The following is a 213,198-nucleotide window of genomic DNA, read 5'->3' as shown; positions in this document are numbered from 1 at the left end:
AATCATGCTTCAGTTGTTCCTGCCACCCAAACCAAGCCTCCCCCCTCCAGCCATCTTTAAGGGCTTTGATATAGAGTACAGTATATCATGAAGTTATAAATATGTAACAAAAGTTTCAACTAAATTGTGTTTCATGCTCTTGGCAAACATATTCCTAAAGGTTTAAGATTGGGCTTTGTCATGACTATGCTATAACTACTGCTGGATAGAGGTTATATTCAAAGGCACTTTACAAAAAGAACCACTTGAGGACCAAACTTGTTATCACAGCTGATTATGAGCTGATGTTAGTGAGTCATTTTTCACTATTTTATACTTTTGTCCTCCGGCCTCCTGATCGCCTTACAGAGGGCCCAACTGCTGTGAAGAGCTCTGTGTTGTGCTGCGTGGTCAGGCAGAGTGGCGCTGCACAGATTCCTGAGACGTCAGACATTCTGGTGTTGGTGGGGCCACCGGCTGCAGCCTGCGCCTCACACATGACCTCTTCAAGGTCAGCAGGTCAGATCCTGTGATAATCTTGTCCACATAGCTGCATGGCGTGCATATGTTTGTCCTCTCCCTAAGCTGTAAAGGGGTGAAGCTGCATGCGTGGTTTCATGTTCATAGTCTGCCACCTGCATTGTTAGAAGAGTGTTTTAATCCAAAAGTTCTGTGTTTACAGGCTTTGGCTGTGAGGATGGAACACACACTGCATACTTTATTTGGCAGATGGCTTCCTATTACATTTCCATGCTTGTGCAGGATTTGTTAGAGCCTTTATGCGAGTGTGTAAGCTTGTACGCGTCTGTGCACGCATTCAGACTCACATCTTAGTGTGTACATGTGTGTGTGTGTACAGCGATGAGTGTGCAATTTGTCCCAGAGGGGGTCAAAAGGCACACACCTGCAGGAGATCTGCAGAGAGCATCACTGTCATCTGGAAAGGCGAGAACAGAGAGAGAGAGGAGATGAAACAGAGAACAGAGGGGTCTCACTCCGCCCCCAGACATTGTTATTTCAAGCTTTTCTCATCATATTGGGGAAGAAGGGAACAATACACTGCACACATGCTTACTTGGAGCACTCGCTGAGAGCGGCACAGTCAGCTCTTTCAGCAAACAGAAGAAAGAGAAAAATCAAAGAGCAGAGAGGCGAGCTGGAGAAGGAGGGACAGGGTGAAAGATATAGACAGCAAGGGAGATAAAGTACCTTATCCACAGAGGCTTTACTCTTCACTCCTCCTCTACTACTTTTACACTAGTGTGATGCAAAACATGCATCAACACGATCTGAGCTAGAGGCAGCTTTTTGTACTCTCTCTTTAACTTTTCAACTGTTTTTTCCCCCCTCTTACAGTTGCCAGCTATGTTTCACAGAGTTTGAGAGAAGGGAATAAGAAAACTGAGAACATATACACAAGTGATAATAAAAAAGAAAATCCTGTCCACTGTTGCAGAAATTCATTCTGTTGGCTATTCCCAGTCATAATAACTTTGCTTATTTGCGTAGACTGAAAATATATCCCTTTTCAAATTTATTAGACTTCAGACATGACATATTCCTCTCATGTCTCAATCCCCCCCTTCCCCACACACAGTGACAGACACTACCCCTTCTCCAGTTGTTAGGAAGGAATGCCTCTCCTGTAGATCTAATGGCAGTTGGGATGATTGATCAGGTGGCAATGAGACTAGAGTCAAGATAGAGTCTACAGTGTGTGTGAGTGCATACATTTGTGCATGCATGTGCAGTATGCATGGCACATACAGTACATCCGTGTGTGCTACTGGTATTCATGTATGTGCCAGCCTGTTTGAGCGTGTAAATTCCTTGTACATACATGTGTGTGTTAGTCTGGCTTTACAGCAATGGAGACACCAGGACACTTGGCACCACACTGACGTGACCCAACACTTGACCCTGCAGGACGACAGTGACAGTCTGACATGAAAGATGAGGAACAGAGAAGAACATCACTATGGAGACAGAAAACTAAACCCAATTCTGCTTATTGCTGCACTGGCTTACTTCATAACTGTATCTGAAAACAGCCTGACTGAAATAGAGATACGGTAAACACAAGTAGCATGGGCTTGCACACATTTCCATTTTTTTGCAATCAATCAGGCTGACACTGTAGATGTGTTTGTTCATCACAAAACTGACCTCTTTGAACCTTGACAACTTTCTTACAGAGGGGGGAAAAACAGCTGCAGACAACTTCAGGTACTTGTGTAACAAACTACAAGAAGAAACATGATATCTGTGAGCATTTCCCTCTTGGGAACCATCCAATGTTGAGGCATTTTGATGCTTCTGCTCTTACTGGCTGCAATACGCTTCTGTGTACATAAAGCCTCTCCATTGGCAAACCTTTCCTTCTGTGTCTTTCTCTGTTTTTCCTCTTAGTTTTTTTTCTGAAAGAAATATTTGTTGGCAGTGCTGAATTAGAGCTTGAATAAACTTCAATAGGCTTGGGATTTTGGCGTGAAGCCACTGGGCTCATCTAGTATTTCCATTTAACCCCCTCTACAGGAAAGCAAGATAGCCAGCTTTTCAAGACTTTCATTCAGATGTTATCTGTCTAACAGGCACATTGTGTTTGCGTTACAAGAGCTGCAACACACGTATGATTTAAGAGCACAAACCGGGCCCACATATTCATTTTTAAACTTTTAATACATGCAAAATGTCCCTCTTTGGCTTACATCATATTATATGTGCAGCCCCCTGAGGCTATGTGGTGGTGGCACTGGGGGGTAGGGTTGGGTATACAGAATAAATACTTTGATGCAGGCCCTGCTGTGTCTATCTGCCCTCCCTTTTTCTCTTTCGTCTACAATTGCTCCATTCAGTCTTGTTATTTTTGATCCTTTGGGTGGTGCACTTTGGTCAGCTAGCCGATCTAATCAGCTGAAGGTCTGGTAGTTGCAGAGTAAAGCTTTATGACTCAGGTGCATCCCACCTACAAACACACACCTGATGAGAGCCTATGGCTTTGCTTGCCTTTTAAAAATTGCGCTTGTCATGACAGGCCAGCAGTCAAAGACGCAAGTAATCTGGATGTCCCCATTTCGACTCCGGCTGCGGACCTTTATTGCATATCATCCCTTTCTTTCTCTGCATGTTTCCTGCCAGACTCTGCTATCCTGTAGAGGTAAAAATGCCAGAAAAGTCAGGCTCTATCCTTCAAACATGGGCCAATAAGACGAAAGAAACCTTGTGGAAATAAGCAGAGTTAGTATAGTACAAAATAAGTCTGAAATAGCATGGCCAAAATGTAAGATTTATAGGGCTTAGATGCTGCTTTGGTGTTTTGACGACCTTTATGATACACTTGAGAATCCAGTTTCCCATCACAATACACATGGAAACCTTCAAGGTAGTAAAAAATGATAGGAGAAGAGAGAAAAATCTTGGCGTGCCTTCCTGCCAAAAAGTTTGACATGGTGCAGGTCAGTATTCCTGTGTGGCATTCTCACCTGTCTCCTCATGCCTCACATGTTAGCCGGTATACATCAAGGTTTAAAGGCAGCAGGGCCTGGGGTGAGCAGGCAGTCAGGCAGGTCCAGGGATGCAGCTTACCCACACAATAACAGGGAGGGAGGCCTGCACTGGTACAGCAAATATTGATACTGACTTGTGGGTGTTCTGGTGTGTTTTTGAGACGTTGAGCGGTGAGGGGGCTTCTACATGGTTGCAGTAACAACTGTTGAGGAGTCTGAAAGACTTGCCACCCCCTCCACCTTTTAACGGTGCCATACCTTCCCCTGGCGCTGTCATGTTTAGTTTTCCAGTCAGCTCTCTGTGCACCTCCCGACTTCCCCGGACTCCCTCCAGCAAAGGGAAGCGTGGAAACTGAATCAATCAGCTGCTCTTCCTCAAAGTCTATTTCTGTTTGTGAAGGAACCAGGAGGAGGATCCTAGTGAAGCCAGTCAGGCTTGCACTAACACCGCTGTGGTATAGTCAAACAGTCAGAGAGGAGCTCCCACAGTCAGATATAGCTTTAATGTTTACACAGGTAGATAAAAATCATTTGGCCGTCTCCGAAGGCTGTAAATACAGAGCATAGAGAGATGTGTGCAGTCTAGGCTAGTGTTAGGGCAATGTGTATATTAAAGGAATGGACAAAATAATGGTCACACACCTCAAAATGTAGTTAAATTTTCTATTCATCACCTTTGCTGTAGGGCAGCAACAGATTATTTACATTATTGATTAATCTGCAGATTATTTTCTTGATTAATTGACCGATTGTTTGGTCTAAAATAAAGCATCAGAAAATAGTGAGGCATGCAGTTTCCCAGAGACCAAGGTAACATTTTCAAATGTCTTGTATTTTCCAAACTACAGTCCAAAATCCAAAGACAATTTACTGTCACAGAGGACTAAGAAAACCAGCAAAGTCTTCATTCTTTGGTAAATAAAATGACTTAAAAAATTAATCGATTATCAAAATAGGTGCCAATTAATTTTCTGTGATCAACTAATTTATTAATTAGCTGTTCATTTCACCACTTGTTTCATGTTTTCTTACGCCTGACACACTAATAAATGGTTAAGTTTTTTCAACTACACAATGAAGGTGCTTGAGATCAATAAGCCCATGTGCATAAAAGTTTATGAAAGGCAATTGCACAGCAGGCGGAATAGGGTCAGTGTTTTTCTAACTGTGAGTCAACTCCCTTCACAGACACTGTGGGAACAACACATTTCCTCACACACATAGACACAGACACACACACACACACACACACACACACACACACACACGCACACAAACAAACTGACAGGAATCACACATTTAGTCCTAGTCTGTTACTCCTTGCCACAATAGCATATAAGTCAAAAGATAGATGTTATTTTATGACTGGTTATCTTGCGCCATCTGTAGGTCATAGCATATCACTGTATTTTCTCAGAATTAGTCTAAAGCCTCCTCTCCATTTCTCTCTTTCTGTCACTTTTTGCCTATCTGTGTGCCTATGAAGAAGTGTCCATTTATTTCCAACAACTTAATCTCTGTTGAGAGAAGGATGGATACCAGACTTGGCACAATTACCTCCTCCATCACCTCTGCACCAGTGTGAAGTGGCACTAAAGATGTCATCAGTGTGCAGTTGAGAGTCAGTAAATTGGAGCAAATTTATGTGTACATGTCTGTCTGTGTCTGTCTGTATTTCCATTTGTCTGTCAATATTGTGTGTGAAAGAGAGAGACAGCATTCATGCTGGGTCTTCCTGCCCTTTGCACCACTCCCACCCTCGATAGTTAGCAGCTTCACAGCAAGATTTAATTTTTCCTAAAACATTTACCAGGCAGATTGGAAAGTTTTAAATAAGCCCAAATGAATACAAACACAGCCTTGCCTATAAAACAAGGATTTCTCTGAGAACTCAGACGCCAACACTTTGTCTTTTGTGTGCTCCATTCAGCAGTAAAGTTCCATATGCCCACATTTATGTTTTCCCACTCTTAATAAGTTTGGATTTGTTTTCTGTGTTAACGACAGGAGGGAGGGAATGACAAGAGAGAGGGAGGAGAAAAGGTCAGGCCATGAATGGTCTTCTTAAATTCTTTGCTTACTGACCACTAATATTAAAACTTGTTCCTTTGCCTGTTCTTAAACTATGTTTTGACTTTGGTGGATTTACCTCTTTTAATAACCCTCAATAATGTGTCATATACAGGACGTTCATGAGGAAAATCAGCATCTCTCTTTTTTTTTCTCTCCTCACCTCTCTCTCCATCTTGCCATTCCTTCCCTCCATTCATGTGCCAAAGGAGAAGCTTAATAAAACCGTCACTCATGAAGACTCATTGAGGAGGTCAGCAACATCACAAATTCAGGGAAATTTTTCATTGTAATGAGGAGTGGATGAGTTGCATGGTGGGGACCGTATACCAGACACCTTATTGAGGGCCTCAGGCAAAACGTCCCTATTATTAGAGGTGAGACAATTAGTTAATTGCTATTAGAAATGATGTGCGAATGCATACGCGTGTATCTGTTACATAACCGTCTGCTTGTCTTGTCTGTGTAGTTGCCTATCTCCCTGTAAGGTCATCAGAGGTGAGAAGTATGCAAGGCAGAAGCAAGAAATAGAACCACATGCTTTATGGATGTACAGGGTTAAGTTTACTCTAAAATATGTGTCTGATAAAATAAATGCAGCACAGTCAATCGTGTCTGTCTCCATAGCTGGGAGGAGGGAACTCTACCCCACTGCACCTGTTTCTCCCTCCCTGCTTGCCGTCACACTCTCTTGAACCCAGCTACAAATTAAAATTCCTCCTCAACAGATTTAGGGAAATAAAAAACCTAAAGCCCAAGAGAAAAACAGAGAGGAAAGGAGTAAAGGAAGGGAGGCAAGACAATAGTGGATGAGGGGGAGAGAAGTCTGAAACGATTAGGTCCAGCTATAGAGTGGTTATAGATCACTGATGTCAGGGTGAGCGTTCAGCCACCAAAAGACAGGAAGAAAAGGATATGAGGATATGAGGCTACCTCTATAAAAGCAAAGCCAAATGCTCTTCTATGAGCCTCCATTGGCAGTAAATCATGCGGGAAGTGTGAGTATGAAATAATAAAGGAGTATATACACCAGATAAATCACAACCATGTAATGCAATGTGGGACAAGAGCTGATGTCTTGCCAAACACAGGAAGTCTGGTGTCAGAACCTTGTTACTGAAATAATCCAGCACTAATCCACTCCATTTATTTCCTCAACAGTAGAGGAATTTTGTTTTAACAGTGCAATACGGGCTCCACAGTACAACCGGTGACAAAAATCTGAAAGCAGCCGGCGTTAGAGAACATTAAAAACGTACCCTCGGATGGTCATAATTGTGTGGTGTGGCGGTGCGCCATATGTGTAGCCATGCTGGTGGCGTGAGAGACGAGATTAAAGGAGACAGAGGAGGATGTGGAAGTTGTCTCACCACGCCTGACGGCAGATGAGCCCGTCGCCTGAGCTCTCACGCTGGGGGAGACACGGTGGCAGACTGTATTCAAGCCACATGGAGACACATGTCGCACCAGCACCAAGAGCTTCATAGTTCCTCAGAGGAACTTTGTGTGGACTCTCGTCACACTGCAAGGCTCCTTGTGGGAGACAGAATATTCTTGCAATTTATGTATCAAAAAGGATCAAACATGACATACAACACATGGAAAAGAGAGGAAGCTGTCTGTATTCATGATGATTTTGGGGGGAAACCAGTGGTGGTGGGATGTCGGTTAGAGAGAGAAAGAAGGATTGATGTGGGAAGGAGGGAGGGGATGGAAGAAGAGCTGGAGGGAAAGGGCATGTTGTTAACGTTCTTAGAATCCCAAAGAATTGTGAGACTACCTCGGCTCCATCAACATTTGTGAATGCGTGAGTGCAGATGTGTGCGTGCCCTTTCCACTCAATGAAACGCAGACTGTCAACAGTGCAGCACTCAGCTCATACAATCATGCCCACTCAGATTTATTGGAGTTCAGAGGTGTTGATTCCATATAGAGATGTAAAGAGGAGCCTGGGATGGATCTATAAGACTGCATGACCTCCTTTTAAGTATAAAGTGCCATATAAAATACAGTCCATATATCACACCAAATTGTTCTTTATAATATGCTGTGGACAGGACTTGACTTCATATTCCCAACATACTGTGACTGGGATTGAAGTGGTGAAGACATTGTGGCTGTCAAGTAAAAAATGAGCTGAAAACCTTGCTATCAAAATGTCTCTGTTTTGGAAATGGCACAATGTAATTTAAACCCTATCGCTATCCATTGGTGCTTGAGCGGATGATATAAGCCTTTAGGAGTTTCTCAAATTATAGCTTTGAATTTGACTTTCATGTCATCTTTGTCCAATTTTGGCCCTCATTTTAAACCATGAACTTAGCTCTACATTCAATGTCTGATAAAGTAGTTGCTAAACTTCATGCCTGGTTTTCATAAGAGGGAAAGATACACACATACCATCGGTGAGTTTTATCTCTCCCATGAAGAATGGGGGCTGATTTTAGATGCACTGTTAGGGACATGGGTCTCCTGGTGCCTTTGGTTTGGTTGCTAAGGAGCAGTTTGTCGAACACCATAAAAATACAGCAGCGTTACTAGGTCTGGGGAGGTGGGCTGGCAGGCAGGATGTGGTGTTTTTGCTCAGCAGGAGAGGGGGTTCCCCCTTGCTGTCATCTGTGAATGGAGGTGAATGGAGAAACTGCAGGGACCCTGCAGAGTGGCACCACAGCTCCCTGTTCAGTCAGAGGCTCTGCTACCATCCATCACACAACATCCCTGCCTTTTATGGTCTGAAACGGAGGGTGAGACAAAGTAAGAAAGAAGACCCATGAAAGAAGGCAGGGTCTCTTCATTTTTCCTCTTTCTCAAATGTATCCTGAGTGTGTGATTGGTTTTGTTTAGTTACCAAGAAACAACTCATTACTCTAACAGGAGGAAATGTTCTGAACCACCCTAATGATCAAGATCTCAGCCTCCTAAATCAAACTGATCCCCTCAGTTTGCAGAAGCATCATTCCATACATGCCTCACTCTCACACTGGCATCCTCTACAGTGTTTATTTAGAAGGGATCCCAGATCCTCTGAGATGGTGCCAGTCCACTTGGCTCGTTTGGATTTATACACACTAAGTTAATCCAGCCGCTTTACATTGGGCAGAGGCCTGTCTTCCCTGCAATTACCATGCACAACATCACTACCACCACAGCTTTTCTTGGCCGGAGGCAGTGTTTACCCACTGCTAGAATACTGACAAACTCCATACGCCTGAGCATGCACACGCACACACATGCATGCATGCACACACATACACACACGTGCTAGGAAGACATTATTGACAACAAGGTTGGTAGAGAGGGGTCTGGGGTTACATGTGAGGAAAGAGTGATGACAACAAAGCAGAAGAATATGAGATAAAGAAGGAGAGAGAATCAGGTTGTTTTTTCTAATCAAAATAAGCAGTCAATATGCAGTCAACTAAAGTATACAGATGGTACAGGTATGAGTAAGATTCTGATTTAGAGTCAGTGATTTAATTTCAGAGTTAATCCTCACCAACATGTCTTCTGGCACCTTTGTGGTGTTTAATTTGAAATTAAGCTTCCTGCCAGCTAACACTTAGTAGATTTTGTCTACTAATGATGCAAGAAAAAAAAAAATCAGCAGCAAAATGTTCTTGAAAAATCCCTTAATTAATATTTTTTATATCCCACAATTTGTGTGTGTATGAATATGAATCAGAGACCGACCTTCATGCATTGAAACTTTATTTATTTTTTCATTCTGGTCATTCTCTTTTGCATGGGTGCCCTGTGCACACATGCAAAAACCAGGCATTTAAAAATAAACCATACCAACCTGCACATAAACGATAAGGATCAAATCAGCATCACATAACATTCAAACACAACAATGCAGGATGAAGGCTTAGTTAGCCTTAAAGATGCACACTTCACTCAGACCTAACCATAGGCATAAGTTGATAAATTCAGTGTTTGTAAAAATCAGCCAAAGAAGTCGGGTTTATCCAACTTTAATTCAGTTTATTCCATCTGAGTGGAGCAAAACATTTAAAAGAACATTTTTACCAAGCTAAGTAAAGCAGTGAGTTTGCCTGTAGGCCTTCTGCAGAAAATATACAAAATAGTCTGTTTTCCTAAGGGGTTTATGAATACATACTACATTAGTTAGGGTTGTCTGACTAGGAGAAAGTATGTTTTCAACAAGTATTTCTATACTGGTTCTTTACAAGGGGATTTACAGTGCACCATGTATACCAAGTGTGGCTGGTCTGTCTTTTTATTTTAGACAAAATGTAAAAACAGTGTTGACTTTAAAACAGAGGACATTTCAAGGGCAACACAAAACAATACTGCAATTCAAATGCCTCAGTAAACTAGTTTATGTGTGTTCATGTGTGTGGTGTACTGCTTGTGTGACTTTGATTAGTATATGATGATAAACACTGTAGCATTAGTTATGGCGTAATGGTTCATAGTGCAAGTCGTACGAGCTGAGAATATAAAATCATTTCGCCAGATAAGAATCAACATTAAGGCCAAGTTTCATTTCATGAAGTGCCTTTTAATGGTCATGCCCTAAAAATGACCCTTTCTGGACAGAGGAAGTGGCTGTACTTGCCCCAAAGACACACACACACATACACACACCCTTTTAATCAGGAAACAGCAAACACAGGTGTCTTGCAGGTTGACCATTAGACTATTTTTGGTTGAAGTCCACATGTGTAACAACCACCTGACCCTTGTGGTACTCCCTCATTTTACTCTCTGGTGAGATCTTAAGTTTTTTTATTGTCCGTTAATTCTCACATTCATACCACTAATCTGTTTTTCTGTCAACAGGAAAATCCCCCTACCGCTCAGCATGACTACAAATATAGACCAGGGGAATGAGGGGAAATGAGTTGAAGTGAGGTAAACAAGTGGTAAATAGAGCAGTTGTTGTGCTGGGGCGAGCAGGGCACACCTGGGTGGCTGGGGCTGAGTCAGGTCCTGCTCAAGACCTGGTCTGACTGCCTGTCTGTTTTTAGAGGGACCTTGTCTTGAAGGAACCGTTGTTTGGCAGGTTGTGGGATGTTGTGGTGTTCCATAGAGGCTGGGTGCAGCTGTCACCGCTGACCAGGGTCATGGAAAGGTCTGGTCAGCTGGGCTTGGCACAAGAGCTACATGACGCTCATTTGCAGAGTTGCCAGTATATTAGGTACACATACATACAGCGCTATCCAATACAGCAGCTTGCTGTCAGAGAGGTATTGATTCAATTCTATGGATATATTTAGGGCTCTATTTTGTGGCATTGCTGAACTGTATTCTAGCATACTGATGGGCATTTCTCATATTTTGCCCACCTCTATGTACTTAAAAGGGGGGTGAACATTTTTTAAACACTTGAACTCTTTGGGTTTGTTAGGTGGAACAGAGCAGGTGGACCCAAATGCAGGTGTCTGCAGGCTGAAGAACAACTTCCAGCCAAAGCTGGCAGGTCAAAGCAAAACTGAACAATGCAGAGCAGAACAAGCTAAACAAAAGACCCCAAAAAACTGAACTGAAAACCTGGGCTTAAATACAAACTGAACTAATGAAACAACAAGGAACAGGTGGCAAGACACAAGAGCAGGCTGGGAGCTGATTGGCTGGGGAAGACACAGGGAACAGGGAAGGGGCTAACGAGACTGAAGCAGGGCAGGTGTGAAGGGAAAAGCAGACTGAGGAGGAGTACATGAACACAGGAGGAAAAACACAAGGCAAACAGAAAGCAAAAAACCCAGAACACAATGCATAAAGTCTAACTAATAAAGGCAACTTAATCATATCATACCAGAAGTCTTTAAAGATACAACTCAAAACAGCTTTCTCCCATTCAGTCCAGTCCAAACAAAATGGGAGAAAAGGCTGAGAGTCTCTGGTGGAACAGAGGAGAACAACAACTAAGGAACACAGAGCCAGACTGTGACAAGACCATGACAGGACTAAGCCTGTCATCTGCTAAAATGTGCTCCTTAAACCTTTGGTCACACAGTGAAAACAAGCTGTAAAAAAACACAACTCTGACATATTATCACCTATTGGTTGATATGTTAAACTTATTAGCAAACACTTGTGTTTCTTGTCACCTGGCCATATGCATCCAAATAATATTCACTTTCCTTTGAGCGATATGTTTTGGTCTCCACTCTTATTGGGCTCCTTGTCTGCTAAATGCTCAAATCACTAAGTTAACCATCTAGTTGCTAACTTTTATGTCTCATGTTTTAATGCAGAAATACAAATGATGCATGCTGGACAAGATTATGTAAATAGGAAATTACCAGTGCAGTCCTGAGCTTTCTGGTCCTGGCATTGAGACGTCTTGCTGTCTGCAAATCCATTCATACCTGTTCTTTTGATGAATCACAGGCACTCTGACTGACTAATCACACGCAAAGAATTCAAGATGGTGTCGTTTTTGCATGTTTTAGTTCTCTGCAGGGTGGTCCTGCCAATTTATTCTCCCATGTTAGAAGGGGTCACTAAGGTCAAATTGATGATGTTATGAGTACACTTTAAATAATTGAGATTTCAGTTATTTAACCCTACAGCCAAATAATGCCACACTCATTTTCATAAACATGTATTAAATGACTGACTCACAGAATCTTCCTGTGTGGATAAATCAAAACATCTGTCCTGCAAAACATTGACTTCTACTGCTCTCTGGTGTTCAAAGCAAGAAAAGCACAGAAGAAAAAAAAAGAGTGTGCATGTCTTATGTGCACTAGAAACACACAACTGATTGCACGCTATTATTGACATGTTGACTGATTGATTGAGCACAGAATGACTTTTAGTGTGCACAAGACACAAAACAGAAGTTTGACAAATATAACATAGACACTGTCATACTAGCTATGATAAAATACACATATAGAACATACATATTAACCCTAACCCTACTGCAAAAGTTATGATTTATCATGGATCAGTTTGTGTTGCCCTTGACTGCAGACAGCCGTGTTCTGTTTGTTTATTTCACTCGTTTTATCTCGATTTATTGTTGATTGATTTATTTATTCTATTTCATTGTCACTGTTACTTTTACAGAAAATGAAGAGTGCCGATTTGTTTTATCTAGATATTCCTTTGTAAAGAACTTTGTAACTCTGTTTTGAGCTGTATAAATAAAGTTTATTATCTGTGACCGAAGATGCAAACTATCCCCCACAGTGCAGGCGCCTACAATAACCAGTAGGAGTCAATAGTCCAGCAGCAATGGAGAGAGAGGGCAGAGTAGGCTGGCTAGAGGAGGAGACAATATAAAAGAAAGAAGATATCAAACACCAGTGAGGTGTTGTCGGGAAAAGTCAAACTGTAAGTACACTAACTTCTATAATGACAATAATAATAATACATTCGATTTGTACTCAAAATGCTGTTTAAGCTTCTATTCATTATATTCACGCCTGAATATATTAGAGACACTGCAGTAACTGTATTTACTGTGCTACTCTATATGGAAGCACATTGCATTCACCAATGAAAAAAAAATCATCCTTATGTCATAATTATGACTTACATAAATACGAGAAAAGATCAAAATTACGAGAAAAAAGATCTCATAATTAGTGTGACTGCTGTATAATGCATAGGCACAGTATCATTATCCTTCATACTTTTTCTTAATCTTAAACTTCCGCGCAAAACTTTTCCCGAGAAACTAGCCTCGCCGCTTTGCCGAGACATAAGTTACACAAAAAACACATCAAAACCACAGATCAAGATGTGCGGTTTGAACGGGTATCGTGTGCTATCACGAGACCATGGATCCATGCACGAGACGGGCAACTCTGTTGTATACATCCATAGTCTAAAGCAAGCGTGTAGTTCCGGGTCTGAAGCAAGGAACCTATTGCAAAGAGTATAGAACTAGAACAAGAGACGAAACTCCGTTGCTTTTTTGACAACCACTGCTGTAGCGCTGACGCCATTTTGGACTGAAAACACCATCACATTCATTCAAATCCATCACATCTTACGTGCTCAGAAAATTAATCATCCACTACTCTCAATAACTGATTTGATACCATGGCAAAACCAGAAATCCAATTCAGGACACACTCATCTATTTAAAAACTTTTGCACAAACATTGGCAATTGAACAGAAACTTAATGTGTTTCATTATTTAGGCACACAGGCTGCATTAGAATAAGAGTTACAAATGAAATATTTGCCTGTAGCCTTCAAGTAGAGAGCAAAGCAGCCCAAAAAATAGTCATTTCAAATCAGAGGAACTGAAGAACATGTCATGGTGTTAGAACTGTGTGATTATGTAGCCTAATTCTCTCATTTTGGTTTGCAATTTTGTAGGTATGACTGGAACTAAGTGTTTCAGCATCCAAACAAACACTCTCTGGCTAATTTAGATTAATGACACTGAGTTATAGAGTGAGGTTGATACCAATGATAACTAAAAACGCTGGTATTAGTATCATTTTCTAACTGCTGGTATTGATTTGGTATCTATTAGTCTATGGTATCTATGTATTGATTTTTGGTAATGTGGTTATCAAGTTGTTTAGAAGAATGATTCCCAAACTGGGATCAGCAGACCACCTGGCGTGTTTGAGGGGGCTGCAGGACGTTCCCAGCAAAAGCACAAATAGATTAACTTCACTTATATTACATAAACTTCCAGGGAAAGTATATTAGAGGGGATATTTTCATCAAACACAGGTCTGTGGTCTATTGTGCATCTATTTTGGAGGTCCTCGACATGAAAAAGTTTGAGATTGCCTGGTTTGCCAAAATCCCAACAGTGCTTGATTTTTCTAGCTTCCATTTATGTCCATTGCTCACTTTTTGTTCCTCTGTGACGCAGGGCGAAAAGTTATGTTATGTTACGTCATGTAATGTCTTTCTATTTGGGACACACAGAATTTGAAAATCTGAACCCATGATTTGAAAGTTTTTGTTGTTTAATAAATGAAATTCTGAATTAATGTTTTACACATTTCTGCTTTGATTCTTCCATAAATTTAATAAGTAAGTAACTAAATAGTTATAGTAGTATGCATATTTTTTGTTGTTGTTCAACACAAGCCGTTTCAGTAGAGGAATTAAATATATGACAATTGCATAGAAAGAATTTTGTTTTACTTTTGTTCAGAATTTTGTAGGCAGGATGTACTGGCATCATTAAGGTCTCTGAAAATACGCTGGTCGCCTTCCGTCTAACATAGCGGAGACGTAGCTCTGCTGCTTCAATGCTGATGTTGCAATAGAACATTTTTAGACAGTTTCAGATTAAATAATTGGTGTGTACTGAACTGAATGTTCAGACCCAGAGTAGGTTGCAATCGGGACAAAAGTAACACTTTTCAGATAAAGTCATTTATATCAGGAGAGATTTAATTTGTTTTACAGTTTTTTTTCGGAATACTTAACAGTGATTCTTGAAGCACTATCTCTGAAATCATTAACATTTGTAGCCAATGCATTTACCAAGTGTGCCAAACTGAATGCACGTTCTCTGCTTTACACTCAATTTGTAATTTTATAACACAGTTTTTTGCAAAACTGTAAACACAACTCACTGCTTTACACTCAGTTTGCAACACAGTTCTGGCAAAACTTTTGTTGTTTGAGGAGTGTTAGAACATTTTGGGGAAAAAAAACAAACGAACAAAAAAACAACAACATTTCCCTTATTTGTATTGATAGTGTGTTATCTTTGGAATACACATCCATACTAAATATTTGGGTACCTGTGTGTGTGTGTTACACACACACTACATGTATGACAGAACTTCATTGCAAACTGTTATGCCCTGCACACAGACAAAGCAAAAGCCACAAGTGTTTTCCATTTACACAGTCAGTGCGTGTTGGTGCTTCATGTGCTTATTCAAATGATGGTTTGTGTGTACTCTAATGATGCAAAAACATGTTTTGTTTGTTTGTTTTGTGGTTAGTGTGCAGAGTTTTACAAAAATAGCCTATAGTTTCAAAGACAGTACCAAAGCAATCAGAAAAAAAACTGTAACAGATGCAGATGCAGATCCTCACAGACAGTGTGCCCATTTCCTGTTTTCCCTGTCTTAAGTGGGGTTTCCACAAGACTAACATCTCTTTGTTCTTGGTGCTAATCAGACATTCTGCCCTTTTTTCCTCTCCTGGGCAGAATGCACATACAGTTTTTTTAATTTATAACCCACAATGTCTGTAAACCCCTTCTGTCTTTTATGATCAAACTGAAAGGTTTTTGAGTGGAAGGCAGTAGTGGCGAATAAAAGAGAGATACAATTAAACATACTGTTGCTTTCAGTTTAAAAAAAACCAACTTGTCATTGGTGATACAATGACATTATTAAACCTTCATGAAATATTCTAGTATTATAAAATGGCATTTTTATGATATGAATTTGACCCTACTTATGAGCCACATATTGTAGTGTATGAATTTAAATAATATAAATAAGTACTCATACATTTTTTTGCCTGCTGTAAATCTGGCAGTGCCACTTACTTTCCTTAGTGGTGTATAGTGATGAACAAGGTTAATCAGTTATCAGGGCTTCATTTCTGTCACAGTTGTCTCTCAACAATTGTTTTCAAGACAAGAGACACCGAAAAAGCATAAAAGTTTAATCTGAAAAAGGCCTTACAGTCAGACAATTTCAGAAGGCAAGAGCAGGTTCATTGTGATACAAGTGGGGAGAGAGTAGATGCTGCTCCCAAATGAACTGGGTTTATACAGCTCAAGATAAAACTTAACCGCCTACATGTAGCATTAAAGTGTTACTGGAGTGTGTTACACAGTGTTTCAGTAGAGGAATTAAAGTGTTACACAGTCCAACTTTTACAAAATTTAGGCCTATGGCAAGACACAAAACTGAGAAAAGAGAGCAGCTACAGAATAGAGGTGATTAGCTGTCATCAGTTTGCATTTGTGGTTTGTGGCTTCCCACGCACCCGTTGGACTTGTGGGTTTAATTCTGGCTGAGGTGTAATAGTGATTATAATTTCAGCGGTATCAAAACTACACAATGCTTGCATTAATTTCTGATTTGAGTCTGCTATTATGAGTTTCATAACCCCTTCCTTTCCCTTAGTTTCATGTAATATAATGATTTGTTTACCTTTCAGTTGCTGTTCTCAGACATGGATGACTTTGTTCGTAACAAATTGACTGAATGGGGTCTCAGCGAATGGATAGATAGATTTAAAGGTAAAGTATCACCCTGGTTCTTTGGTTGGCATAGATATTATACAATACTGGACTGAGCAATACTAAAGCCAATCTAAATATCTACTAATACAGACTGAAAAATACTGCACGTTGTTTTGCAGTACAATGCTGACAGATCAGTGTTGACAAATGGCAAGTTGTGGATACAAGAGCATTTACAATAAAATCCTTGTACATTTTCACACCACTAGGGAAGATACTTAAATTGGCAGTCACTGATCAATAGTAACCTGTTTATTGAGATGAGGATCTCAGCTCAAGCAGCACTGAAATTAAAACTAAAAAGTGACTGATGAATAGATACATATATTAAAATGAATATGCATTTTGTTTATACCAATACAGCCACTGTAGCAGCTCTGAGAGGCTGTGATGCTATTACAAAATGCTTAATAAAGTGCATCTACACCTGTTTCATTCCTTATGAAATAGATATCTGCAGACATTTTCAAATAATTGACTTGATTCAACTGATCATTTCTTAATTACAGATGAAGGCATTGACAAGGAAAGTCTTTACTGTCTCAATGATCACGACATTGAACAACTGTTTCCAAAAGTGGGACTGAGGGCAATATTCAGGAAGAAACTCCAGTTGTTGAAGGTAATGTTCTACAAAGATACTTGACACTAACACTGTGTTTGGTCTCTTATTTTCACTTGGGTAGACACATGCTATTACAATTTAAAGGATCATTAAATATTGTTAAAAGTCTTGATGACATTAAAATTATCTCACTGACAATCATGACAGTTATGATAATGTTTTAGACACATGTCAGGTCTTTGAAATCATTGTTGTCTCAGAACAACTGTCTACTGTTATTAGAAAGAGCAAAAAGCAAAAGCAGGGAACAGCAGATTTTTCAGGCTTCTAGCTTTCCAGTTTGGTCTCGTATTACACGATAGATATCATATGTATGAGATCATTCAAGGAATTTATTACAGTCATACAGATTATATTTTCAGTGTCTTCTCTAAATTTTATATGACGGATCCAAGATAGTAGTAGCCTAAAATGGATCAGAGTTCAGAGTGAAATACAGACACTCTCCAAAACTTCATCAGTGTAAAATCCATCAATAACAATATCTCCAAAACTTCACAGAGACCAATCCAGAAGAAACACAATCTCGTATTCTTCACCAGAGGGCAAAAAATCGGCAACTGTTAAAACTTCTGCATTAAGTATTTTCTGTAGAAACGCATTTTAAAAAATGGTGGCAGCCTGCAGGCTGATAGTCTTTATACTCCAAAACTCATCAGTGTTAAATCAACAGCTATCGAAATCTCCAAAACTGGGCTGAGAACTGAATTTTCCTATTTCTACTAGATGGCTGACAAATTGGCAACATTTGAAAGTACTCCCTAAAGTATTTTACTAGCCTATTGAATAACCATCCAAAACGCAGGTGTTTTCAGCAGATGTAGTATAGTAGCTGGGATGTGTCAGTCTAGCAGGTGAACAACATTAAAGTACTGCTCTTCTGGGGAGTTGCCTTGCGTCAATGCTGGAGAAATAAGACAGCGATTCATCCTTAGGCATCAACTCTTTGCTGGTGTACTATTCTGACATGTGTCATATGCTGCCAGTATGTGCTGCCCTTTAGTCTTGTTATTTTCTGCATTATCAACAGGAGCATGAAGCTGCAGCTGATTTTACTCAGGTAAGGAGTGACAGAGTGTAGCCTCCACTCTGCATCAAATGACATTGTACAATATTAGGGTGAATTAATGTAATGTGGGACACCTAAGCTCAAATGCACAAATTTCAATTTGTCATAAATGAAGCAATATTTCCAATTGTTATCAGATCGTCTTTATGATATATTCATGCATCAAAATATGCGATAATATGGTGAAAAAATGTTTCATATTTTGTATTTCATTGTCCCACTTTAGAAAATGTGGTTTGAAATGTGGGACAGTTATATATGTTGTTAAATTGGTGAAATATATATTTTATATTATTAAGCAAATTATATTATTACTAATATTAATACATAATACATTTAATACATTAATATACTATTTGTAACAGCAAAAACATTGTAATTACTGAAATGACCAAACATAGGCATGCACTTGACCTTGAGTGTTCCTGACCAGAGAAATTTTTATTGTATTAATTTTCAGCACAGGCTTTTCAGACTCCCAATGAATGTCCCAGCCTGAACTGTGATATTTGCAATGTAATTTTCTGATATGATTAGAAAACACCTTGGGGATTTCAGATTGGTATTGGGTGCAGATTTAATGTATTGGCTTCATATCAAAATATATTGATGAAGAACTAATAACAGAAATTGTCCCACATTACCCAAATTCAGCTTTTTATAAAATTTTTCATTATCATTAATTAGCAATAATAGAACAGCGACAGTGTTTTGACCTTTATCTCAGATGAAGATATGTCATATTTACTGCTTGATTGTGTTGTAATGGCTGTTTTAGATATAGTGGTGTTTAGTTGTCACCACTATCTTCAGTTATATCTCCAACACACACACCAAACACAACATATTACACACACAGTCACCTTAATAAACAGCACCTGATAGCATGCAGTGCTATGTTGTGTAAAAAACACATCTTCACTTCACCACTTAGATCCACAATCATCAGTGGCTACAGCATCCATACATTTTTGCAGGTAACAATAATCTACACAAAAGAACTAAAAAGTACCTGCACATCGCTGTAATGTTCCCACTTCATTACAGCGATTCCTAATTTCATTAGGAATTGTAATAGTTTGAGAATCACTCTCCTGTGCTGACTTTATTTTAAGATGTCATTATGTCTTTGAATGGAGAACTGTTCCGTTTGATCAGTGTTGTTCACTGCAGGAAAGTGGATAATGAATGGGATCATTTGTTTGCCCTTTTTGTAGACTCCACTTTCCAGGATATTTCAGGTTCATCCCAGATTGGATGAGCACATACGGGTAGATTGTAAAAATGTGTGCCTAATCCCATTTACCCTGTGAGAGGACAAAGCTTTATGAATATAATTTCTTGATCAAATAAAGTTTTAAGAGTAAAATGTTTATGTTAATCTTCAGGTTCAGCCATCCACCAGCCACACAGGTGATAAAGGTGAGACACACAGCGAAGAATATATAATTATCTAGTGCATTGATGTTTTCCAAAGTAGTAACATCCTGCTTCATCTAAACAATGCTATGAGAGTTTTAATGTTTGAGTTTGTGGCTTCTGTTTAATTTTAAAAAATATATTTAACTAGGAAAAAAAAAGTTGGATCCTCAGGGCGAATGTCAATCACCAACCACTAAACGACAATGTGACACTGTACCGGGAGAAAATTCAGGTATTATAATTACTTACTAGTGGCTTATTTTTTAAAAGCTTACTCTTATTGGCTTTTTACACACAAAGCTTTTATTGCATGTACAGTAACTGTCTCTCCTGTGCTGCGCTGTGTGTGCAGCACACATGCGGATGGCTGAGCCCTTCCCCATGGTGCTCCTCAGAGCAGAGGAGAGGAGACAAAGTAATGTAACCATAAATCACAACAAAATGCAGTAGAGACTCTCACACTGAGTCGAAATTAAATGAATGCACATAAATTAGGTAATTAACATAAATAAACAGTCGCTGCTGTGTTTTGCTATCATTTATGGTTGCGCTATATCCTCTCTACTGCACTCCACTCGTGTTTCAGTGAGGGCTCCTTGTGTGTGTGCTGCACACACAGTGGAGCAGAGGACAGTGAACGAGGTGAAGTATTCGACTTGACAACAGCTACACTCATTACGTTACTCTAAGTGCAATAAAAGCTTTACAAATAAAAATACAGTAATATATTAATATAATCTGCACAAAAGAACAACACACCTGCAATTACTGCTTGTCGCCAAATGGTGCTGCCAAAGAGAATTAAATGGAGATCTTTGAGCTTATTATTTTAAGGTACTTGCAGGTAACGATATTTGTGCAACATGCTGGTTACCACTCCACCTCAGGTGGAGGTTCTTTTCCTTCATGACTTTTGTGTATCAAGACGCAACATCTTACACTGCACCTCACTAATAACTTGGTTTTGCATGAATAATGCTGAATTAGTTCTGTACTTTTGTTCTAACAGAAGAAATCATACTGGGTGAAGTGACGGAAATAATGGAAAAAGTCAGACAAAATATACAACAAGGCAAAACATTTAACACTTTTCTGACGTAAGTATTACATATCAGTACATTATATTTTGATGTTGTATTGCATTGTTTGTTAGTTTAGTAAACTTCTTAATATGTATGACAAACTCAATAATAGACCATAACTGTAAGACAGTGAGAAAACTGAGTAAAGCATGTGTGAAAAAAAGAAAATGAGTTGAACCAACTTTATTGGTCAACATATGAATTACCTCAGACTTGATTAAACTGATTAGAATTTAAGAGAATTGCAATAAAAAATGAGTTGTATCAACTGCAATAGTCAATTTGAAACAGTTTTACCAATTCTTCTTTTTCAGGGTATGGTGTCAAATCTAATTTGAATAAGTTGTTATCAATACAATTAACACCCCCTCCCCCATTTTGGACTTGACATGACAGTACCTTTAGAGATCAACTCAGATCTGAACACAGTGTGAAATCGTTGTTCAGATTTACTTTGCCTAATGAATGCAACCATTTCATTCAAATGTAATACATTTGGTGTGAAATTTTGCCATCACCAGCGCGGCTCTGGTCAGGCCCTTACTATTACTTGTCTTAAACATAAGATATGTCATGCAACCTAATCCCAAAACTATTTTTTTGTACATATATATTTATTGATTATTATTATCTATTGTTTCTTTGATTAATGGACATATAAACAAAGCTTGATATACTATATATATATGTATATAAGGACTGACATTTGTCAACATTTGCTCTTGACTAACACCTTAATAACACTCTCATTTAATGTGGGCTTGAGTGGGCTCTTCATCAGTTGCTGTCTTCCTGATCTTACAAGTTGTATTCTGTGTTTGTATTTTTACTCAATTAACCTGTATTTAAACTCAACAGAGATAAAATCAGAGATTTGGAAACAGACAAGAGGGAGCTGGTTGGTGTCTTTGGTAAAACAGGGGCTGGAAAGAGCTCCTTGATAAATGCCGTCATTGGAGAGGAGAATCTCTTGCCCTCTGGAAGTGGCAGTGCATGTACCTCAGCAATGATTAAAGTGGAGGCGAACGTGGACAACCAAAACTATGAAGCAGAAATTGAGTTCATTACAAAAGAGGTAAAACAAGCTGCATTTGTTTGTATTTACATCAAGCCAGTTACTGCACAAACTGTGCTGTGGCTTATATAAATATTATATGTACATAGCATTTCATTTTATTTATTTTAATGCAATTATTATTTTTATTTTCTAGGACTGGAGAGAAGAGTTGTGGAACTTTGACAAATTCCTTAAAGAAGATGGTTGTGATGATGGTGATGATGATGACGAATATCGTGAAAAGCTGTCAGCGCTTTATGGAGGAGGATGGGAAGATAAATCTCCCGATGAACTCATGGACAAAAATTATTTCAGAGAAATTCCAGAATTTCTCAGATCTGAGAAGAAGATGTTGACAGGCAAATCAGTAAGTACAAAATAAAAATAAATTAAAAAGGAATCCCTTACGTTGTATATATACTTCAAATCACAATATATACAGCCAAGTTCAGTTTGGTTTAGTTATAATTGTTCAACAAACTTAAAACTAAAAGCAGAAAATTCATGTTTATGTTTATTGCAGGCTGAAGACCTATCTGAAAAATTAATCCAATACACAAGAAGGGAAAAAGACAGACAGGGGTGTTATTGGCCACTAGTAAAGTGTGTGACCGTTAAGGTGCCCAATAAAAAACTTCTTCAGCATGTCACACTGGTTGATCTTCCTGGAAATGGAGACTGTAACAAGGGCAGAGATGAAATGTGGAAAAAGGTAATTATTTATTTAAAATGCTGTTTGTAGTTTATTACTGTGCTACCTGGAAACTGTAACATCATGTCATTACAGAGCAATGATAATTAATTATTCATAATTAACTTGCCATTATACGCTTTCAGCTTGTTGCAAGTTGTTCAACTGTGTGGATCGTAACGGAAATGAATCGAGCAGCAGATGAAAAAGAAGCCTGGGAGATCCTGGAAAGTGCCTGTAGCCTCATGGGAAATGGTGGCGAGTGTCAGCAGATTCACTTCATCTGCACTAAGTCTGATCTTACTGAAGTTTCAAAAGCACGGTAACACACATTTCAAGATACCAAAACATAACAAAATATAACATCCAAAAATTTGACTTGCATGATGTCCAAGAGCACAACTTGAGTAAGCACAAACAAATGAGGAAAACGTATTGATAAATTTGTCAATATGGGCAAATATAGAAACATAAAGCAAATGGAGATACACATTCACATAAATACATAATATAGAGTAGTAGATCCACGGGTTCCTTTATGATATCCTGGAAATCTCAAATTAAGTTTCTTTTTTGATGTAATTACAGTCTTTAAATTAATAATACACTTTCACAGAGAATCTTGAAGCTGTTAGCTTTCTTTTTATAATATGTGTGTACATAGGTGTTGTTTTGTTAAGACTATTCAAGAATCACAATGGGTCTTGGGTACCAGACAAATCTGGCAAACTCATGTTTTATTGATGAGTAAGGGGTTAGGGTTAGCATTAGCAATTAAGGTTAGCAATTCGCATTTACAAATTAGTCTGGCGATGACGAGCTAGAAGTCTGTGGAGATACTAAGCAGAGATGACCTCTAGGTTGGTCTCAAAAAAGATCATTCCTGAAATGTTCTGTTCAGTCTGCAGTGTTTTTGTATTTCATTGTGTTTTTTACATTTGCATTACATGAATATTAGTGTTCTCAAATGAGTGAATGTGTTTTTCCTTTTGCTTATGTTTTCTGTATTTGTATTTTCTGTATTTCATGTTTTCATGAAATGCTCTTCAGCTGCTGTATGTTGGGCTCTCTTAACTTTCATACATGACACAAAATGAATTAATGACAGAGTAATTGGTTACAGGTTTGATGAAAAATACCTGCAAATTTAACTCTGGCAAAAGACAAAATAATTATGACAATCTGAAATTTAGGTTATGTTTTAGAAAATACTGTGTGAAGTGCCATTTGATGATATGATAATAGAATCAAGATTAAGTAATATAATCTTTTCTTACAGTTCAACAGATGAGGCTCGTAATCTCAGATTTAAAGAAAATGAGCAAACCAAGAAAGATGTACGGAACAATTTCAACCAAAGAAAAAAGATTCAGGTGAGTTTTATAGACTGACTCAAATTTAACTCTGTAGAAGACTCCTTTACAATCAAAACTTTTCTTTTTTTCAGAAACATTTTGAACAGGACCGTTTCACAGTGTTTATGGTGAGCTCCAAAGAGTTTCTACAGGGAAAATGTCTGAATACAGATGAGAATGGTAGGCTAAGTCTCAATACATGTGCTGAATGGATCAAGTACATATTTTGTATCAACCTACTTTAAGCATTTGCCTTTGAACTTTAACCTGGAAGTGCATTTGTCTCCTGAAAAATGTAGACAATCACATTAAGTATCTAGATGTAAATATTTAATGTATATACTCTGCCCTCTTTTTCTTTTTTTTTTAACAGAAATACCCAAACTTCAGAAATTTCTGCAAGAGCTCAATGACTGTCACTCAGAAAACTTAAACTATGTCTCTGGAGCTCATGGGATTCTTTCTCTGATTGAAGGGGCCAGATCTGGACAGGTGGTAAGATTGAGTTAACACCTTGTATTTTAACTTATTAAAGTTAAGTACACAGTGAATTGGCAGTAAGAGCATCAATAACTCGACATATTTTGACTGTTTGACTGTTACTGTTTGAATGAACACACACCTCCCTCAACTGTGTAATTGGATTAGGCCAAAGAGGAGAGGGGAGAAATAAATAACTTCCAGTCTCTTATTAGATTCCAACAACTCACTTTCAGAAATAAATGTAAAGTTTTTGATACCCACAAGCTAGAGGTCAAATGTGATATTTTACAATGAGAGGGGTTGGCTAGCTCCCACAAATCACATTTGATTGAGTAAGTTGTATGCATATGCCTGATTACAAATTTGTGACACACGTTTAGTAACATGAAGTGCACAATGGGTGTTCCACAGGGGTCAGTCTTAGGTCCCCTATTATTTAGCCTATATATTAATGATCTCCCTCAACAGTATCATGATGTAGAACTACAAATGTATGCAGATGACATCATTGTGTACACACATGCAGCTGAGTTAGCTGCTGCTTAGCTAACAACTGCATTGGAAAGGATCACACATTGGCTTGATCAATCATGTCTGAGTCTAAATGTAAACAAGACAAAGGGTATGTTTTTCTCTAAAACCATGGTACAACCTCCTAACGCTGATATTCTCATCAAAGGTGAAAGGGTTGACATAGTCACCGAGTTTAAATATCTTGGTGTGACATAGAATCCAAATTTGAACTTTAAGAAACATGTTAAAAAAGCGATTAAAACCATAAAATACAACTTAGCATATTTTAGACATATTAGAAACTGTCTATCTTTTGACGCAGCCAAGAAATTTATGCATGCTATGATTCTTTCCCATATGTCTTATTGCATCACATGTTGAGGGCATGCTGGAGAAACAGCCATAAGACCTCTTGAATCCTCATACAAACAAACTCTAAAAACTCTAGACAAAAAGCCAATGCATTTCCATCACTGTAGGGTACTGGAGAAATACAATTTACTGAGCTTTCAGAATTTTAGATTATTCTCAAATTTGTGCCTAGTTTATGAAATTTAAAATGGTTTGGCGCCTCCTCCACTATGTGACTTTGTGTACACTCGCTCAGTAAGTTCTATTAGATCCTCCAGAACATCCTCTGTACGAGATTGTACCATACCATTTCGTCGCACTGCATTTGGGCAGTCAGGTTTCTCTGTGAAAGCCACAACTCAGTGGAATGCCCTACCTGATGATATGAAGAGCTGCAGTTCCATCAATACATTCAAAACCCAATTAAAAAATCTGCTAAAAACTTCTCAGCTCTGTAACCACTGAATCTAAATTTCATCTCATGGTCTCCTCATGAACGCAAATAATCTTGCTTTTAATTTGACAAGCTTTTATTAGTTTATTAGATTATTAATTTCTAGTTGACATGGCGGGTGTATGTGATGTGCTATTGTGTGTAGTCTTGTATTTTGTATGAGACCAGTGATGTGACTATCTGAGAGAGTATTTAATAATCACCACACTTGCTGATCTATATTCACCGTCACCCAGCCATTTTGGGCTTTACGATGCTGCACATACATGAACCAAAACCAGAAGGGTCAAGAAAGACGATTTCTTGAAGTTTGGTTGTTTCAGAGAGGCTGCATAACCACAGTAATCAGCATGAAAAATAGGCTTGAAAAATGGCTGCGTTGCATTTTGTGGCCATGAGAAGAGCGTTTGAGAGAGAGTTTGCCAGTTGTAAAGGTAAACAATACCAATTTAATCACAAAAACACTTTTGAGATTGTTAAAAATGAATTGAAGTTGTAAAATACTACATTTGCTTATTCAAAATCAACATCATTTAAGATATTTTACAATATGCTTCCTGGATTTGCAATGTGTGTTAATTTAACCTCTTTATGATGTTTTTCTTCAGTTGTGTGAATTATCAAGCCAAACATGACAATATGATTATAGGATATATGTATATAGTTATATTATTGTTTTTGGGCAACAATTTCCTTAAGGTAAAGTAATAAAAAAAATGAAATACTGTTTGAAATGGATCCCAATCAAGTGGTATTTATAGCTTTAAATACTGTTATTTACTTTGGATGTGTTCTGTTTGATTTCAGACTGGCAAAAATGGAGATGTGTGCACAGCCCTTGAAGAAAGCATGAGGCTTCAACTTGATAAAATCAGAAAACCCATAAAAGATGCTTATGAGGCTTTTGAAAAATGCCTTAGTGAAGGGGTCAAAAATTCTAAAGATTCATGTGAAAAAACCTTGAAGTCCTTCTTATATCCAGTAAGTGCTGTAAATGAGAAATAGTTTTATCAAAAGAACTAATTTTGCACTTCATATAATGTAATATATGTTAACTGTTCTTAAAATAATTCTGTTTTTCTTTAAGAAAGGAAAAGGAGCTGGCAGTGCTTTTCACAAGACACTGAAGTGTGTAGTAGTGAACAACGGCACCCACAAGCCAAAAAAAAAGAAACAAATTAATCTCAATGCAAAGTTAGCTTCATGGCTGACTGACAGCATTGATGAGGAATTCAAGAAGACCTTCCCGTAAGAAATGTGTTTATGTTGACATATAGACCTATTATTTGAGCATTTTCTGAGTTTGGCTATAGTATCGTGCATAAATATAATAACGTAGATATTAAAGTACACTAAAATACAAACATGGCCCTTACGTAACATCTCAACTATTTTTCAGAAACGACAGAAGATGTGGACCATTCAACGGGGTCATCAGTGAGTTTTCACTTGACACCCAGGGGCTGATTCAAAAGTACAAAGATTTTGAGCTGCAACTGACGTTTCTCAAGACAGAGGTAAAACACGAGAATCATTATATTCTATCCTTATCCTTTATTTAAGAAGGAAGGGAGGCATTAATATCATGGTTGTGCCATGTTATTGGAGCATTGCATGGTGCAGCAGAAACACTGTAGAGTGCTTTCGATAAAAAGTGCTATATGAACAGCCATTTACATCTCTAGTGTGTGCAACACAGAACATATATTTGCACAGCTTTTAGCCAAATGAGTATTTGAAAAAAGCTGTAACTCTGTTAGCCTTCACTTACTAATGTAAAAACATCTGCCCTCAAATACAATCTTAAACAGTGTTATAAATCAATTTTATTCTTAGATGAATGGAGCAAAATAAACAGATAGTCCTGCATTTCCACTGCACTGATTAACTACCCCCTAATAATATTGTACCATGGTTGAAGCTAACTGCTGACCCCTTGTCCATTATTAAGCCATTAGTTTAGTTAAGGGACACTGAGAGATTGTCTTCCCAACAAAAACAACAAGCACCACTCCTCAGAAAATGCCCTAAAACAACATAATGTTTACGTTCAACTAACAAAGCCCTCCAGTGGCTGAAGTAATTTGACTCTTATCCACCAGTAACAAAAGGTGATGCAGTATGAAGTTATTTTAGAGCCACAGAGGGGCTAAATAGAGGTCGATGGATGGGTCAACAAAATCTTAGACTTTGATATAGATGGCTGCTATCTGTTTCCCATTCCCTATCGATAGTTAACACTGGTTTCTTTACAGGATACATATGCACATTTCCAGGTCTATATTTATATTTGGGGCTCTACTGGAATATCTGACAGTTCAAAAAATTCCTTATTTATCTTATACTGGCCCTTTTCCGCAGTCCCTCAGTTCAGCCTCTGTCTGAAACAGGCCATTTTAGCTCCTGTCTCTTTAAGGCCCCCCTCCTAATGAGCCCACTCTGTTCTGATGGGCCAGCTCTCAGAAGCTGCCCCTCAGCAGACCTCCGCCTCCGGAAGCTATACAAACAATGGTACAATGGTAGTAGGATTTCACTTTTTTTCTCGTTCTTTACTCAAAATGTCAACTTCTCAAATACATCCAGTCAGAAATATACACCTGGATAACATGAACAACACATGGAATGACCTTAGCAACAAAGACTACAGAACAAACGGCCACTTTTATGTGAACAATCTAGCGTCAGTTCGATGGGGAAGTAAAGATAACTTTGCAAACGGAGCGTTCAGAATGAGCTGAAACATTGGCTTTTGACTTTCAGGGAGCATTTTTACATACATTCACCTCATGTTTTGAAACGTTGGCTATGTTTAACGTTGCCATCTGACATTATAACAGTATATACTGTACATGACAGAAAATCACAAAAAGCATGATATGACCCCTTTAAACCGTGATCACAGTTTTTCCATGACAGAGTGGTTGTTATTGAAACCATGATGACATTGGTCCCCTAACCTAAACTAAGTGGTAATTGTAACCTAAACTACTATGTTTTTGTAATATTAACCAAGTCATTTTTTTGTACCCAAACCATAATCTTTCCTTAATCTGACAACTGGAATAAGACTCAACATTAAGGAATAATTAAACACAAAAATCTGTTGACACATTAATATTCACTGCAATACATGGAAAATTCTATCAATATCATAAATGTTTACAGAATTGTTTTTGTCAGTCAAAACTGGAGTTACATGCTACATTTATGGCTGCTGCAAGCTGAACCTGCTCCATTTGATAACATACACACATTTTTAATCTGACCTAAGTGAGCAAAAAATATTTACAACAGGTTCAGCGAAAATTTGTAAAAGAAAAGAGAAAATGATGAGTTTTATTTCTATTATCAGTATTTGATTTATAAACATGTTGATTCTCTGTGTTTTCTCTATAAGGAAGAAAAGATTAAGACAAAACTCCACAACATTATCCGGGACAAAAAGAAAACCATCTACAGCAGTCTGACAGAGTTAATCAAGAACAGCATGCAAGAATGCTATAAAAGTAAGAAGGAAGAACATGACATATCCAGCCTGACACTATAATAATATTTGAATTTATTGTTATTTTGCAGAAAAATGTAGCTAGACAACAATTTTCTGTTTTATTGTAGGAGCAGCCGAGTTTAGAGGAAAGGACACTCTGAAAAACATGAGGGACACTCTTGAGACGCATGTGTGTGATTCAAAGAACACCATGTTTGAGAACGCTAAAGACGATATGTTGGCCCAGCTGAATCAGTTGAAGGTTTGTCACTTTTAATCATACAAAATACGGTGATGATACAGTAAAAACAAATGTTACTGTTATTGATCTAAATAAAAAACATTTAGATACTTATGTGTGTATTTTATAACCATTTTGCTCAGTCTGAGCAGTCAATTCTTGTATGATTCAATACATTTTGCATAGAGAAAACAATATTTGGCTGTGTGACAAAGATTTTGATGTTGAATCAGGAAAACATCCTGAAGACACTGGAGGAAACTATGCAGACATCAATTGAGCTGTCACTCAAGACAGATGATGCAGCACTCCCAGGTAACTGCAACATATCAAAATGAAAAAATATATATGTAAATGACTAGAAATTCTCTACTTATTTTATTGAAATTAAATCAATACATTTCCAATAATGGAATTAATAATGCATTTTCTTTATACAATGTGTTTTGGGTTTTTTTGTTTTTTGTTTTTTAGATTTTACAACAGAGCTTGAGATGGTGAAGAAATACCACAATATCTTAAAGTGCAGGTAAGACAAAGGAACATCACTGATTTGGTAAAACTTTTGTTAAAATAATGTTTTCAAAGGAATTGGATTATGAAAAGTCTGAGAACACAGTGAAAATCTCTAATATTTTCATGTAAACCTGGAAATAATCAGAAAGTTTGAGGATTCAGAAACATTTAAAAACACGAGAAGTTATGACGTAAAATGAAGAAGAAATATTTAAGATTCTGCTATTTCTGTCAGCAATCAAATTTAAGTACATTTGTGGCATTGACTAACTTAACTCCTTTGTACAGAAGGTCAGATTTCCTTGAGCTGTATTCCTTCCTTTGAAGCGTGTGTTCAGATGATACTCAGGTGGATTTGATCTACTCATCAGAGACTCATTCAAGTAACTTAACTTGCAGTCAGTGTTTTATGAAGTTGCCTGCAGGTGTGATCGAATCTATAACCTAGTGTTTGTAAGACAGCAGTGTTATGCACTGAGATAACTTTGCTCACACAAGTTAAACCATGAGCAAGATCAGATTTTCATCTTCAGACCTTTAATTGCACACAAAAAATGAGGGTTGCAGCTCTGATATTCTTATAATAATAAAGGGAGATGGAGTAGCATAGCATGTTGGTACACAAAAAGCATAAGAATCCCAGCAACATGCAGCACAAGTTACATTTTGCTGAGGAGAAACTGATTTGCCTAAAAGGAAGCTTCTAGCCCCAAGATTTGTACATTGTTAGTGGCAGCAGGACTAGCTGAGCATGAGGATGTATGATATGTGTACACACAGTGTTTGAAGGAAGAGAGAATCTGTAAGTTTAAGAAATGGGAGAGTGAGGAGACACAGCCTGCAGATTGTATTGAGGTCAATAAGAGCTTAACAGTGCTCTCCTTATCAATTAAGGTTTAGATCTATAACTCTTATGAGTTATGTGTTTACACTTTGAGAGAGAGAAGAACTTCTGATCTGAAAACTGCTGTTAAAGCCCTCACTCTGGACTTGACCTCTTCCACTCCCCGTGGATGCTGGTGTCCGCAGGTGACATTACTGTCTTTCAGAGGCTGTAGTGACGACGTAAGGAATCCACCTTGTTGGGAAGGGGGCTAAATAATGCTCCAAAGTTAGGCTAAATTTTGGCAAGGGAAAAACTGGTATGGCTGTCTTCCAACCCCCGTGATCTCTCACCTCAAGATATCTGAATAAAAATGGGTTCTATGGGTACACGAGTCTCCCCTTTACAGACATGCCCACTTTGTGCTAATCATTGTGTATTTGAATATCTCTGCATACTGGGGTCCCTAAACAGTCTTGGATTTGTGTAAATTTGGCATGACTGGAAAGCTGAGACTCTTGTGGAGTCAATGAGCCCAATTGTATTAATGTGTGATGATGTAAGTCCCCATAGTAGCCATTTCAATATAGTGAGACCATTTGTTGAAACTTGACCTCACTGAATAAAATGACCTATTGTGACCTCTAGGATAATCACATCCTCATGAAACTTAATACCCACAAACTAGAGACCTAGAACAATCAGGGGATGTATGGCTCTTCTAGGTATATTGACAAAAAGGGGGTTTCTGAGCAATTTCCAGAACAGAAGTGCTCACTATCCAATCAAAGAAAAATGCAATTCTTACAGAAAACTCCAAATGTGAAAAGTTTTGATACCAAATCACAGCATGAATTTTTCTGTGGTGTTCTTCAAGGTCTTGGTGTCTTAATGTGGTATTTTGGAGGGATTTTTGACCATTTTTATCAATTCTCAAGTGATCAGAAATGGTTAAATTTTGCAACAAATCTGTATAACAAATGGTGTCAACCCAAAAATTGCTACAACAACTTATGAGACATAATTGAGCATGGAAATGGACGTCATATACTTCCATCATAATGTTCTAGGCCCTTATACACTCTAAACTTTCAAAATGTGAATAGGCGCCTAACCAAAACACAATGTTCATTACAGATGTATTTCTAGAAAAACTTGACACACAGTGCTGAACTCTATCTCAAATTAATCCTCAGGCTCCCAGCTTTCAGATGGTGTATACTACTTCTACGTGACATATACTGTTGACCTGCTACCTCCCCCCTAAACATCCCCTATCCCTCACAAAAAGAGGGGTGGGAGTGTATCACAATGCACAACATATTTTTCACAACAAATAATAACATACAAAGCAATTAGCAGAATTATGAGGGAACAGATGTACTCAGGTCTGGTGTAAATCGTGTTTTGTTTTATATTTTTATGTTAGAGCTGTAAAGAGACCAGCATCCATGTCATCTCCTCTTGCTTTTAAAGAAAGCCATTCTTCCGAAACAAAGTAAGTCAGCATGATGTAACAACAGTATGTAATATTAATATTAACAGAATATAATAACACATTTTTTGGTATCTTTTATGCTATCATTTGTAAGTTTTTTGTGTTTTGTGCTGCTTTGTATGTACCTTCTTGTTAAGTTTTGTATTTTGTGCTTTAATGTACATGTATGTAATATTAACAGTGTTTTTAATTAATCAGCACTGGTCCACCTGGCCCAACAGATGCACTACAAAAGCCAGAGTTGACTTAATTGTGCACAGGTACGTTATAGTGAAACCAATGATCCAATGTGCTCTTCACTATTCATCTTCTTTCTTGATGTATAAGTTGCTTGTAAGAGAAATGTTTAGCAATGGATGATGTGACAGCCATATTGCAACCTTGCTGTTTATCTCATTTCAGGTTTCTTCAGAGGAGAAAAACAGCACAGGCCTGATCACCCACTGAAGGTCCTGTGGACACACTGATCTGGATTTTCTCTCAACCATTTTTGTCAAGTTATTATCCCTTTTTTCTTGGAGTGGTACACACTCCAAGAAAAAAAAGAGGAAATGTGACAAACCAGTGGCCTCTTACTCATTCAGTTACTTCATTCAGTTTTCATTTTTTATTCCTATTTTACCATAAAAGTCTGACTGCATCGATTCTAAATACATAAAAGTATTACATATGCTACACTTTCCAGTAAACTTAATAGTCAACTTTTGAGTGATGTAGTTTGTGATGTAGTTTTTCTTATTCATTGTTAAACAATTTTGCTTTTCTTTTCTGAAGCAGCAAGGTCACAACATGAAACATGACATACTCACTCAAAATTACTGCTGGTGCTACTCAGTGTTTAATGAATGTTCAGTGGGATTAAGAACATTAATATCAGTGGCATGATCAGGAAACCACTCCCAGATTATGTTGCAGTAAAACATGTTTAGCAAGTGCTTTAAGGTCAGTTCCTCTTCACAACATCCACATCATTTCCACATCAATCCTTGTAGTGACTAATTCTTACTCTTTAGCAGCTACTGGCTACTAATGGCATAAAATACCTATATATGTGTACTCAGAAACAATATTCAGTCTTTTCCAATACTTCATATATGCTGCAGTTATTTTGTTACTAATATCCATTTCCTGTATAGTTTGTCACTTCCCAAGCTTTCAACATAAAGTTAAAACAAATACAGCCAAACAATAAATCTGAGCACAGTCAAAAACTGTTTGCTCCTTTTCATCAGCAACACATGTGATAACTGGGATGAACTTAAATAACCTGTGGCCAGTCTGGCCTTTACCATAGACCCCCTAGTGCTTGGGAGGAATTTTACATTTAACACAAGTCAAATACATGGCTCCTACAGTTGTGCCCTGCTCCCAGTGTTTTCCCCAGCCAATCAGCTCCTTGCCTGTTCTCCTGTCTAGTTACCTGTTCCCTATTCCCTCATTGGTTCAGTTTGTATTTAAGTTTTGTGGTTCAGTTTTGTTTTGTTCGCCTACATTCCTGAGTGTTGAACAAATAGATATGGATTTTTCAGTTCCTGCTTCCTGCTGTCTCCTACATTTCAGTCCACCTGCTTCTCTCCACCTAACAGATACAAGACCGTCCTCTTATATGTTGTGGCTTGGAGAGCACACCGCTGATCCCGAGCATTTGTCATTTTATACTTTTTAACACATTTATTGTTAACTGTTACAGTTAAATATCAAGTGTTTTTAACATCTGTCTGTGCAATGTAGCCTATTCTCTGTCTGAAATAAAAAGAAAACTGCATTAAGTCACATTGTTTTGTAACATCAGTAAATACGCACAATGAACATCTCTATGTTTATGCAATAAGAGTGGGAGTCAGGAATTATCTACAGTAACAGGACTTCAAACTGAAAATCACCCAAAAACTTTTTAGCATTAGGTCTTTGATTTATAGGGTAAAACCCAGAATTTTTCATTCTAACCGAAGACAACCTGATTCATCAGTAGTTATGTTGGGTTAGATACTGTAAATAACTCAGCCATCTTAGCTTAAAATGGCCCAAAATGTGTTAGGTCCACAGTAATCTGGTTAAAGTTGGATTGAAACCTGTATTTTTTAAAGTTAGGGTTTACCTATATGGCCACTTCCTGATGCTTCAATCATAGTGAGCAGTTTGTTATTACATTAGCCATTTAGAGTGTATTAATAATCGGCACTTGAACCTGATCAGCTCCCTCTGCAGGCCCCATCGACAATATCCATGGTTTCCCTTCTAGTCTCCATGGTTGCTCTCTGCTGACTACTTACATCTTGTCAATAAAACTCATTCATCATGGGAGAAAGTGTTGAAGTGCACCTCCCTCGCAGTCTCTGTGGGCACTCCCTGGAGCTCTGAAGTGTTAAGGCAGCCAGATTTGGCCAGATAGAGTAGCTTCACTTTCAGTTAATAATAAATAAATAAGTACATAAAAAGGTTTAAATTTAGTCGAAATAAGCCTGAACTCTCCCAGCAATTAACTGCACCATGTGACACAAGGTCAGCCATGCAAATTTGTAACAGTGTTGTAACCCTCCAACTGGGGGAAATAATGAGTAACCGTCACTTCTATTTGCTTATTTTGAAATGAGATTTCTCAGATGTGGCAAGGAAAGATGTTTATAAATTTAAAGTAGGAAGTAGAAACCATAACAAGGATAAACTAAAGTATGAAGAACATTATTAAATGAATGGCTACACTTAAAAAAAAGAGACTACGTATACAGATGGTTGACTTGATTTGATTTACAGAATTCTCCAAACTAACTACAAACTTAATTTATATATTTTGTCATCTTGGTGGACAAATTGAATTTGTATTTCTCAAAGATGCTGCAGAATAATGCTACCAAATTTGTATAGATAAGTACATTAGGAAGCTGATGCGATGGCAACGGAGAACTAACCTATTGAGGAAGTTAAGAGAAATGTATCTGTTTGTGTAAGTTTTGGTGTTGTAGGGGATTTTGAAGTGGAATTTCTCCAAATAGTGCAACCAAATTTGTACCAGTGATAGAAAATAACATTAGGAAGCTGATGCCATGGGAATGAACTAGCTTATTAAAGAATTTGTTTGGTGAAAGGTTATAATTCAGAGAAATGTATGTGGTTGTGTAGTATTTGGTCATATCTCCAAGTTGGTGCAGTAAAATGTTACCAAATTTTTATCAGTGTCAATTTGAACTGAGATTCCTTAAAGATTTTTAGTAAAATATTTCAAAATTTCATGCAATGATGGAAGAGGAGATTAGGAATTAGAAACCACAATGACTAGTAACTAAGCTATTAAAACATTTGCAGATGTCACACAATGCAAAAATGTTTAGTCAAAGCCCAAAAACAGAAGAAACAAACACAGCAGACTGCCTACAGAGCTAAGAGGTTATTTTTCACAGGTTATTTATTTCCACAGACAGGGACAGTGGGATGACTCGACTTTTATACTGACAGAGAGAACATTGGAAAAAGCAGTCTTTAGGATTTATCTGATAACCTGTTGGCAAAATAAAACTTAAAACAGATCAAATGTGAGGAAAAAGTACAATGCATTTTGTTCATAAAAGAACACAGAAAGGACATGAAAGAAAATGCATATATGTATCTTTCATGTCCTTTCTGTGTTCTTACCATACTTGGCACAAACTGTACTTGGTATACCTGTTCTGAGGGTACAGAGGGGAGTGTGCTGGCAAGAGGTGGAGACAATATAAAAGAAAGAGCTCCAGGTACAGCAAGCAGAGTCATGTCAGTGCATTAAAGAGGAACAGACGAAATGTAAGTATACTAACTTTATGCATTATCTTCACAACTGAATATATTACAGAGAGACTGTAGTTAAACATAATGTGTAGAAGCCTACTTTCTATTTTGTCACTATTTTGTATTATTAATCTAATCAATAACATGCTTTTGATTTAAGTGCAACACTCCATGATTTAACTTTGGTGTAACCGACATAAAACTGAAAGCCATACTTAAATCTGAACAGTATAAGTAGACTTAAAATGTGAGTGTCGACCCGCCCATTACTAGTGAGTGTCTTTCTTTGTTCTCATCATGTACCCCTAACCCTTGACTCTTAAGAGCACTCCTGCTTGCCTAGTGTGATTTTATTACTTTTAAAAACGAATTATATTGTGTATGATTTTAGTTTAAGTTTTTAACCCGCAATGTGGGTAAAAGGATGCTAAACTAAACATAATGTAAATCTCATTTCCTTTAACCTTGTGGAGTGGAAATTTGATTTCGTAACAGTCAAACAAGTTCAGATAAAGAGCAAGAGCAGGCTTGTTGTCATTTTAATTGAGGGGGAGTAGGTACTGCTCCCAACTTGGGTTTATACAGCTCATGATAAAACTTTACTGCCTACATGTAGCATTGAAGTCCAAACTGCATTTGTGACCAACTTTTCAATGTTTACAGTAAGACACAAAACTGAGAAAAGAGAGCAGCTACAGAACAGAGGTGATAAGCTGTCATTAGTTTGTGTTTGTGGTTTGTAGAGTTCCGCCCACAGCTGTTGGATTCGTGATATAAGTTCTTGAGTCCACGCCCAACATTTATGACGCAGATATGATTTCAGAGTAATCGAAACTACACAATGCCTGCATAAGTTTCTGTTCTAGTTTGAGTCTGCCATAATCAGTTTCATTCAAGATTCAAGAAGTTTATTATCACTTGCACAGTAAACATGGATGGTTATACCGTACAATGAAATTCTTACTTTGCTAGTCCATCCTTTCACGCATAAAAAATTAAATTAAATTTAGATTTTAAAATTAAAATCACAAACAAAGTATATAAGTTATATATAAGTTACATGTACAGTACAGTATTGCACAGCGCAGTACTGTGCGAAAAAGAAATAATTCTGATGTGAAAGCAGGTCATAAAAATATACTGTGCATTATTGCAAATAACAGTGTGAATACTGGTCATAAAAATGACCACTTCCTTTCCTTCAGTTGCATGTTATTGATCATAACTGTCTCAAATAATGTCAAGCAGTAATGACTGATTAAAGCATTATAATTATTTATTTACCTTTCAGTTGCTGTTCTCAGACATGGATGACTTTGTTTGTAACAAATTGACTGAATGGGGTCTCAGTGAGTGGATAGATCGATTTAAAGGTAAAGTATAACCCTGCTTCTTTGGTATGAGCTACCAATACTGAAAAATCAAAATACCTACCACAGACAGAAAATACTGCAAAATTGTTCTACTGTACACAACTGACATATTAAGTTAGCACAATGAGGGTCTCAGTGCAAGCAGCACAAGTCAAGATTTGAATGTGACTGAAGATGAAGTTAAAATACTGAAAAAATATAATACAACAACACTAGTAGCTCTGATAGGCTCTATTTCTATCAAAAATATAAAATGTATATCTGTGGACACACATATTTCAATAAAATAGATATCTGCATTTCTGGATGATAAAGATTCAACTGAATAATTTTTAATTACAGATGAAGAAATTGACGAGGAAATTCTTCTTCACTGTCTTGATGATCAAGAAATTGCTAACTTGATTCCAAAAACGGGACCAAGGTCAAAATTCAAGAAGAGACTCAAGTTGTTGAGGGTAATGTTCTGCACTGTGAAAATACTTTACACAAATGTATTTGATCTCATAATTCTCATTAGTGAAGATTCACAGTATTATAATGTACAGGAGCATTGACCTGTGTTAAAAGTTTTGATGATGTGTACATATAGATTTAAAATATCTCACTGACAATCATTGCATTCATTAGGAATTTATGAATGCTCTTTACAATTATGGATTTTAAACTAGTTTCCTTTGTCACCAGGCAGAGCAAAACACAACGAATCTGGAAACAGAGAGTGATTCTACTCAAGTAAGTTGAGTATAGTGTTGTGATTTTTATTTTGCTGTCCAGTTTTACAGTTTCATACAATTATGTATAATATGCCATTTACTGTATTACAATCATACATATTCTATTTTAAATGTCATCAGGAGCATGAAGAAGCAGCTGACTCTGATCAGGTAAAGATGGCACTGAATTTCACAAGAATCTAATCAGGGAATGTGCCTCTCTTCTTCATGCATATGCATTTAAGGCACTTTATTTGGATCACAATGTTTTTGACTGAAGAAAAGTGGGCTCTCCATGGGATCATTTGTTTTTGTAGGGTGGTTGTGCCAGATTAGATGCAAACATAGCTGCAAATCTCAGTATGTGAATTGTAAAGATGTGTTTTCATGTTCATCTGCAGGTTTTGCCCTCCACCAGTAACGCAACTGATAATGGTGAGAGACACAGTATCTAATTAAATACCTGTTGTGTTCATTGATGTTTTCAATGGATGCCTGAAAGGCAGTAATATTTTGCTTTACCAAACAACTATACTGAAACCAAGTTTTAATAATCGAGAGGAACACGTAACAAACTCTTTCTGGTTTCTGTTTCAATATAAAAAATCTAATTAGGGAAGAGAAAGATGGCCCCTCAGTGTGAGTCAAGCAAATGGCAATCACCAGCTAAACGGCGTTGTGACACTGCACTGGGATCATATTCAGGTATTTATATTGCTTACTAAACAATAACAACTTACTTTAGGTTAAAAACCTTTATGTATTGAAATTTCCTAGAAGCCTATAGCACATTTCATTTGCTATACTTTATCTTATCTATGTTACACATACATACATTACAGTAGTTACACATGTATAGTATATATATCTCAGAAGTTCTATATTCAAGCAAATGTCATGACAATGACATTTAAACCCAGCTACCCTTTTATTCTTTGGTAAGTGGCCTTGGTATAAACTGATGATACACTCTTAGGGACCCTAAATTGTACTACATGTTCTTTTCCTTCATTTTTGTATATCAAGACACCTCACTGTTCATTACCACTCAATGGATACACTGGCGCATGATTCCTGCTCACTTAATCTTTATTTTTTTCTGACAGAACGCATCATATTGTCTGATGTGAAAAACATCATGACATGTGTTCACAATAGACTATGTCTAGAAGACAACACAAGGCTCAACGCTTTCCTGAAGTAAGTATTAAATAACATATTCTATGTTGTATGGGCCTGGTTCCACCGCTGGCCAGGTCTCATTCAGCTTTGGTCTGTCTTGGAAACTTTTCACATCCTTTCTCAATCACGGACTCATCTTAAATCCACATAACACAAAATATATAGTTTGTCATTCATACTTTAAATCTAACTGTCATGTTATGTTAATTTATGCGAATACGTAGAAATTTTGCATCATTTTAATCAAGACCCAGATTCAGTATATAACCTAAAAAATTTGAATCATCCTCCATTTGAATCAGCTATTATTTAATGATCCTTTGTAATGTCTGTGGTCAACTATGCATTTTCTCATCTAACTGCTATTTACTGACGTTTTTAAAATAAGTCTATTACAGTGTTTTGTGCCTTATCACTTACCACTGACAAATTTCATACATCATTGTCGTCTATATTGAAAAGTTGAATGGCCATCCTTATTGACAAGAGAAGATACACATGATACCATATTTACACAAAGCTTCACTGCCAAAGCATGCAAAATACCTAATATCTCATCTTTCATTCAAATCTAGCTTACGGGATAAAATGACAAAGATATAAAAGATAGAAGATAAAATTTTTAAGCTTATCACATCTTCCCATTATTTCAGACTGAACACACATCAAATTTTGTTTAGCTTATCATGTTTGCTACATCACTTGCTTGTGCACAAGCAAGCTCTCAAAACACGGTGAAGGTGTTTAGAGGCCCAACTTGTATGGTTCAAAATTATAACAATGACTACAGAGGAATTATTCTACTGGAAGCCATCAGCCACTGCATCCAGAAAACTTTGCAGATTTAATGGCTTTTAATAAAATTAAGCCCCCTACTCAGACAATTTTTATTGGTCAACGATACAATTCAGTGTGTCAAAGTGTACCGAAGCTGAACTCAGCATGAAAGCACTGCAAGAATTGACTTCAGCAGCAAACAGAACTGACTTTGAAGAACAATTTTGGGAAGTGCAGAAAATGATGTCGTCCTTCAGATTACTGCTGAATAGAAAAGTTCATATGTGTCACTCTGGAGGGCACATGGTCAAAGAATGTATTTGGTCGTTTAATTTGGAGGACTTGTTGAAGAAGTCACTTCGGATCTGTTTGATGCTGGTTTGGTCATTGTCCTTCTAGAAACACAATGCCTGCCATTGTCTTGTAGCTGTAGCAGTTTGTTTACTTTGTATCTTGTTCTGTATGGTGTAACACTGACACTCTGGTAGCCTGCCTGTTACTGTCAATCAAACGTGTTTGTATATTTTCCAAATTAATGAATTAACCCATATTCAAATTATTGTACAACAGGGACGAAATCAGTGATTTGGAGACAGACAAGAGGGAGCTGATTGGTGTCTTCGGTAAAACTGGGGCTGGAAAGAGCTCCTTGATAAACGCCATCATCAAGGAAAAGAACCTTTTGCCCTCTGGAAGTGTCAGTGCATGTACCACAGTCATGATTAAGGTGGAGGCTAATATGCACAACCAAAAGTATGAGGCTGACATTGAGTTCATTACAAAAGAGGTAAAATGAGCTAAATATGTTCACATGCAGCTAGTTAAAAATGTATGTTGCTGGTTACATTACATGTTATTTAATTAAATTGAATATGTAATTAATGTCAATATAATTTCTTTTTTTAGGAGTGGAGAGATGAGTTGTGGTCCTCCTTTCTTGGGAATAATGCAGATCAGGAAAGGGAAGATGATGATGATTATCGTGACATTGTTGAAAAGCTGTCAGCACTATATGGAGAAGAATGGAAAAACAAATCCCCTGAAAGCCTCATGGACAACAAATATTTCAGAGAAATCCCAGAATTTCTCAACTCCAAGAGGAAGATTTTGACATGTGAATCAGTAAGTGATGTAAGCAGCTACCAGAGTTTTATTACAAAGAAAAAAGAAAAACTGTTTACACCAGTTAACAGTTATTTGCTAGTCCCAATTAATTTTAAAATACTACTTGTGTACAAATCACTTATGGGGCTCGGACACAGAAGCTGCATTATGCTACTATGATACACTTCTACAGTACATATACATACAGTATATTGCAATGAATATATCTCAGATAATCTTAGGCACTGTCCAAAGCTGACAATGTTTAATGTTTTATATCCATTGCAGGCCAAAGAGCTATCTGCAAAATTTGTCAAATATACAAGAAGTGACTCGAAGGATGGAGCAGGTAAAGAAGTAAAGAGGTGGTACTGGCCACTAGTGAAGTGTGTGACTGTCAAGGTGCCTAATAATGAACTTCTTCAGCATGTCACACTTGTGGATCTTCCTGGAAACGGGGACCGAAACAAGAGCAGAGATAAAATGTGGAAAGGGGTAATTTATTCATATGCACTCCTGTTTCATGTTTTACTGTTTTTATCTGTAACATTACAAAACACTAATGAATTATTCATAATTGACATTCAGATTGTTGGGAGTTGCTCTGCTGTGTGGATTGTGACTGACATTAATCGAGCAGCAGCAGAGAAAGAACCCTGGGAGATCCTGGAAAGTGCCTGTAACCTCATGGGAAATGGTGGCGAGTGTCAGCAAATTCACTTCATCTGCACAAAGTCTGATCTCATTGAAGATATGGATCATCCGTAAGTGATTTAAGATGCCAAAAGTAGTTGAATATAACATCCAAATGCCTAAACGTTTACGTGTGTGACGGCCAGGAGCACAAGCAAATGTACACACAGTATAATGTTGTCACAGCACGCACAACCTTAGTCTGTAATTCTTTCTTTTACTGGATAGATCGTCAACTATTATATTGTTGTTGCCTGTACGTGTTTTCCTAATGTGTTTCAAATATTGTAGGAGATGCCACTGAATACAAACTTTTTTTATAGTTCAGCAACTGATGTGCGTGCACTCATATTGAAAAGAAACATGCAAGCCAAGGAAGAAGTCAGCAAAGAATTCAGAAAAAACGCCCAAATTAAGGTGAGTTAAATAGAATGACAGAAAATCAAACACAGAGAGTGTCTCCAACTGCAAGCCAGCCTTACAATCAACTTTATTTTTCAGAAACACTTCAGTGATGACTGTTTGAAAGTGTTCACAGTGAGCTCCAAAGAGTTTCTAAAAGAAAAATGTCTAAGGCCAGATGACACTGGTAGGTGAAGTCTCCATACACGAACACTTTGTGGATAACAGAAAATGTATCAAATGCATGTTTGTTTTATTTTACTTTAACCATTTTAATTCAAACAAAAGTGATTGATTTGGTTATAAAATATGTTAATTGATTAATACAATTAAATGGGTGAGATGCAAACTTTCCAATTTGTTACAGAAATACCCAAACTTCAGAAATTTCTACAAGACCTCAATGACTGTCACTCAGAGACATTGAACTATGTGTCTGGAGCTTATGGGGTTCTCTCTCTGATTCAAGGGGCCAGACGTAGAGAAGTGGTAAGATCAAGCAATAAAAGACTTTAATTGTCATTATTTCAGAAAATAATTATATAGCAAATAAGTAAGCTCAAGTAAAATGTGCTCAGATTCACTATAAACATGATAAAGTCATATGACAGACTTCTTAAATCTATGTGGAGTAACTATGTTTTGACGCCTATTAAACACCAAAAAGGTCTACTTGTAATGTCACCCCTACAGACATTTTAGCCATCAAGGTAGTTGATTCCCTGAATTTTGCTTGCTGCAGAGAGGCTACATAACCACATTAATTAGACGGTGGTCATCCTCAGAAACATAATATCATACATAAAAAAAGAAATAACACATACTGTCTTAAACAGTAAATATAGTTTCATTCCTTTAAATACTGAAATTTTTGTGCTTGATTCAGGGTCGCCAAAAAGCGGATGTGTGCTCAGACATTGAAGAAAAGATGAGACAGGAACTTGATAAAGTCAGGAAACCCATGGAAGAGGCCTGTAAGGCTTTCGAAAAATGCCTTTGTGACGGGGTTGAAATATCAAAAAGTTCATGTGAACAACTCTTGAAGTTCTTACGTCCAAATGTACGTATCTGAAATATAATTACATGAAAATAACACATTTTTAACCTCATTTAAATATATTAACTGTAAAAATTATGTGTTTCTGTTATTTCTGTTTTGTTTCAGAGGGTATCCGGTAGTGCTTTTCACAAAACACTGAAGTATGTAGTTGAGAACAATGGCACCTTCAAACCAAAAAAAAAAAAGGGGAAAGAAATAAACGTCAATGTGAAGTTAGCGTCATGCCTGACTGACAGCATTGATGAGAAATTCAGGAAAACCTTCCCGTAAGAAAAGACATAATGAGGACATAAAACCCTTTGTGGGCTTATTGTAGAAACTATGGGGGATGTTTACATTTTAAAAATACTAACTTATGTAATATTATAATATATACAAATTCTATCATTAAGATAAAGTTTCATGTGTATAACAGTTTAACTCAACATGTTTCAGAAATGAAGGAAATTGTGGACCATTCAACGGGGTCATCAATGCATTTTCACTTGACACAGAGAAGCTGATTCACAAGTACAAAGATGTCGAACTGCAGCTGATATTTCTCAAGACAGAGGTAAAACATGAGAAGAGTACCATCTTATCTCAGCTGTTAACAAATACAGTTCAATGCAGATAAAAACTAATTTTATTTTAGTTGTTTAAAACTGGAGATGCCTTTTGGAAAATGAACTGCTGCTCCAAAGCCGACTCTGCATGTCGACTTTCGATTTAACACTCCTAGATGAACAGAAAAAGATGAGTTTTCTTTGTATTATCTATATGTTATGTTCTCTCTATTAGGAGGAAAAAGTTAAGACAAAACTCCACAAAATCATCCGGGATGATAAGAAAAAAATCTACAACAGTCTGACAGAGACAATAGAGGAAATCATGCAAGAATGCTACACAAGTAAGAAAGAAGATCATGACATACATAACCTGACACTATTATAGAATCATGCAGAAAAATTAAGTTTGACAACAATTTTCTGTTTCATTGTAGAAGCAGCACAATTTAGTGGACAAGACACGCTGAAAAACATGAGGGACACTGTTGAGAGGCACGTGTATGATTCAAAGAACACCATGTTTGAGCAGGCTAAAGATGCTATGTTGGCCCGGATGAGAAGATTGAAGGTGTGTCGCATTGTATAATACAAAATATGGTGATAAGAGTTAACAGTAATATTTATTTTTACTAACAGACAGAAACATACAAATATCTATGTAGCTATTTTATGACCATTTTGCCCAGTCTGAGCAGCCCTCTGAACTCACATTTAAACAGTTAGATTTCATATGATTCAATACATTTTGCATAGAGAAAACAATACTTGGCTGTCTGACAAAGATTATGATGCTGAATTAGGAGTTCATCTTGAAGATACTGGAGGAAACTATGCAGAAATCAATCGACCTGTCACTCAAGACGGATGACTTCTCAATCCCAGGTAAAGGGAACATATCAAAATGAGAAATATACATGTAATTGTTTTAAAGTAAGTCAACAAATTTCCAATAATGGGATTAATAATACATTTGTTTTATACAATGCCTTTTTGCTGGTTTTTGTTTTTGTTTTTTTAGATTTTACAACAGAGCTTGATATGGTGAGGCTATACCGCAATGATTTGATGGGCAGCCCAGATGAAGAAACATCAGTAATTTGGTAAAACTTGTTAAAATGCTGTTTTTAAAGGACCTGCATTATGAGCTTTTCTTGTTATGAATAATGTTAACAATGTTTTTAATTAAAGCATCACAGATCCACCCGGCCCAACAGCTGCAGTACAACTGTAAGAGCTGAGATAATTGTGTGCAGGTATGTTACAGTGAAACCAATGATCCAATGTGCTCCTCACTACTCACAGTCCTCTCTTAATGTATAAATTCTTTCTAAGAAAGATGTTTAGTAATGGATGATGTGACAGCCATACCTTTCTGTTTATCTTGTTGTAGGTATCCTTGGTGGAGAAAAACAGCACAGGCTTGATCACCCACTGAAGGTTCCTGTGGACACGCTGATGGACGACATGAGGCCTCTGGATTTGCTCTCAACCATTTTTAGCAAGTTATTATCCATTTTTTCTTTGAATGTTGTTTTGATGTGATTATTTTAATTGTTTACTTAATAGTTTGAATAGCATGCAGAGACTTCTTATTTTCTTGGAAATGTGACCAGAGAGAGATGACATGCAACAAAGGTCTTTTGTCAGATTTAAACCAGGGACGCTGCGATTTATGTTGTACATGTCTTAGCTGTAAGACCACTATGAGTCTCCAGAGACATTTTGTTTTTAAGCTTTGCCTGTTGTTGAATATATTTTCATGTTTTTGTCCATGGTTTTATATCATGAGTTTAGTGTTGAGTGATCAGAATGAAAGCACTATGATTTCAATGATTTGATGGATGTATAAATTGAACCTTGAACCTTGAATACAGTGCATACTGTAGGTTGGATTTGACATTGACTTTTTTCAAAGACTGTTCTTCGTGTTGTGTTCAAGGACAATACTAATGATTTCTATGTGTCTTCATATATGAAAAATAGAGAAAAAAGTGGCATCTTACTCATTCAGTTATTTACTATTTTTTCATTGTTTTTCATACTTTAACATAAAAGTCTGTCTGCACTGATTCTAACTAATATTTGATGAATGGTCATTTTTTTGTGGAAAATTAATCTAAACCTGTGTTTTATACAAATTTGCAAAATTAGCTAATAAAATAAAATAAAAAGACATACTATGAGAATCACTCTGCTGATTGACTTGATTTTAAGATGTTGTACGTCATCTTTTAGTGAAGAATTGTCTCACTGGATCAGTGTTGTTGACTGTAGGAAGTGGATAATGAATTGGAACATCTGTTTGCCCTTTTTGTAGACTCCATTTTCCAGGGTTATCCAGGCTCATCCCAGACTGGATGAGTACTTGCAGGCAAATTTCAGTATGTAGATTGTAAAGATATGTGCTCAATCCAAAGTAGCCTGTTAGAGGACAAAGCTTCATGAATAGAATTTCTTGATCAAATACTGTTTTAAGATAAAATATTCATGTTCATCTTCAGAATCAGCCATCCACCAGCAACACAAGTGATAACAGTGAGACACACGGAGAAGAATATAAAATTATCTAGTGCATTGATGTTTCTCATTTGCATCTTGCTTTGACTAAACAATACAATAAAATATAGTTCACATATACACATGACTTTTTGTATCAGGACTTTTCAGGACAGGAAATTTGAACATTTTTTTACCAACTCTTTTTTTGGGGTATAGCGTCAAATCTAGTTTGCATAATTAGTTAGCATCACCACAGTTGACATTTTAACCAACATGCTCTTAACCTGAATCTTAAAGCACAGTTTTAATACAGGAAATAATGAGTTATTGACACTTTTTAATTAGGTGTGATTTAACACAAATAAAAATGATAATAATCAATTTATTCAAAGTTGCAATAAACATGATTCAGCCACTAGATGTTGCACTATAGCACCAATATCTCAGACCTAAACAAACGTGTATGTTGTTCACTCAATAAAGTTGGAGAAAAAAAAAGCCGACAACTCAGAAACTCAGATCAAACTGTCACACTAAGCAGTGCTGATCAAATATGGATCAAGATTCTGTCGCACTGCCTATTTCTCACCTGAAATGCTTTCAGAAACATATTTTAGTGTACTGTTTAGCTGTAATTTGAGAAAGTTTGTTACGTGGCTGCCATCTTGGAAACGGACGTCGAGAACACGGATAGACTCACATGCACTAACATGCACACGCACATGCGCTAAAATGCACGCAGGGCAGGCACAGCCAGTAAAACAAAGAACAGAGAAACTCTGATAACAACACACACAGATAAAGTGTGATGTCATTCACTGCTCAGGTCGCCATTACTCCACTATATCCTAACACAACAAATAGTTGTTTGCTGACATCCGGTGAGGCTCAATGTCATTTATTGGACCTTTTAGCAAATCCACATTTTAATAGTCAGGATTGTGAACGGTAGTGAAGGCCTTTTTACAGTGTGACCAGCCCACTCTTCAACCTCATAAGACCTCAAATCTGTTCTCTCATTCAAATATATCTTCAGAGATAAGCTGACAATTGGACTATAAAAGTGAGGTCAAGTTCAAAGACACGTCTTTCTTCCTGCCGCTTTAAGTGAACTGCTTTTCATATGAGTTTGTATGCAGATGTTTAGTGTGAAGTCTGTGTGCACTGATTCTAACAGAATAAATGTATTTGATATGGTATACTTTGAAATAAACCTCAGTGGGTCACATTTGAGTCAGTAAGATTATTTTTAGTAACATTCAACACAACTATTATGTAACTTCTTTACAACTCTTACACACTTTTTTCCAGGATTTCTTTTATTCCCCATTAACATTGTTACCCATAGGTATTTAAAAATGTCCTCATATTTAAGAACTTCAGTCCCACTTTAAGTTTACTATTGATGCTGCTTCTGGCCTGGCATCTGAACTGATGGTTATTAGCAACATAATTATTAATGCATTAATAAAGTTGGCCAAAACAGAAAGCATGGACTGGGCCAGTGAGCTGTGGCAGGAAACAGCATCAGCAGAGTGATATATAAAGATATAAAGTGTTATACAGTGGGTTCAGAAAGTATTCAGCCTTAACTTTTTGCACACTTTATTGTGTTTTACATTTCATTTTAAATGGGTAAAATTGCCATTTTTGTCCATCAATCTACACCAAATAACCCATAATGACAAAGTGAAAATAGGTTTTTAGAAATTTTTGCAAAAATATTTAAAATCAAAAACTGATATGTCTCATTCATATTAAATATTCAGACCCTTAATTCAGTACTTTGTACCCTAATCCTTTGGCAGCAAGTACAGCTGCAAGTCTCTCCAAGTTTTGCACACCTGGAATTGGGCAGATTATTGAATTCTTCCTGACAGATCCTCTCAAGCTCCATCAGATTGGAAACTCATGAAAAATGCGAGACGACCTTTCTAGAGCCAGTGCTTGGTTTGTCTGTTCTGGGCTCTGAGGTTACAGAGTGCACTGGTGAGAGGTGGAGACAATATAAAAGGAAGAGCTCCAGGTACATCAAGCAGTCATGTTAGTGCATTGAAGAGGAACAGACAAAATGTAAGTATACTAACTTTATGCATTATCTTCACAACTGAATATATTACAGAGAGACTGTAGTTAAACATAATGTGTAGAAGTCTACTTTCTATTTTATCACTGTTTTGTATTGATAATCTAATCAATAACATGTTTTTGATTTAAGTGAAACACTCCATGATTAAACTTTGGTGTAACCGACATAAAACTGAAAGCCATACTTAAATCTGAACAGTATAAGTAGACTTAAAATGAGAGTGTTAGTGATGGGCAAAAATGAACGAACGAATCTTTTTGAACGAATCTTTTTAGTGTTCAGCCTGTTGAACGTACCGAGTGCTTATGAGTCCCGGACTTTTCCCGCTCATACCGCCCACCCCCACTCACTGTTATCGTGGGGTACTGCTCACACTGCCTGCCTGCCCGCTACGGTGGTGCAGTCGCTCAAAACATGAATAAGCACCAATGAATGAGCTGGAATCATTGTCGAGCCAGCCTGGCAGCTACCCACTGAACGAGATCAAATGAACCGCTCTCTGTGAAAAGAATCGGCCCGCCCATTACTATTGAGTGTCTTTCCTTGTTCTCTTCATGTACCCCTAACCATCGACTCCAAAGAGCACTAATGCTTGCTGAGTGTAATTTTATTACTTTTAAAAAACGAATTATTTTGTGTATGAGTAGGGCCTGAGCCCAAAGGGCGAAGACCCTATTGTTTTTCGTGTGTTTGTTTCTTTCTTGTTATTCTTTCTTTATTAATACGCCACTTTAACTCTAAATTTGACCCCCTAAACATGCTCAAAAACTCACCAAAGTTGGCACGCACATCAGGTCTGGTGAAAATTTTGATAAAATGTAAAAATTAACCCACAAAGTGCCAAAATGTGCTCGAGAGCGCCACCTATGTATCTAAAACGGCCGCCACGGCCCGTAGGAATGTCGTAGAGAGATCGAACCAAAACTCAATTATTCGTCTCATCAAGCCCTACAAATCATATGCTGACACCCCTGACCTAAATCCAACAGGAAGTCCGCAATCTCAATTTCAAAGTACGACTTTGTGCCAATTTTGGACCTTGAATAAACGCTATCTCCTCCCAGGGCGTTAATGGTATCGGCTTCAAGACCTATCAGCCCAGGTCTGAAAACATCTACATGCCTGTGACAGAAGCCCTTGGACTGCGCCACACTCCAGTTACTTAGTGTTTCTACACATCCGACAGCAGTGCTCAATCCTTACTTTTTTTTCAAGGAGTACATGTGGTCCTAAATGAAAAAAATCAGGAGCACATATATAACTTTAGGAGCACACTGAAAAATGTTCAAGTAACAGTTTCTTAAAGAAAACAATTCATTACATACACATTTACAATTTATCACATAAATATTTAAACTCTTTGTGTGTGTGTGTGTGTGTGTGTGTGTGTGTGTGTGTGTGTGTGTGTGTGTGTGTGTGTGTGTGTAAATCAAAATTTATGTTGTTTTAAGGGGTGCTCAGTTATGGCAAAAATCATAATCACAATTATTTTTGTTCAATATTGAGATCATGATTATTTAACATGATCACTTTTTGACTGTCATTTTTGCCAGTTGCCGAGGTTGATATATGCACATATTTTTTCCACTTGGCTGAGGAGACTATTACACATGCAACCATATATTGTACTAATGATCAAGAAAGACTATAGCCTATATGAGGGAAGAACTTTAATGCTGAGCTACTGAACTCCAGTCTTCCTAAGTTCTTCCTTCATATATTGTCTTTCTTGATCATAGTATAATCTATGCTTGCATGCATAATAGCCTCCTCAGCCAACTGGTAAAAATATGTGTATATATCGGCATTGGCAATTGGCCACAATGAGTTGGAAATATCAGTTTGTTTTACACACAAACTCATCAAGGGTTTTCAATTTACTAATTGAAATTCAAGTGAATGGGCACAAAACTTGCATGATTTTTATGACACAGGTGTGAGCAACACAGCCATGTCTCACCCTGCAGAAAATTCTCATCCTCACACAATTGAGATTTGATGTTTCGCCATGACAGAGGAAGTTGCTATAACTTTATTGTAAATGCTCCAATCTGCACCAAACTTTACATGGTTGATAAGACTCCCGGCCTGAACGCGTGTACATGACAATATTCTATCAGTGATGCGAACTGGCTGAATAGCGCCCCCTACAAAATTTCAGTAAAGCAGCCCCAACAGCAGGCAAAATAGTGGACAAAGGAAGTGATGTTCATCTCCTTCTTGCACTGTCTGAAAACAGCCCGGGTCTGAAGACATCTACATGCCCGTCACAGAAGCCCTTCGATTGCGCCGCGGCCCGACGTGCACAAGTGCGCGAAGGCCCGTTCAACACTGCTTGCAGCTTTAATTTTAGTTTATACTTTTAACCCACAATGTCTGTAAAACCTTTCTGTCTTTTATCGCAAAACTGAAAGGTTGAGTGGAAGGCAGTGGTTGACAGTAAAAGGATGCTAAACTAAACATAATGTAAATCTCTTTTCTTTTAACCTCTTGGAGTGAAAATTTGATTTCATAACAGTCAAACAAGTTCAGATAAAGAGCAAGAGCAGGCTTGTTGTGATTTGAATTGAGAGAGAGTAGGTACTGCTTCCAAATGAATTGGGTTTATACAGCTCATGATAAAACTTTACAGCCTACATGTAGCATTGAAGTGTTTGTTGCTGGAAGCACCAGCACCAAGTCCAAAGCTGCCTTTGTGACCAACTTTTACAATATTTAGGCCTACAGTAAGACCCAAAACTGAGAAAAGAGAGCAGTTACAAAACAAACATGATAAGCTGTCTTTTGTTTGCATTGTGGTTTGTAGCTTTCCACCCACATCTGTTGGACTCCTGAACCTTTAACCGTCTAACATTCATGGCCTAGATGTAATAGGGATTGTGATTTCAGAGGAATCAAAACTACACACAATGCCTGCATTAGTTTCTGATTTGAGTTTGCCATAATCCGTTTCATTCAAGATTCAAGATTCAAGAAGTTTATTATCATATGCACGGTAAGCACAGATGGTTATACCGCACAATGAAATTCTTGCTTTGCTAGTCCACCCTTTCACTTAAAAAGTGTAATTAAAATTCTATTTTAAAATTAAAATCACAAACAAAGTATATAAGTTATATATAAGTTACATGTAAAGCACAGTATTGTGCGAAAAAGAAATGATCCTGATGTGACAGCAGGTCATAAAAATAAACTATGCATTATTGCTTATTTTGCAAATAACGGTGTAGAAAAATGTTCATAAGGTGCACTATGTATGCTGTCTTCACTAAAAGTTGTTGCCAGCAATGTACTTTTCAGCTATACAGCCAGCTTAACATTATATTCTCCAGCATTGCATCAAGGATCAGCAAGGATCAGACAGGTTGATATGTTTGGCAGGATTTAATTGAGGAAAATATGTAATATGTAAGACTGAAAAAGAACACAAAATACAAGCAAGTAAGTACCTTTTTAAGTACTACATAATATCTCTAGTACACCGATAGAGAAAAGATTACTGACATAAACCCATGTGAACAGGTGCTTAAAAATATGTCAATATGTGTAATAAAGGATGAAAATACAACAGTAAATGTCATTGACAAGAGCACCAATGCCTTAACTGCCAAACACTAATACATCCATGTAGTTAATAATAACTACAATAAAGTAACCAACATCAAAAATACTGCACTTAAACCCGAGAAATAGTAACATAACATGTCAATATAACCTTCCCTCACTTCCTTTTCAAAGCAGCTATTGGGAATCAACACTAGGTGGTACTAAAGAACATACAAAAGAAACCAATACACAGATTCCAAGATTTTAGTTGAAGTTTTTAACCCACATTGTCTGTAAATCCTTTCTGTCTTTTATCACAAAACTGAAAGGTTTTTGAGTTGGTGATCCTGATGTGACAGCAGGTCATAAAAATATACTATGAATTATTGCAAATAACAGTGTGAATACTGGTCATAAAAATGACCACTTCCTTTCCTTCAGTTGCATGTTATTGATCATAACTGTCTCAAATAAAGTCAAGCAGTAATGACTGATTAAAGCATCATAATTGTTTGTTTACCTTTCAGTTGCTGTTCTCAGACATGGATGACTTTGTTTGTAACAAATTGACTGAATGGGGTCTCAGTGAGTGGATAGATCGATTTAAAGGTAAAGTATAACCCTGCTTCTTTGGTATGAGCTACCAATACTGAAAAATCAAAATACCTACTACAGACAGAAAATACTGCAAAATTGTTCTACTGTACACAACTGACATATTAAGTTAGCACAATGAGGGTCTCAGTGCAAGCAGCACTGAAATCAAGGTTTGAATGTGACTGAAAATGAAATTAAAATAATGAAAAAAATATAACATAACCACACTAGTAGCTCTGATAGGTTCTATTTCCATCAAAAATGTAAAATGAATATCTGTAGTCACACATATTTCACTCCTAATGAAATATATATCTGTATGATTAAGATTCAACTGAATATTTTTAATTACAGATGAAGAAATTGACAAGGAAATTCTTCTTCACTGTCTTGATGATCAAGAAATTGCTAACTTGATTCCAAAAACGGGACCAAGGTCAAAATTCAAGAAGAGACTCAAGTTGTTGAAGGTAATGTTCTGCACTGTGAAAATACTTTACACAAATGTATTTGGTCTCATAATTCTCACTAGTGAAGATTCACAGTATTACAATGTACAGGAGGAGGGAACTGTGTTAAAAGTTTTGATGATGTGTACATATAGATTTAAAATATCTCACTGACAATCATTGCATTCATTAGGAATTTATGAATGCTCTTTACAATTATGGATTTTAAACTAGTTTCCTTTGTCACCAGGCAGAGCAAAACACAACGAATCTGGAAACAGACAGTGATTCTACTCAAGTAAGTTGAGTATAGTGTTGTGATTTTTATTTCGCTGTCCAGTTTTACAGTTTCATACAATTATGTATCATATGCCATTTACTGTATTATGATAATACACATTCTATTTTAAATATCAACAGGAGCATGAAGAAGCAGCTGACTCTGATCAGGTAAAGATGACATTGAATTTCATAAGAATCTAATCAGGGAATGTGCCTCTCTTCTTCATGCATATGCATTTAAGGCACTGAGGTGTCATACGGCAAAGTCATCCTCAAAGAATTGTTTATTTGGATCACAATGGCATCATTTGTTAACACTTTTTGTGGGGTGTTCGTGCCAGATTAGATGCAAACATAACTGCAAATCTCAGTATGTGAATTGTAAAAATGTGTTTTCATGTTCATCTGCAGGTTTTGCCCTCCACCAGTAACGCAACTGTTAATGGTGAGAGACACAGTATCTAATTAAATACCTGTTGTGTTCATTGATGTTTTCAATGGATGCCTGAAAGGCAGTAATATTTTGCTTTACCAAACAACTATACTGAAACCAAGTTTTAATAATCGAGAGGAACATGTAACAAACTCTTTCTGGTTTCTGTTTCAATATAAAAAATCTAATTAGGGAAGAGAAAGATGGCCCCTCAGTGTGAGTCAAGCAAATGGCAATCACCAGCTAAACGGCGTTGTGACACTGCACTGGGAACATATTCAGGTATTTATATGACTTGCTAAACAATGGCAACTTACTTTAAGTTAAAAATCTTTATGTATTGAAATTTCCTAGAGGCCTATAGCACATTTCATTTGCTATACTTTATCTTATCTATGTTACACATACATACATTACAGTAGTTACACATGTATAGTATATATATCTCAGAAGTTCTATATTCAAGCAAATGTCATGACAATGACATTTAAACCCAGCTACCCTTTTATTCTTTGGTAAGTGGCCTTGGTATAAACTGATGATACACTCTTAGGGACCCTAAATTGTACTACATCTTCTTTTCCTTCAATTTTGTATATCAAGACACCTCACTGTTCATTACCACTCAATGGATACACTGGTGCATGATTCCTGCTCACTTAATCTTATTTTTCTCTGACAGAACGCATCATATTGTCTGATGTGAAAAACATCATGACATGTGTTCACAATAGACTATGTAAAGAAGACAACACAAGGCTCAACGCTTTCCTGAAGTAAGTATTAAATAAGTTTTCCATATTCTATGTTGTATGGGCCTGGTTCCACCGCTGGCCAGGTCTCATTCAGCTTTGGTCTGTCTTGGAAACTTTTCACATCCTTTCTCAATCACGGACTCATCTTAAATCAACAGAAGACAAAATATATGGTTTTCAAGCTGTCATTCACCCTTTAAATATAACTGTCATGTTATGGCTTGCAATGTGGACCCAAACGCAGACACAGACTAGAGTGGACATGAAAGAATAATGGCTTTATTGCCAGGGAAGTGGGGAATGGAGATGGATGGAGTGGGGGTGAAGCAGGCTGAGGCAGAGGACTGGAGGGCTGAGATGAGTGAGGGACAATGGCAAGGGCTTGCAGAAGGGAGCAGGTGGTAGTGGGTTGGAGAGCAGGCAAGCAGGCAGGCAGATGAGTTGCGGTCCAGGAGCACTTGAGAGAGAAACAGCAGTTAGCAATGATACCAAACTTGGAAATATCACTGTGAACAAGTGAGAGGCCTGAAGCATAAGCTACCACTGGAGTAGATACAACTATCTGGTGATGAGTGGGTGAAGAGCTGGGGTGGATATACTGCAAGCTGATGAACTGATGAGAGGCAGGTGAGCAGACTGGGAGAGGTGATGAGCTGATTGCTGACAGGAGTGTAGAGCTGGGAGCCAGGAGAGCCACGCCCAGGCCCACACACACAGGGTGCATCCCAAGTCTCTTAAATTGCATCCACGTTTCCCTCACTTGCGACTTTTCCTTGCGTCTTAGTCCCTCCCATCGTGGATGCAAGGAGAGGCGCAAGGAAACCAAGCGAGGAGCGAGGAGCGAGGAGCAAGGAGCCATAAAATAAGAGACTTGAGATGTACCCACAGTAAGATCAAGACCCCTGCTTAGGCAGTTTCTATTGGTCAATGACACAAATCAATGGGTACGTCTCAAGTCTCTTATTTTATGTCTCCTTGCTCCTCGCTCCTCGCCTGAACCGGAAGTTGTTCCTGATGCGCCATTTTGACGAGCCTCCCAAGTCTCTTATTTTGCTCGAAGGAGCGAGGAGCGAGGAGGGATCACTGAGGAGCGAGGAGCAAGGAAACATGAGAGCAGACTTCACGGAAGTCTTTTACCGGCCGACACGCCCCCTTATTGGATATCAGTTATTGATTGGACGCTGCAGCTGATCTGACTGATCTGATACATCACTGCAGTTTCATACCGAGATGGAGACAGATTACAGATTAAATTTAAGTGTATCATTTCCAAGTTTTATGTTTATTTATATATTCATCATATAGTTAAAAATCTTTTAATTGTCGATCTGATCAACAAAAGCACCATAAACAATTTTCTTCATTTATTAGAAAGATTTTTTTTCATGATGTTATTTCCTCCATTAAACGGTTTCTTGCTGACAGACAGACTCTTCCTGACTTTAACTTTATCCATAATAACATTAAAGACATTTATATTTTACATCATGTATTGTCATTTCCATTCAGTCACATGTGAGGCTGAAAATTCCTGAGTGTCGGGTTTGATATGAGTTACATCATTTCCATTTGCCCTGAAACATTTAGCCAAATACATATTTTCCAGTGTTCAGAAGACACTCTGATCATATTCTGGGTTATTGAATGATGAATTCACTATCAGGATTATCAAAAAATACAGATGAAAATGATCAATAAATAGTATAAAAGCATTCTGCAAGTAGAAATGGTTTCTACAGCTGTTAAAGTCGACTGACAGCTGATCCAGCTGTGATCAGCTGTTGCCGTCATCAGAAACGGACGTCACTTCACATGACGCTTCAGAGGAGAGCACGTCTCATGTCTCTTAAAACAAATTTCCTCGTTTCCTCTCTCCTCGCTTGGTTTCCAAGACGCAAGTGAGGGAAACGTGGATGCAATTTAAGAGACTTGGGATGCACCCAGAGTGTCAAAGTGTACTGAAGCTGAATTCGGTGTGAAAGCACTGCAAGGATTGAAGAAGAAAATGAAAATGATGTCACCCTTGAGATTACTGCTGAATAGAAAAGCTTATATGTGTCATTCTGAAGGGCACATAGTCAAACGACGTATTTGGTCGTTTAATTTGGAGAACTTGTTGAAAATGTCACTTCGGATCTGTTTAATGCTGGTTTGGTCATTGCCTGTCTAGCCACACGTTTGTATATTTTCCAAATTAATGTCTTATCCCATATTTAAACTCTTGTACAACAGGGTCAAAATCCGTGATTTGGAGACAGACAAGAGGGAGCTGATTGGTGTCTTTGGTAAAACTGGGGCTGGAAAGAGCTCCTTGATAAACGCCATCATCGAGGAGAAGAACCTTTTGCCCTCTGGAAGTGTCAGTGCATGTACCACAGTCATGATTAAGGTGGAGGCTAATATGCACAACCAAAAGTATGAGGCTGACATTGAGTTCATTACAAAAGAGGTAAAATGAGCTAAATATGTTCACATGCAGCTAGTTAAAATGTATGTTGCTGGTTACATTACATGTTATTTAATTAAATTGAATATGTAATTAATGTCAATATAATTTCTTTTTTTAGGAGTGGAGAGATGAGTTGTGGTCCTCCTTTCTTGGGAATAATGCAGATAAGGAATGGGAAGATGATGATGATTATCGTGACATTGTTGAAAAGCTGTCAGCACTATATGGAGAAGAATGGAAAAACAAATCCCCTGAAAGCCTCATGGACAACAAATATTTCAGAGAAATCCCAGAATTTCTCAACTCTAAGAGGAAGATTTTGACATGTGAATCAGTGAGTGATTTATTTAAAGCAGTGCAAGTTACTTAAAAACAGTAAACTTGATTAATATGTCCTCAATAATTACAGACCCATATCAAATTGACCCTTCATAGGAAAATCATTCATCAAGAAAATTGTCAATTAAATTAATTTAAATAACTGCTTTGTACCTACCTGTTTATTAAGGTCCTGAATGACATTGGCATGAACACAGAGTCAGATAATTAATATACTTGTGTAATTAAATCTCAATCCTGCTTTTGATCCGATTGATCACTCTTTGTTGAGATTTCTGGTAATGTTCTGAACTGGTTCAAATATGTAACCTTTATTTAATGGGGAATCTCATTGAGATCAAAATCTCTTTTGTGAGAGAGACCTGAGTCAGCAGAGAGAGAAAGAAAACAAGCATAACCAGGCATAGCAAAAGGGTAATATGGACATACAACACACAGACAAACCAATAAGACAAACAAAAGCACCTACAGCATCAGAAAGATCAGGCATCACTAAATAGACTTGAGGTTAAAAAGTTTAAAATGGGTTTGTGGAATGAGACACTCGAGTTTTAAAATCTTCTGTAATTCATTCTGTTTCTATGGTGCAAAGAAGTGGAAGGTGGTCTTCCCAAGTCTAGTATTTACTGGAAGGGTAACTAGAGTTAAACAGTCCTGAGATCTGGTCTGGTGAGCAGTTGTTTTGAATTTGAGAAGAGAAATTATATACTTAGGCAGCTTTTGCAGGAGATATTTATAAATAAAAATGATATTCAGGACAGGAACAAGTTTATCTCCAATGAGAGCCTTACTTCCAAACAAGTCAGCATAACCTGTGAAGTACCACAAAGATCAGTGCTCGGCCCCTTTCGGGTTATCTATGGTCCCTTTTTACAAAAACAAAAGATCAATTTCTATACTTACACTGAAAGTACTCAAACCTACATTCCTGAGTCACTGGCTGGCTGTGTCACATTGACCCACTTTGTCAGTGCGTTGACAAATTAATGGCTGGATGCACCAGAATTATCTCTTGCTGATAAAAGTTAAAACTGAGGTGATTGTCTTTGGTGCCCTTAATGAAAGACATAAAATTCTTGCAAACGTTGACTCTTTATCTTTAAAAATGTGAGAGGTCAGATGTTTTGGTGTTGTGTTGGACTCTGATCTGAATTTTAGCAGTCATATTAAATCAATTATAGGGTTACTCTTTCATCATCTGAAAAATGTTGCTAGTGTAACAGGAATCATACCCAAACAGGATCCCGAAAAGCTGATCCATGCATTCATCTCAAGCAGGTCAGGACTAAGCTGACAATGTTTAATGTTTTATATCTATTGCAGGCCAAAGAGCTATCTGCAAAATTTGTCAAATATACAAGAAGTGACTCGAAGGAGGGAGCAGGTAAAGAAGTAAAGAGGTGGTACTGGCCACTGGTGAAGTGTGTGACTGTCAAGGTGCCTAATAATGAACTTCTTCAGCATGTCACACTTGTGGATCTTCCTGGAAACGGGGACCGAAACAAGAGCAGAGATAAAATGTGGAAAGGGGTAATTTATTCATATGCACTACTGTTTCATGTTTTACTGTTTTTATCTGCAACATTACAAAACACTGATTAAAAGTCTGATGAATAATTCATGATTGACATTCAGATTGTTGGGAGTTGCTCTGCTGTGTGGATTGTGACTGACATTAATCGAGCAGCAGCAGAGAAAGAACCCTGGGAGATCCTGGAAAGTGCCTGTAACCTCATGGGAAATGGTGGCGAGTGTCGGCAAATTCACTTCATCTGCACAAAGTCTGATCTTATTGAAGATATGGATCATCCGTAAGTGATTTAAGATGCCAAAAGTAGTATATATAATAATAATATAACATCCAAATGCCATTTGTGTGACGTGTGTGACGGCCAGGAGCACAAGCAAATGTACACACAGTATAATGTTGTCACAGCACGCACAACCTTAGTCTGTAATTCTTTCTTTTCCTGGATAGATCATCAACTATTATATTGTTGTTGCCTGTACATGTTTTCCTAATGTGTTTCAAATACTGTATGAGATCCCACTGAATACAAATTTTTTTTATAGTTCAGCAACTGATGTGCGTGCACTCATATTGAAAAGAAACATGCAAGCCAAGGAAGAAGTCAGCAAAGAATTCAGAAAAAACGCCCAAATTAAGGTGAGTTAAATAGAATGACAGAAAATCAAACACAGAGAGTGTCTCCAACTGCAAACCAGCCTTACAATCAACTTTATTTTTCAGAAACACTTCAGTGATGACTGTTTGAAAGTGTTCACAGTGAGCTCCAAAGAGTTTCTAAAAGAAAAATGTCTAAGGCCAGATGACACTGGTAGGTGAAGTCTCCATACATGAACACTTTGTGGATAACAGAAAATGTATCAAATACATGTTTGTTTTATTTTACTTTAACCATTTTAATTCAAACAAGAATGGCTGATTTTATTTGATCATAAAATGTGTATAGTAGTATTGATCTATAAAATTAAATGTGTGAGATGCGAACTTTCCAATTTGTTACAGAAATACCCAAACTTCAGGAATTTCTACAAGACCTCAATGACTGTCACTCAGAGACATTGAACTATGTGTCTGGAGCTTATGGGATTCTCTCTCTGATTCAAGGGGCCAGATGTAGAGAAGTGGTAAGATCAAGCAATAAAAGACTTTAATTGTCATTATTTCAGAAAATAATTATATAGCAAATAAGTAAGCTCAAGTAAAATGTGCTCAGATTCACTATAAACATGATAAAGTCATATGACAGACTTCTTAAATCTATGTGGAGTAACTATGTTTTGATGCCAATTAAACACCGAATCCCTGAATTTTGCTTGCTGCAGAGAGGCTACATAACCACAGTAATTAGACGGTGGTCATCCTCAGAAACATATCATACATAAAAAAGAAATAACACATACTGTCTTAAACAGAAAATATAGTTTCATTCCTTTTAATACTGAAATTTTTGTGCTTTATTCAGGGTCGCCAAAAAGCGGATGTGTGCTCAGACATTGAAGAAAAGATGAGGCAGGAACTTGATAAAGTCAGGAAACCCATGGAAGAGGCTTGTAAGGCTTTCGTAAAATGCCTTTGTGACGGGGTTGAAATATCAAAAAGTTCATGTGAAAAACTCTTGAAGTTCTTACGTCCACATGTACGTATCTGAAATATAATTACATGAAAATAACACATTTTTCACCTCATTTAAATATATTAACTGTCTTAAAAGTGTTTCTGTTGTTTCTGTTTTGTTTCAGAGGGTATCAGGTCGTGGTTTTCACAGAACTCTGAAGTGTGTAGTTGAGAACAATGGCGCCTACAAACCAAAAAAAGGGAAAGAAATAAATGTCAATGCGAAGTTAGCGTCATGCCTGACTGACAGCATTGATGAGAAATTCAGGAAAACCTTCCCGTAAGAAAAGACATAATGAGGAAACCCTTCGTGGGCTTATTGTAGAAACTATGGGGGATGTTTACTTTATTTTAAAAATACTAACTTATGTAATATTATAATATATACAAATTCTATTATTAACTTAAAGTTTCATGTGTATAACAGTTTAACTCAACATGTTTCAGAAATGAAGGAAATTGTGGACCATTCAACGGGGTCATCAGTGCATTTTCACTTGACACAGAGAAGCTGATTCACAAGTACAAAGATGTCAAACTGCAGCTGATATTTCTCAAGACAGAGGTAAAACATGAGAAGAGTACCATCTTATCTCAGCTGTTAACAAATACAATTCAATGCAGATAAAACTAATTTTATTTTAGTTGTTTAAAACTGGAGATGCCTTTTGGAAAATGAACTGCTGCTCCAAAGCCGACTCTGCATGTCGACTTTCGATTTAGCACTCCTAGATGAACAGAAAAAGATGAGTTTTCTTTGTATTATCTATCTGTTATGTTCTCTCTATTAGGAGGGAAAAATTAAGACAAAACTCCACAAAATCATCCGGGATGGTAAGAAAAAAATCTACAACAGTCTGACAGAGACAATAGAGGAAATCATGCAAGAATGCTACACAAGTAAGAAAGGAGATCATGACATACATAACCTGACACTATTATAGAATCATGCAGAAAAATTAACAATTTTCTTTTTCATTGTAGAAGCAGCAAAATTTAGTGGAAAGGACAAACTGAAAAACATGAGGGACACTGTTGAGAGGCACGTGTATGATTCAAAGAACACCATGTTTGAGCAGGCTAAAGATGCTATGTTGGCCCGGATGAGAAGATTGAAGGTGTGTCGCATTGTATAATACAAAATATGGTGATAAGAGTTAACAGTAATATTTATTTTTACTAACAGACAGAAACATACAAATATCTATGTAGCTATTTTATGACCATTTTGCCCAGTCTGAGCAGCCCTCTGAACTCACATTTAAATAGTTAGATTTCATATGATTCAATACATTTTGCATAGAGAAAATACTTGGCTGTCTGACAAAGATTATGATGCTGAATTAGGAGTTCATCTTGAAGATACTGGAGGAAACTATGCAGAAATCAATTGACCTGTCACTCAAGACGGATGACTTCTCAATCCCAGGTAAAGGGAACTTATCAAAATGAGAAATATACATGTAATTGTTTTAAAGTAAATCAACAAATTTCCAATAATGGGATTAATAATACATTTGTTTTATACTATGCCTTTTTGTGGGTTTTTGTTTTTGTTTTTTTAGATTTTACAACAGAGCTTGATATGGTGAGGCTATACCACAATGATTTGATGGGCAGCCCAGATGAAGAAACATCAGTAATTTGGTAAAACTTGTTAAAATGCTGTTTTCAAAGGACCTGCATTATGAGCTTTTCTTGTTATGAATAATGTTAACAATGTTTTTAATTAAAGCATCACAGATCCACCCGGCCCAACAGCTGCAGTACAACTGTAAGAGCTGAGATAATTGTGTGCAGGTATGTTACAGTGAAACCAATGATCCAATGTGCTCCTCACTACTCACAGTCCTCTCTTAATGTATAAATTCTTTCTAAGAAAGATGTTTAGTAATGGATGACGTGACAGCCATACCTTGCTGTTTATCTTGTTGTAGGTTTCCTTGGTGGAGAAAAACAGCACAGGCCTGATCACCCACTGAAGGTTCCTGTGGACACGCTGATGGACGACATGAGGCCTCTGGATTTGCTCTCAACCATTTTTAGCAAGTTATTATCCATTTTTTCATTGAATGTTGTTTTGATGTGATTATTTTAATTGTTTACTTAATAGTTTGAATAGCATGCAGAGACTTCTTATTTTCTTGGAAATGTGACCAGAGAGAGATGACATGCAACAAAGGTCCTTTGTCAGATTTAAACCAGGGACGCTGCGATATATGTTGTACGTGTCTTAGCTGTAAGACCACTATGAGTCTCTAGAGACATTTTGTTTTTAAGCTTTGCCTGTTGTTGAATATATTTTCATGTTTTTGTCCATGGTTTTATATCATGAGTTTAGTGTTGAGTGATCAGAATGAAAGCACTATGATTTCAATGATTTGATGGATGTATAAATTGAACCTTGAACCTTGAATACAGTGCATACTGTAGGTTGGATTTGACATTGACTTTTTTCAAAGACTGTTCTTCGTGTTGTGTTCAAGGACAAAATTTATTTCTATGTGTCTTCATATTTGAATATAGAGAAAAAAGTGGCATCTTACTCATTCACTTATTTACTATTTTTTCATTGTTTTTCATACTTTAACATAAAAGTCTGTCTGCACTGATTCTAATTGGTATTTGAAATGGTGTACTTTCCAATAAATTAGTTCACTCTTGAGTGCAAATGCTTCATGTTTGCTATAGAAAGCATCTCTCGATTCTCCTCTGACATCAGTTTTGATTGTAAGATTGAATACTGTACACGGTTTTACTTTTTGTATCGCAAAACAACAGAATCCGATGAATGGTCATTTTTTTGTGGAAAATTAATCTAAACCTGTGTTTTATACAAATTTGCAAAATTAGCTAATAAAATAAAATAAAAAGACATACTATGAGAATCACTCTGCTGATTGACTTGATTTTAAGATGTTGTACGTCATCTTTTAGTGAAGAATTGTCTCACTGGATCAGTGTTGTTGACTGTAGGAAGTGGATAATGAATGGGATCATCTGTTTGCCCTTTTTGTAGACTCCATTTTCCAGGGTTATCCGGGCTCATCCCAGACTGCATGAGTACTTTCAGGCAAATTTCAGTATGTAGATTGTAAAGATATGTGCTCAATCCAAAGTAGCCTGTTAGAGGACAAAGCTTCATGAATAGAATTTCTTGATCAAATACTGTTTTAAGATAAAATATTCATGTTCATCTTCAGAATCAGCCATCCACCAGCAACACAAGTGATAACAGTGAGACACACGGAGAAGAATATAAAATTATCTAGTGCATTGATGTTTCTCATTTGCATCTTGCTTTGACTAAACAATACAATAAAATATAGTTCACATATACACATGACTTTTGTGTATCAGGACTTTTCAGGACAGGAATTTTTTTTTACCAATTCTTCTTTTGGGGTATAGCGTCAAATCTAGTTTGCATAATTAGTTAGCATCACCACAGTTGACATTTTAACCAACATGCTCTTAACCTTAATCTTAAAGCACAGTTTTAATACAGGAAATAATGAGTTATTGACACTTTTTAATTAGGTGTGATTTAACACAAATAAAAATTATAGTAATCAATTTACTCAAAGTTGCAATAAACATGATTCAGCCACTAGATGTTGCACTATAGCACCAATATCTCAGACCTAAACAAACGTGTATGTTGTTCACTCAATAAAGTTGGAGAAAAAAAAGCTGACAACTCAGAAACTCAGATCAAACTGTCACACTAAGCAGTGCTGATCAAATATGGATCAAGATTCTGTCGCACTCCCTATTTCTCACCTGAAATGCTTTCAGAAACATATTTTAGTGTACTGTTTAGCTGTAATTTGAGAAAGTTTGTTACATGGCTGCCATCTTGGAAACGGACGTCGAGAACACGGATAGACTCACATGCACTAACATGCACACGCACATGCGCTAAAATGCACGCAGGAGAGGCACAGCCAGTAAAACAAAGAACAGAGAAACTCTGATAACAACACACACAGATAAAGTGTGATGTCATTCACTGCTCAGGTCGCCATTACTCCACTATATCCTAACACAACAAATAGTTGTTTGCTGACATCCAGTGAGGCTCAATGTCATTTATTGGACCTTTTAGCAAATCCGATTTTAATAGTCAGGATTGTGAACAGTAGTGAAGGCCTTTTTACAGTGTGACCAGCCCACTCTTCAACCTCATAAGACCTCAAGTCTGTTCTCTCATTCAAATATATCTTCAGAGATAAGCTGACAATTGGACTATAAAAGTGAGGTCAAGTTCAAAGACACGTCTTTCTTCCTGCTGCTTTGAGTGAACTGCTTTTCACATCTTGCCACTGAGTTTGTATTAAAATATAATAATATTAAAAATCAAAAACTGAAATGTCTCATTCATATTAACTATTCAGACCTTTAATTCAGTACTTTGTACCCTAATCCTTTGGCAGCAAGTACAGCTGCAAGTCTTTTTAAGTAAGTCTCTCCAAATTTTGCACACCTGGAATTGGGCAGATTATTCAATTCTTCCTGGCAGATCCTCACAAACTGCATCAGATTGGATGAGAAACATCTGTGAACTGCCATCTTGAGGTCTCTCCACAGATGTTCTAAGGGTTTTAAGTCTGGGCTTGAGCTGGGCCACTCAAGGGCAGTCAGAAACTTGTCCCAAAACCATGCCAGTTGTTGTCTTGGCTGTATGCTTTGGGTCATTGTCGTGCTGAAAGTTGAACTGTTGCCCCAGTTTCAAGTCACGTGCACTCTGAAGCAGGTTTTCTTCTCTGTAGTTAGCTGCATTCATCCTTCCGTCAATTCTGACCAGTCTCCTTGTCCCTGCCACTGAGAAGCACCCCTAAAGCATAGTGCTTGGAATTCTCCCCAAAGAGGTCAATTTTTGTCTCATCAGACCAGAGAATCCTTTTCTTCATGCTTTCAGAGCCATTTAAATTTGCCTATCATATGCCTTTTACTCCATCTAGACGTAAAGGTCTGATTGATGCAGTGCTGCTGAGATGTTCATCCTTCCTGCAGGTTCTCCCTTCTCTGCAGAGGACGTCTTAAGCTCTGTTAGTATGACCGTTGGGTTAATGGTCACCTTCCAGACCAAGGCATAGTCATAACGGGTTATTGGGTGTAAATTGATTAGCAAAAATCCATTCATCCATTTAAAATCTATCTTAAATCTGCAACACAATAAAGTGTGCAAAAAGTAAATAGGTCTGAATACTTTATGATTCTACTGTGTATATTCACATACACCAGCATAAATAGGATTGGACATTATTATGCCATGTGAGTGTGAATAAGCCAATGATAGAACTTGAACTTAAAGGACCAGTGTGTAAGATTAAGGGGATCCATTGGCAGAAATATTGGCAGAATTTTCATTAGTGTTTTATCACCTGGAAATAAGAATGTGTTTTCATTACCTTAGAATGAGCCCTTTATATCTACATAGGAAGCAAGTCCTCTTCCACGGAGCCTGGCATGTTGCACCACCATGTTTCTACAGTAGCCCAGAACAGACAAACCAAGCACTGGCTCTAGAGAGGTCCTCTCGCATTTTTCATGAGTTTCATGGCCACTGTAGATTTTCCTACACGCTTGGAAAGGGAGGGGGAGGGGTTATCAGTTGGTTGCAATCTGCAACCTCACCACTAGATGCCACTAAATCCCACACACTGGTCCTTGAAGAAAACATGCAAAAAGACAAGAAGACAAGTAAATGAAGAAAACATCTTCACCAATTTGACAATACATGTGCAGCATTTAGGAAAAAATGCTGAACAGAGTTTTTTATATTAGTTGCAGGTTTATGTATTTGATTTTGTTTTCTCACTTTGCAACATTTTCTTTAAAATACTCTGAATGTGTTGTCAAATTGGTGAACATGTTTTCTTCATTTGCTTGTTTTAATAGCATGTGTTTTCTTAAGTTGTAGTGTGTTGAGTGGGCCCGAAATACACAAACCACTGCTCACTGGTCATTGCTCATTTCCACATCCTCTAAAGCTGGTGAGGATGCTGATTTTTTGCCTGGGACATGTAACTTTAGCCTCAGGCTTTTACCATTATATTCAGTATGTATGCATGATGTGTGTAATGTATTTACAGTAAGACCTTTTTACAGCCTTCTTGTTTTAAAACGAGTCAGCTGAAATCTCACAGTTTTAGAGTTTTGGAGTTTGCATTAGCTTATGCTAAATAGCTTCAGCTGATAAAATTTGCTAGTGACAGTTATCATTTTTGCCAACAAAATCCACAGTCATCAGCTAGAAATTATAAGTCTGCAGTGAATCACAAATGTAGTTGTCAGGCTGCCATCGTTATCATTGTAAACTGTGCCATGTGAGAACACAAGCTTGATTTGCCAGGCACTGTGTGCTGTTGAACAATGGGAGGAATATTATATTTTTCACAAAAAATTTGTTCCAAATTAGGAAGGAAAAGACCATTCACAGTGAGTGCAGACTGCGTAAGATTTAGTGCAGGATACCAGGTGTATGTCAGTGAATGTCTGGTATATTCTGACCTTACATTGTAGCTGCAGAGACCATGAACACATGTGTTTGTGTTTGCCCTGGCTTGTTGGTCCGTCTGTTGGTCGGTTCATCACTTTCATCACTTCAGACTCTCCATTTCCAACCTACCCAACCAATCAGTTAGACTCACAACAATGACGAGAACTGACTTGTTTTTCCATTACTGAAACCTGTAGGTGTTTTTTGTTGGTGTGTTTATTTGTTATTTTCTTATTAATTAATTTGTGATACTCATTCTTTTTTCTGCAAGTTTCTGCAATGTGTTCTAACAGAAGGCACAAGATAGAAAGGCCTATATGAATCATGTGGGATCTGTCTTTTGTCTCTTTCTTTATATTAAACTGATCTTGCTAAACTTGCTCTGAGGGTAGAGAGGGGATTGCACTGGTGAGAGGTGGAGACAATATAAAAGAAAGAGTTCCAGGTACATCAAGCAGAGTCATGTTAGTGCATTAAAGAGGATCAGACAAAATGTAAGTATACTAACCTTATGCATTATCTTCACAACTGAATATATTACAGAGAGACTGTAGTTAAACATAATGTGTAGAAGTCTACTTTCTATTTTATCACTATTTTGTATTAATAACCTAATCAGTAACATGCTTTTAAGTGAAACACTCCATGATTAAACTTTGGTGTAACCGACATAAAACTGAAAGCCATACTTAAATCTGAACAGTATAAGTAGACTTAAAATGTGAGTGTTAGTGATGGGCAAAAATGAACGAACAAATCTTTTTGAACAAATCTTTTTAGTGTCGAACGTACCGAGTGCTTATGAGTCCCGGACTTTTCCCACTCATACCGCCCACCCCCACTCACTGTTATCGTGGGGTACTGCTCACACTGCCTGCCTGCCCGCTACGGTGGTGCAGTCGCTCAAAACATGAATGAGCACCGTTGAATGAGCTGGAATCATTGTCGAGACAGCCTGGCAGCTACCCACTGAACGAGATCAAATGAACCGCTCTCTGTGAAAAGAATCGGCCCGCCCATTACTAGTGAGTGTCTTTCCTTGTTCTCTTCATGTACCCCTAACTATCGACTCCAAAGAGCACTAATGCTTGCTGAGTGTAATTTTATTACTTTTAAAAAACAAATTATTTTGTGTATGATTTTAGTTTATATTTTTAACCCACAATGTCTGTAAAACCTTTCTGTCTTTTATCGCAAAACTGAAAGGTTTTTGAGTGGAAGGCAGTGGTTGACAGTAAAAGGATGCTAAACTAAACATAATGTAAATCTCTTTTCTTTTAACCTCTTGGAGTGAAAATTTGATTTCATAACAGTCAAACAAGTTCAGATAAAGAGCAAGAGCAGACTTGTTGTGATCTGAATTGAGAGAGAGTAGGTACTGCTTCCAAATGAATTGGGTTTATACAGCTCATGATAAAACTTTACAGCCTACATGTAGCATTGAAGTGTTTGTTGCTGGAAGCACCAAAGTCCAAAGCTGCCTTTGTGACCAACTTTTACAATATTTAGGCCTACAGTAAGACCCAAAACTGAGAAAAGAGAGCAGTTACAAAACAAACATGATAAGCTGTCTTTTGTTTGCATTGTGGTTTGTAGCTTTCCACCCACATCTGTTGGACTCCTGAACCTTTAACCGTCTAACATTCATGGCCTAGATGTAATAGGGATTGTGATTTCAGAGGAATCAAAACTACACACAATGCCTGCATTAGTTTCTGATTTGAGTTTGCCATAATCCGTTTCATTCAAGATTCAAGATTCAAGAAGTTTATTATCATATGCACGGTAAGCACAGATGGTTATACCGCACAATGAAATTCTTGCTTTGCTAATCCACCCTTTCACTTAAAAAATGTAATTAAAATTCTATTTTAAAATTAAAATCACAAACAAAGTATATAAGTTATATATAAGTTACATGTAAAGCACAGTATTGTGCGAAAAAGAAATGATCCTGATGTGACAGCAGGTCATAAAAATAAACTATGCATTATTGCTTATTTTGCAAATAACGGTGTAGAAAAATGTTCATAAGGTGCACTATGTATGCTGTCTTCACTAAAAGTTGTTGCCAGCAACGTACTTTTCAGCTATACAGCCAGCTTAACATTATATTCTCCAGCATTGCATCAAGGATCAGCAAGGATCAGACAGGTTGATATGTTTGGCAGGATTTAATTGAGGAAAATATGTAATATGTAAGACTGAAAAAGAACACAAAATACAAGCAAGTAAGTACCTTTTTAAGTACTACATAATATCTCTAGTACACCAATAGAGAAAAGATTACTGACATAAACCCATGTGAACAGGTGCTTAAAAATATGTCAATATGTGTAATAAAGGATGAAAATACAACAGTAAATGTCATTGACAAGAGCACCAATGCTTTAACTGCCAAACACTAATACATCCATGTAGTTAATAATAACTACAATAAAGTAACCAACATCAAAAATACTGCACTTAAACCCGAGAAATAGTAACATAACATGTCAATATAACCTTCCCTCACTTCCTTTTCAAAGCAGCTATTGGGAATCAACACTAGGTGGTACTAAAGAACATACAAAAGAAACCAATACACAGATTCCAAGATTTTAGTTGAAGTTTTTAACCCACATTGTCTGTAAATCCTTTCTGTCTTTTATCACAAAACTGAAAGGTTTTTGAGTTGGTGATCCTGATGTGACAGGAGGTCATAAAAAATATTATTAAAATATTAATTATTGCAAATAACAGTGTGAATACTGGTCATAAAAATGACCACTTCCTTTCCTTCAGTTGCATGTTATTGATCTTAACTGTCTCAAATAATGTCAAGCAGTAATGACTGATTAAAGCATTATAATTATTTATTTACCTTTCAGTTGCTGTTCTCAGACATGGATGACTTTGTTTGTAACAAATTGACTGAATGGGGTCTCAGTGAGTGGATAGATCGATTTAAAGGTAAAGTATCACCCTGCTTCTTTGGTATGAGCTACCAATACTGAAAAATCAAAATACCTACTACAGACAGAAAATACTGCAAAATTGTTCTGCTGTACACAACTGACATATTAAGTTAGCACAATGAGGGTCTCAGTGCAAGCAGCACTGAAATCAAGGTTTGAATGTGACTGAAAATGAAGTTAAAATAATGAAAAAAATATAACATAACCACACTAGTAGCTCTGATAGGTTCTATTTCCATCAAAAATGTAAAATGAATATCTGTGGTCACACATATTTCACTCCTAATGAAATATATATCTGTATGATTAAGATTCAACTGAATATTTTTAATTACAGATGAAGAAATTGACAAGGAAATTCTTCTTCACTGTCTTGATGATCAAGAAATTGCTAACTTGATCCCAAAAACGGGACCAAGGTCAAAATTCAAGAAGAGACTCAAGTTGTTGAGGGTAATGTTCTGCACTGTGAAAATACTTTACACAAATGTATTTGGTCTCATAATTCTCACTAGTGAAGATTCACAGTATTACAATGTACAGGAGGAGGGAACTGTGTTAAAAGTTTTGATGATGTGTACATATAGATTTAAAATATCTCACTGTCATTACATTCATTAGAAATTTATGAACGCTCTTTACAATTATGGATTTTAAACTAGTTTCCTTTGTCACCAGGCAGAGCAAAACACAACGAATCTGGAAACAGACAGTGATTCTACTCAAGTAAGTTGAGTATAGTGTTGTGATTTTTATTTCGCTGTCCAGTTTTACAGTTTCATACAATTATGTATCATATGCCATTTACTGTATTATGATAATACACATTCTATTTTAAATATCAACAGGAGCATGAAGAAGCAGCTGACTCTGATCAGGTAAAGATGACATTGAATTTCATAAGAATCTAATCAGGGAATGTGCCTCTCTTCTTCATGCATATGCATTTAAGGCACTGAGGTGTCATACGGCAAAGTCATCCTCAAAGAATTGTTTATTTGGATCACAATGGCATCATTTGTTAACACTTTTTGTGGGGTGTTCGTGCCAGATTAGATGCAAACATAACTGCAAATCTCAGTATGTGAATTGTAAAGATGTGTTTTCATGTTCATCTGCAGGTTTTGCCCTCCACCAGTAACGCAACTGATAATGGTGAGAGACACAGTATCTAATTAAATACCTGTTGTGTTCATTGATGTTTTCAATGGATGCTTGAAAGGCAGTAATATTTTGCTTTACCAAACAACTATACTGAAACCAAGTTTTAATAATCGAGAGGAACATGTAACAAACTCTTTCTGGTTTCTGTTTCAATATAAAAAATCTAATTAGGGAAGAGAAAGATGGCCCCTCAGTGTGAGTCAAGCAAATGGCAATCACCAGCTAAACGGCGTTGTGACACTGCACTGGGAACATATTCAGGTATTTATATGACTTGCTAAACAATGGCAACTTACTTTAAGTTAAAAATCTTTACGTATTGAAATTTCCTAGAGGCCTATAGCACATTTCATTTGCTATACTTTATCTTATCTATGTTACACATACATACATTACAGTAGTTACACATGTATAGTATATATATCTCAGAAGTTCTATATTCAAGCAAATGTCATGACAATGACATTTAAACCCAGCTACCCTTTTATTCTTTGGTAAGTGGCCTTGGTATAAACCTGATGATACACTCTTAGGGACCCTAAATTGTACTACATCTTCTTTTCCTTCATTTTTGTATATCAAGACACCTCACTGTTCATTACCACTCAATGGATACACTGGTGCATGATTCCTGCTCACTTAATCTTATTTTTCTCTGACAGAACGCATCATATTGTCTGATGTGAAAAACATCATGACATGTGTTCACAATAGACTATGTAAAGAAGACAACACAAGGCTCAACGCTTTCCTGAAGTAAGAATTAAATAAGTTTTCCATATTCTATGTTGTATGGGCCTGGTTCCACCGCTGGCCAGGTCTCATTCAGCTTTGGTCTGTCTTGGAAACTTTTTACATCCTTTCTCAATCACGGACTCATCTTAAATCAACAGAAGACAAAATATATGGTTTTCAAGCTGTCATTCACCCTTTAAATATAACTGTCATGTTATGGCTTGCAATGTGGACCCAAACACAGACACAGACTAGAGTGGACATGAAAGAATAATGGCTTTATTGCCAGGGAAGTGGGGAATGGAGATGGATGGAGTGGGGGTGAAGCAGGCTGAGGCAGAGGACTGGAGGGCTGAGATGAGTGAGGGACAATGGCAAGGGCTTGCAGAAGGGAGCAGGTGGTAGTGGGTTGGAGAGCAGGCAAGCAGGCAGGCAGATGAGTTGCGGTCCAGGAGCACTTGAGAGAGAAACAGCAGTTAGCAATGATACCAAACTTGGAAATATCACTGTGAACAAGTGAGAGGCCTGAAGCGTAAGCTACCACTGGAGTAGATACAACTATCTGGTGATGAGTGGGTGAAGAGCTGGGGTAGATATACTGCAAGGATGGATGCAAGGAGAGGCGCAAGGAAACCAAGTTATTGATTGGATGCTGCAGCTGATCAGACTGAACTGATACATCACTGCAGTTTCATACCGAAGTGGAGACAGATTACAGATTAAATTTAAGTGTATCATTCCCAGGTTTTATGTTTATTTATATATTCATCATATAGTTAAAAATCTTTTAATTGTCGGTCTGATCAACAAAAGCACCATAAACAACTTTTTTCATTTATCAGAAAGATTTTTTTTTCATGATGTTATTTCCTCCATTAAACGGTTTCTTGCTGACAGACAGACTCTTCCTGACTTTAACTTTATCCATAATAACAGTTAAACACATTTATATTTTACATCATTTATCGTCATTTCCATTCAGTCACATGTGAGGCTGAAAATTCTAGCCACTCTAACCACACATGTTTGTGTATTTTCCAAATTAATGTCTTAACCCATATTTAAACTCTTGTACAACAGGGTCAAAATCAGTGATTTGGAGACAGACAAGAGGGAGCTGATTGGTGTCTTTGGTAAAACTGGGGCTGGAAAGAGCTCCTTGATAAACGCCATCATCGAGGAGAAGAACCTTTTGCCCTCTGGAAGTGTCAGTGCATGTACCACAGTCATGATTAAGGTGGAGGCTAATATGCACAACCAAAAGTATGAGGCTGACATTGAGTTCATTACAAAAGAGGTAAATTGAGCTAAATATGTTCACATGCAGCTAGTTTAAAATGTATGTTGCTGGTTACATTACATGTTATTTAATTACACTGAATATGTAATTAATGTCAATATAATTTCTTTTTTTAGGAGTGGAAAGATGAGTTGTGGTCCTCCTTTCTTGGGAATAATGCAGATAAGGAATGGGAAGATGATGATGATTATCGTGACATTGTTGAAAAGCTGTCAGCACTATATGGAGAAGAATGGAAAAACAAATCCCCTGAAAGCCTCATGGACAACAAATATTTCAGAGAAATCCCAGAATTTCTCAACTCCAAGAGGAAGATTTTGACATGTGAATCAGTGAGTGATTTATTTAAAGCAGTGCAAGTTACTTAAAAACAGTAAACTTGATTAATATGTCCTCAATAATTACAGACCCATATCAAATTGACCCTTCATAGGAAAATCATTAAGAAAATTGTCAATTGAATAGCAATTAAATTAATTTAAATAACTGCTTTGTACCTACCTGTTTATTAAGGTCCTAAATGACATTGGCATGAACACAGAGTCAGATAATTAATATACTTGTGTAATTAAATCTCAATCCTGCTTTTGATCCGATTGATCACTCTTTGTTGAGATTTCTGGTAATGTTCTGAACTGGTTCAAATATGTAACCTTTATTTAATGGGGAATCTCATTGAGATCAAAATCTCTTTTGTGAGAGAGACCTGAGTCAGCAGAGAGAGAAAGAAAACAAGCATAACCAGGCATAGCAAAAGGGTAATATGGACATACAACACACAGACAAACCAATAAGACAAACAAAAGCACCTACAGCATCAGAAAGATCAGGCATCACTAAATAGACTTGAGGTTAAAAAGTTTAAAATGGGTTAGTGGAATGAGACACTCGAGTTTTAAAATCTTCTGTAATTCATTCTGTTTCTATGGTGCAAAGAAGTGGAAGGTGGTCTTCCCAAGTCTAGTATTTACTGGAAGGGTAACTAGAGTTAAACAGTCCTGAGATCTGGTCTGGTGAGCAGTTGTTTTGAATTTGAGAAGAGAAATTATATACTTAGGCAGCTTTTGCAGGAGATATTTATAAATAAAAATGATATTCAGGACAGGAACAAGTTTATCTCCAATGAGAACCTTACTTCCAAACAAGTCAGCATAACCTGTGAAGTACCACAAAGATCAGTGCTCGGCCCCATTCGGGATATCCATGGTCCCTTTTTACAAAAACAAAAGATCAATTTTTATACTTACATTGAAAGTACTCAAACCTACATTCCTGAGTCACTGGCTGGCTGTGTCACATTGACCCACTTTGTCAGTGCGTTGACAAATTAATGGCTGGATGCACCAGAATTATCTCTTGCTGATAAAAGTTAAAACTGAGGTGATTGTCTTTGGTACCCTTAATGAAAGACATAAAATTCTTGCAAACGTTGACTCTTTATCTTTAAAAATGTGAGACGTCAGATGTTTTGATGTTGTGTTGGACTCTGATCTGAATTTTAGCAGTCATATTAAATCAATTATAGGGTTACTCTTTCATCATCTGAAAAATGTCGCTAGTGTAACAGGAATCATACCCAAACAGGATCCTGAAAAGCTGATCCATGCATTCATCTCAAGCAGGTCAGGTCTACCCGAAAAAGCATCTACAGTATGCAAATAAAAGCAGCTACCAGAGTTTTATTAAAAAGAAAAAAGAAAAACTGTTTGCACCAGTTAACAGTTATTTGCTAGTCCCAATTAATTTTAAAATACTACTTGTGTACAAATCACTTATGGGGCTTGGACACAGAAGCTGCATTATGCTACTATGATACACTTCTACAGTACATATACATACAGTATATTGCAATGAATATATCTCAGATAATCTTAGGCACTGTCCAAAGCTGATAATGTTTAATGTTTTATATCCATTGCAGGCCAAAGAGCTATCTGCAAAATTTGTCAAATATACAAGAAGTGACTTGAAGGAGGGAGCAGGTAAAGAAGTAAAGAGGTGGTACTGGCCACTAGTGAAGTGTGTGACTGTCAAGGTGCCTAATAATGAACTTCTTCAGCATGTCACACTTGTGGATCTTCCTGGAAACGGGGACCGAAACAAGAGCAGAGATAAAATGTGGAAAGGGGTAATTTATTCATATGCAGTCCTGTTTCATGTTTTACTGTTTTTATCTGCAACATTACAAAACACTAATGAATTATTCATAATTGACATTCAGATTGTTGGGAGTTGCTCTGCTGTGTGGATTGTGACTGACATTAATCGAGCAGCAGCAGAAAAAGAACCCTGGGAGATCCTGGAAAGTGCCTGTAACCTCATGGGAAATGGTGGCGAGTGTCGGCAAATTCACTTCATCTGCACAAAGTCTGATCTTATTGAAGATATGGATCATCCGTAAGTGATTTAAGATGCCAAAAGTAGTTGAATATAACATCCAAATGCCTAAACGTTTACATGTGTGTGACGGCCAGGAGCACAAGCAAATGTACACACAGTATAATGTTGTCACAGCATGCACAACCTTAGTCTGTAATTCTTTCTTTTCCTGTATAGATCATCAACTACTACATTGTTGTTGCCTGAAATGTTGCCTGTACATGTTTTCCCAATTTTCTTTTGTTTCAACCTGCATAAATAATAGATAGTTACTTGGGTGTAAATTGAACAATTCTTGAAAGGAAATTCCTCTAGAAATTACAAACTGCTCATAAATTCAGCACAAATAACTAAACTGAAATAACTTTCAGGAAACTTCCTTGGAAATTACAGACCTGTGAAATAAAGCGGTCCACTTTTCAGTACAAATACTACAGTTGTTGGTGACATGTACAGGCTTTAACAAAACATAACTTTGACTGTTATACTAAGAGGAGACGATTGTATACATATATAAATGTTAGGTTCAAGTGTTTCAAATACTGTATGAGATGCCACTGAATACAACCTTTTTTTTATAGTTCAGCAACTGATGTGCGTGCACTCATATTGAAAAGAAACATGCAAGCCAAGGAAGAAGTCAGCAAAGAATTCAGAAAAAACGCCCAAATTAAGGTGAGTTAAATAGAATGACAGAAAATCAAACACAGAGAGTGTCTCCAACTGCAAGCCAGCCTTACAATCAACTTTATTTTTCAGAAACACTTCAGTGATGACTGTTTGAAAGTGTTCACAGTGAGCTCCAAAGAGTTTCTAAAAGAAAAATGTCTAAGGCCAGATGACACTGGTAGGTGAAGTCTCCATACATGAACACTTTGTGGATAACAGAAAATGTATCAAATACATGTTTGTTTTACTTTACTTTAACCATTTTAATTCAAACAAGAATGGCTGATTTTATTTGATCATAAAATGTGTATAGTAGTATTGATCTATAAAATTAAATGGGTGAGATGCGAACTGTCCAATTTGTTACAGAAATACCCAAACTTCAGGAATTTCTACAAGACCTCAATGACTGTCACTCAGAGACACTGAACTATGTGTCTGGAGCTTATGGGATTCTCTCTCTGATTCAAGGGGCCAGACGTAGAGAAGTGGTAAGATCAAGCAATAAAAGACTTTAATTGTCATTATTTCAGAAAATAATTATATAGCAAATAAGTGAGTTCAAGAAAATGTGCTCAGATTCATTATAAACATGATAAAGTCATATGACAGACTTCTTAAATCTATGAGGAGTAACTATGTTTTGATGCCAATTAAACACAGAATCCCTGAATTTTGCTTGCTGCAGAGAGGCTACATAACCACAGTAATTAGACGGCGGTCATCCTCAGAAACATAATATCATACATAAAAAAAGAAATAACACATACTGTTTTAAACAGTAAATATAGTTTCATTCCTTTTAATACTGAAATTTTTGTGCTTTATTCAGGGTCGCCAAAAAGCGGATGTGTGCTCAGACATTGAAGAAAAGATGAGGCAGGAACTTGATAAAGTCAGGAAACCCATGGAAGAGGCTTGTAAGGCTTTCGTAAAATGCCTTTGTGACGGGGTTGAAATATCAAAAAGTTCATGTGGAAAATTCTTGAAGTTCTTACGTCCACATGTACGTATCTGAAATATAATTACAGGAAAATAATACATTTTTCACCTCATTTAAATATATTAACTGTCTTAAAAGTGTTTCTGTTGTTTCTGTTTTGTTTCAGAGGGTATCAGGTCGTGGTTTTCACAGAACTCTGAAGTGTGTAGTTGAGAACAATGGCACCTACAAACCAAAAACAGGGAAAGAAATAAACGTCAATGTGAAGTTAGCGTCATGCCTGACTGACAGCATTGATGAGAAATTCAGGAAAACCTTCCCGTAAGAAAAGACATAATGAGGACATAAAACCCTTTGTGGGCTTATTGTAGAAACTATGGGGGATGTTTACTTTATTTTAAAAATACTAACTTATGTAATATTATAATATATACAAATTCTATTATTAAGTTAAAGTTTCATGCGTATAACAGTTTAACTCAACATGTTTCAGAAATGAAGGAAATTGTGGACCATTCAACGGGGTCATCAATGCATTTTCACTTGACACAGAGAAGCTGATTCACAAGTACAAAGATGTCGAACTGCAGCTGATATTTCTCAAGACAGAGGTAAAACATGAGAAGAGTACCATCTTATCTCAGCTGTTAACAAATACAGTTCAATGCAGATAAAAACTAATTTTATTTTAGTTGTTTAAAACTGGAGATGCCTTTTGGAAAAGTAACTGCTGCTCTGCGACTCTGCATGTCGACTTTCGATTTAGCACTCCTAGATGAACAGAAAAAGATGAGTTTTCTTTGTATTATCTATCTGTTATGTTCTCTCTATTAGGAGGGGAAAATTAAGACAAAACTCCACAAAATCATCCGGGATGGTAAGAAAAAAATCTACAGCAGTCTGACAGAGACAATAGAGGAAATCATGCAAGAATGCTACACAAGTAAGAAAGGAGATCATGACATACATAACCTGATACTATTATAGAATCATGCAGAAATATTAAGTTTGACAACAATTTTCTTTTTCATTGTAGAAGCAGCAAAATTTTGTGGACAAGACACGCTGAAAAACATGAGGGACACTGTTGAGAGGCATGTGTATGATTCAAAGAACACCATGTTTGAGCAGGCTAAAGATGCTATGTTGGCCCGGATGAGAAGATTGAAGGTGTGTCGCATTGTATAATACAAAATATGGTGATAAGAGTTAACAGTAATATTTATTTTTACTAACAGACAGAAACATACAAATATCTATGTAGCTATTTTATAACCATTTTGCCCAGTCTGAGCAGCCATCTGAACTCACATTTAAACAGTTAGATCTCCTATGACTTAAATACATTTTGCATAGAGAAAACAATACTTTGCTGTCTGACAAAGATTATGATGCTGAATTAGGAGTTCATCTTGAAGATACTGGAGGAAACTATGCAGAAATCAATTGACCTGTCACTCAAGACGGATGACTTCTCAATCCCAGGTAAAGGGAACATATCAAAATGAGAAATATATATGTAATTGTTTTAAAGTAAATCAACAAATTTCCAATAATGGGATTAATAATACATTTGTTTTATACAATGCCTTTTTGTGGGTTTTTGTTTTTGTTTTTTTAGATTTTACAACAGAGCTTGATATGGTGAGGCTATACCACAAGGATTTGATGGGCAGCCCAGATGAAGAAACATCAGTAATTTGGTAAAACTTGTTAAAATGCTGTTTTCAAAGGACCTGCATTATGAGCTTTTCTTGGCCTTAATGTTAACAATGTTTTTAATTAAAGCATCACAGATCCACCCGGCCCAACAGCTGCAGTACAACTGTAAGAGCTGAGATAATTGTGTGCAGGTATGTTACAGTGAAACCAATGATCCAATGTGCTCCTCACTACTCACAGTCCTCTCTTAATGTATAAATTCTTTCTAAGAAAGATGTTTAGTAATGGATGACGTGACAGCCATACCTTGCTGTTTATCTTGTTGTAGGTATCCTTGGTGGAGAAAAACAGCACAGGCCTGATCACCCACTGAAGGTTCCTGTGGACACGCTGATGGACGACATGAGGCCTCTGGATTTGCTCTCAACCATTTTTAGCAAGTTATTATCCCTTTTTTCTTTGAATGTTGTTTTGATGTGATTATTTTAATTGTTTACTTAATAGTTTGAATAGCATGCAGAGACTTCTTATTTTCTTGGAAATGTGACCAGAGAGAGATGACATGCAACAAAGGTCTTTTGTCAGATTTAAACCAGGGACGCTGTGATGTACGTGTCTTAGCTGTAAGACCACTATGAGTCTCCAGAGACATTTTGTTTTTAAGCTTTGCCTGTTGTTGAATATATTTTCATATTTTTGTTCCTGGTTTTATATCATGAGTTTAGTGTTGAGTGATCAGAATAAAAGTACTATGATTTCAATGATTTGATGGATGTATAAATTGAACCTTGAACCTTGAATACAGTGCATACTGTAGGTTGGATTTGACATTGACTTTTTTCAAAGAATGTTCTTCGTGTTGTGTTCAAGGACAATACTAATGATTTCTATGTGTCTTCATATATGAAAAATAGAGAAAAAAGTGGCATCTTACTCATTCAGTTATTTACTATTTTTTCATTTTTTTTCTTACTTTAACATAAAAGTCTGTCTGCACTGATTCTAACTAATATTTGAAATGGTGTACTTTCCAATAAATTAGTTCACTCTTGAGTGACAATGCTTCATGTTTGCTATAGAAAGCATTTCTAGATTCTCCTCTAACACCAGTTTTGATTGTAAGATTGAATACTGTACACGGTTTTACTTTTTGTATCGCAAAACAACAGAATCTGATGAATGGTCATTTTTTTGTGGAAAATTTATATAAACCTGTGTTCTATACAAATTTGAAAAATTAGCTAATGAAAAAAATAAAAAGACATACTGTCAGAATCATTCTGCTGCGTGACTTTATTTTAAGATGTCACCACAGTTGACATTTTAACCAACATGCTCTTAACCTTAATTTTAAAGAACAGTCTTTATACAGGAAATAATGAGTGATTGACACTTTTTAATCAGGTGTGACTTAAACACAAATAAAAATGATGATTAATTCATTTACTTAAAGTTGCAATACATTGAGGAATATTCACATTCCTCGAGATACTGGCCGAGGAGGTGGAGTTGCAGCCATCATCAACTCAAGCCTAATTATCAGATGCACTTAAATGCACACACGGCTGGGGCAGCTACCAAAACAAAGAACAGAGATCTTTGATGCTCTGATAACAACACACACAGAGAAAGTGTGATGTCATTCACTGCTCAGGTCACCATTACTCCACTATATCCTTACACAGCAAATAGTTGTTTGCTGACATCCAGTGAAGCTCTATGTCATTTATTGGATCTTTAAGCAAATCCACATTTTAATAGTGAGGAGTGTGGACAGTAGCGAAGGCCTTTTTACAGTGTGAACAGCCCACTCTTCAATCTTATAAGACCTAAAATCTGTTCTTTTATTCAAATGTAACTTCAGAGATAAGCTGACAATTTGACTATAAAAGTGAAGTCAAGTTCAAAGAAATGTCTTTCTTCCTTCTGCTTTGAGTGAACTGCTTTTCACATCTTGGCACTGAGTTTGTATACAGATGTTTAGTGTGAAGTCTGTCTGCACTGATTCTAACTGAATAAATGTATTTGATATGGTATACTTTGAAATAAACTTCAAGGGGTCACATTTGAGTCATTAGTGGATTATTTTTAGTAACATACAACACAACTATTATGTAGCTTCTTTACAACTCTTACACACTTTTTTCCTGGATTTCTTTTATTCCCTATTAACATTGTTACCCATAGGTATTTAAAAATGTCCTCATATTTAAAAAGTTCATTCCCACTTTAAGTTTACTATTGATGCTGCTTCTGGCCTGGCATCTGAACTGATGGTTATTAGCAACATAATTATTAATGCATTAATAAAGTTGGCCAAAACAGAAAGCATGGACTGGGCCAGTGAGCTGTGGCAGGAAACAGCATCAGCAGAGTGATATATAAAGATATAAAGTGTTATACAGTGGGTTCAGAGAGTATTCAGACTTCACTTTTTGCACACTTTATTGGGCTTTAGATTTCATTTTAAATGGATAACATTGCCATTTTTTGTCCATCAATTTACACCATCTTCCTGGAAATGGAGACTGTAACAAGGGCAGAGATGAAATGTGGAAAGAGATAATTATTTATTTAAACTAATGTTGTAGTTTATTACTGTGCTACCAAAAAACTGTAACATCATGTCATTACAAAGCACCGATAAATAATTATTCATTATACGCTTTCAGCTTGTTGCAAGTTGTTCAACTGTGTGGATCATGACAGAAATGAATCGAGCAACAGATGAAAAAGAAGCCTGGGAGATCCTGGAGAGTGCCTGTAGCCTCATGGGAAAAGGTGGTGAGTGTCAGCAGATTCACTTCATCTGCACTAAGTCTGATCTTACTGAAGTTTCAAAAGCACGGTAACACACATTTCAAGATACCAAAACATAACTAAATATAATATTCAAATATTTGACTTGTATGGTGTCCAAGAGCACAACTTGAGTAAGCACAAACAAATGAGGAAAACACATTCACAAATGGGCAAAATGGGCAAATTTGTATTAATACTGTGTATTAATTAAAAGACAACTCTAAGATTGATGAGTATGAGATGATTGTGATGCACTTCGCTGTATGTGCAAATGCTGACACTGAACTTCATACAGTATCTCTTCAGCCTAGCAAACTGGGGGATCCACAATTGCAAATGTTAACTGGTTATTGCATAAAACTTGGAAGGACAAAGTGCTCTCTGTGAATTCATCTTTAAATTTCCACAACAACTGTGTTTTCTACTTTTGCATTACATGAATATTAGTATTCTCAAATGAGTGAATGTGTTTTTCCTTTTGCTTGTGTTTTCTGTATTTGTATTTTCTGTATTCCATGTTTTCATGAAAAGCTTCAGCTACTGTATGTTGGGCTCTCTTAACTTTCATACATGACACAAAATGAATTAATTTAATTTTTGAATGACAGAATTATTGGTTACAATACCTGCAACTTGGAGCTCATGGGATTCTTTCTCTGATTGAAGGGGCCAGACCTGAACAGGTGGTAAGATTGAGTTAATACCTTGTATTTTCTTAACTTATTAAAGTAAGTACACAGTGAATTGGCAGTAAGAGCATCAGTAGCTTGACATATTTTAAGTACTGTATGCCTAAACACACACCTCCCTCAACTGTGTTATTGGATTAGGCCAAGGAGGAGAGGGGAGAAATATATAACTTCCAGTCTTTTATTAGATTCGAACAACTCACTTTCAGAAATAAACATAAAGTTTTTGATACTATAACCTACAAACTAGGGGTCATCTGTGATATTATACAATGAGAGGGGTCAGCTAGCTCCCACAAATCACATTTTATTGCATAAGTTGTGTAATGGTTTCTGCCTCAGATAACCGATACCCCCTGCTGATGTGGATAAGGCACTGGCAGACAGCTGTCCTCTACCTCTGACCTAGGTATTGAACGGGTTCCCAAAATCTACACGCAAGACCACCTTAGTCTGCTCAGGGGAACCAATATTCAGCTTGGCTTCTATAATCACCAGCTGTCATTGAACCACTCTAAAACAGGCCTATTTAGACAAGAATGCCTGACAGCCGGGTCACAACAAAAACGTGTGGATGCAAATAGGTATTGGAGGTTTGAAAGTACTCCAAGATGACCCTTTAACAGCCTATCTCTGGAGGAGGCCTAGTCATTCGAGGGCACTCGCCCAATTTTATAGGGCGACTTCAATGCCCTGATCCTAACATTTTTGCCAATTCAATGCATATAGTAAACCTTTCAATGAGATATGCCTATTATAGATTCTACACTGAAATTATCAAATATCACAGATGTATCAGGTTAAATTCAATTAACAGATCTAAACCTGTTCAAAACTGTTAATTAATAAACATTGCATGTTTATCCTTAGCAATTTTCATTATAAATTTTCAGTATAAATAAATTAAAGAGCTAACCAGAAGACCTCAGAGATGAGCACAAGACAGGAACTTTGGTTTGAGTACATAAAAATATAAACCAGTTTTATTTGTTTTTTACAAAAATGAGTATTACAAAATGTAAAAAGTAAAATACAAAAACTTGAATGCAAAAGTTAAAAAGGAGAAAAACCCTCTCTAGGATTTAAAGGAGTCAAAAAGGCCAGAAGGCAAAAAAGGGTAAGAGCCAAAATGCAAAAGAGGCCTAAAAGCAGCAAGCCTCCAAAAGCAAAAAAGGCAGAAAAAGCCAAAAATCTCAAAATCCGTATATGGTCACCAACCAGAACATCAGCAAACTATTGGATAATTTTTGTTTGCATTGCACAACACAATCCTTAGAACTCTTACAATATGAGATATTTTTAACATTTCCAAGACTTCAGGGTTTAAGGTCAAGGATGTAGAGTGTCTGTGCCACATGCAGAAACCACAGCTTGCTTTGCAGGCCACCGGCTTTCCGCTGATCTAAGCGGGAGTGTTAACTTGCACTTGCACAAAATTTTAGTTACATTTCAGCTCAACTGACAATATTTTCCATCACGTATTAGTTAATTGTCAATTTTCATTGAATCTTTACAGCAAATGATTTTAGAGGTAGGTTTGAGTGGAGTTTGTCTCAAGCATACTAGGCAAAATCTTTAACAGTTGTATGCATATGCCTGAGTACAAGATGAGTTTATTCTGCCCTCACTTTCTGTTGTAAGCAAAGCTATGCAGATAGGTGAACTCTTCCATGGATTACACGAGAAATTGCGCAGTTAAAATAGGGCCCATTGTGTCTTGAGTATTTAAAGTAAAGTGGTATAAACTAGGGGTGTGCCAGAATACAAATACATTATTCGGTAAAACACAAATAGTGGGTCTGCACACCAGTGATGCATTCTGTGTAGCTCAGTAGTCAGCGTAGTCATCTATGATCTGGGGAAAACTCAAGTATAAGTTCAAGTAAACTACACCTAAAATTCAGGCAAAGCGAGGTAAAATCAAAAAGAAAACTTTCAAAAGTATGGGTAAGTTTTTAATGACAATTATAACCAGAAGGGTCAAGGAGGATTTCCTGAAGTTTGGTTATTTCAGAGAGGCTACATAACCACAGTAATCAGCATGAAAAATAGGCTTGTAAGGTTGCTGTATTGCATATTGTGGCCATGAGAAGAGCAGCTGTGGTCAGCTTGAGCAACACAGAGGACAAAAAAGGTCAAAAGGTCCTTACAAACAAAAAATACCAATTTAAAATAACTTTTGAGATTGTTAAAAAATGAATTGATGTTGTAAAATACTACATTTGCTTATTCAAAACGAACATAATTTAAGACATTTTACAATATGCTTTGTGGATTTGCAGAGTCTGTCTTATTTAACCTATTTATGGTGTTTATCTTCAGTTGTGTGCTTTTGCAGCAACCCCCATAAATTACCAAGCCAAAGATAACCCTATGATTTTAGTAAAATATTTATTGTGTATTGTTATATTATTGTTTTGGGCAATAATTTCCCTGAGTTAAATATAATAAATAAGAAAAAAAGTAAATTCTGTTTGAAACGGATTCTAATCAAGTGGTATTTATAGCTTTAAATACTGTTATTTACTTTGAATGTGTTCTGCTTGATTTCAGACTGGCAAAAATGGAGATGTGTGCACAGCCCTTGAAGAAAGCATGAGACTTCAACTTGATAAAATCAGAAAACCCATAAAAGATGCTTATGAGGTTTTTGAAAAATGCCTTAGTGAAGGGGTCAAAAATTCTAAAGATTCATGTGAAAAAACCTTGAAGTCCTTCTTATATCCAGCAAGTGCTGTAAATGAGAAATAGTTTTATCAAAAGAACTAATTTTGCCCTTCATATAATGTAATATATGTTAACTGTTCTTAAAATAATTCTGTTTTTGTTTAAGAAAGGAAAAAGAGTTTGTCGTTCTTTTCATAAGACACTGAAGTGTGTAGTAGTGAACAACGGCACCCACAAGCCAAAAAATAAGAAACAAATTAATCTCAATGCAACGTTAGCTTCATGGCTGACTGACAGCGTTGATGAGGAATTCAAGAAGACCTTCTCGTAAGAAATGTGTTTATGTTGACATACACTATCATGCATGAATATATTTACGTTGTAGATATTAAAGTGCATTAAAATACAATTGCAGCCCTCGCGTAACATTTCAACTATTTTTCAGAAATGACAGAAGATGTGGACCATTCAATGGGGTCATCAGTGACTTTTTACTTGATGGCCAGGGGCTGATTCAAAAGTACAAAGATTTTGAACTACAACTGACATCCTTATTACTAATACCAGAAATTAGATTTAAGTGTGTGAATTCTAACACTGTTTTGATTCTGCAACTGTGACCAAATGTGACCATAACTAAAATTGTGACCAAAATTTAAGAAACAAGGCATGGACTTTACTCGACGAGTTTACCAACTTTTATGTAAACAGTGTCATGGCTCTTGTCAATCAGATGTATTTGTCTTTCTAATTTCGTCACAAACATAAATACGTGGTAGTCGAACAGAAATGCCATTTTTTTCTAAGCCAACCACAATATATACCATAAATGAAGCAGGCCACTGTCTTTGGCCAAGGAGGTAGAGCGGTTCATCCACTAATCAGAAGGGTGGTGGTTCAATCCTCAACTCCTCCTGCCCACATGTCAAAGGTACTGAACCCCAAATTGCTCCTGGTGGTTGCCCCAGCACCCTGTGTGGTAGCTTGCCCCCATTGGTGTGTGAGTATGTGTGTGAATGTGTCAGTGAGCAGCAGAAACACTGTAGAGCGGTTTTGATAAAAAGTGCTATATGAACAGCCATTTACGTCTCTAATGGGTGCAATACAGAACATATGTTTGCATAATATTTATCCAAATGAGTATTTGAAAAAAACAACTGTTAGCCCTCACTTTCTAATGTGAAATATCTGCCATCAAATACAGTCCTAAACATTGTTATAAATCAATTTTATTCTTAAAGGAATTAGAAGAAATACACAGATAGCCCTGCATTTCCTCTGCACTGATTAACTACCCCCTAATGAAAAATTGCCCCATGGTTGAAGATAATTGCTAACCTTTTCCATTATTAAGCCATTAGTCCAGTTAAGTGACACTGAGAGATTGTCTTCCCAACGAAAACAACAAGCACCAGTCTCTTCAGCAAATGCCCTAAAACAACATAATGTTTATAATCAATTTGTATGTATGAAGTTACTTGACAAATAAAAACTATTTATAGCAATATTTTTCTAAGCATCCTAACTTAACTTTTAGTGCCTAAAACTTTTGCACAGTACTGTATATGAATATCTCCCTGATATATGAAACATGACATCTTCACTCAAAATTACTGCTGGTGCTGCTCAGTGTTTTATGAACGTTCAGTAGGATTAAGAATATTAATATCAGTGGCATGATATCAGGAAAGCACACACAGATTATGTTGCACTAAAACTTGGCAAGTGCTGTAAGGTTCCTCTTCGCAGCAAACAGTGTGCGTTCAGTTTGCATAATATTTGTGTTTTGGGTGTGGGCATACTGAGTAAGCTGCTGTTGACACCCTGCACCAGGAAGATATAAATGCTGTAATTATCCTCAACAATCTTATTTGTAGACACATAATGGTGTGATGCAGCAATTAAGTTTGCTCCTTAGGCAACACTCAAAGTCTCTGTATTGGTCACGACATGTTCTAGACATTTCTAACCTTTTATGAACCATATTTAACCTGTTTATCCATGCCTTGTTACAGTTTTTCAATTAACTTGAGATTAAGAGAGTATCAATATTAAGATCCTAAAAGGTTGTTAGTTAGTTTTAGTTTTATCTGCTGAAATTTTTGAAGTATATCACTGAGATTTCTGCTGGCATCCTGATAAAATGGAGGTAATGGAAACATCTGATAAACAACAGTCAAATGCCTTTTCCAGAACCAATGTCCCAGCTTGTCAAGATTATCCACAGACTTCACTGTCATCAATTTTACAGGAACTACTTCTTAATGATAAATGAATCCCCATGAAAATTGTTGACAGTAGTCTGTGTATCTATGGAAAGACATGTTGCTATTGAGTTTATGAGCTGTAATATTCCAATGCCTCAAGCAGCAGAAAACAAAATGCCATTCACATATATTTAATTGGGCTTGAAAAGGTTTCAGGTGCTGCATGGCCAGACACCACGTTTGAATTCTTTTTAAATAACTTTTTTTCTCTGTCTCTTAATGATGCCTAAACAGCTCTTAAATATGGTAAATAATTGCATCTGTGGTGCTAATTTGATTACAGAATTACAGTTAAAACACTGAGTTGAAGGTATGAGTCGCTGCGAAGCAATCAGTCCAAACCAACCTGTTTTTTAACAGATCATTATCAAGTATGGGTTGTGTGGAGCCACATTGTCAGCTGGCCACTTGCCACAAAACAACACACAGAGCAATATATGCCACATACCAGCATCACACTTGGTACAAATCTAGTGGCACGCTATTATTGTTATGACATATTGAACCATGTGATCTCTGTCAGGGCAGGGAGGGGAGTGAATGAAGTGAGGGAGTGAATGCAAAGTATCCAGAGCACCAGACCAACTTCAGTTCAAACGTGGAAAAGACAAAATGTAAGTACATCTTAATTAGCAAATACTGTATTATAGCCATTGATTCAATCCAGTGAAATATTTTACCGCACAAATCTGAAATGGTGGTTATAATGTTTTCCTTTTTTGTTTATAAAGGCATTGCTAGATATGATAATGTATACACAGGATTAAAACGACCAGAATTTCCAATTTAACACAATATTTCACATAATCTGACTTGAAGGGTTGAGTACAGTGCCACACCAGGGCCCGTTCTGTTGCCTTCATTATACAAGGCAACAAGTGTTGAGAGGCTTGAGTGTAGATTTAGGTATGGACAGTAGCAACATGTCCCTACCAATGTCAACGTGTTGCTGAATTGTCCGTACCAATATTTTTACCGATCTCAAAAAATCCTGCTTGAGCTTAAGTTTTGTAATCAATCCTAACATGTTCTTTGAGATTAGGAGAAATATTTCTCTCCCCTTTACAAAGACGATATGAAATTGATTCAAATTAATATGGGTCATTATAACATGGATTATTTGTAAGGCTAATTAGCCACACTTGTCCAACTGATTTGTTGGTGAATGTCAGGCGTCATTTTATTATAAAAATCCTGTCAGCAACAGCTTACAGACAGGTAAGCTGCAGCCTCTCATTTGAGCTCTGATATTGTAGTGAATGATCTAGCCATAAGTTTAGGAGTTGAATGAAAAATAAACAAGTAAACCTTTTAGACATGATTTAAAGATATCAAAAAACTGAAAGGACAGAACTGCATAATCACAGGTTTGAAAATCTTATAGCAGATAGTTGGTTTAAACAGAGAAGCACATTACCTACAGGTTATTATACATTTATTTTTTTTGTAGCTGTTATTGCGATATGTTCATTTTAAATCTCAATTTTAGTCTGAGGTTTACATCATTAAAATCAAATGTAACATGAAGAGAACAATTAGTCCTTGTTACAGGTGAGTTATACCAGCAAATACATATTAAATAAAGTTACATTTTTGCAGTCAGGCTCATAATGTGTGTATGTGTGTGTGCATATGAAAGAGCAAAGAGAGATAAAGAGCAAGTGCACATACATTGTTTATTATGTTCATCCGATTAAAAAAAAAGTCCCTACCAAAGTTAAAACCAAATCCTGGGTGTCTGCGGCCTCTATAGTTTTGGCACCAAAGACAAGCCATAGAGACTGTAAATGAACGAGATCTACAAATCAGCTGAGGACAGTTTTTGAAATTGCACAACTCAAGAAGCTTTAGGGTTGTAAAAATGATCTTATTACAAAGTATCATAGTTGTATTATGTATCATTTTGTTCCAGCTCCTTATTGAAGCTATATGATGTTTACACTATGTAAAATTGATAGATAAATTATCAATAGACTGAGGTTGGTTGAAGTCAAGTGTCTCTTTAATTCAAACATATAACCATACATGGTACGCAATGCAAGGTACAGATTTTTCTATCAAAAATATCTGGTAAGAGTCTTTTATGACTGCACTATTCCATCAAATGAAAACATTTTATTAGATGTCTTGCATTATCTTATAAACATTTCCCCAAAATTCAGCCTGACATATTTGGTACCTTTCGGAAACTTCAAGACATAGATACAACAAACTCCTACAGAGAGACAAGAGCCATCTAAAGGCTTCAAAAGAGTAGTAGTGTGTTTTAAGATGACACTCAAAAGCATCAATAGAATGAAAAAAATGTGTGTCAGGAGAGAGGTACAGTAAGTCATAGTTCTTTGGCCAGTACTGAGAAAGCTCTGTTGGTTTGAAGAATATTTGCTGTACATCATGAGTTTATAATGACTAGCCCAGCAGCAGGTCATTAGGGTTAAGAGGTTAAAAGCAATTTAAGCTATGTGTCCTTTCTCTGTGTAGCGTAAAATGTTGTTTGTGCACTCTGTCTACCTGTCACACCTTAGACTTGAATTGTGAGATTGTCATTGTTCAATAGCAATCGTAATATTAACCAATCAGTAATCATTTTTTATCATTTTACAGTGGGATTTCATGGAGATGCCCAATTTTGTCCGGGACAAATTAACTGAATGGGGCTTCAGTAACTTCATAGAGAGATTTGAAGGTATTGTATTAATACTCTGCCGTGGTGGGAACAATTATGTTTGTAATTAATGTCTAAAGTTTCAGCAAAATGATGACATACCCTTGATTTTTGTATACGTAACTGTTATGAATATTTGAAAGCCACACACTAACTTCTCAGAGACCCAAAGTGAAAAAAGTCAGAACTTCTAAAAAGCAAAAGGGTAAAAGCTTGAGGTGGACTAAGAACTGACTAGTGAGTGTACAGTTGATCTGGGGTGTAAAATCAGTCCAACCCAAGCACATGTGAATTACTGATGGTTACATTGTAACCATGACCACAAGCGGTAACAGAGCTCCTCTAGTGTTCAGCCACTGATCTCATCTTCATGCAAAGAAATTTGCATGTACATATTCAGTCAATCAGGATGTCCCCATGACCTGTGATGCCTCACAATGTACAATAGTAACAATAAAACGTGTAGTCAGGAGACCTCAGAAAGTGGTGTCAAAGTATTTCCACCTATCTCAGTCACAGGAAGAAATAAGTCCACATGTTCGAATAGATTATTCTTCATGAAAACTAGAATCAATGTTGTATTATCAAGATTAATGTGAATGTTTTTTATTCCAAATGAAGGCATTGACAAGGAGACTTTCCTACATCTTGGAGATTCAGGCAGCATCAATGTCTTGATTCCTAAAATTGGACCAAGAGTAAAATTCAGAAAGAGACTCAAAGAATACTTGCAGGTAATTTGCTCTACTGTGAAGAGTCCTTGTACTAATAAGGCTATCTTATGATATCTTACATAAAAATCTAACAAAAATGACATGCAGCATAGAGATGTCAGAATTAATGCAGGAATTTGCCCTCTTTGGCTTCGGAAACAGATATTCTGACTGAAATGTTATTATACTGACTGAAATTATAATGTTATATTTTTATACAAAGTTTCATTGTGTCAGCTCTCAAAATTTGTCTTATCACTGTTAGCAGCTGCTATTGTTAATTTGAGCAATAACAGCAAATGATACAATTTAATTAATTAAAGTGCAACTTCAGTTTAATACATTCATGCTTCAGACAGTTCCCTTAAACACTTTTTGTAAAAGGTCACAAGAGTCAAAGGAGATTAAAACCGAATAAAACAGTCTGCAGTATGAAAATAGACCACTCAATGATTGAGTGTTTTGGAGAACTAACACTGTTTGTACATAGTCAGCAATATAATTTAACTGTGGTTACAGCATGAGTTTCAATTAATCCCTTTAATTGGTACAAAAAATAGTTGTAGGTTGGATGTTGTATATTGTACATGTGTTTCCACCAAACTGTAATTTTTATATACATCCTAATAACAATTTATTAAATATAATAATACATTTTAACTGGTTTAAGCTATATAATAATTCCATGTTTTCCACTTTTGCAGTGGAATTCCATGGAGACATCTGATTTTGTCCGGGATAAATTAACTGAATGGGGTCTCAGTGAGTTAATTCACAGATTTGAAGGTAAAAATAAATTGCAGCACAATAATACTAGATCCTTGATATTTTCTATATGTGAATGTTTGTAGAAACCAACAAAGTTTAATCTAAATGTATTTTTAATTTCAGATGAAGGAATTGACAAGGAAAGTTTCCTAAGTCTTGAAGAGTCAGGCAACCTCAATGTCTTGATTTCTAAAATTGGACCAAGGGTGAAATTCAGAAAGAGACTCAAAGAATACGTACAGGTAATGTGGTACTGTGTGTTATAAAGATATTTTACACCAAGATTCAGAACACTAATCACTCATGTTAAAATTAACGCTCACTTTCACAAGTTACATGAAGTTCTGTCTTAAGCTTGTGTGAAATCATCAAGTGGCACACACACAACAACTATCTTAAAACTGTCTTTCTCACTTCTTTTTCTTTATGGAACTACAATAGCAACTGTCTCTTTGAGATAAAAAAAACAAGCTCTTTGGGCACTGTAGTGCTGCCACCCCATATAAAGGACAGAAGATGGTATTTGGGCACTGGAAACCTTTAAAGGGATATTGCAAAAAAGCAAGTTTGCAGGCTAGAGTACATGTACAAAAAGTGATATTTATTAACAAAAATATTAATGAAAGCAGAGGCAAAAATGAATCCCAGGAAATTCAACAAAAATAATTTAAGCCGAAGCAACAAACAAATAAAATCAGCAGCCTTCCAGCAAGCTGCCACCTACTCTCGTCCCTACTTCATTCAATAGACCAGGTTTTTACCTTCTTAGCCTCACCTAACTGGTAGGTACCATCTCAGGTTACCATAGGGTGACACAACACTTTCAAAACATGAACAACAACATTGATGTAGAATTTTGTTACTGCTGACAATCACAAATTAAACACACACACACACACACACACACACACACACACACACACACACACAAGCACACACAACTATAAGTGCATCAAATTATGCAGAATGTCATTTACTACAGAACAGTTTTATCCTTTCTACCTCAATCTGACAGAGCTTAGTGACTCACTGCTTAGTGCAGCTAATGATGCACACCTGTTGCCACCTTTTCACAGTCACCCACCCACAACATTGATGGCCCTTTATTACAAGAAAGTTGCAAAGTACCCTATAGAGACAGAGAAAAAGATGAAAACAACTAGATTATCCTCTATTCAACAAAAGATCTAGAACAAATTACAGATAATTTAAATTGATCAATACATGAAATAAATTAGGATCGTACATGTAAGAGCTAAAAAAAGAAGTACCAAAAGTACCAAAATAGAACGATGTGATGATGTTTGATGTTAAACTCTTCATTTGGGTCATATGTGGAAAAGCTATTAAGGCAGTAGTTAACACTTGTTTCAGTATGTGCTCATGAAGTAAGTGCTAAACTTAAGCATGTGTCCCCACTGCAGACCCTGAAACGATGGCACGATGATACTCCTGAAATGATCGACACTGACACTGACGCAAATTCAGACCAAGAGGATTGCGTTGAAATGGTTAGTTCTGAGAACGCATGTGCAAACTGAACAGAATCACACTTGAATCTTGCTCTTTTAAGTCACCTGTAGGTCCAGATTAAACAAAACCTTCAGCAGATTCAGAAACATTGGCTTTGCACATCATTTCGCACACTCAAGACTTCAGTTAATTCACGTTAATATAGATTCTAATTATGTGTTGTTATATGCAGGACCCAACTATTTTTCCATGGCACTTTGAGTCTACTTCAACGATAGATTCTGACACACACACTGGCAATGAGATGGTAAGACGTTATACTGTATATTTCTGTTAACACATATACTACTTAAAATCACTGTCAAATATTTGTTTTTGTCTGTGCAGACGGAGGAACCAATTTACCCTGGTGCCACAGTAACTCAAGGACAAGGCCTGCTTGCTGTTATACTCTTCATTCTGCGTCACCATCTAACAGCTGCGCAGGGTGATTTAATGACTTTACTGAAGTTCCTCATTCCTAACTTGGTTGTTGCAGCTAAGTATCTCTCTGATAAGATTCCTGCCGTGTCTACTGTATTTTACTGTCAGGTCTGTCAAAACTTCATGGGAGAAAATCCTGATAATGGTTCTTGTTTACACTGTGGCGCAATATTCAACAAAGCAAGCAGTACAGAAAGTGGACACTTTTTTTTGTTCACATCGCTGAAAGACCTTCTGAAAAACATCCTTAAGAACCACAAGTTGTTACCTAAGACTGTCAAACATGGACATGAGATTACAGATGTGATGGATGGGAGGATGTACCAGAATCTGCTTAAACAAGGAGCACTGGCTGCAGATGACCTTACACTGTCATGGAATTGTGATGGCGTACCAATTTGTAACTCATACTCAATTTGGCCCCTTCAGTTTATGATAAATGTACTTCCCTACACACAAAGAAAGGAAAATGTGATGGTAGCAGGACTTTGGTTTGGCCCCAAAAAACCCAATATGAACACATTTCTAAAGCCTTTTATAGATGACTGTTGCAATCTAGCTGAAAATCCATTTCAGTGGAAAGACAGCAATGGCACTGTTCACTCCTCAAAAGTCTTTGCCTTGGTTTGCTCCTCTGATGCTGTAGCGAGACCACTTCTCCGGAATTGCAAACAATTCAATGGTGAATATGGTTGTGACTGGTGTTTACACCCTGGCACAATGGTCAAAAAAGGCCGTGGATCCAAGAGGTCCTACCCATATGATGAAGAGAAACAAGCAGCAAGGTCAGACGTAATGTTTAAGGATAACGCAAGACAGGCTGAAAAGGCTGGCGTCACAAAAAATGGAGTAAAAGGATTGTCCTTGCTTTCCTTGCTTCCCATGTTTGACATTGTTTTTGGATTTGTACCTGATTACATGCTCTCAGTTCTACTTGGCGTGTCCAGACAGCTTATGTCTCTGTGGTTGGACCCAGTCAACTCTCAGGAACCTTGGTATATAGGTCAACAGATCTCACAAATGGACTCCCTTCTTCTCCGTCTAAAGCCGCCATTAGAAATAACCAGATCTCCACGGTCACTGAAATGTATTGACTCTTGGAAAGCGTCAGAGTGGCGAGCATTCCTTTTATTTTATGCTATTGCGGTCCTGCCAGGTGTGCTGCATCCTACGTTTCTGCAACATTTTTTTCTCCTGTCATTTAGTATTCACATTCTCCTACAAAAATCAGTATCTCAGCATGACCTTCAGATGGCCCATGAGTCCTTGGTACTCTTCGTAGTGAACATGAAAGAACTATACGGTGAAGGAAACGTGTCTTTCAACTGCCATCAGTTGATCCACTTAACTGAAAGTGTGCGGAACTGGGGGCCTCTCTGGGCAACGTCGACATTCAGTTTTGAGAGAAACAATGGAAGTTTAAGGGCTCTTCTTCGTGGCATGGCGTATAACCCCCAAGGAATTTATAAAAGCTTTCTCCTTTGGCTGCACATACCCAGACACCTTAGTTATTTAGTTTTTAACCGACCTTCACATTTTGGTGAAACATTAGCAAAGCTCTCACCACTAAATGACAGCAGTGGCTCTTACAAACCCCTTGGAAAATCTCGCCATGTGAATCTCACAGGATCTATAAAACTAACAATAGAAGAACTCTTAAATCGGCCAGTTCTTGTCCGATCAGTTGAAGCTATTGACAGCTTCACTTATCAAGACACTGCTTATCACTCTACAAACTGTGAAAAGAAAACAGACTCTGTTATTCAGCTCAAGAATGGGTGCTGCGGAGAACTATGTTCGCTTTTACTTTTAAAGGAGAACTGTGTATGCACATCCAACTGTTTGTGCCAGTCAATTCCAGTCATTGTGGTCCACTTGTATGACATCCAACCTGGTACACTGTTCAGGAATATAAGTCCTAACAACACATCAGAGACTATCTTGGTAAGAGTTGAAAGGACAGGACGACCCAGAGCTTTCCTCTTAGAGGATATCAAGTGTAAATGTATGTATGTGGATGGCTGGCTTGTTCCTTTACCAAACACATACGAGAGATATTAAATTTACAGCAGAGCTAAAGCCCTCGAAACTGCACGGCTTAAAATCTATGCTTTTTTTTATGTATGTATATATTTTTTATGTATTTTATAGCTAACAGAAACTTAAAATTGTGATCTGTAACCACATACAGAGTTTATTTCCCTTGTCTTCAACTTCTTTTTACAACTGCATTTTAGGAAGTGGGAACTTACGTAACAATAACAGGATGTTGCAACAACGAGAACAGCACTCAAAGTAGGCACTTTTTAACTGGCACATTACTGTGAGCGCTATTCTTGTTTTTGCAACATCTTGTCATTGTCATAAAAGTCTCACTTCTTGAAATGCAGTTGTAAAAAGTGTTTCAGTTGCTTAGTCAAATGGGTAGCAGATGTGGTCAACCTCTGATTCATGGTGGTTACAGCGGCTTTATGACCTAAATGTAGGTGAAAATGAAATGAAAAATAATAGCTAAATCACTCCATCATGAGGTCATGCTAAGGTGAGAGCAGTAGGTAGAGTGTTTTTTCTAGTGTAACATGAAACCATTTACTCCCTTGTAAGCCTTATTGAGGCAAGCCTGTTTCACCGATACCTTTACATTTAATCATGAAATCAGATTCCAAAAAATTCAAATCATTACAGAATTTATTCTGGTCATAGAAAAACGACTCAGCATTTTAAATTAAAAAAACAAACTTTTTTTTTTTCAAAGAGAAGGCACAGCAAACAACATCAACACACTGAATACTACTGAAGCAGAAGTAAAATTCAATGTGGCATCTAAATGAACAGTGCACCAATTAATTCATGTGTGGTTAGATAATATGTCATCATGTAAATATTCTTGTCTTCAGAGTCTGAACTGTATTGCACTGGGAAATGTGGGTGTGGGGGATAAGAGAATTTAGCATGCATTTTATATGGTCCATTTAGTTTTACTCAGTGAGTTTTCAGAGGAAGCACCACACTGTATGTCTGCTGTGCATCTCTTATTATGTGAAGCTACAATAATGCAAAAGTGTGCCAATGTGTAAACAAATACATTGGGTTTTTTTTTTTTGCATCAATTTAAGCCAAATCTTGAAACACACAGAAATGTCTCAGCGTATGTATAAGATGTAAACTCAGCACCATTAAATAAAGAAAGCAGAAGTAGGTACTCAAAGCCCTTGAACATACATTTTTAAATGAACTAATCATATACACTTAAATAGTCTGTATTTTATGGCATCTACATTGTGGACTGTTAACACGGCACAGGTGTTTGTTACTTACAGATATACACACTATATGTATGACCACAATTGGTAAGTATACGCATGCTAAAATATTACAGATAGCAAAGGCATAGTTCTTAGGCACAGTTAAAATGTTTACAACTTATTTTCCCTTTAGCTCTAACCCTCTTCTAGCTTGCGTTCATGTACAGCTACTACCAAAAAAATTAAATGTACCTACCTAGTCATTAAATACAGCAGCTACATGTGAGTCTTGTGTATAACAATCAGTTAGGGACACTAGAAACTATTTTATCAAGCTACAACAGTCAAAAACAATGGCATTGTGATGGAGTATATAGGTAAGTGTGATAGTGAATACAATCATCTGAATATCAGAGGGTAGATTAAACACAATCACCTTGTTAGCAGCGTTGACTGGAGTTTGGGTGGTTCAAGGTTTTTATTAAAAAGATTAAAAATTCAAGTTCACAGATCAGAGGATGCTGTGTCACCTTTTAACCCAGAGAGTGCTGCTTCTTCAGGTTTTCTGAACGCCTCACTCTCTCCTCTGGGGTTTTTCTGTACCAGCTCCTGAGAGGAAACAACCGCTGTCATAATGTGATTACTTTAAAAACATTGGTTAAAGCTGAGTTTGAAGTTTCTGTACAGTGTTGCTTTTAGTGAGACGTTACTGAAACGATGCTGGAATCATAGCTCATTACTTAAATCAACAAAACTTGACTGATGTGCAAGTTAGCAAAGTATGATTTTGTTGATCCATGAAATATAAGCCTGGCATGAAACAGGAAAAGTTTCATGCATCGCCTCTGTTATGAGCATTGGCATTGTTAATCATTGTAAATCAGGACAGTAGCAACAACAACCTGATCAACAGCTTTGGCAGGGGAGTAGCAACCAAATAACATATGACAGTTTATGTGTTTAATGACAATTGCACTCTGCAATTATAAGATAAAGGGCCAAAAGTTAAGCATGGTGGAGCAAGTAAAAGTACAAACTCACCCCTGGCGGTTCAGCTGACCTGAGACAGGAGAATTTTGGCCTTGGCTTGGCCTCAGGATTCTGTGAAAGGAAAAAAAGAAGGCATATAAAGAACAGATATAGATTATCTAAATGCAGGAAAACATGAAGCACTCTTTTGTCACTGCAAGGTGATAACAAAATGTCAGAGCTGCTTTTGGCACCTGTTGGTCGTGGGGCTTTTTGGCTTCTGCTGCATCTTCCTAGCCTGCGCTGGGGATTCACCAACCCTGAAGGAGTACAAATACATACAATAAAAACACCACTGATTACTCGATCTCATCATTGTAAACATCAACATCTCAAAGCAGATCCCATACAGCACTATGTGAGGCTTTGAAATATGTTCTATCCCATCTTACCTCTTTTTCCGGTCCAGAGACCTCTGTGTGGCAGCAGATAGAACGCCTCTCTCCTTGGGACACTTGGCTTTCTCCTGTAGGTTTGACACAATCACCAATCAGTTTAGATTTATAGGAGGATTCATACCTAGGTGGACTTTACACTAACTGTCCAGAGAAATGGATGCCTGGCAAGCTACAATATACCCCCCCCCCCCCCCCCCCCCCCAAAAAAAACAAAACATGAGCCTGCTTTCACCAAATGTGTTACAAACTCAAGTCGAGTTTGTGTTTAAGTTTATACTGAATGGTAAAAGAGTGAAAAGGGCTGTTTCAGGTCTTTTAGATTAAATATGGCTGTGTGATTTATTATTGGCCTGTATTTTCAACTTACCATGTCGCGTAACTTCCTCTCTGCACGGAGCTCTCTGTCCTGCTGCAGCAATGCTAATCGATCCTCCAGAGGCATTTCAAAGAAGATTTCATGGATGTCATAAAGGGCCGCACGTAACTGAAGAACAGAAGACATACACACATAAACACAAAGAAAGATGGACCTCTGCTGTCTCTAGACAGGAACTGCACTTCATACCTGGGCTCTAACTCTCTCCTGCAGGGAGAGATCTTGTGGTGAAAAGCTGCCTCTCTTTTGTGGAGCTTCAGTCTGGAATGAACGGATGAACTCTTGTGTATCCTGAGGACACATATATACAGTAAAAATTTATAAACATATGTTTTTTTCTCAGTCAGCCACATGACGAATAATTCATTAAATTATTATTATACTTATTATAACGTAGTGTTTTGTGTATATACGAGAGTTTAATCTCACCACGATGGTCTGACGCAGGTGTTTGACTTTGTCTATTTTGAGCAGTCTCCGTGTGAGGAAGCCACGAGTGATGGCGCCAATTCGACACAAAGCTCTCTGCTGTTCTGCTGTCAGAACCTGGGAATACAACAAAAGGTGCAAAAAGATGGAAATGAGATGATAAGAGCATAAAAGAGGGTTTGAGAAATAAACGTCACTATTTTGATAAACACACGCAGAGTCATGCACTCACTCTTACTGGTGCACTAGAGTGTACCCACCAGACTTAGCCTTGCCCGAGGTTTGTTAGCTACCCAAGTGGGCCCCCACACATAGACAGGAGGATGGACAGAGGGAGAGGACACGCTGGAACTGACAGGACTGGGAAAACCTGGAGAGAGAAACAGAGGTATTTTTAAATTACCTGCAGTATTACTGCTATTTCTCTGAGAGGAAACCCACTTACTATCAGAGAAGGTGAACTGCGAGAGCACACCATTACTATAGTCATGGATGTGCCAGTATGAAAAAAAAAAGTACAATTATCTTACAATAATCTAAGTTTACAATACTATCTCCATAATTTCAAAAATAATCTCCAAAACTGAAGATGTGAAAATTCTTCAGATCAATATATGTGAAATAGGTACAAATATTACATAGTTTCTTTTTCTGTCTGAAAAATCGGATTTACATTTTAAATGTATGTCTTTAACTAAGACCCATTGGAGATGTAACTGTGGAATGCTTACAAAACAATAATTTTGTCTTTATCTTTACAATGTTTAAGGTTTTCGAAAAGGGCAATAAAAGCAAAAAACTGTATGTGAAGTTACAAGAGAAATATCTCATTTCTGTTAGTCACTCCGGAGTTGATAGACCATGTTATTCATCTATCTCTGAGCATGTAGTCTTTTGTCTCCACTGTTTTACAAATTCCAACACAATCATAAGCATGATGAAGTGGTACCTATACTGTGCCCAGGTGATCTTTCGGCTGGTGTTTGGGCAGGGCTTAGTCCCAGGCAGGAGGGGCTCACAGCAGGACAGCTGTCACTCACAGACCTACGGTTCCACCTACAAGCATCCCCAGTCAGAGGCCTCACACACTCCTGCTCCTTCAGCCTTCTTTCTGTCTCCTCGAGCTCCTAACCACACACACATATTAACATATTAACACACATAAACTTCATTGTTTTTACTGTATTCATGTTCACAGTTTTAAACATCCACACACACATTAATGTACAAACACACATATACACATAGAAAGTAATGTAAAGTAAAGTTTGTAAAAAACTGATAAAATGCTACATAAAAAAATACATGTTCGGTACTTCTATTTATAGTAGATTTTGTGATTCTATGTGCTGACCAGACGGAGGCGCTGTTGCTCTTTCTCCTGCTCAGCCAGGAGCAGAGACATCTGCAAGGCATGCTCCTCCTCCAGACGCCTTTGCATGTCCTCCAGAGCCTGTGCTCGCCTCTGGGTCTCCTCTGTTGATGTGCACAAACACACACAGAATGATTTATCTTTTACTTTTTCTTTTTAAAAGTTTCATCTTTTTCCCCCCATTTTCTCTTATTCTTCATCACTCTGGGAGACACAATGATCTTAGTGTAAATTATTTAACACATTATTTAGATTTTAGTAAATACATATGCATTAAAGAAACTGTTCTATAAAGAGTTGCTTCAATTCCGAGTATACAAATGTAGAGCTTCACCTGTCTTGCTGCCTTGTGCCTCAGCTGCATTTCTGAGGACAGTTGGCGTGATCCTGCCATTATGTGGCACTTGAGGATCTTCAGGCTCCATCCTGAGTTTGACCTGAGCCAAGTCAGGAGTCACGCGGGGCCTCAGCAGAGATGGTGAAGGATTCTCTATCTCATATGACTGGTTCAAGGGGGCTGCAGGGTTCCGCCGACTTGGGGCCAACCATGTAACTCCTGCCATGAAGCGAGGGACCCTCTCCTGGCTGCGGTCTATGTGCTCAAATCCAGAGTGATAGGTATGCAACTGACTGTCCAAGGTGTGGCAGCGCCGGCGAAATCCTGAAGCCAAAATGTCATGGTGTCCCATCGGGCTGGGCCCTGAGGTGCTGATTGGGCTACAGATCTCCCGCACTGGACTGGTACCACAATGACTGGATCGACGATTGCCACTCCTGCTAACACCACCCCCACCTTCACTCCCCACTGAGCCCCAGTGATCAGAAGATCTTGTGGCCCCTGAGAGTGCTTCTCCCCAGTCCGCCATGCCAGCACCTTCCCCTGACCTTACTGGGCTTCGGGGAATAAGATCTGCTGGCCCAATGGGGAATGAGATATGGATGTTCCCTGTAGAAACTGGGCGTGGTCTGCGTCTGTGTGCACGGGGACTAATGCTGGACTCTGGACTGGGGAGATGAACATACCGATCAGTTAGACTAGGTGAGAGGCTGGCAGACTGTTGGGGATTGGGATCATACAGAGTTTGATGCTGGATCTGGGTCTGAGGTGGGCCATTGGGGCTATGGTGCAGACTGAATCCAAACTCAACACCAGTGTCCCCCATTGGACTACTGGTCTTATTCTCCTGCTCAGAGACCATCTCAGGCGGGGGCGTCCGAGTGACTGTGTGAACAACTTTTGACCCGTGCTGACTCTGCTCTCTCTTCACATACTCCCTTGATCGCTTGAGAAGGCTGTCCAAACTAATATCCTCCTCCTCCTCCTCCTCCTCCTCTTCCTCCTCACTCTTCTCTTCCCTCTCTACCTTCACTTCCTCCGCTGCTTTGTAGCCATTGAGGATGGCGGTGTCAGGGCATGCAGAGGCAGTCTGATCACTTGTTTGAAGCCCAAGTCCGGAGTCTCTGGCAAGTCCAGGTGAGTCAGTGATCAGGGTGTAGCCACCAACTGTTGCAGATTTAGAAACTGGCAACTTGTCAGCCTCTTCACTTGGTACTTTGTATGCCTGTTTAGAGATAAAAAGTGATAACAACCAATAATCAAATAATAAAAAAAAATCTAAAATGACAATGAAGAATGACCAGTTGATGGTTCCCACTTTTCACCAAACTGTGTTGGTTTAAAGTAGTTCATTCATCACTAACAAAAGATTGAAAGAAAATAAAATTAGATTGTCCAGTGTTTATTATCAACTAAACAAAGTGCTTAAACTGGTGTAATCCTGATTTGAGATTCTGATTAGAAGTTTATTCTGATATTTAGAATGATCCTGACCTAACCTGGCCCTAACGTTTCCGCTTCCAACTTGAAAATGTGTACGCAACCCAAAAATTAATCTTAACCAAGACACTGGATGCCTTTATTCTATTTCCACACCTATGCATCACCTGAAACACACTTCTCTCACTCTCTTAAAAAGCACAGCCTGGATTGTTAAGGGCTTTCTACAGTACAACATATCCCTGAGTTTCAGAGTAATTATAGACAATCACAGGCAAATTACCTTTATTCAAAGACCAGACATTTCTCAACTAGAGCAGATCTGCAAGTGGACAATATTGCTTTGGATGCTGAGTTGACAAAACAGGGCCATCATCAGGTAAAAATAGCAGAGCCTACTTAGGAAAAGTGTTGAGTCAGACAGCTTGTACTCAAGTCTCCAAATGTCACAAGAGATTACGGGACAGACTGTGATTCATGCTATATCGTGTGACTGTCACACAGACCTATATCAAATATGGGCATATTTGAAACTTTTGGATGAGGCTTGTTTACGAAAAGATACAAAATAAACTGGAATACTTTTTTCTTTTGTGAACAGAGAGTAGTTATATTGATATTATTTAAGTTCCATAAGCATCTAGATGTAGCATATTGCTGTACCTGCTCTTTCTATGAAACAGCCTGACTTTGTATTGATTTCGCAAAACGTCTTGCACTCCATTATCCACTGGATCCCCCTACCAGACCACACCTGGGCCTGTGACCAAGACCACACTGTGCTACTGACCTGAGCTTGGTCCAGTATGTCCTGAACGCGTGCAAAAATCTTGTTCCTCTGCTTGCTCTGCATGTCCAACTCCAGCTGGACTGCCCTCCGTCTGTAGTCACACATCTCATTGCGCTGCTCTGCACTCAACTGGAAAAAGGAAAACACACGCTGATTTTAAAAATTGATTCAAATACTTTTTCATTTGAACAGATTCTAGCAATAACATCACACGCGAGGAGAGATTAGTCAAGAAGTCTTTATGACGAGGATTTCAATGAGCAAAATGTATTTTTTTGAGGTTTGTTTGTGCTTGATTTACAGTTATTGCTGATAACACAATCACCCTACTTCCAGTATATTTTTGTGTGTACTTTATTTGAGTGGAAGAGAAATCTTCAAAAACCCTCAACCTCACACTGGCCCTGAAAACTCATTTTGTTAGCAGTCAACAGTAGATGGATTCTCCTGACTAACATCAAACAGACTTGATGTTCGTCATCAATTATCTCCTCTCTCTTTCCTCCGCCAAGTGCTGATCTAATTGAGGCCAGGCAGCCCAGACATATGATGTAGGTCTCACAAATAAATAGGTGTATTATCCTAAATGTTACCTTTATCATTTTTTTTTTTAAAATTGATGTTGTATGCTTGAAATGTGTATTATCACATTCTTACAAGTGTAAGCAATTCTTTCTGTTGCTATATTAAAAATGGTGATACTACTACAGAGACACATGAGGGCAGTGAGAGATATAAAGCCTCTCTATGGAAACCAGCCAAACCTTTTGTAAGGCAGAACCATGTCAAGCCATCTGCAAACCTCCCAGAAACATCCATTAGCTATGGCTTCTGTCTACTTTTTGATGAGGAAAGCTGTGTGATGTAGAAACTTGAATTGGCTAAGATAAATCTCATGTTTTCTCTTCAGCACAAGCTGTAGCCTATTTGTTTATTTCTTCCTTACCAGAGGTGAAAGCACCGCTCTTCCATGGAAGCGGATGACAGAGCGAGCCTTCAGGGAACACAGTGGCTCACATGTCCTCTTCCTCAATTTACCCTCCTCTTGCAGTACAGCCAGACTCCGCAGACAGAACTCATCGTAGCTCTCCATCTCTTGACACCCACACATCCACACTCTGAGCAGGAAACACACACCATGTAGCCTTGTCACCCGGCTGTTAAATTAAATGGAGAGTGTTGAATTAGATGGACGTCCACAAATCATTGGCTATGTGAGCTTAGACTGCACTGGGTGTGGGTCGCTAGTGGAAAGAATCTGTGCATCATAAGTGAACGAGCTGGACAACATCGCCTGCAACAAAAGAGGGTCTGTTTGCTCTTAGTGATTTTATCTCACTCATCACATTCCAGCCATTCTTGCCTATCAGACCTTGCTGGTGACTGACTTCCACATCTCATGGGAGAGGATAGGGAATGGTGTGTCTGATCAATACAATCTCTATTTCTCAAATGTCTGTCAGCAAATGGATAGTACAAACCCTTTAAAGACAGGCAGATGGTAGATGACATTAAAACATTGTTTCAATAACAAATGTATTGTGATAATTGTCATTTTCTTTACAGAGTTAATCTATTAAAATGATCATCCCTGAATGCAAGGTGGTGTCCTCACGATGCTGCCAGTAACCTAGTGGTCTTCAGTCGCGTGATTACAGCAGCTACTCCACATTGATTCATCAGTCTAGTGACAGCACAGCGGAGGTGGAAATGGTTTTCTTTTTGTATCCAGCTATTACAGAGCAAGCTTGATACGGGCAGTTTTAAATGTATAATCTGCCAGATGTTCGATTTTTACACATCTATTAAAGGAAGAAAAGGCGTTTTAGTACAGATGTGCCCCGGCTGGATGATAGTTGATACGCCCGTGCCGTGCCTAATGCTCATTACCCATTTTCTTACCTTCACAGCGGATACAAAGTGATATCTCCTCTCTTTCTCTCGCTTTTCCGAGTGCTACGAGTCGCCCACATTTTCTTTTTCAAGGAAACAGCAAAGTGGTGGCTACAACACAGACCTTTTTACGTGTCTCCTCTCCACCTCGGGTTGCCCATCATCATCATCATCATCATCATTTTCGACTCTTCCGGGCTACAACAGCGCCTCCTAGCAACAGCACGTGGGCCACGTTCCAATACGTGTCCACGCGACCTGGTCACGTCACCTTCTCGGGACATTCTGTCATCCACAATTTCATTTACGCACCAAGAAATAGTAAATGTTTCGTTATGTTTTATTAATTTACTGTTGTTCGACCAGTGCGACCGCAAGGAGGGACACATGTCGGTAAGAGAGGGAAGTAAAGGATGAAACGGTGAGGAAAAGGGAACCGGGGCTTTGTGAAACAATTACCTCACTATTTACATCTAAAATCACCTAATTTGTGATTTTGTCTGATGAAAAGTAATAGTGATCCTGTTGTTCATCACAGGGATCATTATTACTATTAGTAGTCTTTATTAAACAAGGACCATGCACAAAAACATTCATCTCAAATTGGGAAGGGATGATTTATGCCAGATTTAGCTATTAGCTCATTTCCATCTGCATTCATAGGGGTCAGTTGAGCAAAAATTAGCACGGCCCCCATGTGTGTTAATGTGATTAAACATAAGTTAATTTAGGAAGCATAAGTAGAAATAATGGTCTGAAATTTAGATTTTAATTCTTTGAGACAGCGCCTCAAGAACAGGTAACAAAGCAGGTACACCTCAGGGCCTTTATGCCAGCTGGTATTGTGCATTAGTGGTGCATATTCCAAAATTCACAAACAAATTTGCAGCTAATTATATTGCCACGATAATTGCCACACAAAACCCCAGCCCAAGCCTGTAGCTCTCTGGGGCCTCTGGGAGGGTGGGGGCGAGGAGGGCACTTTGGTATTTCAGTTTTGGCATTGTCATTATCTAAGCACTTTGAAATCCAGGTGAGAATGCAACATATCTCTGTTTCAGTTAATTATCATTTATAATGCACAATTAAATATTTTTACAAACCCCTGTGGAAACAAACAAAAAAACTGTTAATGAGCTGTTAATGAACCTGTGTGTATATTTTTTTAAGATGCATATTTATTCCATGCCATTTTATTTTGCAGCAGTACATGGCCAGGAAGGCACCGATGGCGCGTTTCTTTATATGTCTTGAGGTTTCTGAATATTTATTTATGTTCAGCTATGATAAATATTCCTGACTATCAGGAAAACAGTAGCTTTAGACCATTTTTGAACTGTCTACAAAAGTGCTGTCCAATGCGTTTATCCTGGGACCACCAGGGATGAGGGAGCAGTCTGAGGTGCTTGTTTATGCCAATGAGCAGGAGGCAGATTCACAGCTGTCTATATTTGCTGTTCCAAACATTAATGTTATCTTAGGAAGCTTGGAAACAAATTCTCCTGTTATTGTGCCATTTCTTGATACCACTCCACTGTTATGTTTTCATCTTGGTCATATCAAAATCAAATTTTTAGATCTTTACTATTTTAACATGATATATGGTCACAATAAGCATAGTCTTAAATAAAGATGTGTATAATCAAATTACCACAAACATACTGACAACCTTGTAGTGTCATTGCTGCTCAAGAGTACTCTGGGAAAATAGTAAAATGTCTAGTAATTTTACATAGAGCTTATTTAACACCATGTATATTAAGGAAGATTAATCCGATTACATCAGAAATGTGCTGGAATGGCTGTGATGAGGTTGACACAATCATACACATGTTATGGCTTTGCATTGATGTGAAGAAGTTCTGGATGGCTGTAATTGTAATTATCTGTTATGTTAAATATGCCAGCCATATGTTTACTTGGGAAACAACTTAAGAATAAAGCAAAAGCAAACACAGTGCCTCATAACATCTGAATTCTGGCAGTAAAACAGGCAATCTGAATGAACTGGAGACCACAGATAAAGGATTGCTATAATATGGATAATTGGCTTAAAAAATATATAGACTTATTAGTCCAACAAGAGGCAATGCAGGTCCAGATATATACAGATATAATTTACAGCTCAGGACAACATGTGTTTCTGTCTTTCAACAATGTCTTTATTATACTGACAATCAAAATAGAGCATCATGACAACAAGCCCCACACATTCAGTGGCAAGCAACATGACTGTTTTCACAACTCATCTTTTGATTGCACAGGTGAACCTGAATGTATAGGTTGAGCAATGCGCACATTTTCCTTGTTGTCCCGAAGTAGAGCATCAATGTCACTTTCTGTAAAGGTGGTTTTGGATTCCTGTCACAAAAGTGAAATACTGTTTGTCAAAACACTGACATAATTGGGTGAATTACTGATGCATATTGACATTCATATATTTTCCAATATAGTCACAGCTTACGTCAAAAGACTGGCGTTTTACCCCAACACATGCTGTGGACTGCTCATAGCACAGGACTATACCCAGTTGTTTTGGTTCCTTATTCACCAAAGCTGCATGGAACTGTTTGTAGTGAGAATCTGAATGGGGATTCAAGAATAAATTATTAATTAGACTGAAAACATGTATGCAAAACAACTGTGATTACAACCTGATCTTACCCAGCAAGTGTTTGCAGGAGGATGTAATTTTGTCTTTAGAGAAAGGGTTGTGTTTGTAGGACAGCAGTTTCTCACACACACCCCCGCTGATGAGGTTCTTAACTACTGTCTGTCTGCTCTCAGGTGGGGCTTCCTTCATGGCTTTCTCAATCTCTGGAGGGCAGTAGACAAAGCCATATGAACAAATTACACTTAGTTATAAGAAATCCCTTTGGAGATTATTCAGTGTGTATCATTTTTTATCAATTATTGCTTCTAGCTCTAAGGCAAGTTGATTAGTTATTCACCATACCTTGTGCTGCTGTTAGACAACTCTCACAGTAGGCATCTGTTAAAAAGAGTCAACAGTCAGCAGGCTACAGCCATACATCAATAGGAACCAAGACTAGCAAAACTACAAAAACTTTCACGACTGAGGAAACCCAAGCTAGCAGTAATTGTAGTGTTTAATTTACTTACAGCGGTCTATGTCTTCAGGCTGCACAGGAAGAAGGTAGTAGATACACATTACAAAAATTGAGATTTTCATAGTCACTGATTGGAGATCAACTATCCGCACTGTGAACTGACAGCTCTTTAAACACTAGGAAAGAGACGTGAGACAAGCTCGATCATCTTTCCTTTCACATAATGTGGTCACGTGATCTCAGGGACAATGGGATCACATCACCATCGTTCCACAAATGACGAATGTCCAGTTTTTCAGGTTTTCTCATTCTCACAGACTGGGTTGTCGCTGGCCTTTGAAGATGGTACTACAAAGTCAAAATACAAATGCTTGTTACTATAGTTTCCTCGGGATTCAACAAGGCCCTCATATAAAAGTTACTTAGACAGGGAGGTACAAGAGGATGTTTTAATCAGTGGGTAGTGACTGTGTTAACATATAAGAGTGATGATGTATGAGTGTGTGTGTACAGTATGTACCCACATAGGTACTGAGGGTATCAGTTTTCCTCAGTGCTTTCTTGTGTTGGGTAATTAACTACTTTGAAACTGGTTAATCAAGGATTATTTGACGCAGCTATGACAACCTGAAAGCCAATATTATTCATATCTTAGATAATTTTCCTAAACCTCTACCTGGCTTAACAGACAAGTTAGGAAACATTTCAATTCTTCTTCTTCTTCTCATTATTATCATTATTATTATTATTATATATTATTATTATTAGTAGTAGTAGTAGTACTAGTAGTAGTAGTAGTAGTAGTAGGTTTTGAACACCGGGTGTCACTCTATTCCTTCATCGTTATTGGCATTGATGCAATCCAATGGTGAAGACTCGGTCTATATTTGTAGTGACATGAATAGTCGTATTGTAGACTGAAAAGTTTATGTTGATGTAGACGTCATTTCTCCCAGTTCTTTTGGACACTGGTGTAAATAAACACAGGGAGGCCTTTATTGACTTTCTAAAAGACTCTAAATACTGTGTGCTTAATGGGTCCAGATACTGATCATTTTACTTCTGTTTCTATCAGGGGAATAGCTTTTGTAGACTATATTGTGACACCACATGCGGACCAAAAACATGTCTTGAATTTAAAGTTTATACACCATCTGATCTTGTAGAAAGGGCTGGATCTGAAGCTATGAATTTGATTGATGATGGTAGTAGACTCCCTGACCATTCAGTGCTGTGTTTACGATTCCAAACAGGAGAATTCTTTACTAGCCGTAGTATTGTAGGCTCTCAGCAACAAGTGAAAAGGTAAAATAGAAATGTTCCTGTTGACTTTCTTTCTTCTGAAAGTGCCTCTCAAGGTCATAGATGAACTCGATAATGGCCAGAAAACACAAGAAAATGCTGATCATTGTTATGACCAATTTGTGACCTTATGTATAAGGAAATGGATAAATACCATGTAGTAAAAAAGGTTATGGTAAAGAAGCATTACAGAATAAAGCAACCACATTGGAATGATGAATTAAACAAGTTATGGGTTGACTTGTGCTTAGCAGAGAATCATTTCTTAAGTGTAAGGATCAGAGTAAAAGAAGGATTCTAAAACTTGAATTTAAATACTGTCAATCTAATGTTGATAGAAGATTGAAGTTTTTCAAGAGATATTTTAAAAGAGGACAAGCTGTCCAGTTAGAACATCAATAATCAACTCAATAATCCACAGCAATTTTGGAGGGAAATAAATGAACTGGGGCAATGAAAGAGCAAGTTGATTCCAGTGGAGATCTTAATGGAAAATGGTGAACCTTCTTTTGAGTCTGACCAGATATTGAGCCATGAGGTGTTTTCTTGGGATGCATAAATTTACTGCTAAGCAAGCTGTTGAAGGGGACTTGGGATGGGAGTCATGTCTTGTAAAGCAGGAACAACTGACCAGAAAGATTTTTAACTGGCATCGTGCACACAATTATCCTTGGTCAAGAGAGGTTGCTGCAATATTTTCACTTCCTGACTTGAATTTTATTTTCAGAAATAACTTGAAGTGTAATATAAATACAGTCAAACAAAAATTATAAAAATCCATTAGGAACAATGGAAGGAGGACAACTGTAAGAAGCCCAAGCTTAGATACTACATTCAAATCAAAGATGATTACTATACAGAACCATATATAAAATTATATCTACAGAGAAGGCAAAGGTCTCTGTGTGCTCAGTTAAGAACTGGTACTTTACTGCTGGCAGTTGACGTAAGCAGATATAAAGGTGTTCCTGATGAGCAAAGTTTGTTTTTTGTGATCTTGCTGTTGTTGAGGATGCATTTCATTTTGTATTTCATTGCCCTTTGTACAGTGACTTGAGGAATTGTTTGTTTGAAAAGATCCAGTTGAAAACCCCTGATTTGTTCTGGTTGTCTGAAGCTGATATGTTGAGTTGGCTTTTTAAAATGGAGATTTTTGTTCTAGCAAGATTTATAGGGGAGGCTTGGCTGCTGAGACAGAGAACACTGTATCCATTATAACAGGACACCTCTTCCATGTAAACTAAATGTTCTGAAATGTTCTCTTTTGAGTCTGTGGAACATAACATCATGATCTGTCATGTGGCCATCCTGGTATTGTCTAGTGTCTTGTAAGCCCATATGGGCCGGGCACCAGAGGGGTGCAGGACACTTAAATAAACAAATCAGTAGGGTGAATTGGTGTAATGTGGGACACCTGAGCATCTGTCACAAATGCTAATGATTAGGAATGCTGTCAAATTAAATCTAGGGTGTCGTGTAATTGAAATTACACAACTTCAACAACATGATGCCATAGATTGGGGTGGGCAATCTTCCAAAAGGAAGTACTTGCTGGGAAGTCTAGTCAAAGGTCAGTGATAAAGTATACTTTGAGTAATTTAATGTTAAGGATATAAATGTGTCATAAATGAAGCAATGTTGCCAATTGTGAGATTGTGTTTATGATATATTCATGCCTCAAAATATGCTATAATATGGTGAAAACATGTTTCATATATTTTTTTAATTTCAGTCCATTGTTCATTGTCTCACTTTAGAAAATGTAATTTAAAACGTGGGACAGCATGGTTTTACTAATATGGGACAGTCATATATGTTGTAAAATTACATTTAAGTACATTAAATGTGCAATACCAATAGTTACTCAGGGGTCTTAATCTTGTAATGCTTGATTTGAACTTATTTTTAGGCAGGTTGCAAATTATATTATTACTAATATTAATGCATAATATAAACACACTAGTATACCATCTGTAACAGTAAAAACATTGTACTTACTGATATGACCAAATGTTGGCATGCACTTTGGCCTTGGGTGTTACTGACCAGATAAGTTTTTATTGTATGAATTAAGGCAATTGAGACCTTCAGCTTCCAAATGAGTGTCCTAGGTTTCAGCCTGAGCTGTCCCACTTAAGGAAAGACACATAACCTGGGCACTCGGAACACTTTCATATTTGCCATTTCTTCTCCGAGTGTGATATCTGCATTCTCTTTTCTGATATGATTAGAAAACACCTTGCGCATTTCAGAATAGTATTGGGTGCGGATATAATGTAGGCTATTGGCTATTGCTGAAGTGCCAATTGCAAAAATTGTCCCACATTACTCTAATTCATCCTTTAGTAGTAGTTTTAAATGTCATGTCTTTTTCATTGTCGTTTTCATGAGCGGCCACTGAGTGGTGCTGTCTTACATTGAAAACCAGTTGCTTTTTTTTTTGACAGATCCCATATATGGTCATTTTTACCATATAAGTATTGACGCACGTGACGCTGGTGTCGCAACGGAAAAAATGACCGTGTGCGGGAAAGGCGAACGTTAGAGCAAGGTCCTCTTTTCAGGAGTACATGTGCAATAGCGAGTGAAGTTTTAACCAACTGGATACAAACCTACCTACAAGATAAAGCCAAACTGACAAAACCAGCGTTCACCCTAAATCCGCTGTCAGAGACACCATGTGAGTCATCAAAAGTCTGTATTGATAATTATGTAAATTAAGTTGTGCTATCTTGAACTGTCTGGGCTGAGAGGCTACAATGTATCTCTAGCCTTAAATTAGCTAAAAGTAGCTAAAGGCTTTGTTCTGTGGTGCAGTATTAATGTGGAACAATATCTTTATAGACTGTGCAATGTTGCCAGTCTTATCTGCAGAGAAGTCATACTGATAAGAAGACATAAAGGAGCCTTGAAACCTGACTTTAGCTTTTTGTTTTTGCTGACCAGTGCAAACTGGTGTGAGAGATTTCTTGTGGAGGATGATGGTCACTGGGCAGTTTATGGGTTAGTTGAACACACCTGCTTTGTCATGGCGATATCTCCTTTAACTTAACATCAGAAACGACACAACCGTCTTCGTTAAAATTCGTGAGACCCTCTCATTTTGTACACATTTTGTTTTCGTTTCTTCCTTCTCTTCCTTTGGTGATAGGAAGTGTAACTGAAAGTGCAAACTGTGATTAATCATTGCTGTATTTGTAGCAGGAATCACTGACTTGTCCTCCTAAACACAAAGATGTATTAACTTCAGTCAATGATTTGCAGTTTCTCCGATCCAAACTCATGAGGGCTGGAGTCATTGCACTATTATCTGGGCTTGAAGAAGAGGCGATATTCGGCACCTCTGTAACGCATCTATATGGATGATACTAAATGTGAGAGTTTGGGCAAAAATCTAGTCTGAAACAGGGCGTGGGTCCTGTTGTTTGTCTTTGGCATATCGCGCCTTCTGGCATTGACGTCCAAAGGTGGCAGTTATATTGGGCATTTGAGTCCATGAAGTGTACCCAAATGTTGTCCAGCAGATGGCGCCTCGCCCAATACCTTATATGCTCTCCTAAATTATAACGTGTAGATATCGTCCATGGGTAGCAATGATATACTTTAAGTGTCTCTTAAGTGGAAAAAATCCTTCCACTCAGCTGCAGAGCAACACCCCTAGTTCTGATTCAGTGACTGACTTGATGCTGGACCTTTTTCAACCGTGATATTCAGTTGAGGAATGTGTTAATAATAACAATAATGCATTTAATTGGTACTCCAGTTTTCAGAAAGTGCTGCAGCTTTAAAAATATATAACATATCACATAAAGAAAATAACAAGAGTTATGATGAAAAAGCCTTCCTTAATAAAAAAGGTTTTAAGCCTGTTTTAAAAGAGTATTATAGAATATTATAAACTATACTATTGCACCCTGCTGTATCTTATCAGATCCTTCTTCATATTTGCACTTACCTTAGTTGCCCAGTATTGTCATTTGGTCTTTCCATAATGTAATTGAACCCTTCTGTTGACTCTTTCAATATAACTATTGCATGTCTGTATATCCTGGAAGAAGACAACCAGGATGAACAGACCTTCTTTTTGTTGTTCTTCAAGGCTCAAAGGATAGTTTGTCGTATGTTGTACAGATTGTCGAGCTCCCGGAGACAAATCTGTGATTTTTGGGCTATATCTAGTAAACAAAATTGATTCAATGTGACTAGAATTAAACTGTCCTCATCTTAGCCTGTGAACTAGGATGATTTACTTTGTTTGGATTTTTTTTTCTGGTAATTGTTTGTTACAGGCCAAATGAAGAAGTAATGAGGGTTTTAGCAGAGTGAATATTCTTGATCCAGATTTGATTGTAAAGGAGATTGTTTGATTTGGCAAAGTGATTGGCCTATTGGTAGTAATACAGATTGAACCTGTCTGCAGTGTCTGGTAGCCTAATATTTTCAGTTCCTTTTTGTATTTTGGACTAAAATGAAGCACTGTGTTACATTACACGTACATTTTATCTTTTTTGTTAACTCTTTGTCCTCTCCGGCAGCAGACTACAGGGCCCAGATTTCACTTTTTACAATATGAATGTGAAGCCTGGTGTTCCTGCAAAACAGCAAGTTTCCTTAGAAAATAATGGTTTAAGTAATAGTTTTTCTATGTACTTTCACACAATATCTCATACATTTCTTGCAAGAAATGTATTAAGACTGACACTGACAAAAAAGGGCATATCAGAGTCACACATGCCGTGATCCTGTGATCTTCTGTCTCTTTACCAATATTAATTCAGCTAATCTCTTAATGAAAATATAGCAAGTCAAAGTGGCCCACTTTTAAAGAACTTTAGGAAACTATGGATTACAGGTCTACAGTTGCAGGTGTGAGTGATATAGCAGTACATTAAACACTGTATTGTTTCCCAGTTAACATTTTTGTGAGCAGTGTTGGTACTTATTTTATTGTGTAACTTTTTCTCCCTCATTGCATTAGTGCAATAGTTCACTTTGAAATGTTTTGTGGTAACAATACTGCAACAATATTGCAACAATTCAGATTTTTTTTTCCCCCTGAGATTTTGGGGGTTTTTTTTAGGGACATGGAGGGAGTTCATATTCTCTACTTGAAACTTAAACATATTAGACACTTCCTAAGTTTTACCTAGCATTTTTAGACTTCATATATTTATACTTTGATGCCTTTAGGCCAAAAATAATAATTAAGTATAGAGTATTCCAGCACATGGATTTTGTTCCTGGCAGTATAGAGATGGTTTTGAAACCCTCATAGCTCTTTTTTAAAAAGGAAAATATAATTTAACAGTTACTAAACAAATACAAAAAATAGAAATAATTAGAAAATGTAACACTTTACTTTTGTTGTGTGGTCAAAAATGTTTTGAGGGGAGGATTTATACTCATGACTTCAGTATTTCTGGCTGTGTCCCTGCAATTAAATATGGGAGAATGTAGCACAGATTATAATCCTTGATATTGTGCATGTTTACATGATAATTAAGAGCAAAAATAATGAATTGCCAGAAATGTGTTTATTATCATTTATTATATAGGGGCATTAAAAACAAACGTGTCATCATATTTATACTATACAATAATAATATATATAACACGCGCACACACCATATAATTTATAACAAGGGTTATTTGGGGTTTTGGTGACAGATGCGTTGCAGGGACCTTTCAGTATCACTTGAGACCCCTTCAGGGTTCAATGTCAACTTGACAATAGTGTGATTGCCTCTGAATGCACAGAGCTCCAGCAGCTGTCCGGTGCATGCCGTTGCAGCAGTGCTGCTTTCCTCCAATAGATTTAAACTGTGCGCCCTGGCCGACAATGGAGGGCCTGGGAGTGGGAGGATCAGCTCGGCAGCGATCCTTCTGGCTTTGTTACGCCCGGGAAGCCATTTTGGAAATCTGCTTGTTGTGCACTAGCATAACACACACTCACTAGCTACTTGCAAACTTTTGTGTCTTTCTACGGGGAAAATCACGTTGAAGACCTGAGGGTCCGCAGTAATAAGTAACCATTGGGTTTCCGCGCGTCGGGATGCTGGCAGAAGTTTGCGCATCTTCCGCGATAGTAATGTATGGATCCTGTTCGTTTGGAATACGCTCCTAAATAATAACAACATACATGGACTCAAACCACGCGGGCAAGTTGACATGCTACTATAAATAACATCTCACACGTTTTTTGAGCTACAAATTTCTGTTGTGAATGTGCCATTTCGATTTTATCTAGATTTATTTTGTCCTTGCTGAGCTCCTTTACCTATAACTGTTTTGACAGCGAACGCAATCTCAGGCCTTATTGCCAAGGGTGATTTTTAACAGATCTTTAACATTATTAGACATTTAACGCGTTATCCATCATCAGTAGTGGCCAACTAGTGCATATGTTCACTTGGAAATGTTAAAAACGCCTGTATGATAAGAAATGGGGATTGTGCGTCGTTGCGCAGCCTGTAAGTCAGTGCTTTCGTGAGTGACGGCGTTGTCTAAATACATGGCGTCTAAATTTAGCACTGGGCGATGTGAGAATGTAACGAGGCTTACATGTCATTTGGCCGGACACTATCTGCAGTTATTATTAAACTAAATATGTGTGTTAAACGGCGCCAGTCCGAAACACTCTTATTAATAGTATGGTCACTAGTCACAGTTCGTCGCAGGTGGTTTGCGTAAAGGAGCAAGCAAAACAGACGTGTGTACTGAGGGAAAGGTGTCACTGTGTAGCATGTTTAGACTGCAGGTGTGTGTTTGTTGGGTGCCAGCATGGTCTGTTATTGTTCAACCTGTCTATTGAATTATGAGCTCAAGCATTAAATGCCACATTATTACTGCAGAATTCAGCCACTTGCTGAAATAAAAACACAGATTTCTCGTTATTAAAGAACACATGTGGTCAGACTACAATTAAATCAGGCTGAAGTTTGATCACTTTTGTTATAGCAAGGTATTAAACCTATTCACTCCCTTTTATTCTGAGTTCATCTGGCAGTGGTTTTGGCCCATATCACAGTTGATGCACTGTAGATGGGTGGTATTTCATTTTGTAGTGCCCTAATTCAGCACTTGCATCACGATTCGTTGCACCAGTTTACAAGTCAAAAAACTAATCCGGGCTGAACTAAAGTAGTCCTTATGGCTTTTGGATATTTGTTTCCGTTTATCCCTCTTTTCGGATTGGAGACTTGAATTTGGATTTGAAACATGATTAAGATTATGGGTTTGGTGGTGGATTTTAGGAAAAGCCATCTGTTTGTGCCACTCCATCTTTGCATCATCTCTGCGTTTCATTGAAAAGATGATTAGAAGTTTGAGGAAAAGTTCCCTTATGGTTCAGGATATGTGAGAAATGATAGGTCACATGGATTGAATGGCATGCAGCATGCCTGTTATTACCATAAATGCTGGGTCAGTCAGACACAGTGAAGGGATTGAACTTTTTATATAAATTGGCTGAAGTCACCTCAGTTTTACCTGCATTTTCATATCTGACTTTTGCAAACTACCTGAAGTGTTTTACTGGGACAAATGCATTTGAGCTGTTTCAACTGTGTACTTGCATGTAGTTATGTTCATAGTACAGCCTGTTCAAATAATGCAAGTTTCACTGTGGTAAGCTCAACCCTCAGGCCGGCTGTTTCCCGCCCATTGCCTGAAACTCAGCCCCACCCCTTGCAGTTTTAGTTGGTTTCATAATAGCCTACTGCTTTTACTGTGTGTAGAGCTTACCCAAGCAGTCACTGTAGGAGTAGCTGTTCTGGTGAGGAGTCTGTTTAACACTAAAGGAGAGGGTATCGTCAGTGTCTCTGTCCTGTCTCTACCAGCCTGTCGGTTGCCTCCTGGTTGCTGACCAGAGGAGAAGAAACAAGTCATTCATTACAGCTTCACTGGCGTCCGTAGCCTCCGTCAACAACCAGCCAGAGCCAACATGCAGGAAGAGGTCAGGCCAAGTCTCATCCACAGGCAAAATCACAGTAGCATTGTTGTGTTCCTGAGGAGAAGGAATGTCCAGCAGCTCTCATTAGGGCCTGCCAGGGCTGGGCTTTCTGACATGGTTTTACAGCGTAGCAGTGACTGTTCGTTGTGTTGTCCTGGAGAGCAGCCCGTGAATAGCGCTAGAGTTGATCTGGAAAGAGGCAGGGACTTTACCAGTGCTGTGTTGTATGTAATGTATACACGTGGCTCCAAGTCTTTTTTTATATTACAGTTACAAAGAGGCAAAGCTTGAGCTCATTAGCAGAACAAGTTTTTCTGCATTATGAAATGTTTAAAATCCAGAGACAGGCTGAACAAGGCAGTGCATGCATTTTTTTTAATTTGATTTTTTTTTTTTGTGAGTGTGTATGGAAGTTAGTACTTGTTATCTCCCTCCACCATGTCTGCTTTGGCTTAAAGAGTCCTATCCTTTGCATCCTGACTCTTGCAGTCTAAACAAAGAAGAATGACCATGGATTTTTCCCAACTGCACACATACACGCCTCCACAGTGTGCTCCAGAGAACACCGGCTATACCTACTCTCTCAGGTGAGACCTCAGTGCTTTGCAGCACCGGCTGCAGCATCAAAAAGTAAGGCCTATGGCATGTCAGTTACTCCCTGACTGTCATATGTGACTCCAGGCAGCTTTACAGAATTAATTTAGAATGGAGTAAAATTGTCCGTGAGATCTTGCTGCTGCATGTTAGTTATAAGGTTTTGTGCAGTGTCAACCGGTAACTCTTGTTTTTCCTGAACAGAGTAAGCTATTGAACACTGTCAACCTTAATATTAGAATAACCGTTGACAGTTTATGCATGTAATTATGATGGTGTAATATAATGAAAGGTTTCTAGGCTGTCAACTTATCATAAGGTTGTTTTACATTCACCACGTGTGTACTGGTTCTGTGCCTTTTTTCTTTACAGACCTATTTAAAGACAAAACATTTAAAAAGCAATGAACCCACTGTATATTTCTTTTAGGATTCAGCTTGCTTTGATAGCCAAGCAGTGTTTCTGTCGGGGTTTTGATCATCAAGATTATTAGCTTCCCAGTTAGATTGGAAATATGATTAGAAAGTAAAAAGATTAAAATGTATATACTTTTTATACATTATAATTTTTTAACTTTAACTTCCAGAGTATTTTTTAAAATAAGTTATTTGCTTGTCTAAAAAAAATCCTGTGGTTGTGGTTTTGATGACTCAGCCCCATGATTCAGTTGGTGTGTGTGTTTGTATGCTTAGTGGGGAATTGGGGAGTCTTGCACAGGGTAAAAACGGAGCGTGTACAGAGAGTTTTCTATACACAATATTCTTATAATGTAGAATCAAGGTACCCAGACAGCTTAACACACAATTCTTTTTATTTGGGACATTAAAGACTGCACAGTGAGTACATACCATTCCTGTAACACCAGCCTCTTCCATCGTGCTCCTTATCCATGCATTGTTTCTCATGCTTCTCATCATATCTCATAGCGTAGGTGTGGTCAACACCTCACCAGGGAGGTCTGTGCATGTGGAGGAATGTTGTCTTCAGCGCTGTCACTGATGTCAGTAGCTCTCAGAACACAGGAAGACATTTGGGTGTGTAGGTCATGAAATTAAATGTCACCTTTCCCCCTAGCTATATTTCTGACTTTAGCGAAAGGAAGTTCTTGCATGACATTTGAAAGCAGAGGCCTCCCCATAATTTTAAGTGAAAGTATGAAAGTGCCTCGTAAAAAAACGAGTTTGAACAGAGTCCCCTCATTAGGTTTACAGCTGTGTCTGGTAATCTAGCTGGACAAGTTCAGGCTGCCATCCCTTAAATAATTATGCGTCACGGTATGTGACAGTTGTATTCTGTGTTTAATGTGTCAGCACCTCTTATATTTTATAGGTTTTGTGAATGGCATTAACATGCAGTGGGAATTAACCTGTTGGATGTTTTCATATGGAGATGTGGAAAAGCAGGTAATGTAGTAGAACAAGCATTTGATGTTGTATTCAGGACTTAAATGGCAAAATATACAAAAGATTCCCCCTCAACATCCTCCTAATTTCAGGTCGGCTTTGTAGCACACAGAGTGCATTCCAGGAATGGGAAATCCAGATTTGGTAGCAAGTCTCACGAGTCGCACTGTGGACTGAGGCAAAGCAAGATGAATGTACAAAAGCTTGTTTGACACTACACTGAGATCAGCCAGGTAGACTGAAAGGCTGGAACCAGCTAATCGTGTTCCTTTGAATACAGTCAGCTGAGAAGCTATTAATGAACCTCACAGTCACAACCATGGCCCTGATCCCAGGATTAGACTAATAGTTTATGCTTCTTGACTAGCGAGTAGAGAGATCTCTGGCTTTTATTAGTCTACTGCAGCTGAGAGGCCATTGATCTTCAGCTCTCATGAGAAACAAACTTAGTGAAATGTGAATCAGTTAACTGAAGGCCATTACGTGTCTTTGTCTTAGCGTGCATTAGGACAGCCTGACAGTCAGTGTTGTATTTGCTAGCTGTCCAAAGTTCAGAAATATGAACTCATGCAACTCTGACAGCTGATTGTGTTTAGACTCTAGAGGGTGTCTGTATACTGCATGTGCACTATACTACAGTCACTACAAGAGAGCAGTGTGGAGACAGCTGGAGTCAGGTGACAGAAACCGTTGGCCCATCTGTTGTCAAAACTCAAAAGAGCAGTGACAAGTTTGTGGCATTGAATGGTCCTAGAGAAAGAGGGAGAGGAGGCCAGCCAGTCACACTCTGTTATCATCACCACTCAGGGCTCTTTGAAGCCCCTCACATACCAGGGAGACCATTACAGCCTCGACCACCAACCTTGTGTTAATTTAATTAATATCGTAAATGCAGCTCGGAATAACAGATTTCTAACATTTACAAGGTCTTTATTAGTGAACTGGGAGATTTCGGTGCACTATTACCTCTTTACAGCTGCTCTCACTCTCCTCTTTACTGGACTGATTCACTAATTTCAGTAAAGGAGACTGCAATGCGTAACCCAAACCGCACTCTTATTTAGAGCTGTAAAGATTAGTTGAATCGTTTAGTTGCCTACTGTTAATTATAACTATTAAACAACCATATTTTTAGATAAAAAATGTTAAAATTATCTGGTTCTAGCTTCTTAAATGTGAGTATTTTCTGGTTTCTTCAGTCTTCTATGATGGTAAACTGAATATCTTTGGGTTGTGGACTGTTGGTCAGGACAAAATACATACAAGATGTCACCTTTTGGAGAACATGTTTCACCATTTTCTTACATTTAATGGACCAAAGAACTAATCAATTAATAGAGAAAATAATCAACAGATTAATTGATGATGAAAATAATGGACTGCTGTATTGCTGTACAGATTGTAAAGCCCCCTGAGGCAGATTTGATTGTGATTTGTGATATGGGGCTATACAAATAAAATTGACTTGACTTGAATACTCTTATTGTCTGATTTTGGTAGATAAAAGGCAAGATTCATGAGTATGCTGTTGGAAGTTTTTATTGCCCACTGTGACGGTTTTGAGAAAACTACATCTTGAAGCGTAATCAAACTTTTAATTCATAGGTCTTAAATAATGCACGGAGGAATCTAGCAAGCTTTCAATTTTAGAGGTTGTGCTTTTCAAGGAGGCAAATCATTCTGACCATTTTTATGAGTTATTTATTTCTGCTTATGGCTCAATAACAACATATCATTGGGTTTGCTTTTAATTCTCGCATTTCTTGCATTGAAATACAAACTTTCATTTATGCTGCCTTTTATGTAATGAAGCAGTATTTTCTTTACATTAAAATCGTGAAGAAATCAATATTACTTACTAGTATTACTAATGGCATCAATCTATCATTGATATTGTCTCTTAGACTTGTTTTACAAATATGATTTCTGAGGCAGTAATCTATATTTTGTAAATATTTTTTATCAGGTTTATATTCCCCTAAAAATTACATACAGCTATTTAGAAGATACAGTAAAATCCCTTTTAGCTTTTAAGATAAAACTATATTCATTCATTTACTGGAAAAGGCAGTAATACACTGCACTCAGCTCCACAGTGAAGAGGGTAGAGAGATGTGCTGGAATACAATGGAAATACTATAATTTGAATTCATGTGTAACCTCATAATTTTTCCTTCAGTTCCCTTTCCTACATCCATACATTCACACACAAGTACAGATGAACAAGTATTTCTTTGCTCACATTAGAATTTATAGAGGTAATGCATGTGATTTGCATTTCAACAGAAAAGTGTAACAGCGGGTCTTCACAATCTGTGGTTCAGCATTGCCTTGTGTCACCTCTTTAAAGACTCATTGGCAACATTCATGTCCTCACTGAAAGCAGATGTGTGCGCTGTGTATTGATTTGCACACATCCTTCATATTTAATGATGTTAGAAGTGGGTCAGTGGGGCCTCTGGTTGATGTGTTTTTCCCCCATAATTTATAGTTGAACTGTGACAGTAGTAAGCAACAGTAGTGATGGAGTTATCTGATATGAGGCTATCTGTAGAAAGCAGCAGTAGATAACTCAGGGAAAAAAATGAAAATTGGATGAGAGATAAGATGTAGAAAACGTGTAAACTTAACCTCCCATCTTTGCAAAGATTTGAGAAATGCAAACAGAAACACAAGTGCGAAGTTTTTTTGCAAGACTAAAGCTGGTTGAAACGGCAATTTTATGAAGACTATTTAAAGTATTATTTTCTTTTAAAACTGACACAAATCTGGGAGATTATATGAAATATAGTTGGTTCTTTCACATTAGTACATGCGAGCCACACGCCGCAAGACACGGTTCAGGGATGCAATCAGAGCAGGCTCTAGCTGTGTGTACTCTTAGCCAGTTGGACAGTTGTTGTTGTTCACGCTGTTGTCGCAGTTGTTTTGACATCTGGTCTTAGTGTATTTCAGTACATGCACCACTGGTCAAGTGCCAAGCAAACAGCGACAGCTGGATTTTAGAAAGTCAGGCTGTGCCATAGTTATTCCTTATGAGGGTTTAAGTCACAGACACACTGTAACTGCGTGTCAAGCTCTTACTACTACAATAAAAAGGCAAATCTATCTCCTTGTATGCATAAGTCATATTTTGAGGTATTTCACATGTTAGAAGCATTTCTGTTGCTGTGTTCGTTTGTATCACAGCATCTGTCATTTGGAAGTAGTATATGTCCAGTAACTGTTACTGATCAGTCTCTGTCGAGCCAGGAAGCTGTTTAGAGTAGTCTCCATAGCAACCATGGCAACATGAAACGGCACACTATAGTGCTATAGCATGGAGAGTGAAAGACACCACTGAGAGAGAGTGGGGCAGAAGGAGAGTGCCGTCTGTGGGAGGGAAAATGAGGGTGGGCTGGAATGATCCTAATCAGTGCCAAATTCTACCCACCCAGAGATAGTCAGATGGAAATTCGAAGGCCCCCCACACTCGGTCCCAGACTCCCAGTTCCTGGCCTCTGGTAAATATAGGCCTCAGCACCTCAGGGGGATAGAAGACTTTCTCCTCTCTGTAACAGTTTGAGGAAACAGAGAGGCAGAATGTGCTATCTTTGTGCTCAGATTTAATATTTTCCACAAGGATTACCAGAGGCAGTTAATTTTTAGAGAAAAAACTGAGTGCAGTATAACTTCAATAAACACAGTGTGGTCCCACAGTGTTGTAGGGAGGAGTTCTAAATAAATTGTTGGAATGTGAAACAAAAAAGTCATATTTCAGCCATACTGGAACATCTCACTGATACACCCATGTAGATTCAGTGTGGTTGCCTCATTTATCTCATGTCTCATATATATCTGTGCTGTGTATTAGAGACGAGGGAGAAAAACTAATTTGTGATGTTGTGATTAGATTACAGAGCCAACCAAACTAATTCCACTTCATGAGACGGCGGTTGCAAAGTTGCTGGTCGAAAATGTCATAAACGGAATTAAATATCTGATGTCTGACTCCAGGCTGGTTACATTTTGCAAGCTTTTAATCTGTTACACAGTAGGATACGAATCTCTGATTAGTCTTACTTGAGACAAGCAGTACACGCTGGCTAACTAACAAATGTTTTTCAGTAACTTTGATTGGCAATTTTTGCTCCTCCTAAGAATTCCATTGGGGACAACACGCCCCCTCTTATAAACACATTTCTGTTTTCTTACTGGTGTGACAGTATAGGCTCTCTGGCGAGCTTCTTGACAAGGCTTTTGTAACCACACTTGAGGTTTTGAAGCTGAGGTTTACAATCCACGTGGTTTCTATAATCTCTTTCTGAGGTGTGTGTGTGTGTGTGTGTGTGTGTGTGTGTGTGTGTGTGTGTGAGAGAGTGACTAAGAGAGAGAGCGAGACCACAAATGTTAACCAGTGTTTTTTGTCAAGAGTTTTGGGAGCACATGTGTTATTAATTGAGCTCACAACAGTACACTTTCATCCCAGAATTTAAGATTAGTGTCTTTTATACGATCAGTTCCTATGCTTGTAATATCATTAGCTTTTTCTTATTTTTTTGTCTTTATTCAAAGGCTTAAAATGCAGAGAGACAAGAAACGGGTAGAGAGAGAGGTATGGCATTCAACAAAGGTTGCAGCTATGTGGTATTTTTCTTCACCAGTAGCCTATCGGGGCATCCCACCGAAAGGCAATTTTATTTATGTTGACAATGTTTTGTTCTCTGTGGAAGACATTTATTCCATTTTCATATCAGTCCTTTTTGTTTTGAAGTTATGTTTCATACATCTTTTGGGGTGATACGGCAAACCAAACTGAAATATTTCTTTGAATCCAAATGTCAAAATGTAAGTCATATCTTAGTATAGATGATAAACCAGATCACAGCCCTTACATGTAAACCTGATGCTTAGGTGATGTTTCATTGTGTGCAATACGTATGCTCTGTGATAGGATCTCATTTTTTTTGCATACAATATGCAAAACAGACAGTAAATGAGTGGGTGGGTAAGTCCCTGTAGTGGCAGCAAACCAAACATTGTACTGGAGGTGTAGACTCACCAGAAGCAATGTTACCAGAATTACCTTTGTCATGGAAGGATTTATCTTGCAGCTCTCTGGACAGATCTAGGGGAAAAAAAATGATGACAAGCCGGTTTTGCTGTTGTCATTTTTGGCAGCCTCTGTGAACCCCACACTGCCGTGAAAAATGGAGTTTCTTGTTGTCTCCAGGGTATGTTATCTAGACGAGCCAGTAAAGAGTAGACGCTGAAATGATGGTGCTTCTACCCCATGGGCAGATTCTTTCTCTATGATACAAACACATTGATCATGTCGCATTTACACAAGGATGAATAGCTGAGATGCAGTCACCTCATCCGGAGGCTAGCTGGAAGATCTGATTCCATTTCAATTGTACCTGTAATGAAGTAATGTAAAGTTGTCTTAAGCCAGACATAGATCATATCTTAGTATTTGCCGTGATTAGCTTTATTACCTGTTTGTAGAGTTAACCAGATTCAGTAAACTCAAAGCTTATTTTCATTAATAATCAATCTACTAGTTACTTTCTAAATTAATTGATGTCTAAAACCTGAATGTATTCAGTTAACTGTCATAGAAAACTAAGAAAACCAACACATATAATTGCTTAATTGAGTAATTGTTTCAGCTTTTTATATAAAATAGTTTGTGATGTTTGATAAGTGCCCTCGGATCAAAGTAACTGGCTATTTATCGTCGGTCATGTATCGTGATAGCGTATCTGACAGTATACTGATTCACATCAACCCTGAACCTGCTTCCTGCTTCCTTGTCGCTTGTTGCGTTGAATATTAATATCTGCGAAACACCAAAAAGCAAAACTGAAAAATACTGAAACCTAGAATCTTATCCGATCTGATTCTTTGTGTAGTTGTGTGTTGTAAGAAAGCCGGCTATGCCTACTGAGTGTGGGAAGAGTATCAAAGCTTAGTGTTATGTAAGGAGAGATTCCAGGAAGCTGAATATCAGGATGGAAGTGTCCTCTTTCTCTATACTGTATGTCTGTCTCTTCATCTGTGTCTTCTTCACTCACTTCTGAAAGCACTGTGTCCGTCTCTATATATATCCCTGATGTGGGCTGTAGGGGCCATCGGGGAGAGAGAGAGAGAGAGAGCCACGCACATCAATTTGGATACCCAGAAAAATTGAAAAGTCTGCAAAGTAAAGACAGTTTACAGCCTCTGATGAAACAGGCTGCTATTTGAACAGCTGCTTGTTTTGAAACATCGTTTTATAATTTGATAAAGGAGGGTGTGTTTGCTAGAGCTGCACACTCATGACTGTATGACCCACCCTGTCCTGCAAAGAGCTTCAACGCCCTGGGCTCTGAATCAATGACATTACCAGTGAATGCGGGATCATTTCCTTCTGCTATGATAAACTACGTTGCATTTGTTTGCTTGCGTACACATGAAAACATGCCCTCATGAAGGAAGTTGTTTTTGGCGCATGATGTAACCTGAAAGCAAACTTAAATAACTTTTTTAAATAACTATAATGCAACTGTTAGGTTTGTCAATAAGATATTTTTCTGTAGTGCACTCAGTGTAGGCTGGATGTGATGGAAACCAATTGTTCTGTTGATATCCTGTGTTTAGGTACACCATGTTATCTCACTGCTCTGCTCAGACTGTGTCATTCAAGATCCCCAAGTTCTCTACTCTACTGACTTTGTTACTACAGTCTACTTTACCACTCTGCTCAGCTGTCCTTGCATGGCCTCTTGTGCTGGTATTACTGGCAGTGTTTAAATGTTCCTCTCCAGCAATATAACTATGATTGCTACATAGTCCGTTTAAAGCTCAATATTGATTGATAGTTTTAATTGAACTTGAATTTAAATTTGGTATTTTTATCTTTCAGTAAAGTAGCATTTGGAAGTAGCATGAGTTGCAAATGTTACTTTCTCCTGCAGGTAATACCAATGTCAGTGCTGCTTTCATAACATACCACAGCCAATTTAGCAAGCTTGGTGGTGACAGCCATATATCATACGTTACTGCTGTGTGTGTGCATTCTTTCTGGGAGATTTTTGTTTTTTCAGAGACTGGATGTTGGCTCGTGAGTAGGTCACTGAGAAATCACAGGACAGGGGACAGGACAGGACAAGTTTTGCAGTTTTGTTTGGATGTGTGGTTTTAAATCAACGTAGCCATATCTCTGACTTTTGTATTCATTTTCTGACACACATCGGTTCATCTCTACAGTCCTAGGACAGAAAGACTTCAAGAGAGGGTTGTATTAAACAGTAAAACTTATTATAGTCTAGTAGTTTTAAAACTAGCTAAATAATATTTTTTTTAGTGAAGACACATATCCAATGTAACTGCGCATGTAAACAAGGGTTCTGGTCCTAAACGACTGGTACATGTACTCACAGTCACACTCTCAGGCAAATTCTTAGCAGCAGAAGCTAGCTCTGGTCAGTTTCAGACCAACAAGATATACTGCAGAGGGAAGGGTGCTGCTCTGGTCATGTGTTCAATGGAGAGTCAGTTGGAGCAGAAGGCAGGATGCAGAGCGAGGTTGAAAGCACATAATTGGCTCTTGGTGGGAGTGTGTAATCCTCAGGGTTTAGAGCCAGAGCGAGGCCCAGAGAGCAACATGCAGGGTACACATGCATGCATGCTTGTATATATTGCTGCTAATGCTCAGTCTGCAGTTTGTACAGACCACTGTGTGCAAGGGCCACTGACAGGGACTGTGTGCTTGTGCCTTAAAGCAAACAGCTCTTGTTTACTCAGGGAAGGTTCTTCCTTTTCATACGTCTCGCAGGAAGTTTATTCCCTGTCCTCCAGTGACAGATAAAGTTCTGTGCCCCTCCTCTTCATTTGCGCTCGCCTGCACGTCTGTGGAGTTATTCTGCCTGACCTAGTTGAGTCACACGCTGTAGTGTGCACAATGTGTACACAGCCTGCAAAGAAAGTTCAACATGGTCAGGTCATTTCGGCTCAGCTTGTCATATCATAACTGACTGTACAAAATCACTGTTGAATGAGTAAACTGCTAGTGGTCACTGGTGGCTGTGTTATTTTTTAGCATTCTTGTCTGTATGCACCAGCAAAGAGGGATTAAATAAGCAGTTTCGAATCATCTGTCGGAAACCCCTCGGTTATTTTTTTTTGTTTGTTTGTTTGTTTTTGTGTCAGTCAGTGTGCATTACAGTAACAGGATAAAACACATAGACGCTTACAAAACTTCACAGAGATAATATTTGCAAGTATTTAATTTGTTTATTTACTTGTTTACACTTAAGATTTATTTATTTTATGTTCAAATAGAAATACAGTAGCATTATATTGAAGATTAGAGGTTCTTATTTCAAAGTTGTTAATGCTTTGAATTTATTTTAAATTTTCAGGCCTACTGTTTTTATGTATCATCTAAAAATAATTCCAGTATTAAATAATTTAATTTGTTAATTTATTCTTGTTTAGATTTATTCGTTTTTATGTTTAAAGAGAAATACAGAACTAGGCCTATACTTTAAGAAAGGATGTCGGTTATGCAGTGAATTTATTTTAAACTGTTTCATTTGTTTATTTATTTACATGTTTTTAATGTTTAAAGTTAAATTTTAAAAAAGAGGCTATAAGAACTTACTTTAAACAGGAATACACATGTGCAGCCTGTCTCATTATTCAGACAAATCCATAAGGTACAGTATATGACAGCAATTCAGATCTTGCAGCATATGCATCTGTCTTTGATTTATTTGTTTTTTTTTAAATGCTCGAAAATATGTTCCCATGCCTCTGTTGTTTTTAACTATGTTAATGTGGTCAGAATCATTACTGAAACTCATGCCAATGGATTTTCTGATTGCCAGATAGTCTATATGGAAAAAAGGAAGGAAGGAATAGTTGAATCTTCATGTTGAACAGCCAAATCTGATTTGACTGACAAAATTCTGAGTCAGGTACAGCCTTAGTTTTTATAATGGTTCTAGTGGATTTCACAACTGCTGCCCTGTTGCCATTAGTCATGGCTGAATGTTGGCCTTGGCTCTGCCTGCCTATAGTACTCTGCCAGGTGGGTGTGGCCCAGTGAGTCACAGTTGCACAGCGCATGGCAAAGTCAAAATTTACAACATTCATGGGGTGTTTCCACTTAACTGCTGGCTTAATATTGCAGTGAGTGGGGTTGATTGTGTTTTTCAGCCTACTTGCATACTTTGTCAAGTTTATTTGTGTAGCTTTTCCAATTCAACTTTCAAACACACACTGAGCCTATTCTTTTGTCTTGTTTTCTCTCTCCCTTGTGAGTGAGTCACTTCCTGTCAGGCCCATCGCCAGTTGCAGGGAACAACAGCATCACAGCTAATGTGTTCTATCCAAATGGACTGTCTGTCCCCGTGTTTTGTTTTGTTTTTGTTGGAAAAGACGAAAGCCTCTCTGAAAGTTGACATGTTGAAGATGACGCACACACACACGCATCAGGGAAAAGTGCAGGATGTTGTTGTACAGTTTTGATTTGAGGTTGAAGGTCACTCGAGGCCTGTTCTATTGAACAATGTTATATGTCTTCAAATTGATTTCTCTGCAGCAGACGTAAGAAAGTTCCACTCTCCCTTCATTCTCCCTCAGCTCCAGCTACTCGACAGCAGCGTTAGACTTTGAAAAGGAGCACCAGATTGCTCCTGTGTACGAGTCGCCCAGGATGTCACGGCGGAGCCTGCGTCTGCAGACCAGTGCTGGTCACTATGGCAACGACAGCCTGGCTGATTACTCCCAGAACCACAGCAACAGCAGCTACACTAGCACCAGGAGAGAAACACGGTGAGACTAGCAATGGATACACACATGTCAGCTTAACAGAGAGAATCAGTAAATGTTTGATGCTGTGAATATTTCTGGTGTTGTCTCATCTCTAGACACACAACAAAAGTAACTCCTCTTGATGTTTTCTGTCTCTGCTCTCCCAGGACGGTGCGGAGCAGGAAGCAGCAGTCCAGTTCTGGCTCTCTGTCTTTATCCCTGAGCCAAGCCGCCACACCGAGGAAAGCCCTCTCCTTCTCTGCTGTTAGTACCCCGATTAATAACAGCAGCAGCATTCAGCAAAGCCACACTGCATCTGAGGCCTCACTGCTCACACCCATCCTGGACCAGTCCAGCCTTAGACAACGTACCATCACCACAACCACCACCACTACCACTACTTCTGTGGATGGACATTGGGGTCAGTTGTTGAAAATGTAGATTCCATCACAAATTACATATTGTGCTTTTACAAAATTTAGAAGTTATACAAGCATCTTTTAATTTAATTCCACCATGCAGGATATACAGTTGATTGACATTATTATAGTCTTCATTTATACGTTAGTTTAAAGTTTTATTTTGTTGGTTTGGTATACCTGGTCTTAAATTCTTGTTATCAACTGGTTCTTCATTGCTAGCAGTTACTGGCAAGAAGGTAATTACTCAAGAGCCTAGTATATCATGAAACAAAACTGTTGACCTGCATGGGGAAATTAGCACTGCAAAGGCAAAAAGTAATACTCAGCAAGGTAAAAGATATGTAATATTAATATTTTCAACATGTCAAGTAGTCAAGTGTGAAAAAGAAATGCATTACTAACATTTCTGCTCATTTGTTTCATAATAAATTATCACGATAAATTAATTTTAATAATACGGAACATTAAAACAGTTTAAAGTCAGATTGTTTTGCTGCGCAGACATAGATCTAAAATAAAAGATGGGCTCTTTGGGTGCATCTGTTGGATATTTACTGTTGCTCTGTACAACTCAAACAGTGTATACCTTTCAAGCAATGCAATGGCATACTTGCTTTTCAAAAACATGATGTCAATGCATTAATACTTTATGAATTTAACCATTTCCTTGTGTGTGGTTTTTTTTTTAAGTTAATGACAATTATCTGTGTATATGCTGTTCTCCCTCAGGGAAGAGCACTGACCACAGTTCATCAAGTATCAATGGTGACGTCAGTGCCAGTGCATCAAAGTCCCACGCCACGCTCGCCAACGGTTACATCTGTAAAGACTGCTCTGTACACTCTCATAGGACAGAGTCCCTTACCACACACTCATCATCATCATCGAATTCTCAGGCTGCAGAAGCTTCCACCGATGCCCACGCCTTCTCGTCGTCACCTTCCACCAGCATATACTCCAGGGACAGGAGTCGGAGGAACAAGACAGGTGAGAAACTCTGGAGTTGGAGTGAAATGTCATATTTGAACTGCAGACCGCTTTTCCTCCCCACATTTGTACGTCTAAATGTTGAAATTATTGGAGCTGGAAGGTGAAAGGCGAGTATCTCCATGTCTTTATTAAATCGTGATTATGAGAATATAATTAGTAGTGGTGTTTCTCTCCAGGTGTCCTGAAGTCAATGTTATATACGTGTATACGCTACAGCAAACGAGCCCTGGCCCCCATAGTGTCCTTAGTCACTCTGCTCTTCAACAATGTGCTCTGGCTGGGTTCAAGGGCCAAGAGCCCACCGAGAAAAGGTATACAACAAGAGATCATCCATTACCCATCATTCTGTTTTCTCTCTCTCTCTTGTCTTCTGGGGTGAAAGTTTATCTGAGTTGCTCAGCTCAGAGTGAGATTCTCACTGATCTCGAGGAAAAACTGACTTTAAGCGTGATAACAGATTTTAGATTCTTTTATTGCAGCACTTTTGAAATCTCCACTCTTGTTGCTTTCTGCCTGGCTGCCAGGCTTCTCTTCATCACTCTTAATGTTTCTGGCTGAGTCATGGTCTACTTCTATTTTATATGTAACCTTATTACATCTCCTCTCACTAGGCTGTGCATACATACATACTGTCCTTTTCATTTCAGGGTATCTACAGGGCATTCTCCTATCATCTTCTTCACCTGCTCTTCATCCCATCACTTATTTTTATTTGTACTTTTTTTATGTCTTAATCAGTGACTCAAGTGTGCGTTTTGACTAACACTGAGTGTTTGGGGTGGGTGTGTCACCAGGTGTCCTTGTGTCGTTTTCGGACTCAGTGAGACAAGCGGTGTCCTCCGGTTTGTCCCAACTGTGGCTGTTTAAGCAGACCACTCTCCACAGAATGATGGGCTACAGGGCAAATGGCTATGAAGGACAAGGTACCCCCCCCTCCCCGATACCGAAAAGGTCGAGGGTCACAGCTCCTGACCTCATTGACCTCTTCTACTGCTCTTCTAACAATAAACTTTCTCTTCACCGTTTCTTTCCTTACTAAGCGCTTACTTTCTTGTTTAAGGAGAAAGAAGCCTCATATTAAGATAAATATGTAAAATTGTCTGTTTGGGATTGACTTTGAAGAATCTCTTCATCATCTCTGTGTCTGTCTCAGTTCATCCAGCCTTCACTTTCACGCTGTTCCTTTTTATTTCTAAAGGAGGAAGTATACTAGAAACGAAATTAAAACTGTACCCACCCTAAAACACTATTGCCTGATTTCGGACAAAACCATCACATGATAATTTGCATTTTTAATGGGAGTCTTTTAGTTCACATGAGGTTGTGAGAGGATATGTGCACTTAAATGACCACTCAAGCAGAACTGATAAGACACTCCTACCTCATCAGCAACTCCTGCAATTTTTTAAGCTCCTCGGATGTGGTGTGCAGTCAGTAAAATGCAGGCTGCACAGAACTTGACAGCAATTTGTACAAGGATAGTTTTATTTCTGGTATACTGCTGACATAAATTTGTTCTTTTCACAGCTGCAGAAGAGTTTAATCAACTCTTATTCTTACTCTGAAGGATGGGTGTCACTACATTTCTCTTTTCTTGTTTCACTTTTTCATGCAGCTCTATTCTCGTTTTCCTCATGAAGACAGAGCTCCTCTGCCATCACATTTGTGACGTGCATTTACTGTTCTTCTTCATCATCCATCATTCATTTCTCCCTGGTTTTCTCACTGCAACATGTTTTTCGTTAAGTAAATAATGTGTCGTATGTATGTTGCAGCTCACTCAAGTTTCTGTGGAAGCATGAATGTGAAGGATCTGGTGACTGAAGACGCATCACATCTTAATCTCAATGGTTCCCTGTGTAAGCAGACACACAAACCCCACACACACACACACACACACACATGCTCTCTCTTTCTCTCTATGCTTTTCTCGTCGTAGCCGTGATTGGCAGAGTTAATAATATGCGTGACCTGTGTTAGGATCAGCGAGCAGAGGCTGTGTGAACTGCTTTAACTAGTCAGCAGCCTGTTGACCGCCGTGACCAGCAGATGCTTCTCTTTTCACTCAAGTTTGTCCCATAAGCTCACTTTAACACTAAGACTTCGCATTAGTGCTGATCATCACTAGACATGAAAGAACAGTCAGCTAGTTTTTATTTTGCATTACAGCAGATAACAGAAGTGGAAAAAGTTCTTGAAATTAGCTGTAGGCTTATACTGTGGAAAATAAATATAAAAAACATGAAATGACGGAAAATAACAGACACACAAAATAAACAGACAGTGATAAAATGTTTTAATTGTTAGAAAAGAAGTAAGCCTAATACTGTTTGTTTTTTTTTATAGTGAAGTCAAGTTGTCCTTTCTCTCAGCAAAGCCAGTGCCACATTTGAAAACAAGGGCTTGTAATTAAACCGTTATAGTGAAGTAGAAGAACAATCAGGAGATTTGGTTGTTTCATGATGCGTTGAGAGTTTGATAAGGTGTTATCACACATTTAGCTTTGCATGTTGTCATCACCCATATTGCAGACTGTGCAATATGAATACAAGTGGCCCTTGTATTTTCTTTTTACTATATACATATAATTTGTTGTTGCGGATTCATTTTATACTATTTTAAACTTCCTTTGCATTGATTATTTGCAGAATTATTACTTTGATTTTTATGCTTGCAATCCATCGTAATGTGTTCATTCACACACCCTTTGTGTTTTCTGTTTGCCTGCCGTCATTTCGGTTGACACAGGTGATGACTGTAAAGGGAAGCAGTACTCTGAGACACACACCGTCCTCACACAGTCCTCCAGGCCTCGGCGCCTGGTGGGGGCGCTGTGGAGCCTTCTAGCTTACACAGGTTAACCTGCACTTCTCTTATGTTGAGATGACGTTTAGCTCTGTATACTCTGTTTAGCTCTCTATACCCCATTTTTTTTTTGTTGGTATAGGCAATTTGTGCTGTAATTAATCACTTTTTTCTTTGGCCTTCCAGGTTACTGCCTCCTCCAGCCAGGGTACTGTGTGGTGAGAGCAGGCAAAGCAGTGGGATCAGGGGTTGGGACAGCAGCACAGAGGCTGCTCTCGCTGCTCTGGATGCTCCTGGCAGCTCCAGGTTGGTGGCACTTTTTCTCTCATCAACTTAGAAAAATGTTTCTTTTTTGCGCAAAATGGTCTGATCATGTTCTCATTCTTGGTCTTTATGTATATTTTTTGTTTGTTTGGTTGTTTTTTTTTTTTACATTTCTTCAATCTGCCCAGTGAAGGCAGGCAGAGGTCTTCTGTGGTTTCTTGCAAAAGGATGGTACCAGCTGGTGTCTCTTATGTCTCTCCTCAATGTCTTCTTTCTGACACGGTAAGAGCCATAATTCACAGGATTAGACAGTTTGAACAGCTTAATTGTTTTCAAAATATTCAAAATGCATAATCAGTTAGAGTGAATGACTTTTCAACAAAAAAATTGAGTTAGCTGTTTAAGAAAAGACAGCTTGTAGTTTTAGAGAAATGTCTTAAACATGTAAATAAGAATAAAACGATCATTATAAATATACAAATGTACCACATAAATGTTCATGTATTCATGTTTCCAGTAAAGCTACATTTTCAGGGACAGTAATAATGATTTAAATTTTTACCCAATACCATAAATACTTCATTTTGATTCATATTTTAACACATCTTGTGGTGACATTTATGTGCTGTCGATTTTCCTTTGAACTTAGACAGTTTTGATTCATTAAGGTTTTTTTGAATGAACATCATGTACTCCTGTCAGTTGTTTATTTATCTGACCTGTGTGTGACTCTGTTTCAGATGCCTTCCCAAACTCTGGAAGCTCCTGCTGCTTCTTTTGCCCTTTTTGCTCCTCTTAGGTGAGTTTATAAGAGTGTGTGCTTCAACCTTCCTTTATCACAGGTGAAACCCATTTAGTGGGCACAGAGAGAGAAAAATCAGTCTATAGTCAGGCAGTAGATGTCCTAACCAGCACGCATCCCTTGAGTATTCTGCATACCCAGTATCAGATTCAGGTCAGCCGTTCTGGGCTTCTAGTGGGCAACTCCACTATGTGGCTCAGGCCTGCTCTCATATACCTACACAACAGCGAAACACAAACACATTTATTTATTTTGTTTACATTTACCCACAATTCAGCCTGACATATTTGGTATATTTAAAAAAAAAAAAACTTTTGATCTTGAATTAATTTAAAATCCATTTCTAAAATGTTAGAGTAAAGTTTGTCTACACAACATGAGTTTGTAATGAGTGATGTACCAGCAGGTGAATGCACTTTAACCCCCATTTTCTATCATCTATATGCAGCTTTATGGTTGTGGGGTCCGTCCACTGCTACCCTGCTTGCCTACCTCCCAGCTATAAACCTAACGGAGTGGCGTTCTGCATCTCCCTTCACCCTCTTCTCTAACTCGGGGCCAGTCTCTGCTCCCGGTCCCGCCTCTGTCCCCGTCCCTCCAACAGAGACTCCACTGGAGCAGACACCAGCTACCCCGATCTCACAGGCACCGGTAAGATACAGAGATGAAGCAGTTATTGGAAAGCACTGACTCATTGTGAGCCTGTGTTTATACATGACCTCATTACATCAAGTATCTTGCAGTTTTCAACTTTTTAATGACCACAGTGCTCACAAATACAGTTTAGTTTAAAGACATATATAATGCTATATAATTTCCACTGTCCTCTTCCTCTCTACTCACTCCTTCATTCCTCTCTGTAGATCCTCCCCCCAGTGGTGGTCTCTAGTGTGGACTTAGAGCGTCTTGAACGTGTGGAGCGCCAACTAGCCCTGCTGTGGGAGCGAGTCCAGCAGGGTGACGACAAGCAGAAGCAGCATCACACTGACATTTTGGGTCTCTACAGCACCCTGAGGGAGCAGCTCCACACTCAGACCGACAGGGAGAGTCTGGGACTGTGGGTTTCCTCACTGCTGGAGGAGAGGCTTAGCGTGCTGCGAGGAGAGCTGGACCAGGAGAACACACACAGAGCACAGGTGAGAGAGATCATGTGGGAGCCAAGTTACATGTTTGTATGTTTAGTTTGGTAAATAAGTGCAGTCTGTATTTTGTTAAACAGTTTATGTAAATTGGGATACATAAGTGATTGTTATGTATAAGTCATTGAATAAGTTAATTAATAGTAATTTGTTAAAGTTCAGCTAATAAATATTTGATTTAATTCATGTTGATTTAAGCATGATATTTTGTAAAAGGCAACATTATTTAAGCTCTCTGTTAAAACAGTGAAGTAGGTTACTGTCGCTTTAAGAGATATAGGTCCTTTGTGTTTACTAGGGTGAACCTGCGGTTTGGAAAGTTGAGGGTCAAGTAAGGACCGAGCAACACTGTTTTCTTACCGTAGTACAGTTTGCTGATTAGGAGAACTTAGCTTTGAATACTCCTGTAAGAAGATATTACAAACTGTGGAATAAATACTTGTTTTATCCTTTTTTACATCGGAGTCCTGCGTGGTAGTTTTTCCTCCTCAAGCTAACCTACACGGGTTAGGCCCTCATGGAGCTTCAACCAGCTACAGATCATGTTGTTCCTGAAAGTTTAAGTGTTGAGTTATAAGAGTGACATTTTGCTTAAAAAGTTTACGTGTATCTTGCTTTTTTCTGCTCTGTGCAGAGTGAAGAGCAGCAGAAACTGCACCAAGAGAGTCAGACAGCACGGCTGGCTGATTTGGAATTGCTGCTCAACACTCTGGCTGCCAAGACTGAGGTACATCAGACAAACTGCACATTTTTGTTATTTATGTTATTTCTACAGGCTAAGCACACATTGATAACAGTGGCACTTTTGCAGCAATGTTTATCTAATTTATAATTATTGTCCTTGGACCCAGTGTTGAATTGGCTAATAAACATAAAGCGTTAAAACTTGTAAAATTTACTATCAAAAGGAAAACTAAGATAAAATATAAAAACAAGCAAAATATTATAATCCATGAAAAAGCACAGACTGAGGATGCGAACATTAACAGGAAGACACAACATGCAGTTATACAAAGCATGGAGTCTAATTATTAAATAACAAACTATCATAATAGCATGAAATGATGAGACATGTAACACAACCATAAAGACAATGATGTTAAAAATATTAAATATCCAGACAAGCTCAGACAGGTGAGTCATCATTGACAGTTATCATTGACCTGGTATATCTGTTATCTAGGAGATTTCACAATTCTAAGAGTGAAATTTTCTTTGTCTGTATTTAGTAATGGTTACCCATGTGTGTTGTAGGAGGTGCAACAGAAGCAGCAGCTGTATGAGCACGAGAAAGAGAAACGGGAGAAAGAAGTTGTCATTTCAGCAGCAGACACAGCTCCTGTCAGGTACCAAAACCCCATGCTGACTGATTTTTCCACATTTTTTGTTTCTCTTCTATGTGTTATGCAAATTTTGTAAGAAACTTTGTCAAGATTATGGCAGCTGATATGTGGATTCTGTCTTTCTCTCAGTGTGGGTGTGAAGCAGGAGGACCATGATGCTCTGCTGGCAGAGGTGCAGAGACTTGAGTTGGAACTGGGCAAAATCAGGCAAGACCTGCAGGGTGTTGCAGGATGCAAGGGCAAGTGTGAGCAGCTGGGCTCTCTGCAGGAGACAGTAAGTAACACAAATATTGACTTAATCTGACTTTTCTGTGATGCTGTTTCATAAAATATAATAGATTTTCCTGATATTCAGTGTCCATTGAATGTCTTTATTCAATATATTTCTGTTTATCCCCTTTCCAGATATCAGCTCAGGTGTCCTCCCAGGTACGTAAGGAGTTGCAGGCTCTGTTCTTCGGCAGCAGCGAGTCAGCTGAGGAGCGCGGAGAGGTGCCTGAGTCTCTGATCTACTGGCTGTCCCAGCGCTACGTGAGCACGCCTGACCTGCAAGCCTTACTGGCCTCACTGGAGCTGAGTATCCTGAGAAACGTGTCCCAGCAGCTGGAGCTTAACCGAGCCCAGACCTTGGGAGAAGCAGAGTCCCAAGCCAAGACCATCATCCAGACAGTAACTGGGACTGTCCAGCACACTGCCTCTACTGAAGGACTGACAGAAGAGGTAATCAACATTCTGTCGACATTATCATCACTGTGGATTTCCATCTTAATCACAAATCTAAGATGAGTTCTTTAAAAGTGTTGTTTTGAGGCTCTTATTTAATCTTTAACTCTGTGTTGTGGTCTGTATCCCAGCAAGTGAAGCTGATTGTCCAGAACGCGCTGAAGCTCTACTCCCAGGATCGAACGGGTCTGGTGGACTATGCCCTGGAGTCTGGAGGTAAGACATCAATGCCTGTCCATCCTGGGCCTTAATGCAAGCCAGTAGTTAACCCTTTAATGAATGGTAGAGATTAGCGAGCTAGCTGTTCCATATCTCAGTACTTTGCTTTAATGTGCAGAACAGTATGTCTCTTATATAACGAGCATGCAGGCATTAGCCAGGCCAAAGGACAACAGAGTATTAACAGCAGATGCTCAGGCTCCATTGTCAAGTCTGTTACTGAGCAGTTTGCTGACCTACATGGGTGATACACTTCACAGTAGGTGTGAGCATCAAAGCGTCCTGGTAACTTAGTGGTTAAGACACATAACCTTATAATTGTAATGTCACTGGTTTTATTCTGGCCAGGGACCTTTGCTGCTCTTCTGTCTGCCCCCAAAAAATCTTAAAAAAAAAAACAGTAGGCTTGGGCTTTGTAACTGTTATAAAAGGCACAACAGTAGATATATGTGCCATGAAAATTGATTTTGTTACATAGTTTATGCCTTTTTATAGAGTTCCAATTGTGAAGTGACATGAATAAAGTATGCTTTATACTAAAACAAAGGCACATTGTGGTGCTAACAGATACAGACAGCACTTACAGAAGAAGGATCAAATGATGAGGACACAAGTGGGCGAACACGAGGAATATTTGCTTTGACACAAGCAGCTCTACTGGTGTTGTGAAGAGAAAACTTAAATGCAGATTTTGGTTCCTTAGTCATTCTCTTTAGGAGGAGAGATAAGAGGAGCCAGCAGTCGAAGGACACAACACACCAGAATTATGCATCTTTATAAGGACATGGTGTCTGCCTTAACTGTTGACAGATGGCTTTAAGAAAACAAACAGTGATATAAGCATGTAAAACCAAAAATGTTTCACACAAAGTAAATTGTCCTGCAAATGTGGAATGATAAATATACTTAGCCTTTAACCTCAGTTTATATGAGTAACTAATTTGTGGGCCAGGAAATTGTAATTATATTTTTAAGCGTAACAACTGTTTTATTTTTCCTCTTTGTGTGTTCAGGTGGCAGCATCCTCAGTACACGCTGCTCTGAGACATATGAAACCAAGACAGCCCTCATGAGTCTGTTTGGCCTGCCACTCTGGTACTTCTCCCAGTCTCCACGTGTTGTCATCCAGGTGAGCCTCACTATAAGAATATCCAACAAAGAAATATCTTACTGGTGATTGAAACATGTTATTATGATAGATTTAAGATCTTAGGGGGGGATGTTGTTGAGTAAATATAACTGATTAGAATCACTCACAGTCAGAGTCTTGGATGTTGTTACAAAACTAATTTCTATTGCTTCCCCTCCATCAGCCTGATGTGTACCCAGGTAACTGTTGGGCATTCAAAGGCTCTCAGGGCTATCTGGTGATCCGGCTTTCATTGAGGATCCGGCCCACATCCTTCTGCGTGGAGCACATTCCCAAAGCCCTGTCCCCAACCGGAAACATCACCAGTGCGCCACGCAACTTCACTGTCTATGTAAGAAGCATAATAACATAAAACCACTCAATCATACACTTCGTAAACTCATGCAAGCGTCTATAATTAACTGATGTTTCTTTGTGCTTAGGGTCTAGATGATGAGTACCAAGAGGAAGGGAAGCTGCTGGGACAATACGTATACAATGAAGATGGGGAGTCACTGCAAACCTTCCCTGTTACGGTAATCAGTCTGTCAAAGACACACTTCCTTCTTGTTGGAAATTCAGTCTTCCAGCAGGCGCTGAGTATTTCCCCTCTTCTCTTTCAGGAGCAGAATGATAAGGCCTTCCAGATAATTGAGGTGCGGGTGCTGTCTAACTGGGGGCATCCAGAGTACACCTGCCTGTACCGCTTCAGAGTCCACGGAGAACCTCGGCCTCAGTGAATCCATCACTACTATACACACTCATGTCAGACATATCACCCTATCTGTACATAGCTCTCGCCTACTTCTTAAAAACGGAGGGGACTCGGCAGTACTTGTGGACGTTTTTGTATGAAAGACATGAAGACACAGAAGTTGTGGATTGTTAAGAGGAATGTGGCCAGACTGAATCGCGGACATGTGTTTTGTATCACTGAAAGAATCACAGGAAGGTACGGGGAATGTTGAGGATGGCAGGAGAGGAATTGAACCACGGAAGAAGCTAAAAGTCCAGTCCCCTTCTCATAAGACACCTCTTGCACTGAATCAGCCCATGGGGGCGCCAGACTCCACTGAACGGACAAATCCACCCCACTCTTGGCACCTTCCACTTCTACGGGAAGGTGGATGGTTGAAACAGGGGGGTTAGACTCATCCCCACCATTTCTTCATATAAGTCTGATTTGGTTTGTGTTCTTACTCATGTGTATTTAACTTTGATTTCCTGTTAGAATCTATTTTCAGGATCAAAGCCACTGCACCTTTGCCTGTGAAGCTGTCCAGGCATGTCGACCCCTTTGTTGCTGTCAGGTCTCTGCAATGACTTTAATTGAGCTATTTTGGCAGCCTGCAGGACCGCAACACACTCACAGTTGGTGTATACTGGACATGCAAGGCTTTCTACTGTTGATCACTACATTCAAGGCTTGCCATCATGCATCCATATAGCCATAACTAATTTTTTGTTTTGAAACGAACATGCTGCCTACGGACAGGCCCTGAATGTTTTTTTCAAATGGAGGCACGATGCAAGTCATCCTTTAACCACACAGCAACACTATATAACCACTGACCTGAGCTCTATGTGACTGGAGTAATAGGAGGCTCTTCACTATCTACATTAAGCAACATAGACATAAAATATGTGTATGGTTATGGATGGACTCCAGGATTAATTCTAGCATGTGACTCTTCCTGAACAGTACTCTTAATGCATCATGGATTTACATGAGAGTGTGTCCTCTTTGCCTGGATCTTAAATTACCAATCAATGCTGAAAGGTAAATAATACAATTACTCCTGTAGACAAGAGTGTGATTTTTCTTTGCTGTTTCTATCAAGAGCGGACTCTAAGCCAATGGGATGTGCTGTCTCCCTCTAGCTCAGTTACAAACGTCCTCCTCACATGGGCTCCCTCTATTCTGATACCCTGAAGGAATGTAATCTGTATATTTCATTGTTGATAGTTGGTAATATCTGCTTTATCAGTGTTGCTTTATAAAAATCATCCCGTCATTATTATTATTATTATTATTATTATTATTGTATTACTACCATTATTTCTGCTGTTGCTCATTGTGTTTTTGCTTTTTTCTGTTTTTTTTCGGGGGGTGGGGGTCAGGGGATGATAATGTCAGAGGATGCACTGCAACAACTTGTCAGAGATATGTTTGTGGCACAGGTCTTCACGGTTTGTTTAAAAAATGAGGGTGTGTGTAGTCATCAATTTTGGTTGCAAATATGGGGATGTCTAAAATGTTATGTACAAAAATGTTTTGTTCACAATATTATTTATTAACAAGTCAATTAGTGACAGCGAGATATGATTTACTGCGATGTACATTTTGTCAAAAGCTGTTCAGTGCATTTTGGAATCATCTTGGGACTTTTTTCTTTTTTTTTTAAGATAAATGGCTATTTTTGTTCAGTCATGAGATGACTTAACTGCTTTGGAATATATTCCAATAAAGACTTTAATTTTGAATAACTGTCTGAATAACATAATCATGGTTAAAGACTATGATCTGCATCTACATGTGCATTTTTTTTGTTTTTGAATATTTGTAGGAAAAAGACTATTTACAATTCAGTAGTTTGTTTTTTTGGGTTGGTTGGTTTTGGTTGATCATTAACACCATTTACTTAGAGCCAATAATAATAGATCTGAAATTGTATCAGAAATGAACACAAGTAATGAAATCACATTTTGATGAAAAACAAAAATACAAGATGCCAAACACCTTTATAGATACCTTATATTGATTTTTAATCTACTCCTGAAAACATACAAAACATTATGTTGGATTATGGTGGTTGTCATGTATCCATAATGTGAATTGGTGAAAATCACCTTAACAACACTTCAATTTGGAAAGATTGTAGATTTGATTTATTGATTGGGACAGTGTGCAGTTCTAAACATTAAAGATGCACTGCACCGGAGTTAGCTCGAAGCTAATTTGCATCCGTTGTCCCCCACAAAACATACAACAGCCCAACAACAAATGGTACAAAGCAAAAACGAAAACACACAACACACCATACAAAATACAAAGCTACACAGAACAGCACATCACATACACCCACAATGTCAATTAGAAATTAATAATGTGAACTTGCCAAATTAAAAGCAAGACTACCTGTGCTAATGAGAAGACCATAGATGGAGTTTAGACTCAGTGGTCACACAGCTGATAGCTTTAGCTTTAGTATTCGTTTAATTTGGCCTTGAATTCATTGATTGAAGTACAGAACTTCATATCATCAGATAGGGCATTCCACTGAGTTGTGGCTTTCACAGAGAAAGCTCACAGCCCAAATGCAGTGCGACGAAATGGTATGGTACAATTTTGTATAGAGGATATTCTGGAGTCTGTAATTAACAAATTATGTACAACTTTACTTCCCCTAGTTCACACATTAATTTGAAATATTTTTAAATTTCACTCATCAAACTAAGGTGTTATTAAAATATATAAGAAACCCCATTAAAAACATCCACAGTAGAGTTAATCAGGGCAAAGCAAGTAGATTTACAAACTTAATTGAGAAAATATGTTCAAGCGTCTAGAAACTTACCCTTTAAGACAAGTAAACAAAACCGAGAAGATGAAATCAAGACACAAAACCAAGAGTTTATTTTGGTATAACTAGGATAATATAGTGTGTCTGTCTGTTTTTGTTTGAACTATAATCGATGGGCCATGGAGCCTTTTTTCAGTTTATTTCTACAGTAGACTTCACCTCCAAATCTTGAAGGGTTAAACATACAGTATCATTGGGTACCCTCTAGCGGCTAATATGAGCACTATAGCATTAAAATGAAATGCTACAGTGTATTTTTAACAATGAAAGGAGCAAAAATAGTGACAAAAATACGTCATTGCCTGTTGTGAGTACGGATGTACACGAGGTCATCTGAGGTTCATTTCTTTTTAAGTTCATTAGTTTGTAACGCTTTGTAGCTCAAATATGCAACTATGATATCATGAAGCGTAACACTCGGTTCATAAGAAGAGGGTTAGCTGGTTTAGGGAACAAGTTTTTGGTTATTCCTCTGTTTTTGAAGACCAGTTTGCCCTCTAAGTGTCGTCCAGTGCTCCTCTGTCGAACTTACCGTCCATGGTTTTTGCAGTCCTAACTGTGTTGAGACCGGAAGTCATGTGCTTACTTCCTTGGCAACCGGGAGTCCCTGGCAACCGCAGAACAAAACAGGCAAAATAATGGCGAAGATAATCGATGCCAAAAAATCACTTTGGCAACAAGTGTGTGAAGGTAAGATGATCATTTTCCGTTTGCTAAGGTGTTTGTGAAATGTAAAAGGTTAGATATAAAAGCTGTTTCTTTGCTTAATGTATTTTGGAGAGTATGAAGCTGAGCAGCCCAGTCCTCCCAATGCTGTGTGGACAGATACCAGCTCAGAGAGCACTCAGCTCTCCCAGTACAGCGCCAGTACACACTCCCCTGTCTTCTATGGACACACCACAACCAAGGTCAGCTGTACAAATATCCCTGTCTGCCACATTAGTCTGGTTCATGTCACTCCAGCATCCTCTGAAGTAATTATGGCAATCACCGATTCCATTAGATGTTTGTGGATGATGATCCCCTGAAAGACTTTGACCCTCTTCTGTGCCACCCTGCTCTCACTGGATACTCTGTGTTAGGAAAAGCTCCACCTTCAAGCCAGAAAACCCTATCAACAACGGACACTACATCGCCTCCACAACTCCATCAACGTAAGATGAATGGACTTTGGTTTGCAGGGTTAAGCTGTGTGCAAATGTCTCTGCCATTCTGGTCCATATATTGTGTATGTGTGTGTGTGTTTGTGTGTGTGTCAGGTCCTGTCACACAGTTCGTGGAACAGAGAGTGTTTCCAGTGTTGTTGCCTGGATTGGAGGCTTTACTAAAAGAAGCCCAAAAACAGGGCTGTTTCCAGGTCAGAATTTCATCTGATAAATATGTAACTAATAAACAAACAACAGGCAACCCATATTGCTAAATTTTAAATTAATCTGAAGTAATTTGTGTGTTTGGTTGCACTGTTTGTAATGGTAAAAATAGTAAAATATACCATGCCAAACCACATCAAAGTCTACAGACTGTCTGAAGTGGAATTTATTATTATTATTAGTACATTATTCAAGTATTGTAATTTAAAACAGTTTTTAGGTACTTTGCAGTTACGTTTCCATTTTCTGCTACTTTTTACTTAAAACTATTCACTACATTTTAGATTTTTTTATAGCTGTAATCACTGTATACTTTGCAGATTAAGAATTCACCCACAAAACATATAATCAGCCTATAAAATATGGTTCATTGTTATAGATTCAATACGCTTTAGTATATGAGGTAATTTAAATTCACTTCATCTTGATCAGCCACAACAGTAAAATGCTACTTACACATTACTGCATCAGTAATAATAATGAATTGATATAATCTATAACAATATAACATTGACAAGGGTCATTTTTTGACGTAATGTTAGTTTTAATATTTTAATACATATTGTAAATTTTGTGCTGTTACTTTGAAAGCAAGACTTTTACATGTAATGGAGTGTGTTTACATTGTGGTAATGTTAAATTTTATGATCAGAATACTTTTTTCCATCACTGCATTTTGCATCACATCGATTGTTTTCTTTTGTGTTTCAGAGGAAAACAACAGCATTTAATCCATGTGACTTTCTAACTGAGTGGCTCTACAAGTAAGAGCCCATCCACTTACTGTATACACATCTATTTTCACTCTATAACACTCACGTCACCTCATCCCATGAATTCTCTTAAATGTCTCTATGTGTGAGAAGTATATGTGTGTGTCATGTGTCCTCCTCTCTCCTCAGCCATAACCCCCGCAGGCAAGGACAGGTCCCATTGAACTTCCATAACATCCACTTTGTCAAGGACTGGCTCAGCATGCAGTGAGTGTCTCTTCAGTTTGTCACCTGTCACACATACAAGACTTTAGCATTCATGAGTTTCACAGTGACCAGTTCTGCATAAAAGCACATTAATTAAAACATTAATTTCAAGGAAAATAATTATGAAAAAAAAATAAATTTACTGTCTTGTCTCTCTTCCTTTTTTTCTCTCTCTCCCTATCTTCAGTCCTAGGCCTCCCATCCCTCTGTTTCTGCTGCTGAGAGAGGATCAGGCTGCTCTGCTCATCCAGGCTTTCTGGAGGGGATACAAGGTACGCTGGACAAAACTAACAGGCAAAATGGTGTTTACAGGCTGTATGTTCAATCGTATATCAAAGCACTAAAGCATAGCTAGGACTGGGAATGCAGATAGACATAGTTAGAAGTGACAGGTGGCTTACACAGGCCTAAAGAAGCATGAGAAGTTTGGAAAATCTCAGAAGATTCAGGAATTACGATAATAAAATACAGGGGGAAAATACTCTGAATTCATATTACGCTTTAGCTGTGTACTCACTACAACTTCTGCATAGTGATATTGCCTGGGTTAGTCCGGCTGGCCAACTCCAATTACCACTTCCAGTTACAGTGTGGAAAAAATTGGGATTTTGAAGTCGAAAGCGTGAAGGAACCCTGCAGTTACCCCACACACAGTGAGCCTGCCTGCCTGTGTGTGTGTGTGTGTGTGTGTGTGTGTGTGTGTGTGTGTGTGTGTGTGTATGTATGTGTATGTGTGTGTGTATGTGTCCGTTATGATACAATACGCACCCTGCTGTGAGTGCATTGGCCCACAGTGCAATCTTGTTGTATAATCCCATCCTGCTGAAAAGCCCCCCTTATCCACAGGGACTGCAATTTCATTCAGCAGTTTGATTATGTCATCAGTGATGCCGAGCTTAATTCCTTCCTGTGTGGGCTTCGTGATATAAATAGGCACTACCAGAGGCAAACAGCAGCAATTTCCCCACGATCACACACTCTCATTCTGCTTCACACACAGATAAATCTCCTATGGTGTAAGGATGTGAGCAGAGGTCATGTTTTTGTTTGTCACTCCAGAAGCTCTTATGTTTTTTTTGTTTCTTGTCCTTCCCTGCTTGGGAGAGGATTCAGTTTCAGTTTTGCTGCACAAACCATTGAGAGGAAATGATGCCAGCTGTGCTGTCACGTACATCACATTCTGTTTGAACGATCTGAAAATCTATGTTTGCACATGCATGTACGTGGGCATGTAGATGAATGTAAGGGGTTATGCATGAAAAGATTTACTTAAAGGTATACTATGCAGGATTGTCAGTTAGCATTTGTAAACGCACAGCATTCAAAGTTGGCGAGAGAAAGAGAAGCGAGCTAGAGAGAGGGAGCAGTGGTGGTCGAGTGAGCTAGAGAGTGAAAGAAGAGAACGAGCGGCGCTGGTGAGAACAAAGTTATGAATCAGACAAATAAAATACTGATTGTTTCACGGCGGTTACGTTCTAAAGCACAAATAAACACGCCCGCACCTCCGCACAACCTGCAGGAAAGTGCTGTATCGTCGAATTTTGTGTAAATGCAGAGCTTCATCCTGGCCACTGCGGCCTCTCTGCTCTGTGTTTGTGTAGCTCAGCCCCACCCTCGGTCAAGCAGACACACAGACCTGCTGCTCTTTATACATCCATGATACAGAGACAGAGAGCAGAGCGGAACAGAGGAGAGCGACAGAGACAGTGATGTAACCTGGTCGCTATGCTACGAGTCCCGACCTCACACCCTGCGCACTGTTATTGGCTGGAGGCTACACACCCACTGCCCAAAGTTTGACGCCTAGAAATGTCTCAAACACAGCAAAATAATAAGACAATAAAAAAATACAGGTAGAGGGCAGGGTCTCTGTAGATACATACACCACCACACACTTCTAATGGGTCATAAGTGATGATTAGGAGGGATTACTTTTATATGAGTCTATACATTGTTTTTTAGGGAAATCCTGCATAGTGTACCTTTAATGTGTGTGTACATGCTTTCAGATTTGGTCTACTATTGCACCAGCAGGGGGCAACACCTCCTCTTGTTTTCTGTTACAACACAAAATCGGATTAGCCTCTGCTCACATCAGGTGGCAGCAGTGAGTCAGCTGACTGTCACTCCTCACTGTGTTTACACTGAACTAAGAGAGGTTCAGTAGGGCCACTGATAGCACTGCAGCCTGCCACCCCAAGGGATTTAGAGGAAGAGAGACACATCCAGAAAGAGAAAAAAAGAGAAAGCAAAGAGAGAATGGGATATAAGGATGAAGCTCAGGGCTATGTTTGGAGCATTTTTGGAAAGATAGAAGGGTGACAAAAGGGAGGAAAGAGACGAGACAAGCTGATTCTGTAAAGTGGCCTCAGATTAGGAATTGGGGAAGATGGAGGGAAATACATCTGTAAAGGGTAAGAATAGGCAGAGAGATGAAGGATGAAGCCTCTGAGAGGCTTGTGGGGGCTGTGAACACAGAACAATCAGGGTCTGAGGTTGAGGGTTGGCCTCTTAAAGACACAGAGGATCATAACTTATTAAAGACACACAGGGCAGAGATATTTTGGGTAGGCACTGAGCAAAGTCCTGACAGGCGTTCCGTAATGTGTCATGGCTGCTGTTACCTTGACTCAAGAAAAACAGCAGTAACAACACAGCGGGCAGCAGAGCACAGATGAGGACATTAGCACAAACGAAGTTATCTGTGAAGCACTGATGCACTGTAAAACTTCATTAGTTCCTGTTTGTATGTATGTGTTTTGCAAATAGAATTATCCCATTGTCATTCTGACAAAACTCTCATCAAGATATCATGCTTCATAGATTACATATCTAAGAGAACAATAACAAGATATATTTTACTAAAATCTGAGTGTGAGATTTTAATATAGAAATATTTTTTAAGGGTTTATGAGACTTATGATTATGGTATTTTGCTGTAGAAAAGTGCAAAGTACAACATTTGATTCAATGAGGATTCCTCTATGTGACTTCTTAATGCTAAGATAATCATTTTTATATATATTTTATCCAAATTGTACGCCTTTTCATCAATATACTATTTTCTCTTCAACCGTCCATCCCCCTACAGCCTCTCTTTTCCCCTCACTCTTACACTCTCTTCTCTGTTATATAACCTGCCTGACGCAGCGCTGACTGCAGAGGGTGTGTGTGTGTGTGTGTGTGTTTATGTGTGTGTGTGTGTAAGAAAGACGGACAGACTGAAGACTGGAAAGCAGGGAAAGACAGTATTTTTGTCGATTGGAATTTTATCCCTCCATTATTAATCTCCATCAAAACATATTGAAGACTGAAGAAGAGCAGCAGTGGAGATACAGAAACACACTGTCACACACACACACACACACATCTATGACCCAGACAATGCGATTGTCTCTTGGTTCACTCACGTAGAACTATAAAGCGCTGCCAGGGCTAAACATATTACATAATCTTCTTTACGCTGTGTGCCTTAGCCCAACTCTAATCCATTCATCCATGCCTGCTACTGTAATGCACACATATGTACATGCACACACACACACACACACACATACACCACTAATCACTAAGACTTCTCAGACTCTCTCTGGTCTAGTCAGCTGAGTTGGAGTAATGTGGCTGCTGTGTAATAAATAGGCATTACAATTACTGTAGGCTGTCAATATCCGGGAGGGGAGGGGGGTTGTGGTCAGGTAGAGAAGTAGGCATGATCAGTTCCAGTGTCTCCATTTGCAGAAGCAAACTTAAATTCTTCAGTCATTTCCATGGTAATTTTGGTGCAGAGCCACAGCTGATAAGTCAATTAATCAATTAGTCGATCAACAAAAGATTCATCGGCAACTATTTTTATAATCAAATAATAATTTGGTCATTTCTTAAACAAATATGCCAAAATAGTCTATTGGTTCAGCCACTCAAATGTAATGTTATCTTTGTCATTTATAGTAAAACGGTTATTTTAGGATTGTTGCTCAGACAAAATAATACATTTAAAAACTTCAACTTTGACTGCAGGAAATAATAAAATGCATTTTTCACTGTTTTCTTACATTTTGTAAAAATAAAATCGGCATTCAAACTGTCAAACAAATATTAGATTTTAGTTAAACCTGCAGATGTAGATTTTCTCACCTGAATTAGATGCTCTTTTTCTTAGAGTAACTATGTTAAAAAACATTTTTAAACATTTTTTATTTTAATTAGGTAAGTAAATTCAAATAAGAATAGTAGCCCTGTTATGTTCCTGACATGTCTGAGGAAGTTCCTCTTGCATTAGTAGTCCCAGTTTTTGTCAAAAAGTGGGGCACAGTGAGTGGTATTCCACTTGACATAACCTAGAGCTGGTTGAAAGAATCACACACACACACACACACACACACACAAAGAGAGAGAGAGAGAGAGAGCTGTATAGTCAACAGCAGAAGTAGGTCTGTGATTCCAACTGAATGATCTGAGGGCCACGACAGATGAATGGTTTGAATGGAGGTCCAGTGTTTAGTCGGTGAAGAGCCATGCAGTGACACTCATGCAGAAAATATGTCACAGGCACTCAGGACCTCCAGTAGCCAGTGGCACTGCTTCAACCTCACTTCCCCCTCCTGAAGAGGGATTGTAGGGACAGGCTGAATGAATGAATGTGATGGACTGGTCACAGCATGAAAGGCCTACACCGGTAGTCCTGGGATATCCACTTTCCTCTGTAATACTGACAGTATTCTAGATCTTATTTACTTCTAAGTGGACAGTGGGGTCACAACGTAACCACTTACTGCGCTTGAGTCTACAGAGGCACAAATCAATTTACAGGTTGTTTGGATGGTTAAACTTTGATGAAAGCATTGCGCAACAAAGAGATGTGTGTGTGTGTGTGTGTGTGAAGGGTATAGAACAAGCTACGATGCCTGGGTCTTGTGCAGCCTGTCAGCACGGCTACAGCCGGTTCCTCCAAACAGAAGCCATTGTGCTGCTGCAGAGTGTGAGACTGGGAGAGGAATTCAGTCTCACAGGCAGCTTTGTACAAAAAGGAAGGCGGCTTAAGGCTGTGCATTGGGATTGAAGTGTGTGTGTGAGAGAGACAGAGAGAGAGAGAGAGGGTGAGGAGGGCATACTGTGTACAGTTTGTGTCACGTTGTGCTTGTATGAATTTTGTGGGTATGTGGTGAGTGTAAGGGGGTTCTGTTTGTGCTGCTGGTGATGTCGACTTTGAGAACAGATGCCAGTAGAGCTTAATAGGATTGAGATTCTCTTTTTAGTGTTTTGTGCTGCTGTTGAGTGTGTGTGATTTTGTTTTCCATATGCATGCGTGCACCCTCTCAATGCCTTGCTAATTCTTCTAATTGCTTTAATACCAACCTTAATGCATCCATCCATCCTCACAGCATGAGTAGAGTGACTCACGTGCACAGTGAAACAAACAGAGATTATACCAAAAAGATACTGTGTTAACAGATGGATTCAAACTAGGAAGAATAGATGACAAAAAACTGAATTTGGAGTCGTACATCAAGTTTAAATGTATAAACGCTCATAGAGAGCACGTATACACACACACACACACACACACACACACACAATGAGCCCTAGACAGGCTTCATGCATACAGTCAAAACAATACCTCACCCCCGCTAATCAGCAGTGCTGATGCACACAGACAGGCTTCAGAACACTCACGCACACACACTCAACTCAGCTTTTTGTCTCCTCACTATTACACATGAACTGTCAGCATCCTGTAGAAAGCTTGTATATTCACAAAGTCAGCTTTCCAGGAACTGAGAAAAACAGTTTTTGTCTTTGTATGTGTGTGTGACACACACATACAAGTGGACAGAAATGGAAAGTGACATAGAGTAGAAATGGCCACACAGACACAAAGCGATGGTGAGCAAACACGACAGACTCCAAACCACCACCACCACCCCCTCCACCCCCCCAACTGCCGCCCGCACCCACCCTCCCACCCCTCACCACCCCTACTGACCCTCAACCCTCATTTCCATTTCTATGGTTTGCTCCCATCAGCAGAGGGGCTGTTGCAGCACTGTGACACCCGGTGAATTAACTATCAGAGCTCACTAGTCATACCCGCTCCTCAACCCATTTGCCAGGCTGCATGTTATATAATAGACCCACTTTTGGAGAGGTAGGAAAACAGGATTGGAGAGAGGAGAAGTGGGAGAGAATATGGAGTAAAGAGGAGATTTATGGAGAGGGATGAAACATTGATGTGTTGGAGAATAAAGACATAATAAGATGTTGGCAGAAGAGACTGTTTCTCAGGAGAGTCGCACCTGGGTACTAAAGGAAAAGAGAGGAAAGACGGGAGATGACCAGAGACAAAGGAGGGAATAAAGGGAAGCAGGCCTAGTTAGTGGGAGAGGAGCAGTAGTAGTAGGAGGAGATAAAGAAGGGAAAGGAGAATAAGCTCTTAAGGGACATTTTGCTATTCATCTAAAACAGCAAGCCTGTTAAGCAATCTCTCAGGAAAGCCTGCAGCCCACACACGAACTCACAGCAACTACAAGGGGTGTCCTCCAAGAACAAAAGCACAACTCATGCTAACTACAGGCCGGACAGAGAGAAGAATCAAAGACAGCTTATTGACAATTAGGTTGCATTGATCCTCAGCAGAATTTGACTGATTTATTCATTCTGTTGCCAAGAGTGTGAACACACCCAAATGAGAGCATCCAAACTCACAGACACACACAGTTATAGAAGCACAATATATTATCTAAACATTATGAACGCTTACAATAGGATTTTGTAGACACCACTGGCCTGAGTATTGACTAGCATGCAACATAATTAAGTTATTGATAATGTTTGCTCATTTGAATTTATGCATGTGCTGCCTGCGCACGTGTGCTGTGTATGCGTGTGTGTGTGTTATAGATTAGGGCACGCTCAGATGTGCAGGAGCTGCGCCAGTGGCAGAAAAAACTGAGAGAGAACCGTGACATTGCCAAAACTGTCAAGCAATTCTGGGCCCGACAAGAGAGCAGAGGTGAGAACACACACACACACACACACACACACACACTGACATGGTATCACTGAATGCCAGGCCCCAGGCTTGCTGGCAACACAATACCATTGATCTTGAATTTTCTCCTGTGGCCGACAACAGCTGCTGATATGCAGGCAGTAAGCCAACACGCGCTCACACAAACACACAGAAGCTAGAATGCATAGATATCAACCCATACAGCATTATACACACCAATATATAGTCACAGGCACATGCACGCAAACTGCAAAGATACAGTATGCATCCCAACGAGGCTTTGAAGTTGAAGCAGAGAGATGAGGAAAGTAGTGACACAGAGAGAATGAGGGCAGTGACAAAGATGGAGAGAGAAAGAAAAGCAGACAGTGGAAGAGAAAGAGAGAGAGAGAGAGAGTAGATGATAAGTGAAGGAGAGAAAGAAAATGTCTTCAGGGCTCAGGGTGTGTGTGAGAGAGAGAGAGAGATAGAGCAGAGGATGGGGGCTGGGGATACATGTGAAGAAAGAGACGAGAGGGGAGAGGGAGTGAGACGGAAACAGAGAGGTATATGATAAAATGTGTTTAAGCCTTTGAGTGTGTATGTGTGTGAACTGTGAGCACACGCGAAGGACAGAGTAGAGCAGCTGAGAATGCAGGCTCATGTCCAGTATGACTGACATGGAATTGGAGCTCAAGGAGAGTGACAAAACTTTGTCCTTGGACACACACACACACACACACAACTCCCAATTAGGGGCACTTATGCAGACGGAGGGTACATTGGGCTAATTGTGGTAGAAAAATAAAAAATACATTCACATTCTTTGGAGGACACACAAATAGGGTTACACATTGTTGCGATGCTGATATTGTTGTATATTTATTGTCCTAGTAGCTAGTGGCCTTCCAGCTACAACAGGACACACCTTTTGTTCACCTTTTCGTTTTGTTTCCCACCCTCGTGAGTCACCTTACCACCACGTGTTCCAATTGTGTGCAATTGAGTGCATGAAAACTATTCCGCGAGTGGACAGAAAAGTCAAAATAGAGAGTTAAAAGTAATGGACAAACGGTTGAAATGTCCAGATTCTGCCTCCCTGAGAGGCAGTACTAAGCAAATTTGACTGAACCTACTGAAAAAAGAAAAACAGACATGGATACACTGTGCTTTTTTTAACCTGCAATAACTGATTTTTTGGGCCACTTAAGGGCAGAGGAAACAAGTTGTGAACATAACATTGACAAATTATCACCTTTTTAGTTGATATAAAAACTTGTTAGCAGACTGTTTCCTATAGACACATTTAGCAGATACAGAGCAACATAGCATTCATTTAGAGTCATGTTTATTCAAATCCAATATTCATTCTCATTTTAGCTTTGGTTTGCGCTTCAACAACTCCTGAGGGAAATATCTGTCTCTTTAGAAGTTAAATGCTCCACCATGTTTACCAGCTAGTCTCTAATTCTGTCTGTAGTTTGCTGCTAGACAGATATCGTACCAAAGATTTTTAGAGCTTTTTCGCTTAAAATAGCTGCCTGTTCTGCCCCAGTAACAACACAGTGAGAAACAGTAAAGTTACAGGCCAGAAACCTCAAATCAATGAGCTGAATGATGCTATAAAACTCTGTAGAACTGAGGGGAACTGCAGAGACGGATGGTTATTCTCTGTGGCTCTATTGGTGACCCCTTTCACATTCAAGTAGTCATGCAATCCATTGTTAATATAAAGATATTGATTATGGCCGCTTTGAATGAATGTGCATATAGATGATGACAAACACAAACCCCTCTCCAACTTTCACACCGAAACTGGTCGTTTTCGCCACGCACACACAATGACCAGCACTATCATAAACGCAGGTCGTTTCCACGCTGACACATTCCACACAACAAAGGCGTTCACTGCAGCCGCGGCGCAGGCCGACGACCATTCATTCTTCCACTGGGGTGCCACAGCCACACTGTGCTGCTGCTGCTAACTGCTGCTACCTCTACTGCGCCATGACTGCTGACCTGACATTCTAGCAGGGGGCCTGGGGAGGTGTGTGTGTGTGTGTGTGTGTGTGTCTGTGTGTGTAAAAGAGTGTTTGTGAGTGTACAAGAGTGTTTGCCCAGACTGTTGTCCTCATCGGCCATTTTATGACCTCTTCAACTGAATCTGACATGGATGAGAATGGAAGAGAAACAGAAATGTGTGAGATAGAAGCAGGCGTAGAGGGAGGGAGGGAGGGAGGGAGGGAGGGAGGGAGTGGAAGAGAGTGCTGCTGAAGTTGCAGTTGGTTTTGCCTGTTGTTGTTTTGGATGTAATGAAGCGCGCACCGCTCTCCGGCACTGAGATAAATGACCTACGTTGGGGACAGAGAGGCAGAGAGAGGGTGAGTTAGAAAGAGGAAGAAATTATTCAGGGAAGCCCCCTCCCTACTGTATACACGCTCTTTAAGTCGACCCAGCAACAGCTGCACTCATCTCGTTTGACCCGAGGAGACCAGCATGCGATACCTCTACTGCCATTTCACATTTCACAGTCTGAAATCAGAATTAGTCAGAGATGGAGAGGAAAAAAAAAAAAAAAAAAAAGACAGAGCAAAATGAAGCAGAGAGCAGACACACACTGATACTGCAAGGTCAAAAGGTCACGGCTCATGGGACAGGTGCAGCTCTCAACAGCTCATGAATAATCACATGACTGTCCTTGACATGTTAGATGTTTACCATGAGAGCACCAAGTAGTCAACTAACTTTGAAAAAACATGTTTCCCCCTAATGGTATTAATAGTAATGACTACTTGTCAATGGTATCATGAGATGAAGCAGTTATATAAATGTGTACGTCATTACAGTTATTATTCCCAAGTCTGGCACAAGTTGCATTCTGCATTTTTAATGTCTTTTTCATTTATTATAAAGACCTCCATATCACATTTATAGAGGGCAGATTATTAAAAGTATCAGTCATGGTATCTCTAACAAGAAAATTATTTTTGGTACATGAGCTGCATTGCTACAGATGTTGACGCGAAAGATGAAACTATGATCAAACTTTAATCAGCACTTTTTAACACTTCACTCACTGCCACAGTTACAGTCATTTGTGTGTAAATCAATCAAAACATCTTTCACCGCCACCAGTTACAATCTGCTAGAGGCTTTTGTTGTAGTGTAAAAGGCCAAATATACAGTAGTGGTCTATTCAACATAGTATCACATCCATCCATGTCAAAGCCATTGCCTTTTCACTAGTAGACAACAAAAGGCCACTACAAAGGCCTTGCAGCTGGCACAGTGAGCAAGTGTCACTAACTGGCTGAATCATATGTTTAACAGGTTCCCTGTTTTTCAGCCTGGGTGTTATTAAAATGTGGGCAACTGGGCAATCATTCAGGCCTTTTAAGATAGGCTCACAATTTTTCAAGTCTGTCCTAAAACAATAATCAGGTGCCCAAATGAACATTTGTTGTTTTTGCTGTAATCATTCCCCCTGTTTATACCAAACATTAAAAGATCCCTTCCTCTATATTTGACTAACTCAGACTGCTAAACTTTTAAATAGATTTTTGCTCAAAACGAGGACTGTGGATTTTGAACCCCATCACCTACATTGGAAGCGCTTTTGGATCTCTTAATTGTCAGTATGAACAGGAGCAATGATTACAGCAAGAAAAGCCTGTTTCAATGTTCATATGGGCACCTTTAAAAAATTGTTAACCTATCTTTTAACATGCACCTATCAATACAGAAAGCTCATGGTATAATTACATATCTATGTAGTTTTGCATATAAAGAGGAGGATTGCAAAGATGTCTTTCTAAAAGGATTTATTGATATCTATCCATTTGTGCTTGAAAAATAAAAATGTGCAAAATAAAGTCGAGAAAACCTGACAGAAAAAAAGCCTTGTGGGCATTTTAGTAGAACATTTATGGATCCATCTGATGATTCTGAGTTTTTTTTCATTTTTGCACAGCAGAATGGCATAATTCTCAAAAGCAAAGCTTATCATTGAGGTGCGCCATAAACATTTGTGACACTCTGCTAAAGAAACAATGAAACCTATTCATATTAAGGATGCAGGTCTTGTTTGTCTTCAGTGGGCTCGGCCATGGCAGATCTTCCAGAAAGCCCTCTGCCAGGCAACTCGGAGATATCCATCCAGGTGGTTTCTCCTACCCCTCAGAGCACCGTGGTCCACACTCCCACCAACCAGATGACCTCTGACAGCGGTGAGTGGCTGACCCCTAGCCTCCACACTGCTACGCAGGTTGACCCGCAGCCTCCGCACCATCACTGACTCATTTCCTAGGAACTCACAACGTGACCTAATCTGCTGGTACTATTAACTGAAATCATTAGCTATGTCTACAAACTTCTTTTGGTATTTCGAGGCTATTAAACTCTGTTAGGTTGATGTCAAACTGACCAAAGTGATCAGTCAAACAAGCCATTAAAAACGCCCTGTAACCAATTGGACATGGATTTATGGTCTGATATCCGTGTCTAATTAGTTGATTGGTTTCATTGCTTTCATTGCCTTTATGATGGATCACTTACCCTTATAGTACGGTCCACATATTATATTGTCGGGAGTGAAACCTCTTGCACACTTGTAACAGACTGTTACCTTTTAGCACCTCTAGCTGATGGCTCACTGGAAGATAACCAAATCATATTTCCTTGACTTGTCATTTCCTTTCTCCTGAGTAATACATATCACTCCACAGAGGAGGATGTATCGTTTCCATTCAAGCCAGGATTTGAGGCCAGAGAGAAAGGTTACTCGGTGGGCAGAGCAGCACATTTTATCCTGTTTATCAGGAAAGGAAATTACCCTGTCAGTGAAACAGAGGATAAAAACATAGTGTTTAAAAACATCACCGATGGGTGATTGGCAACTATCTGACAGTGCATCAAAAAGGAATGTTAAATATCTAATATCCTCCTCAGATTTTTACAAGTGATAATAACACTGTTAAATATTTGCTTGAGTTTGTAGTCTGAACTTAAGCCTCAGTAAGGCAAGTAGGATATATTGTATACAATATTAAACAATAAGTATTTTAACATTATTATTTATTTAGCAGTTTATTTCTCAGGGATGATGCAAAAACATTGTAACAGGTTAAAACAACATGAAAGAGATGTGTTGCATATAGGATTTCTAGCCGAGGCTAATTTGCGACCCCTGTCACTGGTTAGGCTTAGGCTTAGTATATGTATTTAATGGAAAAGCTGGTAATTGTCACAGATGAAAAAAGAAACATGTAATCTGCTTTTTCAGTATCTTGTGTGGGACTTTGTTTGTATATTTTGTACATTATGTATTTTATATTTGGATATTCACATCATTGTTAGAATATTTGTGTTTTTCTAATATAGTTCCTGCATGTTGTTCCTAATGGCTAGACATACTGCATCATGCATGCTGAGACCAGCACCTTGAGCTGTCTGTTTTTTTGCTGTGATCAAATATCATCTTAAATGTCACGGATCATGGAAAGTTCATGAAATTTGATTTGCAAAAATATTCAGGATAAAAAGGCTGCCTACTGCTCAGCTGACTGTAGTTTTTTGCTCTCCTTCATGCCAATTTAAAGGACTGTGCAGGTTAAAAGTGTCTTCTCCTGACTCTGTGTCAATTAAGCTGAGTGCACTTCTGGCATATTTCCACCACTCCTTGCTCCCGACGTACCTGTGAGGATACTTCTGGTTCCCTCTCCAGTGTCTCTGCAGAGCAGCAAGGCGATCTTGTGACGGACGGCTTTCCTGACCATCCCAGTCACTGATGTACAGCACCTCACAGTGAGGCATGAGGAGGGTCATGTATCTCCTTTTGCAGGTATGCGGATGCCTGGGAGACAGCTGCCACTGGGTGAGGCGATAAAACAGCCCATTTCATTCTGGGGACATCTGATAGTGCAGCCAGAGTCTGGCAGCACTGAGCCCGACTGAAACTGGATCACACGGCGGCAGGAGGGAGTTGGCACCAAGCTGTCAGAGCAAAGCCAGATAACAACTGGCTCTGGGCTGCGATTCCAGTCTGAAGGTGGAAGTGTAGAACACGACTGTGTTTACAGATTGACATCCTGGTATGGACAGTAAAACTGGAACATTTTAGCCCTGTCCTAGGAGGTGGAAGAAAATGTGGTCTAGGAAGACACTGATTCTAAAGAGGACATATCATGCACATTTCCATGTCTGTATGTTTAATCTGGAGCTCTAGTGGAATATCTTTGCATGATTTACAGTTAAAAACATTCCTTATTTATCTTTTAACTCTTTGTCACACCCCTTTGGCATCTCATGCTGACGCAAAAGGTACCCCAAGGTGTCTCTATAGTGACACACCGGACTTTCAACTAAATCCAATGTAGACCTATCTGCAGCAATATTACACACTCAGAGAAACTGGTGTGGTCTGGTTAGGTTTAGGCATAAAAACCACTTGATTAATGTGAGAGAAAAAATGTTCATTTGTGAAGAAGAGATGTTCAATGTTCAATTTATGGAAATGTTCAACTTATGAGCTAAGTCTTTTTATCTACAGGGCCTGACTCTGGCCTCCAAGGTCTCATACAAAAAATGTTTTAGCTTCACGGTGCCAGGGATATAAGGTAAGTCTTGGATGCGTAACAACAGCTGCCCGCGTTATTTTCCAATTAGAGTTCATTCTGACACCATGTGTCCTTCTTTCTCCCCTTCCTGGTGGTGTGACCTGAGCAACTCTATAAGAAGTGATTGTTTTCCTGTTTGTGCTAAGTTTTTGGTATGACTGTATCCATGTGTACACTGTGCCAAAGGTTTCTATGACGTCAGATATTTGTTCTCAATAAACTTCATATATTCAAGTAAGCATCAACTGGAGCCTGTGGAGTCTCTTCAACAATTATTCAATGAATACAAGATTTTCCCTATCAATTAGGTTTAGGGAAAGATCGTGTTTTGGGTTAAAATTATCACTTTTAATGTCGTCATGGCAACAGTAAACACCACAACAAAAAACTCTCTAGAGTCAAGGTTGTAAATGTGACATTTGCTGTTGGAAGCAGGAAGCAAACAGTGGTCTCCTGCAGCTAAAGCCACTTTTTGCCATCCAACTATGTAGCCATCTACCCAACCCGCCTCTTCCTAAGAAGGAAAATTGTCACCTTTTATAGACGTCATCAGTCTCGTGGTGTCTAATAATGATGTGGATAGGCTTACATTGGAATTAGTTGAAAACCTGGTGCGTCTCATACAGGCGCTAAAGGGTGAACTGTGCGTTGGTATCAGACGCCAAGGGGCATAACAAAGCGTTGGTATTTGAGGCCATGGGAACGAGAACGGGCTGGACAGATAGATAATGGTTTGCTACACGTGGTAGCTGGCCAGCTAATGTTAGCCTTGCGCTTGGCAACTCTGTTTGCTAACTAATTAGCCATGCATTTTTTTTGTTAAACAACCAAGAGCCATTGTGTCAAATTGGCTCTACTTTGAAACTCACCCTCATTAATAGAACTGGTGTGTAGCAGGGATTAATATTTTTCCTGAAAATGAGACATTGTCTATCCGGGAACAGAAGCACACTATCCCAGGAATCCTGGGGACTGGACTTGTTTTTGAGGTACAACTTCAGCCACAGTCGAAATGCATTGGTCATATTTCAAGCAACACTAAATGCAACAAGGAGAAATATGCATAAACCCATGTGTTCCCAACCTGACTGCTGTAGTGTATTACTTGGTGGTAATAATAATCAAGACAAAAGAACAGAATTCATATTAGTCAGCATTACAATGAACATAATACTGTATAAACTTTGCACACAGCTTGAATGTCACTTTAGAATATATGTGAATAATATGAAATACCAAGTCTATTGATCTGTCTGCTGAGATGAGCCTCATGGATGTGATAGGCTATTTGACAATTCTTCATTGTATAAACAAGCAAAATTTGTTAAAGCAAGTAATTTGATGTTTTCAAAAAGAAAGAAAGAAAGAAAGTAAACTGTAGGCCTGCATATTTTCTAAATATATTCCAATATGTTCTAAATGTTTTCAAAAGAAAAAGTTTATTTCTCAGGAAATGGGAAATGGTTTGAATGGGTATTCCCGGGAATCCCGTTTCCCATTTCCATGTCATTAACAGTTTCATTTCATAGATTGAAAATGGCATTGAAATGACAAAAAAGAAAACTGGCAATAGAAATGCTGTTCAAAAGCATCTTCTTCACTTAAAACATCAGAGTATGTAAAATTTGATGGCGGCATTAGAGAACAGCGGCATTGCTTATGTGTGGAGTGGTGCCGAAATGTCATAATTTTACATATTGTGTTATTTGTTTAGCAGGCGTCAAGCAGTGTAACCTGTAACATGTTTTATAAATTGCAGATGGGGAATATAACTTGGATTGAAAAAGATTTCAAATTATTTTTTCTTTACTCCCTTGGTTTAAAAAATTATAATGATTTTTGCCTAGATTTCCAATGTATTTTAAATAAAAGCCCACAAATAAAGAAAAACTGTGTCTCGATTAATTAGTTTGTCCGACATAAAGAATAAAGTTGTCTGGGCTCTAAGTGTAAGATGTCCTTTTTGGTCATTAATAACCAAATTCGAGGGTTCTTTCAATACGTTTCTGTCAAAAAACAAATATCTATTTATATATAATCAGATTTTTAAACTGTCAAATATCAATGTTGGTATCTGCCTCAAAAATTCAGCCTTTTATGACAATCATCAGGATTCATGTATGTGGGGGAAAAAAAACACATCCAGTAAAAGTTAACTACAAACATGACACTTTTATTGAACTTTTTTTCCTGAATCGGTTACAGAAACAAGAGAGTTAACCGTGGTTTTTTTTTTTGTTTGTTTTTTTTTCATTTTTCTAATCAGGGGAATCAAGTTCTATACATAGGCATGCTGCGTCACTGCACGGTCACAGCTGTGAAAACCAATATCACCCCTGTCAGCTGCCCCGATGGAACAGTCTGAAGGCAAGACAAATCAGGAGACGACAGGCAAAGACATGTCAAACCCAGGGAGGATGGGTGTTCAATGGGCTGCCCAGGGGATGACAAACATAACATATAGAAGTTTTGTGCAAAATTTCACCACAGTCTATCTGATTTTAAACACAGAGACGATATCAGTCAGAAAATTCTCTTTTTCCCCCCTCGAGTCTTCAAGCTAACAGAGGAAGTAATAATTAGGTCCAGTTATGATGGCATTTAGTTCCTTTTCGGGGAATCATACTATTTTGGACCATTTCCCCTACCTGTAATCTCTTTGCTTCTCAAGAACCAGCTCTCTTTTGTGTTTAAGAAAGCACAGACATTAAGTGTGTCATCTGATATACACTGAAATTATGATTGCTGTCACATGACCCTTACATAAATAGAGTTAGTATTCAAAAGTATGTCTGAGAAAGGTCTTACATGTAGAAATGGTGATAAGCATGCACAGATAGGTAGTCGACGAGTGCAAAATCTACAAAGTCACATGTTATTCTTTTTTTTTTTTTGTACTCCATATTGAGTGAAAACATCACAAGAACTGAAACCTCCCCCCTCAGCTCTGACTTGAGTCTCCAGAGCTTTGTCTCCTTACTGCTGATCATCCAAAACCCTGAGGACAGTTCTTCATGGGCTACGGCACACAGATCTGGAGACGTAGCCTGTTTACGACCAGGGTTAGCCCAAACAGAGCCTGACGTAGCAGGACAAGCTCTCTTTGGGCATGGAGCTGCCCTGTCGGTACCAGTCCTATTTTAGAATAGCCAGTGGGTAAGACATAAACATACAGCAGCAGTCAAGGGTTGACCCTCAGTCTTTTCTTAGTCGAGTGTTGCTGTAAGACCAGGTGTCACCACCATGACTATTGGTTGGCTTAAAGTTAGTTTATTCAGCCCTCCCTGCTCTGCTTTTTATAATTATCCCTAAAGCATCACAGAATAAGTCACTGTTTACTGCATGAAGTGCCAAAAATTATTCACAGCCATTGTCATTTTTCGGAAAAAAAAACAAAAAAAAAAAACAAGTGTGTTTGTATCCCCGTAACTGTTACAGCAAAGAGTGGACCACTGATTTGACTGATAATTATGCTCCTTGAACATTAATCAAACAAAAAAAGCATATCTAGTGTTGGCAAAACATTTTAAAAATGCTAGTTAAAAAAAAGACACCAGCAAGAGAAAAATAAAAGCATAATGAAGCAACAAGCAAATGTATGAACACAAAGCAAACCAGTTAAAAAAAAAAAATCAGATAAAAACAGTTTGCAGTAGTCACTTCTCCAGTGGGTCATACCACACTGGTGTCTAAACTCCTACAGTTAAAAAAAAAAAAAAAAAAAAAGTAATCAAGCAAGCAAAGCTTTACAGCACTACTATGTACACAGCTTCTCGGGTGAAAGAGAGAGCTGGTGTCATGATGAAGGGAAAGGGCGTGAATCGGAGACTCCAGTGAAACAAGAGTCCTTCTTGGCACGGGGGGACTTCAGCTCGCCGACCACAGAGAGACATGAGGAGGATGAAGAGGAAGAGGAGGAGGAGGAAGAGGAGGGGTAGAGACGCTTCACCAGATGAAGAAGACAACCACACAGAGCAGAGCAGCACAGCCAACCCCCCCCCCCCCCCCCCCACCATCATGCACAAATACACTGATGGACCAGGACCAGGGAGCCATTTTCTCACACAGATCAGAGGCTGACTGAAGGAAGTCACAGAGATTTCACTGTTGCATAGACTCCCCTTGGACCTTGCTATCTCCTTCCTCAAACCCCTCCTTCTCCTCCTACTCCAATCCTCTGCATGAGCTTATGTTTGATCTCCCTCTTTCTACCTTGCACTGTAAATCTGATCTTTCTAAGGCTCTAAGATATCTCCACACACCAGCCACCGCTCTAAATATAGTCTGCCACTCACAGTTTGACTACTGTATCTGTATTAATGCTTGTCAGTGTTGTTTCTGCACTCCTGTGCCTCACTGGGAAGTTGTGTGGAGGAGTAATAAAGAGAGAAATTTAGCACCAGAAAGCAACCTTGACTGAATTTTTCCATCATCTCCCCAACACGCATAAAATCACAACACATACGCACACTTAAACACAGATAGAGGAACAAAGAACAGGAGACCTTTTAATTTCCTTGCTCCATTTCCTGCTGATATAAAGTGACAGTTTCTCCTGGCTGGTTCAAACCGCCAGTGGCCACCGGAGATGTGGGAGAGCACAGCAGTCTGACCTAGATTCATGAACCAGCACCTCCCCACTGATGACTGGCGCCCTCAACATCCAATCAGAATCCACTCTACTCCATTGTATGTCTAACAGCAGTTCATTAGCAGCTTGTTGTCCTTCCGTTCAGGTGCTCCAGGCTGCTTTTGTTGCGTCTCTGGTCACAGGGACCTCGCTGCCGATCACAGTTCAGGCTTCACAGCTTGTTTCACATTTTAGTGTCCATGCAGGTAAGAGGATGAGGCAAGGTGAGAGGAGTTATGTGTTATATTCACAGACAGTGCAGAGAAATGCAGGCCGGAAACAGAGATCGGCAAAGAGGAGGAGGAAGCCAGAGGGTCGGGTGTAACAGTCTGGAGAGGGAGGGTTTTGTTGAGGTGGTAGAGTTGAGATGCAGGGAATACACACACACACACACACACACACACACACACACACTCACTTTCTCATATCCTGCACATACACACCCACAGAGGTTGGATTCTTTTTAAGAGGGCGGTGCTCGAACTGTACAGTTGCCCATGTGCTCTGTCTTCAACTATGCTGTGGATGCATGGAGGACAGAGCCAAATGTTTCCACTTGAGCGCCAGCATTGTGAGGAGCAGCAGAAATGTCAGTCAGGCATTCTGACTGACAGGAGGAGAGATAGAACAGAGGAAAAAAAAAACGATAGATTTCACAGTTTTCAAGGATGCTTTACAGTGCTATAGTCTCAGGAGAGCAAATTAAACAAAAAGAATACTGCATGTTGGTATTTTCAGATCTGCGTATTTTTGTTTCACTTGCTGGTCATATTTTGAGTTTTTTTTTCAACCCTTCTATGGAGATTTGTGTGCTAGAAGAGCTTCAGAAGACTTTAGCTCTGTCCTCCATACACTACGTTCTCTCATTCTCACACACACACTCATACAGTAGTTGATTGGCACACAGTCAGTGCTCAAGTCCCAAGTCTGTACACAGGGTGAAAGGGCCCCGTTGGCGCCCATGTTTTAAGTTCATTCCAACCAGGCTGGCCCCTCATCCTGTACCCTTCCCTCCTCACCCTCTCCATCCTCTTCATTTTCTACCACACATCCTCTGTCCAATCCTCTCGCTCACCACAACTGCCTCCCCGTGTAGGTTGGAGGGGCAGAGGGGACCTGTAGGAGAAGGAAAAGGAAGCAAATTAAGTTTGCAATTGAAAAACCTTCCGGATAGAATCAAGTATATATTCACACATGCATCTTTAAACACACACCTGCTTGTCTACAAATGTATTCATTGCTTATAGGACCAAAATACATCTCTGACTGCCTTTTACTTTAAGATAAACCTTTTTTGGGTCATCCGGTAGATGTCTAACTGTCCCAGATTTTAAGGCAAACCACGGAGAAGCAGCACTTACTTATTGTGCACCATAAAGCTGGAACAAAACTCCAGATGATAAAACTATGTTATGCTATGAAAGCGTTTTGGGGAAATACTTCTCACAGAGCCAGGCTAGCTGTTTCCTCCTGGTTCCAGTCTTTCTGCTAAGCTAACCTAACCAGCTAATGGTGGCAACGTAATATTTATCTTCTCATTTCTTGGGGAGAAAGTGAATAAGCATAATTCCCAAAAATGTCAAACTATTCTGTTAACTCTACCGGACATAGTTCAACCATTATCCACCTTACACTTGCAACTGAAGCTCTTTTCTATTTAGTGCTCTGTGCTGTTATCTTTTTAAATTAATTTTATCCTGTGCTGTGTTAAAGGCTATAATTCTTATTTAATGTCTTTCATTCCTTCTGCAAAGCACTTCCCTTTGAATATGAATCATGCCAGATAAACTAGGTCTGCCTTTCAAATGGATGCACACAGAACCACAAAAACAGCTCTTGCAAACTAATGATATTTTATGCAGAGCAGCTCAGGAGGAGTCTCTACATTCCCTTGGTCAACTAAATTAGCATGACCGAAAACGCTAGCTGCAATCTCTAAGAATAGTGACTACAAATTATCTTTTCGTCAGTAGAGAGTGTTGTTCAGCAGTTTTTAGCCTCCTGTAGTGTGTGAGGTGTTGTGTCGTGCTGTTGTACGGCAGCTAAATACATAACACAGCGGCTGGAAAGCAATTCATCTGTGCCAGCCAGAGTGCCCATTCATCCTGCATAATGAAGGGCATGACAGTTGCATCACTCAGTGGACAGATAGCATCGCAGCTTATTTACACACACAGGAGCACATGGAGGCTCTCTCACACTCACCCGTGCACAAATCAATGTCAGATGAGTGACCGTTCATGACCAACCCATCCATGCATGTGCCTACAAAATACAGCGCACACAGGCACATGAACATGCACACGCAGATGCATAGTGCACACACACTCACACCTCTCCCTCATTCTTGTGCAATGGCGTACAGTCTGGAACGCACAAATGTGCATGCAGTCTTGTCGGGGCGGTCGAATGAGAGAGCGGCATGTAAGCGGCGTGTACCTGTGACTGGGAGGATGTACTCACCGCTCCCCCGTTCAGGATCATGGTCATCTCGGTGGGCTGGTAGACGTTGCTGCGGAAAGGAGCGCTGGGCCTGGCGCCGGTGTTACTGTTGTGTTGCCCGGCACCGCCACCGCTCCTCAAGCCTGGTATGAAAAAGACAGAGATTACTCACTGTGACTCAACACATCACTGTCTCTCTTGAAGAAAGAAACACTTGCTGTGTAATGCGGCACCACAGAAATTTCCTCCTGTACTTATTTCTAGCTACACATACACATTTTCCTGGTGTTCTATTACTCACTTTGGCCTACATTCCACCTACAGTCTGTCCGCACATATATATCCTGTCTGCTCTAAAATATTGGATTGCACTGTACCTGCAGTGTTCTCGTCGCTGTATCCGTAGCCCTGGTTCTCCACAAACTGCCTGTGAGAGAGGGGGATATCTTCGTCAAAGCTGGTCTCCCTCATCCGTGTCGAGTTCTGGGAGGTGTCAAAGTAATCCGGGGCAGTGGGCTGTGGTGGGGGTCTCAGACAGATGTGGGATTCAGGAATGGCATGGAAGATCAGCAGCAGCCAGCCCTGAGCTACTAAAGCGATGGCCAGTGCCGGATCATTCCAATCTGGGGACCTCCCTAGCCAGGCATTGCCATACAGATAGAAGCCCACCCAGGCCACCCACAGGAGCAGTGACAGCAGGCAGCTCACCAGCAGCCAGATGGCATTGCAGCGCCACTGACGTGTCTTCCCACACAGAGCCAGGGAGGCGGCAGTCAGCGCGGCTAGTAGGAGGGCTAGCACATAGCTGCAGGCTAGTGAGAAGTCCAGAGGCAGGTACTGACAGGCATCTCGCCCCTCCCTCAGCACGGTCAGAAGTAGCCATTCGGCAGCGATGATGCCCTGCACAGCGCTCAAACCCAGCGCCAGGCCTGTTAGAGCGCAGCCCCCGGGACTCCGGCGCTCCCGGCCCAGTCTGCGCAAACGGACACCCTGCACCAGCAAGCAGGAGAAGCAAACAGCAAAAAGAAGACCCCACAAGGCCCTGCGGAGCAGACATAACGACTCATCCTGCTCAATCAGGTAAGCAAAGCTCAGGCCGAACAAACCAAGGATGCCCAGGAGAAGCAGGAGGATGGGTCCCACGCCGCTACGCTTCTCAGCCTCGCTGATGTGGTGTAAGCGGCACAGCAGGACTAAGGCTAGCAAGAGGGCAGCCAGCACCCCACCAGCAGCCACTGACTCGACAGCCACACCCCATATGGAGTCCAGGTCACAAAGGAGGGTGTAGGGACGCACAAGGCCCCAGCCGCAGCCTCTTGGGAGAGCCTCAGAGTCCTCCGAGTCTTGACTGTTGGCACGATGGGTAACAGTCAGCAGCAGCAGGAGGAGGACTGGGTGGAACGCCATCTATGAGAAAATCAACAAAAGAGAGGAAAGAATGCGATGATGCAGAGAACAAGGGGCAAAGGGAATATGGAGGAAATCAGTGTAGAGAAAGGGGAGAAAGACAGGGAATGAAAAGTGAGTCATTTTGGTCATAAATGTTTGGAAAGCAACAAAGCTGAGCAGTCAGTCATTCCCACAGCAATTATCCGCCTGTGATTGACAATACAGACAATCAGCCACTGCTGTGTTTTAGAGAGGAAACAAAGGACAGTAGTTCATGCAGGGTGAATGACTGAAGCCTTTTCAAACACAAAACACACACACATCCTGTTTCACCAATACTAAGAGCTCTGCCCTTTTCTGAACCTTTTAAAGGCTTTAAAGGTTTCATTTTGCAAACCCCCTCCAAATAAACAACATACACATGGAAGAAAAACACCAACAAATCCAGAAAAGTCCAGAGCAGCTGCCTTTAGTTCATTCACAAAGACGTAAGGTCAGAGTCGGAGCACCTGCAGTTTTTCTACTGAGAGTTTAGAGGTGTACGATATGTCCAGTCTCGTCCAGTGAACCGGCTGCCGGAGCACTGACAGGAGAGCTGCAGCATCATGCATATTTTAATGAAAAAACAGAGATACAGAGGAGGGAACTAGTGCGTACAAGCAGTTCTACTCACTATCAGGCATCTAAGGGCATCTAGCAAGGCATGAGACAATGTATTATACACTGCATGAAAATACACAGCAACTGGAGCACAAGTACAAACACTCATGTACTTTTGAGAGAAGCGTCCCAGTGAAGAAAAAAAACCTGCAAAATCAATGCTGTCTCAGTCTTCCTTTTCCTTTATTCATCAAAACTGTCAGACAGGCACACACACACAGACACACAAATAAACATTCTTCCGTTTCATTGAGGTCTTTGCTGGGATGATCAGCGCTGTCGTTTCACCTGACAAGCCGTGTGTTTTATGGGAGGTTGATCTGTACTTAAAGCGGCCACAAAACCACACACACACACACATACACACAAACACATTTTCTTGCCAGGTTACTGTCAACTGTCTCCGCTGCATCACTGAGCTTTCAGAAATTCTTTCCAAACTGGCTCATACATTAGTGTTTTAAACAATCAGCTTCCACAAAGCACACACACGCACACACACACACACACACACACACCCCTCTCTCTCTGTGCCTGAAGCTACACTTTGGATTGTTTATTTCAGAGGACTTTCAGACTCACTGTAGTTTTGACATAAAAAATCTCCACGTGTCCACAAATAGACTGTGCCACAATATTTACATACCACATAAAGGACACTGGATATCTTCAGCTTCAAATTCTCTCTATATATGCCAGTAAGTCAGGGAGGGATACATACATGGCCATCAGGGAAGAAAGCTAGGTTTAAATACACACCAGCCAGGGCCACAGGTCACACACAGTCCTTCCAGCATGCAGTTTAAATGGGGCAGACAGTGAGAAAGAGACGGAGCCAGGCTGATGCAGCCACTAGATACTCTGATTTTTTTTCCACAAGCAAATTAGAACAAAGGTGGGAGGAGGTGGGGGAGATTTGCCACAAATGTACTAAGACTAGCCTTGTTTTTGATTGTATGATGTATCTTTTTGATGCAATCAACCTGTAACTTTTCAAGAAGGTTAGTACAGTATTTTAGCATAAAAGATGTGTCCACTTTTGCACAAGAATGGGCCATGAAAATGTGAAAAAAACATTATTGATATAACATTAATAAGGGACTGAGCTCACATCGAATAAGACAATAAGAACTGAGAAATTGGATCATATACACACAAAACACATACTCACATCTACACACGGATACTGACAGCATAGCTGGTCCATCCATTTACTTACAGGCTTTTGATGTGTCTTTCCTCATATCCATTTTTTAAAATCTATTTTAAGGCAGCAGTTGTTTACAACTTGTGAAAATTCATTATTTACATCGTTGAGACCAGAGGGCAAAGCAGTGAAAAATGCATGTGTGCATATAGATGTGTGGTTTGTGCATATTCATTTGTTTAGAGCTCTTTCATGTATCCTTCAGAGATTTACACCCTCCAAAATTCCTCCTCCATGCCTCCTCATTACTAAAATTCTTCACTCCCTCGTATCCTGTCATAATTTCAGCCTCGTTTTTGTTCTGTTTCCTGTCATCTCCTTCTCTCCTTGTCGCGGCAGCTCATAGCCGCCGGTTATTATTGGTCTACATTAACATCAATCAGTGCTTACAGAGGGATGAGTCACCAGAACAAAAAAGAAAACATAGTGATGGATCTGTACACACACAAACACCAACATGCATGCCTGCACAACACACATACTCCTGATGAACTCCAAACATCATGTTGTTTGTCAAGTGAGCCCCTGATAACCATGGTTACGCCCCATCTCTAAATGACAGGAATAAAACAAAAGGGAAAGGAGACAAAGAGAGAAGGCTCACTCATCCACAACAAGCCTAGCAGACTGCTCCTCCTCTGTCTTTTTTGCACTTTTCTTTTTGTTCTTCTTCACCACCTTCTTGTTACCTTCTAATGACAGAGCCTGTAAAACCACACGGTCAGTCGGGACACTCACATCAAGAGACAGAAAGACTGGAGCTCGCGTTCTGCACACTAGTGCCCGCTTTTTCACTCGCTCACCCTCTCACCCGTGTCACCCCCTCTTGCACAGATGGTTTCTCTGGCTGCTTTTTGAGTGTGACTTGGCAGACTGGCGAACTGAAAGCTGATGGACGCACACAGAGATCTGCCAGTGGCAAAACACACATGCAATCACAGAATCACATGTACGCAGTCAGCCAGACATGCATGTGCAAAATCGCAAATGCTCATGCAAACCTTCCACAAACATGCACGACTTACAGCACATAACACACACCTACAGCACACATGCCACACACTCAAATCCTTTTCCCCTCCTTCTCCTCACTAATATGAGTCGTGTCAAAATAGAAAGAGAGAGCCCCTGGCCTTCCGCTTTGTGCGGCACAGAGGACGCTGCCGCCGTCTCATCCTCCACTCCCCTCCCCTCCCTCTGTCTTTCTAGACATGTTTCTCTTTCTGTCACTCCCGCTCCATGCAGCCATTTCTGTCCTCCCCTCCATTTCAAAATCTCTATTCTTTCAGATTTCAATGCCCCCTCTCCTCCAGAGCAGCCAGAGCAGTCTCATCTCTCTGCTACATTTGAAGATGTGCTGTGAAAGATGCATCTACACCCTCCTCTCCCATTTTCTCCCTCTTTTTACCCCCACCATTTTGGCTTCTCCTTCTTCCCTCCTTCTCCTTCTCCTTCTTCCCTCCTTCTCCTTCTCCTCTCCTCTCCTCTCGTCCCCTCTCCTCTCCTCTGCTCTCCTCTCCTCTCCTCTGCTCTCCTCTCCTCTGCTCTCCTCTCCTCTCCTCTGCTCTCCTCTCCTCCCCTCTCCCCTCCTCTCCTCTCCTCTCCTCTCCTCTCCTCTCCTCTCTTCTCCTCTCCTCTCCTTTCCTTTCTCACCCCCACCTCCTTCCCTCCTACCCCCTTGCCTTTATTTTTGCTGGGTATCTTATGTAACGGGGGGGAAGGATCCAGCTCCTGCTAGTTCTGCTGCATGGCTGCTGTTTCTCAGGCATCATCTTCCTCAGTGCCAAGCAGCCTGCTGGCACTCAGAGGTCCATCTTTGTATTCTGCACGTAGAAGGGTTGCATGCATTCATGCTGCACGTGTTACTCATACACACAGACATATATATATATATATATACACACAGGCTGGCACTAAGCCCATGTGTGCTGGGCCTATTTGCATGTAAATATCACATTCTGTTTGGTGGCATGTATTATGCATGTGTGTGTGTGTGACGGCGCCACATTCTCACACAAAGCTGAATGTGGCAAGTATGCAGCGTGCATTCCTTATAGCGCTGCTGCTGCTGCTTCTGTTGCTGCTGTTGCTGCTAACACACAACAGGAATACAGGCGTGAGAGTGCAAATGCGTAGCACTGCAGTCATTCAAATCTGCTCCCGGCTGGATAGGCAGGGATGGTGAAATCCAGGGAGCAGTCCTGTACAATTACCGCCTTGTATAATTATCAGACATAGCACACAACCAGATGCTGTCTAATTACCATGGTGATAATTGGGAGGATTATTGCATTTTGACGACCCGCTACAATTCTCCTTTTTTTCCCTCCTACTGTTTTATTCAGAAGGGACGATCATTGAGAAAATGTGTGTGTGTGTGTGTGTGAGTCAATACGAGTGTGTGTATGGTTGTGCCTATGTGTCTGGCAACACATGGATCCAGCTGTTGAGGTGAGCAGGTCATTTATGCAGGACTTATGCTGGTATCTGCTCACTAATGATGCCTTATCCACTGTCTACTCTAACACTACCAGACCTTTCCTTTTCTGACAGTTCATAAATGAACATCTTACATCAGTGGCTGGGCTTACATAATGCCTTAGATAGCAGTCATGTTACATTAACCCAGGCTGTCTGGATGTCTTGGCTCACTGTATGGGGATTTGTTTTGGATTAAAAACACATCTGTGCTTCTAAATAAGCTTGTATGCTTTAATGGCTAAGTTTCATCAGACATGTCTTTTAACCTTTGCAATTTCTTTCTCAACTTTCATCTTGAGTAAGAACAACCGGTTTGAACTGGCCTCCACAGTTTGAATCTGGTCTGAAACAATGTCCAGGAAAAAATGGAGAGACATCACAAAAGTAATGAGTACCAATAAGGACCAGACTCTCTTAACTGAGGACTTCTCTGATACTTATTTCTCTTTGAACAAACCTTCTTTACATTTACATTACTGACATTTAGCTGGCATCCAGAACAGACAGGATGTTTCTTTCACACTCAAAGACACATGGTTGTTGTAAGCACTGAACTTTGCGGAGACATGGCCTCTCCAACGATGCATTCAGCTGGAATCAGAGACCTCCTACGCAGAAAATTGCAAAGACACAGCCAATTTACATGAGATTTTGAAGCATGTAGTTTTGAGATAGATATATCTGGTCCAGGTTGGCTGAAATAAACTGACATGACATCACAGCTAAACAGCAGCACACACAGTGAACCATTTAAATTTCCTATGCATAGTTTCATACTTTAAAACATATCTACAATACCTTTGACACCAAGTATGCCATAATTTTTTAATGTTCTGACAAGATATTTATTGTAGCAGTCTACTCCAATCCATTTGTGATGATTTTTGTTTGATGGACTTCACTGTCGGACAGATATGGTTGCAGACATTTATGTTTTTTCTTGACCAAATGTAAAGGAATGTATTTAGCTCACCACTGGAAACTCATCCACTTCTTATTTTACAAACATGCATAATAACCACAAAGTGCACTGCATCGTTGTATCTCTGCCTCCATCTCTAAACCTCCAGAGTGACATCACCAATCCCACAGACAGATAAAAGGATGAAAGTAAAGAAAGGGGATGAAGGAGACAAAAGAGGGGAAGAGATGCAGCATACATCAAGGTATGACCTATGGCTGTGCTAAAATATTTAAAGAGTTGGTGAGGAAGTTTTGGGGGGAAAACAGACTCCCAGATGCAGTGAAAAAGCAGGGATAAGGAGAAAAATGTAAGGAGATTGAAGGGTGACACTGAGAAAGAGGTAGTCCATTCACTGCACCGGTCTTCTGGGTGTCAGCATGGAGAAACTGACAGTGGAAGTATTTTCCCTTGCCTCTTTAGACATCCCTGGCCATCCTAATTAGGCCTCATTACCATGTGACTGGGCTCACAGCAAGACCATATGCTAATTGACTTGGCAATTAACAGTGCCAATGTTTAATCTCAACCCTCACACCTCCCTCCACCCCCCCCTTCCCTACTCCTCTGTCTACATCAACAACTGATGGTCAGATGTGAGGACATCCCAAACCCCAAAACTGTACCCTGAAACCAGAACCACAGACCTCCGGTGTCATGTGTTCTGCTTTCATGTGACATCAATACGCATGTTATATTATAGATAATTGATGGGATCTAAGGTGAGATGAATGGGGGTTGATCACAGGAGCACCAGAGAGATCAGATATGGTTAGACAGTGTGATAGTGATCAGAGGGGCTGTGTGAGCAGGAGAAACAAGGAACAGCCGGATGTGCGGAGGAAGAATTGGAGCGAGCCATGTGCCTGGAGCGTGTGTGTGTGTGTGTGTGTGTGTGTGTGTGTGTGTGGAGGGGAGGGGCGTGCGCATGATCGCAAATGCACATAGGGAAGTTCCCGTGTATGTGGGCTCGCACTCCTCGTTGTGTCATGTGTACAGAAAGAGGCCACACACACACACACACACGCGCACACACATTCATACAAACAAGGTACATATGGCATCAGCCCCAAGGAGATACTGTAGCATCCTCTTTTCCCAAGAGGAAGCTAACTAACTCATGAAAGCGCAGCCTGAAAATAAACAGCTCCACTCTGCTGAATATTGATTAATGATGGAACACAGAACACTCCAAAATAGGCCCGGGAGCTTTCTGAGTACACAAATACCGCACTGACACTGGCTCAAGGCTCATGTATCATCTATCTGTTGACCAACAGAAAGTCAATCTATACATTGACATCCATTTCCATACAAATGTCCTTTCTCTAATTGGACTCAAGAGGGTATCTAAAGTTCAATTTCTGAGTTTAGACAACCTATCCTGGGCCCTGGCTCTTGTTATGAGGCCAGCGTGGGAGGGACATGTCTAATATAAGGGACACCCTTGGTTTTAGCTGACCTAAGGAGCAGCTTAATGCAAACTCACATATAGAGAATGCTCTTTTTCTCTTCTTTTTTCAGCAAACCCCCTCTCTGAACAATGCTGGCCACATGGGAGGGTCCCTGGGGGATTCCAGAAGAGTGTGTTTGTTTGAGGGACCAGCAGTAAGACCATTGTTACTGAGGTGTGTGTGTGAGAGAGAGATCCAAAAATAAAGAATGACATCTAACCTCTAAACTAAAGAATGGAGGAGTGATTGGCACTCCTAAAATATCCCTGTGTATTGTGGGATGAAAATAGCAGCGCAGCTAAGAAACCATCGTCTTCATCCTCGTGAGAAAAATGTGCCACAGCCAGTCATTCATTAGATTTCACACAGGTCAAAGCCCTCCACAGACCTGCCTTTGGTTAAGCTTAACATGGTTTTGTCAAATGCCCTGGAGGTCAAGGCCATTTGTGCCAAGCCCTGTGCGTAAATGTACAATTCTGCAACATTTCTACAACACAGCGTGCCTTTTCTGCTTCATACACCTTTACATTTGGTGCATCGACATCGCCTTTCTCCCAGGGCTGCTGTCAGTGATGCAACTTCCACCTCAGTGGTGATAAACACCGAAACAACCTTGTTACGACACAAGCAGAGGAGATGCATTCAAAATAACCGAGATGCTCTGTGGGTTATTCAGCCGAAATAGTCCTATACCCACTGAATATATCACACTCCCCTACCGACCCCCATTCTTATTAATCAATGTCCTACACGGGCTACATGGTGAGCAGCACGTACCTTAATCGATGTAAACAAATCCGATGGAGAACGAAGGCAGATGCACAGCTGTCAGGTTTGATAGGAGACGGGACAAAAAAATGTCACATTTCGGAATGAGCTCCGCTCGCTGTGTTTGCGTATTCTCTCTCCATCCACATGGACTTGTGCGCGATCAACCCAGATGATTCCTCCAGCTTTCAAACCAGAGGAACCCGGTTATTCAGCCCGTGTCCGTTGTCCTCAGAGGTAGAATGGGCATGAATACCGAGTCCTGACAAGTCCAGACGGAAGAGACGAAACGCGCCGAGGTGTCAGAGTTGAATTGTGGTAGATAAATTTTGGCGTTTTCCCCTAAATCCTTTGTTCAGTGGTACGCATCTTTGACTTTTCACTCTGCACCAATAAAGGAGCATTCAACAAAAATAAACAAAACACACAATGTCTCGAAATCCTGTGATGCGTAGAAACGGTGCCCCAAAACCAGCCGGATCCTCCTCTCCTGCTATAGCGCTGATTAAGCCGCTGAATGTCCGTGCTGACGCTCACTGCTCCCCGCTGCACATCTCTCGACTGAATGCATCACAAAACTGCGCTCCGCATAACGTGCGTAATGATAATCCCTCTCCGCACACACACACATGCACAACACACATACACACAGAGAAAGTGACAGCTCTCCGGAGCTTCCACAGTCCCCACTGATTCCTCTCTGTCCTGCCTCTCTCTAACGGAACCCTGTTAAACTCACAGATAAATTAATTGGCGACTGACAGGGGAAGCACCTTATTAAATCGTTTCTAGACGCGCAGCCGGTCTCTCTCTGTCTGTCTGTCTCTCTCTCTCTCTCTCTCTCTCTCTCTCTCTCTCTCTCTCTCTCTCTCTCTCTCTCTCTCTCTCTCTCTCTCTCTCTCTCACGCACACACACACCTTCTAAAAATCTATTTTAAATATCACTGTCAGTCTGTATGCACTATTTGGACTCTATTCCTGCTTAGTTCCAGTTTGTAGAACTGTTTTTCCCCTCGTTGACTGAGCCAAAGTAATAGAAAGTATGCCACGAGACATGAGAGTGCCAAGTTAAACTATTAAAAATTAATTTCCGGTTACATGTTTCAGAATAAAGTTCTTAAGGTAAATTTCATCAGTTCAATATAGAAATCACATCATGTCTACTATAATACTGATCTGTTTCTTCCAAATGACAAGCTAAATAAATGGAATGGTGCTGCATTTTTGTCCAATTTGCCTCTCATTTCCCTCATTCACACACTCACACACCACCGGCAGTAGGCTACCATGCAAGGCACTGCAGTGTTTCGCTCAAGGACACTTCAACATGTGCACAGAAGGAGCTCTACCGGCTGAGCCACAACAGCAACAGAGCCATTGCGTGCGCTGCCATATGCATTTCACAAAGACCTGCTCCCATGTTATTTTATTTTATCACTTTATAGGCTAATTTTTTAATGGTAAACTTTCAAAATACCTGCCTCTCTTCTTTTACATCACCAAAAACACTTATACGCACATCATGTCTCACTTGAAAATAAGCAAAGCGTGGATCTTATGAAGCAGCTGTTTGTAAAAAGAAAGTTTCTGTAGCATCGTTGTGCTACACAGTGACTCTCTTATATTGAAAGTAATCTAAACTCTCTTCCGGGTTTACTCTGGTTATCTCAGGCTACTTGACACAGCTACAAACCGCTGTGTTGCTTATTATTTCTCCCTCCCGTCACATGCTTGTCGCCTCAGCTGCTCCAGTCCATCTACCAGGGAGGCTTTCAATGGTGGACCCCCCACTACCCCAAACTTCACCCCCACCCCTACCCGGACCCCCATCCTCTCTGTAGCCCTGTGTGATGATGAGAGCTGGTGAAAGTGATTTGTGTTGATGTAGTAACAGCTTGCACTGGCTCCCAAAACTATTACCGCTGCTGTCTCAGCAGGAACAGATCATGGTATGGCAGCCATGACACCTCAGACCAGGTAACCATACAAAAGCCAGTGTGCCGCTGGTGTTATATATTATCAGACAATGGAGACTGAAACCTCCTTTCTCCACCCACTCACAGAGTTAGGTCTTATTTTATGGGATTTCAAATAATCCAGTGATTTGGGGGTGTTAATCTACACTTTGGCTTTTGCGTGTTAGTACCCAGACGAATCCTGCAACATCAGGGAGACACTGGGAACCACCCACTCACACACATTTTACACACCCACATTCTGCGTGGGATTGCCCTCTCATTGCCTCTGTCTCCCCCACTTTCTCTTTCACACACACACACAGAAATGCGTAAATACATGCAAAGTGAGATGACATGTGGGCTAGGGGCAGTAAGAAGGCGTATCATATGGAGTGGCAGCTGAGGATGTGAGACTAATCTGACAGGTGCAGGCTGGGAGAGTGACAGCATGGGAAGAGGGGGTGGATAAAGAGGAGGAGGGGAAGGGTCACTGCTTGAAACAGGGCGGCCGAGCTGATTAAGGGTTATCTCGCGTTATCAGCAGACAGGCTCAGTCGGTATATCATCAGTATTATCCTTATTCTCATCATCTTTGTTATAGATGGTGAAAGATTGTTTACACAAAAGGGAATCATTACACTATAACACATATAATGATGAGGATTGGGATTGGGAAGAAGATCTCCATTGTAGAGTAATAGTGATCTATTAAGCCATTGCAGTTGTTTTAGTTGTATGTAGAACCAGGGTGGCCCATTTGGTGTGCTTCAGTGTGTGTAAGACAATTAGTTCTGCAATGGCAAATAACTGTGCCACTTGTAGACTCAAAGGGGACATATCATGCACATTTCCAGGTCTATATTGTTAATCTGGGGCTTTACTAGTATATTTTTGCATGATTAACAGTTCAAAAAACTCCTTATTTATCTTATACTGGCCTTTATGCAGCCCCTCAGTTCAGCCTCTGTCTGAAACAGGCCGTTTTACCTCCTGTCTCTTTAAGTCCCCTCCTGATGAGCCCACTCTGTTCTGATTGGCCATCCTTTGAAAGCTGCCCTTCAGCAGACGTCCAGTGGCTTGGGAGGCCACGTCAACAAACCAAGCAACAAACTATAGTAGTAGGATTTCACTACTTTTTCTTGTTCTTTACTCAAAATGTCAACTTCTCAAATACATCTGTACATGTTCGAGCCGGAATCTGATCCAAAATATGTGAGTTAACAACAAACGGCCATTTATGATCATGTGCAATGAGCCGACATCAGCTCGTCACCAAGGTAGAAAAAACAGTCACAAAAAAAGCGTTCAGAGCAGATTGAAGCATTGGCTTCTGACTTGCAGGGAGCATTTCTACATAAGTTAACCTCACGTTTTGGAACTTTGACCAAGTTTAACATAGGTATGCAACATCATAGCGTAAAACAGAAAACCAGAAAAAGCATGCTATGTCCACTTTAAAGGATTAGTTTAACATTTTGGGAAAATTTTTGCTCTCTTGCCAAGATTAAGATGAAAAGACCGAGACCACTTTCATGTCTGCACAGTAAATATGAAGCTGGAACCAAAAGCCGGTCAGCTTAGCACAAAGACTGACTCTGTCCAAAGATATCAAAATACACCTACCAGCACTTCTAAAGCTCCCTAAATAACAAGTTGATTATATAATACACTTGTTTGATCTGTACAAAAACTAAGTGTAAAAAAGTATTTCTTGGTCAGGCGCACACTCACAGTGAGAACAAGACTTCTGGAAGTTACTGAACCTGGAAAGAAAATGAAAAAGCATGTTTCCCAAAATGTCAAACTAAGATTAAGACTCTCTTTACTGTCATTTCTCAGCACTAACATACATTGAAATGAAATTTATCCTCTGCATTTGACCCATACTATACACCCATCCTATGCAGTGCCCAGGGACCAATTCCAGCTCCCCTTTGCCAGGTGCTTTGGCACCGACAGAAGTTTAAACCAGAACATACATGTCTTTAATGGTGGAAGGAAACCAGAGCACCCGGTGGAAATCCATGCAGCCTGGGACAGCCGGGGTTCAAACACAGGACGTGTGTGTGCCCAAATGCACACATAAACACACACACACAAAAACCAACAGAATACATTGTTTTATCAAAAGGTCAGCATGTATGTGTGTAGTCAGTATAACTGATATTGTCTTCCTGTTGTATTTTAACTTATTTACTTTTGGATATTATAGATTTATTTTGACACAGAGCTTGCTCTTAGTTGAGGTCAAAGTTAATAACTATGACATCTGGTCACATGATAGGCTGACTTTAAAAGTTCTTCATTCCAACTCTGAACTTTGGAAGACTGGTTTCCAGTACTGTGGACTGTGATACTTACTGATTTACTTACTGATATATTTTTTCAAAATACCTGAAAGAATACCTTATCTGAGAGTGTGACAACCTCTTTGTGTGTTTTGTTGTGATCTTATGTCATTTGCTCTCAAGTATTTCTTGCAAAAGAGATCTTGACCTCAGTGACACTTCTGGAAAAAATAAAGCTTAACTAACTAAGTCCGTGACCTTGACAAACCCTGTGATCTGCAGCATGTTATTTGATGACTGAATTACCTTTTTTCTATGTTCTTCATTTTCAAGCTCTGAGGTAGAGCAGCAAAGTTGTGACAGATTCTACCGCAGCACGTCCTCATGTGGTCATGTTTGCATTTATATCTGTGGATCAAAGCAGCCAGCAAGGGACTCCTGCTTCAATATTTATAGAGGTTGACAAGGTAGCTCTGGATCAGTATAATCATGTGTGGAGCTCTGACTAATATAGCTTTACAGACAGGCAATCAGCTAACTTTGGCTCTGCCTGGTGAGTTATTTTGCTTTAATGAGAAGAGCACATGCTCTTAAAGTGTCATGTGTCTATAGGAACAACAGATTCACATGCACTGTCTGTCATGCTTCCTTCTAGTTTATATATTATACATTCAGACTCTCATATTTATTTCTGTTTTTCTCTCCAAAATTTGCAACATCCACATGTTGTTGTTTGTCTATATTTATGTCCTCTCTTTCATTTTTTTCTTTCCACTTTTTCATCCTTCCTTCATTACGTGCCTCCGTGTGCCTCCGGAGGTTGCCTCAGCGTGTCAAGGTTCCACACAACAAACCACACGCTGACAGCAGGGTGGCCATCATACAGGCTGCATGCTGCATCTGTTTCCAGTGACGAGCATCAGGGTGAGATCCTATGACCTCACGGGATGTATTAACTATGACAGGATGCAGGTGTCCAAAATTAGCAGGAAGAGTCTAATTTTAAAGAGCTTTGTTCCCTGACACACATCCCATTTGACACAGACTGCAGTGTATCTCACAGGGGTAGAGGATGTAAAGTGTGATGGTATTGTTTGATAAGGAGAAAAGACCAGCTGAATAATTATTTTGTGTATAAGTACCACAAATACTAACGTGTTAAGTCTGATTCTAATATGCATTTCTAAAACAGTCACCACATAATATATTACATGTAGTAATAGTAATGTGATATATAGAGATAGTAAAGCAGAGTTTTACATGAACACGTCTGATGTATATCAGTCTAAATAAGCACATTAAAGGAATAGTTTGCCGATTTGGCAAATATGCTTGTTCACTTTCTTGCTCAGTGTTAGCTGAGAAGATCGATACCTCTCTTATTTTTGTCCAGTATTTAAATTATATGGCTGCAGACAGCAGGCAGTTAGCTTAGCTTTGCATTAAGACTGGAAACGGGGAAAGCCAGCTACCAGCTGTGTCCAAACTAGTGCCTCTGAAGCTCAACAAGATATAACATGTTAATTAGTGAGTTTTAGAGGTTCTGTTACCTTTAGACAGAATCAGACTAGTGGTTTCCAGTCTTTATGGCAAGCTAAGCTAACTGTCTACTAGCTCTAGCCTCATATTTTTCAGACAGATACAAGCTTGATATCGATTTTCTCATCTAACGTTGCCAAATATTGAAAAAGGTATTTTTCCCAAAATATCAAATTATTGCTTTTAGCTCTGCTTCAAACACAAACACATTAACTCATGTTTTCTATACTTGTACTGTGTAGCAAAATGTGCTGACTTGGTTGCCAAGGTAATGAAGGTAATATATTGAGAGGGATAATCCTGACCTCATCTGTTCACCACAGTGACTTAAACCCCCCGGCTGTTACTGGCTGCTCAGAATGCTGAAAACCTGCAGAGGCCATGACCTTTTTGAATTGGCAAAGCCAAACAGAAGGAGGGTAGATATTAAAGGTCATCTGAATGTGACCTTGTCAGGTCAATTTAAAACAACCTATATGAAGATTTGCATGTACTGTATCTGGAGGACAGGAGGGCACACACATGGCCAGGAAAACAAATACACAACTTGTTGTCATGTATTCATATATAATCACACAAGTGACCCAAACACATACACAGAAGCACTCACACACACATTTCTTGCACATGCACTGACAAACAGGTCTTATCTGACCTCTTCAAAGACCACCACATGGACCGTAGCACCTTTGTTTTCATTCAGTGAGCCTTGGAGACCATTTTGTCAGCTCCTCGGGTTTCTCAATGGCTCTAAACAAGATTTAACCCTTGGAAGGTCAGGGTGAGGTCAGTGGTATAAAGGCAGCACCAGGATTTACCTTCCTCCTCTATCATCCAGTCATCAGGTCCACATGCTGAAAATGACATATTGTTTTTTGAGCCTGTCTCAAGGACCAGGACTGGTTACGGTCAGAGGTGGATAAAGGATGCTCTTTTTATCAGCAGTGCAGAAATGTCACAGAGGACAGCAAAGATGAAGGTGAAATACCGGAAAGTCATTGAAGACCAGATAAAGTGAGATGTCTGTTGGTCCCTGTTGCTGTTTATTTGTGTTACTTGGTGTGGAATAAGGCGCACTGATAAAGTGAGGTTATACAGAGGATTATTTGAGGTTAGATGATTTTTAGCCACAAAAGATGCGTGGGTCAGTCGGTCGGTCCATCACTTTGATCCAGACTAAAATATCTCAACATTTAATGGATAGTTTGCCATAAGAGACATTCATGGTTCCTAGAGGATGAATCCCAGTGGTTTTAGTGATCCCCAGACATTTCCTCTGGTGGCACCATGATATTGACCATCAACATTTAATTTGGTACACACATTCATGTCCCCGTCAAGATGATTAGTAATAACTTTCATGATTCCTTCATTTTTCCCCTAGTTGCATCATCACATCTAATTTTAATTTGTCCAATACTCTGGTCTATGACCAAATACCTTCAAAACTAAGCACACTCCCATCAGCCTCTGCTAATGTTTTAATGCTAATTAGTTTAAATAAATGCTAATTTAGTGCTAACTAAAACATGTCAATTAGCCACACTGCACTGGACAATAAGAAAAATATAGAAAATCACCAGCCTTATCTTTTAACATTGTGTTTGTGAGCAAGTCAGTATAGCAGTGTTAGCATGTAGCTCAAGTACAGCCTCAGAGAGCTGCCAGCATGGCTGTAGGCTAGCTTGTCTCTCTCTTTCTCTTTCAGCCACTTCATCCCAGACCAGGCCCTAACCTCTTGAGGTCCTGTGTTACCTCCACCCTCATGCACAATTACCCGCCCAAGTGGAAGCTGCTCTGTCTAGCATGGGGCATATTTTGAGTCGGGGTGGGGTAGAGGGGAGAAGCTTTGCCACCCAATCTGGCTGCAGAACCCCATGTCTATGGAGTCCTGAAGGGAGAAAAGATTGGGGACATGGATTTTGGGAAGGGGGGATTATTGGACAAGATCATAGGCATGCCTTCACAGATAGCAGAGCGCTCATTACACACATAGCCAGTCACAGCACACAGACTTTAACTCAATCAATCTGCACGCAATGCTCAGACATACTGCTAACCCCCTACGTGGAATCAGACACCACACAGACAGATAATCCTTTCCAAAGTCTGTCATTTGATGTCCCCCCCCCCCCCCCATACACCCACCCACCCCATCCTCTAGACTCACAAGACACAAATAAGTATGTGTTATGCATACATTCAAGCATGCGCACACACTCACACACTCTAGGGAGGATTTGAGGTCACAGCATGAAGCTATTTTTTGGGTTTGGGGAGAGTAAAGGATTATTGATTTAGTAGGTCAGTGACCAGATGTACCCACATGACAATATTATAGTACAATTCAACTATATCAACTCTTTCTCACATTTGCTTTTTGCAGCCGTCTCCTCCAGCAATAGTAACATTAGATTTGTGTGTAGTGAAAGCTTTGACATTAAGTGCTTTTCTCTTCCCTCCGCCATCAGTAATGGCCTTGCTAATGTTTTTCTCCAAGGGCTTTTCATTCATGTCTAATATACTGCGATTCCATCAATCCATATGTAATGACTGACTTCCTTTCTGTGTCAACATCACAAGTCCCAGGGCCCTTGGTCTGTCCCTGCTCTTCATTTATAAGAATCTATCTTTTCCATCTCTTCATCTCATCTCTCTGTCAAACATCTCTCACTCAGCCCTCTTTTCACCTCTCAGCATTCACATCACGTCCTCTCCTCAACAATTGCTCAGATTTTAGGCTTGATTCAGGGAATAAAATGCAGCGGCTGTTTGATATTTCAGTAATACATTGACTTCAAAACAGCCTGAATTTAGTAGCCTCAGAGCAGATGAAGCTTAATGTTTAGCTGCTACCTTGCTCAGCATGTGTTTTCGCATGTCCCTGTGTATATGTATGCTTGAGCATATAAATGGAGCTGGCAGGACCAGAGAGTGGGACCAGACTCAGGAAGGAAGGAGCTCCACTCAAATTAATCTCCACTGGATGGCCCAGTAAAGGAGCAGAGCCATTTTTGGGAGCAAGGAGCCATCTCCTAGGTGAGTACCATGGCAACAGGCAACGTGGGCCCCAGCTTTCAGAGCTGTCCTTTTCAAGCGCCCGATCAAAAGTGGCAGGCCAGGTTTTTGTTGTTTGGCGTCTCTTACTCTCTTTCTTGCCCATTCTTCTGCCTCTTCTTTTCTCTCCGTGCATGACATGGCCCTGGCCTTGTTCACCAGGGAGGCTGTGAGAAGACTGTAGAGGGCGAGTGTCTGTGGGAAAATGTTGCCAGACAACACAGGGGTATGTGACAGTGATGGCAAGCTAATATGCCTGCCTGAGACTAAAGGCGGAATATATGACGAGCTGAGAATTGTCACATCAAAATTAGGAGAACTGCAGATTTGATGGTTGAAAGTTTGCATGTTTTTACTTGTTTTAGGTCTGAACATGAACAGGCAAGCTGGATAAGACTGGAATAACTTTCCCAACTCACTCAGATCATTTATTTCTTTTCATGACTTTAATAGCTTGTTTATCTCAAATGTTCAAATCTTCTTGTGTTTGACTGCATTAACCTTTATGTTTCGGTACTATTTTTGTCCTCATCTGTATTTTTAGCTATGCTAGTGATGGCTCTATGGATCCAAACTGAAATATCTCAGGAACTATAAAATGTATTGCCATGAAATTTTGTACAGACATTCATGGTCCCCTGAGGATGAATCTGCCTGACTTTGGTGATCTCTTGACTTTTCCTCTGATGCCATCAGTTGGTCAAAGTTCTTACTTGTCCTGTAAAATATCTCCACATCTAGGGGATGTATTGACAAAAGATTTTGTACACACATTCATGGTTCCCAGAGAGTGTATGCTGATAGCTTTGGTAATTCTATGACTTTTCCTCTGGCACCACCATGAAGTTGACGTTCATGGTTTTAAGTGAAATCTCTCGACAAGTATGGATGGATTATCGTGAAATTTTGTACTGGCATTAATGTCCCTCTCAGGACCAACTGCAATAACTTTGATGATCCCGTAACTTGGCATATAGTGCCATCATCACATCAAAATTTCAATTTGTCCAAAACATCAGTCTCAAATGTACTTTGTGTTTAATGCTGATAAGCTAATGTTAGCATGCAAACAGGCTAAACTAGGAAATAGAAAAAAATGACAGAATTGCCTTCAGATGTGGTGTTAGGGTTTATTACATTCGTAAAACAGTGATTATCTGGAATGCTACAAGGTGCATGTCAACCAGTACAGTGGTCAATAAAAAATAAAATCACTTAAAGTTATGTCCACATCACAGAATACACGCTGAGTAATTCAATGCATCTCTTGCTGCTTTTGAGCCACATATACTGAGTGGCTCTCTGTATGTTGATAGAGAGCCACCTTGTGGATAAATGAGGAAGTCCACAGAGAGCAATGGGAAGCAATTACCTTTTCAGATGGGAGATTATATGGATGTTAAGATGTATTTTCTAACAGGAAGTGGATAATATTTAAAGGCAGCAAGATAAAAACTACTGAAATGACTGAGCTAGAAGTACACACATGGAAATATTGACTTGATTCCCTGTTTTTAGTATTTATTCACCTGTATTATACTATATTTTCCATAATGTCCATGTCCTCCTTCCCTCACCTCCCTGATTCCCCCATCTAACGGGAGCCCATGAGCGGCCGAAGCCAGCCAAGGTAGCGTGACACTTTCTGGAAGATGTAGCCTTTGCTGCAGTCGGCCCCTGGTGGCTGGCTGACCACCCCAGTGAGGAAGAACACCTCCCTGTACAGAGTGAGCAGGGGGCTGCCGGAGCTCATAGTGCAGTCGGCGTTGGTCCGGGGAGCGGTGCAGCCCATTTTATTGGTAATCAGGTTGGGGTGAGTCTCCAGACACTGAGGCAGGCGGTTGTACGCCAGCTGGTTGAGGGTAAGCTGGCCCTGAAAAGCAGATTCTTGCTTGGGTTCTTTCCAACCGGTGACCACAGCGGGTAACTCTCCTGACATCAGGACGCTCTCTGCAAAGTCTCTTTCTGGCAGACAGGCAGCAATCACCTCGTTCTTAAAGGTGATGCGGTCACGAAGCTCAATTACAGCCAAGTCATTGTCAGGGCGACCTTCCACATAACGTGGGTGGACGTGAACTGTTTTTACGTACAATATCTGTTCAGTTTCCTCGTCAGTGGTCCTGCGCTTGCCTAAGGAAGTACAGGTAAGAGAAAATCTTTACAATGATGATGTTTCTAAAGTTCATGTACACACACTGACATGTGGGTCCTGTGATCAGTTTTTAACTGATATCTTTGACCTGCATATGCATAACACTTAAAACAATGTAGTCACATAATCTTCTCAATTTGTGTGCTGTGTATTTGACCTTAAAAGATTTTTGCATAAGCACAAATCTAAATTTAGGGTGTCATTTATGTACACTGAATACTGCATCACCTCATGGTTTAAATGAGGAATTAGACCTGAACCCCTTCTTATAAAAACAATACATATAAAATCTAAGTGTTCCTTTTCCCCCTCTTTGATGGTATGTCCCCCCCTGGTGACGAACTTACTTACTACTTACAGATTTGTTTCTTCTTATGTATTATTTCAACTTTTTTTTTTTCAACTAAAAAAATTTGTATTGCAGACTGTTTGGGCTACAGTCCTTTTTTGGACATTTTTGTATTTTTAATGTGCATAGAAACTTGTTTGGGGATAGATAATGAGTATTATTTTGTATCATGTGATCTCCTAATTGTAGGTAGAGCTGTTTTTTTTTTTGTCTGTATATATTGCCTGCTTTTTGTTCACATGGATGTTTTCCTGACAGAGACTTTGTAGGTCTAAATGTTGCACCATTAACTTTTTGGGAGCTTGCAAAGTCCTCCTTTTCCTTTGTGTGCTGCTTTTGTCCTGCACCTGTAGTCAACTGCGCATGGACTTCACATTAGTAAGTAAGTACAAATAACTATGATATTTTCTTTGATCATATTATTATAATTATTAGCAGTAGCAATAATAATAGTAAAGGTGTGATTATGTCTTTTGTCTACTCACCAACGGCCACTTGGGAGGGGCTGTATTTGTGAACACATTGAGCTGAAGTCAAGACCAAGTTCTCCTTCAGAATGACTCCGCTGCAGAAACCATCTGACTCTCTACTCTTCAGGAGAGCCTACGAACGACACCACGAACCCAGTGACATGCAGCAACATGAGTGTGTGTATGTGTGTATGTTTGTGTGTGTGTGTGTGTTCCTACCTGCCAGGGACACTCTTTAGAAGAACAGATAAGTCCCTCAAAGTTGCTGCGGTTGTTGCTGGACAGTCTGTCATCCCACTGTCTCAGACTTTTCACCCTACCACAGGGGAAAGGGCCTGAAAGAAGAATGTGAGATGCTAATGATTACTTTTTTAAGTTAGAATCATTTATTCCTCTATCTTCACACAGGAAACATACATCAAAATGAAGCCAAACTGATCACATACCTATAGCCTCACACTTATTCCTGTCTGTCTGGCTGAGCTTCCATCCACGGGCGCAGGAGCACTCGTAAGACGTGTAGCCTGGTTTGCAGAACTGGGAGCAGCCCTTGTTCTTTTCAAGGGTGCACAGAGTCTGGTCTGCACCGTGGAAACAGAGAGACTGAAGCCATCAGCACTAACAGCAGATGAAAAGAAAATTAACGATGATCACATAAAACTTGACATCTCCTCCTCACCTGTTTCACAGTGGACTCCTGTAAAACCGGACTTGCAGACACAGTCGTAGCCTCCCACGCTGTCCGAGCACATGGCTCCATTCTTGCAGGGGTTGTCTGCGCACTGGTCTCCATCTAAACACAGACAGCAAGTCTATGAGACGGAGTAACGCTACTAATGAATGTGCAGTGATGGGGAGTCGTTTTAACACAGCACTTACCAATGTAAACAGACCAGAAGATATCCTGGAAGAGAAAATTGAGAGTGATAAGTGCAGGAGAAGATGCATAATGGCTTCCTCTGTCATTTACCCAGTGCAGACGGAAATAGACAAAGCAAAGAGGACAAAGAAGGATTTCACAGTGAAATTCAGGAGCTCACCGTGCGGTACGAGTCCTGGAAGAGCTTTCTGGCCTCCTCATATGAGCACACCTTCTCCATGCAAACCTGCTCCACGGTGGGAGTCGGAGCCAGGTTACTGCCGTCAACGTTCCTCTTCGAACGGGAGATTACAGAGCTCGCCTGATGCTTGTCCAAGAACACTGGAGGAACAGTTAATGACTCAGCTGGTTCATGCACAACAGACTGAACTACACACTACAGTCTGACTGAACCTACACAGATTAAGTGTCAAGCAGTCATCAGCTGTTTAACAATTAAGAGGCAATTACGGTTTTTGAGGAAAAAAAAATGTAATTAATTGATAAGGCTATCTTTGCATTTAGACTACTGTCACAGTTGCCGGTGGTCTTGGTCTCTGGAATTTGCGACGAATGTATGATTTTCAGAGACTCTGTACTCAGATTCATTGGTTTACAGCAGAAATGATTAGTCAATCAAAACTGATTAGTTAATCAATGAAAAAATAATGAGCAACTATTTTAAGAATCATAATTCATCATTTAAGTCATTTTTCCAGTTACAATGCCCCAAACTCTGATTCCAGCTTCTGAAAGATGAGTATAGGCTGCTTTTCTCTCTGTGATTGGCATTTTTCAATATTTTCTGACATTTTATAAACCAAACAATTAACTGATTAATCAAGAAAACAGTCTGCAGATTAATTTTTAATAAAAACAGTCATTAGTTGCAGCCTACATTGGTTCATGAATAAATAAAGAGGATGATCATCATGAAGATGTCAAATAAAATTTAAAAATCCCAAACTTTCCTATCCAATAACATAGAAAGGCTGGTAATAGGGCAGAAATAAACCAAACTGTAAGCAATAAACAGAACTAAACTAACCCAAATATGCAGCATTTCATCAATTGAGTCTAAAGCTCCTGGACCCCTTAAAAACAGCATCTGTTCAGTGCTTTCATACTTCTGTCTTGTGTCTCATAAAGACTCCTCTTAAATATACAAGAAACACTGACATGACACTCAGCATGCTGCCATCTTGACCTCTTTTAATTCCTCACTTCCCTCTTTTTGTTGAGCCCTGCAGTCTCATCTGGCTCCATGCCGGTCTTCTCACCTGTCTGGGGGATCTGAATGGCTGACACAGCCCCCGCCAGCAGACACAGGAGAGCAGCAGATGCGGTCGAGGAGCGCATGGTGACACTGAGGTACGACCTGGATCTGAGTCAAGTTGTCGGTGCAGCAGGGATCAATGAGTTCTCCTAAAAACAAGTGCAGATTACAGACATGTTGCACAGAATAACTGGAAAAGTACAGTGAGCTGCAGAAGGATATGAAGCGTGGGTACAAGTGAGTGGTTGAAATATTAATGAAAAATGGCCACATTTGACACACAAACACATTAGGAACAATTATATTTAAAGAAATGTAAAATATGAAGTATCTGCTGGCTGTCATGCAGCAGTGTGTCCGTTAGTGGACTTATTGTGGCACTACATTGTTATCTCTTTTTGTAGCAGGTGGCCCACTGGTTGTTTATGAAGTTTACCTAATTATTTGGGGAGCTCTCTCAGGCCAGGATACATTACTTAATAAGCCTTCTATTGCACTGCATGAGAAGTTGTTTGTTTTAAGAACCTGTCTGATATCGAGGGAAATCAAATAAGCTACTGGAGATAGTTCTGTAGTGTAAATCTGTACTACAGTATAAGTAAATTGTGTGTACAGCATATACAATGCGGTTTCAGGACTGTCTCAGGTTCAGTAAAGTTTAATGATTTCCTCCCTCAGTACTGCATTCATCGAGGAAGAAATCTTATAACCAATAGTTAGCTAAGAATTTCTTAATTTGAGAACAGCACTAATATGTGTTGCTTTAGATTATGTCTCGGCCATCTTCAGGATTAATTAAGGCCTGAGCACAAAAGTGCCAAGGCCCCAACGGTCCCTGGCACTGAAACTGTGAGGAACCTATTGTTTTTGTAGAGATTATTATTATTCTAGGATACCATTGCATTTTTGGGGGGCTTGGGATGGTTGAAAACTCACGAAAATTGGCACACATGTCAGAACTTGCGAATATTTTAAAGCTCTGTAGTGATTGAGCTTGAGTGTGTCTGGTGTATGGAGGATATTTTTGGTCATAATTAAAATTATGAGTCCAAATAGAAAATTAAAAGAGATAAAATGAAAAAGATTATTATTTTACTACACTACTAGGAACAATCAGACCATAATTAAACTTAAAAAGAAAAATGAAATTGAAAAAGCAAATTTAAAATGTAAAATGATCATTTGAAAATATAAAGTTACAATGAAAAAGAGTGAAATTTAAAATGCAAAAGCTTAAATGAAAATGCTCAAACTGAAAACTTAAATTTTAAAGATTAAATTGAAAATGGCAATGGAAATAAGAAAAGGGAAACATTAAATATGAAACTCAAAAAGGGAAAAGGAAAAGCTTAAATGGAAACACCAAAACTAAAAGCTTAAAAAGTTTTTTGGATTTGCATTGGCACTTTTTTTACCGTTTGCTATTTCGTATTTTTGACATTCGGCTTTTCAAACTGTATGTAAATGAGGAGGCATGGCCCAAAGGCTGGAGGGAGGGTTTGAAACGGCAGGCGGCGCTGACTGCTAAAGAGCATAGCGAGTTTGGCAGATCAGTATGAGTCCAAACTAGAAAAGGAACCGCACTGTGCGCAGCCATCCACATTAGCTGCTAGCAAATAGTATGTAATATGACCATCTAACTCAATGATACTAATCAGTTTGATCGTTGGCATGTGATTTGTACATTCTAGTAAATAATGATACATTGATCCATTTAAGGATCAGTGTGTATGGTTTAGTGGCATCTTATGGTGAGTTTGCAGATTGCAACCAACTGAGTAACCCTCCCCTCCCCCATCCCGTTCCAGGCATGTAGGATAACCTATGGTGGCCGCGAAACTCACGAAAAACACGAATGGCCCTCTCTAGAGTCGGTGTTTGGTTTGTCCATCCTGGGCTACTGTAGAAAAAAGGCAGTGCAACATGGTGGGCTCCGTGGAAGAGGACCGCTCCCTATGTAGATATAAAGGGCTCATTCTAGGTAACGAAAACACAACTATTCTTATTTTCATGGGATTTATACACTCATTAAAACATACTTATGAATATTATATTCCATTTCTGCCAAGTCTTTTCCACTTAATGCTACTAAATTTTTACATACTGCACCTTTAATAAAAAAACAAAATTATCCTAATTATTATATCAAATCAATCATGACCTGCTGAGGGATGCAGGTGAAAAATTGCTTCAAGCAATACATCAAATGGAAACATTTATGTTTAATATTGTACATGATCCCTTACAAATAGCCTAAATAAAACATAAACCTCACAGTCCCAATGAACATGTCATAACACGTTGTAAATAATAAATCCTTATTATTATAATGTTTGTTTTTTTAAATCATTTATGAGAAACGATCCAATAAATGACCTCATATTGTTTTATCATCGTGACAGCGCAGTTTTACTGCAGCAGGTCATTAATTGTTGTTGCTGCCATGTTTGTGGGCCTGTTTGTTTACACATTCAAAAACAGACACTTACTTGTGAGTCCCAAATAGTCGCCTTTATGTTTTCAGCACTGAGGGTCAGCTCAGCAGAGTACAGTGTGTTCATTTGAATGGGAAGGGAGCCTAGTTTTTCTTTCTATTTATGTAGCTTTTACCAGCCAGATAGCATTAGCTCAATGGATGTTACAGGACAAAGATGGAGCCAGAACAACTGTAACGCATCTTCTGTGCAGCAGCAATAAATCGGATGCTGCGTTTCTTCATGATGCTACAATGTAACAAAAACAACATATTCACAAGTCCGTCATTGCATGGTTCCGGACACAGGGTGGGTCGCCACAGCAGATCAACTTGAGTCTCATGGATTCTGATGAGTAAAAACTACAATAATAATAACAGTGATGCTCGGTGCTTACCGCTCCGGACGAAACTAAAGTACCGGCCCGGGCTGCTCCGTCTTCCCGCTGGTCGTGAAACACACCGTGGCGTCCTGGAAGGATCGGGCCTGTTGATCTGAAACAACGGATGATGACCACATACGAGTCTGTAGTGCCCACTCAATGTTTACTGCGTGTGGTGGATGTAATGACAAAGCTCAGCCGTCAGAGGGCGCTGTAGGACAGAGATGACTGTCAGTGTGCAGCTCATGCACCTTGTAACTTGCAAAAGAATGAAGGTTGAAGGTTGAGATAAGGTAAGATAAGATAAGATCAGATAAGATAAGATAAAAAGAAGATAAGATGATTAAAAAGAGAGAAGAAAGACAGAAAAAATATTTGTTACATAAAAACGTTTCTCAAATTCCTGCCTTTAATATGTGAACTATGGATATTTTCATCCTCTCGGGGATGTAAAAATCCATCTGATGAAATAATCTGAGAGGAAAAAAATCATCATTTGGTTGCATTATGCACACATTCAGGCCATAATCTGTGACACCCCTTCAGTTTAGCATGTGTTTGTGTCTTTGTGCATGTATAAATATGATCATATGTGGCTGGAAACCAGTGCTAAATGACACACACAGGTATATCAACACATGCGTTTAAAAAAAAGAACCATCACTGCTATTTTCCTCAGCTGTGTGATCAGAATCAGACAGTCCTCAGATGTGCACACTTTATCAAACAAAATGGGATGCTACCTGCTGTGATCAATAGGAGAAGCCGAACTGCAAACAAACACGCATCAGTCTAGACAACAACAAACAGCCAGTGACCAGATTGGGGCTCTACACAAATCAGCTAAAGTGGACGGGAGAAAATCAAAGTGGACATGAGGATTAGATGGAAACTGTTGAGAAAGTGAGAGCAGAGAGGCTGAAAGGTTTTTTGCAAAGTGAAGAAAGAGGAATATAACTCCTATCTGCAACAACAAAAATAAAGCTAGAAAACATTTAGTTTTAAATTAATGTTAAACTTTGTTGTGATTCTTGGTAGTGATGATCACACACACACACACACACACACACACACTGAAACTAGGTCATCAAGGCTACACTTTCGAAAACCGAAGTCCCTCCTCAGTGGCCTTCTTTCAATGGGATTGTTTGTGAGAGCAATGTAATTTGCAGACAGGGCCGTGGGGCTTTAGTCTCAGCTGCAGCCATGTTAAATGTCTCCATTTCCCAAGTCTAATAACAGAGACATTATAAGAGCCTTCTCAGACCAGCTGGTGCCCAGTACTGGACAGGGGCAGGAACTGGACTGCCCAGTCCAGGGAGACTCACTCAGGGGTGGGGAGAGTGGAGGGGGAGCCTGTCCCGGCCTGCAGAGCCTGCCAGAGCTGCAGCTAGATGTGTAAATGATTGGGATTGTGGTAATTTCCCCAGTGGCTGTGGTGAAATCCAAAGTTGTGCAGGGTGAGTATGTAGGCTACACGTGTTGACACGTGTGAGTGTGTGAGCATGCAGGTGTGTACATTACTGTATACGCTGGCTTGAATACAGTAGCAGTAGTGGAAAGCTCCGCATATCTTTCCCAATCATCCATCCATCTCTTTCTCTCAGCTATGTTTTATTCAACATGACCCTCTCGTATTGTCTCTCACCCGCTCTCTCTCTCTCCCTCTCGCTCCCATTTCTTCCCACTCTTCTCATTATTCTTTGAGTGCTTTCTCTAAATTGGAGGGGAGCAGGAAAGAAAGAGAGGCGCAGCGCTCACGTGTGACCTCGCTGACCCATTCCTCTTCAAATCCAGGGTCCAATTTTACCGGCTCACCAAACAAACATCTCAGCCATTACAGAAGGCATCCATAATTAATGCCACCTGATATTTGACAACTTGCTGATGGATTTAACAGGCTGGAGATGAAATCCCCGGGACTCCCTACACGTACATGTTGTAGTTTCAACAATTCTCCCCCTGCATCTTTCCTCCTATGCTTTTCATCACTCTTTTATTTGCTTGTTGCCCAATATGTTGTCATTTTTGGTTGATTCTGATGAAGAAGACAGCATAAACTGTGAGTTTGCACGGCCACATGGATCAGCTTAATTTTGATTAGTAACTAAACAGAAATGTCAACATGGCACACATACAAATCGACAAACATTTCCTGTTGTTCCATATTGAATCCAACTGCAAACAACAACCCACACACAACACAATCACGCCTATATCAAAGCGCCAGAAGATTGTGTGTAATTGAGTTTGTGTGACAAGGACCAATGATGATGTTGTATTAAGTACTGGAGAGCAGGCAAGCACTGCCCCTGTGGGGGTCTTTCACAGCTACGCTCGCTACTCTTGAAGAATCACCTTTCTCTGTCCCACATTTCTCTGTGATCAATTCACGTCAGCTGGCCATATTTTATTTAACACTTAATCGTGCTGCTCCCCTCCCTGCAGTTCATTTGTTCACATGTAGGAGAAAAAGAATTAAGAGCACGTGAACGCTCCATTCCACACTCCTTCCCAGTTTCCTGCACTCTCTTGTGTCTGATTCAAGTGCCGTTCGGCAGAAACAGGTCAGCCATCATTGGACCTTTTCTCTAATTAATTCTTCTTTTCATACAGTGCCCTCCATCTGATGGGTGGCAGAGGCTCAAGATACCATAATTGCAAACCCAAGCAGGTTTTTAAGATGGTTGCAATTCTCTTTTGTGATCCGTTTTCACCGCTACTCTCCACAAGCTCAGTGGCTCATGAGTTCTTTTCTTCCACAAAACATCTTTCTTTCTCTCTTTCTTTGTGTGAAACTCTCTTATCCCACCTACCCCCACATCCTTGTCATGTGCTACCTTTCAAATGATATACAGTATCTGACTCAGATAGAAGAGCAGAGCGTGGTTCTGTTTCCTCAGACCTGTAGAGAGATGGCTGAGGCCCTGATTGTGCTGAAAAGGCACCAAGAGAGCAGAGACACGGCTGACAGCGCTCCAAATGGACTGTACTCATGCCAAAGCTGCTCTGATGTCTGCTTTCTGCACATGTAGCAACACCTAAAAGCCCAGAGGATCCTCTAAATCATTGATGGTAAGAATAACAACTGCTACAATATGTATCCAAAATTCTGACTACGTACAAAACCCACAATCTTCTTGATGTTTCAAAGGGTTTTCTTGCAACAATGGGCAGAATAGAGAGTTGTTATTGTGGTTCCAGGACAAGGCGATGAATCGCAGGGAAACTCTGCATTGTGAGCGGAAGAAAGTCACCGATGGAGGTTATGCCGAAGAACCATGGGAGTCGGGGGAAATTTTTTGTTGATCTATTGCATCTATTGGCTTTACTTTCTCCCTGGGAAAAGGGTTTGACAGGAGGAGTGTGAATACCTCTGAAGAAAAAACACCTCAATAGGTTGGGACTGGAATTTATAATAACTTCATTTAGAATTACTATCAACAATTGACATGATACAGAAAGAAATGTAATCCTTAACAGAGATTTAAAGAGATTTTGAATAATTAATCAAGCAAAATATCTGATTTTCTCCTTTTCATATCATTGGAAATTGAAGTTTTCACTGTTGGCCATTCTAAACAATGGATTTTAAGACATTAAGCTCTAGCAAATGAATAAGAGATGAAAAAGTTGAACAGCTCTCTAGTACTTTATATATTCTCCAAACGTTTTGGGCTATATTACCTTTATCAGGATGCTGAGTGCAATGTAGCTGAAAATGTTTTAGAGAATAAACATATCATATAGGAAAGGAATTGTGGGACATGTTTATTAATCTCATTTTTATGGAATTGGAATATTATGGTCATGCTTTATGTGCGTTCTTCGAATCAGAAAATGCGTTTTGTAAAATAAACAAAAAACAGATGAAATGTAAAAAAAAAAGAAAAAAGACTGATTGATCTATAATGAAATCAAACCCAGTGATAAACCAGAAGCTGCTGTGCTTCTTCAGAGGGATTACTCTGTACTTCATAGTCTGCTTTGTGCTCATTAACACATTTTAGCTGAAGATCCAGACAGTTCACACTGCATGACAAATTAGATTGAGCAGCCAGTCCCCAACCCCCACTCCCACAGACACCTACACACACACACACACACGCACACACACACACACACACACACGTGTCCAATCACATGCATTAATGTGTAAGGTTCATGATATGCAAATGAGCTTGTGGCTGCATGTTTAGACACACATGCTTGAGTATTTTGAAACACTGATGAACCAACACTCAAAAGCAAATGTCATGCTGCTGAATGATGCGCTCAAGCCTTTGCAGAAGATACTGGACTATAAAGAGATAACTTAACCCTCCGTTTATCCTTTCTCATCTGTCACATCTGTCCCTCCATCAGTTTTATTGTGTCTTCACTGCCCACAAATAAGAGCACGTTACCCAGACACTCCGCTCACTTCACCTCTTTCTCTCTCTGATCATCCTTCCACCTTCCCTCATCCTCCTTCTTCCCGCCTCCTCTCTCCCTTACTTGCCCTTGCTCTCCATCTACCTTCCTCTCTCCTCCTCTTTCCTCCCCCTCCTCCTCCTCCTCTTCCTCCTCCCGCTGCGCTCTCAACTCGCTCTCATTCCCCCTCGCTCCCTCACACACTCAGGCAGCATCCTCCCCTCTCCACTTCTACCTTCATACTCACCTCTTCGCGCCTCCCTCTCCGCTCCTATCGCCTCCTTCCTCTCCATCACCTACTAACACACATCATCTCTCGCATCTCCCCGTCTGCTGTCTCCCTCTCACCCTCTCCTCCATCTCTCTCCATTCCTCCCTCCTTCTCACACACTCAACCTTGCCGTTTCACGCAAACGCACGCGTACACACACTCCTGCCTGATTGGCACCCAAGGACAGAGCACCCTCTCTCCCAAACCGGCTACCAGGCAGTTTGCTCGCATTGTCAGGCTTCTTGACACTGAGCGCAGCTGAGGAAGAGGACGAAGAAGAGGCCATGGAGCACAGCCACATCTTTCCTGTTTTCTCCCCAAATGGGAGCACCTGGAGCCCAGGGCAGCATCCCTCTGAGGTTGCCCAGGGGTGCCCCCTCGGACCACTGCCTGTCATCTACTACAGCATTCTGCTCTGCCTCGGCCTGCCGGGTAAGAGATGTGCACGTGAGAGTGGGTTTTATGTGTGTTTGCGTTCAATCACGTGCATGTCATACTCATATCTTTGATTAACCCTGCTTCAGTGGGTTGCAGAAGTTGTGCTTTGCATCTTGATTTGTTGTGAACTTGTCTGCAGGTTTGAGTGACTGTGTGTCATGTATAGTGTCACTCTTTGCACACACGCTGTTTGATTTGTCAGTCTGACCTTGTGGCAATCACATGTGCATGCGTATTTGTATGTATTTGTCCGTGCTTGTGTTCGGAATTTGTTTGTCTCTTAGAAATATTCAAGCACCATATAAATAAAAGCAGTTGTATGTGCAGAGCATCATTTACCCTGATTCTTTTCAAAATATTCCATAGAAAAATAAGAAAATGCAGAGACTTGTAAGGTTTTCTTTCATCTCAACTGCACCTTTTTTTGGTCAATCCGGAGTTGGTATAGCTGCAGGTGTGTATGACAGATTATGTGAGTAATGACTCATGTTTGACCTCGGGGACAAGTGTGTGTTACGTGGCTCTGCTTGATGACCTGTATTAATGATGCTTCCTTGTTGTGTCTTTACCGTTGACTGATTAGTCCATTCACAGTCATTGTCAGACCCATTTACTGCCTCCGTCCCGCTGTGTGATCTATGAGAGCTGACCTAGTCTCACACAGGGAGGCAAAGTGGTGTGTGTGTGTGTGTGTGAGAGAGAGAGAGAGAGAGAGAGAGAGAGAGAGAGAGAGAGAGAGAGAGAGAAAGACAGATAGACAGACAGAGACAGGAGGGAGACACAGACAGAAAATGTGGAGGTCAGATGAAAGAGGAAAGTGCTGATGCCTAATCAGAGATTGGGGTTCAGATGTTAAAAGCCCTGTGGACAGTCATATCCTCTCTGATTCAGCCCATCACACATTGTTGATCCTATTCTGTGGTCCAACAGCATAAAGGGTTTTATCATTTAACCCCAATTTTACTAAATATTTGAAGTTTGAAATGACATGAAAAGGCCACACAGTATATTGCCTTCATGACTACAATCTGTGACATTTATTGTCTTAATATAAATACTTCAGATCAACAAATCTTAAGCTCTGCACCCCTTTTCTTTGATAGAGATTGGGAGTGAGATGTTATCACCAACGTAAGCTGTTCAAGTTCAAAACAAATCTGCAATGCAAAGTGAAAATGCCGTTTTGTATGCCAAGACTGCAGTTGCTCCACAGATTTGCTGTCTTGTAAAGGTAAAGTCTTCCTTTCTGATCACATCTTGCTTAATTATTTCTCCCGGATGGCAAATCAAGTCTCGCGCAAGCAATTCTCCCTGCTGTCATTTATAGTCCCTTCTGCGCGGCCGTAGTTTTATTTGATTCTACTGCTGAGTCGTCCCTGCAAATGTGATTGAGGCAGTTTGTTTAATCACTGGGTAACAATAACCTGAGAGTGTAATGCAATCCTACAATAGTTGTCTGAATTAATGGCAGAGTTGAGTGCAGTGGGCTGATACTTTGCAGCAGTGAGTTCGACTTATTTAATCATTATGACACAGCTCGTTCCACTCAAGCTGAATCATGAATGTTTCATGAGCTCGGCATGTGTGAGTAGTAGCAGTGTGACCTATACGGACCCGCACGTATTTAACACTCTCGATGGATTGGAGGCTGTTACCTTGATTACCAAGTGATGTTTCATCAGAATAACAGCAACAGGGTTTCACACAGACGTCGTCATTGTCTGTGTGCGTTTCTCGTAGACTTGACCTTTATGCTGCAGACAGAGAGGGGTCACATCAAGAGCGCAGGTTTAAAGGTGAACGGCGAGATGAAGCAAGGTGATGAGAAAAGGGATTACGCAAGTCAAGTGGCGGGAAATGATTACTGTTTGACCTAGGGAAATGATGAACAGACAGCTCCACACACACACAAAAAAAGGAGGGGATTAACAGGGAGAGACTGGAGTTTAGGGCAGACAAGGACACCCAGAAGAAGAAGAAGAAGAAGAAGAAGAAGAAGAGTGGAGTTAAGAGAGAGATCAGAGCAGTAATAGGGAGAGAGAGATTAATAACAGCAGAGCCAGTGAAGTAGCACCTCTGAGCCCTGAGTGGGGGAGCTACAGACGACAGAGCTGAGACGAATTGCCACCTTTTTAATTAATCGCTAACTCGCTCTCTCTCTCTCTCTCTTTCTCTCTCTTACTCCGTCTCTGCTCACTACACCACACTGCTTGAGACAGAACAGACGTGTGCTAGCATAGCAAACAGCACAATGAAGGAGTCCGGGTTTGAAACAGTCTTTGACATGCTGGGATTACAGAGCTCTTTGTAGAGTACAGTATGTCTCAAGGCACGCACTGCTGGGACACAAACTGTATAGTATGTTGAGAAATCCTCCTTCAGCTGACATAACTGTAAGTGTACATGATCTGAATATATGGCTTGAGTTGAACATTTGTCTACACAATCATTTTTTTTACGTTTGCAGACTTTTTACCTGCGTACCTACTTTTTAGTCCCCCAGTGTGATTTGTTGAAGCTGCTCAGTCTTCAAACAGAAGCCAGTTTGCTGTTGATGCCTGAATATCGCCTATTTGAATGAACGCAAACATCTGTTAACAGAAAACGTGTGCAGTCTGAGATAGTGCAGCACAGCACAAGGGCACTGGAAGAATTAAATTAAAGTCTGTTTACTATTTGATAATTATTCATATGTAATTATGAATTCATTAGCTGGGTGCTAGAAAAGCCAGTTTCACCAAAACTTGCATAATGTTGGCTTTCTTCATCATATTTTCTTTAACATAATAAAAACTTTTTAATTATATTGCTAAATCAACACTGCCTTCACACGTTCGACCAAAGCCTAATTGCTCTGCTTGCTTGCTCTGCCAAGTGCTACGTTGAATTATTAGACACCATTAGCATTAATGTGGCGTTGAGAGTTTTAAGGTGGTCAGTTCAATATCACTGCTCAACAATAGCAGAAGAAGAATTCAAATCATTTACTTACATATTTTAAACCAAACATTTCATCAGTTATTAAATAAAGGTAGGGGAGTAAAAATGACAATTACTGCCTCTGAAATGTAGCTGATAGTATAAAATAGCATAAAAGGAGAACACTCAGGTAAAATACAACAAACTTACAGTATGAACACTTTATGAGTAAATGTACTTAGTTATTTTCAGTTACTGCAACTCAAAAATGGTGCACATTTAAAGGGGCAATATCATGATTTTCCTAATTTTCTGTTATTTTTATACTACTATGATGTTGAATGTCTATGTTAAACATGGTCAAAATTCCGAAACTTGAGGTGAACGTATGTAAAAATGCTCCCCGCAAGTCAAAAGCCCAAACTTCAGCCTCCTGTGAACGTTTCGTTTGCAATGTTACGTCTACTTCACCATCGAACTGACACCAGATCAGTCGCGCATGCCCACAAATGGCCGTCCGCTCCATAGCCTTTGTTGCTAAGGTTGTTCCATCAGTTGTTCATGTCGTCCACTCGCATATTGCGGATCAGATTCGGGATCGATCATGTACAGATGTATTTGAGAAGATAAATAAGGAGGTTTTTTTAACTGTAAATTATACAAAGATATACCAGTGAAGCTCCAGAATATAAATATAGACCTTGAAATGTGCATCATATGTCCCCTTTAAACATCAGTTTATTCTTGACCTCAGAAACTTAATACACAACGAAATAATAGTCACTCAGGGCTTTCAACTAAATCTTATGGTCTTCATCAGCAAATGTCATCATCAGGTGCCATCATGTGAATCGAGTGTGGAACACCGACCACATGAACAAGTGGTCAAATAAGGGGTGGAGACATGTGCGCATAAATGCGTCTCCTGCACATGTACACACAAACACATGTGTGCAGTGTGTTGGTGTGTCCCTTCCCTCTTCCTTGAAGCAGTTTGTGCGGCTGCTTAACAGTCAGCTTGTGTGACTGGCACACGTGCGAGTTGGGAAACATCTCCTCCGACTCCCACTTATCCACACACCCGAGGGGGAAAAGGTTGGGGATGTTTGGCGTTAACAACCCCCGTTCCACGCCGCAGTGTAGGCCAGGTGTCAACTGCTACTTAATGAAGAGATGGGTTCCATCGATTTTCAGTTTGGACTATTCATCTGTCAATCTGCACCAGCGAGAGGGGCATCTATGGTGGGATGGGAGCCTGTTAATAGATGCTATCACACTGAAACTGAAGTGTGAGATTAGGGGGTGTAAACTGACTGAAAAGGAGAGGATGTGAAGGTTTTTGTTGATGCTCTGATGGAAGCAGGGACAGAGTGTGGAAAGGATAGTGAATATTCAGTGAAATCAAACAGAGGGTGGTTGAGGTTTTTAGCTCTGGTTTGTTTCCAGTCTGCAGTTGGGGAAATGTGAAGGAGGGAGGGAGGCAGGGAGAGAAATGATGAGCATGTCAGCTTGTCATGGGGGAGATGAGCCAGAGAGGGCGCGGGAGGACAGAGGGGGCAAGATGAAAAGGGATGGGGGTGGGGATGGTGGGGTTGTTCGAGGCAATAAATCAGAGATGGCGTTGATACAGTGACAGAGCTGACTTTGTTTGACCAGTTGACAACAAAAAGCTGTCACTGCTGCTAAAAGCATTGCAGACTCAATCAGCTCTGAGCAATGCATCAATCTGACGATAAATACAGCGCTGTGATCTGGTTTTAATGTTTCATCTTTCCATCCATTTACCCTTCTTTATGCTCTTCTCTCTGTATTTAATTTCTCTCCTTCTCTATCTCACTCCAGCTAACTTTCACCTTTCATGCTTTTTTTTTTTTTTAAGTTGGAACCTCATAAAACCTATTTGGAGGAGATCCAAGGGCACATTATATTTGTTAGTGTTGTTTATGCATCCATTAAAGATGATAAGCAGGGTTTGTCAGTCGACAATGCCACATCGCTGGCAGTCGGGTTAGCCTCGATGTAAGGACAATCATCTCCACCAAACTTTGACTCACTGTGGCTTGTCTGTACAATAAATGGCTATGGAGGTGAGCAGAGGCAGTGTGGTGACCAGGCAGCAGAGCACTGCAGTAGCATCAATATCACCAGCAGCAACCAGGGCTTCTGTCTCTTAATATCCCATTAAACTTAAATATCCTGTTTCAATTTCTATCTCTTTTCTCATGCTTGCTCTTTTTTTTCTGTCTTGGATTTTCCTTTTTCTTCTCTCTCTCTCTCTCTCTGTCTTCTTCCCTTCTCCATTAACTCTCACATCACAGATGAATCTTACCTTCACAATGAAATGTGTGAGATTATCACATTTGCGTCACATTACAAGCCTTTGTTTCAGTGTAAATGAATTGTGATAAAAACTACATCAGTGTTTCTCTTCTTTGAACAGAATTCAGGCTTGAAAACTTGTCACATTTTCATCTTCAATGTATGCTTTTTTTATATGTATATATACACACTATGTGGCTTTGTAGCTGGGATCTGCTCCTGGCTTTTGTTCAGGGGAATTAAGGAATCGCCCTGCTTTATGTCCGGTCTGACACTTACAGAAGACAAAAGGGAAATGGTTGTCATCAGGAACAAAGTGCCCGTGACCTTTGAAGCAAGCTTTGATATTCACCCCCTCCCTGTCTCTCGCCTCTTCCTTTCCTCCCACCGCTTCGCTGCTCTCCTCTATACCCCTCTCTCTCTGTCTCATTCTGTCTTGCTGTCTAATCCTCTCCTCCATTCCCTTCCCGCTCAATCACCTGCTCTCTTTTTAACTCTCTGTGACCTTCCTCAGACCACACTTTCCTTCGCTCTCTGTGCATTTCCTCATCCCTCTCTTTACCACTCGTTTCCTCCTCTAGTCTTATTAGCCTCCGGATAAGCCGTCAAAGCTCAACCTCAATTTCCTCCAAATGACAAAAAAAAAAATCCTTAATTGCATTGCTTGCTTTCATTCTTTTTTCTTTTCTTTTTTTGGAGGAGAGGATATAATTTTAACTTCCAGTGTTCTGTCTATGTTATATGAGGCCCATGAGAAACCATGAGGGGGGGGGGGGGTGGCAGAATGTTTTGCCACTGGTTTGGAGGGGTTAAGCTGCGCAGCGTCGTTTGTCGACAGCCCGTCTGAACACGTCCCTTTAGTGGTGGGATGAGTCAGCCTCGTTACACACCTCAGGGAGCACGCTGTGCCTTCTCTTTTCCCGCTAAACAACGTCAATGGTCCTGTCTCTCGTTATATTAGAGGAGCAGCGGGGGGAGTGGAGACACAAAAGCACTCCCACACAAATAGACAGAAGGGGTCACCCATGCAAACATTTACACACACACACACACACGCACAAAGACACAAGCAAATGGAGACAGACAAACACACACAGCAGCCCATTATCTGTCCTACAGGTCATTCTAATCCTCTCTCAGCTGGAGACGAGCCCTCTGCTCACTTATTATTCCCTGCAAAGAAAAAAAAATGGAAAAGATGGGGAAATTTTGCATGTGTACATGCGTGTCGGAGTGTGTGTCCGCCTGAATGTCTGTGAGTCCAGGCGTGATATCCAGATGTCTTTGTATGCATGCATGGACAGCTGTGTGTGTGTGTGTGTGTGTGTGTGTGTGTGTGTGTGTGTGTGTGTGTGTCTGTGTCTGTGTATGTGTCTTCCTCATGTCTCTGCTCTGTGTGTCTGCATGAGCGTGCATCTCTCCAGCTCGTCGCCTGTCCCCGTCCCTGCTGAGATGAGCCCTGCATGTGCCACCTCATACCCCCAGAATGCCGAACAGATCCATCCGGCTCTAGCCCCCCGCCCCCCGGCACCAGAGACAACATAAAGAGCAGGAGTCAATTGAAATGAATGGAATGAATGCAAGCTGGCTAGAACTAAATGGAAATGTCAAGCTCGCCGTGGATCCCTTTTGTTTGTCTGTAGAAGGCCGCATCTCACTGGGGAGCCCAAACAGAATAATACCAAGCCGGTGACAGTAAACACCTCACTGTTTCTATTCCATGTCACTCCTCTCTGTTTAGCAGCATGTGGACAGGAAGAAACAAAGCAAGAGAGTTAATGGGCAGAGGTGCAATAGAGAAAGCAAGGTGATGGATTAAAGGTGAGGTCTATTGTACTGGATTTCTAATGGGTCCCCATCAGGAATTTTTTTTTGAGCAGCTCAAGGCTTAACAGGAAACTTTGCCTCAAACAAAAAAGTGCTGATAACGTCCCTCCTCTTGGATAAATCAGGTGAGAGGTTGCAGGTGTACATACAATACACACTGACAGCTGTGAGGGGCAGCTGTATGGGAAACAAGAGTCAGTATGAGCAGACAAGGACAAAAGGAGGTTGTTGAAATGAAATGAGCAAAAAGCCAAGACCAGAAAAATATAGTAGCTTAACAAATGAGCACCTACTCAGACTGTCTGTAAGCCATTTATTCAGTGTTTCTCAACCCTTTTTTGGCATGTGACCCCTTTTTCACACCTAAGTTTACATGTCTTTTACTTGAGACCCCTTGTCACAGGTTGCAGATGTCAACAGGTTATGACCAGTTCAACCAAAATGTGATTCTTCCATCTCAGATTGTTTTTTGTTTGTTTTAGAGGACTGAAGAGGTTAAATATATCTTTAAAAAGAAAACAACTATTTTGTGTTGTAGAAATATGTTTTTATTCTGCTGTCCTGTCCTGTTAATCATCTTGGGACCCAGACTTATCTTGTGACTCCCAACCAGTTGGGAACAACTAGCTTAGATGGACTGACCAGAGTTTTTAGACCCCTCAAGGAAGTTTATGGGCATGGTTACATACTGGTCAATACAATAAATAAGAAAAATGTAAGTAAATGAATAAATAAACAAATATAAAACTGAACCAACACTCTGGTAAGAATTTAATAGTCACTTAAAAGTAGCCATTATTATTTCATTAGTGAATTTATTGGTATTTTTAATATTAGTAATACATAGTAGTAATACTTTTTCAAATTTAACAGTGTTTACACTAATTGTATTGTTAAACCAAAGCTAGGATCAACTGATATATAGTGATACTTGTCATTGATCTCCTGTCATTTGCTCTGTACACAGGCCTAGGGGGAAAAAAAAAATTCAAAAACAAAAGCAGTCTCAAACAACTTGTAGTGATGGCTGTGAGCCTTATTATAAACCTCATCATCCCAATCCTGAAACTCCATATCCTTGAGTCTAAGGTAAACCTGTAATTTTATTGAAATTGCACTCTGGATTGATTGATATCTCTAGAGATATACAACTAGAAGAAGAAGAAACAGGCAGAAAGTGAATGACCAGCAGATGAAAACAAAGAATCAATATCACACTCAACGAGGATTCAAGATGAAAGCAATTTAACTTGTCTGTGCAGAGGCTAGTGTGGTGTACAAGCAGCTGGGCTGGGGGGTGATGGGGGTGTAGTGCAATCCAGTGGCCCTACACATATTGGCTTGTTGAGTCTTGTAAGCTTCTTTGACATCCCATTTATGGTTATTGATAGTTCCTATGTTAATGAATTGGCGCATCACTAATGATCTGTGTGTTCGCTGGCGTGTGTGCGTGCGCAGACATGTGTTAATGTGAGTGTGTTCCGCTGCACATCCTCCAGTCTGGCAAGGACATCTTTAGTCATTATCTGGAGCCGGCTTTGTAATTTGTAATCAGCTGATAGTGGCTGAGGCTGTGAAGTGTGATGTACCAGACTCCAAGCTGCCATATTTAATCCAATCCCAGATCTATTACCGAAGACTGGGACAGGACCACAGAACAGTCACCCCCCCTACACACACACACACACACACACACACACACACAGACACACACATATGCTATATGGACAATCACGGCTGCTAAGTGCATTGATGTCTCAGTAATGCTGTGATGCAGATCAATGTCAGAGGAATCTTCGTCTGAGAAAACAGATTGGAGATGGCTTCATGCTGCACTAGCAAGTTTCCCTACATGAAATGGATTGAAAGCAGTAAAGGGTAGATACAATTACACCAGTACAATATGAAATGGGAATCTTTGGATCCATTGGGAAAATACTGATTTCCTCTTATAATGCCTTTAAATTTTACACTTCCATGTCAAATATGCTTGTCTCTTCTGCAAGACACTTCCAAATATAAGAGGCTTTTCACGATTACTCTTATGTAACATCACACAGTCACAAAAATGTGTCAAAAAATATGTCAACATCAACTTTTCACAAATTACCGTACTTGGTCACAGCAGAAACAAGTTTTAAACTCAACATATTACCAACATTTAAGTTGATATGGCAAATGCATTAGCAAACAGTTGCCTATTTTCACATCCAACAGATACAGAGTGACATTGGCATTCATGTGTAGTTGTATTTGTGTCCACCCGATCCAAATTCAAAACTCCTTCTCTCAGCCTGCCACAAAAAAAAACAAAAAAAACAAGGTGATAAAAGGGGAAGATTGAAACAAGACAAGTAAAGTTGCAGGCTGGAAAATCGCCTTTCACATACAAATAGTCATTAGATAGGCCTACATCGTAAATGTTTGTATACTGAGCTTTCACCTGCATTTTATGGTCTTTATCAGTGAATGGAACTGGCTCAAATGCCATCATATGACCTAAGTGTTACTTGTGGATTGTAAGTCAGAGATAATAAAGATCAAGGAAGTACATCCAATGCCACGTGAGTTGCAATTGAAAACTCTGAGAAAGCAAGTATGTGGACCTTGAGTTGAATTTGAAAACACAATCTCATTATAAACTTGGTGACAAATTATTTTTTAGATAATCCAATGGTTAGCATTTATGAGCATGTGACAGAAAAAATATACAGTATCCCTGTAAATATTTTTACCCCTTAAGAACTCTTTGTACTGACAAGGACTAGTTAGACAGATTTTATTATTTTGCTCAAGCTTCTACATCACAGTAATTGGGAATAATTTGGGAAAGCTTTGCCCATGTCCACAAGCTGTGCACTCAAATGTCGTTAGATAGAAGATTAGGGGAACAACCTGGGAATAAAGAGGGACTATAGGAAACAGAATAGGACAATAAAGAAAAAAAGATGTGTAATAAAGCTGTTCAATTCAATTGCCAACTGCAGTTCCACGTGAGAGACAGAAGCTGTGCTCCTGCTGTCTGATGCAGGCACACAGAGGTCATGCTTTGGTAAACGCAGCAGTGGGATAAATTACATCCAGGCCTTTGTGTCCACATTCTTTTTAGAAAACAATGAGAGAGTAGCATTGTACTCCTCATGTCCTCCATATGGGCTATTTACCTGTCATGTGAAAGATGGAAGGAGGTGAGACAGATGGGGAAACATTTCATTTGGCAACATGGAAGAGAAGGTGTAACAGTATATGTTGGAGGTGTGGAGTAAAGATTGAAAATGAGTGACAGACAGGAAGAGATGGGGTGTCCTTGTGGTTTGTTTTAGGAGCTAAATTGCCGGCGGCAGGGTGGCGGGTAGTAGTGAACTCAGCAGATTGCCAAGGCTGTGATGCTGCATGTTGGCCCCCTGTTTTTGTTGTGGCTTTACTCTTTATTAGAGATAACAATTTGGCCAAAGGCAGAGGCAGGTGCTGCAGAAATTACACAGCAGGTGTAGATGAAGGGAAAAAGAAAAGGGAGAAATAAACAGGGGAAGGATTATAGAGAAGGAGAGCTGGTTGAACATGGTAAATACTGACTGCGGACAGTAATGGATTAGGATATTTTTTTGCATATAGTGGGCTGAAACTGAAAGGAAATATTGCAGGGGGCAGAAGTTGCATCCAAGCTGCTAAATTTGTTTTGGTATAGATATGTTGTTGATGGTGCTGAACAATTTCCACACAATTTGTTTGTTTATCGTGTTGTGTTTGTGCTACCACCTGCCGTACCTGTCCGCTACATCTCTGTTGCTATCGACTGCATCTCTATTTATTTTCTTTTTCTAGTTTGTTGTTGGCAGGATGAGTGTTGCCCCTTTTCAATTACCTGCCCACTAACACTCAATCTCTCTGTTTCCTTCCTTGCCCTGACCTACACCCATTCCTTTTCCAATCTCATCATACTTTCTCCCTCCCCATCATTTCCCTGACCTATCTACTTTCAATCATCTTCACACATCCTTCCTCCCCCTAGCCAACATCCTGACAGTGGTCATCCTGTCCCAGCTGGTGCTGCGTCGTCAGAAGTCCTCCTACAACTATCTCCTGGCACTGGCGGCTGCCGACATCCTCGTCCTGCTCCTCATTGTTTTTGTTGACTTCATACTGGAGGATTTTATTTTGGCCACGCCGCTGCCGCCATCAATAAACAATGCAGTGCAGGTTCTGGAGTTCTCCTCCATCCACACCTCCATCTGGATCACTGTGCCTCTCACCATTGACCGTTACATTGCTGTTTGCCACCCGCTGCGCTACCACACAGTCTCCTATCCAGCACGCACACGAAAGGTGATATTTGCCGTGTACATTGGGTGTCTTCTCTCTGCAGCCCCGTATTACTGGTGGCCTGAGCTGTGGCACAGCCTGCCCGGGGTGGGCAGCGGTGGCGGAGGAGAGGGCAACAGAAGAACTGTGGCTCAACATGTCCTGGTGTGGGCCCATTGTGCCACTGTCTACCTCCTCCCCTGCACCGTCTTCTTCTCCCTCAATGCTGTAATCGTGCGCAAGCTACGCAGACGCCGCAGCTGTTTCCGTCTGCGTGGCTACTCTACTGGCAAGACCACCGCCATTCTCCTCGCCATCACCTCCATTTTCGCTGTCTTGTGGGCCCCGCGCACCCTCATGATCCTCTACCACTTTTACTCCCCTCCTCCAACCTCACAAGGTGCTGGCCGACTGCTCCACATGCTCACCGACTTGGCGAACATGCTAGCATTGCTCAACACCGGTGTCAACTTCTTTCTCTACTGTTTCATCAGCAAGCGCTTCAGGGGCATGGCGGCTAATGTGCTGCGAGCGCTGGTCCACTGCCGGAAGCAGCCCCCGCCATTCTACGCCAGCCACAATTTCTCTATCACAAGCAGTCCCTGGATCTCACCAGCCAACTCCCACTGCATCAAGATGTTGGTGTACCAGTATGACAAAAACGGAAAGCCCATCTGTATTTCCTCTTGAGTCCTCAGCCACCAGCAGCTGCCCCCACCCTCAATCGTTGGGGAACATGTCGGGGCTTTGTCTCCTTGGCGACCAGCTTTGCCCGCATGGGACTCTCTGAGGCTTGAAAATGTCAACACGCCCGGTGGGAACAGAGGTGACAGTTTAGCTAGCTTTGAGCGATAACACAGTGGTAGGGTTAGCAAGGTGGAAAAGCAAACAACAGATGCGTGCTTGGCAGAAAATGGCAAGGCCGCTCATGTTCAATAAAGTAATCACAAAGCAGCGACCAGCATCAAATAGATGTTGATTGTTTCCACCATGCAAAAAAAAAAATTGGTACTGTAAGTGACTGCTGCTTGAGTGAGCGACTCCAGACTGTTTTATTGCCTGAAATCACAGACTGATAAAGACATATCACCACCATCTATCACTGACGTTTATGAGCCACCATTTGTAACAGTGCTAACGTCTAAAGTGACAACTAGATGTATCCTCGTTGAAGCATCAAATGCCTGGTGATATTGGTTCATTAATGGACGCTCTCTGTTGTGCATTGCTGCCAACAGTGAGGAACTTTGAACAGCTGCGCCTTTGTCCACTGGGAGTCATTTCCAGAAAGATCCAGTCAGAGTCTGGGCACGAAACATCTCACCTCGAGGGGTGATTCACTCAGGCAGAGCCACTGATGGTGTGTCCACTGCCCACAGTACTGACTGTCTCTCAAGCAATGTAAAACAGCGCTGTCGTTTCCAGTTTAATATGCAGAGGAGTCTCAAAGGCATGCTAATTTGGGCTTTTATTAAAAAAAATGAACAGCCCTCACTGACTTTCCTTGTGTGTGTGCTGAGTTCATCCTAGCAGTGCAGGTCACTTACGAGTCGGCACATGCTATGGAAGAGCAAGTTATCCCACATCCAAGCTCACAGATTGTTGTAGGATGAGTAGGCACTCTGCTTATTGTTGGTTAAATATTTATTAATGGTAGACTTGACTGTTATTATAGCTTCATACAAATATGAGACAAAAAATATGACTTGGGGTTGGTGGGCTCCAAGGTGTCATTAATCTAGTAATCACATTTCCAATATTAGGAAGAGGAAATTTCTGCTATTAGTAGATAGTCCTCTATTAACTATTAATGGACCCTGATGATTTACTGTTCGCCATTATCTGGATGAATATAATGAATGTAATCCTTTTGCTGTCTGAGACTGAGAAAGAGAGAGAGACAGACAGAGAGAGAGGACAGAAAATATCTGCTTTTCTTCCCTTCGGTTTGTTTCCCCCATCCAAGGTTTTCTGTCCTATGATGCAGCAGTGAATTTGGTCTCACAGCCACAGTGACACATATCAGCTCTGCTCATTCTGCTGCCGGCTGATGGCAGTTCAGTAACATTTTACACCGAAACACAGTCACGTACATCAATAGTGCTGCCTGAGTTCTGCCCGGTAACAAACCATAAATGTGAACATACACACACACCTTGCGCTGTATTGCCAACTGAAAGAGCACATCGAGATCAATGCACATCCATTCTGCAGACACCTTGGGGCATTAGCAGTGTTCATATCCAGCAAGAATGGAGCCGTGGCAGGGCGCCCTGGTGGCCTCATGGCTAAGGCGCATACCACATTGTCCATGGTTTGACTCCTGGCCAGGGGACCCTTGTTGTATGCCATACCCCTCCTTCTCCCCCTGTATTTCCTGCCCAAAACTAAACTTAAAAAAAAGAATGGAGCTGTGCCAAAGGGCAGATTTCTATTCTATTTCTATTACCTGCCTGGAGGAATCAGACACATCAGGCCTTTCTTTTTTTAAATGGATAAGGCTTTAAATCTGATGAATGTTTGGTGCGTCTGTCATAGCTGATAAAGTCATGCCCTCCAAAACTCTTGTTCGGCACTCAAACGTCTGACACTGTTTGGGGACGGGGGAATGTGTGTGTGTGTATGTCGTTTCTTTCTTTCACCTCAGCAACTAATAAAACAAAAACTGGCTGTAGCTGAAAATCAGGGCAAGGGGTTCATAGTTTTGGCCATTATTCATGTCAGTTATAATAACATTTAACGTCACTGCTGAGATATGAGGGCATGGCAAGACACAGCTTTACAATAGAGTTCTTTAAGGCAAATAGCAACAGTTATCAGCCAGTTTAAACAACTTACCAGTTTCATAATATAATTTTAAAATGCAGTGGATTATTAAAGACATTTCCATATGTTTATATTTGTTCTGATTTACATACAGTGGGTGGATTGATACTTGGTTTCACTTGGGAAGATGTTTAACCACTGCCAGATGGCTTGTGTTGCAATGCACATTTGTATGGAAGAAAAATAATTAAAGACAGCAGCAAACAAGATATTCACACATACAGTATCAGCCAAAAGTTTGGACACACTTTCTTATTCAAGTGAATTGGAAGGGGTGTCCAAACTTTAGACTGATACTGTATATGACTGATGAGTTTGTGCAACCGTCATGACTTATCAGACTTACCGTAATTACCAGTTACAGACTTGTAATTTGTATTAATGTCGACTTCCAAGTTGTAAATATGACTTGGAAACATGGATTTTTCTGAAAGCTTCAACTTGGTGCCAAATAATGCAGAAATGCCTGAAAACAAAAGCAAAAATGGATGCCTCATGTCAGCCAATGTCCATTTAGAATTATACCCAAAATTAATTAATTCATTGCTTTATTGTCAATTCACAGTATTTTTAAATCTCACATGGCCAGTTCCTCTAACTCTCCGTCCCATATGATGTAAACGTGGCAGTAGTATATTGGGTCATAAGGTTTTTAGACTGATTAAATTCCTGCACTGTTTGAAAGGAAAGGAGTGTCCAATGATGGATGTAGATGATGCAATATTTGGTCCATAAACAGGAAAAGTAATTAGTATAGAGAAGTCAAAATGTGCCTTTTTAGTGTGACGTATGTACTATTGAAAAATACTTCACCATTATTTCTAAAAATATATGAAAGGTGAGATGAAAAGATAAATAGCGATTAACATTTTAAAAGCACATGAGCAATTTGAGAAACACTATTAAAACTCACTATTAAATCTCATTCTACAAGAGCTGTGACCCTTTAAGACTGCTTGTAAGTAGGTAAAGTTGTGCACAAACCATCCACTCTCAGCAATGTATCTGGTGAGTAACAAGTTATCAGAACCAGCCAGGGTCAAAGGTACATTAACAACATTTATTTGTGCTGTATGTGCACAAATTCAAACTGTTGGCTTACATGATAGTCTTTCCAATTTCTATTTCCATCAGAGATTACTTTATTGGTGTAAACCTGATTCTCCAACTTCCAAACTACCCTGTTTCAGTTCAATTGTGGACTCAAGCCATAACTGGCTCTTCCACCTTCAATTCCCATTTCTTTGTTCCACACAAATTGATTTTCTTCAAAATTGCAGTGAAGGGGGGAGTTCAGATTGCCACCTGCTCTTTATCTTCTTCACTTTGTACTGCTCCCTCTCATCCCTCTTTCCTCCCACTTTATGTCAAATGCACCTGCTCAAAGTTAATTTCACAAGTGTCCTTGTTACTCGTTAACTGATTAGCTTGGAGTCTTTTGTGCCTCGTGTGCATACTGAGCATATCGCTCCATCATTTCTCATCAGAAAATTGATCCATGCATGTAGGGACCTTGAGTTGAAGCTGGTGGACATCAAGCATCATTTGATGGAGATGAATGGCCGAAGGGTCGATAACCAGTAATCACTCGGCAAGCTCCTCGACCTCCAGTCCATCAAAGTCATGACTGTTACAGAGCAGCAAGGTGTTACATTTCATTTAGTGTAAAGGCACTAAAATATGCGCTTTAATGCTAATCAATATTGCCTATATTGATCAGACTGGGATGATTAAAAAAGCAAAATCATAAAAAAAAGGCTTTGGCTTTGGTGCATTAAGCCTGAGGAGCTCATGCCAGATCAATGTTGCCATGACATTCATTTCACGTGGTAACCCTTTTCAGTGTTTCGGCCATGTTAATGTGACATTTGTGAGAGAACCAGGGCCATTGGCGTGCCTCATTCCCTGGGCCACCAGGGAATGAGGCAAGCATGCTGGGAAACCAAAGTGGAGGGATGAGTGGGTGGGTGAAAAGAGTGTCACATGCAGGTGTCCCTTCATATCCCACGTGAGGCACTCGGGAGCAGGTGGGAGGGAGTGTGTGTGACAGGGGGTGATGCCAAGAAATCTTCCCAATTATGAGGAAAAAAATGCCCAGGATCTATATTTTCTTCAGCCAGGTATTAAAAAGATAACCAAACCTAAATCAATCACAGGGGAAAATTGTATTTTCTCTCTTGCACATCCTGCTCTGCTCCGTTTCCTCTCTGTCTGTCTCTCTCTACCTGCTTAGCTCTTCAGTGTGTGTGTGTGTGTGTGTGTGTGCGTGTGCGTGTGTGTGCGTGTGTACATAATGTCCGTGTTAGACAGAAAGAAGCTTTAAAAAGTGTTTGTGCCATAGGACCTGTAATGTACAAAATCAAATATGTATTTATACTAAATCATGAAGAATATAATTACATACAGCACAGTATTATAACAATATATTCATGAATGTACAAATGACGCTTCTGGCATTTTTGTTGGTATTTTTCAGATTGTGATTTTCTACACAATGACCTTTTTTGAGCAGTCTTTTACCTCTCCTCATGGCAGTGTTTCAAAACTGTGGTTTTATGATTGTACTGGAGTGATTATAGGCTTGCATTATTCATTTTTCCCTCCTAATGAATGTATTGACCATATAAAGAGTATGTATTACTGTGCTGTGAGAAAGTATGCAGAAAAGTATTGACCAATATGAATATTTTTGATTAAAGAAATAAAGAACAGTATCTCTAAAGGCTGAGACTGCTGATGATCTGTGTTTTTTTCCCCCTGCATGCAAAATTACACTTTAAACTCAAATAAAAAGAAAGACAGTGAGGGAATGGAAAAAATGTAGTAAGGTAAATCTGAACAACATTATATTCAGCAGTGTCTTTTTTACTTTAT

At 39.4% G+C, this 213,198-nt stretch overlaps 11 protein-coding genes and 4 long non-coding RNA genes across 32 annotated transcripts; 11 read left to right on the top strand and 4 right to left on the bottom strand.

Moving 5' to 3' along the window:
* The first annotated feature begins 12,755 nt into the window (after positions 1-12,755).
* LOC122966678 (nuclear GTPase SLIP-GC-like) lies at positions 12,756-63,478 on the top strand. Of its 2 annotated transcripts, XM_044330946.1 has the most exons (25): positions 12,756-12,866; positions 16,642-16,723; positions 17,236-17,348; positions 18,382-18,411; positions 19,809-19,842; positions 19,991-20,074; positions 20,852-20,939; positions 21,783-21,999; positions 22,136-22,348; positions 22,505-22,693; positions 22,819-22,994; positions 23,952-24,045; positions 24,120-24,207; positions 24,401-24,522; positions 26,636-26,809; positions 26,916-27,076; positions 27,228-27,345; positions 29,226-29,334; positions 29,444-29,577; positions 29,790-29,871; positions 30,031-30,085; positions 32,325-32,393; positions 32,592-32,653; positions 32,796-32,806; positions 62,539-63,478. In XM_044330946.1, exons 2-23 carry the CDS (start codon positions 16,657-16,659, stop codon positions 32,641-32,643), a joined length of 2,469 nt encoding a protein of 822 aa, XP_044186881.1. In that variant the 5' UTR covers positions 12,756-12,866; positions 16,642-16,656; the 3' UTR covers positions 32,644-32,653; positions 32,796-32,806; positions 62,539-63,478. The 2 variants fall into 2 exon arrangements, with proteins under 2 accessions (XP_044186881.1, XP_044186879.1); XM_044330944.1 differs by lacking the exon at positions 62,539-63,478 and having other exon boundaries at positions 12,757-12,866; positions 32,796-33,094.
* On the bottom strand, positions 21,712-34,160 carry LOC122966680. The gene is made up of 3 exons (XR_006398436.1): positions 33,183-34,160; positions 27,612-27,613; positions 21,712-21,721 (listed from the first exon to the last, which is right to left on the bottom strand). It is a non-coding gene; the product is annotated as an uncharacterized LOC122966680 (long non-coding RNA).
* LOC122966676 (nuclear GTPase SLIP-GC-like) lies at positions 36,034-46,090 on the top strand. The gene is made up of 24 exons (XM_044330942.1): positions 36,034-36,170; positions 37,447-37,528; positions 37,871-37,986; positions 38,216-38,263; positions 38,386-38,415; positions 38,646-38,679; positions 38,860-38,949; positions 39,351-39,444; positions 40,774-40,990; positions 41,110-41,325; positions 41,596-41,802; positions 41,896-42,071; positions 42,324-42,417; positions 42,502-42,589; positions 42,770-42,891; positions 43,289-43,462; positions 43,568-43,728; positions 43,898-44,015; positions 44,243-44,351; positions 44,445-44,578; positions 44,811-44,892; positions 45,029-45,110; positions 45,199-45,263; positions 45,401-46,090. The coding sequence occupies exons 2-23, from the start codon at positions 37,462-37,464 to the stop codon at positions 45,239-45,241; spliced, it is 2,502 nt and encodes an 833-aa protein (XP_044186877.1). The 5' UTR covers positions 36,034-36,170; positions 37,447-37,461; the 3' UTR covers positions 45,242-45,263; positions 45,401-46,090.
* On the top strand, positions 48,331-63,478 carry LOC122966677 (nuclear GTPase SLIP-GC-like). The gene is made up of 24 exons (XM_044330943.1): positions 48,331-48,582; positions 52,672-52,753; positions 53,096-53,211; positions 53,441-53,488; positions 53,611-53,640; positions 53,884-53,917; positions 54,098-54,187; positions 54,588-54,681; positions 56,893-57,109; positions 57,228-57,443; positions 58,772-58,978; positions 59,084-59,259; positions 59,522-59,615; positions 59,700-59,787; positions 59,979-60,100; positions 60,439-60,612; positions 60,716-60,870; positions 61,038-61,155; positions 61,382-61,490; positions 61,575-61,708; positions 61,938-62,019; positions 62,156-62,237; positions 62,326-62,390; positions 62,528-63,478. Exons 2-23 carry the CDS (start codon positions 52,687-52,689, stop codon positions 62,366-62,368), a joined length of 2,496 nt encoding a protein of 831 aa, XP_044186878.1. The 5' UTR covers positions 48,331-48,582; positions 52,672-52,686; the 3' UTR covers positions 62,369-62,390; positions 62,528-63,478.
* A 4,512-nt stretch (positions 63,479-67,990) lies between these two features.
* On the top strand, positions 67,991-70,451 carry LOC122966681. The gene is made up of 3 exons (XR_006398437.1): positions 67,991-68,120; positions 69,966-70,047; positions 70,390-70,451. It is a non-coding gene; the product is annotated as an uncharacterized LOC122966681 (long non-coding RNA).
* LOC122966679 (nuclear GTPase SLIP-GC-like) lies at positions 70,446-77,944 on the top strand. Its single transcript, XM_044330947.1, has 16 exons — positions 70,446-70,505; positions 70,731-70,778; positions 70,901-70,930; positions 71,174-71,207; positions 71,388-71,477; positions 71,879-71,972; positions 73,032-73,248; positions 73,368-73,583; positions 75,173-75,379; positions 75,473-75,648; positions 76,212-76,305; positions 76,390-76,477; positions 76,669-76,790; positions 77,132-77,305; positions 77,409-77,563; positions 77,736-77,944. The coding sequence occupies exons 5-16, from the start codon at positions 71,399-71,401 to the stop codon at positions 77,914-77,916; spliced, it is 1,803 nt and encodes a 600-aa protein (XP_044186882.1). The 5' UTR covers positions 70,446-70,505; positions 70,731-70,778; positions 70,901-70,930; positions 71,174-71,207; positions 71,388-71,398; the 3' UTR covers positions 77,917-77,944.
* Positions 77,945-77,950: 6 nt separating this feature from the next.
* On the top strand, positions 77,951-79,277 carry LOC122966954 (nuclear GTPase SLIP-GC-like). Its single transcript, XM_044331303.1, has 6 exons — positions 77,951-77,965; positions 78,077-78,185; positions 78,279-78,412; positions 78,646-78,727; positions 78,864-78,937; positions 79,233-79,277. The coding sequence occupies exons 1-6, from the start codon at positions 77,951-77,953 to the stop codon at positions 79,275-79,277; spliced, it is 459 nt and encodes a 152-aa protein (XP_044187238.1).
* Positions 79,278-89,354: 10,077 nt separating this feature from the next.
* Positions 89,355-104,959, bottom strand: LOC122966213 (centriolar coiled-coil protein of 110 kDa-like). Of its 5 annotated transcripts, XM_044330244.1 has the most exons (15): positions 104,750-104,941; positions 103,794-104,004; positions 102,848-102,976; positions 100,615-101,842; positions 100,263-100,384; positions 99,858-100,035; positions 99,169-99,278; positions 98,909-99,025; positions 98,669-98,770; positions 98,471-98,587; positions 98,098-98,171; positions 97,900-97,965; positions 97,718-97,777; positions 97,207-97,285; positions 89,355-90,675 (listed from the first exon to the last, which is right to left on the bottom strand). In XM_044330244.1, the coding sequence occupies exons 2-14, from the start codon at positions 103,956-103,958 to the stop codon at positions 97,210-97,212; spliced, it is 2,544 nt and encodes an 847-aa protein (XP_044186179.1). In that variant the 5' UTR covers positions 103,959-104,004; positions 104,750-104,941; the 3' UTR covers positions 89,355-90,675; positions 97,207-97,209. The 5 variants fall into 5 exon arrangements, with proteins under 5 accessions (XP_044186179.1, XP_044186178.1, XP_044186181.1 ...); XM_044330243.1 differs by lacking the exon at positions 89,355-90,675 and having other exon boundaries at positions 96,102-97,285; positions 104,865-104,959; XM_044330246.1 differs by lacking the exon at positions 89,355-90,675 and having other exon boundaries at positions 96,102-97,285; positions 103,794-103,965; positions 104,865-104,956.
* Positions 104,960-105,040: 81 nt separating this feature from the next.
* On the top strand, positions 105,041-141,161 carry sun1b (Sad1 and UNC84 domain containing 1b). Of its 7 annotated transcripts, none has more exons than XM_044330236.1 (23): positions 111,597-111,793; positions 117,554-117,651; positions 128,671-128,862; positions 129,009-129,262; positions 129,993-130,250; positions 130,430-130,564; positions 131,048-131,176; positions 132,029-132,112; positions 133,002-133,109; positions 133,245-133,364; positions 133,511-133,604; positions 134,063-134,121; positions 134,573-134,775; positions 134,988-135,260; positions 135,898-135,990; positions 136,518-136,609; positions 136,736-136,880; positions 137,012-137,326; positions 137,461-137,545; positions 138,562-138,677; positions 138,862-139,029; positions 139,121-139,213; positions 139,301-141,161. In XM_044330236.1, the coding sequence occupies exons 2-23, from the start codon at positions 117,569-117,571 to the stop codon at positions 139,415-139,417; spliced, it is 3,216 nt and encodes a 1,071-aa protein (XP_044186171.1). In that variant the 5' UTR covers positions 111,597-111,793; positions 117,554-117,568; the 3' UTR covers positions 139,418-141,161. The 7 variants fall into 7 exon arrangements, with proteins under 7 accessions (XP_044186172.1, XP_044186171.1, XP_044186174.1 ...); XM_044330235.1 differs by lacking the exon at positions 111,597-111,793 and adding an exon at positions 114,980-115,271; XM_044330234.1 differs by lacking the exon at positions 111,597-111,793 and adding an exon at positions 116,950-117,067.
* Positions 141,162-141,871: 710 nt separating this feature from the next.
* iqck (IQ motif containing K) lies at positions 141,872-157,830 on the top strand. 5 transcript variants are annotated; one of them, XM_044332519.1, is made up of 11 exons: positions 141,872-142,951; positions 143,042-143,169; positions 143,265-143,415; positions 143,521-143,618; positions 144,343-144,395; positions 144,534-144,611; positions 144,799-144,883; positions 151,509-151,620; positions 155,694-155,825; positions 156,324-156,374; positions 157,244-157,830. In XM_044332519.1, exons 1-11 carry the CDS (start codon positions 142,900-142,902, stop codon positions 157,351-157,353), a joined length of 1,050 nt encoding a protein of 349 aa, XP_044188454.1. In that variant the 5' UTR covers positions 141,872-142,899; the 3' UTR covers positions 157,354-157,830. The 5 variants fall into 5 exon arrangements, with proteins under 5 accessions (XP_044188454.1, XP_044188453.1, XP_044188455.1 ...); XM_044332518.1 differs by lacking the exon at positions 157,244-157,830 and having other exon boundaries at positions 141,873-142,951; positions 156,324-156,668; XM_044332520.1 differs by lacking the exon at positions 156,324-156,374 and having other exon boundaries at positions 142,217-142,951.
* A 2,535-nt stretch (positions 157,831-160,365) lies between these two features.
* Positions 160,366-175,257, bottom strand: gprc5ba (G protein-coupled receptor, class C, group 5, member Ba). Of its 2 annotated transcripts, none has more exons than XM_044331474.1 (4): positions 174,215-175,257; positions 165,663-166,692; positions 165,283-165,428; positions 160,366-163,959 (listed from the first exon to the last, which is right to left on the bottom strand). In XM_044331474.1, the coding sequence occupies exons 2-4, from the start codon at positions 166,690-166,692 to the stop codon at positions 163,915-163,917; spliced, it is 1,221 nt and encodes a 406-aa protein (XP_044187409.1). In that variant the 5' UTR covers positions 174,215-175,257; the 3' UTR covers positions 160,366-163,914. The 2 variants fall into 2 exon arrangements, with proteins under 2 accessions (XP_044187409.1, XP_044187410.1); XM_044331475.1 differs by having other exon boundaries at positions 165,307-165,428; positions 174,215-175,255.
* Positions 175,258-175,941: 684 nt separating this feature from the next.
* LOC122967395 lies at positions 175,942-178,700 on the top strand. Its single transcript, XR_006398590.1, has 2 exons — positions 175,942-176,182; positions 178,071-178,700. It is a non-coding gene; the product is annotated as an uncharacterized LOC122967395 (long non-coding RNA).
* A 5,463-nt stretch (positions 178,701-184,163) lies between these two features.
* Positions 184,164-191,194, bottom strand: proza (protein Z, vitamin K-dependent plasma glycoprotein a). Of its 2 annotated transcripts, none has more exons than XM_044332160.1 (9): positions 191,025-191,194; positions 188,158-188,302; positions 187,059-187,219; positions 186,898-186,922; positions 186,698-186,811; positions 186,465-186,599; positions 186,238-186,353; positions 186,034-186,151; positions 184,164-185,177 (listed from the first exon to the last, which is right to left on the bottom strand). In XM_044332160.1, the coding sequence occupies exons 2-9, from the start codon at positions 188,234-188,236 to the stop codon at positions 184,642-184,644; spliced, it is 1,284 nt and encodes a 427-aa protein (XP_044188095.1). In that variant the 5' UTR covers positions 188,237-188,302; positions 191,025-191,194; the 3' UTR covers positions 184,164-184,641. The 2 variants fall into 2 exon arrangements, with proteins under 2 accessions (XP_044188095.1, XP_044188096.1); XM_044332161.1 differs by lacking the exon at positions 191,025-191,194 and adding an exon at positions 190,643-190,935.
* Positions 191,195-192,405: 1,211 nt separating this feature from the next.
* Positions 192,406-194,519, top strand: LOC122967486. Its single transcript, XR_006398618.1, has 2 exons — positions 192,406-194,084; positions 194,214-194,519. It is a non-coding gene; the product is annotated as an uncharacterized LOC122967486 (long non-coding RNA).
* A 1,352-nt stretch (positions 194,520-195,871) lies between these two features.
* gpr139 (G protein-coupled receptor 139) lies at positions 195,872-212,986 on the top strand. The gene is made up of 3 exons (XM_044332607.1): positions 195,872-196,125; positions 200,460-200,462; positions 207,209-212,986. The coding sequence occupies exons 1-3, from the start codon at positions 195,978-195,980 to the stop codon at positions 208,186-208,188; spliced, it is 1,131 nt and encodes a 376-aa protein (XP_044188542.1). The 5' UTR covers positions 195,872-195,977; the 3' UTR covers positions 208,189-212,986.
* Positions 212,987-213,198: the final 212 nt, after the last annotated feature.

This window comes from Thunnus albacares, chromosome 17 (assembly GCF_914725855.1).
Source record: "Thunnus albacares chromosome 17, fThuAlb1.1, whole genome shotgun sequence".
Taxonomy (NCBI): domain Eukaryota; kingdom Metazoa; phylum Chordata; class Actinopteri; order Scombriformes; family Scombridae; genus Thunnus; species Thunnus albacares.
Note: the sequence above shows the minus strand (reverse complement) of the source record. Positions and strands in the feature narration are given on the sequence as shown.

Excerpts from the sequence above, each read along its gene's own strand:
- LOC122966678 (XM_044330946.1), top strand. The coding sequence starts at position 16,657 with ATGGATGACTTTGTTCGTAACAAATTGACTGAATGGGGTCTCAGCGAA. Across the intron at positions 27,346-29,225 it reads TGACGTTTCTCAAGACAGAG|GAAGAAAAGATTAAGACAAA; the intron begins GTAAAACACGAG and ends TTTCTCTATAAG. Across the intron at positions 29,872-30,030 it reads AGATGATGCAGCACTCCCAG|ATTTTACAACAGAGCTTGAG; the intron begins GTAACTGCAACA and ends TTTGTTTTTTAG.
- gpr139 (XM_044332607.1), top strand. The coding sequence starts at position 195,978 with ATGGAGCACAGCCACATCTTTCCTGTTTTCTCCCCAAATGGGAGCACC.
- sun1b (XM_044330234.1), top strand. Across the intron at positions 130,565-131,047 it reads CAAGAGCCCACCGAGAAAAG|GTGTCCTTGTGTCGTTTTCG; the intron begins GTATACAACAAG and ends GTGTGTCACCAG. Across the intron at positions 137,327-137,460 it reads CTGAAGGACTGACAGAAGAG|CAAGTGAAGCTGATTGTCCA; the intron begins GTAATCAACATT and ends TCTGTATCCCAG.
- proza (XM_044332160.1), bottom strand. The coding sequence starts at position 188,236 with ATGCGCTCCTCGACCGCATCTGCTGCTCTCCTGTGTCTGCTGGCGGGG. Across the intron at positions 186,923-187,058 it reads TCCAGGACTCGTACCGCACG|GATATCTTCTGGTCTGTTTA; the intron begins GTGAGCTCCTGA and ends TTTCTCTTCCAG. Across the intron at positions 186,600-186,697 it reads AGGAGTCCACTGTGAAACAG|ACCAGACTCTGTGCACCCTT; the intron begins GTGAGGAGGAGA and ends TCCACGGTGCAG.
- LOC122966213 (XM_044330243.1), bottom strand. The coding sequence starts at position 103,958 with ATGTGTGGGTGTCAAGAGATGGAGAGCTACGATGAGTTCTGTCTGCGG. Across the intron at positions 99,279-99,857 it reads ATCACCTGGGCACAGTATAG|GTTTTCCCAGTCCTGTCAGT; the intron begins GTACCACTTCAT and ends TTCTCTCTCCAG. Across the intron at positions 97,966-98,097 it reads TCTCTGGACCGGAAAAAGAG|GGTTGGTGAATCCCCAGCGC; the intron begins GTAAGATGGGAT and ends GTACTCCTTCAG.
- LOC122966677 (XM_044330943.1), top strand. The coding sequence starts at position 52,687 with ATGGATGACTTTGTTTGTAACAAATTGACTGAATGGGGTCTCAGTGAG. Across the intron at positions 59,788-59,978 it reads TCTAAGGCCAGATGACACTG|AAATACCCAAACTTCAGGAA; the intron begins GTAGGTGAAGTC and ends AATTTGTTACAG. Across the intron at positions 62,020-62,155 it reads GGATGACTTCTCAATCCCAG|ATTTTACAACAGAGCTTGAT; the intron begins GTAAAGGGAACT and ends TTGTTTTTTTAG.
- LOC122966679 (XM_044330947.1), top strand. The coding sequence starts at position 71,399 with ATGGCCCCTCAGTGTGAGTCAAGCAAATGGCAATCACCAGCTAAACGG. Across the intron at positions 71,478-71,878 it reads TGCACTGGGAACATATTCAG|AACGCATCATATTGTCTGAT; the intron begins GTATTTATATGA and ends TTTCTCTGACAG. Across the intron at positions 73,584-75,172 it reads AGATTTTGACATGTGAATCA|GCCAAAGAGCTATCTGCAAA; the intron begins GTGAGTGATTTA and ends TATCCATTGCAG.
- iqck (XM_044332518.1), top strand. The coding sequence starts at position 142,900 with ATGGCGAAGATAATCGATGCCAAAAAATCACTTTGGCAACAAGTGTGT. Across the intron at positions 143,416-143,520 it reads GCCTCCACAACTCCATCAAC|GTCCTGTCACACAGTTCGTG; the intron begins GTAAGATGAATG and ends TGTGTGTGTCAG. Across the intron at positions 144,884-151,508 it reads CTTTCTGGAGGGGATACAAG|ATTAGGGCACGCTCAGATGT; the intron begins GTACGCTGGACA and ends TGTGTGTTATAG.
- gprc5ba (XM_044331474.1), bottom strand. The coding sequence starts at position 166,692 with ATGGCGTTCCACCCAGTCCTCCTCCTGCTGCTGCTGACTGTTACCCAT. Across the intron at positions 165,429-165,662 it reads CAGCGACGAGAACACTGCAG|GCTTGAGGAGCGGTGGCGGT; the intron begins GTACAGTGCAAT and ends TTTTCATACCAG. Across the intron at positions 163,960-165,282 it reads GTACATCCTCCCAGTCACAG|GTCCCCTCTGCCCCTCCAAC; the intron begins GTACACGCCGCT and ends CTTCTCCTACAG.
- LOC122966954 (XM_044331303.1), top strand. Across the intron at positions 78,413-78,645 it reads CCCGGATGAGAAGATTGAAG|GAGTTCATCTTGAAGATACT; the intron begins GTGTGTCGCATT and ends ATGCTGAATTAG. Across the intron at positions 78,728-78,863 it reads GGATGACTTCTCAATCCCAG|ATTTTACAACAGAGCTTGAT; the intron begins GTAAAGGGAACA and ends TTGTTTTTTTAG.
- LOC122966676 (XM_044330942.1), top strand. The coding sequence starts at position 37,462 with ATGGATGACTTTGTTTGTAACAAATTGACTGAATGGGGTCTCAGTGAG. Across the intron at positions 38,416-38,645 it reads AAGCAGCTGACTCTGATCAG|GTTTTGCCCTCCACCAGTAA; the intron begins GTAAAGATGGCA and ends GTTCATCTGCAG. Across the intron at positions 40,991-41,109 it reads TTGAGTTCATTACAAAAGAG|GAGTGGAGAGATGAGTTGTG; the intron begins GTAAAATGAGCT and ends TTCTTTTTTTAG.